Source organism: Mirounga angustirostris, unplaced genomic scaffold, assembly GCF_029215605.1.
Source record: "Mirounga angustirostris isolate CCGP_5_RB_7025 unplaced genomic scaffold, mMirAng1.0.hap1 SCAF_9, whole genome shotgun sequence".
Lineage (NCBI taxonomy): Eukaryota > Metazoa > Chordata > Mammalia > Carnivora > Phocidae > Mirounga > Mirounga angustirostris.
Window position 1 is genome coordinate 60,124,714 of NW_026991717.1, and position 221,030 is coordinate 60,345,743.

The following is a 221,030-nucleotide window of genomic DNA, read 5'->3' on the forward strand; positions in this document are numbered from 1 at the left end:
GGTCTGGGCTGAAGATACAAAGTTGGGAGTCATTAACCTACAGATGACATTTATAGCAATGAGGCTGGATGAGGTCAAAAAAGGAGCAAGGGTAAACATAGTAAGTGCTCAATAAATATTCATTATAAATATGATTATTACTTTTGATTTCTTTCCTCTCTGAACTCCTACAGCACTTTTATTGTATCTTGTATTATAGTTATTTGTATACATGTCTTATGCTCTCTACAAATTATAAGTTCCCTGAATGTGGGACCGATATCATTTTTTTTTTTAAAGATTTACTGATTTGGGGTGCCTGGGTTGCTCAGTCGGTTAGGCGTCTGCCTACGGCTCGGGTCATGATCCTGGGTCCTGGGATTGAGCCCCATGTTGGGCTCTCTGCTTGAGGGGGAGCCTGCTTCTCCCTCTCCCTCTGCCTGCCACTCCCCCTGCTTGTGCTCTCTCTCTCTCTCTCTGTGTCAAATAAATGAATGGACTCTTTAAAAAAAAAAGATTTACTTATTTAGTTTAGAGAGGGTGTGGGGTATGGGGAGGGGCAGAGGGAGAGGGAGAGAAAGAACCTCAAGCAGACTCCCTGCTGAGCGTGGAGCCTAAGGCAGAGCTCAGTCTCACAACGCTGAGATCAGGACCTGAGCCAGAATCAAGAGTCAGACTCTTTACTGCCTGAGCCACCCAGGCACCCCGTGGGAATTATATCTTTATCATCTTTATACATTGCTCTCCTTCCACTACCACCATGGAGCCAGAATGGTGTCTTGCACATAACTGATTTGAAATTAATAAATGAACTAGAGTTTGTAAAGAAATTTCTGGTCAGGGCTATATGGATTTTCTGGCTTCAGGTTCATGAGACTCCCTATATTGATGGGCTTATGCGAACAGGGCCAAAATGTGTTACTGTAGTTCTTGCTAACTAGTTAGCACATTGGTTCTGCATAGCCTAGATCAGCCTTTGGGATCCAACCCTATCTAAGACAGTACAGAGGAAAAACAAAACCATGATTATATGGTCAATTAATCTTTGACAAAGGAAGCAAGAATATGCAATGGGAAAAAGTCTCTTCAATAAATGGTGCTGGGAAAACTGAACAGCTACATGCAAAAGATTGAAATTGGACCACTTTCTGACACCATACACAAAAATAAACTCAAAGTGGATTAAGGACCTAAATGTGAGACCTGAAACCATAAAAATCCTAGAAGAGAGCTTGGGCAGTAATCTCTCTGACATGGGCCAGAGCAACATTTTTCTAGATACGTCTTCTGAAGCAAGGGAAACAAAAGCAAAAATAAACTATTGGGACTATACCCAAATAAAAAGGTTTTGCACAACAAAGGAAACCATCAACAAAACAAAAAGGCAACCTACTGAATGGTAGAAGATACTTGCAAATGACATACCCAACTAAAGGTTAATATCCAGAATATAAGGTACTTATACGGGACATGTGGGTGGCTCAGTTGTTTAAGTGTCTGCCTTCAGTTCAGGTCATGATCCCAGGGTCCTGGGATGGAGTCCCACATCAGGCTCCTTGCTCACGGGAGCCTGCTTCTCCCTCTGTCTGCTGCTCCCCTTGCTTGTGTGCACTCTCTCTCTTTCTCTCTGACAAATAAATAAAATCTTAAAAAAAAAAAGAACTTACAAACTCAACACCAAAAAAACAAATAATCCAATTTAAAAAATGGGGAGAAGTCATGAACAGACATTTCTCCAAAAAAGACATATAGATGGCCAACAGACACATGAAAAGATGCTCAACATCACTCATCAACAGGAAAATGCAAATCAAAACCACAATGAGATATCACCTTACACCTGTCAGAATGACTAAAATAAAAAACACAAGAAACAGGGGCGCCTGGGTGGCTCAGATGGTTAAGTGTCTGCCTTCGGCTCAGGTCATGATCCCAGGGTCCTGGGATCGAGTCCCACATCAGGCTCCCTGCTAGGTGGGGAGCCTGCTTCTCCCTCTGCCTCTCTCTCTCTTGCTCTCTCTCTCTGACTCTCATGAATAAATAAATAAAACATAAAAAAAACACACACACAAGAAACAAGTGTTGGTGAGGATGTGGAGAAAAAGGAACCCTCATGCCCGGTTGGTGGGAATACAAACTGGTACAGCCACTGTGGAAAACAGTATGGAGGTTTCTCAAAAAACTAAAAATAGAACTATCATATGATCCAGTAATTCCACTGCTGGGTATTTACCTAAAGAATATGAAATACTAATTTGAAAAGATATATGCACCCCTATGTTTAATGCAGCATTATTTACAATAGCCAAATCATAGAAGCAGCCTGTGTCCATCGATAGATGAATAGATAAAGAAGTATATATATACAATGGACTATTATCCGGCCATAAAAAAGAATGAAATCTTGCCGTTTGCAACAATATAGATGGAGCTAGAGAGTATAATGCTAAGCTAAATAAGTCAGTTGGAGAAAGACAAATACCATATGATTTCACTCATATGTGGAATTAAGAAATAAAAGAATAGGAAAAAAGAGACAAACCACAAAAACAGACTCATAACTCATAACTGTAGAGAACAAACAGTTATCAGAGAGGAGGTGGGAGGGGAGGGGAGATGGGGAAATAGGTAAAGGCGATACACATCTTGAGGGACACCTGGGTGACTGAGTCGTTAAGCTCAGGTCATGATCCCAGGGTCCTGGGATCGAGCCCTGCATTGGGCTCCCTACTCGGCAGGAAGCCTGCTTCTCCCTCTCCCACTCCCCCCGCTTGTGTTCCCTCTCTTGCTGTGTCTCTCTCTCTCTCTGTCAAATAAATAAATAAATAAAATCTTTAAAAAAAAAAAAGTACACATCTTGATGAGCACTGAGTAACGTACAGAATTGTTGAATCACTATATCGTACACCTGAAACGAATTTAACACTGGATGTTAACTATACCGGAATTAAAGAATAATTAAAGGGGTGCTTGGGTGGCTCCGTCGGTTAAGCATCCGACTCTTGGTTTCAGCTCAGGTCATGATCTCAGGGATGTGAGATGGAGCCCTGTGCTGGGCTCTACCCTCAGTGCGGTCTGCATGAGATTCTTTCCTCCTCCCTCTCCCGCCCCCTCTGACCCTCCTCCCCCACCCCTCAAATAAATAAAATATTTAAAAATAATAATAATTTTTAAAAAGTGCAGAGGGGAGATGGGTGAAGTAACCTAGAATGGAATGAAGGGCAATATGGCATAGTGATATGGGGAGTAGGATACAAAATCAGCACCATGTATATGATTTTATATATACACACCCTTACCTCAGAGGATGAGTAAACATTTCATGGTTCAGCCACTCATGGGTGAATAGGAATCAGTGTGGTGTCCTTGGCCACTGAAGTGTTTTATTTTCTTCTTATATTTCTCAGCTCCAGAACATTCTCCCCATTGGGACTTAAGAGTTCAGGAATAGCTATTTTTTTTCATTTTTGTTTTAATCTGCAAGATGACTTTTCTCATTTTCTACCATCCTGGCTCTCGTTCCTGGAAGTTTCCAAAGGCTCTAAGAATATTCCTTTTCTTGCTCTCATCCTATTCCTATGTTGGATGCAGGTAAACTTTTCTTGTAGTTTTGGTTAGTACCACCCCTGCTCAGCTCCAATCTTGGATAATTTGGTACTGTTGCAGGATTGCAGGTTCTTGTCTCACGGAGTCGAAGACTGAATCTCGCAGACAGAAAAGGGTGAAGTGAAGTGAAGTTTATTAAGTGAAGGTGAGAGCAGAAAGGAAAGAAAAAACTCTCCAGAGTGTGAGGGGTCCCGAGTGGGTTGCCACTGAGGGTTTTTAGGACAGGTCTTTTATTGAAAACCTGACCAGGAAGCTTGTGGCCTTGAGATTCTTGTGCTATCTTAGTTTGAGCAGGGACTATTGATTCCCTTACTGACTTACTCCTTTGAGGTCTGGTCATTTTCTGTGATTACATTGTAGCCGCCGAAGAAAAATACGCCCTAACATCCAGGGCCAGGTGGTCTGGTCTATTCCCTTCTCTGTCTTAGCACTTCTGCCTGACAGGAATATTTTCCGAGCCTAGTCAGGGGTTATCTCTCTCTCTCCCCATCTCTCCCTGCCTATACCTTAACCCTTTCCTAACTTCAGTACCACTCAATTTTCTTCTTCCTTCCTTCCTTCCTCCTTCCTTCCTTCCTTCCTTCCTTCCTTCCTTCCTTCCTTCCTTCCTTCCTTCCTTCCTTCCTTTTTCTCTTTCACATCAAGATCAGGAAAATAACATTGATTCAATACTATTATATGATCTACAGACCTTATTCAGCTATCATCCATGCTTCCATTAGAGTTCTTTATGGCAGGGACGCCTGGGTGGCTCAGTTGGTTAAGAGTTCTTTATGGCAGAAGGAAAACCAAGTTCTTGTCCAGGGTTCGGTTCTGGATTACAAATCGCATTTGATGGTTTTGAGTCTTATCTCATTAATCTGCTCAAATCTGAATCAGTTCCTCAATCTTTTTTTGTCATTCTTGATCTTGGCACATCTCTCTCTCTCTCTCTGTTTCCTATGTCTCTCTTTGAAGACTATGGGCTGGTTATTTGTATAGCATCTATCAATTTAGGCTTATCTGATATCTCCTCAGGGTCAGATTCAGGTATTGAATTTTTGGCAGGAATACAATTAAAGTGACATTATGTCCTTCTCAGTGCATCATATCAAGTGACCCATAATGGTATTTTACCCCATTACTGGTGATGTTAACTGGAATCACTTGGTTAGGTTGGTGAATGCCAAATTTTTTTCACTGCAAACATACTACTTTCTGTTTGTAATAATTCAATACATTTTAGGGAGATACTTTGAGACTATGTAAATACCCTCTTTTCCACCACATTGCTAGTTTTATTTTTAAGATTTTATTTATTTATTTGAGAGAGAGAGAGAGCATGAGAGGGGAGAGGTCAGAGGGAGAAGCAGACTCACCGCTGAGCAGGAAGCCCAGGACCCTGGGGTCATGACCTGAGCTGAAGGCAGTTGCTTAACCAACTGAGCCACCCAGGGACCCCACATTGCTAGTTTTAGCATGAATGACATTTATTTATTTTAAGTCATCTTTATTGTGAAATACAACACACATAAAAATGAATAAAATATAAACATACAAAGGTATGAATTATAAATTGTATACCTGTTATTGCCCCTGGTAATAAAAATAGGACATTTCCAAGCACCTCACTTGCCTCTTAAAGAGTTAAAACCCCGTTACCCTTTCTAAAATTAAACCCTAGTCCTGACTTTTATTGCAATCATATAGTTTCTTTGTTATTATTATTTTTTATGATCTAGGTGTACATCTTTAAATACTGAAATTTAGTGTTGTTTCATTAAAAAACTTTTTTTTTTTAAGGGGGAGAGAGAGAGAGAGCACATGTACGTGCGTGGGGTTGGTGGGGGCAGGGCAGAGGGAGAGGGAGAGAGAGAATCCCAAACAAGCTCCATGCCCATGGCAGAGCTGACTTGGGGCTCCATTCCACAACCCCAACATCACGACCTGAGCCAAAATCAAGAGTTGGATGCTTAACTGACTGAGCCACCCAGGTGCCCTCATTAAAGAGCTTTTAAAATAGGGAACTTTTAAAATAGTCGGTTAAGTCGCCTCAGGTCATGATCCCAGGGTCCTGGGATGGAGCCCCGCATCATCACATCAGCTTCTCCCTCTGCCTGCCATTCCCCCTGCTTGTGCTCTCTCTCTCTCACACAAATAAATAAAATCTTTAAAAAAAACTTCTAAATTGTAGTACAATACATATAACATAAACGTTACCATTTTAAACATTTTTTAAAAAAGATTTTACTAAAAGATTTTATTTTTTTTAATTTTTATTTTTTTTAGATTTATTTATTTATTTATTTGACAGAGACAGAGAGAGCAGGAACACAAGCAGGGGGAGTGGGAGAGGGAGAAGCAGGCTTCCCGCGGAGCAGGGAGCCCGATGTGGGGCTCGATCCCAGGACCCTGGGATCATGACCTGAGCCGAAGGCAGACACTGAACGACTGAGCCACCCAGGCGCCCCAAAAGATTTTATCTTTTTTTAAGTAATCTCTACACCCAATGTGGGGCTGCAACTCACAACCCCAAGATCAAGAATCGCATGCTCCCCCAACTGAGCCAGCCAGGCACCCCCATTTGAAATTTTTAAGCATACAGTGCAGTCGCATTAAGTACATTCACCTTGCGCAACCATCACCACCATACATCTCCAGAACTCTTTCATCTTCCCAAACTGCCACTCTGTACCCATTAAACAATAACTCTCCTTTTCCTCCCTCCCCACAACTTCCAGAAACCACTATTCTACTTTCAATTTCTACGAGTTTGCCTACTCTAGGTACATCATGTGAGTGGAATCATACAATATTTGTCTTTTTATGTCTGGCTTATTTCACTTAGCAGAATGTTTTCAAGTTCCACCCATGTTGTGGCAGGTTGGTACCACTCTAAATTCTCATCCTGTAGTACCGGATTCCAGGGAGTTATGGATTAGAAAGAAAGCTGAGAGGGAGGAGAGCCAGGAACTCTGGAATCACAGAATGAGAATTTGAAAGAGGAGGGAATCAGCAACACCATCCTACACTGTAAAGGTCAAAGCTAATGAGGTGATTTGACAAGAAATTGTCAGAATCGGTTATTGACAAACCTTTTTAGAGTAACTGCTTTGTGCTTGGAATTGTGCTAGGTACTAGGTTTATGGAGGCTGAAGTCAGATTGCCAAGGATTACAGAATTACTGGTATGGAGAGAGAGGAGTTTGGAGGGAAGGAAAACAGAAAGCCTGGGAGCTTGATGGAGAAGTAAAATGGAAAGGAGATGCTACCGGGACATGGATATTTGAATACTTTTGGAAAAAGAGGAATAAACCAGGGGAAGGATGGCAAATCTCCATCAGTATTCAGATAGGCAAGGACTCCACTCCTCCCCCCTCACCCCCAACCCCCATACCACAGCTTTCTGTTTCTGTTTCCAAGTAAGTGGCTCCTAGTGGAGTTAAACTCTTCAAATTAAATTTGACAAGGTAGAAGGCAGAAAATACTAATAGTTATATTAATATTAGTATATATATAATATACATTAGTGTATATATTATATAGAATACTAATACTTATGTTAGTATGGTATATATAATATTATTCAGCCTTAAAAGGGTAGGAAATTCTGACACATGCTTTCAAAATTACAATATGAATGAATCTTGAGGACATTATGCTAAATGAAATAAGCCAGACACAAAAGGACAACTATTGTATGATTCCATTTATATGAGGTACTTAGAGTTTTCAAATTCATAGAGCCGGAAAGTAGCATGATGGTTGCCAGGGGCTGGTGGGAAGGCGGATGGGGGAGTAGGTATTTAATGGGTACAGAGTTTTAGTTTGGGAAGATGAAAAAATTCTGGGGATGGATGGTGGTGATGGTTGCATAACAATGTGAATGTACTGGGATGCCAGGGTGGCTCAGTCCATTAAGTGTCAGGTCCTGGGATTGAGTCCCACATCGGGCTCCCTGCTTCTCCTTCTGCTCCCCCTGCTTGTGCTTGCTTGCTCTTTCTCTCTCTCTCTGACAAATGAATAAATAAAATCTTTAATAAACAAACAATGTGAATGTACTTAATTCCACTGAACCGTACTCTTAAAAATGGCTAAAACAGTAAATGTCATGTTATATATATCTTACCACAATAAAAAATAACTGAGTAGGAGTATTATGGCAAAATGTTAACAATGTGTGAATCTAGGTGAAAAGGTTTATGAGAGATCATTTTACTATTTTTTATTATAATTTTTGCAAGTTTTCTGTTGCTCTGAAATTTTTTTCAAAATAAAAAGTTTACTTAAAATGAACAGGAGGCAGTCATATAGAGATAAGATACAGACCAGTGGGCTTGCTTCCACTGCTGGGGTTGCAGGTACCAAGTCTGTCAGTCTCGTGTTAGGAAGTTAATATAGTATCATAGGCAAGTATTGAGTACCTTAAGCAATTTGCTTTCACATTTTAATTATATCATACCTCTTTGTTGACTTAACTGCTTCATAAGGATGTGGATTTGACAACTTTTCAACTTCTCCTCTGTTTTCTTCATATTATTTTAATTATTATGAATTCTTAGAACACTAGGGACTGTGTTCAAATTCTGACTCTTGCTAGCTCTAAGACATTATGCAAATTATTTCATCTCTCTACGTTTTAGTGTCCTCATCTGTAAACCTCAGAGAGTATGAAGCTTTTAGGTGGGAGAATGAATGGAAAACAGAGCACAATACCTGCCACATAGTAAAAATGTAATACATGTTATTAGTTAATTATATCATTGGTATATGCCTGGACATGACTGTATAGGTCCAAGTGCAACAGAAGGCATCCTAGGGGTCAGAATCAACTATATGTTAAATATGAGTCAAAATGTAATACTTTAGGGGCGCCTGGGTGGCTCAGTCTTTAAGCGTCTGCCTTCAGCTCAGGTCATGATCTCAGGATCCTGGGATCGAGCCCTGCAACGGGCTCCCTGCTCTGCAGGAAGCCTGCTTCTCCCTCTCCCACTCCCCCTACTTGTGTTCCCTCTCTCGCTATCTCTCTGTCAAATAAATAAATAAAATCTTTAAAAAAATGTAATACTTGAATATTGCAGCTTAAAAGGGATATATAATAGTTTTTTATTAAATTCAGTACTTGTCATATCCTCAGTAAAGTTCTCTGCCACTGGACACCCAAACTGAGTTTCCAAAAGCAAATTTAAAGGTTGGTGAATAATGTCTGTGAGGTAGGATTAAACCATCTGAGGTTCTTTTGCTTAGAGATGTAATAAGATCTCAGAAAAAGACTAAGTATATAGCACTTATACTTATTGTTTGATTGGTTGAAATAAATTAGAGGATAACTGAACCAGATGAGATGATTCCAGGCTTATGAAAATTTATCTAGGTTTTAAAATTACCGATTAAAGACAATGTGAGAGGAAATGGCTTTAAGCTCTAGAATAAAGGATTTAGGTGAGATGCTTAGAAGAAAAATCTCTGAAAATGAGGTTTATTAAACTTTAAAGTGAGTTAGCATAAAGTCTGATGGGATTTTCTTGTCTTTAGAGGTAAATTAGATTTCTGTCTGTCTGAGGTGGCGTAGGTAAAGATGCACCTGCAGGTAGGTAGCCCAGCTGATGGGCTTTTGCACCTTAGAGTCAATGAAGGTCTTTGGCTCACCTAACCACAATCAGTCACAGTCTCAGCGGGTACCCATCCTGCTTGCATTTTCTAATCTTTCTAGGTAATTTAATGATTAATTTAATTGTTACACTGGCTACCAAGGAATTCACAGATTTTGGGGTTTTTTTTTGACAGAGAGAGCACACGCATGCTTGCACGGGGGTGCAGGGAGTGGAGGGGCAGAGAGAGAATCTTAAGCAGGCTTAAGTAGTGGTGGCTTAAGCAGGCTCCAGGCCCAGTGTGGAGCCCCGAGGTGGGGCTAGATCTCACAACCCTGAGATCATGACCTGAGCCGAGATCAAAAGTTGGAGGTGAACCCACTGAGCCACCCAGGCGCCCCTCACAGTTTTTCTTCACAGTTTTATTTGGTAATGGGAATGGCTCAGGCTTGCTTATTTATTTATTTATTTATTTATTTATTTATTTATTTATTTATTTATTTATAGTCATGTTTATTGAGGTTCAGTTTACCCTTTTTTAGTGCACAGTTTTGTGAGTTTTGACAAACACATACGGTTGCTTTTCAAATAATCAAGAGGGCCTATTTATTTATGTCTTGCTTGGGGAGGGGAAATGCAATAGCAGGGCAGAAAAGAGCAAAAATATAGTGACTTTTGGGGTATTTTTATGGGAATCGAGGTCAAGATTTGCCCACAATTGGAACTGGTTGGTTGAGCCCTCACAAATGAGCAGATGAATTCACTTAGTCTACCTAGTGTTGTTAATATCAACCTGCCCTGGTCCTTTTAGAATTAAATTTATTTGGTCACTGGTCTTCTGCAGCATTAGGAGTGGAGGAAAGGAGGAGTCAATTATAAATGATTTCAAGATTAAGAAGTGGGATGTGTCTCTGTGTGTTCTATTGCATTTTTGTTCCACTAGTAAAACATTCCGGGGACCCTAATTATATCTTAGTTACAGCAACAATAGATTCTAGATTTTTCAGGACAGTTTCATTTCAAACATTCTGTCCTTTTGTTTCTGTAAGTTAAGTATACTCACATGACATGCTTTGCTTGTTGGCTTAAAAAATGTGATCACTGTAATTTATAACAGCAGGGAGAAGACTGGTTTATAGGAAGCTCTACTTCCTCTTAGCCTATATGAAGTGCTAAATTGGGCATAGACAGGATTGGAGGATCATGGTTGGGCTGTACCTAAGTCATTCTGAGCCTGGGGTACAGAGAAAGAACTACCTCCTATTGAATGCCTACTGTGTATATGCTTGGCAGTGTGTTAGGCGCTTTCCCTTTTGACAGCCTCTCTGGCTAGAATTCCGTTCCAGATCCAACCACCACTTAAATAAAACAAAACACATACTCCTCATGGTGTCTAGTTAATTAATACAAGTCACAGCTGCCACACCCTCTGTAAGACCCCGGCACCATAATTAGGTTCATAGACTCTCAAGGTTTGGAGGGATCTTTGAGGTCATCTACTTAAAGGGGTGGCAGCTGTTCTCTTCACCCTGGAGTCTGAGAATCACTGTGCTCAATTCTCTCAAGGGGAAGTGCAAAAAAATGTCTGGGGCTATCGTCTCCTTGGGTGTCAAGTTCGTGTAAAGATAGGACAATGATGGGCAAATGTGAAGCTCGAACTATGTTCCATACTGGAAAGGGCAATGGGGAAAAAAAAAAAAAAAGCTTTACTGGCCCTTCCGACAATGTAAAGGAAACAAACAAACAAACCCCAAACTGGCGGAGACTTAATGTGAGGCCCTTGAATTCATTTAGAGGCCCACATAAAGGGATCCTGATGGACACAGGTAAAACCCAAAGCATCCTCCCTTTCTTCACTTTGAACAGCTCTGAAGTACTAGGCATCCTGGATCCTCTTTGCCTTTTTATTAGAAAGCGGGGGAACCCTCTCCTTTTCTATGGAGGGTGAGAGATGGGGTCTCCAGGTGCAGGAACGATAGAAAACAGGTCTTTTCTCCTGTGTCTGAGTAGTACAAACAATTGTCCTAGAGGCAGGGGAATATATTTCACGCCCTCTCAAGGTCCCTTCGGTTCAAGGATACTGTCATTCTCTGGCTGTACTAGGGGGAGGGCCTGCAACGTCCATGCTGCCATGGAAACACGCCGCGGTGTTCCTTTTTCTTACGTGGGGCGGGGCACTCTGCCTCAGCCACCAATCATCCACAGGGTTTCTTGAGTGGCGGGCAGCCGCAGCGAATGGGCGAGCCGATGCTGCGTGACGCGACGGGAAAAGGGGGAGTTCGCGGCCGGCGGCGGCGGTGGCTACAGCGGCGACCTGGGGATAGAGCTGGAGGGAGCTGGGGAGTGTGCAGGGACCTCTAGCTCCAGCGCGAGTGATCTCCCGCCGGGATGCCTGGTACTGTTTGTAGAAAAGTGGGGGTGCAGTGAGCGCTGAAGGCTTGGGTTTCGGGTCTGAAGGGATGGCTGACCGGAGGGGGCGGGGTGGCAAGCATGGCGGCGGTGACGGGGAAAGGGTTGGAGGGCCCTGAGGAGGGGGTGGGGAAGCAGTAGCTGGGAAGGCTGGGTGGTCTTGAGGAAACGTAAAGGGTTGTGGGTGTTCTGGCGAACAGAGATTACAAAGCAGCCTTTTGGGGGGCCATAGAGGCGCCAGAAGGACGTAGGGAGAGTTGTGGGGGATGGAAAAAGAGGCGGGGAGAGAAGAGGTGAGGAAGGAGAGGAAAGGGTGTCTACGGGGAAGGTGATGGAAAAGAAGAGGGAGAGAAGGATTGGGAGGCTGATAGTAAATAACGAGGGACTCAGGCCTTGGGAGGTATGGTAGGAAAGTGCTTGCAGCGATTATAAATATAATCTAATTGGAGCCCTAGACTGGTCCCCTTTCCTAGCTCTTGCACTTCCGCCCCATTATTTAAGCTCAAAGTGCGTGAGGAAGGCTAGTAGGTTACACCGAACTGATCTTTTGTTATTTCATTCCAGGGGAGCAGATGGACCCTACTGGAAGTCAGTTGGATTCAGATTTCTCTCAGCAAGACACTCCTTGCCTGATAATTGAAGATTCTCAGCCTGAAAGCCAGGTTCTAGAAGATGATTCTGGTTCTCACTTCAGTATGCTATCCCGACACCTTCCTAATCTGCAGACACACAAAGAGAACCCTGTGTTGGTGAGTGATACCTTGTTTGGAAATGACTGAGGAAAAATTCTTTTTCATCTAATCAGGATTAATCTGCAAACATAAGTACTTAGGCGATCACTATCTTTTGGATTAAAATTGGTTGGAAAAATGAAATCAACACATTCACAAAAAGTATGCCTCATTTTGGGTTATTTCATATATAGTGGGGATATTAAGTATGTATATTTTCTAGGATGTTGTGTCCAATCCTGAACAAACAGCTGGAGAAGAACAAGGAGATAGTAATAGTGGGTTCAATGAGCATCTGAAAGAAAACAAAGCTGCAGGTGAGGTGTTTAAAGCTATTGGTCCCTTTTGCAAGAGTGCTCTTGTTGGAGCTGGGTGGATCTAAACATGTGGTTTGGTAAATGTACATAAGGAGGTTTAGCACAGTATCTGGTGCATAGTAGGCACTCAAAAAGTTGATTTTTTAATGTAGCTGATTAGATTGGTATTGTCTACCTTTCTGAACTTGTATTGAAGTTTGGTGGTAAATGCCTTTTATACTAATATCCAGTTATTTTTTTCAGAACCTATGGATTCTTCTCACTTGGACTCATGTAGTTCCATCAGTCAGGTCATTGAACAGTTACCTCAGCCAAACAGGACAAGCAGGTATACTAGTGTTGGCAGGAATTTATTTAAATTTATTAATGGATCAATTCTTTTATTTGTCCCTATTACCTTAAACCAAGGATAAAAGGATTAATCTTATTTTTGTGAATTAGAAAGTGGGATTTGAGAATTGTATTAACTAGTACATTAGTACTGATAGCTAGAATCTCTTTTTTGAAGGTAATAACATTTTTTACACCTGTAGTATTCAAATTGTGATCTATCTTGTGCAGGTAAAACAAAATAAGCATTCTTCATTCTTAGCATAGATATGACTTAATCAGTAGGATATAAATCATCAAAAAATATTTAGATATGTATTGTCAAAACTGTCTGGCATGCTTTCTACCTACCAGCTAAATTACCTTACCAGTTTTAGACCCAGAATGTTTAATTCATACCCTGAAACAGTGTTGAATTTTTACTTTGTCTTATGTGTAGTTTTACATAGTTCATTTATTGAGTTTATCCTCTGTGAGGCACTAGATTGGATGTTTGATATATAGTCCCATTTAATTTCATCCTTAAAGCAGCTATACTGTGAAGACATTATATTATTTCCATTACATAGAGGGGGAAAACTGATGGGTGAAAAAGTTAAATAACTTGCTGTAGCATACATTGCTTGTAAGTGACAGCTGAGCTTTGAACTCTCCTGACTCAAGTGCCTTCTCTTTCTTTTTTACTATTCACTGCTTCTTAGTCTTCTGCCTAAAATCTAAGATCAAAAGCGAACTTAGACAACTTCACAGGCCTTGTGGTGGCATAGTAGAAAAGGCAGCAGTCAGAGAGGAGAGTGTTAGGTTGAGGTGGTGAAAGAGTATGGGTTTTTTTGTTTGTTTGTTTGTTTTTAAAGATTTTATTTATTTGAGAGAGAGAGAGTGAGAGAGAAAGCACGCATGAGAGGGGATAGGGTCAGAGGGGGAAGCAGACTCCCTGCCAAGCAGGGAGCCCGATGCGGGACTCGATCCAGGGACTCCAGGATCATGACCTGAGCCGAAGGCAGTCGCTTAACCAACTGAGCCACTCAGGCGCCCCAAGAGTATGGTTTTATCTAAAAAAAAAAGTCCTTTTTTTTTTGCATTCTATTTAATACTCTGTTTGCACATAAATTTTTTCTCCCAAATCATCAGTTGTTACAAAAACTACAAATTGGTGGGCTTATTTTGGCCTGCAGGTGGGTTCTGTTTGGCCCACACTTGGTTGTAAAATATATTTAAGTTAATTGATAGAATTTTAGAATGGGGAAATTTTACATGAACTTGGATTTTCAGCTTCTGGCATTACTAGTCCAGAGGTAATACAGCTGTTGTATTATTGCTAATAATTGGCTGGAGCTGTTAATAGCAGCTAACCTCTGCTTAGATGGGCATGACTGCTATGGTCTGTCATAGACCCTATAATTCACTGTTGACTATTGTACATGGACACTAATATGGAGCCAAGTATTCATCATTTATTTTAGTGCTTTTGCTTTTCTTCTTAGCCACTTCACTCATTTATGTTAGCTTGTTTTGCCCTTTTTTTTTTTTTTAAAGATTTTATTTAGTTATTTGACAGAGAGAGACACAGCAAGAGAGGAACACAAGCAGGGGGAGTGGGAGAGGGAGAAGCAGGCTTCCCATGGAGCAGGGAGCCCGATGCGGGGCTCTTATCCTAGGACCCTGGGATCATGACCTGAGCCGAAGGCAGATGCCTAACGACTGAGCCAGTCAGGCGCCCCTTTGTTTTGCTTTCTATAGGCATTTAAGTTTATGGTACTTCTTTAGGAACATGTGCTTTGCTTATGTGTTTGTGTCCTGTTGGTTTGAACCAGGGTGGGGACAGGAAGTGTGCATACCTCTTACTGTAAATGAAGCAGTGCTGTTAAAGAAGTCCCATGCTGCTTTTCCCTTTTTGTATCAATGTGTTGCCCTTTCTCTAAAAAACAAATAAACAAAACACCTTGAATGCTTACATTCAATAAATGTGTGTAGGCACTGTGGCAGGTGTTTTAAAGGTGCTTTGCCATCATGGAGCTTATAATTTAATAGGGAAACGTTAAATCATTACATAAGTAGCTATGTAGTTACAATTGTGATCATTGCAAAGAAGGAAGAAAAATATAATATATAACCTAATCTGTGTGATAGGGGTAAGCGTCTCTAAGGAATGTGATCTAAACTATAAATATGAATTTGTTAGCCATAGTTGAGGGGCTGGGGAAAAGTGTGGCATGTGGGAGGAGGAGCTTTCTAGACAGAGGGAATTGAAAGTGCAAAGGCCATGAATCTAGAAAGGATTTGGAGTTGATTTCAAGAGAATGAAAGCTCTTCAGAACACATGTATGTTGATTTTTTTAATGTTGTCTTTATTCATTAATGCAAGTATTTTGAAAAAAGCTGCTTGTGAACTTTTCTACGTAAAATTTGAAAAAAATCTTCCTCTCATATCTAGTGTTCAGTTGATGTAAGCCGATGATCCTAAACATGAAGCATCCTAAAATATACTAAAGAACTATAGATTGTCTTATTTCCCTGTTAAACATCTTATTTTATTTTTTTTTAAAGATTTTATTTTTAAGTAATTTCTACACCCAGCATGGGACTCGAACTCACAACCCCAAGATTGAGTTGGATGCTCCACCAACTGAGCCAGCCAGGTGCCCCTCCCTGTTAAACATTCTAAAAAATTGAGATGATTATAGGTTCACATGCAGTTTTAAGAAATAATACTTAGAGATCCTTTGTAAACTTTGCCCAGTTTCCCAAATGGTAATGTTTTGAAAAACAATAGTACAAAATAGTATAAAATCATAACCAGGATATCAGTGATAAAATCCACTGAATGTATTCAGGTTTCCCTAGTTTCACTTGTATTCGAGTGTGTGAATTTTTATAAAGTCTAGTTACCTGTGTATCTACTACTAGGGTCAACATGCTGAATGGTTCCAGCACTACAAGGATTCCTAGTGCTATCCTTTTATAACCATTAGTGAATCCCTGGTGATCACTAATTAAGACTGTCCTTCGTTTGTGATATTTTGTCATTTCAAAATGTTATGTAAATGGGACTGTACATTATGTAACCTTTTGGAATAGGCTTTTTTTGATCCACTCCTGGGAGATCTGTCCAAATTGTTGCATTCCTTTTTATTGCTGAGTAGTGTTCCATGGTATGGATATACCACAGTCTAACCATTTACCTGTTGAAGGAAATCTGGGTTGATCTGGTTTTTGGCTATTACAAATAAAGCTGCTTTGAACATTTGCATGCTAGTTTTTGTGTGAACATAAGTCTTCATATCTGGGATAAATGGCCAGGTGGGCAGTTGCATGTTAGTTTTTTTAAGAAACTGCCAAACTGTTTTCTAGAGTGGCTGTATCATTTTATGGTTTAACTAGCAGTGTAAGGATCCAGTCTCTCTTCATTCTCACCAGTATTTGGAGTTGTCACTATTTTTTATTATGGCCATTCTGAAAAGTGTGTAGCGATAATCTCATTTTAATTTGCATTTCCCTAGTGGCAAATGTTGAACAGCTTTTCATGTGCTTATTTGCCATCTGTACATCCTTTTCAAGGAAATGTCTGTTCATATTTTCTGTCCATTTTCTAATTGGATTTTTAAAAATTGTGTTTTGAGAGTTCTTTATATATTTTAGATGTTAGTCCCTTCGTAGGATATGTGGTTTGCAAATATTTTCTCTCACTTGATAGCTTGTCTTTTCATCTTCTTCAGAGGGTTTTTCACAGAACAGGTTTTTAATTTTGATGAGACCTGTCAAATATTTTTAACAGAGTAATATAAATAATTTATTTAAAAAAGAGCTTATGGGGCATCTGGGTAGCTCAGTCGGTTAAGTGTCTGACCTTGATTTCAACTCAGGTCTCCATCTCAGGATCTCAGGGTCATGAGTTCAGGCCCCATGTTGGGCTCCATGCTGGGTGTGGAGCCTACTTAAATAAAATAAAAATAAAAAAATAAAAAGCAAAAGAGCTTATAATGAAAAGCAGGGTCCTTTTCCATCCTTGGTCCCCTTTCACAGAGACAACCGTTTAAGTGTGTTTTAACTTCTTTGAGAGGTTATCTTCCTAGCACTCAATGCTATTGTAAAGCTAACACCATTATACTGCCATTTCTTGTTTTGTCAAATTAAGACAATTGAATTCCATAATGAAAGATGAAGATTTAACTCAAAACACTCCCAATTTTTTATAATAATTATTTTAGTTCTTTTATTGGCTACTTTTGTATTTCTAAATAATGTACTTAAACCTTTGTTTTCTTTTCCATCAGTTTTAGACAGTGGGAAAAAATTTAATGTCAGTAATATTTTTTTTGTCTGTAATCTGACTTATTTCAGGCCTTTTCAGATTCATCTAATATTCTACAAATATTTATTGGGCATTTCCTTTATACCAAACACTGTTGAATTTTGGAGATGAAAAGGATCAGAAGAAATAAAAATCAGACCTTAATATAGCTTACATTCTTGTATGAGATATAACAATACATAATAAGTAATGGTATGTTAGACACTGATAAGAGCTGAAGAGAAAAATACAGCAGAGAAGGGCATAGGAAATGTCAGAGGAGCTCCAGGTTTAGATAGGGTGACGACTTAGGGAATGCTTCACTGATGTGACATTTGATTAAAAGTTCTTAAGTGAGGTCTGCTGTTATCTGGGATAAGTGCAGTCCATGCATAGAGAACAGCAAGTGCAAAGGCCCTCAGGTAGGAGTGTGTCTGGAATATTTGAGAAATGGCAAGGAGGTTAGTATGGCTGGAGTAGAGTGATGGAGAGAAGTGGGAGAAGAGGTCAAAGAAGTAAAGGGGGAACCAGAATATGTAAGGCCTTACAGGACAGTGTAAGGAATTCACCTGTTCCTCTTAATGAGATAGGAAGGCATTTAAGGGTTTTGAACAAAGAAATGACATCATCTGACTTAAGATTTTGGGGCACCTGGGTGGCTCAGTTGGTTAAGTGACTGCCTTCGGCTCAGGTCATGATCCTGGAGTCCCGGAATCGAGTCCTGCATTGGGCTTCCTGCTCAGCAGGAAATCTGCTTCTCCCTGTGACCGTCCTCCCTTTCATGCTCTCTGTCTCTCATTCTCTCTCTCTCAAATAAATAAATAAAATCTTAAAAAAAAAAAAAAAAGGATTTTAACAGGATCACTCTGGCTGCTGGATTAAGAATAGACTGAAGAGTGTATAATTTTTATTTGTTGATTATGCCTTGTTAAAGTTGGAGATAAAAACTAAAAGTAGCCATTTAACTAAAATTAAAGAGGAGAATAGACTGAAGGGGGAGCAAGGGTAGAGGCAGGAAGACCAACTAGGAGACTACTGTATTTATTTATTTTATTTTATTTTATTTATTTATTTTTAAAAGATTTTATTTATTTATTTGACAGAGAGAGACACAGCGAGAGAGGGAACACAAGCAGGGGGAGTGGGAGAGGGAGAAGCAGGCTTCCCGCCGAGCAGGGAGCCCGATGCGGGGCTCGATCCCAGGACCCTGGGATCATGACCTGAGCTGAAGGCAGACGCTTAATGACTGAGCCACCCAGGCGCCCCGTATTTATTTATTTTAAAAGATTTATTTATTTTAGAGAGAGTGAGAGTGTGCATGCACACGAGTGGGAGGGGGAGAGGGAGAGAGAACCCCAAGCAGACTCCGCACTGAACTTGGAGCCTGGAGCGGGGCTTGACCCTGTGACCCTGTGATCATGACCTGAGCCGAAACCAAGAGTCAGATGCTCAACCAGCTGTGCCACCCAGGCGCCCTCTGAAATAATTTAGGCAACATATGCCTTTGGCTAGACCAAAGTAGAAGTGGATTAGGATTGGTGAGATTCTGGGATTTTTGATTGGATATGGAGTATGAGGGAAAGGGAGGTAACAGTGATACCACATTTTTGGTTTCAGCACTGGAAGAATGGAGTTGCTGCTAGAGGAGATGAACAGGAGTACAAGAGAAGGTCAGGTTTAGATGTATTGAGGTTGAGCTGCCTTTTCATTGGACAGTTTGAGGCAATTGTTGGCAAATCTGGATGGAACTCAGGGGGAAGGTCTAACTGGAGGTTTAAATTGCAGAGTCATAAGTATGTGGATGATATTCAAAGCTGAGTCTGGATAAGATCATTAAGGAGGTGAGTAAAGGTGGAGAAGAGCTCCAAGGACTCACTGAGCCTACCAGCATTTAGAGGTCAGGGAGGGACATGAAACAAAACCACCAAAAGAGACTGAGGAAGAGCCAAAGTATGTGGTTTGTGTTGTCTTTCATTGCTTTTCTACATTTTGTCATGTTTGCTCTTGGACTTTCTTTCCCTATATTTCCCAAGGTTATGTAACTGGTCTTCCTGGTTATAGGTAATGTTCTATTTTATTTTTGTGAAAATCTTTACTTAAGTCCCTTTTCCTTGGATGATGTACCCCAGTTTTGCAAATTTATGTTTTTACCTCTTTATGCTCATTATAGTTATGCTTAGTAGTCTTTGTATGAAACATTAAATGTGTAGACAGTTTCAAGGAAGCGAAAAATGTTACCTGTAATTCTGCCACCCAGAGGCTAATTGCTGTAAACATTTTGGCATATTTTCCCTCTTTTGTGTGTGTACTTGATATGCACATAGTTGACATGTGTAAAGTAAAAGTGTTTGCTGACCTTTTTGCTTAATAACATGGAATTTTTCCTGTGACAGTTAAAACTCTTAATAAAATTTTCCCCAAGTTTTTTATTTTAAAAGTTTAAACCCACAGAAAAGATGAAAGGATATTACACATTTGTTCTCTCTGTGTATGTGTATACACACATATATAAATGTATGTATGTAAAATACACATTTTGGGGGGCTGGATTGTTTGAAATAAGTTGCAGACATCATAGTTACCCTTAAATACTTTAGCATTCATCTCCTAGGAATAATACATTATCTTATATAATCATAATACCATTATCACACGTAAGAAAATACTAATTGCAAAATACCTAGTAAAATAGTTCCTATTCACATTTTCAGTTGTATCAGATGTCAAAATATATTTTATAATAAACATTGTCTCAATATATTTATTTATCTATTTAGTTATCCAGGATCCAGTCCAGGTTTTTTACACATTGTATTTGGTTTTTTCAAACATTTTTAATAGCTGCATAATATATAATTTTATGGATTAGTAAGTTATTTATTTCCCTAGTGCTGGCCTTATAGGTATTTCTTAATCACAGTAAACATTAGAAACAAGTTTGTACAAGGATCTTTCCACATTTCAAATTATTTCTTGAAATTATTGGGTTATAAACATTTTTTAGAGCTTTTTTTTAGAAATACCTTTCCAAATTGTTCTCCGGAAAGGTTCTTTTAGTTTATAGCAAACTAGTTTAGTGTCATAAATAGTATATGATAATGCTTATCTCACCTCAGATTTGGGCAACACTGAATAGTAGTACAGTATTTACAATTTTTTTTTTTTTCTAATTTGATGGGCAACAACTGGTTTCTGTTTTTTTTACATGTTTAAAGATACTTGTATTTCTTTTTTTATGAGTTGTCTGTTCATTGATGTCTTAGGGTTCTTCATATGAATTCCTTATATTCTGTGGACACCGTTCTTCTGTTATATTTGTTGCACTATTTTTTCCTAATCGTTGTCTTTTACTTTTGTTTATAATATTTTTTGACCTGTAATGTTAACTTCCTTTATTTTTTTTAAATTTTATTTTATTATGTTATGTTAATCACCATACATTACATCGTTAGTTTTTGATATAGTGTCCCATGATTCATTGTTTGCGTATATAACTTCCTTTAAATATACGGGCCTCTTACCAGAACGTTATTCAGACAGTCTGATTCTATATATGTACTCTAAGATTTTTTTACTAAAATATTTTTGTGAAGTGTGTCTGGTTCAGTTGATGTCATTTTTGAGGCCCTTCAGTGCACATCTAATGCATATCTTATGTCACTTGTCAGTAATTCCCTTGAGGGTAAGATTTTTCTCTCCCTGCTTATATTTTTTCAGAGAAAGGTAAAATTCCAAGTATGTTTGTTCCTTTCTTCTGTTAAGTATTTGTGCTATTTAATTCTGCACAGTGTTTTTTGAGGTGCTTTTGGGTACTTCCTGTAGAAAGAAGCACTAATGGGGGCCACGTTTTTTACTTTTTTCAAATTTGCTTAGGATGTTGGTGTGTAGGGTGTCACAATAAATTTCTAAAGGTGCTTTGAGTGAAGTGTCTGAACCTATCTGGGAACACATGATTGTGTCTTTCTGCCGTTTAGTGTTTTGGGAATTTCAGTGGAATCTGCTCCTCCTGTGGGGGAAGAAAAGGAAGAAGACGTGGAAGAGAAGGAGGAGGAAAAGGAAGAAGATACTAGAGATGATACCATCACACACTCCCTTGGTGCTGAAGGTAGCTTTATGCCTTTTTCTGGATAGTAGATTGTTGTAAGTCCCTTTAACACAAGCGTGTAGATATCTAAATTTCTCTTTATCGGTGGGGCGCCTGGGTGGTTCGGTTTGCTGAATGTCTGCCTTCGGCTCAGGTCATGATCCCAGAATGCTGGGATCGAGCCCCACATTGGGCTCCCTGGTCTGTGGGGAGTCTGCTTCTCCCTTGCCCTCTGCCCCTCCCCCTGCTCCTTTTTGCTCGCTCTCTCACCCTCTCAAATAAATGAATAAAATCTTAAAAAATAAATCTCTCTTTATGGGGTTCTAGATTTCTCATCATTAAATTGAGAATAGTCATTAAGAAATTTGCAGTTGTCTAAGATACTCCACCTAATTTGATGTTCAGGAATTTGATGCTCATTGGATAGCCCCCTTTCGGCATATTGACTCTTCTTGTTACATTTGTTTTTCAAATATTTTGGGGATGTATGCTTTGTGTGTGGAAGTACGATCTGAATTGCTCTGTGTATGGGTATAGTTTATGTGTATCTTCAGAAAGTAGACCTATTCTACCTATGTGTTAGGTGCTCCTAAGGTTTTTTGTTTTTTGTGTGTGTGTGTTTTTTTTTAAGATTTTATTTATTTGAGAGAGATAAGGAGAGAGAGAGAGAAAGCATGAGAGGGGGGAGGGTCAGAGGGAGAAGGAGACTCCCCGCTGAGCAGGGAGCCTGATGCGGGACTAGATTAGATCCTGGGACTCGAGGATCATGACCCAAGCCAAAGGCAGTCGCTTAACCAACTGAGCCACCCAGGTGCCAGGTTTTATAGTATGTAATTTTTTGCTTCATTACATATTTTTCCTCTTCACTTTTAGTGCCTTTATTCTTTGTTTTGTGTTCTTTTTTAAAGGTTTATTTATTTTAAAGAGAGAGAATGTGAGTGAGCGCAGGCCGGGGGAGGGGCAGAGGGAGAGAATTTCAAGCCAACTCCCAGCTGAGCACGGAGCCTGACACTGCTGGGCTTGATCTCATGACCCTGAAATCATGACCTGAACCGAAATCAAGAGGTGGATGCTTAACCCACTGAGCCACCCAGGCACCCCCACTTTTAGTTCCTTTATTCTTAATTTTATTTTGAAAAACTTTGGGGCAGGGCCCTGGTGTGGACGACTTAAAATGACTTTTTTTTTTTGCTAAGGAACAGCACCTTACACAGTATATAATATTGTGGGATGCTACTTAATTTCTTGGGGTTTTGTTTCTAGATTCTGCCTCATCACAGTTGGGCTTTGGAGTTCTGGAACTGTCCCAGAGCCAGGATGTTGAAGAGCATACTGTGCCATATGAAGTAGATAAAGAGCCTCTATTGTCAGTAACCACCAACTCTAGTTATACTAGGCTGTCTGATGTGGATGCTAATATTGGTATGAAACATTTTTTTTGGCATTTGGAATTGTTTATAAGCATTTTCCTCCCAAGCTAGAGCTAGTTGTTTTTTTTTTTTTTTGATACATTTTATAGTTACTAAGTTAATATAATCTAAGTTAATATTGTAAGGTTGCCAAGTTGTCTGGCAAATACTTGTCAGTTGATGGCTTGCAGATGAAGGGTTTTGTAAGTGCATTACTGAGTATTTTCCTTTTTTGGAATGATGCCTGTGTATATTTTCAAATTGGATTCTCTTTTTATTAAAATCTTTACCTTTAAAAAAACATTTGGGACTGCTTCTAGTACTTTGAAAAATTAAATGTCTCCTTCCTATCTTTTAAAATTTCAAGGAATTAAACATGAAGAACAGTCCAATGAAGATATCTCCACAGCAGAACAGCCCAGCAAGGATGTCCCTGTGGCAGCACAGCCCAGTAAGGATGTGCATGTGGTAGAAGAGCAAAACCCACCGCCTGCAAGGTAAACCCTGCTCTTTCTAGAAAGTATTTTTGAGTTTCTGCTTTAGGATCATACTTGTTTTACTTGACTAGGTGGAAACATACTTAGAAATTGTTGACTCCCCTTCCCCCCCATTGTAATGTGCATATTTCTGGTCCAGTGGAAACATTATTTACGAATTCTTACTGTGTCCTTATCTCATCTTTACGTATATTACAAAGCCATTTTATTGCTGCTGTAACTAAAGAGCATGACTCTTCTTTTTAAAATTTTTTAAAAGATTTTTATTTTTAAATAATCTCTACACCCAGCATGTGGGGCTCGAACTCACAACCCCAAGATCAAGAGTCACATGCTCCACCAATTGAGCCAGCCAGGTGCCCCTATAAGCATGACTCCTTAATCTTTGCTTGTCACTCCTCTCTGATCTTTGTCTACAGAGGCAGTGCTCTGTGGGAGGACTTCTACCCTCTCTAGTGTTATGAGAAGTCACATGGATATTATATTTGAAAATCTTTTACTATATTTGAGGAGCACCCAGATTGCTTTGGGTCCTCAGGTATCCTGCATCTGAAAGTTTCTGGTATAGCTGTAAAGAGGTATTCTTTTCCCAAGTCCTCTTGGCCTTAACGTGGTAGGAATTAGGCCTATCCCTTTGCTCTGCCTGTGGTGATTGTTCTGTCCTAAACTGCATGTCCTCTGGTCAGCAGCTCAATATGGCAGAGGAAAAGTGGGATGCTTCCAGTTTGGGGGAGGTGATGAATAAATATTCAGTATTGTTTTGTAATTTCCTTCAGTAGGAAAGATGAGGAATGGGGTCCTCAACAAAGTTGAATATCAAGAGAAGTTGTCTTTCTGATGCAAAACACTCAGCCTAACTTGGGCCAACTTTTTAGGCTTTTCTTTAGGAAGTTGCTCTGTAGCTAGTTATGCTATCCCTTTAGGTGAATCTCCCAAGTCTCTGGAATGGGGCCAGCATTGAGAGTCTTACATGTAAGAGTGGTATTAGTTTGAAGGATTCTTGGTTTGGGGCTTAGGCTGAACGGATCAGATGGACAAGGCCAGCAGTAGGTGAAGTGTGTGGCAGTAGCACGGGGGATAATTCACACTCAAGCTGTCCTTTGTGGAGGGTCCTCATTAGGACTGGCAGTGTTGTGGTCTGGATCAGAATCCTTCATGCTCGCCTAGATAACAGTATATGTAACACAAATCCTTAAATCCCTCATCAGAAATCTTGGACAGCATGCTGCCCAGCAGTGAGCAAAGTTGAAAAGAAATATTGCTGTGTGAGAGACAGGCTTTGAAATGGGCTGAGGACTTTATATCATAAAAAGTAGCTCATTTCACTTCCAGCAAATACTTATGTAAACTAGAGCCACTGGAAGTTTTGAAATTATTAAAGGAAAGCACAAAACAGAAAAAGCTTCTTAATTCAAAGGTGAAAGCATGTGAACATAGCAACTTTTTCTCCTGGTGATTTGAATTTCCTAGGTCAGAGGATATGCCTTCTAGTCCCAAAGTGTCTCTTACTGCTGTGGAAACAAATGAACGAATAACTGCTCAAGAGCTTTTGCAAGGTGGCCTGAAGATTCAGAAGTCACCAGAGCCTGAGGTTTTGTCAACTCAGGAAGACTTGTTTGACCAGAGCAATAAAACAGGTACAAAGAGTAATTAGTTGCTGTAGCTCCTCTTCTCCAAAGATCTAAACTTTATTTCTGTTCGGAGGCTACTATTTAAGTTAAAGGCACTTTATGTGGATGTAGACTTGTTTGTAATATGGAAGGAAAATGTTTCTAGCTGATTAATGAGAAGGGCTTTTTGGGAATGATTGCTGTTTAACATTTTAACATAGTTTTCTCTCTGTTGTAGATGGAGGTATTGAGGAATAATAATATAGTAAATTTAATATTATGGACAGATTAGCTATTTCTGTCATCATAGATCTTCAGCTCTTAAATATCATGATAATTAAGTATAAGTTTTCATAATCACCTGGACAACAGTCTACCTACTCATCAATCAGAAATAGGAAGTTATGGCCTAGCAGGAAGAACATAAAACTTAGAGAAGACTGGAATGGTTTTTGTTTCACATTTTGTTAACCTCCACCACTCCTCCATTCTGAAACCTGACAGAGCCAGAGAGCTTCGGTAACAACCAGCAAAATATGTGTTGGTTATAAGGAGGGAAGAAGAGAAGGTTATATTCCTTTACTGTGCTGTGAATAGGTGCAAGACATTCAAAGGGTCACCAGGAAAACTTTTTTGGTCTCTCACTAAAGCTATAAGGTTGTACTTAAGAAATTCCTTTTATTTTATTTTATTTTTTAAAAAGATTTTATTTGAGAGTGCATGTGCGCACACATGAGCTGGGGGTGGGGGGTAAGGAAGAAAGGGAGGGGGAGTAGCAGACACCCCCCTTCCCTTGCTGAGCAGGGAGCCCAAGGTGGCCCTGATCCCAGGACCCTGAGATCATGACCTGAGCCTATCAGGCGCCCCAAGAAATTCCTGTATACTTGGGATTCAGCTGATACTCCCATCTGTTGCTGAGGAAAAAGGACTAACAGGAGATTCTTCATAATATAAATCAGTAATGGCTGCTCATATATCCTTTTACTAATGCATTAGTATTTTCTGTTTCCTCTGAGGAGGCTCAGGCTCTAATCTTGAAAATTGCTGCATTCATATCATCAGGTGTTTTTTTTTTTTTTTTTTTTTTAAGATTCTGTCAGAGAGAGAGAGCACAAGCAGGGGGAGCGGCAGGCAGAGGGAGAAGCAGGCTCCCCGCTGAGCAAAGATCCTGATGTGGGACTCCATCCCAGGACCCTGGGATCATGACCTGAGCCAAAGGCAGACGCTTAACTGAATGAGCCACCCAGGCATCCCTGTATCATCAGGTGTTACATGCATTGTTTTGACTTCTCCCTACTGCATCATGGCATGAGCTTTACTTGGAATAAAAGGCTCACTGTTTTATAATAGAAGCTTCACAAGAAAGAAGCGCAGCCAAGCAGAAGTACTGGGAGTCTGCCTTTTTCCTCCAAGCTTTGATCATGATAGAAAGGACTAAGGAGGGGCGCCTGGGTGGCTCAGTTGGTTAAGCACCTGCCTTCAGCTCAAGTCATGATCCTAGAGTCCCGGGATCGAGTCCCGCATCAGGCTCACTGCTCAGCAAGGGAGTCTGCTTCTCCTTCTCCCTCTGCCCCTGCTCCTGTACTCTCTTGCTCACTCTCTCAAATAAATAAAATCTTAAAAAAAAAAAAAAGACTGAGGAATCCTTTTTGTCAATTCTATATAAAAGAAACCCATAATTTAGGGTGCCTGGGTAGCTCAGTCGGTTAAGCATATGCCTTTGACTCAGGTCATGATCCTGGGGTCCTGGGATTGAGCCCTGTGTTTACTGTCTGTTGCTCTATGCTCAGCACAGAATCTGCTTGTCCCTCTCCCTCTGCCCCTCCCCTCAGCTTATGCACGTGTTCTCTCTTTCTCTCTCAAATGAATAAAATCTTTTTTTTCCTGTGATGATATTTTTATTGCAAGTCTGCTAAGAATATAGTTCTTACAGTTTCTTTGAACTTACCCCCAGTTCCAACTAATTTCCCTTATCCTTCTTACTCTTTCTAGTAAATGAATAAAATCTTAAAAAAAAAAACCAAACAAACCCATAATTCAGTAGGGAGGGCGGCATTGAATGGTCACTCAGGATTTGTGTTAGCATCCATTCCATTGACTCTACTACAATTAGAAAACAATTTCTGCCCTCTTGGAACATGGTTGGAAACATGGATATTACTCTTTTTGCTGTACTCAGTGGCTTGCTTTCTTTCTTTCCTTTTCCTTTCCCTTTCTTTTCCTTTCCTTCCTTCTTTCTTTTTTAACACAACTCAGTAATGTCGATCTGAGAAGCAAATGCAACTAGAATTTTCTCTCTCTCTCTCTTTTTGAAAAATAGCTTCTGATGGTTGCTCTACTCCTTCAAGGGAAGAAGGTGGATGTTCTCTGGTTTCCACACCTGCCACCACTCTGCACCTCCTGCAGCTATCTGGTCAGAGGTCCCTTGCTCAGGAGAGTCTTTCCACGTAAGTAAGCCTAAAATAGCTCTACCCAGGAGGGTCTTAGGCTAAGGTTGAAAGAGCTAAAATCGTCTACTAGTCCAGAATTCTTCTTAAAATCAAAAGACAAAGTCTAGGCTTTAGAATTTTTGGGTTAAGAACTTAGTGGACCTATTGAAGGGAGGTAGCTCTGCTCTCCTGTTTCAAGGTTTTATAATAGTAGCCCATAGGTTTCACTAGGAAGAAACTGCCCAGTTATGTTCTCTTATACATCCAAAATGAGTATTCTGCTTCTCCATTTGACCAGCAGTTCTTTCCATTTAGCAGCATAGGGGTAGAGAATAGGTTATACTAGAGTTGACAGTAGTTAAGAGTTCTTTATTTCTGTGTTACGGCAAAGAAGTTTGCTTTTTTTTTTAAATAAAAATGTGCATGATCTTTCTAATCAGGCAAAAAATGGTGTTAATATTTTTAATCTCAGTTCTGCAGATGAATTTATTTTTTAGCACTTTCTCTTTGTAATCATGATGTTCTTTTGTCTGATTGTTTACTTCTCTTATAATCATATGGGTTTGTTTTTTTTTAATTCTGATTTTGGAAGTGTCTGGTATGAGAAATAGTTGTTTAAGTATTATTCATGATTCTTCCACCAACCTCTGGTAGCTGTTTGAGAGATTGCTAATAAGATTTGTCTGAATGACTTAGATAGTTTTGCTATTAAAATTAAAAAACAAATGCAAAACTGTGGCTGTGGTAAAATAACCTGTGAATTCTCTCTTTATATAAAGGAATTCCTCCGATCTTGTTGCTCCTTCCCCTGATGCTTTCCGATCTACCCCTTTTATCGTTCCTAGCAGTCCCACAGAGCAAGAAGGGAGAAAAGGTGAGCTCTCTTGATCTGTTTGTTGATCTCAGAAGAGGAGGAGCACTTTTGCCTTGCAAAACGTACTGTTTCTTTCTTTGAACACCATGACACTATTCAGTAGGACTCATGTCTGACTCACCTTCGGGGATGTGGCCTAGTGTAAAGTGTTCTCCTTAATGCCCTGCTTTTCTAGCACTGATTCTTACGACAATTCTGTATTGTTGATTTAATTGTTAAAAAGATCCTTAAGGCAAAATTTTTATGCTTTTAAGGTTAAACTCAAAGTAGTATATTATAGCAGTATATTAGTGAAGAACTGGGTTTATTACTAATAGCCCAGTAGTTTGCAGCAACATGTTGACGTGTTTCTGGTGAAAGGGAACCAAAAATTGTTTCTTTTGCTCTTTAAAGGTTACTTTTGCTATCATCAAAGCAGTTTCAGCCGAGGAGTGGCTAAGAGTAGGTGGTAGAACTTTTGACTTCATTCACATTTCCTTTGAGGACCTAGTGACTTTATATTCCTTTATTCACAAGAAAGAATTCCTTTTTAACTTAATTTATCTCACTATCTAAACCTCTTTTACTCTGTCCTAGTCTCATATCCAGTCACTCAGGATATTCCTTTTTTTTAAAGGATTTATTTATTTTAGAGAGGGAGAGTGCACAGGCACAGGGGGAGGGGCAGAGAGAGAGGGAGAGAAAGAATCTGAAGCAGCCTCCCGCCCAGTGCAGAGCCTGACACGGGGCTCAATCTCATGACTCTGAGATCATGACCTGAGCCGAAATCGAAAGTCGGACGTTTATCTGACTGAGCCACCCAGGTGCCTCAGTCACTCAAGATATTTTTTAAGTTCCTACTACTTTTTTCTTTTTTCTTAAGAATTTTATTTATTTGTCAGAGAGAGAGAGCACAAGTAGGGGGAGTGGCAGGCAGAGGGAGAAGCAGGCTCCCTGCGGAGCAAGGAGCCCAATGTAGGACTCGATCCCAGGACCCCGGGATCATGACGTGAGCCAAAGGCAGACGCTTAACTGACTGAGCCACCCAGGTGTCCCCACCCCCCTTTTTTTTTTTTTTGAAGATTAAAATTCCTACTACTTTTACATGAAACCTTTTCCAATAAATTTCATGATTTTCTCTTTTTCATTCTTTTACTTACCAGTAATACTATAATAGCTAGTATTTATTGAGCACTTAGTGTATGCCAGGCACTGTTTTGTTTACTTCTCTTTGGTCCTAGGTGCTTTTCTTTGTTTTGTTTTGTTTTTTCATTTTTCATTGAACCCTCACAATACCTAAGAAGTAGGTGTTACTTTTATCTCCATTTTACAGATGAAGAAACAGAGTCACAGAATTCATAATTAGTAAATCATAGAGGTAGGATTTGAACTCAGGCAGCTGCCTCCAGAGCCTGTGGTCTTATCTGTCGTTTACCTTCCTCCTATGATACCCTGCTGTCTCTCGAGTGATGTAAATATAGAAATATGTTTAACTGTTTTTCAGGTGCAGTTTACCCGTGACAAAATTTAATCTTTCTTTTGCCACTAAGTTTGTGTCTGGCTGTCTTGAAATCAGTTGTAGGTATCCAAATGAACTAGTATAATTTTAAGTATAACATGATTAATGATGTCTTTAGTAAAAAATAAAGGTGAATCCATTCTACAAAATAATCCTAATACAAGTTAAATTTGATTTATACTTAAAATCATTTCTTCTATTCATAGTGTGAACATTGAAGATACATAAAAATGATTACATTAAATATACTTTCTCCCTGATTGTAAAATAATTCTCACTGTAGAAAGATTGGAAAGCATATAGGAAAGTAATAAGAAAATAAAAATCATGTGGATATCGCAATCCAGCTGTAATTAGTATGAGGATATATTTCCTTTCAAAGTGTTTTCTATGCATAAAGAAGTATTTTACACACTTGGGATTATGGTATGTATATGATTCAGTGTTTTTTTTTGTAATGTAACATTGTATTTTCTCCTGTCAGTTGTATTTTAAATTTAATGTATTTGCTTAATATGTGCCTGTTTGTGTGTCTATATTTGCTTGCTTCCTTTTCTTTCTTTCTAAAATTATTAATCTAAAGCCTTTTTATATGTAGTGCTTAGAACAATAGGTCTTTAATAAGTGCTTTGTCATGGTGAGAGAGATCAAAAGGTCTAATGAAAATACTTAACACAGCTGTAGTAGCGTACTAAAGACCTATAGCACCAGATTTGCAACCTAGCAGACTGGAATGTGAGGTTGAAGTCGAGCAAAGCAGCAGACGTAGGTATTGAGGTGAGGTATAGCCAGTACAATGAGTGTCTATTGCAGTGAAAAACCTAGTGGCATAGATAATTTGTGAGAGTGGTCTAGAGGGAAGCCTGTTTGGGGTCAAGTTGTAAAATAGGGGGAAGAGAGTTGTTGAATAGCTGTTGCGTAGATACCCAGCTAGCTAGATGGGTTCTGTGAAAGAGCCTGTTAGCCTACAGGTGGGTAGTATATTGTGGGAAAGAAGTGGGGAGGTGGTGGTGGTGGTGGTGGTGGTGGTGGGGTGGGTGGGTGGGTGGTGGTGGGGGTGTGTGTGCGCGCGCACGCGCGCGCGCACTCACGCACATATACTTTCCTCCTGGGCAGTTTGTTTCCTGATTGGTGGCTTGGTACTTCGTTCTTTGATAAATCACTGCTGATTGGCATTGATAGATTTTTTTCCTTCTGTATTTGTCCTGGCATTCATCTCTCTCTGCTTAGCAGTTGTTAATGCAAATATAATGAGTTCGTAAGTAGATATTGGAGTGGTGAACAAGTTCTGCTTTTCAGGCCTGTGGCAGAATATACAATGGTTAATTAGATGACATTAATCTGGATATTCCTATGCCAAATATGAAAGACTGAGTTATAGTAGGGAAAAGGGGTTCAGAGGAGCCGAGTTAATTTAATGTTCCATGTGGATGAGTGGATATCCCCAGATGAACTCCATTTTCATCTATATCTGAGGATTTTGGGAGTGTGGACCTTCATCCTCCCAGGGGAAGAAAGTATTACTAGATTTCTGTGATTCAATCTACTGTTAATGTATCTGCTTTTCTGAAAATTAAATCACAATTTTTTTAGGAATGGAAATTTCTATAGTATAATTGTTACTAGTGTTATTGGAACATGAGTGATATTGATGAGTGCTTATTTCTCCATTTGTTTTTCCTGTTTTAAACCAGATGAGCCAATGGACATGTCATTGTTATCAGAAGGAAAAGGAGAGTCTTTTGAGAAGAAACTCCAGGGTGAAGAATCAGTGGAGGTAGAAAACCCCCCTCTCCCACCTGAGTCCACTCTATCCCCACAGGCGTCAACACCAGTATCTCAGAGCACGCCAGTCTTTACTCCTGGGTCACTTCCTATCCCATCACAGCCTGAGTTTTCTCATGTGAGTATTGTAGAGTGTTTTCCTCCTAATGTTTGTTTGTTTTTCTTAAACAATCTTTGAGGTATAATTTATAAATCATAAAATTCACCCATTTTAAATGTGTAATTTAATGATACTTAGTACATTTACAGAGTTGTGCAGCTGTCGTCATGATCTAGTTTTAGAACACTTCCAGAGTTACTTATGTTTAAATTTTGTATTATATCTTTAGCTTTTTGAAAATGTTAGTGCAAATTTAAGGGAGTGTTAATCAATTCTGTAACATAACTACTATCATTTTTGTCTTTCCACATGCCTACTTTTTTTTTTAAATGAAGTTGTTTATAGTGAACATATAACTTTAATCTTCTTTTTCCAGGTAACATTGCATAATAATGATTTTTCAGTGTTACAGAGTCTTCATACTACTTCTTCCTTTTTCTTTTGTTAGGATTTATTTGAGAGAAAGAGAGTGTGTGTGCATGGGCAAAGGCACAGGGAGAGGGAGAGAATCAGACTTCACAAAGCGCGGAGCCCAGTTTGGTGCTCCATCTCACGACCCTGAGATCGTGACCTGAGCCAAAATCAAGAGTCGGATGCTTAACTGACTGAGCCACCCAGGCGCCCCATACCACTTTTTCAAAACTTGTGTAGTATTTCTCTGAGTGGATGTACCATAAGCTAATTAATCACTCCTGGACGGAGGGTATCAAGATGGTTTTTAGTTTTCAAATGAGAAGTTTTCTTCTAAAAGCAAGGGAAAACTAATATCTCTTTTGTGTAATTCTAAGTTTAAATATTAAAAAAATAGAATGCAGGTTTTATTCATAGTGAATTGAAGGTCCTTAACTAAATCTGAGTATATTATATGTTCAATATAAATGCCTCTTCTTTTTTTTTTTTTTAAGATTTTATTTATTTATTTGAGAGAGAGAGAGAGAGAGTGAGAGAGAGCATGAGAGGGGAGAGGGTCAGAGGGAGAAGCAGACTCCCCCACTAAGGGGAGCCCAATGTGGGACTCGATCCTGGGACTCCAGGATCATGACCTGAGCTGAAGGCAGTCGCTCAACCAACTGAGCCACCCAGGTGCCCAGTGCCTCTTCTTATAAGACTGTAATTGGGGGGATTATTTTAGTGTTACTGGGAGAACTTTCATGCCTTTCAATTTGCGGGTATTGTACCGAAAATTTATATTTAAAAATGAACAGTAGTGAAATATACTATAAATTTAGTGTAGAGGAAACAGTAGGAAGAAGAGTATAATTGCGGGGTGCCTGGGTGGCTTAGTTGGTTAAGTGTCTGCCTTTGGCTCAGATCATGATCCCAGGGTCCTGGGATCGAGCCCCGCATCGGGCTCCCTGCTCAATGGGGAGCCTTCTTCTCTGTTTCCTTCTGTGCTCTCTCTCTCTCTTTTACTCACTTTCTCTTTCAAATAAATAAAATCTTAAAAAAAAGATAAAGAAGTTTAATTGCTTTCTGGAATTTTTAAAACTTGTGTGTTTTATGCCAGTCATTAGAAGTGATTTGGTAGAGTGCTTAAGAACGACTCTGGAGTCAGAACTTCCTAGACTTAGTCCTGGCTCTGCGATTACTGCTGTTGTGACCAGTTGAAAGTGAGCCTCAGTTTCCTCATGAAATCAAATGGGAATATGGATACTACCTACTTCATAGGGTAGTTGTGAAGGTTACATGAGTTATTATATACCAACTGCCTAGATTAGTGCTTTGCATGTGTAAATACTCCAGAATGGTTAGTTTTGCTGGTAGTGAAAGAGTGAAGACATGGTTACCTAGAGGTGAAGTCCAGTGTTCAACCACTATACATCTTTTAGTTTTTGTTTTTCTGTGAAAGTTGTATGTGAACATATATAGTTTTAAAGAATCGTCAGAATTTAGGGATGAGCAATAAGATTTGATCAAGAGCAGTTAGAAGAATTTTCTAAAAAAGGTACCTGATATGAAGGAGACAAGTTACAGATGTTTATCAGTGACCAAACAGGACTTACATGGAAATGTATGTCTTTGCAAAGGTATCCCTACCAGGAGAAGTGAAGCCTGGCCACAAAGGGATAACTGAGTTTTTGAAGAACAAGGCACTGTTGAAGAAATTGCTTCACCTTCAGCATTTACCAACGACCTTCAGAGGCATCTTTAAAACCAGCAATGAAAATTTGAGACAAATGAGTGATGTTGAACATAGTTCAGAGGTCCTTCGAACCTAAGATGACTTAGATTTCTTTGGATTTATATTTTAAGATGCCTCAGTCAGTACAGTGTGGTCCATGTCTCCTAAAAAAAAAAAAACAAAACTCAAGTACCTTTACAATTCTCTCAAGAATACCTTAACAGTTTTTATGTTAAGGCTTTGTTTTTACTTTTTTTTTTTAAGATTTTATATATTTATTTGACAGAGAGAGACACAGTGAGAGAGGGAACATAAGCAGGGGGAGTAGGAGAGGGAGAAGCAGGCCTCCCGCCCAGCAGGGAGCCCAATGTGGGGCTCGATCCCAGGAGCCTGGGATCATGACCTGAGCCGAAGGCAGACGCTTAACGACTGAGCCACCCAGGCACCCAAGGCTTTGTTTTTACTTAATAAGCACTTATAAAAGCCAAAAAAAGAAGTCAGATGGTTAAAACAAGATCTCTCCTCACCCCTACCCAGAGACAACCACTTTCAGTTCCTTAAGCTTTTTCTTGTGTTATTTATCTCCATAACTCTGTATATCATGATTTTATTTTTATACATTATTTCTATTTTTTTTATTTTTTTTAAAGCTTTTATTTATTTGTCAGAGAGAGAGAATGTGCAAGCACAAGCAAGGGGAGCGGCAGGCAGAGGGAGAGGGAGAAGCAGGCTTCCCGCTGAGCAGGGAGCCTGATATGGGACTCCATCCCAGGATGACAAGATCCCTGGGATCACAACCTGAGCCAAAGGCAGATGCTTAACTGTCTCAGCCACCCAGATGTCCCTCATGCATTCTTTAAAAAAGTTTTTAGGGGTGCCTGGGTGGCTCAGTTGGTTAAGTGTCTGACTTGATTTTGACTCAGGTCGTGATCTCAGGGTTATGAGATCTCAGGGTTAGGAGCCCAGTGTCAGTCTCCACATCCAGCTTAAGATTCTCTCCCTCTCCCTCTGCCCCTGCCTGGCCCCCCGAAAATTTTTTTTAGCTATTTCCCCATCTTTCCAGTATACTTATATCATAATTTTGTTTAAATCATTATCGAATTTACATTATTATGAATGCTGTTATTATAAACACTATTCAGAGCAGAATCTGTGGAATATTCTTATTTTTTATGTTTGCATAATTTCTTATTTTCTCTGGAATTGATAATATAGTCTTTTTCATTTGTTTAGTTTTCTACAAATTTCTCATTTCATCAACCTTAGGCTCTCCACCAATTGCCAAAATCTCTTTTCAAGATGTTTGGGGGCCTCAAACTTCATCTCTGGAGAAACCTCTTTTTGAGACTCCTGATTTATAATTTCTTAAAAAAAATTTTTTTTTTAGATTTTATTTATTTATTTAAGAGAGAGAGAGAGAAAGGGAGCACAGAGGGAGAGAGAGAAGCAGACTCCCCGCCAAGCAGGGAGCCCGATGTGGGGCTTGATCCCAGGACCCTGAGATCATGACCTGAGCTGGAGGCAGACACTCAGGCACCCCTCCTGATTTCTAATCTTTACTGTTTTCTTCTATGCCTAGTGCATTATTCACCTCCTTTTCACCCCAATCCTAGGAGGTTGTCCTTACTGTCTTTGCGTTGGATTCTTTTTGAGCTCCATGTCTTGCTTTGGTTTACTCATTTTAGTGGAGGACATACTCTTTAGTAGCATACTCTCTATTCTCATTCTTTTTTTTAAAGATTTTATTTATTTATTTGAGAGAGAGCACACAAGCAGACTCCGCGCTGAGTGGGGAGCCTGATGCAGGGCTCAATCCCAGGACCCTGATCACGACCTGAGCTGAAGTCAGACACTTAACTGACTGAGCCACCCAGGTGCCCTTCTGCTCTCATTGTTGACTCATAGTTTGTAGAAGTATAGAATTCTAGGTTGGAAATAACTCCTTTTAATTTTTGAAGGCATTTTTCCACTGTTTTCAAATTTGCAGTGTTGCTATTGAGAAGTGTGCAGCCAGTCTGATTTTGATCTTTAATATGTAAGCTGTTTTTCTCCTTACTGAAATCTTGTAGGATTTACTCTTTGTCGCTAGTGTTCTGAAATTGCCAAACGCATGGCACAGGTTTATTTTCATTGTATTTAGGGCAGTTGTTAAACCCTCTTAATCTAGAAATTCAGGTCCCTTCAGTTCAGGGAGATTTGTTTAATTTCTTCCCCTTCATTCTTTTTTAAAAATTTCCTTTACTAAAATACCCATTTTTGGGATGTTGAAACTCCTAGAATTGTCCTGTAGTTTTCTTATTTTGTCTCCTACTTTACATTTCTCTCTTTTACATTTTTTTAAAGATTTTATTTATTTGACAGCAAAAGAGCTTTAATTTTAATTAAAAAATTTAAAAAAAAAGATTATAAATCAGGAGGGGCAGAGGGAGAAGCAGAAGCAGACTCCCCGCTGAGCAGGGAGCCTGATGCAGGGCTCAGTCCCAGGACCCATAAAGACCTGAGCTGAAGTCAAATGCTTAACTGACTGAGCCACCCAGGCGCCCCTCACCATTTTTTAAAGTGTATAATCCAATGGCTTTTAGTATATTCACAGAATTGTGTCGCCACAGTCTAATTTTAGGACGTTTTCATCTCTCCTCTTCCCTCCAAAAGACCCTATGCCCGTTAGCAGTCACTCCTATTTCCCCCATCCCCAGCCCTAGCTAACCACTAATTTATTCTATGTCTCTCTAGATTTGCCTGTTCTGGACATTTCATAAGTGGAATTATACAACATGTAGTCTTTTGTGGTTGGTTTCTTTAAAATTAGCATGTTTTCACGTTTTTTTCATGTTGTGGCATGTATCGGAACTCCATTCCCTTTTTTTTCTTCCATTTCTTTTTATTCTGATACTACTATTACATTCTATGTATATAGTACATTTTATTCATTCATCAGTTGATGGACATTTGGGTTGTTTCCCATTTTTGCTTATTGTGAATCATGCTACTGTGTACATTCATGGACAAGATTTTGTGTGGACATATGTTTTTATTTCTCTTGTGTATGCCTAGGAATGCAGTTGCTGGGTTCAATCTTTTGACCTTTCTGAGTTATTAATTTCTATTTCTGGATTTTTAATTTAGAAACTATTTTTTCTCTGATGTTCTTTCTTTTCATAAAAAAAATAGCATGTTGTCTTGTTTTATGGGTATATTATCTTACCTGTTTCAGGATATTATTAATAGTTTTTTTGAGAAATTTTCTCTTCCCTGCAATAGTCGCTATTTCTTCAAATAGATTTTAGTTAGTTTTGATGTTTGACTTTGAAATTGAAGGGTTTCCTCAAGTGTCTGATAATCCTTGATTGCTTTAAGAGTACAATACCAGAACACTGATTAGAAGTTCTGAACTAACTGGTGGTTGATACTTATTTCTGGGATTCACTGTAATGTGATCTGCTGGGCAATTTTGGTGATCCTCTAGTATCAGTATCTTGATTTGTTTCAGCATGGTCAGGTTCTCCAGAAAAATGTCTAATCTCCTGTTTCCTGTCTGCCATTGTTCTAGAAGTCTATTGATGGAAGAGGGCTGGGGGTGTTGGGAGGCATGTGCAGGTTCCATTTAGTATGTAAATTTTCACTTAATCTCTCTGTTTTCAGTATGGTACATTCTGATAACTGTGCCTCTTTCTCTTCACGGATGCTCTATTTAATTCCGGGGCAGAGGAGGGTCAGGGAGCGAGGATCTGAGAGTTGAACTGCTTCTTCTTCTTCTTCCTTTTATTTTATTTTTTTTAAGTTTATTTTATTTTATTTTTTTTTTAGTAATCTCTGTACCCATCTTGGGGCTTGAACTCACTACCCCAGAGATCAAGAATCACATACTCTTCCACCTAAGCCAGCCAGGCGCCCCTGAACTGCTTCTTAAATAGCTTTCCAATCAGTCCTCCTGTTTTTAGCTCCACCCTCACCACCACTTCCAGAGTCACCTGGTGCTGCTGCCAAGTCCTGAATCTTTTTTTGGGCATGGTGGTTCTGTGGTGTAATTTGGGTTGCTTCTTGGCTTTCTCCACTGCTGGATTAGAATTCAGCTTTCACTAGTCTGTGAAATAGATGATCACTCTTCCAAAATTTTGTTGCAGTTATATTTCTTCTGTTCTTTTTCTTAAAAATTAATGTTTTAAAAAAATTTACTGTTGCTCAGTGGGGTTTTGGAAAAGAGTTAAGGTAAATGTGTGTATTAAATCCACTCTTTTAATTTTTTGTCCTTATCAAACTTCTTACATTTTATTCTTAATGGCTAACTTTTGCACATCTGTTATTTCTTCTGTACCTTGATTCCTGGAGTCCAAGTCAACCTAATTTTGATGTTGTAAGATTTAAATATTTATAAGATAAATACTGATCAAAAGATAATTGGGATAAAGGTAATTTTGTGTATTTTTTTCTTTCTTAATATATTTGTTAATTGCATAGCCTCTTTGACCCTTCACTAGGATGTAAGACATGGAGAGAGGATTAGTAAAATACAGTTTGATACTTGACACTTTTTTCATTTTTGATATACATGTTAATTCGGGGGATGACAAATCAGATTACAGATCACTGTATGAATAGCTCTTAAGCTCTCTATATTATGAGACCAGTTTTTGACTGGTTGGGTACTGTGGATTTAGATCTGTACTGAATCTAGACTTAAAGATGGACTCTTTTTTTTTTTTTAAAGATTTTTTAAAGATCCGGGAGCAGGGAGCCCGATGTAGGGCTCGATCCCAGGACCCTGAGATCACGACCCGAGCCGAAGGCAGACACTTAACGACTGAGCCACTCAGGCGCCCCAAAGATGGACTCATATTGAGCGTAGTCCTTACAGTTCTCCATCACTCTTTTTTATCCAGAGCCTTGGGGAGTTTCTGTTCACTTAGATCACTTATTCTGACCAGGCCTCCAGGGAGACTCAGCACCGTGGATTATTATGGGCCAGACACTCAGAGACTAGATCCAGGCAGTCTTTAGGAAATACAGTGTTCACAGGCTGGTTAGCCCCTGACTGAAGTTCTACATATATTGAATAAAAATCCTGTAAAAAATAAAACCACACCAGTATTTACTCTGATAATGCTTATAAGGTATTCATGATAAGGGGGAGCAACTGCTTAATGGATATATGGTTTCCTTTTGGGGTGATGAAAATTTTTTGAACTAGATAGAGGTGGTGGTAGCTGCACTCCATTGTAAGTAAGTGTTCACTCTGAAGTGGTTAATTTTCTGTTATGTGAATTTTACTTAAAAGATATTTGCAGTTTATTAGCAGTGTCTTATATATAAGCCTTTGTAAAATGACTTTCTGCCGTAAGAAAAAATTACATATTTCTTTAGAGGATGTCTAATATATAGATAAATGAAAGTAAGATCATCAGTTATCCTGGAGCACCTGGGTGGCTCAGTTGGTGACGTGTCTGCCTTTGGCTCAGGTCATGATCTCAGGGTCCTGGGATCTAGTTCCGCGTCGGGCTCCCTGCTCAGTGGGGAGTCTGCTAATCCCTCTCCCTTTGCCTGCTGCTCCCCCTGCTTGTGCGCTCTCTCTCAAATAAATAAAATCTTTAAAAAAAAAAGATCATCAATTATCCTATGTCAGAAATAACTACTTTTAACCTTTTTATGTATATGTTTATTAATTTAAGAATACATTAAAATCATATAAATGTATAAAAAGACTATAGTAAACTACGTATTCACATTTTTTTCCTTCACTGAAATAGAAACTTTCTATTTGGTGCATAGCCTGAATGTTTTCTCTTTTAATATTCATAAAAGTAATTTTTAAAAAGATTTTATTTATTTATTTGACAGGGAGAGAGAGAGACAGAGAGGGAACACAAGCAGGGGGAGCGGGAGAGGGAGAAGCAAGCTCCCCGCTGAGCAGGGAGCCCGATGCGGGGCTTGATCCCACTGGGATCATGACCTGAGCCGAAGGCAGATGCTAATGACTGAGCCATCCAGGTGCCCCTCATCAGTAATTTTATGTAGCTAACACTCACATGATGGAATACTTTGTATCATAATTTTTAAATGAATCTCTTTCTTGGGGTGCCGGGGTGGCTCAGTCAGAAGAGCATGTGATTCTTGATCTCCGGGTTTTGAGTTTGAGCCCCACATTGGGTGTAGAGATTACTTACAAAAAAAAAAAAATCTTTAAATCAATCTCCTCTTAGACATTTAAGGTGTTTTATATTGTTTCCTATTCTAAATAATAAATTTGCACTGAATAGTATTGTAGCTTAAGTCCCAGTTCTATCAAATCATTTCCCAGAAATAGAATTATTGGGCGAAGGGGTATATGAAGTTTCAAGGCTGCTGTTTATTGTCCTAGTGCCACTTAGAAATGTTGAACCAGTTTTTACTCAGTCATACCTGAGAGTCTCAAATTTATGACTTTTTATCATCTGAGAGGGTAAACAGTGACCCCACACTTTGAAATATAAGCTGTTATGGAATATACAGAATGTTTGGCAACCTGTTTTGATTTTCTCTTTCCCTTAAAAATCATAGGCAATTAATGCCTTGCCAGCTATGTTAGAGTTATATAGCATTTATGTCAGGCAAAATAACCCACTAAATGTAAGTTCTTACATAAAAATATGTCTAAGCTTCGGCTTATTTTCTTTTTAATACTACGGTATTATTTAAAATAAAATGCCATTTTAAGTGGATAGTTTGATGAATTTTGGTAGTTGTGTACAAATGTATAACCACCACCATCAAAGTGTAGAACAGTTTCCTCATCCTAAGAATTCTTAGTTTCTTCATAATCCTTTGCAGTTGATTCCTCCCCCCGCCCCCAGTCTCCTCTTTAACTTTAGGCAACTACTCCCCTGCCTTCTGTCACTATAGTTTTTTTTTTTTTTTTTTAGAATTTCATATAGTTGGAATCATAAAGTGGATATGGTCTTTTGTGTTCTAGTTCTTTAGCTTAGTGTATTTTTGAGGTTCATTCGTATTACATGTATTAACATCTTATTCCTTTACATTGTTGAGTAGTATTCCATAATAGAGATATCCACAATTTGTTTATTCACCAGTTGACAAACACTTGAGTTGCTTCCAGCTTTGAACTATTATTATGAATAATACTGCTATAAACATTTGCATACACATCCTAGTGTGGACATAGGATTTTATTTTTCTTGGGTAAGTACTTACAAGTGTAATTTCTGCCAGCCGTGTATGAGAGTTGCAGTTGTTCCACATCTCACCAACAGGATGTAGTCTTTTTAACCTCAGCCGTCTTTGTTGGTGTGTAGTGGTGTCTGTTGACCGATGATATTGTGAACTTTGGATTAACATCTATTTTATGAATGCTAGCATATTTTGAAATAGTAGGAAGTAAAGTAAGTGTATATTCTCACACTGTGAGAACTGAAGTGGGCTGTGTAAGCATTTGTTCAAATGATTACTATGTAATTGAAGGCCCACCAAACATATGACATGATTTTAGTAGCTTGGTGATATACAGTTAAATTTAAGTGTCTTCCTACCCTTAGAAGGATAAGTTAACATTGTTTTTGTTTATATTATGCTGATTCTAGATTAGTGGTTCACAGGAAAACGCTTAAACAGAATGACTTGTGTTGTTGAAAAGACTGGTGATTTATGAGCTTTGTATTTCTGAGATATGGCCCTAGAGTTCTATAATTCTTGAACAATTGATTGAGAAATTTTAGATAAATTCAAGGATTAGATATAAAAGAAATATTATGAACAAATGATTTATTTCTTTTTGTTCCTCCTTAGGACATTTTCATTCCATCTCCAAGTTTGGAAGAACGATCAAATGATGGGAAGAAAGGTGGAGATTTGCATAGTTCCTCTTTGACTGTTGAGTGTTCTAAAACTTCAGAAATTGAATCAAAGAATACCACTGAGGATCTTGGGCTGTCTTTGACGGGGGATTCTTGTAAGTTGATGCTTTCTACAAGTGAGTATAGTCAGTCCCCAAAGATGGAGAGCTTGAGTTCTCACAGGATTGATGAAGATGGAGAAAACACCCAGATTGAGGATACTGAACCCATGTCTCCAGTTCTCAATTCTAAACTTGTTCCTGCTGAAAATGATAATATCCTGATGAATCCAGCACAAGATGGCCAAGTAGAACTAAATCAGAATGATAAAACGAAGGGGGATGACACAGAAACCAGAGACGACATTAGTATTTTAGCCTCTGGCTGCAAAGGCAGAGAAGAGACTGTAGCAGAAGATGTTTGTATTGATCTCACTTGTGATTCAGGGAGTCAGGCTGTTCCTTCTCCAGCTACTCGATCTGAGGCTCTCTCTAGTGTGTTAGATCAGGAGGAAGCTATGGAAATTAAAGAACATCATCCAGAGGAGGGGTCTTCAGGGTCTGAGGTTGAAGAAATCCCTGAGACTCCTTGTGAGAGTCAAGGAGAGGAGCCCAAAGAAGAAAATATGGAGAGTGTCCCATTGCACCTTTCTCTGACTGAAACTCAATCCCAGGGGTTGTGTCTTCCAAAAGAAATCCCAAAACAAGAATGCCAGGAAGCTATGGAAGTTGAAACCAGTGTGATTAGTATTGATTCCCCCCAAAAGATTCCAGTACTTGACCAAGAATTGGAACATAAGGATCAGGAAGCGTGGGAAGAAGCTACTTCAGAGGATTCAAGTGTTGTCATTGTAGATGTGAAGGAACCATCTCCCAGAGTTGATGTTTCTTCTGAACCTTCAGAGGGAGTGGAGAAATGCTCAGATTCCCAGTCGTGGGAGGATGATGCTCCAGAAATAGAACCATGTGCTGAGAATAGAACTGATGCCCAGGAAGGAAAGAGTGCAGAATATGAAGGAGATCTGAAATCAGTGACTGCAGAAAAGGAACCTGTAGAAGGACACTCTCCACAACCTCCCTTGACTTTAGAGAGAGCAGATGATGCTCTGAGACCTGACCTGGAGATGCAGCAGGCTGAACCTCAAGAGAAAACTGATAACTCATTAACAAAAGACTCAAAAATAGCTAACACGAAACAGCTGGGCTCCGGTGTAGAAGCCCAGGAGCTGGAGAAGGCCTCTGCCCATGCTTCACAAAGTTTCTGTGAAAGCTCTAGTGGTGAGTGTGCTTGTAAATTGTTGTGTGTTTCCAACCAAATTATAATTTGGAATGGAAGGCAGGAGGGAACTGTGCTTATGTCAGGGCGGAAAATTACCTTAGAATTATGTTTATGAATAGCCATTAATAGTTGGGAAATATAAAAATTTGCCTTGTGTTTTTCTTTTGTAGCTGTAATTAATTGTGGAATCATCTGAGGTTTATCAGCTTTATAACTCAGGAATAATCAACATGAATTTTCTGAGTATTTAGAAATTGTATCAGTCTGTTGTTTTCTACTTAGGTCCCAACCATTTTTTATATTTTTGTATTTTGACAGTTGCCTTGAAATACAAGGATTTTTTTTTTTTATTATTATTACCCTACATAGTAAAATATTCAGAACTCTGAATGAGTGTACTGTTACTGGTTTTTTCCTCTTTATGGACATTAGGTAAAGTTCTAAATTTGGTTCAACATATATACATCTTAAACGTTAAACTGGAAAAGGAATTTGTTTGTGTTCTTTACCTATTTTATCTGAGACCAGAATGAGAATATAGATTGCTTTCTGAAATATTTGTAGAATTTTCTATATGACATTAGCTGAAAAGAATCCAAACTTTCTAAATGCCTACAGTTTGTATAATTTAAAAATAAAACAAACTCCAAAAATAAAAAAATAAAAAGTTACAAACTTAAGAAAACAAGCCTCTTGGGATATGGAAATGAGAAGCAGTATTTGGGCATCATCATAGCTATTAATATGGGTGATCAGACCTTTTGGTGGCTTAAACTTGTCTAGGTGTGATTATAGTAGTACTTTTTTTTTTTTTTTTTTAAAGATTTTATTTATTTATTTGACAGACACAGCGAGAGAGGGAACACAAGCAGGGGGAGTGGGAGAGGGAGAAGCAGGCTTCCCGCTGAGCAGGGAGCCCGATGCGGGGCTCAATCCCAGGACCCTGGGATCATGACCTGAGCCGAAGGCAGATGCCCAACGACTGAGCCACCCAGGTGCCCCAGTAGTACTTTTTTTTTTTTTAAACTTTCAAAATTGCCCCTTTTCGTTAGGCATTAGGTTTTGTAAAGAGGATTTTTTTTTTTTTTTTCGGCTTTTCAGAACAAGAAAATGTTATAGCTGAAAAAGAAGTTAGGGGTTATGGTTTCAGTTTCTTCTTTCTAAAGTCATGGCTAGTTAATAATTGAGGTGGGACTAGAACCTGCATCTCCTGATTCTGAAGTCTCTGCTTTTTACTCTGTACAACTGTGTAATGTAGTAGAATCTGACAAATTATGGCAACTATCTGAATAATCTGATATTTTGTATTGTTGAATATTTTTGTAATTGTGTTACATCTAAATATTATTGTTGACCTAGGCTAAGAAAGTATTAGGACCTATAGATTGTTTTAGTATGGTTACTTAGGAGGATTTTTTTAATTATCTTAGCAACTGTATGCAAAAGAAGCTTCTAACATTGGGATATTAGTTCTATCATGTTAATAGTATTCTCCATGAATTCTTGCTTACACTATTAATTGGCAGGGACAGTTTTTATAGTAGACGTTGCCTTAGTAAAACTTACTTTAATATTTAGATTGTTGAAAATACTTGTAAGTTATTTTCTGCTTCAAGATTTTAGTTTTTTGGGCACCTGGGTGGCTCAGTTGGTTAAGCGACTGCCTTCGGCTCAGGTCATGATCCTGGAGTCCCGGGATCGAGTCCCGCATCGGGCTCCCTGCTCAGCAGGGTGTCTGCTTCTCCCTCTGACTTTCCTCCTTCTCATGCTCTCTGTCTCTCATTCTCTCTCTCTCAAATAAATAAATAAATAAAATCTTAAAAAAAAAAAAAAGATTTTAGTTTTTGAGCAAACAACTAAAAATAGTAAAGACAGTTGTTGGATTTACCTCTAGAGTAACTCATTCAGAAGAGCATTGCTAGAAAAGAGAAAAAATTATTTTGTACTTAAAATACAGTTATTTAGTTGCTAAAGGTTAAGAGAGACTAATTTAAATGAGAGTAACCTAAAAAGTTCATGGTTCTTTGGTCTGGAAAGACAGAATGAAAGGTGTGAATTGGTTGACTCCCAGGTTTGTTTAATTAGATTTCTGTATACTGAAGTTAGAAGGGTACTTTTGTTTTTTGTTAATAGCTTTATTGATTTAAAAAAAGATACATGCTTAATTGTGAAAGTTCAAACAGGAAAGAGAAGAGAGGGATTTGGGGAGAAAAGGAGACAATCACTGTTAAGTGCCTGTATTTATAGATAACTTGGAGATCTCTTCAGACATCTGTTTAAGGAGGCCTCTTTTTTTTTTTTTTTTTAAGATTTATTTATTTGAGAGAGAGAGAGAGCATGAGCAGGAGGGAGGGGCAGAGGGAGAGGGAGAAGCAGACTCCTTCCTAAGCAGGGAGCCCAACTCTGGGCTTGATCCCAGGACTCTTGAGATCATGACCTGAGCCAAAGGCTGCCACTTAACTGAGCCATCCAGGTGCCCCTTAAGGACCTCTTGAACTTTGAAAAAGGAAATTTAGAAAGATGGTACTTGGAAACCCAGCCTTCTTCAATACAGAATATACTTTTGATAGGTTGATTATGTGAAAGATTGTGACAAGTTCAGCAAGTCTATAATTAAATCCACAAGTGGTAGTCTATGATAGGTTAATAATGGTCAGGGAAGCTAGGTATGTTTTGTATTCCAGCTCTAACCTTTATTGGCTTACTTTATGGAGTATCATTCTAATTAGCCGTTAATGTCACAGGCAGACTCCTAGGGTATACTGTTTATGCATGATGTCTCCCAGTATAGAAATTCTCATATTTTTAATTAGATGGCTTTTAATGAGTTGTAAGAAGTGACCACCAGTTCTTTTGAGCACAGAAGAAGATTAAATGGGCTATAGATGTAACAAAGTTAGAAGTCAGGGAGACCTTCCTGACGTTAAGGGTTTTAAAAATTGCTTTGAACTAATGAATTCTCTAAAATCCTTAGTGATAAGAGCAAACACCCCACTCAGCTGGTTTGATGATTGATACTAAATCTCCTTTTGTTCATTGCTGTTTTTCTTCATAGGTGGATACGCTCGCATACAGTAGGATAGCCCATGATAATCTGGGATAGCAAGAAGGGACTTGATAATTTAAGCAATAGGCGTGCTAAATGTTAGAGAAATAAGTATGTGGAAAATTCCAGTATTAAAGGCTAAAATATTATTTTGCGGGATGGTGATAACTTGACTAGATTAGTAGTGTCTTTCAGATGAGTTGAACAAAAGCAGAGAAATGGGAAAGCATTTGGAGGACATTGAATAGAGGCTTTCTGAATATGAATAATTAAAGACTAAAAATAAAGGCTGCTTCTAGTTAATTGAATGCTGGCTAAAGAGTTAGGAATTTATCTTCTAGTGGAAACTTTGCCATTTTGACAAGGGGCTAACATGTTCAAAGTAATATTTTATAGGAATGTTGCTTTGGTTTTGTGCTAAAAGAATTGGGGGTTGGGGAAAGGGAGAGACTTCAGGCAGAGAATGTAATTGATAGGCTGTTGTAATAATCCAGGAATGAGTCATTGAAGGCCCAGATAAATAGTGGCAGTGTTGCCTATAAAATTAGACTCATTTTTCCATTAGGCTGTAGGAATGCAGCTGGGTCAGTGGTACAAAAATAATTTTTCATAAGTTTTATCTTGTGCTATGCAAAGGAAACCTTGTTACAGGGAAATGTTCAATAATTAATGTTTGCATGTTAAATTTGCATATTATGGTATGACATAGAAGGATGGACTTAAACATTTCATGTAGACTTTCAGAAGTCTGCATGGTCAATCATAATATGAGGGATGGTTCTTGTCAATAGAGCAGTGCAGTGCAGGTGATTGTCCCAGGAACCAAAATTCTATAAAATACATCTTTGGAATGTTTGATGCTTCGGGAGACGTTTTTTTATTCTTTAGTTTCTGTATCTATTCTAAGTTCTTCTTTATTAACCTAAAGGACTTGCTTTTTAGGGAATTGCCAGAGAATGAATCCTTTTTTTTTTTTTAAAGAATGAATCCTTATCTACCTGACCCCTTTCTCTTTTTTCTGTTACTGTGGTGGAATTCTTTGCCATAAGATGTGATTCTGAGGGGTGCCTGGGTAGCTTAGTTGGTTACGTGTCCGTCTCTTGATTTTGGCTCAGGTCATGTTCTCAGGCTCTGCTGCCCCACAGAGAGTCTGCTTAGGGATTCTTCTCGCCCTGTCTACCTCCCCTTGCTCTTGCTCTCTCTCTCAAATAAATGAATCTTTAAAAAAAAAAAAAAAGGGTGGTTCTATGATTCTTCACTCACACTCTTTGCAGTTCCTTTAGCTGAGCATAATATACTTTTCATCCTTTATTTCTTTTTTATTTTTTTTAAAAGATTTTTATTTATTTGACAGAGAAATAGAGAGCTCAAGTAGGCAGAGTGGCAGGCAGAGGGAGAGGGAGAAGCAGGCTCCCCGCTGAGCAGGGAGCCCAATGTGGGGCTCGATCCCAGGATCCTGGGATCATGACCTGAGCTGAAGGCAGCCACTTAACCCACTGAGCCACCCAGGCGCCCCTCATCCTTTATTTCTAAAGTTTTTTCATTTTCTCTTTTCATCCTTCAGGTTACTAATTCATTTTCTCTCACATGTAGATGTAAGAGATGTTTTTTGTTGTTGTTTTGTGACTTTGAAGACAAAAGTATCAAAATGCTTCATATAAAAGATAATAAAGAATAGGAGTGGAATGGAAAAAGATGAAAAGAGAAAAATATGGTATTATGAGAAATAAACTTGGTCTTCATCCAGTTCCTTGCACAGAGCTCCAAAAATCCTTGTAATTTTCTAAGTGATAGGAATATTTTTTTTTTTTAAGATTTTGTTTATTTATTAGAGAGAGACAGAGTGACAGAGATAGCGAGAGAGAGCATAAGCAGGGAAGAGAGGGAGAAGCAGACTCCGCGCTGAGCAGGGAGCTAATGTGGGGCTTGATCCCTGGACCTTGGGATCATGACCTGAGCCAAAGGCAGACAGAGGGAGAAGCAGGCTCTCCAATGAGCAGGGATCCGGATGCGAGGCTGGAGCCGGATGCAGGGCTAGATCCCAGGACTCTGGGATCAGGACCTGAGCGGAAGGCAGCCGCTTAACTGACTGAGGCACCGAGGTGCCCCTCTTTTGTTATTCATAACAAACCCTTTCAAACACCTCTGAGATTATGCTAATGAGGTGGAATCCCTACATAGCCTCAGGACAGGATTGTACACCAGGAAGACCTAGTGACAGGGGATTGAAATTTGCAGTCCTATCCACCTTCCTCCTGGAAGGAAGGGCTGGAGATTAAAGCTCAATAAAAACACTTGAACAGGGGCGCCTGGGTGGCTCAGTTGGTTAAGCGACTGCCTTCGGCTCAGATCATGATCCTGGAGTCCCGGGATCGAGTCCCGCATCAGACTCCCTGCTCGGCAGGGAGCCTGCTTCTCCCTCTGACCCTCCTCCCTCTCATGCTCTCTGTATCTCATTCTCTCTGTCTCAAATAAATAAATAAAATCTTTTTTTTTTTTTTTAATTTATTTGTGAGAGAGACTGAGAGAGAGAGAGCATGAGAGGGGAGAGGGTCGGGAGGGCCAGAGGGAGAAGCAGACTCCCTGCCGAGCAGGGAGCCTGATGCGGGACTCGATCCAGGGACTCCAGGATCATGACCTGAGCCGAAGGCAGTTGCTTAACCAATTGAGCCACCCAGGTGCCCCAAATAAAATCTTTAAAAAAAACAAAAAACAAAAAAAACTCTTGAACAGGATTTAATAAGGTTCCTCCTTGTAATGTGCCAGGAGGGTAGGTATCTCATCCCAGTTGCATGGGGACAGAAGCTCCTGCTATCAGAACCCCTGTGGACCTCACCCTCTCTACCGCTTCATCTGGCTGTTCATCTGTGTCCTTTATAATTGGTAAATGTAAGTAATAAGTGTTTCTCTGAGTACTGTGAGCAGCTTGTAAGTTAATCATACCTGAGGGAGGAGGTCGTAGGATCTTCAGGGTATAGCCAGTTGGTCAGAAACACAGGTAACAACCTGGCTTTGCGATTGTGTGACTGAGCTTTTTTTTAAAGATTTTATTTATTTATTTGACAGAGAGAGACACAGCGAGAGAGGGAACACAAGCAGGGGGAGTGGGAAAGGGAGAAGCAGGCTTCCTGCAGAGCGGGGAGCCTGATGCGGGGCTTGATCCCAGGACCCTGGGATCATGATCCGAGCCTAAGGCAGACGCTTAATGACTGAGCCAACCAGGTGCCCCAGGACTGAGCTTTTAATTTGTGGGATCTGATGCTATCTCCAGGTAGATAGTGTCAGAATTGAAAGACACCCAGTCAGTCTGCTGAGAATTGGAGAATTGCTTGGTGGTATTAGGATACACATTAGGCAAAATGTTTGCAAAATGTTTGCAAAGTGACTAGGTATGGCAGATTGTAGGTATTTTGAGCCATCAAAGGAAAGTAAGTACAAATTTTCAGATGTTAGGTTTTAATAGGAGCAGTCTGGTACAGTTCTTTCTTTTCTCCCAAACTTAGTCATTTTATTAAAAGAGGTAAACAATTAAAAAAACAGAAAGTGTGATTTTGGCAGTTTACTAATTCTGATTAGTAAAAATTTGGAACCAAGGCCTAGTTAAAAAGTGAAGTTTTATATCTTGACAAATGTTTTATGTTTATATTAATTTATTGATGACTAACCAAAATGTATATACTGGGAAGGCTCATGTATGTGAGATTTACCACTGTGCAGACGTTTAGATATGAATATTACTATCATGGCCTAGAGTGGTCAGTACATGTTACTTCTCATCTGTTCCTCAGGGCCTCTACACTTTGGGCCTCCTCAATTTGTCTGTTTTCTGGTTGTATGCTTTGTGTCTGTCAGTCCTGTTGTTGATGGCTGTAACTGGAGCACAGAGAATAGTAGGAAATTATCTGGGAGGCCTGGTGAGGGGTGTTGGGAATGAGCCCGATTTGGGGAGCACAGGAGAAGAATAATTGAAGTATTTCTTGTAGTTCTTTTTACTTTTACTTTTTTTTTTTTTTTCTGTACTTCCATTTTGGTTTCCTTTTTGTTCATCTTTTTTTTTTACCCCCTCCAGAAACTCCATTTCATTTCACTTTGCCTAAAGAAGGTGAAATTATCCCACCATTGACGGGTGCAACTCCACCTCTTATTGGTCACCTAAAATTGGAACCCAAGAGACACAGTACTCCTATTGGTGAGTGACTAAAATATAATGGTATTTAAAGCAGAATTTTTGAGATACCATTCTTTATGCAAGTGATTCTTTTAGATCTGAGGAGTTGGGCCTGCCTGAGAAGGTTGGTTTTTGTCTTAGGAAGAATAAGTTTGTGGTGTCTGATTCCATGAGTTTAACTCCCAGAAGATTTTGAGTGGTGATGAGAAGAAAGAAAGGGTGGACGGAAGGAAGAAAGAGAATATTTATGAGGATTTTATTCTATTACTTGCAAGGCAGTAGAGTCTGAGTGCTAAGCAATGATAATAGAGCTATTTTTATAAGGAAGGGTCAGGAAATAGGGTAGGGTAGAAGTACTATTTATTCAGTACCCTGGCTATCAGTCTGCTGCTTGACAGGGCAGGAAAACTTAGATCCTCCTTCCCTGAAGCAGCCAGTAGTCTTCTGCATTAACCTATTTGTTTTCTCTAGTCAGTGCTGGGAGGTAACAATCATGCCGTCTGGAGTCTCCTGCTACCTATGCCTGATGCTGGCAGATGTGGGCTGGCTGAGGGCTCATGCAGCATCCTTTGTCCAGATGCAGAAGTGGAACTGAATCCTGTTGCTCCTCTTAAGACCAGGTGTCAAAACTAGTGCGTAGTTGTTGATACTGTGACAGGATTTATCCTAGGAACCCCCTGCAGTCCTGCAGAGCTGTGGAGCCAAACAGGCAAATTGATGACCTTGAATTGCAGTTTTTCATGTTTGTATTTTAGTGTTCTTTCTTTCTTCCTCCTGCCTCCCTCTTTCAGGTATTAGCAACTATCCAGAAAGCACAATAGCAACCAGTGATGTCATGTCTGAAAGCATGGTGGAGAGCAACGATCCCATACTTGGGAATGAAAAAGGAGATCCTGGGGCTGCCCAAGAAATGGATGATAAATTATGTCTAAGAATGAAACTGGTCAGTCCTGAGACTGAGACGAGTGAAGAGTCTTTGCAGTTTAGTCTGGAAAGTAAGTTTTATTTTATGTTAATCTTGGGTAATTAGTAGCTGCGGATCATCTGAGACATATTAGTTATCTTCTAGTTACAGTGATTAATACCTGTATAATTATAAATGTGTCTCTTAAGTCTTATTCTCATAGATTTAATTCTTTGCTTTCGGCTAGTCACTGTCTCGTTACTGAAGAGCTTCATTTTATAATCTTTGGTGCTGTTTGTTTCTCTGTGTTAAACCCGTATCTCTAAAGTAATTGGTTTCCGTATTCAGAAACAGTTCAGAAGAGGGTAGACAATGTAGGATTGTGGATTCATATTGTAGGCTTATGTTGACTGTTTCTCACATTAATTAATTGCACATTGATTAGTATGGCTAAAATGCAGAGAAGGTACAAAGGAGGCTGCAAAGTAGGATCCACATTCAGAAAGGCCTTTTACATGAAGCCGAGACACTGAAGAATTTTAGGTAAGGGAGTAATATCAGATTTGGTTTTTTATTATTTATTCATTCATTCATTCATTCATTCATTCATGAAAGACAGAGCTAGAGAGAGGGAGGCAGAGGGAGAAGCAGGCTCCCCGTGGAGCACGGATCCCAATGTAGGACTTGATCCCAGGACCCTGGGAGATCACGACCCAAGCCAAAGGCAGATGCTCAACTGACTGAGCCACCCAGGTGCCCCAGGTTTGTTTTTTTTAAAAGGATCAGTTGAGTGTTTAAAAACGTGTCTGGGGCGCCTGGGTGGCTCAGTCGTTAAGCGTCTGCCTTCGGCTCAGGTCACGATCCCAGGGTACTGGGATCGAGCCCCGCATTGGGCTCCCTGCTCCATGGAACCTGCTTCTCCCCCTCCCTCTCCCACTCCCCCTGCTTGTGTTCCCTCTCTCACTGTGTCTCTGTCAAATAAATAAAATCTTAAAAAAAACAAAAACAAAAAAACCCCCAAAACATTGTGCCTTTGTGCATTCTTCCTTACCTTGCCTTGCCCATTTCCTGTTCTCCTGCCTGGAAAACTCAGTCTTTGTTTAACCAAGAAGTAGGGTCATTAGTAGTGGGGATGGAGATGAGGGGATGAATCTGAGAGGTAAATAGTAGAATAGAGAGAACTTTGGGACCAGTTAGAATATGGAGGTAAGGGGGGGGGGAGAACCCAAAATGAATCTACATCTGAATTTAGTTTTCATGATAGCACTCTAAAGTAGATATTCTTATTTCCAGACACAAAGAGAGCTTTTCCAGTTATATACCTAAGGTCATAATAATTTTTTTTTTAAGATTTTTATTTATTTGAGAGAGAGAGCATGAGCTGGGGTGGGGGGGTGGTGCAGAGGGAGAGGGACAAGCGGAGTTCCTGCTGGGCGTGGAGCCTGACACGGGGCTTGACCCCAGGACCCTGACCCCAGGACCCTGAGATCATGACCTGAGCTGAAGTCAGATTCTGAAATGACTGAGCCACCCAGGTGTCCCAATAATTTTTTAAAAAATGTTTATTTATTTTAGAGGGTGGGGAGGAGGGAGGGGGAGAGGAAGAGAGAGTCTTAAGTAGACTCTGTGCTGAGCACAGAGCCTGATATGTGGCTCCATCTCAGGACCCTGAGATCATGACCCTGAGATCATGACCTGAGCTGAAACCAAGAGTCTGACGCTTTAACCAACTGTGCCACCCAGGCGCCCTGCTAAGGTCACAATAACTGCTAAGAGGTAGTCCTAGAGTTTGAATCAGATCTATCTGACACAAAAGTTTATTTCCACTAGGTAGTCTGTAAATGCTATTTAATGGAGTTAGAATGGGAAGAAGTCTTATAAAAGATTGTAAAGGAACATTCAGCAAAGAAGACTAGGAGAGTATGAAGATGGAGATCTATGGGGAGGAGAATTAACAAGAAGGTAACATTGTGCGACACAAAAGTGTGGGTCTGATAAGGTGTATCTGAAAATGTATGTTGGATTTGGCAATTAGGATCCATTTGGTGACTCTAGCAAGAACTATTTCAGTACGGTGCTTTGGGTGGGCACTGCACTGAAGGTAATTTAAGATTGATGGGGAGAAGAGGTAGCAAATGTATTCTACTTTTGAGAAGTTTATATGAGGAAGGAAGAAAAAATATGCCAAGTTAGAGAGAAAGTCAGGATTGGAGGAGGTTTTTTTCATTTTTATGCCTAAGCATAGGGGCCTAAGGAGATTTATAGACTGGAACAAAGTCTCCAGAAGAGAGATGGGTTAAAAATGAGGGAATAAGGGAAACAGTTGATGGATCAAAACCCTGAGGGCATTGGGAGAGGAAGCTTCCAAAGACTATGGGTAGAATGGGTGGACTTGAATAAGAAGGGCCTCTCATTCTCTGGAGACCAAAGAAAAGAAATTCTAGCTAATATACTTTGAGTTCTTACGATATGCCAGGCATTTTACATGTATATCTCAGTAAATCTCACAACAAACCTGTTGAGGAAACTGAGGCATAGAAAGACTGAGCACCTTTCCTAGAGTCAAACACCTAGTAAATAGAATAGCCTGAATTCAAAGTAGTTTTAAGAACCAGGGGTGCCTGGCTGGTTCAGTTGGAAGAGCATGTGACTCTTGATGTCGGATCCTAAGTTCGAGCCCCGCTCTGGTTGTGAGTTCGAGCCCCACATAGAGATTCCTAAAAAAAATAAACTATAAAAAAAACTAATGAAAACAGGGCACCCTGGTGGTTCAGTCGGTTAAGCGTCCCAACTCTTGGTTTCAGCTTAGGTCATGGTCTCAGGGTCATGGCATTGAGCTCCATATTGGGCTATGTGCTTAGCGGGGAGTCTGCTGGAGATTCTCTCTCTCCCTCTCCTTTGCCCCTACCCACCCACACCTTGTGCACACATGCTCGCTCTCTCCCCCCGTCAAATATACAAATCTTTTTTAAAAGTTAAAATAAAAGGGGTGTCTGGGTGGCTCAGTCGTTAAGCATCTGCCTTCGGTTCAGGTCATGATCCTGGGGTCCTGGGATCGAGCCCCGCATCGGGCTCCCTGCTCGGCGGGGAAGCCTGCTTCCTCATCTTCCACTCCCCCTATTTGTGTTCCCTCTCTCACTGTGTCTCTGTCAAGTAAATAAAATCTTTAAAAAAAATTAAAATAAAAAATAAACAACAAAGTAGTTTCAAGAACCAGAAATCTGGGTCCGAATTACAGTGCTATTCTGCTTTTCAGTGCTTATTAATTTGAATCTTACTGTTCAGTAGAAATCAAAGTATTACATGTTTCCATTTTTATTATATCTGGTATCAAGTACAGCCTATCAAGAGAGTATGTGGTAGCCTTGAAACTTTATTTATATTTATTTTTTAATGATTTTTTTTTTTTGACAGAGAGAGATAGCACGAGCAGGGGGAGCGGCAGGGCAGGCAGAGGGAGAGGGAGAAGCAGGCTTCCGGCAGAGCAGGGAGCCCGATGCGGGGCTCTATCCCAGGACCCTGGAGTCATGTCCTGAGCCGAAGGCAGCCACTTAACCAACTGAGCTACCCAGGCGCCCCTATTATTTAATGACTTTATTCTTAAGTAATTTCTCCATTCAACATGGGGCTTGAACCCACAACCCTGAGATCAAGAGTCACGTGCTCTACTAACTGAGCCAGCCAGGCCTTCCGTCCCTGCCTCCCCCCTCTCCCCTGGCCTTTTTTTAAAGATTGAATCTTTAGATTTGAAATTACAACTGGGAAGACCTTAAATGGAGCTAACTTTCTGGATGATATTACTACCTTTCTTGATACTAGGAGCATTGTATCAGGCAGGCACTGTAGTCACACTTTTACTCATTTCATCCTCACAACAAATCTGTGAGGTTGGTTCTGTTTTATCTCTGTCTTATAGATGAGGAAACTGACTCAGAAGATGGAGTTTATTCCCAGGTTGGACTACTAAATGCTGGAGCCAGGGCCTGAGCCAGGTGTCTGTTTCAGAGCCAGGCTCTAATCACTAACGTTTAACTGCTGCTACCTTCTTTAAATTATGTCAGGTCATAAATGCTTTAGAAATGTTTAAAAATACTTATTTTCTCTAAGGCTGGAATAAATTGTACATGAACACATTTTAATCCTTTGGCATTAGTGACATTGCTTTAAGAATATGGGATTCTTTTCAGTATCACCCTTAATTCTTTGCTAGAGATTCTTTCTTGAAAATGTGTTTTGTTTTTTGAGTATCTGTCCCAAAGGCACTTGGGGAAGAACTTGAGTACTGTGTGTGGGTTCTCTTAAAAAACTGCACACTATTTAAAATTTGTGCATCAAAAAAATAAATAAAATTTTGTGCATCAATTTCAGACTTTTTTGCATAATTTTTTATTAAAGTTCTTTTTTGTGTTTTGTATATTCTTATGTAAACTTTATACATTTGTATGAGAAGAGAGGAATTGATTCAGGAGTTGTTTAATTTTCATTTTTACATGTTACTGTTTAGTAATTCATTATATTGTGTTTCTAGACAAACTGTCTTCTGTAGGAAGTTCGGAAGAAAATTGATTTGGTGCAAGTGAGAAAAACTTGTACCATTAAATGATAAGAAATCTTTGTGTCCACTTATTCTTACCTCTTTTTGTTACTTGTTGCAGTTATTAGTAGAGGAGGTTTTTAGGTGTGGTACTAACTGAATTCTGTTTTTCTTTCCTTTCTGTCCTTGCTTTTGTTTTTATTCAGAGCCTGCAACTGGCGAAAGAAAAAATGGATCTACTGCTGTTGCTGAGGCTGTTGCCAGGTAACCAGAGCTGGTTGCTATTTAGAGGAGTTTAATATACAAAGCCACTCTGGCAATAAGGAGAAGATGATTTATCAATAGAGGAGAAAACTTAAACTCCAGCATGAAGGATTTAGCCATGTGTTGAATCTAATGTAGACTGTCTTACTAATACTTTCAGTCTCATAAAGCTTTTACTGTACTTAGAACTAAGATATTTAAAGGTGTTTCTCTGTCTCCCTTTTGTTCATGTGGTAGTGCCCTTTTTTCTTTTTCTGTTGGTGAGACAGATTATTGCTGCTATCGTAAGGTAATAAAGGGTTTAACAAGAGATAGCCTTAGACCTTGTTCCTTCAAAGATTCCTGACTCCGCCGCAACCTCAGGCCATTTTCTCTTCTGCCTGCAAGTTAACTACTGTGTTGAACTGTTATTTTTGCTTTGTCATGAATGCTGTAATGCTTTGAGGATGAGTTTGACCCCATCCTGAGGCTCTTGTGGTAAGCTTTGCCATCTGGCGGCTGTGAGAGTAGAATTGTTTCATTGGCTTATGGCATGAGTCATCCAGCATGAACATACTAGCAGCAGCCGCTGGTGAAATATAGGTGAGGATCCTTAAATCGGGCTTGGCAAGTACAGTAAATAAGTAAAGCAGGCCAAGTGCCAGAGCACAGAGTATTAAGGATGTTGGCCGGCTGAACGTGTGTCCCATTTGAATATGTGCTCCTGTTCGACTCCAGCTGGTTATTACCATGCAAGAATGCAAACTTATTGTTGCCAGACCTTTACATTTTTAAAGAGAAGGCTGGATTTTTAAAAATAAAGTTTCTTTTGGGGTCAAATAAAACATGTCTGTGGACTAAATTTGACCCTCAGTTGCAAGTTTCTAACCAATGTGTAAATCCTTTGATCTGTACTCAGTTCTGTTTTAGAGAGATTAGTTATTCTCTGGGCTCTTGCATATTTAATCTGAAAGATAAGCAGTTTAGGGTCCTTACTCTGTTAAAGACTGTTTAATGTTATGTCTTCTTACAAGATGAAGAAAATGGAGTATATACTTGATCTCTTTGGTTTTAACATCATTGTATACCAGACATAACTTGTTATTAGTCTGTACATGTGCACATGAAGGGGAAATAATGTGCTGTTGAACCTTTTGTGCCAAATGTAGGGATGAAAAATGAGGGTAAAACTCAGAGGTGGAGGGTTGGATTGGGGGGTCAGGGAATGAGATGAAATTCATTGGTATTGTTAAGTAAATTGTGTATATGAGAATCGAGATTTTAAAAATCTTTGACTATTCACTTTACAGTTGGGTTCACCATAAGAAATCATTTCAAGTAAGCTGTGCTTGAATATTTTCGATGATCATTGCTTCTTTTGCATTCACATGAAGCAATACCACTGTTTTAAAGTTGTTGTTTTTTTTTAAGATTTTACTTATTTATTTGACAGAGAGAGAGACAGCTAGAGAGGGAACACAAGCGGGGGAGTGGGAGAGGGAGAAGCAGGCTCCTGGCTGAGCAGGAAGCCCGAAGCGGGGCTCGATCCCAGGACTCTGGGATCATGACCTGAGCCGAAAGCAGACGCTTAACAACTGAGCCACCCAGGCTCCCAATACCACTGTTTTAAAGTGTCATCTGTAACTGGGCTCTGTTCAAATTACTTGCCATTATCTTCTTTTTCTCTTAAACATTTCATTATTGAAGGTTTCAAGTATATACAAAAGTAGAAAGAATAGTTTAATGCACCACTATGTACTCATCACCCAGTGTCAGAAATTACCAACTCATCATCAGTCTTGATTCATTTATAAATACTTCCAGCACACTCTCCCCCACTGGATTATTTTGAAGCTAATTCCAGCATTATCTCATTTTATCCATAAATATCTCAATGCTATTTCTAAAGGATAAGGATTTTTATTTTGAACTTGACCACAGTGCTATGATCATACTTTTAAAATTGGCAGTGATTCCTTAATGTCATCAAATATTCATTGTTGAAAAAAATATTCAGTGTTCAGATTTTTCTGATTGCCTCATAAAAGGTTTTTTTTTCCACTTTGGTTGAATCAAGATCCAAACAAGGTCCACACATTATGTCTCTTAAGTTAAAATTTGATTTGGTTTGTCTCATCAAATCTGATTATGTCTCTTAAGTTAAAATTTCTTTTAATCTATAGGGATCTCCTTACCCCCACCCCCTCTTTTGTTCCTAGCAATTTATTTGTTGAAGAAACTGAGTTGTTTGTACTATAGAGTACTAAAGTTTGGAATTGGCTGATTGCATCTTTATGGTATTTGATATAGTCCTCTGTCCATCTTTATTTCCTGTGAATCTTCCTTGAGAGTTAATTGTGCTGATTTGAAACAAGTATGAAGGATATTTTGGCATAAGGTGGTTTGGGATGTAGAACAAGGATTTTATTTCCTTTGTGCCTAAAAAGGATTATTTCCAGAGGTACTTTTTCATTCAAAACTAACACAATATATTGCTTTAATTTATGATCTCAGTCCTCCGAAGACCGTGTCTGTGTTTAGCTGTGTTTGTGAAGCCCAACAAGATGATGAGGCTCGAAGTCAGGATCCTCCCTCTGCGCCCATCAGGTGAGCATTATTTTCATAGCCTCTTTTGAGTTGTACTGATTTGCAGAATGGTTGGTACCAAAATCTAGAATGTACGTTGCTACCATTTTGTGAACTTGAGCTTACATTTTTATCTGAGGGACTGTGACATATTCTAGATGGATTTATAAATGAGATGTTATGAGAAATTTTATTTAATATTTTATAGGTACAGATTTTTGTCTTGATTTGCTTGTTTTATCAATTTGAAATGATTCAGTCTTCATAAATTTATGAAAATATATAATTCTAAAAATATCATTCTATATTTTTAAGAGTATGCCTTTTTTCTTAGTTTTGGAAATGTTTGCTTTTAACAAGACTTAATTTTTCATTAGTTTCCCATAGGGCAAAACTGAGATGTTTACCCTAAATTAAAGTTTGTCATACTTGATGGAATTAAGATTTGCCCATGATTTCTTTACTCCATAATCTCTTAGAACAGCTCTGAAACAGAAAACAATTTTTGAGTTACAAAGTATTTTTTCTCTGTCTTGTTTGGGATGTAAAATTCTTATATTTAGTATAGGGAAATACGTAATGGAAATGGAAATAAGCTTGTATTTTCATTATTAGGTGGTGTTCAGTGATTTTGTAACTAGAGAATTTGATAATGTTTTGTTAGCGGGTGTATTCCTAATGTTATTTGCAGCATAATTTTAATGTTTTTTATTGACATAAACATTGAAAGGAAACATGTCAGTGCTTTTACTAACATTCTGATTATTAGATATGAGCTTGTTGGTGTTCTTGAGAATAAAATAGCCCAGATCACATTCTCACAAGGGGGAGCAGCAGGCAGAGGGAGAAGTAGGCTTCTTCCCCCAGGATCATGACCTGAGCCAAAGGCAGACGCTTAACGGACTGAGCCACCCAGGCATCCCTCTATTCAGAAGTTCTACCCTAAATAAACAGCTCCTGTAAAACGTGGAAGGCTTCTTTAAGGGTGGGAAACTGGTAATTGAATTCTTCAAATAGCTAATCAGGTGCTGTTCCTTCTAGCTTTTGACTTTCATTGTTGTTCAGCTATTGATATGTTAGCTGCCTGAAAGATTCAAACATTAGCATTCAGGTCATAGAAAAGATGAATTGAGTCTTTGTAGTTGCTTTGTTTTATGCAACTAGTATTGATTGAACATCTGCTGTGTACCTAGCCCTTGTGCTAAGTGATTTATATATATGGTCACTTATAACCTCATCAGAGGTGGGTTTTACTCATCTGTCTCCTGGTGGTATTATTCTTACCTTTTCTTTATTGTGTTATATATCCTTACTCATTTGAGGTTCCTGACAGGGCTCAGGCTATGACCACCAAATTTTTACCGGGCTCTCTTTGGCTAGGCCTCTGTTCTAAATCTTTCTTTAATCTCCTGGTTTGGTAAGCTGAGTTCAACAAGACAGACATCTCAGAAACTTCTCCTTTTCTCTTTCAAGATCCAGAGCAGGGCATTTCTCAAAGAGCTCTTCATGTTTCCTTTTTTCTGCCTACATTTGTCAGCTCAGCTCTTAAGGGGTGGGAGCTCCTCCCAGATCAGAGACAGCTTTCTCTTTCTCAGTGACTAGTTCTGTCCTTCTCTGGCCAAATACTTTCAGCAACATATGATATGGTTTCTAGATCCTTGATCATCCTGGCTGTTCTCTTCTAGGTGTGTCTCAGTTTATGCCTTATAAACTATGATACTCCAAACTGAAACAGATCCAGATATGGTCGTACCATGGTCAGTTCAGAATGGATTCCTTTTATCTTTATTCTGGCTACTATACATTTAAATATAGCCTAAAATGCATTAGTTTCTTGTTTTGTTTGTAGTGTTCTGACTCACTGAATATGTAATTTACCAAAAAGTTAAAAGTTTATAGGCATTTTCTACATGAATTTGCTGCTTATACAGTTAGTTTACTTAATCTGAGAGTAGATTTTTGCAGTTAATCTCTCAGTGGAGAGAACATTAATTCTTTTGTCCATAGTACATTTATTAAGCACTTACTGTATAATAAGCTCTGTGTTAGGTGTTTTGAAGTGAGATGAATAAGACATGAATGTCAGGTTTCTATGTAACCTCACTTGGAGTTAATCTGGGTCTTTTTATTCTGGTTAAGGACATCTAAGAAAGCCCTGGGCACCTCAGAGCTTTGTGGTATCTAGTTTGTAGGAGACATTAATCAAATGCTTGTGGGATAAGTGAATAAATCACTGATAGCCAAATGGGAAGACTAATGAAAAGAAGTAGGCTGTATCTTGGGAACGGTCTTTAAGGAACCAAGTCATTCTTGTTAGTTGTAAGATATACCAGTATAGCTACCAAAGCTAGAATCTCACGTATAACTCTATCCTGTATAGATTGTTTCTTTTCCTAAAATTATTGGTTGGGGTAGGAAGTAATGAAAAGTGCCTAGGAGTCATTTAAAGAATGTTAGAACCAATAAAAACCAAATGAGACATCTTGACCTAATTAAGCTTTTTTGAAGTAGATCTCTAAACTGCCTTCATTGACTATAACTTCAGTAATGGCTTTACATCTTTTTGTTTACCTTATTTCCCTGTGTCAGATTTCAGACTTCATAACTAATGATGGGAAGAAATTTTATGACTGTTTTATTCTTATGGTGGGATAGTCCTGTGTACCATTATGTTTTCAAGAGTGAAGTTACGTTGGGGCGCCTGGGTGGTGCAGTTGGTTGAGAGTCTCACTCTTGGTTTTGGCTTAGGTTGTGATCTCCGGGTGGTGAGATCCAGTCCCAAGTCAGGCTCAGCATGGAATCTGCTTGAGACTTTCTCCCTCTCCCTTTGCCCCTCCCCACCACGTGCTTGCTCTCTCTAAAGGAAACAAATAAATCTTTAAAAAAAAGTGAAATTATGTTGAAGAACTTTGTAAGGTGACATGCTTAGTCCTTATTTTCTCCCTTTTCCACATTTCTCAAATTGTCAAATTGTAGTTCCTCTTGCCAGTACACACACACTCACACTTACTTACTTGACATGGTTTCTTTCTGTGGTTGATTTTTAGGGGGAACTCGCTCAGTTTTCCAGGTACTCAAGGTGAAGAAGAAAAGGAAAAATTGGAAGGTGAACAAAGGACCAGGAAGAGTCAACAGCCTATGAAGCCCAGTTGTCCTGTCAAAGACCCTCCTTCTCCTATCTCCCAGCAGGTGGCCACACAGGGGCCATCCAGTCCTCAAGGGGAAGCAGTGGAGACAGATGTGCTAGAAGGCCAGAAAGAAGGCAGGAATACCAATCAGGAAAAACCTAGTAATGCCTTGGTTGAAAGGCCCAGCCAAAATAACATAGGAATCCAGACCATAGAGCGTTCCCTGTGGGTCCCAGAAACTGTTTCAGCAGCAACCCAGACTGTAAAGAATGTGTGTGAACAGGGGACCAGTACGGTGGACCAGAATTCTGGAAAACAAGATGCCACAGTTCAGACTGAGAGGGGGAGTGGTGAAAAACCAGTCAGTGCTCCTGGGGATGATACAGAGTCGCTCCACAGCCAGGTGAGAGAACGTATAGGGTATCTCAGGGGCCCTGTTTTTGACTTTATGGATTCCTGGAGAATTTAAGTTGTGGTACGCGTACCTAATGATAGTTCTTAAGAGTTTTGTACAGATCAGTCATTAAAAACAAAAACAATTTTTTCAGGATAGAGATAGGGTAGTGAAAATTATGGTTAGCTGTAGCCAATAGATAGTCTTTTAGGGAAAATGAAATAGTGTTGGAGTTTGTCAAGTAGGTCTTTACTGGAAAAGAAAGCCAGGCGTATAGTCTGGGCCCTATAATATTCTTCTGCCTTTAATCTTTTCTGCCACCATTTTTCATCCTCCCTTATAAGCATCAGAGCTAATTGCTTCCCTCTCAAGTCTGTTTCACCAAGGTTCCCAGGAACTTGAGAGAGTATAAAGCAGAGGAGAAGGGATAGAGAAGCATGAAGGATGGTGTACCACAGTATTAGAAACAGAACAGTAAGAAGAATAGAGAGGAAGGGGGAAGTCCTCAGGTGACTAGGACTGCAGAAAGAGGGTACAGCTATATGTAATGGGAGGAAAAGATTGGGGCTGATGGAAGTAAGGCTGGAGGAGCAACAGATTCTTGGGAATAGAGTAGGGAATTGTAGGTAGTTGTAAAAATTGAATGGATAAGAAGTGGTGGTAGAAGTGTCCATGTTAACAAAAAAGAGGAAGTTTATAAAATTTCATCAGGTGGCAGTTGAGTTCCATGGCTGGGAAAATTTAGAAGTTACTAATAGTGGTTAAATTGCCTTTTCAGTTGCTCTGGTGGACTATCTTCACTTGGAATCTGCCTAGGAAAGCTTCATTAGTGATGTGCCTCTTGTTCTAACTGTCCAAGTTGTTTGTTTTATAAAAATTAAATAATATAGTTTCTCTTTATTGAACACCTAAAGTGTATCAGCATTGTGCTCAAGACAGCCCATGAGGTTGGTATTATTCCCATTTCACAGGTAAAGAAACCGAGCTGAAGAGAGGTTAAGTAACTTGCCCAAGATTTTGCCATCAGTAGGTGGCAGAACTGGAATTTGAACTTAGCATATCTGACTTCAGAATCGGTATTCTTTTCATTATGCTATGTTGCTTTTCTATTTATTAATCATGGCCTGTGTAGTCTTGTTCTGTTTATCCGTGCTTCTCCAGGAACTCCAGAAATTATGTTGATAATATTAGCCTTTTAAGGTAACAGTCTATGAGACCTAAGACTTTATCAGTTTGTACAGATTAAAAATAGCATAGCTTTTTGAATATAGGGGTTATAGTAGATCCTATTTTGCACCTGTTTTTACCCTTAAAGTGTTTACCTTCTGCCACATAATAATTTGGTTTCTCTGCCTTTATAAAAAGAATTAAACTTGATCCTAAAGATAGCAATCTTGTTGGAGCCACGAGGTTATATCTTCCTTTCTTTCTCTGTAAAATAGGGAAATAATCTCTGCTTCTGTCTCATGATGATGATAGCAGGAGCCAGTGAGCCAGAGTGGTTAGGCCTAGGCTTTGGAGTCAGACCACTTCCGTCTGGGATATTGTGAGGATTAAATGAGATAAAGCATGTAAAGCCCTTAGCACTACGCCTGGCACATAGTGAGTGCCCAGTATATGTTGGTTATCACTGCTACCTGTTGATTATTATGATTTTAAATACTGCTGTTGTGTCATACAGAGTGAAATAACGTATTTAAGAGCTAATTGCTCCTGCTAGGAAAGGTGCTAGAAAAATCTAGGTGGTGAATAGGTACAGTTTCATTTGGGAAAGATGAGAAGTTCTGGAGGTGCATATGGTGATGTTTGCACAACAGTGTGAATGTACTTAAGGTCACAAACTGTATGCTTACAAATGGTTACAGTGGTAAATTTTCTGTATATTATACTACAATAAAAAACTATAGATTGGGTGGGCACAGTAACAGAAAATGGCATTGCTGTGCTCTCTTTTGAAGAATGTTGGAAAATGAGGAAGGCTCTGTGGAGATTTTCCAAGTGCCAGTGTTTTCGTATCCACTGCTTTCTGGGTAGGACTCAGGCCGGTGTTGGAGAAAAGCATAAGCAGCCTACCGTTGACATTCCTTAACATTTCACTTCTGTATCGGGTACGCCTGGAGCCAGGCTTTTACTGAAGGGAAGGTTTGGTTTTGTTTTCATTTTGTTATCTTCCTTTGATAAAGATAAGATCCTCAAGTTATTTATCTTTACAGAGACCTCTTTTCAGAAGACTGTTTGAAGAGAGAGTAAGCATAGTTTTCTTTTTATCTGCCCCCTTTCCTTTCTCTCCTTTCTTATTCTGTCAGACATGTTTATTTACGTGTCTCTCTTGAAGTGATCATCTGTCTGGCTGTTGTAGTGGAAGAGTGCAGGAGGTCTTGAGAAGTCTGACTACAAGGAGTGTTGATGTAGCCCTGAACTCTTGAGGACCTTTGGGACCCAGGGCCTGGCTCTCCGTGTGTGCAGGCAGGAGGTCTAGGCTGTTGTGGGTCATGTACTGGGGGGCCCTGATGATGGACGTGTGACAGACCAGTACTCTGACCACTCAGGAACCAGAGTTGTACATACACAAACATTTTAAGAAATTGGTTGATTGACGTTTCCATGCTTTTTATTTTATTTATATCTACGTAATTTAGATATCCATTTTAGTAGGTACTTTTATCCCTGAGATGGACTTGGAGTGGGAATTATTCAGAAAAATTATTGAAAGTTTTAGGTAAATTACTACCATATTGGTCAGTAAAAACCCAGGATCATCATCATTGCAGTGGTATATATAGTTCTTTGGAAAGACTTGGATACCTTGACACTGACTGCTGAAAGAAAAATCGGTCTACTGTGGGGAAGTAAAGTGGGAGAAAAAAGTGTGCATTTTCTCCTCAGAATTATAGAGCTAGTGGGGTGGGGGGGAGGGCATGGATGCTGTTAAATGTGGTATATATGTTATGAGAAAACATGTATGTAACAGTTGACATAAAAATATAGGGTTTAGGTGCGCCTGGGTGGCTCAGATGGTTAAGCATCTGCCTTCGGCTCAGGTCATGATCCCAGCGTCCTGGGATCGAGCCCCACATCGGGCTCCCTGCTCCGCGGGGGGCCTGCTTCTCCCTCTCCCTCTGCTTCTCCCCCTGCTCATGTTCTCTCTCTCTGTATCTCTGTGTGTCGAATGAATAAATAAATCTTTAAAAAATATATATATATAGGGTTTATTTAAGCTATTTAACTGATTATTCTTTATGGTACAAGTAAATACAAAATCCTAATTTACTAATGTTTTCTGTTCTTGGACACTAGCTTGGCTCTTAAGTTGTAATCTATTATTTGAAGTAGATTAAATATTTCATATTTAATTCTGAGAGAAATCTGTGTATCTTATTCTAGGCATAAATAAACTATAGGTTATTAATGCGGGAAAGACAGACTGCACTGAGATTAATAGATTATTCTGTTTTTATATGAAGTTCTAAAGAATGCCTTCCTTTTATTTAAAGAGATGTTGCAAGTGTAAGTTTGTATACTGATTGACAAGTCAGCATCAAAATCAGAAGGATTATAACCTAAAATGTATTTTTAGGGGGGTCAGAGTTTCACTTAACTATCCTAGATATAAGTGCTAGATGTTATGATTTTGATTTAGACAGAAATAGGTCATTTTAAGTGATAAACTAATACAAACTCTTCCTAGCCTCTGGCTATATAGCTGGTCCATCCCTGTTCTTATCTATAGGTGAGTAGAAAACAAAACAACTGGAAAATTCCATCACACTAGATTCATGGAACCTCTGAGCAATGCTCATCATGAAGAAGTTGATTTATGATTCTGCCATTTTGCAGAGACCCATGCTTGTGTTCTGTATTTTCTGTCACAGGGAGAGGAAGAGTTTGATATGCCTCAGCCCCCACATGGCCATGTCTTGCATCGCCACATGAGAACAATCCGTGAGGTTCGCACACTTGTCACCCGTGTCATCACAGATGTGTATTATGTGGATGGGACAGAAGTAGAAAGAAAAGTAACTGAGGTAATACATACTTTGGGTCTGTTTGGCAGATTTCTTTCAGTAGAAAAATTTCCCTGGCGCTCCACTTCCACCCCTGCTCGCTTTTCTTGTGCAACTAACTAGCCTCTTTGTTTTCCTTTATCTTGTTAGAAAGCGGTGAGAACATGGGTAAGAGGAGAGTCTTGAATTCTCTGTTTTTGCCAACCATGGGTTTACTGTTTGACCTTTGGCCATTTATTTTTAATCTTTGGAAACTCTTAATGAGGTTTAGAACTCCCTGTTTTACTCCATGTGTTTTCTCATTGTTTCTCACTGTTTTCTCACTCGTGTTTATGTTTATTCATTGTGTCCTTTCTTGGTCTCCATCCATGTGTGGTTATAGGTAGGAGATGCACCTTTATTTCGTAGTAGGATTCATTATGGACTCATTCCCAATGTTGGCAAGATATTGGCATTTATTCATTGTTATATTGGACAATGTTATATGCTGACTTTGTTTAGATCTCATACTGGCTGAAATTAAACAGATTTTCTATAATTGAAGATGTGGCACCATTCTTGGTACATATGTTAATTTCTGGGAACCATTGTATTAATTGATAAGAGGCACAGCTACTTACTTTCCTTCCTTTACTCAGGCACTTTTTAAAAAATCTGCCAGGTAGCCATATAGGAAGTTGAGCTCAGGGAGAATTAAACTCTGGTATATAGTTTATTAAATGGAACATACTATTGCTGTTGTTCATTAATGGGCCATTGTGGCCCTCGTGTCAGAAAGCATTTGACATTAGTTTGAGAAATTGTCTTGTATTCTTTATTTATTGGATACCAAAATCCCAGATGTTAATTCATCTTCAATTTTATGTTTGTGGAATTTTTTTCTAATGTTACTGCTATTTTGGAAAGATTGGGAACTTAGAGTAGCTTTAGAAAAGCAGTTTGCTTTCATGAACAGTTTTTGTAAATGTTGTAATCTAAAATGTGATACTCTAACATACTACTTGGTGTGGTGCTATCTTTTTTTTAAGATTTTATTTGAGAGAGCACAAGCAGGGGGAGTGGCAGGCAGAGGGAGAGGGAGAAGCAGGCTCCCCGCTGAACAGGGAGCCCGATGTGGGGCTTGATCCCAGGACCCCAGGCTCATGACCCGAGCTGAAGGCAGACCCTTAACTGCCTGAGCCACTCAGGCGCCCGATGTGGTGTTTTCTAAAGTATATTTCTGGAAGCAGCAGGTCTTTTAGATACTCTGAGGAAAAAAAAATGTTCCATGGTCAAAGTTTGAGAAACACCAGATGGCTGTAAAACCTCCCGTCCCCCATGAAGATTCACAGTGCATATTACATTAAAGGCTCTAAGAAGTCCTTTATTAAAGATGTCTATTTTATTGTTTAATACAGAAGTTACCAAACTTACTTGACAATTGAACATTTTTTAAGATAGTACTTATTATATCCCTATGGAACATAGTTTGGGAAATGCTGCCATTATTAAATAAATAGCAACTAACATTTTTGGAGTACTGACTATATGCCAGGCACTATTGTAAGGACTTTAAGTGATTTAACTTATTTAGTCCTCACAACTAAGCTATGAGGTAGATGCTGTTATCCCATTTTCTAGATGAAGAAACAGAGGCATAGCATGTTAAAATAACTTACTTTAAAAAAAATAAAAATAAAAAAATAACTTCCTCTAGGTTACATAGCTAATAGAGGGACTAGAACTCATCCCACGCAATCTAGATCCAGGGCCTGCATTCTTTTTTTTTTTTTTTTTAAGATTTTATTTATTTATTTGAAAGAGCGAGGGGGAGTGGGAGAGGGAGAAGCGGGCTGTGGGGCTCCATCCCAGGACGCTGGGATCATGACCTAAGCTGAAGGCAGAAGCTTAACGACTTGAGCCATGCAGGCACCCCCAGAGCCTGCATTCTTAACCACTACATTATGCTCACTTTCAAGAGTGAAAATGAAGTATGCAAGATAAAGTCTTTCTAAATGAGGGGCGCCTGGGTGGCTCAGTTGGTTAAACGACTACCTTCAGCTCAGGTCATGATCCTGGAGTCCCAGGATCGAGTCCCGCATTGGGCTCCCTGCTCGGCAGGGAGTCTGCTTCTCTCTCTGACCCACCCCCCTCTCAGGCTCTCTCTCATTCTCTCTCTCAAATAAATAAATAAAATCTTTATAAAAAAAAAAGTCTAAATGAGGTCTAGAAAGCATTTGAGTTGGACATGGAAGATTTTAGATGTAGGGAGATAAGGGGGAAAGGCATTCCACATAGAAAGCTTGGTGAGTTAAGGCACAGACAGTAAAGAGCACACAGGCATGAATGGTCTAGTTGGTAGGCAGCAAAAAAGATGCATGAAGGAGTGTGAAGGTTGAGGTCAGAGGATTCTGGGAGCTTAACTTCCCTCATATCTTGTATCGTTTGTTTATTATCTTTGAGAAGTTTTATTCGTTTATTTACCAGCAACTTCTTTTTTACTGTGTTTCCTAGTACTGTGGCAGGCCCTGGGGGCTGTGAAGATTAAAAAAAAAAAGACTCCTATTCTCTAGGAGCTTATACTTGACATGCAGCAAATCCAGAACTTCTTGGTTGCTGCTATAGAGGGTGGAAAGATGTGTTAGGAAGAGGGGACAGAACCTACCAGCTTACCTGAAGGTGGCTAAAATACTACTCAGAAGATGTAGCACTCAAAAGTGTGGCAGATGATGTTGAGGGGTGGGGGAGAAGGACATTACAGGCAGAATGAAAAGTTATGTAAATATGTAGAAAGCGTGATATGCTTAATGAATATTTAGAAGCTCCATATAACACCAACAGTAGGGTAGGGAATGGTAGAAGATGCCATCAGGGTTGATAAAGGCCCACAGCGTAAGGGCTTTTGAATACCATAGAGAAGAGTTTAGATTTTTATCTTTGGTGTGATGGAGAGCCTTGAAAGAATTTTGGAGAAAAGAGTGGTGTGCTCAGATTTGTATGTGGGAAAGGTCAGATTAGCAGCAGTTTAACCATGGATTGGAATGGGTTGAGGCATAGTTCAGATGAGAGGTAATGAGTGTCAGGTTAGGACAGTGGCAGTAGGGGCTGAGAGGAGAGACAAAGATATAAGAAATACATAGAGGTGAAATTTTGATACACTATGGTAAATTCCTGAATGTGAGGATTGAGGGAGAGGGAGGAATCTAACATGGTGCCTGGGCTTTTTGCCTGTGCAGCTAGATAGATGGTGGTACCACACACTGTGACAAAGAATGTAAATAGGACACTGGTTTGAGAGAGAAGATCATTCAGGAAATAATTACCAAGGGTCTCTTGTGGCATGCACTGTGCTCGATTTGGGGGATATACCCAGGAAAGAAGATGGTGTTACTATCTCTGTCTTAACAGGGCATCTGTAGTTTGGTAGAAGAGACACACAGGAAAACAAGTAAGCAAATACATTAAAAAGTTCTTAACAGGCCAGCTTGGCGCCTGGGTCTAAGTCATTACGAGAGCAATGGCTTTGACTGCAGCGCGGTTGCAAAGGCAGGTAGAGCTGGCCACTGTTCCTGGGGCTTAATCTCCAACAGAGATAGAGCCTGGCATCCCAGCCTCTTAGGCTGGCCAGGCCTCTACTCATGTGCCATATCCAAGTGAAGAGATTGACTTCAGTTCTGGGCTCATAACACCTGCTTAGTCAGATGACCTTGGCAGATAATGAGACTTGAATCCAGCTAGAGCAGACAAGTTGGTGATAGGAGACAGCGATTCGAGAAAGTCATGTTTGTCACTGACACTTTTTAGAGGTGGTGCAGTTTCTGGTAAAGACCCTGAGGACAGATGGCTGAGGTAGAGGAAAAGGTTGATGGTGGTAGTTAGATCAGGAACTTGGGAGTTGCTACAGAAGGGTCATATGATGGATGTAAGCCACAGAGAATAGTGCCAGAAGTAGGGATGGACCGGGAAGGGAGGCTGTGAACCAGGAATTATGCTGTTCATCCATGAGAGTGAGTGGATGGGAGGATGTTGGTGAGTAAGGGGGAGAGGAAAGTTTAACAGAATGGCAAATAGTAGCTTAGTAGGAGCGAGAGGTGGGGAGATAGAAATGGTCTGTTAATGGCAATGGGGAGCAAGGTTGCCTCTTATCTCCAAACTCTTGAATTGGGGTTTGGTTGAGAAAAACCAGCCTCTGCAGAGAGCTGTAGGGGATGTGAGATGTACCGGGCATATCCAGGATTCATTCATTGAAGGCAAGGAAATGGAGAGAGGACGACATTGTGTTTTGGATGGGTTAAATTTCAGGTGTCCTTAGTACATCCAAAGGGATGTAAAGTTTATTAGGTATTTGTATTTATGAGTTTGGAGCTGAGTCATTGTGTTGTTGGTAGGCAGGGATGAGTCTGGTAAGACTGGCTAGGGAAAGCACGGTAGAGTAAGAAAAGGGAATGAGAACAGTCCTGTGAAATACTGTTTCTAAAGGATCAGACCAAGAAAGAGGAACCCCCAAAACAAGCACATATAGAAGTATCCAAACAGGTGGAATGAAAGTAAAAGTGACTTTGTAGATTCCAAGGGAGAGATTTTCAAGAAGGGAGTGGTCAAAAATAATCATTTAATTATCTTATAGCATTATTTAAATGTGTATGCATTGCATACTGTATGCCCAGAGACGGGGGAGAGTCTGTCTTACAGGTCTCCATTTCTTCTCTGACGATCTGCACAATAATGCATGAACAGTCTAGACCAGGAAGGCAAATGTACAGCACCTGGGCTGTAATTCTCAGTCCTGTGCCCAGAGAGGACGTTACTGATTGGTCTGGGAACCTTTTCGCATAAGCTTGGGAATTAGCCTCCAAGGCCTGCTTAAAACTGAGCTCGTTACCAGTCCGTCAAAGTCAGCAAGTGAGATAAAGTCAGTTTGACATTTCTGTCTTCTATGATACTGCAACCTTGTATGTTTTATTACCTTTTTGGTTTTCATTTTTCTAAACAGTAACACCATTTTTAACCTATTTTTGCCTGTAATTTTCTATTTCCTTTATCATTTATGGAAAAGAAATATAACTAATTTCAAAAAACATGTAATTTTATCCACTGCTGATCAAATACCCAGAAGGGCTCCTAACCACTCGTTTTCCTCATCTAACCTTCCCTCTTCCTTACTTCTCTTCTCCCAGACAGAAAATTGCCTCTGTTGTCTGGATTAGAATCCTTACTGTTTTCTCAGTAAAGGTTGTGAATTTGTCGAGTAAAAAGATAATTTAACTTACTAGCTTATAATAGAGGTCTCTTTCTTTCCAATCTAGTATCACCTTTATTTATTTTTTATTGAGCTATAATATATTCCCTGTAGAATGCTCAGGTCTCAAATGTTCAGTTCAGTGGCTTTTGACAATTAATTGTATGTAACCACTACTCAGAACGAGATACAGAACATTTCCATTATTCCAGAAAGTCTCCTGATTCCTGCCTTTCTGAATTGAAATTTCCATCCACCTCTAGGATTTTTCAACCTCCACGTTAGCATGATGTCATTGTGGCTTCTTTTAGCTTTTGTATCCATTTCTTTCTTGCAGGAGACCGAAGAGCCAATTGTAGAGTGTCAGGAATGTGAAACCGAAGTTTCCCCTTCACAGACTGGGGGCTCCTCAGGGGACCTGGGGGATATCAGCTCCTTCTCCTCCAAGGCATCCAGCTTACACCACACGTCAAGTGGGACAAGCCTCTCAGCCATGCACAGCAGTGGCAGCTCAGGGAGAGGAGCCGGACCACTCAAAGGGAAAACCAGCGGGACAGAACCCGCAGATTTTGCCTTGCCCAGCTCCCGAGGAGGCCCAGGAAAACTGAGGTGCAGACAGGGTCTCCAGAGAGAGAGCTACAGCAGGGGCAGGGTTGCTGACATTTTAATATCACAGGAAAAAGGGAGTCATGGGAAATCCCCCCGTCCTCCAACTAGGATAACTCAAATCCTCTTCCTCCCCTTTTGTTCCTCTCCTATTTGGTTTTGCATGGGAGGTGGGGTGGAACTCTGTGGGAGCTAGACTTCGAAGAAAATGTAGGAAAACAGGTGAGGGGACTTTGGGAATGCTGGCCTATGCTGCTGCTGTCCCCATTTTATGTAGCCTACAAGTGTTTTGGTTGGGAGTACAAAAAGTTTAGGCCAGTGACCCCAACTTGACACATCCCTCGCTTTTTGTTACCCTCTGCAGGTGTCTAGAGCCTGAAGTAGAAGAGAAGGCAGGGCAGAAATGGGTGTGCTGTTCTTGAGGGCAGCGGTAGGAGGCTTTGTCAGGAGGGAACAGGCTTGCACAGAGGAGGATGTCCTTTACATGTTACCGTACACTCCCACTCCCTGGCTGGTAGTTTTGGTGGTGGGTGTGCAGACCAGCTTCCTGCTGCCCTGGAGGGCTAGCACATGTTGGTCTGGCATGTAGTTTAAGGGCCGTGGGGAGACTTTGTGAAGAAAGGACCCAATAGCAGGTGCTGTCAGACTAACCTGTCTTCATTCTCTAGTCCTAGAAAAGGGGTCAGTCAGACAGGGGCGCCAGTGTGTGAGGAGGATGGTGATGCAGGCCTTGGCATCAGACAGGGAGGGAAGGCTCCAGTCACGCCTCGTGGGCGCGGGCGAAGGGGCCGCCCGCCTTCTCGGACCACTGGAACCAGGTACCCGGGTAGTGTGAGATACACTTAGTCTATGACTTGTTCAGAAAAAAAAGGGAGTAGAGAGAAGAGAGGGGAGTAGAGAGTATGTGGGTGTCAGGAGGGGCATGAGGGGTCTGCACTGACCGGGGAGTGGGCAGGGATCAGAGAGGCTACCAAGAAACCAGGCTTATGCCTGTGGTGGGGTCCTCCAAGAACGGGCTGAGGAAGACCCATGGACAAAGGAGTGGGAAACTTGGTAGATAAGTACTTTTCTTAATTCTAACTGCTGCCTCCTATCTCTTATCTCTCTTTAGAGAAACAGCTGTTCCTGGCCCCTTGGGCATAGAGGACATTTCACCCAGCATGTCACCAGACGATAAATCCTTCACCCGTATTGTGCCCCGAGTGCCGGACTCCACCAGGCGAGCAGACGTGGGTGCTGGTGCTTTGCGTCGAAGTGACTCTCCAGAGATTCCTTTCCAGGCTGCTGCTGGCCCTTCTGATGGCTTAGATGCCTCCTCTCCAGGGAATAGCTTTGTAGGGCTCCGTGTTGTAGCCAAGTGGTCGTCCAATGGCTATTTTTACTCTGGGAAAATCACTCGTGATGTCGGAGCTGGGAAATATAAATTGCTCTTTGATGATGGGTACGAGTGTGATGTTTTGGGCAAGGACATTCTGCTGTGTGACCCCATTCCTCTGGATACGGAAGTGACAGCCCTCTCCGAGGATGAGTATTTCAGTGCAGGTAATAAAGGGGAGTGGAGTCTGCTGGGGCAGGCTTCTCTCCAGTCAGTTACTACCCCGAGCACTCGCTCCAGCCTAACTGCTCTGCAGGGGTCTCCAAAGCCGGAAATGCCATTCCTGCTACACTGGTTACTTTCACACTGGCTTTTTGGTTTTCCTTGGTTGCTTATTTTTGAATGAGCTCACTTTGGTATAATACTCTAAGTATACAGAATACTGTGCGAAGTGCAGAATACTGGGATAGCATAGGGAGCCCCTGTCCACCCCTCACCCAGCTTCCCAGCTTTCCCTGTTGTCAACATCTTCCATTAGCGTGGTAGAATTGTCACAACTAAGAAACTAACCTTGACTCCTTACTAACTAACTGAATTCCAGACTTTATTTGGATTTCACCAACTTGCATATGTCCTTTTTCTGTTCCAGGATCCAGTCCATTAGCCCTCATGTGTCCTTCGATCTCCTTTGATCTGTGACAGTTTCTGAATCTTTTCTTGTTTTTCGTGACCTTGACAGTTTTGAGGGGTATACTGGTTAAGTATTTTGTAGAATGTCGCTCAGTTTGGGTTTGTCTCATGTTTTGTTTGATTAGATCAGAGTTAAGGGTTTTGAAAAGACTGCTGTGGAGGTGAAGTGCCCTTCTTGTTATATCATACGGGGGAGAGAGGCCAGTGACATCCACAGGACATCACTGGTCTCGTTAAACTTTATCCCTCGGTTAAAGTGTTTGCCACGTTTGTCCACTGTAAAGTTAGTGTTTTTCCTTTTTTCTTTAAAGATTTTATTTATTTGAGAGAGAGCGAGAGAGGGAACACAGGGGGAGTGGGAGAGGGAGAAGAAGGCTTCCCGCTGAGCAGGGAGCCTGATGCGAGGCTCGATCGCAGGACCCTGGGATCATGACCTAAGCCGAAGGCAGATGCTTAACGACTGAGCCACCCAGGCGCCCCAAGTTAGTGTTTTTCCTTTTCACCACTGAGACTTACATATAGTACCTGCCTTGCTGGGAATCTAGTAGGTGAGTGTGGCAGATATATTGAGATACTTTTCTTAGGAAGAAGTTGTTAGTACTGTGTTTTTGTGCCTGTCTGGGTTGAAAAATGCTACCTTTTTTTTTTTTTTAAGTAGCCAGTTCCCTATAATGGTGATGGTAAGAGATTTATATTTGTTATGACTGTTTCATGTGCCAGTTCTTTGAATATATTGCCTCTTTTCTATGAGCTAATTTGGATATAACATCATTTCTGGAGATTGTTTGGAACACTGATTGGGATATAATGGACAACAGCGCCTCTGATGAAGTGTCTTCCGACTTTCTTGTGATGTAGACTCTGGAGTAGTTGTTGTTTGCCCCTTTATTTCACTGTTAAACTTCACCTTCTAGCTCTGGATAACACTTAGCTTTGTGTGGCATCTGTTAGTAGCACATGGATTTAGGTCTTTTATGACCTGTGGCTTATGTAGTTTGTATCAAATGTATTCATTCTTCTTTTTCTGGTGTAAAGCTTATCTTGGAGGTTCTCTTTAAGACAAAGAGACAGTCTCTATCCAGGATGAATTACCGCGTCAAGGGGTGGGGAGTCTGTGTCTCATTTATTGAGGCTGTCTACTAATGTCAGTGTTAGACTGCTTCTAGTTCTAGTAACTCTTCATCAGTGTGAAGTATATTTTTGCTTTGTGTTTCTTTGTCCTTTTGAAGGGGGTCTTTGTGATTTAGTTTCCTGATAGAGATTTAAGCCAGGAGATGAAGAAGCAAGGGGAAAGGGAGTGGTTATGTGGTATAGAGAAAGAGAGAACCAAGGCCTACTTTCCTGTCTGTATTTCTTTCCTTGGTGGCATATGCTCTGGGTTTCTTTTAGCCCTTCATTCAAGCACAGGCTAATGGGGGAAAACAAATGGACCCTTATAAAAGGTGTTCATGATAATGCCTTGTTTTTATCTTTTATATGTGTTGTGTGTGTGTGTATACACATATATATATTGCACACGTGTGTGTAAATTGTTTATTGACAGGCAGAGGGAAGGAATATGATCTTTTTCATAGGGTTGAGAATGGGTCTTACCCAAGATCACACTGCTTGGTGGTGGCAGAATGAGACGTGGGCTCAGATTTCCTGAATTCTAGCCCTGATCCCTTTTATACTCCACACTGTGTTCCTTCTAACCTAGAGGCCTTATCTTTAGGTTCTGAATCAGAGCAAGAAGTAGATAATAGGGAAAATTAGGCAGGAGAGGCAGAATTTATTTATTTTTTCCTTTCTTTGCTCTATTTCTCTATTTGTATTTAGCCACACAGATACATGCTCTCTCAGAGTGATGTTATCTTTCACCTACAACTTAACTCAAGAATTATCAATCAGCCTCCAAAGAAACCAAGAACGAAAGGTTTAGTAAATTATAATGGGATTGTTAAGAAACCACATGTCATTTCACTTCAAAAAAGAAGTGAACTACTGACAACTCATAAAGGCTGGCTTTAGGAAGTTATTTTATAACTAAAGGGTTCCTTCTGTTGAGAAACTTTCCATGTCCCAATCCCAGGGTAGTAGCTACATACATTCCTAAGTGGTGGTGGTGTCTCGGATTGATAGTTGGAATTTCTTTACTAACTTCAGCCCACTGTGGGACCTCCTAATGCCCTGACCCAACCCCGCTGTGCAGAGCCATTGTGAGTGGATGCCGAGCAACCTAAAACAACAGCAGGCTGCTCTTATGTTGTTCCCACCCAGGAGTGGTGAAAGGGCATAGGAAGGAGTCTGGAGAGCTGTACTACAGCATTGAAAAAGAAGGCCAAAGGAAGTGGTACAAGCGAATGGCTGTCATCTTGTCCTTGGAGCAAGGAAACCGACTAAGGGAGCAGTATGGCCTTGGCCCATATGAAGCAGTAACACCCCTCACCAAGGCAGCAGACATCAGCTTGGGTAAGACCTTTGCTTCCTGAGAAACTGCCTCCGGGCCCCTGCTTTGTGGTGGGAGGAGTGAATTCTAGAGCAGTAAGCATGCTTCCCTAAATCTTACTGTTCCTGTGGTGTTTGAGATGCTGATGAGCTGCTGTTTTCTGGAGCCACTGCCTAGCTCTGTTTCCTTCCTGGGACCAGATAGTAAGTTCTCAGATTCTTCTGGCCTCCCCAGTTCTGCAGGGAGCCAGACATGTTTCGGTCATGCCTGAGACCGAAATGAAATGATGGTGGCTTGGAAAGAGGTTTCTGCCCCCGTGGGAGGTGGAGGAAAAGGTGTGGTGATCTCTAACTCAGGGTCTGCCCAGCTTCTTGAAGACCAGGGCCTCGGACCATGGGAGTTGACCAACCTTTGGCTTATCCTATCCTAGATAATTTGGTGGAAGGGAAGCGGAAACGGCGCAGCAACATCAGCTCCCCGGCCACCCCCACTGCCTCCAGCAGCAGCAGCACAACCCCTACCCGCAAGACCACAGAAAGCCCTCGTGCCTCCTCGGGAGTTCTCTCAGGCAAAAGAAAACTGATCACTTCTGAAGAGGAACGGTCCCCTGCCAAGCGAGGCCGGAAGTCTGCCACTGTGAAACCTGGTAAGTGCTCCCTTTTGCCTCATTCTCCCTCAGACCACTGTGGACTGCAGGGCCAGCTGCTGGGGAGCTGCAGCCTGATAAGTGGCGATGGCCCCTCTGTCCTGGCTACAAAGATGGGGTCCCACACAAGCCCTAGGTGGTACTCCGCTGACTGCATCCACCTTTATGCATCTCCCAGCAGAGTCCAGTAGAGGTAGATAGGACACGAGGTCTTGATTAGAAACATCCATTGACTTCTGAGTAGGTTCTAAGGGGGAAAGAAGTATTGAATTTTAAGCAGATTCAAAATTGGTGCAATTGGTCTTACATCTCTTCCTTTACCTGGCACCATCTTCTACCTCAGGAGGCTCTGCTTCCCCCTCTCTTGCCCTCAGGGTCCTCTGGCTCTCCCAGATATCCTCTTGAAAGCTAGTACCTCCCTCTGCATCTCCCCTCCTCGTACTGTTCGCCAAACAACTGTTTTCCAGTCCCTCATGCTTCATATTAACAGGAATTTATCCATCTCTGTTTACAGGGTCTCTGCTATGATCCATTCACAGCCACTGGGGTTCTAGAGACACAGGCGTAAAGGCCTCAGTGTCTGCCCTGAGGGAGCCCTCTCAGTGCAGCAAACTGAAGGACTTCATTGATTGTTACATTGTCCTGGTGCCAGAACTTCTTTTGTTTGCTGTGTATTTGGGTTGTGTCCTCTTCATATCTATCTCACACTTCTGTTGTTTTCAGGTTATGTGAGGCATGGAACTAAGTGCTTCACACATATTACCTCAAATGATCCCTGTGAGGTACAGGTGCTAGAATGCATTTTCCCGGTGAAGAATCTGAGGCACAGCAAAGTGGGCTAACCTCCCCAAGGTGACCTAGTAATCCAGAATTCACACTCAGGCAGTTTGACTTTCAAGTCCAGGCTTATACATACTACAGCAGACTGTTCTCCTCCTGCTGGTTTTGTTTTAGGGAGGCATGACCTGTCTGTCATCTTAGCCTCCTAATGAGGCTATGATTCCGCTTCTCCAAATCAGGTATTTGTTTTCTTTTTGAGGACTTATTGGGGCACTCGTAGCATGGGTGTTCTGGGAGTTCTGGGTTGGCTGGTTCGCTCACCCACCCCCAAGGGTTGGAAACTCGGACAGTTGAAGCGGGCTGGTTTGATGGAGCTCCGTGAACGTGTAAGAACACTATTACCGAGTATTGCGTGCACCATTCTGGTGAGGGTCAGGGATAGGGTGGGAGTATCTGCGAGGGCCATTTCTTGGGCTTTTTGTTGTTGTCTGTTTTTAAGGGCTGTTTCAAAATATCACATATCCTGGGGAATTGCGAGCACTGGGCAGAGAAAGTGGGCTGAAGATTTCCAAATATTTTTTCATTCTTACCTAAGCTTTGTTTGTTTTAGAACCACCACTTTCTTCAAATGATCTCGGAAGTATTTGGTTTCACTGTATAAAAACAATACTAGTTGATTTTCATTTATGAAAATCATGTATGTATCATCATGACTGTAAAATTTAAATACATCACATTTCTCTACACTGTAAATTGGGTCCTGGGTTATTGAGTCCTAGGTTAATGGTCTTTGGTCAGTAGCTCAAAAGAGTTGATCAGGACACTGCCAACCCGTCCCGTTGTGCCCAGTTGGTGGTCTGTAGCCTTCTAGTAACTCTGTTCTGTCCTTTCCAGGGGCGGTGGGGGCAGGAGAGTTTGTGAGCCCCTGTGAGAGTGGAGACAACATGGGTGAACCCTCTGCCCTGGAAGAGCAGAGAGGGCCTTTGCCCCTCAACAAGACCTTGTTTTTGGGCTATGCTTTTCTTCTCACCATGGCCACAACCAGTGACAAGTTGGCCAGTCGCTCCAAACTGCCAGACGGTCCTACAGGAAGCAGTGAGGAAGAGGAGGGTAAGTCCCTAGGAAGCCCTGGGGGCTCTGACACTTGGGCATTTTCTTCCTTTCCATTCACTCTGTGAGCCTGTAAAGGAAGCAGTGCCGGTGGCATCTGGGATCTTGGTCGGGGAAAATGAACGAGCCCTGCTTCTTGATTTACAGACTGTTCCCACAAAACTCCTCTTGGTGGCTCCTCAAAACAACACTGTGAGGCAGGTGGGAGAGAGATCTTACCATCCGCTTTACAGATGAGGAAACAAGCTTGGAGAGGTTAAATAATTGCTTTTTTCTGCAATAATGGTAGACTTGGGACTAGAACCTCTGTTCATTTTATCCTACTGCAGTCATCCAGATCTGTCAAGTTTCTGAATGCCCTGCTGCTTTCCCATCTGTGTTCTAGGGCCAACTGCTAGAGCAAACCCACGTTGGGGCTGAAGTTCAGTCTCTTGAGGTCTGAGCATAAGACTGAGAATGTAGGGTGCCCAGAGCTCTAGGGTCATTACAGACAAACAGCTTCTAAGCTTTTTCAACTCTTGTATCTCTCTTCAACCTTAAACTACATCTATGTATTGCATTTCTACGTTGTCTGTTAACATAGGGTTTGAGTGAAGGCTGCAGTGGGAAGAGGTAAAAGTTGTTTCAACTGTCTAAAGAGTGTGTGCTCTAGGAGAGAAAATAGTCACATACAAATGTATGCACTATTAAGTGACTCAACAGCAGCATCCAGATGTTTCTGCGAAAGCTAAAGGTCCAGATGGGATGATGTTCTGCAGGTTAGAGTTGAATCTTGCAAGAGGGAATTGAATTAGGGAACACGGTTATCATAAAATAGCAGCTCTGCAGATCTGTGATGGTTGGCATTTCAGGTGTGTGGATGACTCTTCGCTAACTAACCAAAACTCTATCTCACCAACCGCAGCCATGTGGAGGTCTGTAGAGACGTAGGAAGGGTGGTTGGGGAGTTCCAGGTAGGGTTTATGCTGTTTGGAAGGTGCATAAACAGAGTGATTGGTAAGATCGGCTCTGGCATGCGGGAGCAGGTGTGGTATGTGTGGGGTTTCAAGGTCAAGTGTGCACCCAGCCTTTTTTGTCAGACAGAATTGAGATAGGTATCATTGGAGATAAGGTTTATGAAGAGTTTCCTAGCCAAGAGTGTAGTTTCACTTTGATCATAATGAGTCCCTTGAGGATTGTGCGAAATGTGCTGTGGCATCAAAACAGTGTTTGTGGTCTTGTTTTCTTTTGCTTTTACAGTATTGCTAGACTCTGGACCTTCCTTATTCTCCAGCACACTCCTAGCCCTTCACTAGACCAGGACTTCATAAGGCAGTTCTCTAGATGTTTTATTTGTGGGTTGGTACAGCATGGTCAAGAAAGCCAGCTTTGGTATGAGATGCAGATGGTCCAGTTCCTTAAACATCTGTGACCCTGGGTGAGATTAATAAACTCAGCTCATAAAAATTCTCTCCATTGCTGATATATCAAATGTTTTTAATCTCAACCTTGTAACCAAAAAGTGAGGGGAGGTAGGCCTTGTCTAAATGAGGAGGAAATTGGGCATTTTTTAGGGAGATTTCCAGATTTTTTAAAGATTTTATTTATTTGACAGAGAGTGCACAAGCAGGGGGAGCAGCAGACAGAGGGAGAGGCAGGGCTAAGCAGGGAGCCTGATGCAGGGCTGGGTCCCAGGACCCTGGTTTCGTGACCCGAGCCAAAGGCAGATGCTTAACCGAATGAGCCACCCAGGTGCCCTGATTTCCAGGTTTCTTGTGGAAAATGTGGTTATAGTGAACATGTCTGTTTTATGTTGCTCCTTTATCATTGGACATTGCCCAACAGTACCAAAGTCCTTGATATTTTTGGCACATTGAATGTCCCTCAATCTCAAGAAGCCTGAAGACATTTTTACTAAAACAATCTTCTAACAGAGTATTAACAGTTTTAAAGAAAAATGGGAATTTCTTAGATGTTACTTTAGATCAGGAGCTCATAAAATATTTGAATCCATTTAGTGAGACCTATTTATTAATGAATTAAGAATATGGCACCTGGTATTGTTGGGAGGCATACCATCAGGGACCTATCAGCCATGGGGATTTGACTCTACAGTTGGGTTCATTTAGTACCTTTGTCCTTGATTTAGATGATGGAATTAAAAACCTGTTCATTTTAGCCTCTGGTGGGGCAGGGCCACTCATAAGCTGCAAAAAAGAAAAATCCAAAATGAGAAAAAGTAGAGGAGTGGACTACTGCCTAGGTGGGGTAATATTTTGATTACACAGATGCAAAGAAATATAACTGGGGATTAAAATCTAAATAGGTCAGGACTAGAAACAGACCTGGATTAAGCAGACATAACATTGAAGTTTTGGGAAAAAGACCATGCGAGGCCTTGGCAGTAACTCAGCAGTAGAGTGTTGGTACTGAAAATTGTGACGAGGTATATTGAGATGGATCAACAGGATGTGGTGACAAGGCTGAGAAATAGTCCTGCTATATTCTGAGTTTTTTACAACCATTTAGAGTTTCCAGTGTGAGTCTCATTTTAAGAGGATCATGGAGGATGCTTGGTCAAGAGAAGAGCGATGAAGGTGAATGGGCTTGCCAGTCAGACCTACCCGGAGGTGTAGAGGCCTGAGTGTGGGGCACCCTGCACTTCCAGGCAGCTCCAGCAGACAGGGAGGGCACCACAGGGCTGGCCTCTCTGCCAGGGGTCTGCTCTGCCGGCGTTTACCATTGGGCATGAGGGGGATGGGGAGTGGTCCTGGCACTGAACTCTTATGAAATTGGTTGGGTTTTTTATTTGTGATAAGTTCATTAGAACTTAATTTCTCAGAAGTCCTAATTAACTAAAATCTCTAATGTCTTGCTTTTTTCTTTTCTTTTTTTAATGTGTTATTTATATATGAGAGGAGCAGATATTTGGTCAAAAGAAGCAATTTCTAATTGCCTAGGGTCATTACAGCTTCAGCCTCATCTCTCATAACTTCTACTTCACCCTCAAGACTGTAATGCAGTCATTGATGTTCAGTGTCCTGAGGTACTTCAAGATCATCAAAGGTAGATAGTTTTCAATAAAAAGGTTGAAATAGGATTTTTCTGGCTAACCTTCACTTAATCAGTTACATTTTAGAAACCCTACTTACTTTGAGCATTCTGGTTCTTCAAAGTTTTAGTGTATAGGGGGTAAAAATGCTGATTAAGGGGGAGTTTGAAGGCTTTGTTAGAAAAAGTGCTTAATCAGCTATTCTTCGTCTCCACAAGCCAGCAGAATTAGAGGAAATGGGCGTAGTTTGCAGGAGAGATTAAGGGTAGACCTAAGGGACAGCGTCCTGATGGTAAGGGTTACTCAAATTGGAATACCTCACCATGGGAACTGGTTGTGTGTCCATCCCTGTTAACAGTCCCATGACTCAGTACAGAAACCTTTGACGTTTTTAGGTCTAGGACCCACCCCATTTCTCATCTTCCCCACCCCTTCTGCTCTTGTCCCTTCTTTTGGCAGCATTTTGTAATCCTCATGACAGAGCTCTTTCTGACCCATGGGAAAACCTTTGATCTGTCTGTCTTTGGGATATAGTGCTATAGAGATAGCGGGGGGAGTGTAAAAGGAGGCAGTAAGAAGCAGGCTTAAAGTAGCGAATAAGAAACCAACTAGTAATTATGATCTTGGTTGTCTGTTTTTTTAAATAGAATTTTTAGAAATTCCTCCTTTCAACAAGCAGTATACAGAATCCCAGCTTCGAGCAGGAGCTGGCTATATTCTTGAAGACTTCAATGAAGCCCAGGTGAGGAGTTTGTGTCGCTTCCTGGAGGGGCAGGGGTGAGAAGAGTCTGACAGGGAGGGGACGGGGAGGTTGGGTACACCAGGTGAACAGTTCAGGCACTGGGAAACTGCTACAAGGTTTTGCATGAGATAGAATTTTTACTTGTGTGTAAGGAAGAGAAATTAGAACCCTTGTTTGTTAAAGGCTGTGGTTCTGTTTCTGGGACAAAAGCAGATTCAAATTTGTGTTTAATAGAAATCCCTATTACAGTGTTGCTGATTCTCAGCCTGGAAGGTTGAATACCTGCGATTGGGTTGTCCCTTGAGGGTTCAGGCCCCCAGAAAAACCTGCAGTTGAGGCAGGGAGAGTATCTAGGGAAGTCACTTGGGCCTTTCATTGAGAAAGGAAGCGTTGGGCAGAAGGATAGGCTCAACCGCATTTTGGGTAGTATTTGGAAGTGTTTAGATCTGTCCCCTGCGACTCAGGGCTGCTCTTCAGGGGCTTTCTACAGAAGTCACCAAACCCATTGGTTCTGTTCCTTTTCTTCCAGTGTAATACAGCCTACCAGTGTCTCCTAATTGCGGATCAGCACTGTCGAACCCGGAAGTATTTCCTGTGCCTTGCCAGTGGGATTCCTTGTGTGTCTCATGTTTGGGTCCATGATAGTTGCCATGCCAACCAACTCCAGAATTACCGCAATTATTTGCTGCCTGCTGGGTACAGCCTTGAGGAGCAAAGAATTCTGGATTGGTGAGTATTTGAGAGCCCATCTAGGATGGTAGGCAGGAAGACAGCAAGCTTTTGGAGGGGGAGAATCTAGGTGAGAGTATTTCTAGAAACTAGAATGGTCATAGGATAAATTAGAGAATTTGAGTGAGTTCATTTCAGCAGTTCATCTGGTTTATGTCCCTGAGGTATCCTGGTTAAGGACCTTTTTGAAAATGTGTGAGGATTTCCATGTAGGTTTAGTAGTCTTGACCTCTAAGGTTAAGGGACTAAGTTTTAAGCAAGGCATTTTATTCTCAGTCCCAGGACGGACCTGGACAGCAGAACGACTGTTATTAGAAGGCTAGGATCCCAGAGAATAGACATGATTCACAGGAGAGAAGGGGAGTGGTGCCCTAATGCAAGGCTTTGGAAAACATTCACACGTGCCCAAGTCCCTTTGCAGAGGGGCTCTTGTTGGATGTAATCTGTCATGCTGAGGTCTTTTCCAATTCCAAGGTGCTGTGTGTGTCTCTGACTCCTTCGTAGGCAACCCCGTGAAAACCCTTTCCACAATCTGAAGGTACTCTTGGTGTCAGACCAACAGCAGAACTTCCTGGAGCTCTGGTCTGAGATCCTCATGACTGGGGGGGCAGCCTCCGTGAAGCAGCACCATTCAAGTGCCCATAACAAAGGTACCTGGAAAGTGTGTGTGGTGTTATTGCTCCAAGGATGTCCTTAGACCCGTAGGTGTTAGGCCTTGCAGTCTGATTGGTTGACGTTATCCATGTTTCTAAAAGAAAGGGACCACCTTCAAGAGGTGAGCCACTAGGAGTGAGGCACTGGGCTGTTGATGCTTCTCCTGGTGTCCAGTGGTGTATTTATAAACATATCTATAAGGTTAGCATATAGTGATTATAACTTTTCATTTTTGGTTGTGATCAGTAACACTGACATAAAAGGCTTCAGTTTGGGCACAATGCGACATACTGGCTAGGAAGCACATCTTTTTTAATGGAAGGCTAAATTGAGTCTCCTCTCCTCCCTCACCTTCCCCTGCTTCCTGCAGATATTGCGTTAGGGGTATTTGACGTGGTGGTGACGGATCCCTCATGCCCAGCCTCGGTGCTGAAGTGTGCTGAAGCTTTGCAGCTGCCTGTGGTGTCACAAGAGTGGGTGATCCAGTGCCTCATTGTTGGGGAGAGAATTGGATTCAAGCAGCATCCAAAATATAAACATGATTATGTTTCTCACTAAGGATACTTGATCTTAATGATTTTATTCCCTGCTGTTGTGGAGATTGTGTTTTAACCAGGTTTTAAATGTGTCTTGTGTGTAACTGGACTCCTTGCATGGATCTTGTATATAGTTTTATTTGATGGACTTTTATGATAAAATAAATGTTGAATCTCTTTGGTTGTAATAACTGGGATTTCTTCATCCATTTCTTTGAACTTAATTGCAGAACAAATAGCAAGACAAACATAGTACCTTCTCTGCGGTTTCCAATAGGCTTGTAGGAGGACAGCTAGCCAAGGAAAATAACTAAGTGAATTTTAAAATTTTCTGTGGCATCTTTGTCAAAAGGTTATCCTGGGCTGTCTAAAATTTGATACTTCCAAAAACCCGATTTTACAGTAGGCCCAGATCAATAGATGTAGCAAAAGTTCAATGGAATGGGGCACTTCCTGGCAATTAAAAAAAATCTTTTTAGAGTTGAGCTGACCTGTGGGTACTGTACTCTGAGAACTAAAAAGGAAAAAGCCCCAATTGCTGTGAAAGGGCAGCGACTGTAAGCCTGATGGGATGACTTTCTGCAAGGATAAACACGAGAAACACAGGGACAACACTTGGAAATGTTAGCAGCTCTGGCCAGAGGTCCAATTTTATAACTATTATTGCTGTCACGGTTACTAGAAGCTATTCCTTCTCTACCCCTAGCAGCATCCCTGTTGATGTCCTCTCATTCTCTGAAGCAGGAGTTAAAAGGTTTTTCTTGCCAATCAGTAAATATTTTAGGCTTTCTGGACCATTTGATGTGTCACAAATACCTTTGCCATGATAGCATGAAAGCCACCATAGACAATAGGTAAATGAGTGTGGCTGGGTTCCAATAAAACTTTATTTACAAAAACGGGTGGCGGGCCATAGTTTGCTAACTTCTCCATAGACAGCAGTGGAAGGGGTCACCTTCACACAATTGTAGGAAACAGGACGCAGTGTGTGGTAGAGGATATTCTGTCACAGAGATAAGGACCAGAGTCACTGGCTACAGACTGAAGCTGGAATGCTGCATTCTTTTTTCGTATAGAGGGAGTTGTTCAATAAACATTTATTTTGGTTCACACCAAGATGAACATTAATAATTACAGTAATGGTTGGGCCAGATCAAGGGAACCTTAATTCCTGTGGTTCTTCCAAAAGGGGATAATTAGACTCGTAGTTTTCAATATTTGAAATCTAAGAATTTGACCTCAGCTTTTTCTTAAGGACCCCTTTTCTTTGTTGTTAAAATAGTAGTAACACTTTAAATACATTGTCCATACCTAGAATTGCCCTATTTTCCAGTCTGAAATAATTGGAAGTTACTACTTACTGCCGTCTCTCGCAGCTTGAACAGTACCTAGGCACCTTGTAGGTGCTCAGCAAATGGTTGTGTCCAATAGATGTCCTCCGTGTAGTGGGTCTTGCAGGGTCACCACGTGCCCTCCGTGGTGGGTGAGGCAAGAGCTCCCCTACGGTGGGGCAGACCGTTCCACATGGGGAAGGATTTGTACCCACGAATGTTCAGTAGTAGTAGCTTCTAGGAGGAAAAGGTAGGGCCCTCAGTAGGCTGCAGGCATTTGTTGAGTGGCTGGAGAGTGGGCTGTTCTGAATCTTCTGTCAGATTTGGGAACATGGTGAGAGACTCTTGATTTGTGAACCAGGTATTTTCACATCCCGAAACTATAAAAGAAAAAAAAGAGCCTCATCAAATATGCTTTCCCAAGATTTTCTTCAAAGAAAGAGGAATCAGGGCAGCCTGTGATCTACATAATGTCATCTTCTAAAACTCAATTTTCTTTGACTCTTGCTGAAATCACTTAGGAAATATCTGCTTGAGGACATCTGAGAGAGAGAAAGGAGAACAATAAAGTGCTTTTTAAAAATAGAAGAGCCCTCTGAGAAAAGCCAACCACCACTGAATCTACTGGATTAAAAAGCTAAGAATTAGAAGGGGCGATCACCTTTCCCTGGCGTGGCTGGGGGCCAGGGAGGCAGGGTGCCTGAGGCTGCAGAGCTGGTTAATGTCAGACCTGGGAACCAACCACAGCCACTCCGCTTCCCAGTTCTTTCTTCCAGCCCAGCTGAGAACTAAAAATCCATCTCAGCATCAGGAGTTTTAGTATTTTACTATGACAATGGCTTTTATTAGAAAATGAGCTTCATTAAAATTAATAAAGATCAAACACACCCCTTTATCTCTCTGAGCTTTAATTAGTTTCCTTGTTTATAAAATGAGGCCATTTGGATAAGACAGTGGCTAACGTCTCCCAGCTCTGGAATTATAACTTGTTAAAAAAGACAGACAAACACACACACTCTCTCTCTCTCTCTCTCTCTCTCTCTCTCTCTCTCTCTCTCTCTCTCCCTCTCCACAGACTTCCCCGAGGCTGGTTCCTACCTGCCCAGAGTTCCGCCAGCCTGGGTGTAATATTTGTTATAATCTAGTCGTAAGAGTAGTTGAGCCAAATCTGAGTTGATCTGATGGTTCCGAACACTGGAGAGAATCTTGAATAGCAGTGAAGACTGGCGGCTAAAGCCCTGCAGAGAGGAGTCGGGCTGTCATTCCTCTCAGACTCACCAACTGTCCGTGTGGAGTGAGGCGGGAGGGGGGAGCTCGTTGAAAAACTCTTGCTCAAAATTCTACAGCACCAGCTGGCCTTCCCACAGCCTCGCTTCTCTTAGCTCCTAAAAGGTCTTCTTAGTACCGAGTCCACAGATAGCATGACTTTCTGTGGAAGTACACTCCCATTCTCAGTAGGAAGTTAGCATCCGCTTTCAAATTAATATATTCTGTTTTATACTGGGGCCGGGGAGAGCCTGCGTGTTTTTGTTCGAGTCAGATAATTACAATCCCAGTGAAACAGAGTTCGCTCAAGAAAGGAAGGAGGGTGGATAGGAGAATGTGAGAAAAAAGCCAATGCATGTCTGTGGGCTGAAGAAACTATTCACGGCTGAACTATTTTTGAATGCTGAGATGGCACATAACTATCTGCTTCAAAATGAACTGATACCAACATTTTAATCTTTGTATCTTGTTATTTCTGTGTGTACATTATGTATTGGGGAAATGCTTTACTGACGCAGAGGGAAAGCTCATGATTCCCCATTGGCAAAACCACCTCTCCCCTTTGGACAGGGCTGCATACTGCCAACAGCCAGGCAGACTCACCTTCACCAGGATGCTCAGCTGGGCAGCCCCACGTTCATCCAGTGGGCCCAGGTTCTGACTGACCAGCGAGCAAAAGCTGTGACAGAGATCTAGAATTTCGTTCAGGCAGTGAAACACCTACCCAGGAAACAGGTGGTATTAGGAAAAGAAGGAAGATACATGTATGAAATTAAAGATTTGGGAAAACAGAGCTACCTTATTCCCATTCTTTGACCTCAGGAGAGACCATGTCACGTGGCAGTCCTGCCGGCCCCTCCAAACGCAACAAGTGTAAACCAAACTCTTCCCTTCCTGGCAAAGATGCTATCATTCTCTGAGGTACCCCTGCACAAAACTCCCACTGTAGCCACATCACAGCAGTCATCATTTCTTGGACCTACCAAGTGTGCTCCTGCCCTGAGCTTTGCTTCCACTGTCGTTCCCTATACCCGGGATCCTCTCCTTAATGCCAGTTCACGTTCCACCTTCTCAGTGGAGCACTCCCTTCCCCGTGTAGCCGTTAGTGATCCCCCTGCTTCTCTCTCTCTATTATCTGTACTGTTCTCTTGGCCTCTGTTCCGGCCACCTGTGTTGTTACTGATCTGTGTATGTATGTATGTATGTTCTGTTTCTCCAACTAGATTGTGAGCTCCTTAAGGGCAGAGCCATGACTTATACCTCTTTGTATCCCCAGTGCCTTGCATACAGTAAGCACTCAATAAATACTTAATGGTGACCACCTGCGCTGATCTTCTGCTTTTCCCAAGGATGTGCTCATGCCATTCGAGGATAGTCTGCCTGTCACGATGGCTTTTGGTGTTGTCAGTTCACAGAAAGAGCCCTTGGGAGCGGCATCTGTGTAACCAGCTCTCCCCTAGTGCAGCAACATAGCTCCGAATAGGAACAAAAGAGAAGGCTGTAGTGTTTGTGGTGTGGCAGAACTGAGGGAGAACGGCTGGCTGGCTTCTGAGATGAAGTGTCATCTATGTAACCTGTATAATCAGAGAAACCATGAGGGGTCATTTCAACCTTCCCGCTTTCTATTCTGGAATTGGCAAGCACTTGTGAGCTTTAAAAAACACTAGTGCCTGGGTTTCACTCCAGAGATTCTAATTTAAGTGCTCGGGATCCCAGATTTTTTAAAGCTTCCAGGTGATTCCCATGTGTAGCCAAGGTTGAGAAGAATTCCCCTGAAGGAGATGTACACACACACATACACAGAGAGGGAGACACTACTCCACTTCTCTGTGAAAACAACTCTCAACTGGTCGATCCCGATCCAAAAGATTGCTAAGAAAGTAAGTACCATATATGCTTTTCGTTAGTCTTTCTGTGGTGTCAGAAAGGTTTTTAAAATTAAATCCTTCCCTTTGAGGGTTCAGCACATATTCTTTCTTCTATAGCTGCTCACTACATCCCTAGGATACAATATTTCACAAATTCAAAGACATTTAAGTTCCCTTTTAACATTCCCTTTTAGTTTTAAGTTGTGAAAAAGGTCTGAAAATGGAGATCGAGCAATTGTTTAATGATATTTCCATATCCTGGCAACTCGGGATCTAAGGGAACAGTCAGGGGAGAAGCAGTCTGAGGAAACCAACAGCCCTACTTACAGGTTTCAACAAGATAAAGGACTGAGCCAGCAAATTGCTAAGGAAGTGGTCGTGAGCCAATCGGATGCTTTCAAAGTCGCGGGTAGAATTGATCTGATGCAGCAGCTGTGAGAACTGAGACTCCAGCACATCTACCTGATGGGCAGTGACACACAAATACTTTCAGGACCTAGCACATTCTAAGCACTCGAGGACATTAAGATGCCTGACAGTAAGAAAGAGAAATTCTCCTTCCTATTCGAGCCACTTTAAAGCTGACCAAAGGCTCCCTTATGTTGCTTAGCCTTATAGAAAGTTATCTGCCTAATGCCTAATAACCTCCAAAGTTCTGGCAGATCCCCCCGCCTCATGCCACATCCCCTCCACTGACTGACTTGGTTAAGTCCTACAGATTCCAGACATTCTAGCCAACTCTAAAAATGAGGGTCAAATCAACAAGAATTAAATACTGCATTGCTGACAAGAACCCCAAACTCCTCATTCTCCTTCCATTTTATTCCCACTTTCCTCTAAAATGCCACCAAGAAACCCCCCCCCGGTGATAAAATCTGTAAATTTTCTCAACCCCCAACATTTCATCCAATGCAGGATTGCAGCCCCTCTTCAGTAAACCCTGCCAACCTCCCAGACTTTTCTTCATACCCCTTCCTCCTATTCATCCCTCGGCCCAGACCTGGAGATAGTACTGAAGATTATCCACCAAGAATGCCATGTGATTTCTTAGGCGCCACTTGACTGCGTCGGTCTGGTTGGACTTGAGGTGCTTGCGCTGCATCTGGAGGGCCCAGCAGTGCTGCAGCTCGGCCTGCACCCGGCGCACGCTCAGTAAGTACTTGAAAACAACATTGTACCTGGGACAGAAACGTCAGGCTCTTCAAGAATACAACTTCACTCCCCACCTCACCTGCATGACACACCCTAGGACTCTGTGCCTGCCACCCGTCCCCCAAAAGGCAGGAAGGAAAGGAGAATGGCTAGAGCCATGGATGAATTTACTGTGGCTTATTTATATGGTGGAATACTACATAGCTGTCAAAATGAATGCGCTTCAGCTGCACAACCCAAGATGACTCCTAGCAATAGGATTCTGAATAAAAAAGGTAAATCTCAGATTACATATAGCCTTATATACTTTTTAAATAAGGCTTAATAATAATAAAATAATGTTTAATAAAACCACCGAGTAGAAAAAAAACATACGTTGAGCTCTAGCTGGAGCACAACAGCTGCCGTCCTCCAACCACGGCAGGGGCCAGCACAGGATTTGAGAGATTCATAAATGGTGTGGGGACGGATTCCACAGGCGACCACTAGCCAAGCATGCTTCTCCAGCCTCCCTTCCCCTAGAGCTCTGCTTCCTTGGCTTGGGGACATGAGGTCCTGACGGAGCCGAGCAACAGCACCTGGCAGGCTCTCAGGATAAAGAACAAAGCTGATCCAAGAGCCTCTTACCACGTTGGCCACGACATGTAATGTTATAAAACTAAATATTAAAAGGACAGAAAACATGGCTGTGGGAGAGTGGTGACCTTGGGCTGGGGAAGCCAAGGGAGTGAGTGAGACTGGGAAAGACCATTATTTTCGGATGTAAATTATTTCCAGTTTCTGTGCTGGGAAGTGGTTTTATGGTGTATGTGTAAGAAGGAAGGAGGGTCTTGCATGGAGCAATAATAAGAATGTGTTAGGAAGCAAGGATTTCAGTTAATCTGATTTTCTGTCCTAAAGAAGAGAACGCAATCGAAGGGTCCCTAATTCCTGCCTCATGGCAAGCTCAGGGGCTAGCTGCCTAATGCTGAGCCCTATGCTGAGAACACACATGGGAAGAACAGCTGATTCCTAGTGGAACTGGATATATTTACTTGTTTGTAGGCAGATTTGCAGAAACCAATCTGATTTGGTTTTTAAAATCACCTATTTCTAATGGAACAACATAGTAAAAATAGTACACCTTGTTTGGATTCTGACTTGAACAAACCGAAATATAAAAAGACATTTTTGGCTAACTGGGAAAATTTCAATCTGCACCAGATACCAGATAAGGACTTATTGTTAATTTTATTGGCTGTGATACTGCATTGTAATTACATTAAAAACATGCGTTTTCCGAATTGCACAGCAATGGAGTGAAAGGACATGTCTGGGCTTTGCTGTATAAGGCTCTAGCGAATACAAGAGATGGAACAAGCAGCATAATGTTGACTGTTACTGAAGCTGGATAATGTATATGTGGGGGATCATTATAGTCCATACTTTGTTTATATTTGGAAATTCTCATAATAAAAAGTTTTAAAAAATACATCTGAGATTGATTTCTTCAAGGGTGTTCAGAGTGTATCAGGTGAGGATGTAAATGTTTCCCTGTGGGACACTGGGAGCTGTGAAGGCTCAAGGACAAGGCCCGTGCAGCCTCCTCAGGTGGGCTGTGGGCTCTATACCTGCCACAGAAATCTCCCTCGACCAGCCTCGTCTTCTCCAGTTCATGCCTAGGCTCTCATACCCTAAGCTCTACCCAAAAAGGTGAGAGGACTGTGAACAGGAGCAGAGAGATGAAGAGAGGCCCTATTGTTCATTTATTTCCCTTTCCTCCATTCCTCTAGTCGGAGCACAACAGCTGCCGTCCTCCAACCACGGCAGGGGCCAGCACAGGATTTGAGAGATTCATAAATGGTGTGGGGACGGATTCCACAGGCGACTACTAGCCAAGCATGCTTCTCCAGCCTCCCTTCCCCTAGAGCTCTGCTTCCTTGGCTTGGGGACATGAGGTCCTGACGGAGCCGAGCAACAGCACCTGGCAGGCTCTCAGGATAAAGAACAAAGCTGATCCAAGAGCCTCTTACCACGTTGGTCCCGCTCCTGTATTCCACTCCAGCTTAGCCATCCCCACCGCCTCTCCCTGGGTAAGAAGGTGATCTCTCTGCAGTGGCTCAAGTCCACAGCAAACACTTGGGCTTAGAAAGTCTTCCCAGGTAGATCAACAAAAGATTACAAAAGTTTTAGGGAGGAAACTTGCTAGTCTGATGGAATTACCCACAGCCAGCTTCTCCATGTGGCGCGCCCAAGACTGCACCTTCCAGAGGCCACAGACTGGCAGGCTGTAAACTGCCGACTTTGCAACTTAAAAAACGACAACAGGGGCGCCTCTGTGACTCTCAATCTCAGGGTTGTCATTTCAAGCCCCATGTTGGGTATAGAGATTGCTTAAAAAATAAAACCGTTTTTAACAACAAACGCACACAACCACCACCACCACACTGATGATTTGAGGGTTTGACCCTCCTGTTCGTCCCAGCACCCAGCACCCCCCATGGCCTCGTGTCCACAGCTTCACCTGCTAAAGTTTTCTGTCCAGTCCACGAAGGCATCTGAGTTTGCAGCCTCTGATTTACAGACTGTGTACAACCACCAGCTGCGTGGTTATCTTGCTCCCACCAATTCTATCCCTTGATCATTTCTACCCTTGGAAGTCAAGTCATATTTACCAATGAGAAATTCAGAAATACTCACTTTTCCAGAACAGCAGGGGTGAAGAGAATGTGCAGTGGCCACTGCACTTTGTAGGAGAGACCTAGGGCTGCCCAACCAGATGCAGGGGCTTCCCGGGGAGAAGTTTCCCGAGAAGGCCCTTCTCTTCCCTGAGCAGCATCTGTTAAGAGAAAAGACACTTGGTTCATCTAGAACCAGGGCTTTGACAAGGTGAGTCACATTCATGAGGTGAGTGCTCACTCGAGCCTGCAGTGTCAGAAGCATATTGGCGACAAAATGGGACTTGCAGAAGGAGGCAAGGAATGTCTATGTGACATTCTCTTAGGAGGTCTTTCCAATTTTTTTCAGCCTTAAAGTCTGGTGGCTGGAAATAAAAAGAGACCATTCTAGCAGCAGGACAAAAACAAAAACAAAACCATGGCCTGAGCATCCCACTTAGCCTCTCTGGATTTCCCTTTCCTCCCATATAAAATAGGGCCCCAGACAAGGTGACTTCTAAGGTCCAAAATGATACGGTTTCTGTGGAGGTGGGCGGAAGCACTGACGGGAGAACAGATGATGAACCCGTAGGAGCAGAAAGATGCAAGAAAGAATGGCAAACCTTTATGCTCCTTTCCGTGATACTCAATCGTCAAGTGCAACAGAGGGAGAAGGTTGTCATCGTCCAGCAGGACCTTGTGTGCGGACTGCTGGAAGGCCACATTCACATCTGCAAGAAGGAGCACATGGGCTGACAAGAACGTTAGGCTACATGACAGACCCAGATGCTGCTGGCTTTCCACTTCTGCTCCAGCCTGCCTGATGCTAACCATAGGACGCTGTGGAGATGGGCTGCTTTGGCCTGCCTCGCATGCATTTCTCCTTCTCTTGCTGATAACAGCACCCAATTTTCCTTGGAGAATCATCCCTCCCAGTATTATCCAAGTGATTCAGTGGGGTTGACAATACCTGATGCTAGGGGTAGGCAAGTGACCCAGGCATGCTCAAATGGAATATAATACTCTACCTTGTTACACTGTTTTGTTTAGGGACATGAATATGACTCAAGCCAGGCCAATCCAGAGGCTCTATTCAGAGTAGAGCCTTTTTTTTTTTTTTTTTTTTTTTAGATAAACAGGGACTTAGTGGGATATGAGCTTGGCTGGAGGCTGTCTTGCTACCATATGGAGCAGGCCTGTCTGAGAAAGAAGGCAGAGGTGAAAGATGGAATGACACCAAGTCCTGAAGGCGTCATGTGAGTCACCAGATCAGACTTTGCCTAAAGCTTTCATCCTCTGACCTTTTCAGTTATCAGAATCAATACATTTTTCTTCCCCTTTGCATGAGTTTGAATTGGGTTTTCTCATATCTGCAATGAGAAGTCTTATGTGAGTACAGTGGCCATCTATTGTTTTATAGAGTAGGAAAAAAGGTAACCCTGTTGTTTCCCCCCATTTTCTTTTTTTGATTCTGATCCTTTCCTGACTCTCCTCATGTAGTTTGGTTTTTGCTTGTTTTAAAGATTTTATTTGAGACAGAGAGAGAGCACAAGCGGGGAGGAGGGTCAGAGGGAGAGGGAGAAGCAGACTCCACTGGGCACGGAGCTGGATGCAGGGCTCAATCCCAGGACCCTGAGATCATGACCCGAGTGAAAGGCAGACGCCCAACCGACTGAGCCACCCAGGTGCCCTCTCCTCATGTAGTTTGAATGGGAATGGTGATCATTCCCATTAGTCATGGGTGAACCCTTTACTGAAGTAGGTGTATCTTAATGTCTGACATCTTTGATGCGGGGGTATATATATGATCTGGACAGGGCTAATGAAAACCCTTTCTTGGAATCTTTTAAAATTGGCTACCAGAGAGACTGGATTTGGCTCCTCTAGTAGACACTCTGAGGTGGTTCCTGGAAACTGTTGCTGGCCATGTTTCCAAATGGGACTGGAAGGCCATGAGAGAGCATGGAAGAGGCACAGACAAGATACAGTAAGAAAGAGAATTCTAGCAATATTCAAGTCCCTAGTTTCAGTTGTTCTGAAGTCCAGCTATAGTCCTATCCCACTGGAGTTACAGATAAAATAGCAAATAAATTCCCCTTTTCTACCTAGGTTAGCTCAGGTTAGGTTTCCATCATTCACAAGTTAAAGCATTCGAATACAAGTGGCAATAAGTAGTGATATGTCCCGTGAGGAATGTAGGACTATAATCTGATAAAATACCTGATTTATACCCACTCTTCCCGGAAGGATCAAGAGGCTACTCCCGATGACCTCAGTGTGCAAGCCCACCTGAAGGGCCTTCCATCTTTGGAAACACTGCTCTGTAACTCACCAGGCTGCTCTTACGTGGAACAGACTGAATGGTTCAGCAGCTATCAAGAAACACCCTACAACATCAGTCAACTGGTAATTCTCAGGCCCACAGGGCAATTACCATGTTCAGTTACTGCAGTGGGTGGTGTTTTTAACATGTGTTGAGCTGTGTCAATGAAGGCCTGAAACAGTTCTCCACGTCCCAGAAGGTAAAAGTCTTTAATGATCTGCGGAAAGAATTTCAATTTATAATTCAGTAATCTAGCAGGGCCAGGAGCTCCTCATTGTCATCATTATACATGAAGTTTCTAATCTCATCAGTGTGAGCCCAGCCTACAAAAGGATACAGGCTTTGGGCATTTCACATGGGCATACTTTGCAACTCCTCAAGGCAGGACAACTGGTGTGTCGTTAGTGTCATTTATTCATTGGCAACACAAGTATGTTCTCCCAGAAGAAAGTAAACACCCAAACCTTTATGCTATAGTACACGTGTATATTAGGGAGAGTTTGCCCTCCTGGATGAGGACATGTGAGGCCACTCTGAAGTCTGGGTACAGGCAACCAATGCTCTCAGGAGAGCCTAGAGAATAAAGTCACTGCCCACCAGCATCATTTTAAGAATTAAAAGACAGCTAAGCTGTTACCTTCAGCTGACCCAGTAAATCTGATTCTTCCACCATCAGCTTCCAGAGATGCTGTGAAAAGAACAAAACAGGGACAAAATTTCATTCCAAAGAAAAGTTCTATCAAGAATGGTTTTGGGGGGGCGCCTGGGTGGCTCAGTTGGTTAAGCGACTGCCTTCGGCTCAGGTCATGATCCTGGAGTCCCTGGATCAAGTCCTGCATCGGGCTCCCTGCTCGGCAGGGAGTCTGCTTCTCCCTCTGACCCTCCCGACCCTCCCCCCTCTCGTGCTCTCTCTCTCTCAGTCTCTCTCTCTCAGATAAATAAAATCTTAAAAAAAAAAAAATTAAAAGAATGGTTTTGGGGGCGCCTGGGTGGCTCAGTCGTTAAACGTCTGCCTTCGGCTCAGGTCATGATCCCAGGGTCCTGGGATCGAGCCCCGCATCGGGCTCCCTGCTCTGCGGGAAGCGTGCTTCTCCCTCTCCCACTCCCCCTGCTTGTGTTCCCTCTCTCTTCATATAAATAAATAAAATCTTAAAAAAAAAAAAAAAAAAGAATGGTTTTGTACAAATCCAGCAATATATTGAAAACAGAATATATGCCATGACCAAGCTGAGTTAATCCCAAGAATGAAGGGACAGTTTAAAGAAAAAAAAAAAAGAGATGGAAATGTTCTGGAATTAGATGGTGGTGATGGTTGCACAACACTGAATATACTAAAAACCACTGAATTGTACAGTGTATTAAAATAAAAAAAATTGTATTTTTTTTTTAAGATTTTATTTATTTGACAGAGAGAGAGAGCACAAGCAGGGGGAGCAGCAGAGGGAGAGGGAGAAGCAGATTCCCCGCTGAGCTGGGAGCCCGACATGGGGCTCGATCCCAGGACACTGGGATCATGACCTGAGCTGAAGGCAGACGCTTAACCGACTGAGCCACCCAGGCGTCCCATAAATAAAATCTTTAAAAAAAAGGGGTGGGGGGGGTGCCTGGGTGGCTCAATCGGTTAAGCATCTGCCTTCGGCTCAGGTCATGATCCCAGGGTCCTGGGATCAAGCCCTGATTCAGGCTCCGTGCTCAGTGGGCAGTCTGCTTCTCCCTCTGCCTCTGCCCTTCCTGCTCATGCTCCCTCTATTTATCAAACAAATAAAATCTTAAAAAAATAAAAAAGCTTCTGCACAGCAGAAGAAATAACAAATTTAAAAGACAACCTCCAGAATGGGAGAAAATATGTGCAAACCACATATTTGATAAGGAATATCTGAAATATATAAAGAAGTCCTACAACTCAATAACAACAACAACAAAACACAAACAATCCAATTAAAAAATGGGCAGAGGAACTAAACATGTATTTTCCCGAAGAAGACATACAGATGGCCAACAGGTACATGAAAAGATGCCCAATATCATTAGCCATCAGGGAAATGCGAATCAAGACAACAATGAGCTATCATTTCACACCTATTAGAATGGTTATCATCAAGAAGAGGTAACAAGGGACACCTGGGTGGCTCAGTTGGTTAAGCCACTGCCTTCGGCTCAGGTCATGATCCTGGAGTCCCAGGATCGAGTCCTGGGATGGAGTCCCACATTGGGCTCCCTGCTCGGCGGGGAGTCTGCTTCGCCCTCTGACCCTCCTCCCTCTCATGCTGTCTCTCATTCTCTCTGTCTCAAATAAATAAATAAAATCTTTAAAAAAAAAAAAAAAAGAAGAGGTAACAAGTTGTTGGTGAGGATGTGGAACAAAGTAACCCTTGTGCTCTGTTGGTGGGAATGTAAATTGGTTCAGCCACTATGGAAAACAGTATGGAGGTTCCTGAAAAATTAAAAATTGAACTACCATATGATTCAGAATTCTACTTCTGGATATATACACAAAGGAAACGAAACAGGATTATCAAAGAGATATGTACACTCCCACGTTTACTGCATTATTCACAATAGCCAAGATATGGAAACAACTAAGTGTCCGTGATGAATGAACAGATAAGATGTGATATATAATGAAATATATTTCAGTCATGAAAAAGAAGGAAATTCTGCCACTTGTGACAACATGGATGGACCTTGAGCATAGTATACTGAGATACATCAGAGAAAGAAATACTGCATGATAGCATTTATATGTGGAGTCCAAAAAAGCCAAACTCATAAAAACAGAGAGTAAAATGGTGGTTACCAGGGGCTGCGGTAGGGGGATAAGGAGATGCTTTTTAAGGGTACAAACTTGCAACTAGTATTTAAGTCAGTCCTGGAGATCTAAGTCATGGTATAGTGAAAATGGACAACAAAGTTGTACTATAATCAAATTTGCTAAGAGACTAGATCTTAATTATTCCCACCACAAAAAAGAAATGATAGTTATGTGCTATAACAGAGGTGCTAACTATCCCTACAATGAAAATCTTATTAGAATACATAAATGTGTCAAATCAACATGCTGTATGTAATACCTTAAATTTATACAATGTTATATATCAAATACATTTTGATTAAAAAAATAAAAGCACATGTATTAACGGTGAAAAATAAAAAATGAAAACATGTAATAAAGATCCTCAATAAAACAAAGTTTAAAAAAAATTATATGTTCAGGATACTTTGAGAAGTTATTTCAGGGAATGGGTGTGCTAGCTCTTCTATGATGCATTTAGAGAAGTGTTTATAAACACTTGTAATAATGGTATTTATAAAAGTGGTACCTAATTGCTATGAAATGAGTGCTCAAGTGCAGGGATATGTTTGCCATTCAGCAATGCATTTAGAGAAATGTTTAAAATAGTGATATTAATGATGGTTATAGGAACATTTTGTGCAAGCTTAAAAAAGGAATAAACTATTTATACATGCAACATGGATTAACCTCAAAATAATCATGAGGAAAAGCAGGCTGACCCATCTCCTCCCCCAAAAGAGTACATACTGTTTGAGTCCATTTATATAAATTCTAGAAAATGCAAACTAATCTCTAGTGACAGAAAGCAGATCAGTGGTTGCTTGGGGGCACGGAGGTAAAAAGCATTGAAAATAAAGGATGGAAGAAGATATGAGGTAAATAATGACCTGGAAGAGAGGTGGGTAATGACATTAACTAAGAAAATAGATTTTAAGTAAAAAAAAAAAAAAAAAAAAAAATTTATATATATATAATATAGAAATGAATATATATCATAAGTGATAAAGAGGACATTATATATATATAAAAGGAAAAACAATAAATATATATTCATTACAAATATGCACATGCCTAACATACAGCTTGGAAATGAGATATTAGAACATGCATAGAACTCTAGACTCACAGAATATATACTCTCTGAGCACAGGCAGAACTAAAAAACAAGAAACAGGCCCTACATTAATCCATAATGGAAGCCTCAATCAACTCCAAAGGACCTATCTACAGACTGTGTTTTCCAACTATACTGCAATCAAAATTAAAAATAAATCCCTGGGGTTAAAAAGAAAATCAGAAAGAAAATAAAAAATTATTTAAGAACAGGATGATAATATATATACTCTGCTAAAAACTTGTAGGGCAAGGTCAAAGCAATATGGAAAGTTTTATATATATTTCCTAGGAAGCAAAGGTTACAAATAAAAAAGTCAAGTTTTCAACCTAGGAAACTGGCAAAGAGTAACAGAAAACTCAAAGAAACAAGAAGGAAGAAAAATAAAGGCAGGTATCAATGAGATAAAGAAAAAATAGGGTAATAAAAACACAAGCTGGTTCTTCAAAAAGATTAGTAAGATTCAACAGTAAAAGATTAAAATAAAATACAAAGTAAAACAAATAGCTACAGATTTTCTAAAAAATTAAATCTAGATGAAATGGGCCTTCCTGGAAAAGTAGAAAATATCAAAATTGGTACAAGAAATAAAGGTCTTGAACAGACTAACATAGGTTTAAACACACTGAATTGGTAAAGATTTTCCTCCCCCCCCCTCCTTTTTTAAAAGATTTATTTATTTGAGAGAGAGAGAGAGAGAGGACACATGTGGGCGGAGGGGCAGAGGGAAAGGGAATAGAAATCCTCAAGCAGACTCTCTGATGAGCGTGGAGCCCCATGTGGGGCTCTATTCCTAGACCCGGAGATCATGACCTGAAACAAAATCAAGAGTCAGATGCTTAATCCACTGAGCCACCCAGGCTCTCCCAAGATTTCCCCTTCTTAAACAACCTAGCTTAGATAATTTTTCAGGTAAATTCAATAAGACTTCCAGTAACAACTCCTATCTTAATTATTCTAGAAAAAACAAAAGTGATAGATAACTAGCTCATTTTATGAGGCTTATACAGTCTTTGTTCTGCAACCACATGGGAATAAAACCAGAATCATCTAATTTCACTAGTAAATGTAGATGCAAAAATTCCAAGTATTATACTGGCTAACCAAATCCAACAGTGTATTAAAAAATACAATCTCATGTCTTCAAGTACAGTTTATCTCAGGAAGATTCAACATCTGAAAATCTAACCGGGAATTTACCCTATGAGTGGATGAAGGAGAAAAAGAACCCAGAGCAAGAAACTGCACCATCATCGATATAGAAAAAGCAGTTGATAAAATTCAACATCTATTTATGATAAAAACACATAGCAAACTAGAAAGAAGATAACTTTTTTAACCTGATAAACTTATGTTGCCAAAAGCCTACAGCAAACATTAGAGTAATAGAGAAACTGTCAATGCATGATCTTTAAGAGCCAACAAAGCAAAATGGCCACTATCGCCTCCAGTGATTAACACGGTTTATATCAACTATCACTCCAGCTGTTTAATGTAGTATTAGAGATCCAAGTCTGTAAGAAAAAAAAAAAGAAGTCTAAAATTGGAAGTTGTAAAACTCATTATTTCCAAATGATATGATCATTACTTAGAAAAATCAACAGAATCAACAAACTATTAGAACTAAAAAAAAAAAGGGGGGGCGCCTGGGTGGCTCAGTCATTAAGCGTCTGCCTTCGGCTCAGGTCATGATCCCAGGGTCCTGAGATCGAGCCCCACATCGGGCTCCCTGCTCAGCAGGAAGTCTGCTCCTTCCTTTCTCACTCCCCCTGCTGTGTTCCCTCTCTCGCTCTCTCTCGCTGTCAAATAAATAAATAAAATCTTAAAAAAAAAAAAAATTAACCCACAAAAATTAATACTGCCATTTCTCTACATAAAAACAGTAACCAACAACAAAAAAATCAAAATAACAAATATCTAGGAATTAATTTTCAAAATTTTTTAAGTACTAAAAAATATACAGAAAAGTACACAAATAATAAGTTTACAGCTTGGAGAATTTTCACAAATTGAATACACTTGTATAACCAGCACCTTGAAAGCCCTCTTCCTGTCCTTCCCATTGACCAAGGTCAAATACTATCCTGACATAACACCAGATTAGTTCTGCATTTGAACTTTTTTTTTTTTTGGAGAGAGAGAGTCAGGTGGGGAAGGGGCTAAGGGAGAGGGAGAGAAAGAATCTTAAGCAGGCTCCATGCCCAGCTCAGAGCCCAATGTAGGGCTCAATCTCACGACACTGAGATCACGACCTGAGCTGAAATCAAGAGGTAGATGCTTAACTGACTGAGCCCTACCCAGGTGCCCCTGCATTTGAACTTTTATATTAAACTTTATATTAACTGTTTTTGAACTTTATATAAATTCATATAGTATGTATACTTAAAAAAGTAGAGAAAGAGAAAACCAAAAGGGGAGGAGTATGATATATTTCCAAGACACTCCCCCCTTTTTCCTTCTGAAAAGTAAACTCTATTTTCATTACTAGAAATTGTTATTTTAAGAGAATACCTTTAAAAAAGGCCTATTAGCTACAATTGTAAAAAACTTCAGTGAGTCTGAACTTCCATTCTTTATCTATCATTTTTACAAACTGGAAATGTAATTTCTACCAATATCCACATTTCAGAATTTCACAAGAAAAAAAAATTTGAAATCTTGTATAAATTCAATAAGATTTTTACTTTCCTCCATGAATTAACTCCAGAGTTATCACAAGAATAATAAAAGAACAGAAACAGATTTAATAAAATAAGATGAAAGGACCTCAAGACACCAGCCCCCTAGATAAGGGCTGCCTTGGCTATAGGCGGAGGGGCAGGATCTTGAAATTATGACAGGACAAAAGCATGTATTCTAGAGAGTTTAAATATTTACTTGCCCATAAAAAATCAAATGAATTTCACTTTATGATCTAATATTCTGTCTCCATTACAGCTATCTGCCTTGCCTACAATTTTTGAGACAGTGACTGGAAAAGGAAATCATATTCACAACAGATTACTATGCTTCCATTGTGAGGGTATCTGATACTAAGCTTCCTAGCAGTTCTAGATCCTGCAGTGCACTGGGTATGCTTCAAAATCACTTGCAGTGGTTTGTTTGCTGGTTGTCTAGTTGGATGGTGTAAATACAAGTACCTATTCCCTCCCTCCCGATGTAGATCTACCAGTCAGCAGCTCTGGAGGTGAGGACTTAATACGAGTGCATGGTTTTTTTTGTTTTGTTTTTAAAGATTTATTTATTTGACAGAGAGAGACGAAGCAAGAGAAGGAACACAAGCAGGGGGAGTGGGAGAGGGAGAAGCAGGCTTCCTGCTGAGCAGGGAGCCTGATGCGGGGCTCGATCCCAGGACCCTGGGATCATGACCTGAGCCGAAGGCAGATGTTTAATGACTGAGCCGCCCAGGCACCCCTACAAGTGCATGTTTTAAGATTTTCCGAAGCAATGCTATGCACAGCCAAAGTTGAAAACCACTAATACAGTAAACAAAACAACTGACTAAACTAAAAATCTCATTTCACATTATCAGACACCTGTGAGCCAAATTTTATTTTACGCCACAGCACAGATACACATCTGAAAAATCACTGGTCACAATCTAAGTTGGTGGATGAAGCACAATTCACTTAAGAACACTGAACTAGGGGGCGCCTGGGTCAGTTAAGCCTCTGACTCTTGATTTTGGCTCAGGTCATGGTCTCAAAGGTCCTGGGACTGAGCCCTGCATCAGGCTCCCTGCTCAGTGGGGAGTGTGCTTGTCTTCCTCTCCCTCTGTCCCCCTGCTCGTGCTTGCTCTAAGTAAATAAATCTCTTAAAAAAAAAAGAACACTGAACTAGGAGTTTTAAGACCTGTTCTGACGTCACCTTTGTTACTTACTGTGCAACAGCAGCCAAGTTAGCTTTCTATTTTATTCATTTGTAAAAATGGAAAAATAATACTTGTTCTGTGTTCCTCATAGGGTTATTATACCCATAAATGAAAAAGGAATAAAGCCATCTAAAATATAAGGCGCTAAATTTATAGTCAAAATCCGTTGATTCCTTGCAATTATTGCCAACTACATTGACAGATTCAAAATGATGACTGTCTGAATTTGAAAGTGAGACCTCCCTTTATTCAAGTAGCTAGCTAGCAAACTCCTGTCAGGTGTGAAGACTAAAGCAGTTCCGCCTCTATTATGAAACACTTCTTGCCCTTTGACTCTCACAATTCTCTCCAAGCTAAGTTCTAACCACATAAAGAAGCAATGGAAGTCAAGTACTCAATTTCTGAGGAACTAGTCTGTTTTCTTGCTAAGAAAGCCGACTGTGACATACAAACCTCGGCCACGGTACTGCGAATACGATCCACCACCTGCTCGAAATCCACGAGGCTGAAGAGCGGCTGCTGTTTGAGCCGATGTAGCTCTGCGGCAAAAGTGTCCTCCTGGTTCTTCAAAATGGATCCTGCAAAACAGGCAGGCACCATCGAAGGAAGAGCAGAGCAGGACAGGCAAGGATTTCTGGTCCCCGTGGTGCAGCTCCCTCCCCTGCTTCTCACATAAGCGTGTCACGGTGTGCTACAATCTCGGTGCATCAATCTTGGTAGCCACTCCCTCTTAGTACCCACCAGGCGTACACTGGGGCCACGCGATATTAAAAAGGGCTTCTGAAGACAGGGCACACTGGGCAAGGAGGTTCTCACCTTTCCTAGTCAGGTTTACATTTTGATTCTCAAACATCTGGACAGATTCTCCGACAAACAGAATTTTTTCAGCAACCCTCACTGGAATGTAGGATGGCAAAATTTCCACTCGTAAGGAAAACTGCTTTAGAGACGGTGCCAGCATGTTCTCTTCCTCTATCAGGCGCTACTCAAGGAAATAATCCGCATCAGACATGATGTATGAAGGAAGAAGCAGAAAGCAAAAACATCACTAATTCTCCAAACCCATGATTTATATTTTCTAGAGGTAGGGACTTTACTTTTTTAAAAATTTATTTATTATAGAGAGAGAGCGCGTGCAAGTGGGGGAGAAACAGAGTTCAACAGAGAGCATCTCAAGCAGACTCCATGCTGAGCGCAGAGCTGTACATGGTGCTTGATCTCACCACCCTGAGATCACAACCTCAGCCGAAATCAGGAGTTGGATGCTTAACCAACTGAGCCACCCAGACGCCCTGAAGCAGGGACTTTAAACCTGAAGTTGCACAATGCCTAAATTACCAGTGTCAGAGAGATGAACATATTTCCATTTTCAGACAGCGGGACAGCATGGTGGAAGTAACAGTGTTGTGAGGGTTTTTTTTTTAACAGCTTAACAATAACCCACAACCCTCGGACCAACTGAGGTTTTTTTTTAACATTAGGATTTTAGTCCTCACTCTGCCTTTACTACGTAAGAATTTGTGCAGATCGGGAACCCGGTTTCCTTACCTGTAGCATGGAAGAATTAGTCTTTATTTTTTCCAGGTCTACAGGTCTGTGACTTTATTATCTCATCATATATGCTGGCTCTGCCCAGCTCTTTACTAGTATATAGCCCAAGTCATTTAGCCAAGTGGTTCTCAGTATGGCTCATGGACCAGCAGCATCAGGCTCACTTGGAAGCTTGTTAGAAATGCAAATTTTCAAGCCCCTCCCCAGATCTAGGACAACCTGGGAGATGAGGCCCAGACATCCATCCGTGTCTTAACAAGCTCTCCAGCTGATTCTGACACACGTGGAAGTTTGAGAACCACTGATCTGGCCCATGAGGCCCCAGATGCTCACCACCCAATCACTCAGGCCCTCATATTTCTCCAACTTGCTTTGGATTTAACCCTTAACCTCCAGCTCCAACTAGGAACTCTGGGCTCCACAATCCTAACTTTGAGCTCTGCTGTTCACGCTTTCTGTTTTGTGCTCTAATGCAGGCGGTCCTCAGGGCAATACCCAGACCCGCTTTTCTTTTCCCTCTCCTCACTCTTCTTAAACAATCATATCTTCTTCGATCACTGAATATTGTAACAGGTGTTCTAAATCTTTTTATATCACAGGACTCTCTGCCATTATATAAAAGCTATGGACCTTCCAGAAAAATATGCAAACATACATTTCACAGAACCTCCTGAAGCGACCCATGGGCCCCAGGTTAAAAACTGCTATATGCTGATGACTTCTTAAACTTTATCTTCAAGCTGGACTGTTCTTGTGAGCTATAAGCTCAACCCACTGGACATTTCTTGCAAGTACCTCAAACTCAACATGTCCAAAATTAATTTTTTTTTTTTAGGTAGACTCCACACCCAGGGTGGAGCCCAATGCAGGGTTTGAACTTATGACCCTGAGATCAAGACCTCAGCTGATATCAAGAATCAGACGTTTAACCCCTCAACATGTCCAAAATTAGATCCATCTTCTTTCTCCCAATACCTGCCATACACATTCCATATCATTTCTACCCACCTAGCCGCTGAAGGCAGAAACTTGGGTTACATTCTTGATTCTTCCCTCTGGACTCCTATCTAATCACTAAGGCCTACCTAGTCCACGTCCTAAATCTCTCTCAAGCCACTCTATTCTTCTGCATATTTACTGTCACCACCCTTGGTTTAGGCCACCATTATTTTTCACCTAAGTGTCCCCAACATTCTCTTAACTGACCTACCTGCTGCTAGTCTTAGTTTTTTTAAAAAACAATTTACCCACACATTATCCAGAGTCATCTATCGTAAAGTCTGATTGTGTGAACCTCTTGCCTAAAATTCTTCACTGGCTCTCAGCTCTTTTGAGGTTCAAGTCCAAGTTCCTTCCCATTGTTTACAAGGGCTTTCATGATCTTACCTCAATAGTTCATTGGCTGCGACTTCCCAATCCCCTCCACTGTCCTTGCAATTTGTATTTCAGCCTTTACTTGACCATTTCAACTGAATTACTACTGGTTCCTCAAGTAAGCCATGTCTTTCATGGTTTCTGTACTTTGTACACATCCTTCCCCCTGCCTGGAACATTTCTTGATCTCTCCTCCTAAACTCTGCAATTTAGACGTACATTCCACTGAAAAGCTTCTCTAGCTACTCTAAAACCAAGTTCTGAGAACACCCATACTTACTAATGTCACTGTTGACTTTTCTACATTTTCCATTAAGTTCTTTAAGGACAGGGTCTGCTACATTTTATTCATCTACTTCAGTTAAGCACCCAGTAACTCTCCTAGAACAGTGCCTGGCATATATGTAACAGGCGTTCAAGAAAATGTTGTAGCAGGACAAATGAATGAATAAACCGATCAATGGATGAATAAAGACAATACAGGGCTCTGGGGACTCTAATCGAAACTCCAAGCTACATTTAAAAGTTACAGGATAGCTACATGGCTACCTTAAGAGACAAGACTTATTAATCTCATAAATGCATATACTGGGAAAAGGGGAAACAAAGGACTCTCACAAATATATTTTCTATTTTGTAGTCTCACATTAAGTTAGATGTTAAGAATGCAGCTAAGATAAAACCAAGTTCAAGTGTTTATATCTGCAGAACTTGTGAAAGATGCTTCAACTATGACGAGCTGGGAACTGAGGTGGAAATCACTGAAAGGTCAACTAGCTATAGACTTTCCTGACTCCTGGCAGGAGTATGCTAGGCTTTCTGCTATGCTCTTACCAAGTCCTGGAGTTCTCTCAACTGTTTTCCTGTCAGTCCCCCGATGCCCAGATCCTCCTCATCCTCTTCTGGCTGGGCACTGACATTACCGGAAGAGGGACCCTGTTTGATAAAGAACTCTTCGTGCTGGTCCAGGAGGAGTCCATGTAGCATCCAGGCTGAGAGCTGCTTATACATGACCCCATGACACACGGCCAGGATCCTGAGTGGAGAGAAAAGTAGGAGCCTTAGAAGTCCACTTAACCAACATTAAACCCCATATGGGCACAGAGGCCATGCTCTAAACTGTGACAGGATAAACAGAAGCCTGAGAATCTGATGACTCAGAAGGGAAATGACCAATTAGGCTAAAAATAATTGTGCTATTTTAATTTAAATGTTTGTGAATGAACTAAGTGATTAAATTTCCAAACTTGTAGGCTACATACTGAAGTCTAAATGCTCAGTAAACGTTCTGCTAGTTTTTTAGAAGAGGCACATTTTCTTTCCTCCTTTTGTGTAGAGTTTCAAAACTGAGGGTTCTTGTTAAAATTAAATGCACTTCTAGGAGTCTTTCTGGCTAACACAGTATTTTTTTTTTTTTTTTTAAGATTTTATTTATTTGCGAGAGAGAGAGAATGAGAGACAGAGAGCATGAGAGGGAGGAGAGTCAGAGGGAGAAGCAGACTCCCCGCCGAGCAGGGAGCCCGATGCGGGACTCGATCCTGGAAATCACGACCTGAGCCGAAGGCAGCCGCTTAACCGACTGAGCCACCCAGGTGCCCCAGGCTAACACAGTATTAAATTTGTTTTATTTTTGTTGGAATCACATAGGGAGAGTAGATTCACTCTGAGAGAGACAAGTATACCTGAAGAAGTATAATCCAACAAAATGCAGAAAGGTCGTTGGAGAATGCGGTACTCTCATGGTCTCAAAGGATCACTTCCCAGATTAACATTAATTACAAAGAGGAAAATGTGCCTTTAAAATGGAGCTATCTGATAGAAAACACCTACGCCAAGTGATCAAGCTATTATACCACCCATAATGGAACACACTTACTTTCTGTGCCTTCCAATGTGATGCAACAAGAAATAATACGGCCTATGGTATGTAGTGTTCTTGCCAAAAATGTTTAATGTAAATCTAATCATCAGGAAATAATAAAAAAAATCCAGGTCGTGTAACAGTTTACAAGACAACTGGTCAAGACTCTTTAAAATGTCAGTTGTCATCAAAGATTAAAAAGGCAAGGAAGGGCACTGTTCCAAATTAAGGGGACTCAAAGAGGTGACTGCTAAATGCCACATGAGAACTTGGACTGCATCCAGGAGTTCAAAAAAGAACAATGGAAAAGGACTTTTGGGGGACAACTGGAGAAATTCAGATTTATTTTGGATAATATACTATTGAATTAATGTTAACTTTTTTGGGTGTAATATGGTATTGAAGTTATATAAGAGAATTGAGGTTATATAAGCCTTTTTTCTTTTTTTTAAATGGCAGTTATGTTTTTTGTTTTATAAAGATTTTATTTATTTATTTGACAGAGAGAGACACAGCAAGAGAGGGAACACAAGCAGGGGGAGTGGGAGAGGGAGAAGCAGGCTTCCCGCGAAGCAGGGAGCCCGATGCAGGGCTTGATCCCAGGACCCTGGGATCATGACCTGAGCCAAAGGCAGACGCTTAACAACTGAGCCACCCAGGCGCCCCTATAAGCCTTTTTTCTAAAGAGATACAAAACTGAAGTCTTTGGTAGTTAAGCTTTTCAAATGATTCAGCAAAAAAAATGTAGTATGCGTGTGTGTATATTTATATATATTTACATGTATGTATTTCATAGTCCATATAGAGGGGAAAAAGAAAAATGTGGTCAAATGTTAAAAAATATCAAATGGGGGGCCATTTACATTTTGCACATTTGAGTATTTGGTCTACAAAGTTTGGTCCCCACAAATATATAACAAACATGCACTTATCGTATGATCTATGTAAGATTTTATATTCCATGCACAAAATTATGTATATTTATATAGAAATATACAGCAAAAGTTAAATTGTGTATCTCAAAGATTAGAAATTATTTCTATTTCTTCTCTTTGCAGGTCTGTATTTTCTACAATCAAAATGCAGTTCTTTTATTAGGAAAAAAAAAAGCCCAGTAATAGAGAATTAAGTTCCTTAAGCATGTTCTGGAAAGTTTCCTTTTGTGGATTCTAACAGTATTTATATTTATAATATATTTAATTTTAATTTTACATTTATAGACAATCAAGTGAATACACCTGTATTTAGCTTTCTTCCGCTGCTGGTAATTTTCTAATTTCCTGATATAACAGAAAACATTGCAATGAATGTTCCTGCATATGGTTATTTTCTTCTTTCAAATGACTGTTGGGATAAAATTCCTAAGAGTGGCATTATGGGATTATAGAGTATAAACATTTTTAAGGCCCTTGATATGAAATACCAGCTACTCAAAATACACATGATTAGATATAGTTACTTTATCTGGCACATGTAATGGAAATTCTCCAAGGATAATGAGATCCCCAAATTAAAAAGCATTGCTTCAAGGTTATCTAGGCGACTAGATCCTAGCTTTGATACTCAACACTTCGTAACACTCTTTTTGCAGTTCCTGAGCTATCATACATGCGGGCTTTTATGGATCTTTTCTATCCTGGTCATAACTTTTCCCAGAGGGAAATCTGAGATGAGCTGAAAATAAAACAAGGGCAAAGTCAAGTCACTTGATCACCCACCCCTTCCCCCAATTCCCAATTAAGCCAGGACTTACTTTTCTAGTGCACTGCGAACAGGAGGCAAACCTCCACAGCTGTGTTTGTATACCGTTTCCAGGATTTGACAACCATGAATCTGCGCAAAATACAGCCTTGTCAAACTTGATTCCATTTTAATAGTTCACGTAGCACAAACTCATATTCTATATTCAATTCAGAGGGCACAATCCAGCGGATGATGGGGATAAAGATCTATGTATAGTTCTGATTCTGACTCCAATTCCAATGTGTTTGGGGGGCGGTTTCCCCCACAACACCAAGCAATTCTCGAACAGCAGCTGGGTGTCCTACAAGTCAACTCAATTGACACTACCTACCCAGAATATCAACAGATTCCACAAGTTAAGGGGTCAGTCCCACAAGACTGTCCTCTGCTTCTGACACCAATCTCAAGCCCAGGACTGACTGGCTGATAAATCAGAAGTTCCCATGACCCTCTCCTTGGATTCCATTAATTTGCTAACACAGCTCACAGAACTCAGAAAACCCGTTTACTCACTAGATTACCTGTTTATTAAAAAGCATACTAAAGATATGAATCAACAATCAGATGAAGAGATGCATAGTGTGAGGTCCCAAACAAAGGAGCTTCTGTCCCCGTGGAGTGTGGGCCCAGCAGCATAGCACGAAGAAGTATTCTGGTTCATCAACCTACAAGTTCTCTGAAAGCAGTCTTTCTGGGTTTTTATGGAGGCTTCATTACATACACACAAGTGATTAAATCACTGGCTATTGGCAACTGAACTCAATCTCTAGCCCCTTTCTCCTCCCCAGAGGTCAGGGGTATGAAAGTCTCAATCCTCCAATCAAATGGTCGGTTCTCTTGGCAACCAGCCCATCCTTAGGTGCTTTCCAAAAGCCACTTCATTAACACAGACTCAGGTGTGGTTGATAGGGGTTTGTTATGACTATCAAGACACGTTTATCATTATCACTTATGAAATTCCAAGAGTTTTAGAAGCTCTGTGTCAGAAAGGGGATAAAGACCAAATAGATATTTCTTATTATAGATCACGATATCACAATAGTTGTTCTCAACAGTATGGACCCTCAACCCTCCTTACTCCTCTCCACCCCACCGATACCCCACCAGCAGCAGCAGCACCTGGGAGTGAGTAAGAAATGCAAACTGTTGGGCCCAACCCCAGCCTTACTGAATCAGCATCTCTCGGGTAGGGCCCAGCCACGTGGTTTTAACATTCCGCTCCAAGTGATTCTAATGTACGACGAAGTTTGAGAACTACTGCGCTAGAGAAACCAGAATCATTTAGAGTTGAAATTCCAAGCTAAGAGGTAAAGAAAGCTCTTTATTTCAGATTGAGGCCTAATTCAAACTATTTATAAGGCATACAGTTTTCTAAAAATCTGTTTCCTCCTTCTATGTCCTTCAGGCTCTCTCTCTTTTTAAAACTGCTTTACTGAGGTATAATTTATATACCATAAAATTCATCCATTTTAAGTACACTGTTCAACAATTTTTAGTAAATTTACAGTGTTGTGCAACTATTGCTATAATCTAGTTTTATAACATTTCCATCACTCTAAAAGGATCCCTCGTATCTGTTGGCTATCATCCCTGTTCTCCCGCCCCCACCCCATGTTCTTGAGACCTCATTTTTTAACTCTCCAGAGCCAGAGCACACTGGCTTCTCTACCACCACCCGGGCAAGGAGGAAGATTTGCCCACCTCCAACCGCTTTACTCAGTTTCTACTCTTCCTGTGGTCAATGCAAACTGAAAGTCAACTGAGATATGCAGCTAAGCATGGAACGCTTATACTAACTCTACTTACCTAGAAGGTCCCCTCCAACTCGGGGGGACAGTTTAGTAGTGTGGTTAAGAGCATAATCTTTTGAGTCAGACAGACCCGGGTTTAGATCCCAGCTCTACCATCTCCATCTGTGTGACACTAAGCACATTACCTAACCTACTTGACCCCCTAGAGGACTGAAAGGGATCAAGTATGTGAAGCACTTAGCACAGTGCCTGGTATACAGTAAGTACATAATAAAAGCTGAGTGTTATCTGATGAGGGTAATCAGCTTTCAAGAGCCAAACAGCACCTCCCCTACTGGCTTTGCTGGCTCAGAATAAACTCAGCACAGCAGAAATTTCTATACTTACACAGCACAAAAAATGAAGCAGCAATCTGGCAAAACTGGTTAACTAGTTATTATTTATCAAGGTAAACACTCCTAATAAGCTAAGGCACAAATATAACAGCTTAAAAACATAAATGAGCTAAACATATTTAATCCATTTGTCCTTTTTCATCCAGTTATGTACTAGCAGATTCTTCTAATGTGAAATCTCAAAGCATTTTTTCCTTGGTTATTACCTCTGCCCAGAAAAGGCATTCTCCTGGTTTTGGGGACCCTCATTTTTCAATGCACATGATAAAAACTTGTGATAAGAACAGGCATATTTAATAAAATAAGCATGTGTTTCAACCCATGATCTAATTCTTAGAAAACTGCCAGCATCCTAATCATAAATCTATTATTCTTTCTAAAGATGAACTTTCCACTTCTCCTCAAGATCCATATCCAACATTTTTTTTTTTTTAAGATTTTATTTATTTGAGAGAGAGCATGAGCCAGAGGGAGGGGCAAAAGGAGAGGGAGAAGCAGACTCCCCGCTGAATGGGGAACATGACATGGGGCTTGATCCCAGGACCCTGAGATCCTGACCTGAGCTGAAGGCAGACGCTTAACTGACTAAGCCACCCAGGTGCCCCCATATCCAAAAATTCTAAATCCTTAGTGTAAAATGCTCTCACCTCCAGATACCATCCATAGCATTTTGCTCTTACCCAGCAGCATTCTGGGGTACATCTATTAACATTACCCCCACCTCTGGATCAGGAGGTTCTTAAGGACAGTCTTGTAACTGATTTTTGCATTTCTGACATTTAGCATGATACCCAAGCAAATATTTTTAAAAGAATGAATAAATAAATGACAACTACTAAAAACTAGGGTCTTCAAAAAAGAATGTAAGGCAAAATTATGAATACATCCTTGGTGCTTACCACAGCAAAGGAAAAAAGGAAAGTTCTCACCTTTTGACTTTTAATTTGTTCTACCACAACCATTACAGAGGGAAAAAGGAGCTGGAACTGCAAAAATCAGAGAATGATTAGGAGGGTACAAAATCAAACACAAGGAAAAGAAAATTGATTCAGGAAATGCTTTTGTTTCTAAATAATCCCACTTAACCTAAAGATGGCAATACCACAGAACAGCCAAGATCCAGTATCCTAAGGCAATTTGATATGGGTTTGGCTGCAGAGAGAGAATGACAGATATAAGCAGTTTCTATTTCTGAGACTAGCATAATTGTTAATATTGAAGTCAACATAAGAGCATTAATACCAGACATTAGATTTTCACTAAATTTGGAGCTTTCTAAACAGTTCTGATCTTGGAAAGCATACACAATATAAAATGCTGGGCTCTGAATCCAGAAGGAAAAATGTTCTCAAAAATAATGTCTTAAGTTAGATTGTTCTTTTTTTTTAATAGATTTAATTTTAATTTTTAATTTTTTTTCGGGGGGTTGGGCAGAGGGAGAAAGAGAGAGAGAATCCTAAGCAGGCTGCATGCCCAGCACAGAGCCTGATGCAGGGCTTGATCTCACAGACCCTGAGATCATGACCTGAGTCAAAATCAAGAGTCAGATGCTTAACCAACTGAACCACCCAGGTGCCCCTCTTTTTTTTTTTTTAATTTCTCATTCTTTTTTTTAAGATTTTTTATTTTTAAGTAATCTCTCTACCCAACGTGGGGCTCAAACTCACAACCCTGGTATCAAGAGTCACATGCTCTGACTGAGCCAGCCGGGCACCCCTTAAGTTAGATTATTCTAACAATACCAACAGATTCCAAGGCATTTTATTATTTGGGCAGCATACCTGATCCAAGGAGTAATTGACATGTGATATGGAAAGATGGGGGTCAGCCAGGAACTGCAACAAAAAACACTGTAATTAGGGCTCCATATAAAATATCTTGAATCTATTTGATCTCTGAAAACTAGATGGGAATCTGAGAAGGGGCTCCATGTTAGTTTTAGACTACTGAGAATTGATAGTTCATAGAGTATTAATTCTGATTTTTCAGGTGACCAAAAAACCCAAAGCTAGGGCTCTAATAAACTCACTCAAGAACCTTTGCCATGATCTTCATGCCACTTTGACCATGACTTGGGCAATCATAGAATATACTGTACCCTTTAGCCTTGCAGAAAATAGCTCTCTCTTAACTACCTGACCACATCAAAGGGTATTTCAAATTCAAGAACATGCCCTAATCGGCTGTCCCAGAGACGTCTTTCCCGTATCTCCTCTCTCACCTCTTGTTCCAAATCAAGCAGTGCTTGGCGATAAGGTTGCAAAACCGAATCCAGCCCTGTGCAGAAGGCCCTTAGGTAGATTCCATGTAACCCACCTTGGCCCTGCTGAGATGGATGGTGATCCTGAAATCAAACAAAGAGAACTCAACCTCACAGCTCAGACTCTAAAACCTGAGGAAAACATTCTCCTTTATTAGTGTTATTGTTTTTGCTTAAATGATTCCATATCAAAGCAGTGCTTCAATGAGAGGAAAACCCAATTCGAGAGACAGATTTTGAATTCTGACCTTTTAAAATGTGGTATTTTAATTTCCCATGCAGCCTAGATGTTACAATCAGGTAGGGGGCACCTGGGTGGCTCAGTCGGTTATGCATCTGACTCTTGATTTCAGCTCCGGTCATGATCTCAGAGTCATGAGATGGAGCCCCACACTGCGCTCTGCACTGAGCATAGAGCCTCCTTAAGATTCTCTCTCTCTCTCCCTCTCCCTCTGTCCTTCTCTCTCTCTCTAAAATATACAATGAGGTAGTACCTCATATTGTCAGTGGAGATTTTTCTACAATTAACCTTACAACTTTCAGCTTAAATCCCTTTGGTGGCTTCTCATTGCCCCAGAATAATATCTCAACTCCTCTGCATGGCATACAATGACTTCTACATTCGGGCCCTTAACTATCTCTCTAAAATTATCTTTTACTGCTTCCAACTTCACATTCTCATTTCCAAACTACCCACAGTTCGCCAAATGTGCCTTGCTTCTATTTCTCACCCCCATGAATCTGGATGTGTTCCACTTATAACTGTGTACTCATCTTTATGACAAATATCTACTCTTCCTACAGGACCCAATTTAAGCGTCTCTTTTCTCAGAGCCCTTCCTAACTCTCCCTAGGAAATGAACTGCTCCCCCTTTGTTGCTTTCACAGCATCTCTATGTAGTGCTTGAACTGTACTTTTGTTTATACGCCCCCCTCTCTAGACCAAGAGCTTTGTGAAGGCAGGACACACACTTTATTCATCTTTGTATTTCAGCTTCTAGCACAGTTCTCTGAACACAGGGTAAATATTTACTGAATAAATAAAATGACCTCAATCCTCCTTCTAACATCCCTTTCTCTTGTCTGGCCTGGTAATTCATCAGAAGCATGAATCTGATAGTCAACATGAGGAGTGATAAGACTCTCACCAAGAGCTTATTTACAAATATGGCTGGTCTTTCAGGAGACCTGCAATTTTTTCTAAGAGCCTCTTCTGTATTTTACACAGGGAATTGCAGAGGAAGCTGACTAGAGGCCACGGTGACCAGCCTCTCTGGCTCTGTCTTGACTTGGGTGATCAGGCTCTGGTGGCAGTAGATACAATTGCAGAATACCACAACAAATGGGGTAGGAAGCTTGGACTCAGTGGTTACGAGGCATGGTTAGTCAGAGGATGCTGCAAAGGATACTAGCAGTTCCTGAAGATAAAGGTTCACAGCTATAATAATAAGACCAGCATGGGTGTAGGGTGAAATAGACCAGATGGGCTTACAACCAGCCAATTTTGTTTTGATCTTGTGTCATTTCAGAGAACTGAATGTCTTCATTACCACTAAATGAAAGAGAAATTAAGTATGCTTTTACTGTTCTCAAAAAAGAGGCACTATAGATATCTTTAGAATTTGGGAAAGTAGGAATTCACATATTATATAAGATAAAATCCATATAGTCACAGGAATACAGGACAGCTTTTTTTAAGTGTTACTTACAAAAATTAAAACTATATATCATCTTTATAAATATATATATGGGTTCCAACTCTGATAATTCATGTGCCCTCATTAATATGATTTTATAGCAAAATGGCATTGATTAGATTTTAAACTCACATTTAGCTTACACATTTGCAATAAAATCCTTTTGAGAGAATCAGAATCCCTGTCCCAGAGAGGAAAATATAAGGCATTATTCTCCAACTCCTCTGCCCCAGAGATGACCACCAAAGGCCTGACAACCAATTTATATAAAAGGGTACTGACTGCATTATTTCAGGAATCCTTCCTTTTCCTTTCTAGAAGTTCCTGCCTTTCTCCCCAACCAGAATCATTGTTTCAACTGGGCAACAGTCATCACTGAATCAGAGTCACACAATTCAGCAATCTTTTTACTTACCTCGGACAGAATTACAGACTGTTAAAAATAAAAGGGAACTTTAAAATTTTCTCTTTTAAAAAATATGAGTGCTTACTATGTGCCAGGCACTTTGCATGAATTACCTTGTTTAATCCTCACAACCCTATGAGATAGGTACTACGATTAACCCTGTTTTATAGGTAAATGAACTGAGCCGAAGTTACTGAACATTAGGTTACTACCAAGCAGTCTATGGCCAGTAAGTGATAGAGCAGGACACAAATCCTTGACCTCTCCACCATTAATTACAATTAATAGTGTATAATTCCAATTAATTCATATTAATGGATAATATTTATTAAGTGCTTGCTATGTGCCAAGCACCTTCTCTGATTTAACTCTTTTATTTTCAAATAAGAAAAATGAAGCCCAAAGATTTTAGTTGATTGCCTCCATGTGACTAAGGAAGTTAGAAGCAAAATGGCAAAAATATCTGAAATGATGCTTTATGCTTTTACCACTGGAATTGGAACTCTGGTCCAGCTCCAAATGATTTAACTCAGGTCTCCTAAAACTTAGGCAAAGCATATTTTCTCTTCTACCAATCTGCCTAGATCGGTCCCTGTGTATATTTTCTCCCTTGTTTGAGCTAGTTACCTGGCCCTCACTCGAATAATTCCAATGATAAGAAATTCATAACATCTTGAGACTTATTTCATATCAATTACCAATGGATTCACTTAAAACCTGCCATAACTTCTGACCTCTGGAGGTGTCCATTCCCTGGCAACAGCAGCCTACCTGTTGCTGCACATGACCCGTGTACTGTTCAATGAACTCGGTGAAGCGAATATAGTCTGTGCCCAGCCGGCAGAGTCGATTCAGGACGCTGGTTTCACTGGGATGGAGAAATGGGAAGTCCTGTGACACCTGCAGGAAGAGGAACAGGCTAAAAACACTGATGCCTACATATATTTGAGGAGCTTCAAATGCTTTATACTATGAATCACTTCCCTTCTCAAGATGCCCATTTAAGCTTGGTAATTCCAAACTGCTACAAAGGTGTTGCTCCCCATCCCTGACCTAATTAGTTGTTTATTGAAATAGGTGGTAACACATGGTAAAGAATTCAAACACTACCAAATGTTGTACATTAAAAACAAGTCAACCTCCCCACAGGTGGCTACTATTACTTGTTTCTTAGGCCATCTTCCAGGGATGGCCTGTAAGGATATGAAGTTTTTGACCTGATTTCAACAAAGTCTCTTTAGCAATACTGCTCAAACCGGGATCTGCAGACTCCAGGGGTTTCTCATGTTCTTAAGATTTACAAATTCTCTATAAAATTTTAAATTTTATTTTCATTCAATAAATATGTAAAATTAATGTAACATTACTATAATCTATAAAAGTACCTTATAACTGACATATAAATGTAGTGTCCATATTTTCATTTGTATTTGGTATTTCATTTCATTGGGTATTATTTTAATTGAAATGAAGGCCAAATAATAACCTACTATGCTATATAAAGGTTTCACAGCAGTTCAAGTAGAACACAGTAGGAGAATGTACTCATTCAACCACATTTTTTTTTTTATATTGTGGTAAAATATACATAACATAAAAGTTACCATTTTGGCCAGCTTTAAAAGTACAGTTCTGTGGCATTAAGTGCACTCACACTGTTGGGCATCCATCACCAACATCCATCTCCAGAATTTTTTTATCTTCCCAAACTGAAACCCTGTATTCATTAAACATTAACTTCCCATTCCTCCCTGCCCCCAGCCCCTGGCGACCACCCTTCTCTTTCTTGTCTCTATAATTTTGACCATTCTAAGTACTTCAAATAAGTGCAAATACAATATTTGTCTTTTGATGACTGGCTTTTTCACTTAGTATAGTGTCTCCAAGGTTACTCCATGTTGTAGCACGTATCATTTGAATTTTCTTCCTTTTTAAGACTGAAAAATATTCCATTGTACGTTTGTGCAGCATTTTGTTTATTCAATTCATTTGCCAAGGGACGCTTGAATTACTTTTACCTTTTGACTATAGCAAATAATACTGCTATGAACATGGGTATACAAATATCTGTTCATGTCTCTTCTTTAACTTTTTTTGGGTGTATACCTAGAAGTGAAATTGCGGATCATTTGGTAGTTCTATGTTTAATTTTTTTGAGGAGTCACCATATTATTTTCCACAGGGGCTGCACCATTTTCCATTCCCACCAGTAATGCACAAGGGTTCTAATGTCTCCACGACCTCACCTACACTTGTCATTTTGTTTTTTTTGATTTAATGGGTATAAAATGGTATCTCATTGTGCTTTTGATCTGCATTTCCTTAATAATCAGCCATATTGATAATCTTTTCATTTACTTATTGGCCACTGTATATCTTCTTTGGAGGATCAACCATCTTCTAATGAACACCTACTTATCCCAGGCACTGTGTTAATATCCTGAGATTAAATAGTGAACAAAATCAGATGTAGTTACTATCCCCAAGGAACTTAGCATATTACATATTTATATCATGAGTACTGTATTTTGTGGATGCCAACTTTACGTGACAGTAAATGCAGTAATAAATAGGAAAAGAAGAATTTTTCTGTTACTGAATCCACAATGTTTAGGACTTTAATTCCATTTAATGCAGATTTTAATGACACAATGCTAACCATATCTTCAAGTATAATAATTTAAGAGGTAACACGACACAGTGCTTAAGAACGTGTCTTTGGGAGGCCAGCCTAATTACTCTGTTAGTGCAGTGTCTCCCTTCAGCTGGAGCTGTAGCCCCAGGAAAGCCTTGCCTGTGCCTTTGGAAAAAAAAAAAAAGAAAGAACTCATATTTGGAGTCAGATTGCCAGGTCTGAATCCCTGAGTTGCCTCTTACTTGCATGAAATCTTAGACAAATTATAATACCTCTCTGTGCCTCAGTTTTCATACCTAGAAAGTGGAGATGGTAATTGTGGGGATTAAATGTTAACACATGTAAAGCCATGCACATTGCAAGTGCTCAATACATGAAAGCAATTTTTTATTATTAGGACAGCTCTACCCAGTTATCAAGTGATAGTCCCACTAAAATTGGAATTTTGAGCAGTGCTTTGTTGGCAGAGTTTTATAAAAGTTCAAGGTCTAGTTATTCTGAAACAGCAAACAATACCTTGAAGTTATTGATACCATTTGGTACAACCTACTTATATGAACAGGCATTCTTTACCACAGACTTACTGAAGTCAAAATCGAGATCTGTAGCAGTCATACTATTATTAAACTCAGCAATATTAACATTAATTACTAATATTAATATTATATATTAATATATAATATATTAATATTAATAATATTAATAAACTCAGTATTGTTTCAGCAAAACAATAGTATATGTCACATTAAATCACCAGTTCTCAATCAGAGGCGATTTTGCCCCATTTGGTAAATGGAGATATTTTTGATTGCCACAATTCAGAGGGTACTACTGACATCTAGTGGGTAGAGGCCATGGATGCTGCTAAACATCCTACAAGGCACAAGCAGGACACACCCCTACCCCCCAGAATTATCCATCCAGTCTACAATGTCAATAGTGCCAAGGTTGAGAAACCATATATTAATGTTATTTTGAATTTATCCATTTGGTAGTTTTGTTCACTTTGTAACAAATACTTGGTTTTATAGTTTTTTAAGAGCAATATGCTTGAGTTTATACTTAGGTTAATGTGTACATATATTCTATATTATAATAAAATGATTTTTATCAATATTAGGCATTCATAACAATTTTCCCTTTATTTGATTGTGAAAAACACTGCTCTGCAGAAAGTATGCAATATTTTCTGTTTTTAGTAGTCTTTTTTCCTTCCATAAATAGCTGAACACCTACTATATGGCAGAAACTGTGCTGGCTACAATGATGAAGAAAACCACTATAGTCTTTGCCCCTATGGGCAAACTATGATGGAGAAAGACTATTAACAGTTAGCAAAAATAAATAATATGAACTGTGCTAAGTCCTATAAGGGAGATAAACAAGCTGCTGTGATAGAGAATAATGGCATATGGTGAGGATCCTTACACAGATGGTCAGAGAAAATTTTTTCTGAGGTGACTTTAAAGCTGAGACCTTAAGAAGTCAAGCTTCCACAAATACTTCCTACGCATTTTCTTCTATATACCTGCCATTGTGCTAGTTTTATAGGGGAAAATAACGAGAGGAATCTGATTTATAGGTTTTATATAATAAGAATGTCATTTTTCTGCTCTTCCACAGCCTATACCGCCAATCCTTATAGAATAGGCATGACTTTTTTTTGTTTTCACTTAAATTCCAGTTAGTTAACATAGTGTAACACTAGTTTCACAGGTGTATAATACAATGATTCAACACTTCCATACAACACCCAGTGCTCATCACAATAAGTGCACTCCTTAACCTCCATCACCTATTTCACCCATTCCCCCACACACCTTTCCTCTGGTAACCATCAGTTTGTTCTCTATAATTAAGAATCTGTTGCTTGGTTTGGAATTGGCATGACTTTGTGATCAGACAGAGCTAGATTCAAATCTTGCCATTACCAGGACTAGTCACCATAAATTTCTCTGAGCTTCAGTTTACTCTTTTGTAAACTGGGGCTAACAATACCTAGGTTACTAAGTTATTGAGAGGATTGGATAATATTACTGAAAGCAGAAGTAGAAAAGAATGGTTCAAATACTGGAGCCAAGCGGACCTGGGGTTCAAGACGAAGCTCACTAATTACTAGCTACCAGATACAGGGAGTTAATCTGTGAAACGGAGAGGTAATTGTGAAGATTAAAAGAGATAATGCATACAGTACCTAGCCCTTCCTCCTCATACATTCCTGGTTATATGAAAATCGCCTTCCAAATTCTCCTAGTGCAGAAATTTCCTGGGAAAGGAGTAATGAGGGAAACACTCCATTTTTCAGTCAACAAAACTGGCCGACCCCATATAGCGCGTTAAGCGCTACGTATTGGGACTAGCTTTCTTTTTTTTTTTAATTTTTTATTTATTTGCGAGAGAGAGAATGAGAGACAGAGAGCATGAGAGGGAGGAGGGTCAGAGGGAGAAGCAGACTCCCCGCTGAGCAGGGAGCCCGATGCGGGACTCGATCCCGGGACTCCAGGATCATGACCTGAGCCGAAGGCAGTCGCTTAACCAACTGAGCCACCCAGGCGCCCTGGGACTAGCTTTCAAAGCTCACCTTAAAGCAGTGCAAGCGTGAAAATGGGTGAAAGCGCCTTTTTCACTTTTACATCCAGTTCCCCAGCAACTCTCGCTTAGACACCTCAACCTTAGGCCGCGGCGCGTGCTCCCTCCTCCGGGGCCCGCCTCCTGTTTGCCGGCCCGGGCCCAGCCCTCTCGAGGTGAGGTGTAGCGCGCCGACGCCCCTCAGGCACTCCCCGGGTTACCAGCCCAGGGACTCGCCCCGCGAACACCTCAGCCCCTGCAAGCCCCGCCCTTCGACCCCGCAGACTCCTCCCCCGGACACTGGCGCAGGCCCGCCCATTCAGCGCTCCCGGGTTCCCGCGCCCTGAGCTGGACCGTACCTGGAGGCCACTCCGCTTGTTCCATGTGAAAATGGACCCTGGGTACCCGCTCAGAGCCAAGAGCAGTTCGTGGATCATTCCCACAGCGGACCGCGAGTCCCTATATCCGTCGCCCCCTCCTCCAACGCCCCTCCAGGGGACCGCGGAGGCGAATGCTGCCTCCTCGACAAGCGCACAAGCCCCTGGGACAGGCGGTTCGTCCTGAATCCCAAGTGGCAAGACAAATGCTGTTGGAAGAGCTGAGGGGAGATATTACGGGATAGGCGCCCCACGTCCCGGAAGTGTGGCAGGCTCCGCGGGGCCCACTCAGTCGCTCCTGCCGAGGCTCTGCTGGAGGAGTCTCCGTAGTTGCCCTTGCGCATGCGCTCTCAGTGCCCGAGTTGCCCGGTAGGACTTCCGGTTTGAGAGCTGGAATGGGAGGCTGGAGAGCCGGGGCCGGGGCCCGACCCTAACAGGGTGAGGCTGGCCCGGGGGCAGAGATGCGAGTGGGTTGAGGGGCAGCCTCGAGAAGGAGACGCTCCCAGGGGTGGCCGGAGGGTGCTCTCAGGGCGCCTTAGCCCAGTCGGAGGCCTCTGGAGGAACCGCACGACGGCCCCGAGAGTGACCTGGCCAGAGGGACGGAAGACAAAGAGGCCGGAATCCCGCGCCCGCCGCTCCTTGAGCCGAGTCCCGCTCCCGCGAACCCCACAGCACCCGGAGCCCCTGGCCAGCAACCGAACTCGTCCTCAGGAGACCCATTACTACTGCCCCCCTCGGACTCCCTCTCTCCACCAACTCAGTGTGACTCCCCACGCCCACCGGCCCTCGCTTCAGGAACCAAAACCAATCCTCCCAATGCGCGAGGTTTCCCGTCAGTAGTTCCCGAATAGTTGCTGAGCGGTTACTAACGCTGTGAGGGAAAACAAAGATCCAGTATTCAGTACTTGATTTTTGTCCCGGGTGGGAATTGGTAGTTGTGTAGTCTGAGGGGGCGGGGAGGATGTAAAGGGCCTCCGGAACGACTGCGGAGGTACTGGGGGAGGTGGGCTGCGACCCGCTGGACAGAGGCTTTTTGTTGCCTTCAGCAGGATGGTGACTTGCCTTTAGAGCCTCTCAAGCTCCAGGTCTCCCATATGGTTCGAACTTACTATGCAACATTGGTCAGGGGAGCTAGATGGGGTCAGGTTTGGGGGGAGGTGGAAGAAGGGCAGACAATACTTTATTCTTTGCTGCTTCCCCGGGCTCCTTGGAAGTCACCCAGAAATGGTAGCTTTTGAAAGGTCTCTCCATGCTGTTTTGGCTTGCTGTCCTAAAGCTGGTGCTACCTCAGATGGCCACGTGGAGTATATGGGAAGTCAGGCCAGCTCTTGGCAAGACTTTAGACATATGAGTGTATTTCTTCTCATAGTGCCATCTCTCTCTACCCTAGGAGGAAACTCTTCTTACATTTGAGAGACTCATCTGCAGGTGACTCTCCAAGGACATGGGAAAATAGGTGTAAGCCCTCGAACCCTTAAGTGGCGGGGAGCTGCTTTCTGCTGTGAATGATGGCCAAACCCACTCTGAGAGGGAATGGCACTAACTCTGAGACGTTCCGACAGCGCTTCAGGAGATTTCACTACCAGGAGGTAGCTGGGCCCCGGGAGGCTTTCAGCCAACTCTGGGAACTTTGCTGTCGTTGGCTAAGGCCGGAGGTTCGCACCAAGGAGCAGATTGTAGAATTGTTGGTGCTAGAGCAGTTCCTGACCATCTTACCTGGGGAGATCCAGAATTGGGTACAGGAGCAATGTCCAGAAAGTGGAGAGGAGGCAGTGGCTCTGGTGGAAGATTTAGAAAGAGAGCCTGGAAGACCTGGACGTTCGGTGAGAAGGGAGGGGGAATTCAGAAGTGTGTGACTGGGAAGGGGCAAGGATAAAGGGCCAAGGTATATACAGGTTTAAAGACGGGCACAATCTCCTTTGGTGATGCTTATACTTCTGGTCCCAGAACAGGTAACTTTTTCAGATAGAGCTTATCTGGAGATGCTACCTGGGTGTACCTTTGCTACCCTGTCATAATGAGTTATTCATAGTTTTATAGTTTTTTACTTAAGAGGGAAGAAAGGGGAATTATTTTTTAGCTTGTAGGTGGGTTTACTTTCTTGAGCTTTTCTTTCTGGAGTTCCAGCTGCTCTAAGCTAATGGAATAAGAAAGACCCTTGTTCACTGTTAAACCTCCTCCCCTGCCAAACCTAGCCAAGTCCCAAAAGGATGAACTCTTTTGGGGTATTAAATAATCTCCTCTGGGAATGCCCCTCATTATAACCTTGCAGTGACAATTAATGGGGGTTGTTTCTAGGTCACAGTCTCTGTGAAGGGGCAGGAAGTGCGCTTGGAGAAGATGACACCCCTGAAATCATCACGAGAGTTATTAAGTGTTCGGCAGGAGTCAGTGGAACCCCAGCCCAGGGGTGTAACCAAGAAAGAGAGGGCAAGGAGCCCAGACCTGGGACCACAGGAGCAGATGAACCCAAAGGAGAAGCTCAGACCTTTTCAAAGGAGCGGTGAGGAGTAGATTCATATGGGAAGATAGGATGCCATTCTAAATTGGGAAGTAGGGTTGGGAATAGTGAGTGGGAAAGGGATTTCAGGAAATGAGTTGAAATTGTAGAGTATGCAGTTGTTGGAGACCTCCTGAAGGTATGTAGTTTAGCCCTCTGGTGTAGTATTCTTGTATTTATTCTTTTGACAAGTCTGCCAGAGGATGGATTCCTACTTTTTATCAGAATTGGAACTATTTTATTTCCTCTTGGTAAGGATGATACTAGGTATTTTCTAGATAAAAATTCTTTTGTATACATGAAGGCACAGCCACCTTTCAGTCATTTTCCTTCTCCAAATTAAACTGTATTGTTTCTTTAAGCTCTTCCCCAGAAGCTCCATTCTTTAGACCTACTAAGTTTTTGTTCTTCTCCTTTGGAAATGAAGTCTTCCAAATATTAATCGTGGAGAACTAAATTATATTATCCCAGGGTCTGGTAGGTAGAGGCAGAGTAGGAATTTTACTTCAGAATTTCATTACATTTTCTTTCAGTAGAGCTCAACTAATTATTTGGTGCTTATTGTTTACTTGGTAACTCCCAGGACTCTTACTGCTTTCCCCATTGTTTTTGTGCCAGTGCTTATTGTTGTACTTGATTTTGTAGAACTTGTTTTTCTTCTTTGTACTCCATTGAACTCCATATTATGCTTGTTTGGGGTTTTTTGATCATTTCTTTAACTTGTTGAGGTTGTTTTGAATTTTGATCTTATCATCCAAGAAGCTAGCCTTCTCAGCCATTTGTAATGGTCTTTGTTTAGTAATCCAGATGCAATTCCTCAACTCCAAACAGAGACTTGCAGAATTAATCAGTTTTTGAACACCTACCATGTATTCCAACACCTTGCAAGTTACTCTGCAATAAGTAAAGGTGCCTGGTCTCAAAGAGCTTAGGGTATGATTGGAAGCAAATATGTGCCGAACTAAACTGTACTGAAACCGTGCCAAACAATGACTGTTACTCAATTTGTGTGAGTACAGTAGGGGTTTGGCAGAGTGAGAGATGAGGGAGGGCAGTAGGGAAGACTTCGTAGGGAGGCTCTGGCAAATACAACTTCTCATAGAATGGGTTAAATTTGAATAGGAGGGACTTAAAGGAAAGGGACAGAGTGATGAATAATAGTATGCTGTGTTCTGGAGAGGAGTCTGATATAAATGAACAGTGCATGGTAGGCACTTGGGTTAAGGTTCAGTAGTATAGTGTTTAAGCTGAGGAAGCAAGAGCCTGGAGTTAGGTAGGACAGTTACTGCTACATTTATCTGGCTGTGAGAGGATAAGGGGTCTAGACTTGGATGGTGGCACAAGGAACAGAGCAGGACATACTATGGAAAAAACTTGTAGAACTTGGTGACAGTGTGAAGGAAATGGAGGAGTTGAAGTTTCCCCCCCTACTCTCTTACCCCTTGAAATCACTCTGAGTTTAATTCTCTAGCTCCTAGTGGAGAACTTATAGGAGATAGGAGGTGACTGTTCCCAGCAATATCAAGACCTCCTATAAGACTGTTCCTAGCAGTGCCAAGACCTATTAAATGGTGAAGAGGGCTAGGGAGCAACATGGAACAGAAGTATTTGCTCTGAATACACAAACAGAACCTTTTCCTCTCTTGTCACCCTACTCTGGAAAATACTCTTTTTTTTTGAGGTTTTATGTATTTTCCCCACTTTCTCCAACCCATTGAACTTTCTGAAAACACTTCCTTAGACACTTTGTTTATAAGCCTCTTGGATTCAAAAAAAGGCAGGTCTGAACTGAGAGGTATTTTTATGATCAATCCAAATTATGATATCCTTTGTTTGCTTCCCTGCAAGCAGGATTTCCATTTCCTAAATCCGGTGTGGTCTCCAGGTTGGAGCAAGGAGAGCCATGGATCCCTGATCTGGGCTCCAAGGAGAAGGAACTCCCAAGAGGCAGTAACACAGGAGACAGACAAATGCATGCTGATCTGTTATCACCCAAGAGAGAGAGAAGAAGCTGGGTGGACCAGGATCACTGGGGCTTTGAGGATGAGAAGGTAGCAGGTGTGCACTGGGGCTACGAAGAGACCAGAACTCTCCTTGCAATTCTCAGTCAGACTGAGTTTTATGAGGCTCTCCGAAACTGTCATCGAAACAGCCAAGTGTATGGGGCTGTGGCTGAGCGGCTCCGGGAGTATGGCTTCCTTCGGACCCTGGAACAGTGTCGGACCAAGTTCAAAGGTCTCCAGAAGAGCTATAGGAAAGTCAAGAGTGGTCACCCACCTGAGACCTGCCCCTTCTTTGAAGAGATGGAGGCCCTGATGAGTGCCCAGGTCATTGCATTGCCCAGTAATGGCTTGGAAGAGGCAGCCTCTCACTCTGGCCTGGTAGGCAGCGATGCCGAGACTGAGGAGCCAGGGCAAGGGGGCTGGCAGCATGAGGAAGCAGAAGAAGCTATGGCTGAAGAGTCTGACAGTGATGAAATGGGCCAGGAGGCCACCCCCCAAGACCCTGACAACTCAACTGCACCTGTTCTTTTTCGAAGCCCAAGTGGTAAGAAGCATTTCTTTTTGGGGTTCAGGGATTAGATTTGAGTAGTTATGAGACTGCATGTGCAGTCGGGAAGTTTAATGTTGCCTGTCAGCTTTGTTACTTAAATAGAGAACAAAGAGGCACTTCTCAGTTCTATGTGTATTTCATTCTCTTTCGTGGGAAAATTAGATAATAGTAAGGAGGGAGTCATTTTAGATACTTTAAAGAAGTACAATCAGAAAATTCTGGAGAGCTCTTTAAAAGAATACCATTCCTTCCATTTCTTTAAAATATTTTTTTCCGATTATAAAATCACTGACTGCTGAGAAAAACCTGGCACTATACTATGTTTAAGGAAAGTATTTATTGAGCACCGTATACAAACTGGTGCTTCATCTTTCATCTCAATGTCCATTTGTGTTCCTTTTCACTTAGCATAGCATAGTGAAGGACTGCCCAAAGTTGGGGAAACATATTCTAAGACTCCTCTAGATTTGCAACACACCTAATAAGTAAGAAATCTTGTTTAGCACTTTGTTGAGATACCATTTGCCCATGGAACTGTTTTTAAGTATTGTTACTGTTGATATAATTTGTATAATCATGTTGTTACGGAAAGAACACCAAAATATTGAGTCGGGGCTTTGTTTCTAATCTTGACCACTAATCACCTGGGTGACCGTGGATAGTCATCTGACCATTTCAAAGCTGTCTCCTCACCTGTAAAATGGGACATGGCAGCAGGACTACCTCTCTAAAGATGCAGTTTCACTGTGAACAGTGATCTCTTCCCTTTTTTTTTATTATGTGTGTGTTGTTACTTCCAATTCTGTTCTAGGCTTCTTGTCTTCCTATCTTCTACTTTTTCCTTTCTCAATACCTGTTTTTTCTTTCATTCTGTTTTTTTTTTTTAATATATATTTTTTAAGATTTTATTTATTTATTTGAGAGAGAGAATGAGAGACAGAGAGCATGAGAGGGAGGAGGGTCAGAGGGAGAAGCAGACTCCCCGCTGAGCAGGGAGCCCGATGCGGGACTCGATCCCGGGACTCCAGGATCATGACCTGAGCCGAAGGCAGTCGCTTAACCAACTGAGCCACCCAGGCGCCCTTTCATTCTGTTTTTTTGTCACTGGAATAAATGCAGGTAAACCACAGACATGGCACATATGCTAGCTGCTGTTATTTTCATTATCTGTCCATCTTTTTCTACTGCTTTTTCTCTGTCTTCCGATTCTTTCCCCAACTCCTTTACCTGCAGTGAGTGGAGGATGATGGAAGCAGCATCATCTCCAGCTGGCTGGCAAGTGGGAGGAAGACTCTGAATCTCCTTTCCCTCGACCTTGGGGACTTTCAAGGAGCAGAGTCTGTGATCATATTGGGAGACCTGCAGTGCTAGTACAGGCTCAGGCCAGGAGATACTGTTCTGCTTCCTTCCTCTTTCTGGCTTCCACCAGTCCTTCACTCCTAAGGATAAGGTGCATGACTGTCGGGTCCTTATCTTGTACCCTTCAGGTCTTTGCTATTACTGGGTTTGCTTTTTTGAGATTGTGGCAAATGAAGAAGGGCCATAATAGGGATTGGGCAACAGTGTGATTCTGGAAGACACTGTTCCTTGCAGGCCTGAGTCGTTCTTTAGAAAACTTAATTCTAAGGAAGCAGAGCTGGTGGAAAAAGAGTGATCAGAGAAGTTAGGGATGACTCACGACAGCGATTGATTGGGTCTTATTCCCCTGACCAGTTATCGTCTAGTTAGGATCAGAATTCCAGAGAAACTACTAGAAGAATGGGGAAATGCATCCTGTACTCTTGACTCAGTGTATGTAATGACTGTTTCAGGGATCTGGTGAAAAGCCTTCTTCTTCTTTTTTTTTTTTAATGGTTAAAGAGAACATAGGAATCAAGGTCCCTGTGAAACTGCTATGGGATATAGAGAAGCAAAACATTCTATAATGAGTTTGTATAGATTTTGGAAACATTATTTTTACTTTTTCACCTAGAAGCCCAAGCTTAGGTGGTTTTTCATCATGCACTTGATAGGACTGAGGAATTGAGGCTGTAAAGCCCTGGATTGAGTGGTGCTGAAATTTCTCTTCTGGCGGCAGGTGTACACTGGGGCTATGAAGAAACAAAGACTTACCTTGCAATTCTTAGTGAGACTCAGTTCTACGAAGCCCTCCGGAACTGTCACCGCAACAGCCAGTTGTATGGAGCAGTGGCTGAGCGGTTATGGGAATATGGATTCTTAAGGACACCAGAGCAGTGTCGGACCAAATTTAAAAGCCTACAAACCAGCTATAGGAAAGTCAAGAATGGCCAAGCGCCAGAGACCTGTCCCTTCTTTGAAGAGATGGATGCTTTGGTGAGTGCCAGGGTTGTTGCCCCGCCCAGTGACAGCCAGGAAGAAGAGACAGCCTCTTGCCCCATCCAGGAGACCAGTGAGACCGAAGCTGAGAAGCAAGCTGAGGCGGCAGAAGAGACCATAGAAGAAGATTCTGAAGATGATGAAGAGGATACTGAGGTACCCCTGGGGGTTGTCATGACCCGTGCTCCAGTCTTATTCCAGAGCCCCAGTGGTAAGATCCTTTTACTTTTTGAGGTTTAAGTAGCAAAGGGGAGGCAGTGGGATTTAGGAGAAAAATCAGCAATCTGAAGACCAGGAGACTGGTCTCTACACCCAGCTCTCATGGATTCTTCTTGTGACCATCTTCTCTCTTCTCCATGTTTCCTTTCTATTAAAGCAGCTCACAGAGGGGATATAAATTATTCACCTGACTTGCCTTCTCATACTACAGCATCAGTCTGATGGGTGCAGACTTTATAAATTTGCTGTCATCTACATCTGAGCTGTTAGGCAGTTTACCTAGCAGGGAGTATGAACATTAACATCTCCCAAGTAGTATGTTGTATACCCGTAGTGGGATGAAGTTGATTTTAAAAGTTCATTCTTGTTAAACAATTTTTCCTCTACTTCCAACTTGTATACCTGTTATATGTCTGCTTTATTCACATCTATGAAAACCTGATAACCTCTTTCTTCAGCCACAGCTGGACAAAAGTCTGAGATTTCTTAGGGAATGGGCCCTTTGAATATTAGCAGTTGTGTAAGAAAAAGAAATACTTCACTATGGCTTCCCTGCTTTTGGGAAGAATAATTCTGATTTTGGAGTCATACATGTATCTGAATCTGAACTCTGTTGTCCATTAGCCAGCTGAGTGACTCAGAGCAAGTTATTTAACCCTGTAAGTTTGCTTACATATTAAGACGTACCTCATTGAGGTTGATGTAAATGAGGTACTGTGGTGAAGCATCTAGCACAGTGCTTAGGCACATAGTAAGTATTTAATAAGTAATAGTTTTCTTTTTGAAAAGTTCTTTAGATCCGCATTCTTCAAGGGTGTTCCACGGAGCATCAGTTCCATGGAGGTATTAATATGTTCCACTAAAAAATGGCTTCTAGGTTTAGGAAATGCTAAATTACCCTCCTTGGAGGCTCACAATACATACTCACATATTTAAGGTTCTGAGATTTCATTGAATCTAACAAATCTCTATTTCCTGGGGGCATCTTATAAGACTGGGCTTCTGGATAGAAACACTGTCTTTAGGGGGCCATAAACAGGCTGACGCTCAGTATTCCTTTGTTCTCAGATTTAGTCCAGGGAATTTGGGATCCAGAATTTGTCTGAAACATCTGAAAATTCTGCAAATTCAAAGTCAATTTGCAAACTGATAATTTGCCAAGTATCTGCAAATTCACATAGCCTGGGCCTGGGGAGCCTGGCATTTGGTTCTTAGAAGAAATCGGTTAGCTTGAGCATTGGAGTAGTGCTTTGGGAACATTTAATGATTATTTTTCCATGGAAGAGACAATGTTTTAGGGAGATACTTTCTAAAATTTATCTCTCAGAAGGCCTTCTGTTCTTTGAAAGACACCAAATATTTTCCTACCCTGTTTTTATTCTCAGCATATATTGGAATTTGAGAGGAAGGGAACTCATATAGCTCTTTTTGGATATAGAAGTTTCTCAGAGTTTTCCTGGGCCTACCTTAAATCTGGTAGGTTTTCCTTCTGAGAGGTTTTCTGAAGATCATGGGTATCCAGGAAGAGTTACATGAATGTACTAATCAGCCCCTATAACAGATGAGAAGCACGTGATAGGCTACTAAGTAGAGGAGTAAAAACATTGGAATTCTAATTGATAGTAGTCATTTGGGATCTAGTGCTCCCTAATTTTTATCTTTAATCATGTAATGTGATACTTCCCTTACCCCCAGCACATAATATTGAGGAAATGGATAACCTTTAAAATTCTATTCTTATATCAGGTTTTGAGGCTGGATTTGATAATGAAGAGAATCTAAAACGAGATATTTCTGAAGAAGTACAACTACATAGAACATTACTTGCAAGGTCTGAAAGGAAAGTTTCCCGGCATCTTACTCAGGGTAAATGTGGTGAGAGTGAATGTAGATCAGGACAACAGTGGGAAAAGACCCCAGGGGAGAGAAGAGGAAAACCAACACCCCCAGAGAGGAGTTTAGGTAAAGTTCTAAATCATCAGAGTCCTTACTTGGGAGAGAGACCCTGTAAATATCTCAGATACAGCAAAAGCTTTGGTCCCAACTCCCACCTCATGCATCAGATATCTCATCAAGTGGAAAATCCATATAAATGTGCTGATTGTGGGAAAAGCTTCAGTCGGAGTGCACGCCTCATTAGACACCGGAGAATCCACACTGGAGAGAAACCTTATAAGTGTCTTGACTGTGGGAAAAGTTTCCGTGACAGTTCAAACTTCATCACCCACAGAAGAATCCACACAGGAGAAAAACCGTATCAATGTGGTGAGTGTGGAAAACGCTTCAATCAGAGCTCAAGCCTTATAATTCATCAGAGAACCCACACAGGAGAAAAGCCCTATCAATGTGAAGAGTGTGGAAAAAGCTTCAACAATAGTTCTCATTTCAGTGCACATCGGAGGATACACACAGGAGAGAGACCCCATGTGTGTCCTGACTGTGGAAAGAGTTTCAGTAAGAGTTCTGACTTACGTGCACATCATAGGACCCACACAGGAGAGAAACCCTATGGGTGTCATGACTGTGGCAAGTGCTTCAGTAAAAGCTCCGCTCTTAATAAGCACCGAGAGATCCATACACGAGAAAAACTTCTGTCACAGTCAGCACCTAAGTAAGCCCCTGAGAATTTAAAGAAAAGATAAATGCATTGAAATTCTTTGAAAAAGGCATCTAATAGTGATGGTCTCCTATTCCCTGCCCAACTAGCTTAGGAAACACTCTAAGATTTATCCCACTCTGTTCCCATGTTTTTCCTGGATCTATGAATTCCTAAGGTAGTCATCTTAAGAATGAAAGGAAGATTTCAGTCCCTCTCCTTGCCTTCACTGGAAATGACAGATACGACCTTTACCTCCCAGTGCCTATGTTGTTCCCTTAATAGAGAGGACGCAGTAGTAGATCCCATGTATTTATTTATCCTATTATTCAGCTGCATTTCAACTGGAAAAACCTATCACAGCAGCATTTCAGGGAGAAGTTGTGAGACTTTTCTGAGTGGGTCTAGCTCTTTATACAATAATGGAAATGCAAAAAAGTGGCATTTCCTGTTCACATAAGCCTGTGCTCACAATGACATTTGTCATGCACACTCTTCATTTACCTTAAAGGAGAGTTTAATATCCATCTTGGTTCTGACCTATGAATCATCTTGTCAAAAGCCTAGGTGTTCTATATGGGGAACAGTGTAAATCTTATATAAATACTGAGGTGTGAACCCTGGATTTCTTAATTTTTTCTAAGCCCTAGAAGATCTGGAATAGAATAATATATTTAGAGCATCTAGTTTGGTTTTTTTTCTTCTGTTCCGTCTCATCTGAATTTCATCTGTCCCTTCTGGTCCAGTAGTGCAAAGAGCAAGCCAGCTGGATATGTTGATATGAGAGAAGGCAGTTAAAGCTGCCAATAGGGGATTGTCTGCATTCCACACGCTCCAAACACCTAGTTTAGTGTTATACAGCACCCCATGGGCGCTCAATACTAACCTGCATTGAGCAGAAACTACTGCCACGTACCCATGGATTAGGAAACAGACCACTCTGTGCCAACTCTTTACTCTAATGGCAAGGAGGACAGATTATCTTTGGTCACTGAAGTTGCCAGTACTCACACACGTGCATGTGCACATACTCATAGATCTATTTTTAAAAGTTCTTCAAACACAAGTGTAATTCTGATCTGCATAATCAAATAGTATTGAATTAATTGCCCATCTATTCATAGTAGTGTGATGAGCCCTATACAGCACAAGGTAAACAGACTCTGTCCTTGTTCTTACAATCTAAAACAGATGACACTGACATGGACAAATAATAAATGCACATGTAGAGCTGCAGCAGTTTTAGAGAAATCTAGAAATGTAGTAACATTCTGCATAAATGTTCAGGTCTAATGCATTATAGTTTTCTATAAGAAAAATCTGGGAGGTATTTTCTTCTCTTTATTCAGAAAGGCTTCATGAAACAGCAAGCGTTCAAAGGAAGGAAAGTTACCGGGAAAATTAGGGTGGGATGAACTCTCCAAAACTAATCACAAAACTGGGTGCTGAGTGGGTGAGAAATGGGAAAATTGGAGAGCAAGGTGTTTTATGCAGATGGAGCCGAGGGCAAAAGGCAGACTGTAAGGAAAGTTAGATAAAGCTTGGAGCAGCACGAAATCTGAGGAATAGTATGATCTCGGCTATGCACAAGGCGGAGAACTGCCTTCATTGGAACATGGAGTGCCAGAGGCAGATCAGGAGGTGGTGGTCCCATCCACCTATAATAAATCAGATACTGTGCTGTACTTATTGATGAAAGAGCCAGCTTGTACTGGGGAAGAAGAATGAGCAGTTTAGGAGACTAGCTCCTATGGGAGACAAAGGTCAGAAATTAATACCTTGAGAAGATGCTTCAGTGGGCAGGTCTGAGGAAGGAGGAATGTGAACAGATGGCCAAGGCATGGGATAAGTAGCTGTTTCATACTCACATTTAATCAGTCCTGTGGCTGGAATGAGATATCAAAGAGAAGTGGGGAGATAGAATATTCTGTAATTCATAGCCTGCTGTGTTAGATGAGAGGTTGATTAGGGTTCTTGTGTTGAGGGATCCTACTACAAAGAATCTCCTAACATTTATTAGGAGAGATCGTGTCTCAATTATGTGGCCTAAGCAGACAGGAAGATAGAAGAAACACTAGTCTAAAGCAGTGCCTCAGGATCTGAGATGGTTTAGTAAGTGTGTTTTTAAATGTGTGTTTTTTAATATGAGAGACTACTGTCTTTAGTATATTTATGGAAAGTTGTGTGTAAAAAGCACTGGTTGGGGTATCAGCAGATATGAATTCTGGTTCCAGATGTCTTGTGTGTAAGTCCACCTGTTTCCATCTCCCTTTCTGTAAAGCAGAATAATGTTTACATCTTAATCTGCCTCTCAGGGATACCATGTTAATAAAAATTATGTCTATAAAGTACCCAGTGTTTCTTCACGTGGTTTTTCCCCTCCCCAAATATACATGTGCAAATTATTAAGTTGTTGCTACTAGGAAAAGATAAATTTTTACCTGCTTTTTTGGTTCCCTGTGTGGCCTCACTTGAAGTATGCCTGTTTGAATCTTTATGTTCTAGACTGAGAAACAAATTAGGATGTGGTAAAAGAGAAATTAGAATGAAAATCCTTACATGATATCTATATCTGTATCCATTAGGACAGTGCATTAGGACCTGTCATAACTGGGCATGGAGAGTAAGTCTTACTTTAAAAGACCCAAGACCAGCCTCCTCTCCCCCCACCATCCTCCAGATGAAGAGAATGTACATAATGAATAGGGCAAAGGCAAACTCTCTTACTTGGGAAAGCCCATTTCTTCTCAAACTAGCTTAACAAGCCATTTTCTGCTACCCAGTCTGCCATTGCGGAGGATGGAAGAAGCAAGAAATAGTCTTCAAACATTCTAAGAGAAACCAAGGCCACTGTAGGTGGAGCAAGAGGATCTGTGCACCCTACCATTTTAATACTCATAAGACCTCTGTGGGGACAGACTGAGTGACCTGTATAGCAAAGGAAGGATGTATTAGGAGGAGCTGGACAATCATATCCCCATCAGTTGTTTCCTAATGCTGTTACTTCTTTTTCTTCATTTTCCCCACACTATCATTTCTTTTCAAGATTTGTTTTAGAGAGAGAAAGTGCACATGTGGGAACAGGGAAGAGGGGCAGAGGGAGGAGAAGGAGAGAATCTCAAGCAGACTCCCTGCTAAGTGCGGAGCCAGATGCAGCCCTCCAAGTGGGGCTCGATCCCAGGACCCTGAGCTCATAACCTGAGCCAAAACCAAGAGTCAAACACTTAACTAAATGAATCATTCAGGTGCCCCACCTTTTTTTTTTTTTTAAATAAACTCTACCCCCAGTGTGGGGCTCAAACTCACGACCCTGAGATCAAGAGTTGCACGTTCCACTGACTGAGCCAGCCAGGTGCCCCACATTCTTCCTTTTATTGCTTGGCTATGGCCAGTGCTACAGAACTTAATAACATATATTTTCTGTGTTGCTGCCATTTCTCTTTTACTATAATCAGAATATGGAGGCTGAGTCTTATCAACTCTGTAGAGAACTATTTTTATGGTGACCAGGTAGGAAAGGGAAGCTGAGATAGGAGCAGTCAATTCTTCCATCATTCATTCAAAATCTAAAATGAAAACTTTACTCCTATATACTCAACTATCCAGTGAGATGCATATCAAAGTTTAGACATAAAATGGTATCTATTCTCTGATACCATGGTGCTTAAAGTAACATGTTATATGGATATATTTTAGTTAGGAGCTTAAATTACTCCTACATCCACCATAGTGCTCTTTCAGAAACAAAACTTTGGAACAACTGGAAGTCAGATTAAAGGCAGGAAGTAGAAGCCTAAAGTACCTTAGACCTCAAGAAGTGTCTGGTTGGTATAGCTCCATTATGATCAAAAGAACAGAAGGGTAAGGTAGGAACATTTAAAAAAAACCCACCACCTTGATTCCAGGGGGATTAATCATGAGAGGGGCAAAGCCAGATCTCAGAAGCTAGTTTTGTCTGTCACTAGGGTCTTCCAAAGTAGATTAACCCTGACTACTGGGTATTCACAAAAATCCATGGTATGCAGTATAGCCTGGAGTCAAGTTTTGGGGAATACTTAAGGGAGTTTGAGTAAAACAAGCAAAACAAAATACAGAGCGCTGCTGTCACAAGTTACAAGGCTTAAAGGTTTGGTGGCAATTTGTTTTCCCTCTTCTCATCTTTAGGCTAGTTATTCCAAAACTTTTCCTGATTAGAAACTCCTTTGATTTTCCTGAAGTTTTATGATCACTAATGGAGAGGGACTGTTAAGTCAAATCTCTGGTGGAATGGGGAGTTTAGTTAGCAGCCACTTTCAAGTCCCTTCCAGTAAGCAGCACGGAGGTAAACTCTGTAAGACCTCAGAGCCTGCCAGTCAGTTTAAAACATTTACTGAGCACCGGCCCTGAATAAGGTGCTGGTGATGGAGCCCCTGGTACCTGGCTGCAGTGCTTCAGAGGGAGGGATGGACAGTTCACTAAGTGTGATAAGGCAGGAAGATCTTGGTTGCAACGCATACTCAAAAGTAGTTCACCTCAGGGCAGCTTAAAAATGTAACACTTTGGGTTTCAGATGATTCCACTTCCTCCTCAGTTCAGACCTGGTTCTGTCAGAAGCAAAGATGTAGTCGATGGATTCATAAGACAGATCCCACACCTGAGACTGGTTCAAATTAAATGTTTCAGCTGCCAATTGGTACTCTTGAGAAAGGTGTGTTGCAAAAACACCCTTATCATCAGTCTGCCAAAAAAAAAACAAAAACCAAAGTTTTAAAATGAACAAGGAAATTATTTTTTAAAAAAACAGTAACTTACATTTAGTCTATTTTCCTGTTTACCATGCTTCTTTTAAGAGTCTAAACAGGTCTATAAACGCATCCATACATAGCTATAACTAAATAGGTCTGTTTATCCTTTTTAAAACAAAAACACCAGGGCAATGGCTCTCAACCATGGCTGCATATAAAAATCACCAAGAAGCTTTTAAAACATATCTGTGTACAGGACTCACCCCAGATCAAATAAAACAGAATCTCAAGGGATAGGTACTTGGGCATCAGTATTTTTTTATGTTCCTCTGGGCACTGCCTAGGACCTTTACCCATAGGGCCAAACCTGAGTCACCCTGGCCCTCTGAGCCTCTCATGCCCTGATCCTCTCTCACTCCTCTACCTGGGCAGCACCCCGAGGCACGAAAGGCAGTCAGCTAGTAGTGAATGTCTGACCTAATCCAACAATGGAATGAAAAAGGAGCAAAATACTTCATACAAAACACCTTACACAGATCACAGATGGATGGGCGATGCTGTACCAGAATCCAAAATGATGCTGGTCATAAGATGGAACTGTCTGACTTTTGATGTTTGAGGTCAAACAGAGTTCTAGATGAAAGGAGGAAAAAGTCTCTTACTAAAAGCAGATTAGTAGACTCATTCATCAGTGTTCACCAAGTAGATACATGAGGAATTTTTGTGCTGCAATTTTGGCAGCAACTGTACCAGGCAGAGAATTAATATCCCCTTCACAGCTATGTGCTTCCCCCTTTCTTTTATCCAAAATGGAGAGGAAAGGGGAATGTTATAAGCCAGTCACCATGGTGAAAGCAGGGAAGAATCATGAAGGAATTTTTGAAGGGTTGCTGCACTTCTTCCTGGTCTTATAGTGGAGGCTAAAACAAAATAGCAGCACTGCTTGAGGGCTACAGTATTATAAAAAAGCCAAGAGAAGAAATGGACTTAAAGAAAACCCCTAAACTCCTTTACTCAGACAACCATCTATTCCCTGTCTGCTGCAAGTAAGTCCATCTTAAGAATGACTTCTATTATTAACAAATTCCTGCCTTGACACACTATACTGAGCTCCCCAGCCAGAGCAGAAATACTTCACTGACTTGGTGGATGGTGTCAGCTCAGTATGATAAGGCAGCCTCAACACAGGGCCACTCAGTCCAAGGGATGGCAGCCTGCCCCCTCACACTGCTGGGCACACAGCTGAGCCACCACACTAAGATAACTATGCAGGTGGTTTCCATTTTCTCAACTTCTGGGGATGTTTAAAAATGTCCTTAGTAAAAAGAAAAAAAAAATCTCATGAATTGCTGAAAACTCTGTAAGTAATTAAAAAAACACACCCACACACATGTTAAAAATTGATAAAATTGTAAATTTAGCAAATTGATCATTCAGTAAAATGGTTTTCAGCCAACTGCTTTTTTCCCTCCAGAGAAGGCCTTCCCCGACCATCCAATTGAAAGCGGTTATCTCATCACTAATATATCAAACTGTTTAATTTTCTTCAAAGAACTTAACACTGACATTTTCTTGTGTAACCGTTTACTGTCTCTTACCTATGCTAGAATATAAGTTCCTTGAGAAAGAAACCTTTGCCTGTTTTGTTTACTGCTCTCTTCCCAGCAATTTGAACAGTGACCGAAAGAGAACAGGCACTTCATAAATATTTGTTGTTAAATAAAAGCAGCTCCAGGGATACACATGTAGACAAACAAGTGTGTAACAGTAACACACGTAAAAATATGTCTTGGAATCTTCCATAATTCTTAATTTTTAAATAAATGTCACACATTTTCATAACACATATTAATTTGGTTAAAGTCATTTTGAAATACTAGATGACTCTTATTCCTTCAATATAATAATTATTGAGTTCCAAGAACTGGGGAATGTGGCAGTGAACAAGACAGACAAGGGCTCTGCTTTCATGGAGCTTATATTCTAATGGGAGCTAAAACTTTGTTACTTAAATAAGGCTCAAGAGGCACATGTACCAAGCAACTTTTAATTTCTAAATGACACATATTTAGAACAGTACTTCTCCACATATGGGTTGCAACCTGGTGGCTGGGGACAAATGTATAGAGTCTTGTCTGGAGGACGTGAAGCCCTAAACCTTACCCAGTGGTATCTGGTGTTGCCTCACAAAGTCTACCAGATCCAGGGATCCTCCCTCAGAGGAGTTGAGAAATGTCCCATGCCCAATTCTGTCAGGAAGCAGATCCAGAAGTACTTGTGTTTCTTTTTTTTGGTTTGCAATCTCAAAAAAAAAAGGGTGGGGGGAGAGGGCATCAATAACCTCTTTCAGTGGTTCTTAAAGGTACCTTTTTCTGTAGCCAGCTACTTTGTCCCTCAGAGAAGATAATGCAGACATTCTGGAAAGCTGAACCACCTATACCTTCCCAGCTCTCTTCTTTGCCTTTATTTTCCCATTCATTTCCCAATATTCTTCTAGATTCGTTTCAATGATAATACTAATTATAGTTAACAAGAGTAATAATAATAAACACTTTTAGACCTGCTTTGTGCCTTTTCACATAAATTCTCCTTTAAACCTCACAAGAATCTTACAAAGTACTAAGATGAAGAAATTAAAGTTCAGAAAAAGTAACAGGATCAACTCGGGAGCAGAACTGAAACGAGAAACGGACCTTTCATTTTTTATTTTTTTCCTTCTACATTACACTTCTCTACACTTGGAATTTCTTCAGATATACCTAACTTTTGTAGTTAAAATACAAAGTATTTTTTTTTAAAGTTGTCTAAGGTCATGGAGCTCTATCTGACTTCAGGGCCCAGATTCTCTGTGCAGTGTGCTCCTGTTTTATTATTTTTTAAAGGATTTTATTTATTTATTTGAGAGAGAGGGAGAGAGAGAATGAGTGCAAGTGGGAGGGAGGGACAGAGGGAGAAGGCGAGAAAGTCAAGCAGACTCCATGCAGAACCCACGCGGGGCTCGATCTCACAACCCTGAGATCATGACCTGAGTGGAAATCAAGAGTTGGACATTTAACTGACTGAGCCACCCAGGTGCCCCATTCATGTTTTATTCTGACACAGCCAGCTACATACATACCACAACTACCATGAAAAGGTCTAGCTGTACTCTTTATCTACTAGATAGCCTACAAGACAAATGACCATAACATGCTGAAATGAGATGTTTTATGTCCAATGCATCAAACAAAAAAAGCAACAGAATAAAGAAAATTAAAAAAAAATTTTAAAGAAACAAATAGACAAAAGAAAAGAAAAAAAGAAAAAGAAAAGCAACAGAGACTAAGGTAAAGAGACGGTTCTAATGCTGTGCACAAAGACCACAGATAACTGGTCACAGTAACACATGCTGGCTGTTCCATTTAATTGACCAATAGCTTTAATCAGACATCAGTTAGGTTAGCAAGAGGATGTCCTACGAGTTAGTTAAAGATCTCTTCGATCAGAGTGTGGAAACACAGATCCTAGATTTTAAGTTCTGCCACCAGATTACTGACTCTTTGCTTATAGACATGAAAAACATCAGCACTGACAAGAAGCTCCAATTTTTTCCTTAATCTTTAAATCATGATGCTATTCAACCTTTATACATTACTGCATCTAATATTCATAAATAACCATGTGAGGTAAGTAGCCTAAGTATTATTTCCTGCACTTGAGACAATAAACTCCAGACTTCTCGAGCTGTGTACATTAATCACATGCAGCTTTTTGTATGTCAAAAAAAAGAAAACAAATAGAAGTACTGACATAGAAAGTAAATCCATCTGTAAAATGGGGGAAAGTGTAGTTGACTCCCTTGTTTGCCTCACAGGGATGTGCTTAAGAAAGTGACTATTCTCCAGCCATTATCTGTACATTATCTGTCATTGTGCTCATGTTGCCAAAGAGCTGGGGCCCAACGAGGGGTACCCGATCTTCTGATGAGCCTTATAAAATAATGATGAGCTACTTCCTTTCTCGCCAGTGCATGTGATATATTCAGGTCCCTTACCCTATGAGGACAAGTGAGATGAACTGGTGCTTTTCTCAGTGTCAGCTTCCAATGACAAGACTGATGATGAAAACTTAGGCATTTTCTCTAGTAAGATGTCAATAGCTGTTTTAACAACACATCAGTAGTGTGAGTCAACAGCCACCCTCAGGAATGACAAAAACATAAAACCAGTAACGGGACTAAAGCAAATCATACCTTTATCATTATAATTTACATTTAAAAACATTTCTACATTCCTCCTCTTCTACTTTTTTTTACCTCCAGGTTTACTTTTAGCCATTTATAAATGATTATTATTTTCACTGTAATTTATCTTCTCCACCCTAATTTTACATTATTATTTACCTCTGAAAGATGCAATGCCAACTTCAGGCCTGCTTTTTTAGCTTCTAAAAGAGGTTCCAGGAAGTCTTTTGCCTGTCCTACCTTGATAAAAGTTAAAACAAAGATGAATTAGATTTCTAGGCAAACTGAAGAATTAGGTACTTTGTGTCAATAAACAAAGGAATAAAATAATGGCAAGGAAAAAAATGGCAGATTGACTCATTTGAAAATTTCATTTATAAAGCACCTACAATGTGCTAGACACTTGAGGGAATATAAAGCTGGCAAAGACCCAATCCCTGCCCTCAAGAATGTTAAGTCACATATGAGTGAACCTGATGTCAATCAGCCATGCTAGATATAGAGGTCACCAAATTTTAGTTCTGTAAAGAAATCTAGGTATCTAGTGCTAAGGAGAAGTCACCTGATTCAGGAACCTGTATGATTACAGTAAAGAAAGCTTCTACCAAATGGATGAATGAAATAAGAACACAATAGTCCAGGTTTAAACAAAGCCTTAAGAACCAGTTTCCTGGGACTCTCCAAATCCAGTGGTTTTCAACCAGGGCCAATTCTGCACTACCATGCCCCCCCCCACCTCCTCCCACGCTGGGGACACTTGCCAGTATCTGGAAACATTTTTGGTTGTCACAACTAGGAGGGTGCTACTGGTATCCAGTGGGTAGAGATGACAGGGATGCTACTAAACATGCTGCAATACACAGGGCATCCTCCCAGGACAAAGAATTATTTGGCCCAAATGTCAACAGTGACACAAGTGAGACAGTGTGCTTGAATCTGACATTCAAGAAGCTCTAGGCCAGTCTTTCTCATTGGGGGTTCTATGAGATAATTAAGGCCTACCCATACTTAAGTATTAATTAATTATTAGACATGCATTGTATGTAATGAATTAATTTCTCTCCTCTCATTCAAATCTTATTCTTTTTTCTTTTTTAGAGGGCTTAATTCTTTCACAGAACCCTGGTTGAGAATAGCTGCTATAGACATTCTGGTCATCCAGGGCAGAATAGGTCTTTTTTTTTTTTTAAAGATTTTATTTGAGAGAACAAGCAGCGGGGAGAGGGAGAAGCAGACTCCCCGCTGAGCAGGGAGCCCCATGTTGGGCTGGGATCATGACCTGAGCTGAAGGCAGATGCTTAACTGACTGAGCCACCCAGGTGCCACTTCCTTCCCTTTTTTTTTTTTTTTTTTAAAGATTTTATTTAAGAATAGGTTTTCATCCACACAGAGTGTCTGGTAGACCTCTGGAGAATGCAGGATGCCCCAAGCTAATCCTTACCCCACAAATTGATTCTACTTTTCTTTTCTTTTTTTTTTTTAAGATTTTATTTATTTATTTGCGAGAGAGACAATGAGAGAAAGAGAGCATGAGAGGGAGGAGGGTCAGAGAGAGAAGCAGACTCCCTGCCGAGCAGGGAGCCCGATGCGGGACTCGATCCAGGGACTCCAGGATCATGACCTGAGCCGAAGGCAGTCGCTTAACCAACTGAGCCACCCAGATGCCCCAATTCTACTTTTCAGAAATAAAATGTATTTAGGAAAAACAGCTTACAGTAGGGTCTCCACTGAGGTCAAGGCCAATAACTGTATTGTCAGTAGAGAGGAAGAACTCTTCAGCAAGTTTAACGGTCTCCTTGGCTACTGAAGGGCCACCTCTTCTGTCGATTGCTATCAAATACCTTTAATATAAAAAAAACACAGTTGAAAACAAATACAGTGCAGATGAAAAAGACAACTCTGAGTATGGTCAGAGAAGTATAGCAGGCTACATGTAAAATTTACTTAGTAGAAGTACAGCCTGACTGACAGGACAGCTTACTTTGCCAGAGGGCATGAGACCATAAATTCCTAAACAGCACCAAACATCTAGTGTTCAAATTCTTAAACGTTTCATGTTTTTTTTATTCTTGCACTTGTTTTTTAGTTTGTTTGATTCAGAATTCAACTAAAGTCCACGCACTGTGTTGGTCAATGCATCCCAAGTCTCTTTTAATCCAGAGGCGCTCCCTCCATGCTCCACCTTCCCCCTTCTCCATAAACCCCCACCACTTTTCTTGAATTTATTTCTTGAACTTAAAGAAACCACGTCCTTTGTTCTATAAAATTTCCTATAATGGAGTGCATTCCTGTGTCCTTAACCTGTTTCTCCTGTCTCTTATATCTCCAATAAATTGAAAATTGGAACTAGTCTGGAGGCTTGATCAAATTCAATTTTTTAGCAAGAGTATTTCATAAGTGATGGTGTGTTCTTTCATCAGGAGGCTTAGATCCATTATTTCATTAAGTGTTAAAAAACTGGTAATATTCTAATTCTAACACATATCCAATAGCTGATACAAATTCATTCTTCATGTTAGCTGGAATTCTACAAGGCATCTAATACCCAGAGAACCCCTGTTAATATTGCATAATTTTCCTCCAGCATTTTTTAATTTATCCTATTTTTTTACATTCCTCCAGCACTTATTTATTTACAAAATTTGGATCAACTATATATAAATGCACTCTTTTTTTTAACTTAATGATTTCTCCTGTCATTAAATAATGTTAGAAAACAATATAAATCATATGAACATAACATAATGTTAACTGTCCTCTGCTAAATGTTTTAGGATGTTTTCCACTTTTTGTTATAAATAACACTATAGGTACGCCTGGGTGGCTCAGTCAGTTAAGCATATGCCTTGGGTCGGGTCATGATCCGGGGTCCTGGGATTGGCCCAGAGTTGAGCTCCCTGCTCAGCAGGGAGTCTGCTTCTCCCTCTGTCCTTCCTCTTTACTGATGCTCTCTCTCTCAATTCTCACTCTTTCTCAAATAAATAAAATCTTTAAAATAAACATAAATAAATAACACTACAATAAAGAATCTTACACAAAAATCAATTTATTTCCTTAGGATACATTTCTAGAAGTGGAGTACTGCGTCAGAAGGAAACATTTTTGTACATCTTAATACATACTGCTTTTTAAAGAGGTTTTATTTATTACATATGCTTACTAGCAGTGTGTAAGTTCACAAACTGGTTATTACCTTGTTTTGAGGGGAGCTATTGAAATGGCATTGTAATATTTTAAATTTATCTGATTGGGGTGCCTGGGTGGCTCAGTCGGTTGAGCGTCCAACTCTTGATTTCAGCTCAGGTCATGATCTCAAGGTTGTGAGACTGAGCCCCATGTCAGGCTCCACGCTCAGTGGGGAGTCTGCTTGAGATTCTCTCTCTCCCTCTGATCCTCCCCCACCCTCTGCACACTTTCTCTCTCTCAAATAAATTTTTTAAAAAAATTATCTGATTAGTGAGATTAAATAGTTCCCTATACACTTATTGGTCATTTGTAGGTCTTCATTTCTTAATTCTCTTCTTGTCTTTTGCCTGCTCCTTTTTGGGAGGGGTGTGTGTATTAGTCTAGCTAAGCTTAATTTGGAGAGATTTTATAGCCAGAAACTATACAGGTAGCTTTCTTCCTTCAAGGACTTATTGAGCCCTGATTATGTGTCGCCTCTGTTCTAAGTACTGGAAGGGTAGTGGCAAAAGACAAGGTTCCTGGCCTCATGAATTTACACTCTAGTGGGTATGTATGTACAAATAAAACAAGATAATTTTTTTTTAAGATTTTATTTATTTGATAGAGAGAGACACAGTGAGAGAGGGAACACAAGCAGGGGGAATGGGAGAGGGAGCAGGCTTCCTGCCGAGCAGGGAGCCTGATGTGGGACTCTATCCCAGGACCCCGGGACCATGACCCGAGCCAAAGGCAGATGCTAAACGACTGAGCTACCCAGGCGCCCAAACAAGATAATTTCTGATCTTGTTAAGAAGAGTGCAATAAAGGAAATAAAAAGGATTACTAGAGGATTTGGGGGGGCACTTTAGATAAGGTGGTGAAGGAAGGCCCTCTGAGGAAGTGACAGCCAAAATGAGAACTCAATAATGAAAAGCCAACCATGCAAGGATATGGTGGGAAGCGTGTTCTAGGCAAAAGCAACAGGAAGTACATAGATACTGAGGTGGGACAGTCTTGGCCTATTTGAGGAACAGAGAGCAAACCAGTGTGTAACAATGATAAGTGGCCCACATAAGGCTGTTGAAGAGAGGCAACCAGATCACATGGGACCCTGCAGGCCACAATAAGAAGTCTGGATTTTGGCTGAAGAGCAATGGGAAGCCATACTTCTCTAGAGCAACAGTACTCAGAATTTTATTGCCACATGAACAAATTCAGAACTGCATTCTCAACTTTTAAGCAATAGATTTCTTGACTCCATTTTTCTAAAATAAAAATCAGTTATTGTTTGATTTATAAAAATCTATTACACTCATGATCAAAATAATAACATATTCACATTCTAGTTTTTTTTTTTAAATGGTGACCACTAAGGTACAATGCTTCTTACCTAACATCAATGTCTATGTTTTCTTGTTTGGACTGTTTTATGCCCTCAAGTACAGATTCCACATAAGCCTTTTTAGTCATTCCTGGAAAGGACATAAAGAAAATATTTGTCAAGACATCATCAACTATTTCATCCTTTAACATTAGCATCCCTCTATGAACAATTACATTTTTACTTTATGCTGTGACAAGGGCATGATTAAAGAGGAGTTAAAACATAGCCCTATGGGTACATTTTCATAAATGCTAACTGTACTTTAATAAATTTTTAAAAATGAAGTACGAGAAAGCAGAAATGGAAAAAAAGACATACAAAATATAAGCCCATTTAAAAAGTATTCTTAGATCCAACAGACATAAAACTACTCTCACAGGGCGCCTGGCTGGCTCAGCTGGTAGAGCATGCAACTCTTGATCTCAGGGTCATGATTTCAAGCCCTGTGTTCAGTGGGGAGCCTAGTTAAAAACAAAACAAAACAAAAAAAACAACTATTCTCACAAATTGCTATAAAAATCTAAAATGCCTGTTCTAACAAAACAAGAACAGCCTTTTCTAAGGCCTATCCTTAAAAAAAAAAAAAAACAGAAACAAAAACAAACCATTTTTCTCTATTAGCAGAATGTTTTCCTGTTGGTCCAGAAAAAAAAAATCCCCTCTTGGGTTCCTGCCTCTTCAATCCTGGCCAGGCTCAGTGTTTCCTGTCCAGGGTACTAGAGCAGTTCTTCCAATTTTGGGTGTACAAGTCGTCTTCTGGGGGCTCTGAGAGCACTCTCCAGAACAACCCCCTCTAAAATACTGCTTTCATAAAATGAAAGCAGTACCCAATCATAAAATGCTTTCTTTTGGCAGAAAATCTCAAGTAACACAGAAAATTATAAAGGAAAAAATGAGTAACCTATAATCCCACCACTCAGAGATAACCACTCTTTGTTTTTCTAAGTATAAATGTTTTTTGAATAGATGAGAGGCTACTATGTATATATGTATCCTGTTCAGTTGTTTAATACAGTCCTGTATTCTGAGTGTTATCCCCAAGTCTTTATAGTATCTTCGCAAATATTTTTAATGGTTGCCTCACATTCCATTAACCCTTATTTAACCATTCCCCTCTTGTTGCATATCAGGTTAGCATCCTTCTTGGAATCTCCATTCAAAGAGCGAACTAGTTCTAGTAAGTGGCAGGTTTCTTCTCTCCTTCCCTTTCACTATCCTCACCAGCATAATCTGGAACTGATCCTACAATTTAAAAATGCGAGATAAGAATCTTCTGCTTGTCCAACACTTACTTTATGTAGTTTTAAAAAATTTATCCCCTGAATAACTGGACTGCACATGTCAGGGTGCAAGATGAACTGGCAGAGCCTTTTCAGGTCACAGACAAGGGACTAAGGGACCCAAGGACACTGCATAACATCTTTCCACACTGCCCTTATGAAAAGAAGGTTCCAGGAAATTTCTCCAGACCACATCCAGATCCACTCATCTCCATCCAGAGAGGTTTTACCACCTCACCCCTTGCTCCTAGCTTAAGACACTATCAGTCTCTGAGAAGGGACTGAAAAACCTTCATTTCTGTGATTGTCATAAAACATGATTCAGCATCTACTCAGTGGCACTGTCTCACAAGTGCCCTCAATGCAAGGAGCAAGAAGTAGCCTCTGTTTAAGACAATGTAACTATAAGGAGCAAACATTCTTTCCTCAGAGTGAGAAAAAAACAAGAACAAGCAAAATTTTTGTAGGCCTTTTAATTTCCCTTAAACAGATAATCCTTGACCTGATTTTTTAACTTAACAACTCACTCATTAATAATGTACATTATTGGGGTGCCTGGGTGGCTCAGTCATTAAGCGTCTGCCTTCGGCTCAGGTCATGATCCCAGGGTCCTGGGATTGAGCCCCGCATTGGGCTCCCTGCTCTGCGGGAGGCCTGCTTCTCCCTCTCCCACTCCCCCTGCTTGTGTTCCCTCTCTCGCTGTGTCTCTCTCTGTCAAATGAATAAATAAAATCTTAAAAAAAAATAATGTACATCATTAATGTACATCAGAAGATTTGGACTGTTGACTCTACAACAGTGTTAAAGCAAGTGCTTCATATTCTCAACTTATAAACACATGAATCATCAAAGCACAGAGGAAAAAAGTATATTTGCTGAGAAGTAATTAAACTCTACCTGTAGCATTTTCTCTTCTAGGTGTGCTCCTTAGTTCCAGGTACTTGACACCATCATCTGCAAATTCTTTAATGACATCTTTTGTGACCTGATAGTTAAGGCAATGGACACAATATTGATAATGTTAGTGTAAGGGTCCCAATGAAAATGCCCAATGCTACAGCTTTATTTCACAAATTAAATTTGATTTGCAAAAAATGTTCCAAGTCTCTCATGTGGTTAAGATGACCTGCTTTGTCATACCCCTGCTGGAGACTGTGATGAGACTGTAACACTTCCAAGAGTTCCCATTACAACCCTCATTCTCACATTAAATCCAAATCTGCACATCACACACACTTTTTGTTTCTCTTCTCTCCCTTTAGCCATTTCTCCACTTCTTACTGTTCATAACAGTAGCTGATAAAACAGAAAATGAGGCAGAACTAAAACTACTTATGAGTGTGTAGTACTAGGAAGGTACATATGGAAATAAGTGGCTAAAACAATTAGGCATTACTGATGTACCGTTCAAAGTCATGGCTTACGGTTCTTATTCAAGTTATTTATGAATAAGTTGTATTTTGCAAAAGTTTCTTCAGGCAGGGTGAAATTTTCTCCAGGAGTACTAAGAAAAATCTCTCTTTGACAAAGAAAATGGGTGATAAATACGAGTAAAATAGTATCCAATTTAGCACAGATTTCAACAACCCAAAAATGACTAAATGACCAGGGTAAATGATATCAAAAGGATGAAGGCATTATTTTCCTTCTCTGCGATCAATCCTAAAAAAATACTAAATCTAGAAGAAAAAAGGACCAGGTTGGAAATGCTGTGACAACCAGCCCTAGCTAGTCTTTGTAGTTGGTATCCTAATCTTAACCAGTTTTGACTATATGCACATGAACAGGCTAGTGCAGTGTCCTGGCAAAGGAACAAGGGCTGGCGGATTGTGTAGACAGTGCCTAACAAGGCGGCACTACTTTAGTGGACTCACTGTAATCCAAGGTCTGGGCTTCATCTGGTTGTGTGCGTGTGTGTGTGCGTGTGCCTGCCTATGCCATGCTCGCTTAACTAAAGCCACAAAGGAATTTATTAGAATCTTAGAATATAAGTATACTAAGCTCAGATTCACCAGGAGATCTGCAGAATCAGCCTCAGAGACTACACAGCTCAGGACAACACAAAAGCGTTCAAAATCATGTGACACTCTTGGACCCAGCAAGACACCACTGCTTCCTACGCCACTGAGCATGACCCTGCAGCTTCTGTACCATCACCATAGGCACTGGACCCCATGGCACTGGTGCCCCCCAAACTCCCATTCTGCTGCCCATGCTACCACCAGAGTGTGGGCCTCATCTGTGCAGGCTGAGGAACTGCATCTTGTCATCGGCTCCAGAGCAGACACATAGAAGCCAACTCCCTCCACCCCAGCTCACATGTGGCCAATGCAGAAGCCTATCTGTTATGCAGCATTGACAGGGAGGGTGAAGTTCGGGCATGAACTGGCAGTCCTCCGTGACTGAGGAGACCAGAGCTCCTATCCAAGGCACCCTCTTTCTTGGTTTCTTGAGCTGCCAGTGAAACCAAATAGAACAACAGAAGGCTGCTGGCAAGTATGGAATGAGAGCAATGGGACGATTTATCTAGGCCATGGTGAGGCCTGTGGAATCATCCCTACCCATGTCCAATAATACTTCCTTGGGGTCCACATCTGTGTCTGCCAGACTCAGCCCTTTCTGCTCCATGCAGCAACTGGTACTGAGGCAAACTCTTACTTGAGTTCCTTCTTCAGATAGAGTACATCACAATTAGTTAAGTTTCTGCTTACTCAAAGGATGGTAAGACTGCATCTCCTGAATGAGAAAGAACATGGGCTCTGGAACCAGACAAAGATAGTCAATTCTGCCACTTACTCTCTCTGTGAGTGACCTTGAACAAGTTACATGTAATCAATTTAAGGCTCAGGGGTTTTTTTGATCTGCAAAAAGGGAACAATAAAGATACCCACCTCAGAGAGTAGTCTTGAATGTAGTGTCTGGGACATGTAATAGTTAGTATTACTTCAAGCATATTCCAATCCTTTCTCTTTGAGATTACATCCAGATCATCTTGACCAGACTGTTAAATGATCCATAAACTCTTGGTCCCACATTTATGAACAAAGAATTTCTTGGCTTACTCCCACACAGGGTTCATTTATTATATGTAAATGTTACTAACTTTACTCTCAGTGTCATCCTTCTGAACCACCTAAAGTTGCTCATTCTAGTACCACTAAGTCAAATCACAAAATCTTAATTCCTTACCTCATTTTATATTTTTTAAAGATTTATTTATATGAGAGAGCACATGCAAGCAAGAGTTGGGGGAGGGGCAGAGGAAGTGACTCCCCAAGCGGACTCCCCCACTGAGCCTAAGGCAGGGCTCCATCTCATGACCCTGAAATATTGACCTGAGCCAAGCACCCAAGCAGGGGCCCTTCCTTACCTCATTTTATTTTATTTTATTTTTAAAATTTTATTTATTTGAGAGAGAGCAAGAGAGAGAGAGAAAGCACAAGCAGGCGGAGGGGCAGAAGGAGAGGGAGAAGCAGGGAGCCTGATGCAGAACTTGATCACAGGACCCTGGGATCATGACCTGAGCCAACGGCAGATGCTTAACTGACTGAGCCACCCAGGTGCCCCCTTACTTCATTTTAATAAAGCTTTTTACCAACTTTGAAAGGAATAAAATAATGAGCATGGCATTATTGTAGCCCTAGATAAGCTGTCAGAATCCAAGATTTCATCAGTTTTGCTCGGTGACAATCAACAACAGAAAGTGAGACATTCCTAGCAGCATTCAATGGTATCTGTTGAGTAGCTAATTAGACAAGCCTCCTTTAGGTTCCTATAAGTCCCTGTACGTATCTCTAACACACAGCTTACCTCATTATGTTGGATTTTTCCTATTTTTTTTCTGATGTAGTGTTCCATGATTCATTGTTTGTGTATAACACCCAGTGCTCCATTCAATACGTGCCCTCTTTAATACCCATCACCAGGCTGATCCATCCCCCCACCCCCTCCCCTCTAAAAGGGGGTGTTTCTCAGAGTCCATAGTCTCTCATGGTTCTTCTCCCCCTCCGATTTCCCCCCTTCATTTTTCCCTTTCTACTATCTTTTTTTTTTTTTAACATATAATGTATTATTTGTTTCAGAGGTACAGGTCTGTGATTCAACAGTCTTACACAATTCACAGCACTCACCATAACACATACCCTCCCTAATGTCTATCATCCAGCCACCCCATCCCTCCTATCCCCCACCACTCCAGCAACCCTCAGTTTGTTTCCTGAGATTAAGAATTCCTCATATCAGTGAGATCATATGATACATGTCTTTCTCTGATTGACTTATTTTGCTTAGCATAATACCCTCCAGTTCCATCCAAGTCATTGCAAATGGCAAGATTTCAGGGGTTTTTTTGATGGCTGCATAATATTCCATTGTGTATATATACCACATCTTCTTTATCCATTCATCTGTTGATGGACATCTTGTCTCTTTCCATAGTTTGGCTATTGTGGACATTGCAGTGCATGTACCCCTTCGGATCACTACATTTGTATCTTTGGGGTAAATACCCAGTAGTGCAATTGCTGGGTCGTACGATAGCTCTATTTTCAACTTTTTGAGGAACCTCCATATGTTGGATTTATCTGCTTATGGGTCTGTCTCTCTAACCTTACTATAAATTCCTCAGGGGGCAGAGACCATGTCCATCTATCTTATTTCCCAGTCTTTAGCAGAGTGCTAGAACATTGTGGGCACTTGGGCAACTTTTGTTGAACTAGATTTTTAAAGTTAACTCTCTTACCAAAAGGTGATTAATTTTCATGAGGATCAGTTTCAGCCAAGAAGGAAAATTCTTTCTTGACCAGTCAGAAGTTATTTTTCCAGAAACACAGGTTATACCTCTTACTCTGCATTTTTTTCTAATCGTTAAGAACATTGATAAGGATTCTGTTTTTCTCCATTTACAAAGAGTACATTTTAAAATGCCACCCTAGTCAATGATACAGAAGCCAGTCTTCCATATCAGAGTCTAGTATCACAGAGCTACAGATAAGAGAACACAGTGATGTCCTCTAGTCCTTCATTCCCAGAGGGAAGGACTAGGGATTAATCATTCAATCTCTAAGTACTTCTTGAACTTCATTCTCTATACTGTCCACCCAGGCAGTTAAAAGTATCTCAAGCAATACAGATAAAGCCTTATCAAAGAAATGCTCATCTATGGTGAAATATTTCATATAATATGTTATATATGGAAAACAGGACAAGATTTTATCCTCTATGTAACAGAATATGTTGATCTTGCTTCTCTTCTCAGATCTTTTACAATGAATGTAGTCTTTTTTTTTTTTTAATTTTATTTATTCATTTGAGACACAGAGATACAGAAAGAAAGAGAGAGCATGAGCAGAGGCAGACAGAGAGGGAGAAGCAGGCTCCCCGATGAGCCAGGAGCCCGATGTGGGGCTCGATCCCAGGACCCTGGGATCATGACCTGAGCTGAAGGCAGACACTTAAACATCTGAGCCACCCAGGCGCCCCGAATGTAGTCTTTGATATTAGCCCTTGGCAAATGTCTTACATTGGTTTTGAAAAGAGTTGCCATAAAAAAGCAGAAAATATTTTTCATTTGACTCTTGACGAAAGCAAAAATTCATGTTCAATACCAGAAGGGCATAAATTACTTAATAATTTTTAAACCACTCTAAAAATTTTTCATTTCTCACCATTAGAATATCCTCAGGGCTAGTAGTAAGTTGATGAATAATTTGAAACATCTGGAAACATCTGCAACAGGAAAAGTTTTAACATACTCTAGTCATCAAAAACTTGTCACTCGAGACAAACCCACTAAATCAAATGAATATATTTTAGGCTAATACTAATTATATATTACAAAGAACTACAGAATACGTTTTTCAAAAATTACACTGATCTGGAAGGATAAATGACTGAAAACAGAATGTTACTCTTAAGTGGGAAATACTAGTTTCCCTTTACCATACCCCCTACCCCCTGTTAATAGCAGCAAACAGGGAGAAAAATCAATAAGCCTACATTTTCACGTCTAAAGGATATTCTAATACAGTGTAACTTTACAAACAACGTAAGTCACTAAAAATACTGTCAGTGGTCTAAACAGCTGGAAAAAAATGCTATATGTCAAGTTATACTCTCTATACCAGATGGCTACCCAATTCCTTTAACTACTAAAATCTGGATTCTTATAGACTATTTACAATCTCGAAACAGTAATAGAGATAAAAAGAAGTATGTCCATAACCTCCCCAAACTCACTCTTCTAAAGTTCTTTTCTTTCCCTTGTCAATCATAGTCATCTGATGGTGGATTTTAAGACCTGGCTTCTTGGCTATCAATTTCTTCATGGTATTAGAACTAATGGATCCATTCAGGTGGGCATGAAGTTCCTAAAACAAGAGAATACCATCAGTAAAAACTTCTCAAGTATCCACCAGATTCACAGCATCCTACCAGGTACCGCACATTTGTAATCTGCACTAGGCAAACTGCCTACTAGATGTAGCTATATAACTTTTAAAGTTTATAAAATTTACAAATTCTACCTATAAAATTTACTTTTCTTTGTGGAAAAAACAAACACAGGCATCGTTATAATAAGCAACCACTCCAGAATTCTGTGGTTGAATTCTCACCACTTTAGGTAATTCTGAGTAAAAGGCTGTCTTCCGTGGCTGTTGGTGTTCCTCTGCTTCCATCACGATTTCGCAGAATAAAAAGGTCTTTCTCCAAATACTCTTATTCTTGTTATGAACAGTATAATGTGCTTCAGTCAGTAAATTCTGTGGTCTTGAATTTCCTTCAGATTGCTTTATGTCCATACATTTTGATAAGATAACCTGTATATGTAGCTCTGGGCTCAGCTTCCCCTATTTAAACAAATGTGAACATTTTCAGTGGTTGACATAAAAACAAAGAAACAGAATTCTGCCACTTTATCCCTCAAAAGACAAAAGCCCCTTCAATGCTATTTAAGCAAATTAGCAATCTAACCTAGAAATAAGAAAAGGCCTCAAACTGGTAAGAAGTGAATGAAAATCTGAAATTTAGTAAGGTGTATTCCTTACCTGTTAGACCTTTCCATAAAACTTTTTTTTTTTTTTAGATTTTATTTAGTTGAGAGAGAGCGCGCACACACACAGGGGGTAGGGGAGGGGCAGAGGGAGAGGGAGAAGCAGACTTCCTGCTGAGCATGAGCCCCATGCAGGGCTTAATGCAGGGTTCGATCCCAGGACCCTGGAATCATGACCCAAGCTGAAGGCAGATGCTTAACCAACTGAGCCACTTAGGCGCCCCTATAAAACTACCTCTGAAAGAAGAAATTTATAAAGCCTATTGTGGGTAAAAGTTGACATTTTTGAGCTGTTTAAAAAATGTAAAGGAAGGGCAGAGGTAGTGGAGTCAGATGGACCCACATCAATCGTTATACCAGTTCTGTCATTTAGTAGCTGTATGGCCTAGTTACTAAACTAATGGTTTCAGTTTCCTTATTTGTAAAAATGGGATACAAATGCACAGTAGCTCTGATGATTAATAAAGTAATTTAAATTCCCCTCTGCTATGCTCCCATATAAGTTAGTGACTACCTTTAAATTAGCACTTTGTCACACTGTTTCTCAATCACGGACTGGTTTTTTTTTTGTTGTTGTTGTTGTTTTTTAAGTACGTTCCATGCTCAGCATGGAGCTCAACATGGGGCTTAAATCAAGACCCTGAGATCAAGACCTGAGTTGAGATCAAGAGCCTGATGCTCAACCAACTGAGCCACCTAGGTGCCCCATCTCAATCACTGATTTAGTTGTCTTTCTTCCTCATCAGCCATAAACTTCAGAAGAACAAGGACTATGGCTAATTCTACCTCCCTAACACCTAGGACAGTGCCTAGCACATTGTAGGTGATAAATAAATCCTAATTTCCCTTCACCTCTGAAGGTGGCTTATAAATAAGATAAAATTCCAAATGAAATTTAGTGATTCTTCAGAATAGCCACCCTGAACCTCTGGGTTCTCACATATTAATGATGATGATGTTGATAAGAAGAGCAATTTTTTTTTAAGATTTTATTTATTTATTTGAGAGAGAGAATGAGAGCATAAGACGGGGGAGGGTCAGAGAGAGAAGCAGACTCCCTGCTGAGCAGGGAGCCCAATGCAGGACTCGATCCCGGGACTCCAGGATCATGACCTGAGCCGAAGGAAGTCGCTTAACCAACTGAGCCACCCAGGCACCCAAGAACAGCAGTTTTCATTCAGAGCAGACCAGATAAGTAGGAAGTGCTTTTACTATTATTTTAATTCTTGCAATAACTGCAAAATAAATACTTCTGCCCCATTATAAATCAATAAATTGATAGAGAGGGGGTAAGTAAGTTTTCACAATATTAAAATGGGCAAAAAAGAAAACAGTTTGGGGGCGCCTGAGTGGCTCAGTCGGTTAAGAGTGCAACTCTTGGTTTCAGCTCTGGTCATGATCTCAGGGTTGTGGCATCAAGCCCTACACAGGGCTGTGGGCTCAGCGTGGAGTCTGCTGGAGATTCAATCTCCCTTTCCCCCTGCCCCTCTCCCCTGCTTGTGCATTTGTGTGAGCTTTCTCTCTCTCAACAAATAAATAAAATCTTTAAAAAAAAACAAGTTTGTACAGGACCACAGAGCCACAGAAATCCACAGAAAGGCCAACACAGTATGAAATAAAAGTGGCATTTCAATAGAATGCTATAGTAAGTGCTTCATAAATAGTAACAAATGAAAAAGATAGGCTGTTTAACTAATATGCTTACACTCCTACCAAAATATACAGAAGACAACATTAAGATGGAAAAACACACCTTATCTCCCATAGGTAAAATCAATTTGCCATAAATTGATTTTTAAAGTATGTGTTAATCAAAATATTCCCAAAGTTATTTCTTAGAAATTGATTTTTAAAGTTCATGTGGAAGACATAAAATTATCCAGAAAAAATTGTGGATCTCAAAAGAAAAATATCCAATATTAGTGAAGGTGTGAGTAAAAGTTCTGGTGGAAACAGAACTTGGGATGGTCTTTTTGGAAAGCAATTTGGCAATATCTAACACACACACACACAACACAAAACACCATTTATTTTCTGACCAAATAATTCTACTTCTAAGAATTTATCCTAATCTTATAGGATATGCACAAATACATTTCTTTTTTTTTTTTAAAGATTTTATTTATTTATTTGCGAGAGAGAGAATGAGAGACAGAGAGCATGAGAGGGAGGAGGGTCAGAGGGAGAAGCAGACCCCCCGCTGAGCAGGGAGCCCAATGCGGGACTCGATCCCGGGACTCCAGGATCATGACCTGAGCCGAAGGCAGTCGCTTAACCGACTGAGCCACCCAGGCGCCCCAAATACATTTCTTATAACATATAATAGCAAAAAATTGGAAACAACCTAAATGTCCATCAGTAGGCTACTGGCTAAATTAATTATATCTCAATCCAACTGAATATCTATGACTATAGCGAAAGACTTCTATGATATAGTGTTACTTCCAAAAAGTAACAAAATATATTGCTTAGAAAGACGGCATTTATGAACAAAGCATATTTTATTTATTTATAATTACGGGCTGGAAGTGGCAAAGGTCAGGGGAGAGAATTCTACTTTTACTTACCTTACATATTTTTCTGCAATTTGAAGATTTTACAACAAGCATGTAATACTTGATTGCTTTCTGAAATAAGTTTAATAAATTAAATGTTAAATAATCAATAAATTTGGGCGCCTGGGTGGCTCAGTTGGTTAAGCGACTGCCTTCGGCTCAGGTCATGATCCTGGAGTCTCTGGATCGAGTCCCGCATTGGGCTCCCTGCTCGGCAGGGAGCCTGCTTCTCCCTCTGACCTTCCCCCCTCTCATGTGCTCTCTGTCTCTCTCATCCTCTCTGTCTCAGATATATAAATAAAATCTTTAAAAAAAACCCAATAAATTTATATAATTTACTTAATAATTTAATATAAATAATAAATTAATTATTTATAAAATAATTAAATAATTTTAAAAACTTGCAAAACAGGGGTGCCCAAGTGGCTCAGTCAGTTAAGTGTCTGCCTTAAGCTCTGGTCATGATCCCAGGGTCCTGGGATAGAGCCCTGCGTCAGGCTCCCTGCTCAGTGGGGAGTCTGCTTCTACCTCTCCCTCTCCCTGCCACCCCTGCTTCTGCTCCCTCTCTCTCAAATAATTAAATAAAATCTTAAAAAAAAACTGCAAAACAATTTTATTATTATGAATTGTGAGAGGAAGAACTTTTATGTTTAGACAATAGAATGACAGCCTAAAAGGACATTTTTCATAGCAGGCTGATAATAAATCTGACAAGTGGCTAGCTTTTTAAATATATTTTCAATCCCACTCTAGGGTCCTGATCTTATTTTGTGCTACATTCAAACCTCCCTCCAGACTGACCTTTAGCTAGCTGTGAGTAAATTTACTGACCCACTGGCTACAATATTAACCTCTGGAAATTTGAGATCCACCAAAAAGCACTATTTTTACACATTTAAAAAACTGTTGTTTCACTGATCCATGCCTAAGATACTACCATCAACAAAACCATGCCGTGCCAAATTCTACCTTCCTGGGCTAAGTTTGGTGTGGGTGGGAAGAAGCTATGGTGGGAGTGAGGAGCGGAAAGGCAACACATTGAGATAAGATCTTTGACATTTGTACTGTATTTCATCAAGTTAGAGCAGGGCCAGAACCAAGTCTCCTGTCTCCCAGAGAATTTTTTTCATGCCCCAAAAAGAAAAGGGAACTCAGAATAATAAAGACATGTGTTACTCTTTTTTTTATTAAGCACTTATCATGATCCAGGCACTGTGCTAAGTTTCTTAGATGGTTATTCTACTTAATCCTCACAACAACCCATGAGATATTATTATCCTCATTTTACCTAAGAATAAACAGATTAAAAAATAATAATCAGAAAACAATCCTATGGTACCCAAATCACAAATTTTGCTCCATTCTCTTTCTTCCTGAATCAGTTTTCTTAATCTGTTCTTTATCAAAAAAAGTAGTATTTCTAACAACATATCACCTAAATTTTACTTGTCATTAAATATTCACTTCTACAGCACTATATATATTTTTAAAGGTCCTACAATTCTTTTTGTTTTTCTTCTTCCTTGGCCCTCAATCAGCTCTGAGACATCTCAGAAAGCAGCACTTACTCCTCTCATTTTAGACGTGAAGATCCAAGGCCATTCCCATCAGAGGCAATTCCAAACACCTCAACACGCCACTAGACCCAATCACCTCACACTGAACTGACAACCCAGCTGCCAGTGTTACAGAGATAACAGAAGCCATCGGGCAAGAATTTTATTTCTCTCTGCCCTCACTTACACCTAAACTTACCTTTATCTGTATACTTTCTTCTCTCATTAAGTCAGAGAAAAAGGATTCATTCTTCTGTCCTCAACACTAATATGTGCCCTAGATCCCATTCCCTCCTAGCTATTTCAAGTCTTTACTCCACCAGTTAATCATCTCAATTTTCTGTTCCTTCAACCTCTCTCTCCATTGGCTAATTTCCCTCAGGGAACCAATATGCATGTACATTATTTGCTTCCACCTAAAAGCAAACAAACAAAAGCCTTTCTTGTATCCCATATTCCTCTTTACTGCCCTGTCTCTCCTTTCATTCTAAGCTAAGCTCCTTGAAGGCATAATTTAGACTGGCTGCCTCCATTTACTTTCTCCCATTCACTGAAACATGAATTCTGCCCTTACTGCTCCACAGAAATTGCTCTCCGTGAAGTCATTAAGAGCTCTTCAACACCAAATCTAAAGACACTTTTCAGTTATCAAACCTTTATCCTGACTCAAACCTCTGAGTTCCAGTATCCAAATCCAAATGGGCTAGACTCCTAAACTCCTGCTCTTAATCATTCTCCTAGACTGCTTCAAAGTAATCATACTTACAGTCATACTGATTTCCTTCTCCACCTCAGCCCCTGCAGTTAGTAACCAAATTCCAATCCATAAATGATAAATCTCCTAAATATCTCTGGAAGCAGTTTCCTACCGGTGATGACTTCCAAACACCCAACTCAGAAACTTAATGGTTATTTTAAACCCCCGACAAGACTCAGACCGTATCAGAGGGAATAATCACCTCTCTTCTGTGATTTCCCTCTTCCGTGGATATATTCAACACTACCCTAGAATCACAGACTTTTCGAAGTGGAGGGGAATGTCATTTTATAACCGAGAAACAGAGGCTGAGTGTTTTACTTATTGTCAGCTTTGCACAGAGCCCGGAATACAAGGGAACTCATAGTATGTATCTGTGGGGAAACATTTATCGGGCGAATCACAACCTCTGTGAAAGTTTCATTTTGCACCTGGCCTCAATGACTTGTTTTCAGATTTAAATGGGATCTCTTTTTAAACTATGAAAGCATTAAATAAATGAGTAAGTACTAGTAGTTAGCATCTGGGAAACGACCCCTTCTTCTCCTTGCCCACAAACCAACGTCAGTGGTTCTAACCCTACTTTGCCCCACCGGATTACTCAATGCTGACCCTGCAGTCCAAGGAGGTCTGGTTGTCAGTCCCCACACACTCACCCCTTAAAGATTTCTGTTAACAGCTGAGTCAACTATGAGGACTTAGCGAAATTCTCCCTTCAGACGGAAAGGCTTGTAGAAAAGGGACAACCGGAGCTTCCCTGACACAGTCCACGTGCCCACAATAAGCCGTAGGGGGTCAGTCTTCCGCGAAAACGCAGTCCCAGAAAATGCAAAAAAAGTCAATCACAGTCGAACTTTAGCACAAGCTACACCCTCCTCAATTCTGATTGGTGAGGTGCCCTCTTTGCGGAAGTGATGCTCACACACGCGGAAGGGGAGTCACGGAAGAGGGGTGCTTTTTCCGTACAGAAATCCCCGAGGTGGGTACTGCAGAACGAAAGAGGGCTCACCCCGGTGACGGACCGCCGCTCCTCTCCCTCACCCCGGCCATGGGCCCGCGGAGCCGCGAGCGTCGGGCGGGGGCAGTACAGAGCACCAACGACAGCAGCGCCCTCAGCAAGAGTTCCCTGGCCGCGCACGGGTACGTGCACGACCCCTTCACCGCGTTGCTCGTTCCGGGGACCGCGCGGCGCGCGCCGCTCATCCACCGCGGCTACTACGTCCGCGCACGCGCCGTGGGGCATTGCGTGCGTGCCTTTCTGGAACGGACGTGCGCGGCCCCCGGCGCTCCTCGCGCCCAGATCGTGTCGTTGGGAGCGGGTTCAGATTCGCTGTATTTTCGCTTGAAAGCTGCGGGCTGGCTGGCCGGTGCTGCAGTCTGGGAAGTAGATTTTCTGGACGTCGTCCGGCGCAAAGCGGAGAGGATTCAAGATACGCCGGAGCTGCGCGCGTTAACCGGGCCTTTCCAGAGTGGGGACCCTGCGTCAGCGATGTGCTTTGAGAGTGTGGACTACCGCCTCCTAGGCCTGGACCTGCGGCAGCTCCCGCGATTGGACCAGGCCCTGGCCGCCGCCGGCCTTAACGCGGCCGCGCCCACTCTGCTCCTGGCAGAGGCCGTGCTGACCTACCTTGAGCCGAGTGATGCCGCGGCCCTCATCGCCTGGGCAGCCCGGCGTTTTCCTGATGCCCTTTTCGTGATCTACGAGCAGATGAGGCCGCATGACGCCTTTGGCCAGGTCATGCAGCAGCATTTTCGGCAGCTCAGTTCTCCCCTGCACGGCCTAGACTGCTTTCCCGACGTGGAGGCCCAGCAGCACCGCTTCCTTCAGGCTGGCTGGACTGCCTGCTGTGCTGTGGACATGAATGAATTCTATCGCTGCTTTCTCCCCTCGGAAGAATGCCAGCGCATGGAGAATCTTGAACCTTTTGATGAGTTTGAGGAGTGGCATTTGAAGTGCGCCCACTATTTCATTCTGGCCGCTTCTAGAGGAGACACTCTCTCCCAAACTCTGGTGTTTCCACCCTCAGAGGCGTTTCCTCGAATAGATCCTGCTTCTCCATCAGGCGTCTTCCCTGCCACTGTAGTCACTAATGACAGCAAGGGCCCAAACCTTAAGAGATATGGGCATGCCTCTGTCCTTTTGAGCCCAAGCATTATTCTTAGTGCAGGAGGATTTGGAGAGCAAGAGGGACGGCATTGCCGAGTGAGTAAGTTTCACTTGCTCTCAAGATATTGTGACTTTGAATGGAAAGGCAACCAAATATACAGTTGTGGGACTGGAACCCAGTGGGATGGACGCCTTTATCACACCATGACAAGACTTTCAGATACCGAGGTTTTGGTTCTGGGAGGAAGACTGTCCCCAGTAACTCCAGCCTTGGGGATTCTCCAACTTCGTGTCTCTAAGAGTAAGGATAATAGCACTGAGGACCTAAATGTGACAATAACAAAGGCCGGCCCAGAAGATTCCACGTTGTCATGTTGGCGGCATTCAACAACAGAAGTGTCCTTTGAGAATCAGAAATACTTGTTTGTGTATGGGGGTCGAAGTGTGGCAGAACCTGTACTAAGTGACTGGCATTTCCTACATGTGGGGACAATGGCTTGGGTCAGTATCCCAGTGGAGGGGGAAGTACCTGAAGGTCGGCATTCACACAGTGCCTGCAGCTGGCAAGGGGGAGTCCTTATTGCTGGAGGTCTGGGTGCTTCTGAGGAGCCACTGAGCTCTGTACTCTTTCTAAAATCAATCTCTTGTGGATTCCTCTGGGAATCAGTAGTCATCCAGCCTCCCATTACTCCAAGGTACTCACACACAGCTCATGTGCTCAATGGGAAGCTTCTGCTTGTTGGAGGGGTCTGGATTCATTCTTCCTCAGTTCCTGGAGTTACTGTAATTGATTTGACTACAGGATTGAGCTCTGAGTACCAGATTGACACAACATATGTGCCATGGCCATTAATGTTACACAATCATACCAGCATCCTCCTTCCTGAAGAGCAGCAGCTCCTGCTCCTTGGAGGTGGTGGGAACTGCTTTTCCTTTGGCACCTACTTCAATCCCTATACAGTGACGTTAGACCTTTCTTCCTTAAGTGCTGGACAGTAGGACTGAACTTTTGATATATTGAGGACCCCCTAACGTAAACAATAAAGGTTTCCACAATAGGATTTGACTGTAGTTATAGACATTACTACTCCTTCCTTCTGCTTTTTCTTCTCATTAGCACTACTATCCAGTGCAGAAAGTGAAGGAGGTTGTTAAAACATACCAACATTCAGAGAGATGATACAAAAATAAAACATGATTATCTGAAGAGAATGGTTATACAGTCCTAGAGTAGGAATTGGGGAGCCTTTGGATCCCTGTGTGTCTAGTTTTTTGGTTTTCCTCATCTAAGTTTATCCATTTATTGAGTTACCAGATCTTTAGCCTAAGTCAATTGAAAAATTTCCCATTCTCGGGCTTTGAAAAAATTTAACACAGATCCTTGGTAAGAATACAAGGTTGATAACTCTGATTTCTCTTCAGAGTACATAAATCTTTTGCTTTTTACCAAAGATTTCCATGGAAAGATATTGAGTTTTTAGCCAATTTTTGAGGCCTTATTTCTATGAAGCTTCTTTTAAAAAAGAATATAAGGTTGACTATAGCTGAAGAAACATGGTTTGACCTCATGCTTCATGTCTGAAATCTGAAATGAACCCAGTTACCTTATCAGATATGGACATGAATAAACCCTGGGAAACAAAGGGCTTAACACCTAGGCATCTGGCAAGGCTATGGGTGGGCCGGATACTAAATAACTGGGAGGAATATGATCAGAAGGTGGAAAGGCTGCTCTGTATTTCTTGTTTCTAAATTCACCACAGACTACCTCCAACTTGCAGGAAGGATCAAAGCTGGATGTTGATGAAATGAGTGTTCTCAGCTATGTAGTAGTTAGTTCTAGAATTCTAACCTAGAAATGACTTAAAAGCCCAGGTTATACCTTCCATTATGCTACCTCTCAGATGGTGCCATCAACCATTATTATCTCATTAGCTTTGGTGGGGGGAGAGAAAAGGCGGGGGTGGGGGCGGGGATTGTCAAGAGAACGTGGATGTGTGCCAGACCTAAATTGGTAGTGCAGTGGTGCCTCTTCTCTTGAGTACTGCCTAGTGTGGTGCATTATGAGTAGTTGGGCTTGTTCTCTCCAGAGAAATTACCCACATTTTCTGTAAGTGATTACCAGATTAAGCATGCCCTCCACCTTTAACCCTATACATGCATCATACTCAGTTAAGGAATTATTCACTTCTCAAGCTCTACTCATTAGAACACTTACAAGTTTTGTCAGCAGCATTTACTCTGTGCCTTTGGAGCAGCACTCAGTATGGACTAGTGCTGGATTCCAGTTTCATAATTAGAGATGTGGACCAGATTGAGAACTGAAGTTGGACAATGATTTTTGCTTCTCCAACTCACCGGAATATTTTTGTTCTAAAATTCTGGTATGGAGCCTGGTGCAGTTATGAGAGTTAATGAAAGACTTTTACCTCATTTAGTGATTGTACTTCTTTTTAGACCAGAAAAACTAGTTAAGGAAGGAAGACAATTTCTTATTTTGAATCTCTACTCTGTCAGGGTCTCAAAAACAGTGTATCATACCACTGAGGATATGAAAACAAAGTTAAGAACAACTCTTCTAGGATATGTTCTTCAAAGGCCAGTGCTGTCACTTCTTTGTGTGCTTTCTGGATTTTACCACCAACTGTCCATTTTTTATCTTTCTGCAAATTTAACCCTCCTTAGTGATGTTAGGAAGTTGACATGGAACAATAATGTTCCAGTAGTGCCCAGGCATTGTTTGGTCTTCTCTTTCTATGCTCTCAGACCTTGAAGTCCTGGTTTATTCTCTATGCATTTGTAATCCCAAACCCAATCTTAACAACTCATGCCTACTCTGGGGCCCATCTCACATGACATCTTTTGGAAAACACTCTCATATGACAGCCCCAAATGTAGCCAACTACTCTTTTCCTGTGGGAGAGACGCCTGTGCTCTTTGGAGAATCTGGTGAATAAGAGAACTAGTCACTAAGGTGAGTTCTTAATCATAGGGGCCATCCAGGGGCGCCTGGGTGGCTCAGTTGGTTAAGCAACTGCCTTCGGCTCAGGTCATGATCCCAGGGTCCTGGGATTGAGCCCCACATCGGGCTCCCTGCTCGGCGGGAAGCCTGCTTCTCCCTCTCCCACTCCCCCTGCTTGTGTTCCCTCTCTCGCTGTCTCTGTCAAATAAATAATAAAACCTTTAAAAAAAAAAATCATAGGGACCATCCAATAATGTCTAGTGTGACATTAAAACTAAACAGCTTTTTGACTGGAGTAATGAAGGGGATATAAAATAGCGTTAGACTGGCAAGGAAGGTCATGAGTCCTCGCTGATCATGTTTGGACTTGATGTTTAAAGAGAGAAGAAAAATATGTAGAGCAGAAATTATGAAATTTATAATCCGCCTCAGAGGAGACTGAGATTTCCTTGGATGTCAATAATTACGTAAACAAAAGATTTCTGTCATTCCACAGTTTATTTTTTTTATTTTTATTTTTTAAAGATTTTATTTATTTATTCATGAGAGACAGAGAGGGAGAGAGAGAGAAGCAGGTTCCCAAGGAGCAGGGAGCCCGATGTGGGACTCGATCCCAGGACCCTGGGATCATGACCTGAGCCGAAGGCAGATGTTTAACCATCTGAGCCACCCAGGCGCCCCGTCATTCCACAGTTTAAAGACTGTTCACTTATCTTTCTTGGTCAATGACATAAAGCACTTGGTTGGGAAGGGGCAGTTCCTTGACTAGGGGAAGGAACTGGGTCTATCTAGTTCACTTCGCTATCCCCAACATAGTAGATGCTTAATAAATACTTGTTGGTTGGAGGTCCAATTTGATACTCAAATAAATTATATTTGCATATTACTATTGTACATACCATGCACAAATGGATGTCAAAATTCATTTAATTAGTGTGTGGGGGGAGTATTAAAGTTTTAAAGACCTCCTATTTAAGAGTTTTTAAAATTCAACTGTTTTAACCTGGGTAAACGTGGTAGGCTCCCTGGTGTTACTCCTAGCTTTATAGATTACACTCAAACCTTCTCCCTGATTGCAATTTCCAGCTGATCTTCATGCCCTTTTGTTCAACAATGGACCATGGTTATCCCATATCCTTTGCAAATGAAGTGAGCTAACTTTGCCAAAAGGCTAATCTGAGGATGTAGGAACATGCAATTAAATGTGCTCATGAGCAGATACACACAGGATCTTACTAGGATGTGGTGATGCTTCGCTGGGCATGACTTGGTGTGTAACAAAGTTTAATACAGGGAGAGGAAAAACCTTGCCCTAATATTTATGCAAAAAGTCATTTGCCACCTAAATGGCAGTCTAAAGCTAGAAAATAAGTTGTAAATTTAGGATATTATACTACATTATGCTTTTCTCATTCCCTAGCCTTTGTCCACATTTTTAGGCTTTTCATTAGAGCCTCTCAACATCTGATTCCTATGTAGACTTTTACTATTTCAGAAAAAGTTAGTAAAGCAGATCTTCCTTATGTATGGATATACCAGCAACTTAAGCAATACTTAAGAGGAAAAAACCAACTTTGCCATCACCTTTCTCCCAAAGAGCTCAACTGAAAAGGCAGTTTAGACCTCAATCCACTGAATTTAAATTTGGACAATTGAGTTCAGCCAACAATTTTTTGGGGGGAGGGCAGGAGAGGCAGAAGGAGAGGGAGAGAGAGAATTTTAAGCAAGCTCCACACTCAGCATGGAGCCCAACGTGGGACTTGATTTCACAACCCTGAGACCATGACCTGAGCCGAAATCAGGAATCGGATGCCTAACTGAGCCACCCAGGGGCCGCCAGACAACAATTTTTATTTCCAGGGCACAACACATGGTAAATGTTCAATTATGTAACATGAAGGATGGATATATGTTTGATTCAGGCTAAAATTAGTAATAAATAGTGAGTTGTAATGTTAAGATCAGAGATTATCCCCAGAAAATCAAAATATATTGCAAAGTCATAGTAATTACTTTGATATTGGTGCCAGAATAGACAAATAGATAGAAGGAACAAAGAATCCCTGTATAGGGATGCCTGGGTGGCTCAGTTGGTTAAGTGTCTGCCTTCAACTCAGTTCATGATTCCAGGGTCCTGGGATTGAGCCCCATATTGGGCTCTCTGCTAAGTGGGGAGCCTGCTTCTCCTCTCTCTCTGCCTGCCACTCTGCCTGCTTGTGCTCTTTCTCTCTCTCTGTCAAGTTAATAAATAAAATCTTAAAAAAAAAAAAAAAAGAATAGACTGTATAGTAAGGTCACATTCAGACCCGTGATGAATGGCTGGACTCTTAAGTATATGTATGATTTGGGACTACTTGGCTAATCATTTGTGAAAAGTGATGTCAGCTCCCGACTTCTCACAAATCACAATCATAAATTCCAGATGGAGTAAAGACCAAACTTAAACTTAAAAAACAAAGCCAAACTAAATTATATGAGCATGATAACAAGTATAAAAGAGTATGTTTATAATGTTTATAATCTCAGGTGTAGGAAAGGCCTGAAAGGACACATACATGTAAACAAAATTTTTTTAAAAATCTGATAACTTAATTCATTTAAAACTTCAGGGCAATAAGAAAATAAATTCTTCCCTCTCCTCAGGATCAAGTCATAGCAATACTTTTGTTTTCCTTTTTTCATTCAGTCCCTAGAATTAAGATGCATGTGACTCACTCCTCTGTTTCTCAGTAATAGCTTCTGAAATAGGTTAACAATGAGAAATTTGCATAATGTAAAGTGGAGCTTTCAATTGACCATAACAACTCATTCATTCATTCATCCATTCAATATTTAGTGTTCTAAGCAGGATAGATCAGTGAACCAAATAATCCCTTATGGAATTTGCAGCCTAGCAGGGGGAGACAAGAAACTAAACAACAAATATAATAAATACATTACATATTATATTAGAAGTGATAAGGACTGTGGAAAAAGAAAAAGGATAAGGAGTATCAGGAGTGCATGGGGTTAGGGGTAAAAGGTTAAAATAACCAAAAAGGGTGGAACAGGGTCACTCTCACGGAGCCATGAAATTTGAGAAGGTAATAGAGTTAGCTAAGAAGATTATTAAGGAAAAAGTATTTTAGGCAGAGGGACTAGCCAGAGCAAAACTGCTAAAGAAATTCACTGTAAGAACTTAGCTTTGATCTGGGTGAAAAAGAGAGTTGTGTAGGGTTTTGGGTGATACTATTTGACTCACTTTTTTTTTTTTAAGATAGAGCATATGAATGGGGGAGGGGCAGAAGGGAAGGGAGGTGCAGAGGGAGAGAATCTCAGGCAGACTCCCTGCCAAGCACAGAGCCCAACATGGGGCTCGATTTCAGGACCCTGAGATCATGACCTGGGCCGAAATCAAGAGTCAGGTACCCAACCGACTGAGCCACCCAGGGGCCCCTATTTGACTCACATTTTTAAAGGGTCTATTTGAACACTGTAAGAGGAATAGCTTGTAGGAGGTCAAGAGTAAGAGCGGGGAGACTTGGAAAGCTGTTGGAGTAATAAAGATAAAAGATGATGTGAATTCAACTGGAATGGTGAAAAATGGTGGGACTGGGTGTATATTCTGAAGGAAGAGCTAACAAAATTACCTAATGGACTGGGTATGGAATATGATGAAAAGGGAGGAATGAAGGATGGGCTCTAAGACTTCAGTCCTAAGGAACTGGAAAGTTGGAGTTGCCATCACCAAGAGGCAGTGCAAATTTGTGGGGGCGGTCGGCGGGGGTAAATCAGGAGTTCAGGTTGGATATGTTAACTTTGCGATGTCAGTTAGACATCCAAATGGAGAGTCACTTCCTCAAATATTTATTTTATAACCTCTCTCCTCATCCTCTACATTAATTCACTTTTCCCTTTGCCTTCTGTAAATAACCATACCAAACATAGGAATGGGACTGGCAAATAAAAATGGCTGAACTGGAAACACAAGAAGCTTGAAGAATAAGAGGGGCAAATCCTCTGTGAGATGGCCCATGCCTGGCTGCTCCTGGCTCCCAGAGCCCATCTCAGAGCCACTTTCATTTAGATCCACTGTCTTGTTTTTTTTTCTGATTTTAACTTCTTTCTCTATTAATATTTACTATGCATACTGTGTAATTCTCCATTAGTAAATTTTTCATAAAGCCAGACTCTGATATTCCCTATGTCACAAGCCTCATCCCCTGCTATACCTTCTGCTCTTACTTGAGATCCCAGTTATATGGAACTATACCTAGGTCCCCAAGTACCTCCATTCCTTTACTTACAGTTTTCTCCCTGTGGGACTCTTGATGCTGCTCTTACCTTACTCTTAACCTTGTGTATACAACTCCTACTTGACTTTCAAAGCTTATCTTTTTCTTTTTTTTTAAAGATTTATTTGTTTATTTGAGAGAGAGAGAGAGCACGAGTGGAAGGCAGGGGCAGAGGGAGAGGGAAAAAGTCTCAAACAGACTCCACACTGAGCACGGGGCCGGAAGTGGGGCTTGATCCCATGACTCTGAAATCATGACCTGAGCTGAAACCCAGAGTGGAATGTTTAACTGACTGTACCACCCAAGCGCTGCTCAAAGCTTATCTTTGAAAAGCATTCCATGATTCTAATACCCCTACCCTTTCAGGCTGGGTTGGGTTACCCTTCTGTATTGCAATTCACCTTGTAAATATCCTCCATATTGCACTTACCATATTATCTTGTAATCTGTTTTCTAGTCTGTCTTCTCACTGCAGATTTAACTCCTTGAGGACAGGGGTAGTATCTTATTCATCACTGTATTCTCAGCACCTGAAACTATAAACACTGAAACTGAACAAGGATCTCTCATTGTGGGTGTTTAACTTCTTAGAGCCAGTAATTTCTCATACCCTTTCAATATAATAAATCTTATGCCACTGGCTTCCTGGGGAAGAATAGAGAAGCATCAGTGAAGAATAATACAATGACACACAAAAAACCCCACAAACTCCTGTCATGCAAGCCTGTGCCCTTGGTCATAAACTCAGAAAGAATCACCCAGAGCCTTTAGAACACAGCTGTGATTATACACAGCTGCTTTCAGGAACCCCATTCTTAGTCCTACTACTTCCTCCATCTCCCACTCACACATCTGGTGGGTAGTAAAAAAGACAAGTAATCACAGAGATAGTGAATTTTTTATATTATTTTGTAGAAGATCAGTATATTAACCACATTTTAACTATTAAGAAGATCCACTCGGTAGTGACTTGTACCTGCAACTTACCCTCTAGCCCAATATACTTTGAATTTTTCAGTTTGGGTTAAGACTCACCTATGGCCACTTTTGGTTTGAGCTAATCACCTGGACTCATGCTAGTGTCGATTCAGCTAGAACACAGTATAGCCTGTGGCTCTCTATCCTGCTATGTGTTAGCCAACAGTTCATTTTAAAACACTTATTGTCATTTATTGTATAAGACATATATGCTCATTATAGAAATATTTTAAAAAGCAAAATCTGTTATATTTAAACATTTTCTAAGACTTGCCAACCATGCTATGGTTGCAGTTTGCCTTTTTACAAGTTCTGAATAAAAATTCCTTTCACCACCACAAAGAAAGTTAATCTCAGGGGGATAAAATCAAGTTGTTCATAGTTCTTGTGCATGTCTTATTCAGCTGGTGTCTACATGACAATTTCTCAGCTGATGAATTCCTCTTTTTTTTTATTTTAAAGATTTTTATTTATTTATTAGAGAGAGAGAGTACAAGTAGGCAGAGAGGCAGGCAGAGGGAGAGGGAGAAGCAGTCTCCCTACCGAGCAGGGAGCCCAATGCGGGACTCAATCCCAGGACCCAGGGATCATGACCTGAGCCGAAGGCAGCCGCTTAACCGACTGAGCCACCCAGGCACCCCTGAATTCCTCTTTGATAAGTGATTGTCTTCTCTTGCCTACATCTGATAAGAATAACGTCAAGTCCCTAAGGTTACTAAGATGATGAAATTAAGAGATATAATAATATTTTCCTTTTTTTAAAAAAGTAAGCTTTATGCCCAGTTACTACTCTACACCTGGACAGACGCTGAGCAGGGTGAATTCTTGAGGGCCTTGGAATCCCAGAGTCCTGAGATCAAGAGTTGCATGTTCTACCAACTGAGCCAGCCAGGTGTCCCATATTATATTATTCATACCATTTTTTTTTTACAAGAGAAGAAATATGGTCTGCAAAATCAGATCTGGGAAGACCTGAGGAAAAAAGAGCACACAAGTGAAGAACAAAATTCTGCTACTCAAGATAGAAGGGAAGTAAAATATAAACCTGAGGAGGACAGCAAACGTGTAGTCATTGGCAACATGAATTAATGTTCACTCATCCTGAAGAAGTAACTAGACAGAACTGTGACAAAAGTTCATGCTGGACAACTAACCAATGGCAGTTGTATAGTTTAAGTTTGTGGGATTGGAATCAGACAGACTTGGGTTTGAATTCTGATTTTGCTCCTTACTATCATGTGACCTTAGGTAATTGCTTAACTTTTTTAAACCTCAGTTCCCATATCTATAAAATGGGTATAATTGGTATAATAATGGTACTCACATCATAAGTTGATGAAAGAATTTTATAAGACAATGTAAATAGAGCATATTAGCATGGTGTGAGGTGTACACTAAGGACTCAATAAATGTTAGCCCAGGATATGACAAAAGTGGAGAGGGGTAGTCGTGATGACCTCCCCTGAGTAGTTTGTCACTAGTGTTTAACCAGTCAGTCCAATATTTAATGACTATTTATTTAATACTGTGCTAGGTCTTATGGGGTGACACATGGTCTCTTCTCCCCCAAGAAGCTTACAATTAAAAAAAAATTAATTCCCATGAAACAATTGGAGAACAATTAGTATGGACAATGTAATGCTCAGAAACAGAATATCTTAGAGAAATCAGATAAAGAGTTTGAGAGATCTACATAGATATTCTTGAAAAAATGGGTTTTGACTGGAGTGGGAAGGAGTAGAGAAAGAATGCCTCAAGGATAATGTGAAATAAATGCCTTGCATGGAAAGGATGGATAGAGTATGGTTGAACAGAGGCAAGAAGCAAGTCTTTTCAGGTACAGTTGAGATACACAGTTGAGACAGCATGACTTTGGAATACCTTCCAACATATTATCCCTGCTTGTTGATTCCTATTTGGTTCCCTTAGGTCATTTAGCCCTTAACACTAGGCCATGAGGCTGGAGTACAAAATAAGAAAATATGACATAAGAGAAGGACCTTCTAGATGGAAAGGGAGATGAAAAACTTTTGGTCCTGGAAGGGAGAGAAAAGAAGGAGAGAGTATGGCAAGACTTGAGGTATGAGTTATCTTCCCACTCTCCCAACTCTACCTTGGGGTCAAAACAGAGGAGAGGAGGAATCAAGGATGGTAGAATCATCTAGATGGACTTAGGCAACTCCCAATGCAGGGAGTTTCTTCTCAGTTCTCAAGGCAAGGCCTGGGAAAAATCATAAACCTCTCAGAGAAACTCCATATTCAACATGGCACCAGAGCAATATGGGGCCATAGGTAGTTTAGAAATTGCTAAGGAGTATGAAGGTCTGAAATAGCACCATCATTTCCCATAGCTGGTGTGTGGTATTTAATGAAAGCAGAAGCTCCTTTAAACCAGCACAACACAAACGTACTGAAATATCCAGCAGACTGGCAGAGGCCTGGGGTCAGGCTATGTGAAGCTGCAGGGGAAGGACCATGGATTTCAGTGGAGGAAAGGAGGGGTCCAGCATGAGCTTTGGAGAGCAAGGTGGGACCATCTGAACCTCAGAAAACCAACATAGGACACAGCAGGACCAGACACAGGATATCCAAAATCAGAGGGGAGCCAAAGTTCTGTGCCCTGCTCCTATGAGGATATGTAAGCTCCCCCTACACTCAGAAGCCATCTTGGAAAGAAATCAGGGAGAGAGAGGTCTTGAGAGTGAAGAAATAGCCTGAACAGGGAGTTTACACTTTGAAATGACTAAAATGACACAGTTACCTTAGGTTACACAGTCAGGCAATGGTGGAGCCCCAGAGTTTATGCCTTCAGTTACTACTCTACACCTGGACAGACGCTGAGCAGGGTGAATTCTTGAGGGCCTTGGAAGCTTCCCAGAGAAGTTGGATTGGAAGCCATAGGTATTGGTATTAGGAAGTGGATTCTGAGCTGGAGAGCTATGTGGTATTTAAGGAAGACAACTCTGGCAGAGCCCTACAGGACAGGGAGGAGAGGGAAATCTGGAAGCAGAGTAAAATAAGACATCAATATCTGTAACCCAGGCCAAAGTGATAAGAGCTTAAAATAGAGCAGTTACAATAAAAATAGAGAGGAAGGAACACATTCTGGACTATTTGCAATAATAATAAAAGTAGGGGCGCCTGGGTGGCTCAGTCGTTAAGCGTCTGCCTTCGGCTCAGGTCATGATCCCAGGGTCCTGGGATCGAGCCCCGCATCGGACTCCCTGCTCGGCGGGAAGCCTGCTTCTCCCTCTCCCACTCCCCCTGCTTGTGTTCCCTCTCTCGCTGTCTCTCTCTCTGTCAAATAAATAAAATCTTTAAAAAAATAATAAAACTAGTAGCAGAACAAGTACTTACTATATGCTGGCACTGTGCTGAACATTATCTCATTTAATTATCACAGCAACTCTATGAAGAATTAACTATTACTTTTCCTATTTTAAAGATGAGAAAATGGAAGTAAAGTAAGATTAACAGGCCTCATGCCACACAGCTGAATGTGGTAAAGCCAGGCATCACACCAGGATGGGTCTAATGATGGAGCCCAGATTCTTAGCCAGTCTACTTGACCATGATGTGGCAACATGACCAAGTGGCTCCTGACAACAGGAAAAGGTGGTGGAAGAATCAGAGATCCCACTGAGAACTCTAGGTTTGGAGATTAAAATGGTAACTCTATTGAAAGAAATGTGTAGTTGGGAAAGAGAGGAAGTTTAAAGGGGGGAATGAATTTTGTTTCAAATGTGTTGAGTATGTCAATATGGTATACATAGATCAATTTCCCCAGGGCTAAGATGGGATTTAATGGGACACAAGTGAGTTTTTAGGCCCAATCTATAAATTAAAGGTGTTAGTTTTAATGGGGAGGAGATAGAAAAGCCAATTTTCAAATTTAAAGACACACATTATTTTTGTTAACTTGATCCTCTGTGTTGCATTTACATGGTGATAAGTAATTTTTTAAAAGATTTTATTTATTTCTTTGACAGAGAGAGAGACAGCGAGAGAGGGAGCACAAGCAGGGGGAGTGGGAGAGGGAGAAGCAGGCTTCCTGCCAAGCAGGGAGCCTGATGCAGGACTCGATCCCAGGACCCTGAGATCATGACCCGAGCTGAAGGCAGACACTTAACTGACTGAGCCACTCAGGTGCCCCATACATGACAATAAATAATTTTTTTTAACAAGTAACATATTTCCACTCCCTGACGTCAGGGACATTCACTCAGTCAAGTGACAGGTGAATTTGAAAAATCTAGAGAACATAAGTTATCATCGTTGTTCTGCATTCTGCAGAAAACCTTGGTAACTTGAGTCCCTTGCAAGGCTCAGATATTTCCAGATGCTGGACCCCGCCTGTGGTTACTCAACAAACACCTTCACCCTTATTTATTATATCAAATAAGTTGTCAACAACCCATAGTCCTGCCTTCTTCATTACCAAAAAGTCTGAGTCAATTGCTGAGGTAATCACCATAGGTAACTACACTAGGACGGTGGCCAAACTACCCAGAAATGGAATGAAATGGACTATTGGGCAGTGAAGTACATTACCGACTGGTCAATCTCTGTAGACAGGGGCTCTTTCAGCAAAAATAAGGAAGGCAAGAAAAGAGAAGGGCCCAACTTGAGCAGACATAGGCTTTTTAAATAGTCATAATTGCTTCTGTTTATTGAGCACTGACTGTGCCCAGAAGTGAGCCAAGCGCTTTCAAGAATTATCTCCTGTAATCCTCACAACCCTGTAAAGAGGTACTATTAACATGTCCCCTTTGAAGATGAGGAAACTGAGGCTTAGGGAAGGGATATAATGTATTCATGGACACAGGCTAATCATAGGGACAGGATTCAAACTCAGGTTTGAGAATCCCATAGTAATCCAGTCTCAAGATAGCTCCAAGGCTTGGACTGAATCCCACACCACTGCACTAATCTGCCTTGTAAGAACAACCACCATGACAAAATGCCTTTGACATTTTACAGACCCAAACTGGAATAGTCAAGTTGGCATCAAGGGAAGTACCTCTGAGAATGCACTGCTGGTCGGACTGGCCATACAGTCAGCATCAGCCCTGCCCCTGGAATGCCAAAACTCCCTCCATGCATTGTCAGCCCAGCAACCTGAAACCCATTTCTGTTGACTTTGAGACCTAAACCTTACATAACCCTTCACTGTCTCTACTTCTTTTACAGGCCCATGATTTCATGCCACGATAAAGTCAAATAACCCAGTCATTGGTTTCTGTTGCAGCAGCTGAACACACGCCATCAAGGGAAATCATTGTCCTTTTGTCCAGATCAAACAACCAAGCATGACACTATGATGGAAATGTATGGCATTTCCCTGGGGCTGATGTAATAAAGTTAGCTGCCCCAGGTGCCCAGTCCCTGTATTGTAACTTGGATGGCCAAGTTTTGGGACTAGTGCTAGAGGGTGAGTTAACCTGGAAGTCATTCTCTCATCCAGAAATGTTGCTACTGTTCTATCAAGTTCCTTAGAAACCAGACTGCTTTTAGCTCCTGGTTTCATATCTATAGACTTATTTGCTATAGGTCAAAAGTTGAGAGTAGGCACTGACTTCCAGATCCTGGGATAACTACCCCCAAGGAAGAAACGATGTCTATCCTGATATTAGACCTATTACACCCTCTGGGAGGCATCTTCCTTACCCCTTCTTGAGAGAATAAGTGTCATTTTCAAGGGACTGTGAATAATTCTCTGGGCTAGGGCTGACGGAAACAGCCACTGTTTTGAATTTTGGAACTTAGATTAATGGTTACACTCAGCACTTCATCTGCCCCAGTCCTGAGGTTTTGTTCAAATCACGGGACACATTGGCTCATTCTTAAAAACTGTCCAAATGTTCTCTTTTTGAGAACATATTGATGCTATATTTACAAGGAAATGGGGCCTCCCATTTTCCTCTCTCTAATGTAAATCTTGAGTTTCTGCCTTCACAGAAACTCCATTTTATTGATTCATTTGTAGTTATTTATGGGGTCATAAATAATGGGCTGCGAAAAAAGATGGAGGCACAAGAGAAGGAGACCAAGATCTCTGTAAGCAGCAAAACTCTTACCTGACCCAAGTCAACACTTCTCAAGAGATGAAGCCATCTCTCATTCAGGGCTTCTGGTGAAAGTAGAATAGCTAAGCCACGTAGTCGTCCTTAAATTTCGGCCTGGCCCATTGCCTTGGTACAGGATTTTGTCAGCCAAAGTTAGAGAACAGCCATAGCTTGCCTTAATGATTTTTGCCCAAAGTCTGTCCCAGCCAATGACAATCCAAACTGGAATAATCATTTACATCACCACAAACTGATGCAGAATGATCTTAACCTGATTTCCTGTCAGGTTCTGAATAAACCTTCTATCATCTATCACCTAGAGATGACTCTTCCTCTGGTTTAAACTGTTTTTCAGGAAGTTGCTTGAACTCATTCCACATGTGAGTTGAACCTTCCCAGAACAGGCAGGGAATTTCCAGGCACAGGTGGAGTCCTAGGTCCTGCAACAGGGTTTTAGGTGCTATGGAATTATTGAATGCAAACCAAGGAAGGGTTCTCCTTATCTCTTTGTTCAAAAGACCAGAGGGGGCTTCAGGCCATGGCTAAAACCCAGTCACAGAAACTCAGTGTGGAATGTACACAGTCAACTAGAGAATATTCAGCAAGTAAAGAAAAGATCAGAATGACATACTCTTTGTAGAGAAATAGTACATGCCCTTTTAGTAGAAGTGGAAAAGGCAAGACCCTTCTGGGCAGGCACAGGGTGTATAGGAAGGGAACACAGTTTAGAACCTGGATTCACCACTGGATGACGTGAGGGAAATCACATAATCTCTTTGGGACACAGTTTTCTCATCTGTAAAATGAGTTTGATAGTACCTACCTCACAAGGTGTATAAAGATCAAATGAAGCAGGTGTTTTGTATGGTACTTGGCAAGTAGGACACACTCAAAACAAATGTTGGTTTCCATCTCCTATTCTGCTTCCTAAAGTTCACATTAATCCCAGATCATTCTGGGTTCTACCACCCTCAGACCTGGGCAAGTGAGAGGGCCCTGCACTTTGGAGAGCTTTCATCAAAGTTTTCTAAATCCCTCTCTGGTGATTGATGGCAGTGTTGTCCAGCTTGGACCTGGTCCCATATGGGCCCCAAACTCTGTTTTTGACTCTTTCAGGCACTCTAACTCTCCATACCTTTCCCTCTCCAACATGGGGTTAACCAAATGCCCTGAGGAGCTCTAGGACTCACATCTATGGGGTTGTCCCTGGGCACTGTGGCCAGGATCAGGTTTCTGGAAGATGGCCTGGTGAACAGATTACTCCAATTGGCCAATGTGATATTTCCTTGAGGGATCCTGCAAGACTGAGCTGCCAGAATGGTGTTGACATGCTGACTTTGGGTGATTCCAATTTTTATTTAGATAAGGACCCTGCAAAAAATATTTGCTCAGGGGCTCTGCAAACTATAAGGGTGGCGCTGCTTTTAGGAACCCAGAAATACTTGTCCCCACAGGTGGTTGGACTTATGTGGGATTTAGTAACATAGTAATTATTTATATGCTAACTTTCAAAATTATCAAATGTTTGGGCTCTAAAAAGGGCAGCAATTTAAAACGTTGCTTTTAAGTTAAAATTCTAATATCATTCTCATTTCCCTCCCCTTTCTACCAAGGTCCTGTCTCTCTCACAGTCACCAAATCCAGTCGGTTCTAATTCTGCATGTCTCTAACAGGTAGCCCCTTCTTTCTGTCCCTGTTGCCTTAGTCCAGATCTCCAAGGTGCCCCTTTCCCCCTGGACTATTGGAATGGCCTCACAGCTTCCAGATTCTTCCCACATCATTCAGTCTCCCACACTGACTGGGAAGGAGGAAAAGCCAGTATAAAAATGGGTTACCGGGCGCCTGGGTGGCTCAGTTGGTTAAGCAACTGCCTTCGGCTCAGGTCATGATCCTGGAGTCCTGGGATTGAGTCCCGCATCGAGCTCCCTGCTCAGCAGGGAGTCTGCTTCTCCCTCTCCCGCTCCCCCCTCTTGTGCTCTCTCTCTCTCAAATAAAATAAAATCTTAAAAAAAAAAAAAAGGGTTACCATCCATAGCAGCACTATTCACAATAGCCAAAAGGCAGAAACAACCTAAATGTACATCAACTGATGAACAGATAAACAAAATGTGGTATATCCATATCCAATATTATTCAGCCATAAAAAATAAGTATTGATTCATGCTTCAACATGGATGAATCTCAAAAACATATGCTAAATAAAGTAATCCAGCTAGGAAAGGGTACATATTATGTGATTCCATTTACATGAAATATCCAAAATAGGCAGCTTCATAGAGACAGAAAACAGATCAGTGGTTGGCAGGAGTTGGGGCAGGGAGGAGTGGAGAGTGATGGCTTACTAGGTATGGAGTTTCTTTTTGGGGTGATGAGAGTGTTCTGGAGCTAGATAGTGGTTATTGTTGCATAATGGAATGTACTAGATGCTCCTGAATTTTACACTGTAAAATTGTTAAAATGGTAAATTTTATATGTTAACACAATAAAAAATACGTGTTATCAAGCTGGTCACTGTTATGAGCATCCAGGGCTCAGCCCTGCTAGGACCCTTTGGAAAGCCAAAAAGAATGTACCTCAGAATTTTCCATTCTGAAGGAGAGCAGAGGGAGCATTTATCTACCAGATCCTTTCTCCATGGTCAAGGATTACCCCTCAGGGTATTAACTTTCTTTCCCTTTTAGGTTTGCATGTGTGAGCACACAGCAGGTCAGAGAAGTGCTGGGGCAGAGGGTGAGAGATTGCTGTTGGAGTTGAGACACAATGCTATTGGGTCACACCAGACTGTTGCAGAAATAGCTGGAGTTAGAGACGGGCCAAGCGGATGTGAGGTGGGGCATGGGATGTGTCCAGTACACCCTCAGTTTGAATGCATGCTCATTGAAGTAGAAAATAGATGCGGAGGAGGGAGAAACAGGAAAGAGGTCTGGTGGATTCTTGTCACTCCTGATCTTCACTTGGGCTTCAGAGTGTTGTCATCCCATCTCTCTACAGCCTCACTTCTCCCTCTCTACCACAATCACCTATTGTTCAAGCTTGCCTGCTCAATTTCTTCAGCAGGAATCTTTCTTCCATGGCAAAGGAAGATCTCTACTTTCTCTCCAGGATTCGGTCTCCTTCTGCCCTCATCATTCTCCCCAAACTAGTTTAGAATCCATGGTTCATACTTTTAGTCACTTTCTCAAGCAGTTCTAGACTCTTGCTCCTTAGCACTTTCATACCATTTGTCCGATCAAGTCCCAACCCCCCAGTGAAATCAAATCCCAGGGTTCTCCATGGTTACATCCTGGGATAAGCCCCACTGGAGAATGACAGGGCAGATCACTGTGGTAGAAATTAGCAGCTCCATACTCTAAGGTATATTCTTTAATAATAGGATCCTGATGTTTACTTGGACACATTGCTGCCAGGGATAAAAGACTGCATTTCCCAGCTGCTCTTATATATGGTCTTCTGACTGCATTTCAGTAAATGAGGAAGGATATAGGGTGGTTGCTGCAAGAAAGCTTAAGAGAGTTGATTCAGCAGGAAGAGCTACTCCTCCCCCTTCTGCCTTCTAGTGCAACTCCTGTGGCCGTCTTGAACCATGAGGGGACCTTTGGGATGGAAGCCACAAGCCAAGGTGGTGAAGCAAAAAGTAGTTTTTTTAACTATAGAGTACAAACTAAGGGTTAGCAGAGGAGAGGTATGTGGGGGGGGATGGGGGAAATAGGTGATGGGGATTAAGGAGTGCACTAGCGATGAGCACCAGGTGATGGATGGAAGTGTTAAAATACCATACTGCATACCTGAAACTAATTTTACACTGTATATTAACTGGAATTTAAATAAAAACTTTTTAAAAAGTCGTAGTTTTGATCGCTGATGAAATCATATACCAGCCCTAGACTTACCTCCATAATTCCTTTATATGAAAGAGAAATAAAAAAATTTAAAAAGAGAGAGAAATAAACTGATTTTTGAAGACATTATTATTTTGGTTGGTTTTGTTTCCTGTTATATGCAGCTGAACTTAATCCTAATTAATATAATCACCAACCTCAGAAGGGCCTGAAATACTACTTAACAACCCTGTCATCTTTTTCATGCTCGAATTCTCCTCTGTGGCTCATCAAACCATCACCACTCTCCTCAAGTATCTGACTTTCCACCTCCTACCTCATAGTCAGCAGATGACTGGGCCTCCTGCTTCACTGGCAAAACAGACTTCTAGGGGGTGCCTGGGTGGCTCAGTTGGTTAAGCAACTGCCTTTGGCTCAGGTCATGATCCTGAAGTCCCGGGATCGAGTCCCACATCGGGCTCCCCGCTCGGGGCGGGGGGGTCTGCTTCTCCCTCTGACCCTCTTCCCTGCTCATGCTCTCTATCATTCTCTCTCTCTCTCTAATAAATAAATAAAAATCTTAAAAAAAACAAAACAAAAACAGACTTCTATTTTCCGATCAGAAATCCCTCAAATTCCTGCCACAAACTTGTTTTCCTGCTTTCATTCCCTCACTACATTTCCTCCTGCTACCATAGAGACGGTTTTGCTCCTGCAGGTGAGGCGAGTCTCTCCATCTGGGGTCTGGGTCCCGTTCCTCACATCTTTTCAAAAGTTTTATTCTCTCAGTTATTCTAGAGACCATAAAATGATGTTTGTGGCCCACAGATGTATCCTGTGTTGGGCTTATGTAGGTTTTTTTCCCTTTTATTTTTATTTTACTTACAATAAAGAAATATGAAAGGTAAAATCCATCCTTTTTAGTGTATAATTCCACGAGTTTTGACCAACACATACATTTGTATGCATACTAGCATCACAATCAAGAACAGCGCCCTCACCTCCCAGAATCCCCTGTGCCTCAGGCAAATACTCAGAATGAGCCTGTACTCCAGTCTCTGCAGTTCCTGCACTCTATTTTCTACATCCCACTGCCTCATGCATTTAGGTTATCTAGCTAGACCCTTGGACATTTGAGTTTGAAATCCCTGAATTATTGCTTCTCTTTCCCAATCCCTTCCTACTCAATCTTTCCTATCAATATCTGATCATGCTCAGTTCTTCTCCATTAAGGAAAAGCTCTCCTTTGACCTCTCCAGATGCTACCCTTCCCTCACCACCAAACGTCTTAAAAGAGTTATTATTTGGGGACCCTGTGGTCAAATTCCCCTTATAGGCCCAAAGTTCTCCTGGTACTCACCATTTGAGTACGCAGTTTTTTCTATTTCTTTGGAAAAAACAAAAAAATAGAAGCAAGTTTTGCTACATCTTTCTCAAATGGCAAATTTCTGATGTTGCCCCAAATGCAACATGTAACACTGCTTCAGAATTTTGGTAAGAAACTTTTACCCAAATCATTCTGACTGGCTCTTTCATGTTAAAATTATAAATAGTGCAAGACCTACCCATTGCTGTGGGCTCAGGTGAGGGAATATGTTTAGATACAATGTTATATCTACAAATAAATCTGCTTTCACTGTGTCTTTGAAGAAAGCACCCATTATGAGAAACCCTGTGTGTCTTTTCTCCCATAAAGTAAGGGACCCAGATTGACTTAGATATTCGGAAAAGAAGAGAAAAAGAAAAAAAATACCCAACCTTGCCATCTCACCCACAGAGGGTTGAAACAAAGTAGGTAATATCTATATCTATATCTATATCTATATCTATATCTATATCTATATCTATATCTATATCTATATCTATCTAGAGAGAATATGTCAGAGGTGGGGGAGGGGCAGAGGGAGGGAAGAGAATCCCAAGCAGACTCACACTGAGCATAGAGCCCAATGCAGGGCTCAATCACACAATCCTGAGATCATGATCTGAGCCGAAATCAAGAGTCAGATGTTCAACCAACTGAGCCACCCAGTTGCCCCAAAGTCAGTAATATTTAAATGTTATATTTATATATAGAATATATTGAATATTGTTTTGAGTAGAAATAAAGGGACAGTGAAAGAATTCTCTTCAATTGGCCTCTTCCTCTTGGTGTCCTAAATTTTTCCCTTCACTGGTTATTTTTAAAAGAATGAAAATGAAGCCTGGCAAAAAGAAAGGAAGTCCATCCCAACTCTGTCCACATCACTGGATCCATTCCCTTCCCTGCCATGCAGTCCTCTATTCTCTCCAATATCTTTTCCTCTCCCACCATCTCACAATCAAAATTTTTCTCCCCCACGTCCAATTGTTTTCATGCCACAGCTGATGGACACTTTTCAGACTTCATGTTAGTTGGTGGCTTGTCAGCACTTCCTACCGATAAGCACTTTCTTTTTCTTGAGATACCCTTTCTTTGGCTTCTTGGGATAGCCACCTCCTGATTTTCCTACTACCTCTTTGGCTGCTGTTCACCCTCTGTGGCCATCCTCCTACTCTACCCACCCTTTAAATGCTGGTGTTCCTCAAAGATCCGTCCTAGGTGCTCTTCTCACTCTACAACCTTTCCCAGGTGCACATATCCATACCCTTGGCTCCGATGACTGTCTTCTTATGTCTTGAATCCACACTCATCCCCTAAGCTCCAAATTCATCTGTTCAACAGCCTAATCAGACTTTTTGTTGTATGTCTAAAGGGCATCTCAAACTCAACCACAAATCCTGAACCTGACCCCTATTCTGACCCCACAAAATTGGTCCTCATCCAGTGTTTCCTATTTGAAGAACAGCATCACTACCCATCCAGAAGCATGAAGCCAGAAACCTTAGGACTCATGACTCTCCTTCTCCTTCACTCCACATACCCAGTCAATCACCATAGCCTGTCAGTTTTACCTTCTAATGTCTCTAGTGTTCTCCACTGAGAGCATCTCTAATGCCACTACCCTGATCCAGGTCTCCATCATTTCTCTCCTGTTTCACTTCAGGGGTCTCCCCATAGGCTTTCTTCCATCCACCTCTGCCCTCCTCCCCACATTGCTCCTCCAACCTAAAGTCAGAATGATCTCTTTAAATACAAACATGACATTTTACTACCCTGCTTAAAACCCTTAATGGCTTCCCATTGCCATAACCCCAAAACAAAATCTCTGGCCTTCATCTCATCCAATGCTCCCCTTTGCTCTAGGTACTTGAGTCACACTGACCTTCTCTCAGAAATGTTAGGGGACTCACATCTGCTTCTTTGTACCTCAGGGTGTTTGTACAGCTCTTTGCCATTCAGCATTATCTTCTCATACTTAGAATTTCCGGTTATCTTATAAAACAAAGTCAAAGATCTTTCCCCATGGGGGCCTTCCTGTCCCACCTTCCACTCTTCCCCAGACTGACCAGGTCCTCTTGAAATATGGTTTCAGAACTGTCTTTACTTGCTCACTTGGAGCTAAGTAATTAGTTTTGAGATGTCTATCTCCCTTGGTAGAGTATAAACTCTATGAGTATAGGAACCATGTCTGTTATTTACTGCTGCACCTTCAGAATCTAGTTGAGGGCCACACTCATGGAAGCTCTCAATTAAAATGTTTGTTGAATGAATCCATAAAAGACTTTCTTTGTTGAGGCACCTGGGTGCCTCAGTCAGTTAGGTGGTTAGCCTTCAGCTCAGATCATGACCCCAGGGTCCTAAAATTGAGCCCCACATTGGGCTCCCTGCTCTGTGGGGAGTCCGCTTCTCCCTCTCCCTCTGCCCCCCTCTCCCCGGCTTGTGCTCTCTCTCTCTGTCTCAAATAAATAAATAAAATCTTAAAAAAAAAAAAAGACTGTCTAAACTTGTAGAGGCTCATTCTGAAAGGAGTCACTCCAGACACCACTTGGGGTTGCCGAATTCCATGTGGGAAATAGTGGCAGCCCCTAGCGACTTGCTGCTTGAATCTCCAGTGGAGCTTGGATACAGACACTCTTCACTAATAATCATATGTCTTCTCTGGGGACTAACAACCATACATCTCTTCACTAATAACCATGTCTACTCCGCTAATAGCCATAGGTCCTCCCTGGGGTTGTTTAGGGAAATCACTACTGTTTCTAAGTGAATAAACTTTGGAATTCATAGTGCTATCCATTTGAGAAGCAGCTAGGTCCCAAGTCAATGCCTGTAATTAATTTGGAATTGCTACTTCCTCAGGCCTACTACATCTTCATTAGATGTATCTCTTTCAGCCCAAATCCTAGAGATGCTCACTGTACCTTTTTTGCTCTGAAGGATGGCCGTCTCTTTGACGTATACCATGTAAACCACATTTCCTGTCATATCATTCTAAACATACCTTTCTAATTTGATGAAAATCTGTTTAATTGTATCCACAGAGCCTAGAACAGTGTCTGGCACATGACAGGCACTCAATACATTTTCGTGGATGAACGAATGAAATGCATGAAAACTATGAGCACATTTATCAAGGAAGTCATCCAGAAGAAAGGAATGTTTAAGCTAGAGTTCTAAAGAAAGAGGAATAGTTAACTATGAGAATAGAAGAAGGGAGAATATTCCAGGAAAATGCATGTAAGGTGTTGGACAGGGAGAAAACAGATGTTCCTAAGGAACCAGGAAAGCTCAGGGGAAATCCCAAACTCCTAACCATAATTTACATGACCAGTGGGGTTCAGCCTCTTCTTCTCTGACCCCTCCCTCCAGTCATTCCCCCCACCAACCTCACCACTTTTCCTTGGACAAATGCTTGGCAAATATTTGTCAAATGAATGAATGGCTGCAGCAGAGAGAGAATGAATCTGAAAGATCACTCTGGGTGTTGTGTGGTGTAGGGATCGTGTGTGTTCAAAATGTGGCCTTGGGGGGCCAGTTGGAAGGTAGAATGATCCAGGAGGGGTGATAGTGAACTGGGCTGGTGGTAGGTGGGGTTGGAATAAAAAGAAGTGGAGGAAACTAGATTATGTTCAGCCTGAAGAAGTAACAAAGTCTGGTTGTAGCATAATTGATGGGATTAACACATACAAAAAAAGAATAAAAATATTTTTGGCCATTTTGGGTTGTTGTTGGCAAAATTAGGCATTACCTCCACCCTAGGTTTTGGATGCTTAGGCAAAACTCCTCCATTACTTTTCCTCCATCATTTTCAAGCGGCAAAGGAACCTCCTGGAAAATGGGTATTAGGAGACCAACATGACTAACTTCCTTTGGATGTTTACACATTAAAACAAGTTTGATGGCCTGGGTGGTCCAGACTGAGGTCAGACAGACAGGCAGGGACTCACAACAGGAAGGGGCTGTTTGGAAGAAAACCTGAGTCCACAGCAGGGGTTCAGGAGCTACCCAGGCAGTGGGTGTGGCTGATCTTATTAACCCCTCCTGCCACACCCTCCCAGCTATATAGCTAAATGCCTCTGCAATCCTCCCCAGCTTGTGGGGTTGGTCAAGAACCTCTAGCCTGGCAGAGCCAGTCAACCCATCCTTGAAAGACTGCAGCTGAGTTCCCATTCTCTAAGCAGGCACACCAGCTGTCAAGAGAGTAGAGCTGATTTGTGCACAAAGTAAGCAACCCTGGGCACTTCTAGGGGAGGGGATCTAGGACTTCTGGGGAGGGGAGGGGATCCCAGGAGTTACTTGACTTCCAGCTAATTTCAGAGGGGAAGGATTGGTGTTGTTGTAGTTCAGATATCATAGAAAATGGGCTTTATTTTGCAAATGGCTCAGCCTGTTCAGGTGGAATCATACAAATGACACATAGCAAGCAGGGAGTCTAGAGAAGACAAAGTATACATATGATTATTTCAAGTGTGATCAGTACTGTGAAAGAGAAGCTAAGCGTTCCAAGAGAGTAAATATGGGGTCTCAGCTAGTTAGAAAAAGCTTCTGTGATGAAGTGACATTTCAGTGGAGGACTGGAGAGGAGGTAGAGAGTGTGACCAGGGAAGGGAATGGCTTGGGGAGAGGCTTTAATTTAGGAATTGAGGAATTGGGCAGGCAAGAAAAGATCAGCAAGCAAGTGAGAGGAAGAACGGTGGGCAATACCGCTGGAGATGTGGTCAGGGTAGAACATGGTGGCAGAACGTGTGAACCATGTGAAGATTTTGGACTGTGAAGCAATGCAAGCCATTGGTGAGTCTGAAGCAGGGGTATGACCTCATCAGTTCAGGTCATATATGTTTTCCATTCCCTTGAGAATAATCAAGCCAGGAGTAAAGCCAAGGCTGAGTGAGATTGGGCTGGACTAGGCTATGGCAAATTCTCCATGGTTATGAATGTCTCTTTGGGCAGCTTAGCACATCTTGACACGTTCTTGTATGAATCTCACATTCTGAAGGATCATAAATATTACCGTTATTACCAAATAAAACTGGCTAATGTTTGTGTAGCACTTTAAGGCTTTTACAGACACTATCTATTTGATTCTCAAAGCAACTCTGTGAAGTAGGCCCTGCTACCAGCCCCATTTTATATAGGAGTGGGGTGCTCAGCAAGGCTTACTTGCTTATAGTCAGATAAGTACCAAATCTCAGAAAGGCCAAAGCAGGATCCTGAACTAATTCTCTAACTCAGAAACCTGTGCCCTATTCATTTGGTCATATAACCGTCAAACAGAAGGCTCCAAAAACTAATGAAGATTTAGAATATTTACAAGGATGAGTAAGAATATGAATTTGGGGGCTGGGTGGGACTAACAGATTCAATTTTGAACATGTTGAATTTGAAGTGACTACAAGATCTTCAAGTGGAGAAGCCAGTAGACACATAGAAGGATGTGGAGCAAGGAGAGGATTATAGTGGGTCTGTTCTGTATTTATTTTAGAGTTAAGGGTCTTCAGAGCTTGCTACCTTGTTATGGGACAAATCTAGTGGATTAACCCTACCAGAGGTTAGTCTACTATCAACAGAGAGATGATTCTATGGTAGAAAAGCTTTTCTGTTCTGGAAACCAAATTTAAAACTTGACTATATTAAGCATTTGTCTTTTAGGGAGAAATCTATAAACAGAATATAATATAATCAGTCGACGAACATGATTTGTAATACCATGATGGATATTGATAACTTAATCATGGGATTCTAACTTAATTAAAAAAACTAGTTGCCGAATATAACTGCTTAGCTACATTCCAGGTGGGCATGACAATCGTGTATAATGAGCTGGTGTAGGTGGTGGTATGAAAAAATGTTAGGGGTAATCAAAAGCTCAATTTGATCAGTGATGTTTAGGTTTTAAAACTAATCACTTGCTGCTGTAAAAGTATACTTTCTAAAGAAGACCGCCACTGTTTTGAGGCTACAAAGGGCAGTCTCCTTTGTAGAGGATACTGTATGTGTTTTCTCTCCACCAATAGATTCTAAGCTCCTTTGGGTTAAAGACCACCTTTGTGTGCCTCAAACTTCTAATATGGTGCCATCCAGGCATTCAGTACTTGTAAAACGAAGGAAGGAAGGCATCAAAGTAGTAGTGAAAATTGGGACCCTCAGTCTTTTTTTTTTTTTTAAGATTTTATTTATTTATCTGAGAGTGAGAGAGAGAGCACAAGCAGGGGGTGGGGGGCGAAGAGGCAGAGGGAGAAGCAGACTCCTCTCTGAGCAAGGAGCCAGGACCCTGGGATCATGACCTGAGCTCAAGACAGATGCTTAACCCACTGAGCCATCCAGGAGCCCCGGGACACTGAGTCTTAATGAGGCTCTTAGGCTGACCAAATGAAATTTCTTTGGTTAACCTGGATAGTAATATGTGGTTATTTTTGGAGTAACCTCTTTTCTCATCTAAGTCCCCACTCAAATAAGTAAGTGAGTAAGTAAGTAAGTAAATAAATAAATAAAATTTGAGATGTGAAAGTTTATTTTTACAAGGCAAAAGCCATTATATTGTTAAAGCTGTATTTTCAAATAAGATGGCAAATTGTTTTATATGGAAATTCGTACTTTAAGCAGGTCTTGTCCTCAATATACAGTATGATTACTACTAAGGAAAAAAATCCCACCTCCACATAGACAAAATAACAGCAAGGAAATTTACCAAAATGTATACTACCCTCTACCATTTAAAAAAATCTATTTTCGTGGCGCCTAGATGGTTCAGTCTGTTATTGTCTGCCTTCACGGCTCAGATCATGATCTCAGAGTCCTGAGGTTGAGCCCCATGTTGGGCTCCCTACTCAGCACACCCTCTCTCTCTGGCCTTCTCCCCTGCTCATGCTCTCTCTCTCTCAAATAAATAAATACAATCTTTTAAAAAATCTATTTTCAAAATATCTTCAATATGAATTAGAACTTCTGTTACAAAGAGGTGTTTTTTTTTTAATTCCGTTTTCCTCAAAAGAGCATATAGTTCTAATACAAGAGATTTTTGCACCTGTAACCAAAGTATATTTTTCTGAGTCAAAATATATTTTTTTTTAATAAAATAAAGTCCCTGGGATGTTCAGTAAACACTCGGTAATGAGTAAGTTTAATGCATCTATTGAGGACCATTTCCTAAATACACTCAACACATTAAAAAAAAGGCACAGGATGTGACAGAAAGCTTTGGTTACAATAGGTGTGGGAATTTTTGATGAATCACACAGATTAACCCAGAGAATTAGGCATCTCTTACATACCTTTGACAATGACCAGTGAACGTATAAATAGCTTTATGTTTTCTCTGCAGCACTATTCTTCACCAAACCAAATTCTTCCTTCAGGTGTGTTGACCAAATACTTCTGCTTCTCTCTTTACACTGTGAATCAGGTAAAATACACATGTCCAGATTTCCAGTCATGATCTTCCTACCCCTTTGCTCACTTTCTCTGAAAAACGTTTTTTTCCTCCCTGATTAAAAACATCTTAACCTCCCACCATGAAATTTTTTTTAATTCAGAAAAGTATAAATAAGGAAATCACAATCATTCACAATCTCACTGCTTTTAAACAATCACAGTTTATATTTTCTTCCATCTTTTAAAAATGAGTCTATGTATATAAATAATATTCTTTACACCATTGAGATAAGCTGCACTGTTTTTGTACCCTGCTTTCCCCCCTCTCCTAGTTAACACTATTTATAGGCATTTCCCCTTGTCATTGGAAACTTTATCAACTTCATTTTTTAAAAAGACTTATTTATTTATTTTAGAGAGAGAGAAAGAGCATGCACAAGCGGGGGGGGGGGGGCGGGCGAGGGAAGAGGCAGAGGGAAAGGGAGGGAATCTCAAGCAGACACCCTGCTGAGCACAGACCCTGAGATCATGACCTGAGCCAAAACCAAGAGACGGATGTTCAACCACCCAGGCGCCCCTATCAACTTCACATTTAATCAGTGGCATAATAATTCACCATGTCAATATACTCTGTTTTTCAAGATGCAAAGGTCTCCAGGTCCTAACGGGCTGTTCAAACCCATTTTCATGACCACTGGTGAATGACCTTCCTGAGGGCAGCTCTGCTCCTTACTCATCCCCATCTGGACACTGACTATCTGGAAGTGCCTGATACCAGACGGAGCTGGCTTAGAGGAAATTGGGTCCCAAGCATTAAAGAGAGAGAGGTGCAAAGGGACAGATCAAACCATGCTTTGCCTTCCACATCACTTGAGTCTTCTCAGCTTAAAAAGGAGGCCACAGAAACAAATCCCTCAGCAATTTTTAAAAGGCTTAGGATAGAAGCTTTTTCCTTATGCAAAGATGCACCCGGAACAATGGGGAAATTAAGAGCAGGAGGAGTCCTAGGAGGAGAAGGAAATGGCAGCCCCACCCAGCTGGCTCAGGATGGGAGAAAAGGTGCTTGAAGGACGACTGTAAATGCTCAGAGACACAATTAGGTTCTGGAATCTTAATACTGATTAGTTGAAGGGCCCAGGCTGACAGAAGGAGGGTGATGGACCCGAGCGAGTACTGGGAATCTGATTTTTCTGAGGTGCTGAATTAAGAGATGGGAGGTGTTTGGGGAGGGTGGGGGGTGAACAGAAGAAACAGGAGAACTTAAATGGTTGGTGATAGTTCACTTTGTAATCTGGCTCCTTCCTCCCATTTCCCCACCTTCATTCAGAAGACACAAATCATTGGGGCACAAATCATACAGCCATTCATTTTCATGTGAGTGGATTCAGCTTAACCCTAAAGCTGTGAACAATCTTTTCTTTAACATCTTGTGACTGAAATGGCCTTGGGAAGTTTGAGGAAGTCCATGAGGATCTTGACCTTTACCACCAGGCGCCCTAGGTACTTGGGATGCCATTTCTGTGGCTAACCCTGCAGCTGTGGAAAGACCACCTCTTAGATCCTAGACCTTTCTCCTGGCCCAACCTCTCCTCTGACTCTCAGCTCCCCTTAGAGGGTGTTGCTCCTGCCCTCTGAACTCAGGCTCTTTTTTGGGTCCCCTCAGAAACTTTGCTGCTGGGAATGTAAAGAACACTCCAGCCTGGCAGGCACACAGGGCCTGCTAGGAGAGGACACTGAACATGGATTCTGTATTTCTTAAAATTGTGTCCAAAATTGTGTATCCCAGAAACTACTAGAGATTAGGGATGTACATGGTATTTTAACACAAGTCAGAGTTTAATAGAGAAGTCTCAAGACACCTGTTTTATGCTAGATTCTAGGGTGTTTTTGTGCCAAAGTCTAGGGTAATTTTTCCCCTTGGCTATCCCCAACCAAAGCCTAAATGTTATATTATTTTTTTTAAACTATACTTTAGTTAAGCAAGTAATACACAAAAAACATATGCTTGTTATAAAAAGTAAAAAGTTCACAATTTAGGATAAAAAAGGCCAGGTCCCCCTTCACATACTTATGTACTCCCAATCCTGCTCCTTCCTCATGGGAGAGACCTGTTAACAGTGTGGTTAACTGTTTCCAGATAATAATAGATTATATAGAATTTTTTGTTTTATACAATGGAGTTATATAATACATATTATCTGCTGACTTGCTTTTTTAAAAAACTTAATCATATATCTTGGAAATCTTTGCATGTCAGTGTATACTGGTCTATCAAAACTTTTAAATGAATTATATATAATTTTCCATTCTGGGTATATAAACAATTTATTTAATAAATTCATTAATTTATTTAATTTGTTACTATGCCTTATTCATGGGCATTTAGATTGTTTCCAGTATTTTGCTTTTATGAACAATGTTGCAGTGAACATCCCTACTGATAAAACTTTGCATATGTGTGCAAGTATTTTTTATATGAAAGATTTCTAAAAGAAGAACTGTTAGATCAAAGACAATATCCACTAAGTTTTTTTTTTTTAAGTTTTATTTATTTATTCATGAGAGTCAGAGAGAGAGAGAGAGGCAGATGCAGAGAGAGAAGCAGCCTCCCCACCGAGCGGGGAGCCCGATGCGGGGCTCGATCCCAGGACCCCGGGATCATGACCTGAGCCGAAGGCAGACGCTTAACCATCTGAGCCACCCAGGCGCTCTCCACTAAGTTTTTGATGGGCATTGTAGGAGAGGAAAAACTTCACTATTTTTCCTGCTAGCAATCAAGTTCATTGGCTGGGGACCGATAATTAGACTGATAAAAGAAACAGGAAACACACAGAAGTGTATTAACATGTACATTGCACACATATGGGAGCACTCAGTGATGAATAACTCAAAGCAATGGTTAGAATTTGGGCTTGTCTAGCATCTCAACAAGAGAACAAGACATTGTTAGAGAAGTGACAAGACAAAGGAAAAGGACTTGGAGTCTCTAGGGCAGAAAATTGTAGGAAGGTAAATATAGGGGGATACTAGTGGAAGAGAAGGGCCAGTTAATAGTTTGCTATGTAGATTCCTCTGGTGCCATCTCTGGGTTGATGAGGGTCTAGAGCTGTCTCTGGTGATCGGCTTCTGCCCTTCCTGGTAAAGAAGGGAGGAAGGACACCTTTGTAAGTGTATGTCCCGCTTTTAGGCAAATAGGGGGAGTGCCAAGAGCTTTTCTTATATCTGCTTCTCAAGCACCTTCAGCTCAAAATAATCTTTATGCCATAGGGGCATATTTTGGGATGGCATATTCTGCTCCTCTTCAATATCAAACGATTTCATCTAAAAAGTCTGTACAAATTTACACTGCCACCATCAATGTATGAAACAGTCCACTTCCATATATAGCATACTCACAGAATATGCTATTGTTATTCTTTTAAATAATTTAAATGGATCAAAGATAGGATCTCACTATTGTTTCAGTTTGCGTTTCTCTGATTAAAGCAAGACTTCTTAATATTTATGGCAACTTTTATATATTATGGATATATATCCTTTGTTACATTTGCTGCAAAGGACCTAAAGATTTAAACTGTATAACCATCCTGGGGACACTTTTCTCCTGCCAGTAGCTATTTGAATTGCTGAGTACTAGGTGTAAACAATCACATACTATAGTTAATCATGGAGATATCATTAAAGGGAAATAGTGTTTCAAAGAAATAGCTTACTAGTACATGATTAACTGACAAGTAAATGGTTCAGAGTCTGAGAAATTCCAGAGAAGAAGAGAGGGACACAGGTGGGCCCAGGAACTGGTTCTGAACTGACCCGCTGGCATTTTCGGATGAGGAGGTTGGGAAGAATCTGTGATTTTCGTTGTGTTCTTTAGACCCCCAGGGCTCTACAGAGAAGCCGGGGGGTTTGAATGACAATTTTGCCACTTACTAGGTAGTTGACACTTGGCAAGTTACTTAATATCACTGATGGTCTGTCTGCTCATCTGTAATATGGAGTTAATAATATCTTGTTGGCTAGTTGTAGGGATAGAAGGAGATAATGCATATAAAGCCTGGGCTTAAAAACACTCAATAAGTATTACCCAGATATAAAACTATTGTTACAGGTGTTAAGATATCTCCATGTTCCGAAATGCTTGGGGAGGATTTCGTGTAAAAGGTAGATGCTGAGTTTTGCTGGAAGAATGGAGACGGTGGGGATGTAGAGATTGGGGAAGGGACCATCCAGAGGTAGAGCCAGCCGGGCATGATCTATTAGGAAGACACAACATGAATGAAGCAGAGTTTATTTATGGGCTACTGGGAGATAAGAATGGATAGATATGTTGGTACCACGTTATGGAGGGCTTTGAATGCTTGACAAAGAAATTTGGACTTGAACTTTTAGATAATATGACATTTTTCTTCTTGCACACTTTAAGAGACACAGAAACGCTGCAATAGTCTCATCACTTAGGAATCTTCAAGTGCTCTCACAAAGACATACCCTTTCACATTTTTTTAAAGGGAAGAAATGAAAAAGAATGACATATTTATGAAAGCACTAAACTGACAATAATAATGAGAAGTGGGAAGAGACAAGACACTGACAGAGGAGCTAGACTAAATGCAGGGACAAAGGCTGGAGAAGGGAAGGAGCCGAGTGCACCTGATGTTTGGTGGCAGGTACCAAGTCTCACGGCTGGCTGTGCCTCAATAATTTACCCTTTGTTATCTCTGTCTGGAGCTTTCCGGTCTTTCACCGGTAGCCTAATTGCCTAGGACATTGCTGGCTGTAGATGCTTTTAACCTGCCCAGTCTTCATCCAAACTAGCTTTAGGAAGCCCTGGAAGTCAAGTGTTTACTAGCCTGTCACATACCCATGGATGCACAGGGAGGTCCCTCTTTTCTTCTTGCGAACACCTTTGTTTGGGTCCTCTTAGCCTTTTTATCTAGGTTATTACGACAGAGTCTCACTGCCTTTCCCACCCTAGACTTTTGCCCTCTGTTTGGGCTACATACCATAGCCAGATTAATCCTGACCTACAGCTTTGATGGTGCCACTTCTGTTCAAAAACCTGCCTCTAGTCAAAGTAACATTTTCCCCTAAATACAAAAGGAATACATGTTCAAAGCAAAAGCTTGGACAATACCAAAAAACTCCAAGAAAAGAAAAATTTTCCATAGTGTCACCACCTAAAGATAATCCGTACCATACCAAGTTTGAGGCTTTTTATGCTGCTTTTTAATACCTCATGAATTATTTCCCCATATTCTTTGTTCTTTTTGTTGGTTACATTGAAATGAGAGGAATAAAGTTTATGTATCCAACTCTTACTGTAGGATATTTGGGTTGGACTGAAGATCCTGTTGTTTACGTTTTTGTACACAAATTATGATTTTTCTTAGGAAAAATTCCCAGAAGAGGAATTTATGGCTCAAATGTATTTACGTTTTAAGGCTTTCTTTTCTTTTGTGATAAATACTGATAAATTGCCCTCAGAATAATGGTGTACCATTTTATCCTTCCACTGTAGATAGGTGTACCCATTACTACTGAATCAAAGAGCAGCATCTTGGGCTGGAGTCAAGCAGCCCCTCAGGTTGGCCCTGCTGCCCTCATGGGCTTCTCTCTTCCCCTACAGCCCTCTTGCCAAGTTATTCTCCTCTTACTTTATCCATGCTGCATATGTTACTTCAGCAAATATCTCAGAGCACTACCAGGGAAGGCAGGAGACTGTGAAAGTTAAGAGGGAAGGCTCTGGAGCCAGGCTGCATGGGTTTGAATCCCAGCTCTGCCCTATAATTTCCTGCATGTGGGGAACAATATTAACACCTCCACCACAGGGTGGTTGAAAGAACAAGAATGATTTCAGACACATAAAATGCTTCTGATGGTGCCTGGCATGTAGTAGGTATTCAGTGAGCATTAGCTATCATCAATAGCAATTAGGAACCATGCTCCATCCTAGGCATGGGGGATCCAGGTGTGAGAAAACGGCCAAGGTCTCTGCTTCTGCAGAACTAATTCTAGATACTATTTAGTGCCCAGCAGAGAATAAAGAGGGTGTTGTGATGGCAAGCAATAGGGTGAGAGGTGGGGCATCATATTCAGTGGCTGAAGAAAGTCCCTGTGCAGTGGTTACCTCTGAGCTAAGACCCAAGGGCCGAGATGGAGCCATCCTTGAGAGCAGGGCCACCTCAGGCTTTGGTCTCATGGGGCAGGAGCTTCAGGACTCATCTCAGAACTCATCACAAGCAGATGGCTGTTTAAATGTCCTCCCTGTCTCCCCCCAACACTTTTTAAGGCTAATAATACATAGGGGTATATTTTGATCCTTTAGCACCAGGAGTCATGTAGCTAGGGCTTACTCTCTTCTCACTCAAGTCATTAACCCTGGTGGGCCCGTGGCTGAGTCAAGAAGGCCTCATGGGTGCTGACGTGTTTTTACTAACTGCTTCTGCTTGATTTCCTGCTTTGTTGAACCTCTTCTTGATCCTCTTGCTTTTCTGTTCCTGCTCCCTTGAAGGACCTCCCTTTTGTTCTCTGAAGTCACTGTCTCCCTGACAGGAAATGCACTTTAGTGAGCCAAATGCGTGATGGCGTTAAGTGGAATAAAAAAGAAAACCTGAGTCTCCAAAGGAAAACGAGTTTTCTCCGTAAGCTGCAACCTCAGGCACAGAGAGGAAGGCATCCTCCTTCTTGCTCCTCCCCTTTCCTTCCCAAACCAAGAACCTGCCTGGGTAAAGGGAGAATTGAGTTGGCCGCCCTCAGGAGCTATGCTTCTAGCTGTGAACAGCAACCAGCAAAGGGCTGCCCCCAGTCCTGTTCCCTCCCATGGAAGTGATGTAAGCACGCCTGGGTGCTCTTCACTGCCTCCTTTGAAAACCTGAGCTTTCAGGGTGGAATGGCCACTGGGCGCTATACATGGGGTGGAGGCCTCCTTCAGGGGCCCGTGGTTCCTGGTATGAAAATGTGAGATCCCTCAGGGACAGAGAAGATGCAATCAGTTTCCACCAGTATCTAGGCCAGTTGCTTTCACACTTTTTGATTATGACCCACAGTTTACATCATGACCCGGTTACACATAAAATTACACTTGCTGGGGCGCCTGGGTGGCTCAGATGGTTAAGCGTCTGCCTTTGGCTCAGGTCATGATCCCAGGGTCCTGGGATCGAGTCCCGCATCGGGCTCCTGACTCAGCGGGGAGTCTGCTTCTTCCTCTCCCTCCGTCTCTCCCACTGCTCATGCTCTCTCTCTCTCTCTCTGTATCTCTGTGTCTCAAATGAATAAAATCTTAAAAAAAAAAAAAAGTTAAAAAAAAAATTACACTTGCTCTCCTTATGGTGATACATTGAAAATATGGGTCACATTTCTCTAAATTGATTTTCAAACTACTAATGGAGTGGACCTGATTTTTTTAAAAAAATGTTGTTAAGTAACTCAAAGGCATCTGTCTTGGGTCTTGCCCTGACTTTTCTTGTTCCAATAATATAATTATTTAAGTGCCTAAGTTACATTGAGAGGTTTAAAAACTTTGTACTATTTGATCCAGTAATTCATCTTTGAATCTACCTCAAGGAAAGAAGGTTACAAGAAGGGGGATCAAGGGATCACCAAGAACATTCTGTTTTTAGCCAAATGTTTAACAAACTTGTAGGAAAGATGCAAATATGAAAGTTGGATTTGATTTTAGACTGTGAAAGATATTTTTTAAAGATCTTTTATTTATTTGGCAGAGAGAGTGAGCAAGAAAGCATGAGCAGGGAACGGGGCAAACCCATATAGGCTGGCTCCAGAGCCTTCCCTCTTAACCTTCATAGTCTCCTACCTTCCCTGGTGGTGCTCTGAGCTATTTGCTGAAGTAACATGTGCAGCATGGATAAAGTACGAGGAGAATAACTTGGCAGGGAGAGGGAGAAGGAGGCTCCCCACTGAGCAGGGAGCCCAATGAGGGGTGGGCTTGATCCCAGAATCAGGGATCATGACCTGAGCTGAAGGCAGATGTTTAACTGACTGAGCCACCCAGGCGCCCTTGTGAAAGACATTTTTAAACACCTAATCCACTTTCCTCATGTAAAGTATTAGATGTAGTCACAGGTAGTTGAACAACTAAAAGAGTATTTCCTAATAGCTCAGCATTAACCTGGAAGAAAGCTCTAACATGATACTCCATTGGCTTCTGACTTAAGCCCTAATGCTCAGAACCATCTTATCACCAGTGACTTGGATGAAGAGCTGGAAAACAGTTTAGGCAATCCCCAGATGGCAAGGTAAAGCATTGAGTGAAAGAATTAGGATTTAAGAAGTCCAGCCAGGTAGGAAAGATGGGCTGAAACTAGCAAACTGAACTCTTTTAGCAAAAACATAAAGAATATATGTGGAAGTTCAGGGGTGCCTGGGTGGCTCAGTCAGTTAAGTGTCTGCCTTTGGCTCAGGTCATGATCCCTCCTTCTACCCCTAACCCGGCTCGTGGTCACTCTCTCTTAAATAAATAAATAAATAAATAAATAAATAAATAAATAAATAAATAAATAAATAAATAAAATCTTTAAAAAAATGTGGAAGTTCAAAATGTGAATGGCACAAAAACCAGGTGGGTGCTAACATTTGTTTTTCCTCTAGGATGCTGTTTGGCAGCATCCTCAGCCTCTATGCCCAGTTGTGACAACCAAAAATGTCTCCAGACATTGCTAAATTTCCTCTAGGGAACAGAATTTCTCCAGTGGAGAGAACCACTGAGATAAACTGATACGCTACTCGGGAAAAAGACCTAACCTAACAGATTTTTGTTCACAGTAAGTGCAATAAATACCACCAGCAAAAATAACTAAGCAAATGAAATCTGAGGCTGCATTATTCTAGCACTATGAGCGATTGGATTCCTGAGGGCTTACTCTCTACCTGCCACTATAGTAAGGTCTTTACATGTGAATCCTCACTCAATGTTCACATGAACCCTATGGGGTAGGAATACCACTGTCTCCATTTTTCAGTGGAGGATACGATGTCTAGGACATAAGTGACTCACTCAAAATCTCACAGCTGAGGTGGTGAGAGCCTGCGCTCTGGCCCATTGAGCTATGAGAGACTTTAATCTGTATATTAGGTGTACACCTACGGGAGCATCCTGGGAAGAGTGAGTGCCCTCATACACCTGGAATGTGGCTGACAGGTGAGAAATAAGCCACCCACCCAGGATCTTAAAGCCTGTAGCTGAGGTCCCAGCCTCCAGTCAGCTCACTGACTTAACTTGTACAAAATTCTAATATGCTCTTTCTTCTATCAGCACGACAGTAGAGTAAGTTTTGGAAAGACTGTCAACAAAGGTGGTTAATAGTATGCAGGTGGCCTTTCAAGGGTTAAGTTTCAGCTCTGTGGAGACATTTCTCTTCCTGGGACCCTAATTCTTAAGCCCTGTAGCTCTGGGTCCAGGGGCAGAGGTCATGAGGATCACAATCTTCCCACTCCAGGGTCAGGGTCTGCTACATTGCCCTCTGAGGCCAGACTGTGAAACTAGGAGGCAGGGCTAAGGTCTGGACGGAATCCTACCAAAGTCAGAGCCAGGGTGCTGCGGCTGGGTAATGACCTATCTCCTCCCCCACCCCCTCCAGTGGAAGCCTTGGAGCTCAGGTCTGTGGACCTGCAGAGCCCGAGGAACAACAAGGAGCATCACACACAGGAGATGGGCCTGAAGCGGCTCATTGGGCGGCGGGGCCAGCCCTTTGGGCTCCAACTACATTTCAACAGACCCTTCCACTTTGGGACAGACTACCTCACCTTTGTGGCTGAGACTGGTGAGTTCACCTGGCCCCAAGGCAAAATTCACCTGTAGGACTCCCACCTCTCCTTTCTGAGTGCTCCCTCCCCTAACTTTTCCTGGGATCCCCAGGACCCTATAAGTGATGTTAAGGAAAGATTTGGCCAACTCAGAAAACTCAGATCAGAAAATCTATCCAATTGTGATAGAAACAGCTGATTTTTCAATATGCAACAGACACTGTGCTAACTTTATACATATTATTTCATTTAATCCCCATGATCAGAGTTTCAGGTAGGTACAGTTATTATCCCATTTTTCAGATAAAAAAACTGAGGCCCACAGTTGGCTTTGCCCTTTGGCTTGCCCAAAGACACCCAGTGGCAATAAAAGCCTTAAGCCAAAAGGATTAGCAAGAAGGTGAGGGTCCTCCCAGTCTCCCTGGGATCATGTCACATAGATTTTAAACCTCACTCTGGGATCATTCTCTCCCACACAGGACCGGCGTCCATGGAGTTGCTGGGAACCCGAGCCACCTTCCCCCTCACCCAGGCTCGAAAAGGCAATGTCTGGAGCGCTTTTGACTTCACCGTTGACACCAACTCACTCTTAGTCTCCCTTTTGACACCAGCCAATGCAGTCATTGGTCCCTACACTCTGAAGATAGAGATTTCTCAGGGCCAGGGTTACAGTGTGGTTCACCCACTGGGGACTTTCATCCTGCTTTTTAACCCTTGGAATACAGGTATGACTTGCTCACAGGCTGTAATGCTAACCTGATCCACTGGGAATGCTTGGTGAGGTTCTTCTGAGAAAGCCCAGAAGATACAAGCCACCTATCTATGCCATATATTACCATGTGCTCACTAAAAACCACCTTCACCACCCCCCCCCAAAAAAATGAATGCCATGATAAAAATGAACATGGTGTCAGGTTAAGTGAAATAGATTAGAAAATGGAACACAATGGGACCCTAATTGTATTACACATATGTGGAGAGAAAGAATGGTTGGAATACACCAAATTGTAATGGTGGGTATCTCTGAGTAGTGGGACTGAATGATTTTCATCATCTTCTTTCTGTCATCTGTATTTTCCAAATCTCTACAACAAGCTTTCTACTTTTACCATCAGCAAATGATAATCATTATGTTCAAAGAACAGAACCTATCACTGGCCTCTGGAAAAGCACAGTAGACTTTTAAGGCGTCCAGTCTTGATTTCTATTGCCATCAACCTGTTCCTTCCCCTATTATCCTGCAGGACACTGTCATCACTGTCTTTTAACTTTATTACTCTGTTTTTTGCCCCCTCCACTATTTAACCACTCAGAGGATGATGTCTACCTGCCAAGTGAAATACTGCTGCAGGAGTATATCATGATGGACTATGGCTTTGTTTACAACGGTCATGACAGATTCATCACTGTCTGGCCCTGGAACTACGGGCAGGTAACTGTCACTGAAAGTGGGCCTGGGGCGGGTGTCCTTAAGTTGGTTCTTAATCAACTCTAGTAGCCCATGAAGGGCCACTAACATAAGTAAGGGTGCGTGGCGCTAGGACAATTTCCCATCCAGTAAGAGAGGCAAGGAAGGAAGGGGAGATGTCTTGCAAGGTTTTTGTTTTTGTTTCAAGATTTTTAAGTAATCCCTACACCCAACATGGGGCTCGAACTGACAACCCAGAGATCAAAAGTGGCATGCTCTACCGACTGAGCTCCAGCCAGGTGCCCCTCAAGTTTTTAATATTTTATATAAAAAACTTCAAACATAATTCAAGTAGACAGGCTACTAAAATGAACCTATCTCTCAGCTCCAACAGTGAGCAATTTATGGTGAATCGGATTCCATCTACACCAGGGGTTTGCAAACTATATTCCACTGATTGTTTTTATATAGCCCCTGAGTTAAGAATGGTTTTCATGGGCACCTGGGTGGCTCAGATGGTTAAGCGTCTGCCTTTGGCTCAGGTCATGATCCCAGGGTCCTGGGATCGAGCCCCACATTGGGCTCCTGGCTGAGCAAGGAGCCTGCTTCTCCCTCTCCCTCTGCCTCTCCCCCTGCTCATGCTTTCTCTCTCTCTCTCTCTCTGTATCTGTGTCTCAAATGAATAAATAAAATCTTTAAAAAAATGGTTTTCGTATTTTTAAATTGTTGAAAAAGAACGAAAACTTTTTTTGATGTGCAAATTATATGAAGTTTAAACTTCGGTATCCAGAAATAACATTTTATGGGAACACAGCCACCCATGTTCATTCACTTACGTATCATCCATGGCTGTGTTGATGCTACAGTGGCAGAGCTGAGTAGATGAGACAGAGATCCCACAGCCTACAAAACCTAAAGTACTTACTCTCTGGTCCTTTACAGACAAAGTTTGGTCTATACTGTCTGTACTGTCCCCGTCCCTCCCGACTCATCACTGGAATTTTTGGAAGGAAATTGTAGATACTATATCATTTAATCCAGTAATACTTCTGTTTATAGCTCTAAAAGATGATGACTCTTTCTGAAAAACTGAACCACAATACATTATCATAACTGAAAAAATGAACAGCAATTCCTTTAATAACATCAAATATCCAGTCAGTGTCCAAAGGGTGGGACTTTTGGCTCTGGGCAACTTTTCCACTCCCAACCACCAACCGAGACTGGTGTACTTTCTGCCTCCCTCCCACTTGCATCTCTGCTCCATCCACACTCACCAGGAGGGTAGTGGGGAGAGAGCAGGGGGCCTTGTCCTGGTCTCCAACTGTGACAACTTGTGTGATTTTTTGAAACTGAAACAAATACCAGTGCATTTGGCAGCCAAAAGGGTTGCAGCATGTGTCGCTTTATATGTTATAAACATATGTCATGAGCCTACACTGGCTTCTCCTGGGTTCCCAGCTTCAGCTGAACTCCTCTACCTGATTTCAAGGCTCCCCACACTCTGCCGCCTCTCCTCTCATGGCTGCCCCTGTATTTACCCATCTGATCTTTTCTACTCCCTCATGTCCTCCAGAAACAAGAATCTCTATGCCCTGTCCTTGGCACCACCAAACTCAAAGACCTCAGGTGAACATCCCCACTCTGCTCTCTTCCTGCCCACCTAGTCCTCCAAAGCCCCCTGGCACCAATGGCCTTCTCTGATCTCTTGGTCAACAGAGATCTCTCACCTCCGAACTCTGTTTGCGTTTTTCCATCAGAGCCACACAGGTTCGTTTTTCAGAAATCTGAATCTCATACATCCCCAGTTTGATTTGTAAGCTCTTTGAAGGTAGGACCTTGTCTAATATTTAACCCTACCTCTATCCCCAGCACATATGCCCTATCTCTAAAAGTCTGTGTTACGGACTTGAAGTTTCAGGATGCTAGACATTTTTACTCTTCTCTTTTCTCTCCCTTGAAATCACTTGGAAGTTTGAAGAGGACATCATAGATATCTGCTTCGAGATCTTGAACAAGAGCCTGTACATCTTAGAGAACCCGTCCAGAGGCTACTCCCAGCGGAATGACCCGGTGTACTTCTGCAGGGTGGTGAGCACCATGGTAAGGATAGCAGCCCTCCCGCCTCTGTCTGAGGACGATCTGGGCTTCCCCAGGGGCACTGAGGAAATGCACCTGTCTGGCCTTTGCAGATCAACAGCAATGATGACAGTGGTGTACTACAGGGGAACTGGGGAGAGGACTACTCCCAAGGGGTCAGCCCGCTGGAGTGGAACGGCAGCGTAGCCATCCTGCGGCAGTGGTCAGCCAGGGGCAGGCAGCCTGTGAAGTATGGGCAGTGCTGGGTCTTTGCAGCTGTTATGTGCACAGGTGAGTGAGGGGGAGATGGGGATGCAGAGCCATTCATTTAGTTTTTGCGATAACCCTTTGAGGCTGGGCTCTGATGATCTCCGTTTTCTTTTTTTTTTTTTTTTTTAAGATTTCATTTATTTATTTGAGAGAGAGAGAGAGAGAGAGCACATGAGAGGGAGGAGGGTCAGAGGGCGAAGCAGACTCCCTGCCGAGCAGGGAGCCCGATGCGGGACTCGATCCCGGGACTCCAGGATCATGACCTGAGCCGAAGGCAGTTGCCCAACCAACTGAGCCACCCAGGTGCCCTGATGATCTCCATTTTCACATAAGTTAACTGTGGCTTGTCCATAGCCCCCCAGCTAAGGAATGGTACACACATGGACTCTTACCCGGCACACTGCATAGTCTTGGGGAGTCTTGCATCTTTGCCTAGGAGTGAGGTTGACCTGTTGCAATCATTCGGCAGTCTCCTGGATGGCAGGGGGCCTATTAAAATGGTCACCTGGATAGAGAATCTTGTGATCCCAAAGTGGAGGCAAAGGCAGCTTCTTTCTACCACGGCTCAGGCTTCTCAGCTCCAGGGGAGCCTGGAGTCAGGGACAGGCTGCGGGAAGTTTGAGGTGCAAGCAGATGGTCTGGAAAAGCCTGATCTTACCTGTGGGCAGAGCTGGCAGCTCCCAAATACTTCTCAGAGAGATTCTTGAGGAGTTACAATTGGAGGTTGGCTACTTTGCTAACTGCCTGCATGGAGCATCAATGTTTTATGCATTGTCATTTATTACAATTCAGTGCCAAGGTGTTGATTGGATTATCTGTGAAGATGAGGGAAAGACAGAATACCGAGGTACCTGCCTGTGTCCCCCCGTGCAAAGCAGGAGCCCCTTTCACAGTGCTACCTGTTACACTGTGGTGCTCAATGTTTGCTGAATGAATGGATTGGCTCTCAGTTGAAGGATGAGGGAACACAGAACAGGGAAGATAGAGACAGACGCCAAAGACAAAGCTCTAGATTTTTCTGAGAGGGACAGCATAGCTTGGCAGTTAGGTATGAGTGCTGCAGACAGGGGAGATGTTTAAACCTGAGTGTTCAAATCAGAGCCTCACTTTGCTCTTCCATTTTCCCCGGAAGATGCTCAGCACAGCACCAGAATTTAGTATGGCCACATTTTCCTGTGCCGGGAAGTCCCTGGTTAGGCAGGTGTCATGGAGGAGGACTCGGGCCCTTAAATGCTGGGGTGAGAGGGGGAGGTCTAGGTCTGCATCCTTACTCCACCTTGAAGCTTCTCCCTACTCCCAGGCCCTAGAGTCCTGGGGCCACCGAGTGAGGGGACAGCTGCTTCCATCACACAGCCTCTGGCCACTTGTAGCCCTGGCCTAGCTGTCACCCCTGTAGAGGGGTTGTGAAAAGCCCAGGAGCTGTGCTGGGAGTGGAGAGGTGACTGTGAACAGGTGACTGGCTCCCTTTGGGGTCTTGAATCAATCAGAACAAAAAGATGGGTCAATCTCAATAGCCCTCTTACTTTTCAAAGCATTATTAACCTCCCAGCAGCCTCGGGAGGCACCCTCTGCTCCTCCTGAGCAAGGGAGAGTAGGATAAACCTCCGTCTAAACTTCTCATCTAGGCCAGCATTACCCTAATCCCCAAGCCAGGCAAAGACCCCATCAAAAAGGAGAATTTCAGACAGATATCCCTGATGAATATGGATTCCAAAATCCTCAACAAAATCCTAGCTAATAGGATCCAACAATACATTAAAAGGATCATCCACCACGACCAAGTGGGATTTATCCCCGGGATGCAAGGGTGTTCAACATTCGCAAAGCAACCAATGTGATAGAACATATTAATAAGAGGAGAGAGAAGAACCATATGGTCCTCTCAATTGATGCAGAAAAAGCATTTGACAAAATACAGCATCCTTTCCTGATTAAAACTCTTCAGAGTATAGGGATAGAGGGAACATTCTTCAAGTTCATAAAATCCATCTGTGAAAAATCCACAGCGAATATCATCCTCAATGGGGAAAAGCTGAGAGCCTTTCCCTTAAGATCAGGAACACGTCAAGGATGCCCACTCTCACCACTGTTGTTCAACATAGTACTAGAAGTCCTAGGAACAGCAATCAGACAACAAAAAGAAATAAAAGGTATTCACATTGGCAAAGAAGAAGTCAAACTCTCTCTTTTCACAGATGACATGATACTTTATGTGGAAAACCCAAAAGACTCCACCCCCAAATTACTAGAACTCATCCAGCAATTCAGTAATGTGGCAGGATACAAAATCAATGCACAGAAATCAGTTGCTTTCTTATACACTAACAACGCAACTGTAGAAAGAAATTAGAGAAATGATTCCATTTACAATAGCACCAAAAAACATAAGATACCTTGGAATAAACCTAACCAGAGAGGTAAAGGGTCTATGCTCTAGGAACTACAGAACACTCATGAAAGAAATTGAAGAAGACACAGAAAGATGGAAAAACATGCCACACTCTTGGATCGGAGGAATAAACATTGTTAAAATGTCTATGCTATCCAGAGCAATCTATACCTTCAAGCCCATCCCGATCAAAATTCCAATGACATTTTTCAAAGTGCTGGAACAAACAATCCTAAAATTTGTATGGAATCAGAAAAGACCCCGAATCGCCAAGGAAATGTTGAAAAAGAAAAATAAAGCTGGGGGCATCACGTTGCCCAATTTCAAGCTATATTACAAAGCTGTGATCACCAAGACAGCATGGTACTGGCACAAAAACAGACATATAGACCAATGGAACAGAATAGAGAACCCAGATATGGACCCTCAACTCTATGGTCAAATAATCTTTGACAAAGCAGGAAAAAATATGCAATGGAAAAGACAGTCTCTTCAATAAATGGTGCTGGGAAAATTGGACAGCCACATGCAGAAGAATGAAACTGGACCATTCTCTAACAACAGACACAAAGATAAACTCAAAATGGATGAAAGAACTCGATGTGAGACAGGAATCCATCAAAATCCTAGAGGAGAACATAGTCCGTAACCTCTTTGACATCGGCCACAGCAACTTCTTTCAAGATACATCTCCAAAAGCTAGTGAAACAAAAGCAAAAATGAACTTTTGGGACTTCATCAAGATAAAAAGCTTCTGCACAGCGAAGGAAACGCTCAACAAAACTAAGAGGCAACCCACAGAATGGGAGAAGATATTTGCAAATGACACTACAGATAAAGGGCTGGTATCCAAGATCTATAAAGAACTTCTCAAACTCAACACCCAAAAAACAAATAAGTCAAAAAATGGGCAGAAGACATGAAAAGACATTTCTCTGAAGAAGACATACAAATGGCTAAGAGACATGAAAAAATGTTCATCATTAGCCATCAGGGAAATTCAAATCAAAAACACACGGAGATACCACCTTACACTAGTTAGAATGGCAAAAATGGACAGGGAAAGAAACAACAAATGTTGGAGAGGTTGTGGAGAAAGGGGAACCCTCCTACACTGTTGGTGGGAATGCAAGTTGGTATAGCCACTTTGGAAAACAGTGTGGAGGTTCCTCAAAAAATTATAAATAGAGCTACGCTATGACCCAGCAATTGCACTCCTGGGTATTTACAGATGTAGTAAAAAGAAGGGCCAAACGCACCCCAATGTTCATAGCAGCAATGTCCGCAATAGCCAAACTGTGGAAAGAGCCGAGATGCCCTTCAACAGATGAATGGATAAAGAAGATGTGGTCCACATATACAATGGAATATTACTCAGTCATCAGAAAGGATGAATACCCAACTTTTACATCAACATGGATGGAACTGGAGGAGATTATGCTAAGTGAAATAAGTCAAGCAGAGAAAGTCAATTATCATATGGTTTCACTTATTTGTGGAACATAAGGAATAGCATGGAGGACATTAGGAGAAGGAAGGGAAAAATGAAGGGGGGGGACATTGGAGGGAGAGACAAACCATGAGAGACTATGGACCTGAGAAACAAACAGGGTTTTAGAGGGGAGGGGGGAGGGGGGATTGGTTAGCCCGGCGATGGGTATTAAGGAGGGCACGTACTGCATGGAGCACTGGGTGTTATACGAAAACAATGGATCGTGGATCACTACATCAAAAGCTAATGATATATTGTATGGTGACTAAATAACATAATAAAACAAACAAACAAACAAACAAATAAACTCCTCATCTAAACTCCTCACCTCGCTGGCTGAGGTGGGGACCTATGTTCCAAAAGTCACATCTGGCCCTGGGCAGGTGTGTGTGTGTGTGTGTGTGTGTGTGTGAGATGGTGGTGTAGGTGGTGTAATATCTGCTTTGTATAAGTAAGTCTTAACTACTTAAGTGAAATTTTAAGTGAAATATGACCTCAGCTTTAAAAAGCCTTTGTAGTACTATCCTGAGATGCCACAAGAGGATGCTGTTGCCTTATCAAAGATGCTTGTTGCCTCTGTACCTGCAGGTTCCCTTTGTCCCTGAGGTCTTCCACTTACCTCTGTAAGTCTGTATTGCCTTTCTATCCTTTCTCTGATTTCTTTCTTACCTCCTCCAAATCCTTGTATTTCAGTAGAATTACAGATTCAGAATTTCAGTACTGAAAATCATCTGGTCCAATTCCTAACTTTGTTACACACAAGGAGACTTAAGACACAGAGAAGTTAAGCCACTTACTGAAGGTCACTCCTGAAACTGGCCGCAGCATAAGGCCTAACTTTTCTTATTTTCTTTCGAATTACAAATGTTTTAGGTTCTCTGTGTTTTTTTTTTTAAATTCAGCATATTTTTTTTTTTAGGTTCTCTGTTTTTAATGTGGAAAGCTGCTGAATGAAAAAAGCCCTAAATGATAAATTCAGTTGCTTATTGTTGTTTTAAGTAACCTTCAAATGATTTCTTTCTCCTAGTGGGATGGAGACCATCAATGGGCAGGTAGGCAGCAGGGTTCTGGGCCTGGGTGCAGTGCTCTGAGAATAAAGGAGTTACAGGTATGGATCTGCAAGAATCTTGGCCTTCTTTCTCTCCTCCAGCTTAAAACTTAGAAAGGATGCATGGGAAACCAATGATTCTGCTTGAAATGAACTCAGTGATTGTCCATGCTTTCCTTCTCTTTAGTAATGAGATGTTTAGGTGTTCCAACTCGTGTGGTTTCCAATTTTCGTTCCGCACACAACATGGATGGGAACTTAACCATCGACACCTACTATGACCAAAATGCAGAGATTCTGTCAACTCGGAAGCGAGACAAAATATGGTAAGGGGACGCCATCTCAAACAGATCTCTGCTCCATCTCAGGACAGGCAGGGAAACTCTGACACGCTTCTCTCTGGTTTTGAGGCAATATCACCCTGCCCTTTGTGGCTGGTGCCCAGAGAGTAATTCCCCAACCTAGGAGACTGTTGCGGATAATTAGATCATCATATCACACTCATTTCAGAGATAGATGACTATGGGATAACATTCTGAAGCCCACAACCGAATGAATAGATTGTGTGGGTCTGTAAATACTGATCTCAAAATCTGTATGCCTCTTACTCTTCCTTCTTTGAGTCATTCTGTTTGTGCCATTCTCTGCTTGCCCTGTTGGGCCTGGACTTGCTGCCTCTGCCTACTTCCTCAGTCTCTCCTGCTTCTTCCTCCACCTACCTCACTTCCTCGCTGCGTGCATGCGTGTGTGTGTGTGTGTGTGTGTGTATCTCTGTGTGTCCCTTCATTTCTGTATCTCTAACCTCTTCCCCTGGCTCCTTTTTCCTCTGCTCTACTTCAGATCTGATTTCCTGTTTTTCATTTCCAGCCAGTTTCCAGGTAAGATCTTTGAGTTGTGTGAGAACTAGTGACTCTCCTAGGAACCCCTCCCTCTCTGAGCTCCTAGAGGGCGAAGCATCCTCCATTCAATCAGCAGTGGTATACCTGGGAAGGCGGTATCACTTATGTAGAATTCTGTGTATGAATGCATAACCTGAATCTAATCATGAGGAAACATCAGACAAGCTCAAAATTTGGATCACTCTGGCAAATAAATAAATACCGTATTCAAAATGTCAATGTAATACAATAAAGGCTGAGGAACCACTCCAGATCCAAGCAGACAAAGGACACTGCACAACTAGATGCAATGTGTGATCCTGGACTGGGCAGAAAAGAATGCCGTAAAGGACATTACTAGGTCAATTGACAAAAGTGAAATATAGACAGTAAATTAGATAAAAGTATTATATCAATAGTAAACATATGAGGTTGATAACTGTACACGATTATGTAGGGGAAGATCTCTTTTCTTAGAAAATACACACTGAAGTAAAAAACAAAAGGAAAAAATATATTTATAATCTTCACATCCATACTGAAAGAAAGCCAATGCTAAAGCAAATGGGGCAAAATGTTAATGATAGATGAATTGGGTAGATGGGTATTTTTTGTATTATTCTTGCAACTTTACTGTAAGCTTGAAATTACTTCTAAATAAGTAAAAAAGGGGGGTGAATATAATTAATACATAATAACTTTATGCAGTGCTAGACGGTAGCTAGATTTTTCATGGTGATCACTTCATAATTTATATATATGTTAAATCACTATGGTGTGTACACCTGAAACTAATACAATATTGTATGTCAATTACACTTTAATTTTAAAAAACTGATATAAATTACAGCATTCAGTATAGTGTCCAGTACCTGGCAAATCTTCGGAAAACATAAATCCTCATCTTCTTACTCTTCTCTGTAGGAATTTCCATGTCTGGAACGAGTGCTGGATGATCCGGAAAGATCTCCCACCGGGATACAATGGTTGGCAGGTTCTGGACCCCACTCCCCAGCAAACCAGCAGTGGTGAGTGAGGCCCTTGTGGAAGGAAGGGTCTGGGCTCTGTGGGGAGGCTGGTCAGGGGGACTGACCACATGAGCAGGAGGCCCGAAAGGAGCAGTGTTTTTCTCACTTCGTTGCCTTCAGCTGGGTAACCCAGATGAGTCACAGGACCTCTCAGTTGCTTCCTCACCTGTAAAGTGGGGAAGATGATGATAACTACCCCTTCACAGGGTGGCTGTGAGGATCAGGTGAATTTGTGGGAAGCTGAGAGTACTCGGTGGATGTGGGTCTTCTCCATCCCATCTCCCTACCTGCCCCTGTCCCCTCCCCCTGCCACCAGCCACCCCAGTCCACAGGCTGGCAGCTGGCCGCCATCCTCAACTTCTGTTCCCTCCACAGGGCTGTTCTGCTGCGGCCCTGCCTCTGTGAAGGCCATCAGGGAAGGGGAGGTCCACCTGCCCTATGACACCCCATTTGCGTATGCCAAGGTGAATGCTGATGAAGTCATTTGGCTCTTCGGGGATGGTCAGGCCCAGGAAATCCTCGTCCATAACACCAGTTCCATTGGGAAGGAAATCAGTCCCAGATGGTAGGGTCAGATCAGCGCCAGAACATTACCAGCTCCTACAGGTATCCAGAAGGTGCTTGGGGCCCCGGGGACTCAGGCGGGAGGGGGGGGGGCGGGGGGGGCGGGTATAACCTCCTTTGTGTGCCTCCCAGTGAGGATGGTTCGTTCTTGTTAAAACCATCACCGCCTGATCACTTCCTCTTCATGGAAAACTCCTGGGGGCTTTCCTGGACCCTGGCCATGGGGCCCTAGAGTTGCTGGATTGAGCAAATAAAAAAAGAGGGTGCCCATTAAATCTGAATTCCAGATAAATTCAGACAAGCAAATACTTTATTAGTATAAGTGTGGCCCAAATATAGTATGCAATATATCTAAACTAAAAATTATTCACTTTGTCTCTGAAATTCAAACTGAATGTCCTTTATTTTTCCTGGCAACTCTGTCTAGGGTCCTATCATGATCTCGTTATGTCATGGCAGTGGGGGTGGGAGCAAGGGGGGAGGTGGATGCTTATGGAGGGAAAGGATGCCTGGCCTGTGGAAGAGAGTAGACGTCCCTGCGGAGAAGGCCAGGGGGAGTCAGGCTGCCTGAGTGCCAACCAAGGCCCTGCTAGGTTCTAGCCGTGTAAGCCTGGCTGTGTTCTTACCATCCCTGTGCCTCCAGTTCCTCATCTGTAAAATGGGGTAACGTCACCTCAGAGGGCTGTTGCGAGGGCAGGTGAGTGGAATCCCAGAAAGCACTTGGAGCAGTACCTCTGGTGCACAGCAGCTGCTCTAGAGAAGTCCACAGTTTGGGGTGAATTGGGGTGCAGCCTGAATGTTGAGTAGCCCCCAGGAGCAAGAGCTGAGGATCCGTTTAGAAGACATGAACATGTATTTTACAAGTGAGGACGCTGGTGGGGGAAGAAGTCTCTGGCTTTGATGATGACGACAGCATTGATGGTGACAATACTCACGACAAAGAACAATGCTGGGTGCTTGTATTCAGCAGCTCATGTAACTCACAATTCTGGCAACTCTAGGAGGCAGGGAGATACACCTGGGTTATAGATGAAAGAACTGAGCACCCAGAGATTCAGGGACTGTGCCTGAGCCAGGATTTGAATGCAGCACCCAGCAACAGCAATCCCCATGTTCTCAGCCATGATGCTGTCCTGCCACCTGATGCAGCTATTCATTCATGTGGTTGGGGCTTTGGGAGGGGAGCTGGGAGTTTTTGGGGTGCTTGGTTTCCCAAAGGAGGCCCCTGGTCCTCTCAGTCTCTCCTCACTGAGGTCTTTCCTGGCTCTTCTTTCGGCCAGGATCCCCTGAGAAGCAATCTGTGTTCATGAAAGCTTCCTGGAAAATGCTGGACCCAAGAAGGGCCTCTTCTCCCTTCCTAGATCTGCTGGGCTCCAGGGGCTCTGAGGCCCAGCCCGCGCAGCTGCAGCTTCACCTGGCTAGGACCCCCGAGTGGGGCCAGGACCTGATGCTGAGGCTGCGTGCCCGGAGGGTGCCAGACAGAGTCCACCCCCAGGGTCCCATCAGACTGGTGGTGCACTTCAGCGCACAGGCCCTGTTGCACCAGGGTGACACCAGGGAGCCCCTCTGGAGGCAAATAGTGCACTTGAACCTGGACTTTGGGAAGGGTGAGTATGAGGTAGGCCTGGAAAGGCACCAAGAAGGATGGGAACTTTGGGGTCATAAACAAGGCTGGGGATGGTTCAGCCAGGTTACATGGCAAGCCCTGCAACCCAGTACACACACACGCCAGGCAGTGAAGCTGCTGGTGGCAGGAGGTTGCACGTCATGTGCTGTACTCTGACACCATCCCACCAGGGGAAACATAGCAGTGACCTCTGGGGGCGGTGGGTATAGGGTAAGTACGCTGGATCTCTCATACACACACACAAACAGACTTGCACACACATATAGACTCACACACATATTCTCTCCCACACATACGCATATTCTCTCTCTCCCTCTCTCTCTTTCTTTCCAGACTCAAGGTGTCTTTTGTCTGTGCTTAGAGATACAGTGGCCGCTCTTGCTATCCTACGATAATTATAGAAACAAGCTGACAGATGAGAAGCTGATCCGGGTGTCTGGCATTGCCAAGGTGGAGAATACGGGGAGGTCCATGCTGGTCCTAAAAGATATCTCTCTGGAGCCTCCCCACTTATCTATTGAGGTAAGGTGTCTGGACAGAGATGGGGCCCAGGAGCCCTCTGACTCCCCCAACCCAGGGGATTGGGCTACAGCAGTGATCAGAACAGAGTCCCTGCCTCAGACACCCAACAGATGATTAAAGCCCAGTATGATGTTATCTCATGCTCTGGGCAAAGTGCAGGGCAGAGTGGAAGGCTTCTGAGAGGAGGTGACATTTTGTGGGGGATGCATAGGAAGACACTGTCCAGAGACATGAGATGGAAATGAAGGCATTTTAAGTAAGGAAAACGCTTTGCAGAGGCAGAGAGACACGAGAGGTGTGGCTGGGAGATGGAGTAGAGGAGTCGGGTTTGAGAAAAAACACAAGCCGAATTCCAAAGGTGACTGCAGATAATAATGTAGGTGCGACAGGGAAGAGGAAAGACAAATGCGAGGTAAGCCCCAGACTTTGAGTTCCAAGATGGCGTGGCTGGCAAGGTCATTATATGAGGAAGGAACCCAGGTGGAAGAAGGGCAAATGGGGGGCAGAAACGTTCCCCATCTCCTGTTACCAGGGTTTTTCTTCCCTTGAAGCCTCCTTCCCCCCCCGCCCCCCCATTCTGAAGGACCTGTCCTCTGCTTAGTCCCAACCTGGCTTTGCACCTGCTGGATTTGGCAGAAGCATACTCACCCCCACCCAGAACGAGAATTGAGCGGCTCCACACCAGCAACCGCCTGGCCCCCTGACAGTTTTCACCGGGCCGTGCTGTCAGGTGGTCAGGCCACGGTGTGGCAGACAGTGGGCAGAATCACGGGTGCAGACACAGCTGGTGCTGAGGTGAGGATGCTGCCTGTTGCCCAGAGTCCTGGGGACCAACAGGATCTGGGGCAGGCACATCAGATGCTGAGGAGACTATTAATTGGACCACATTGGTAAGGGACCTGCGGATGATTTGTGTGACTGTGAGGGATTCCAAAGACCTTTTTACCTGTTCTACTTTGACACCCTCACTAGAATACAAGAGGTTTGTTTCTTTCATTTGAATTTTAGAGAAGTCACGGTGTGTTCTTGCTTTTCTTTGATTCTTTTTTTTAATTCTCTTTTTGAGCCAGAACATGTCCCAAGTATGATCTGGGTGGTCAGAACTCATTTTAGTTCAACATTCGTTTATCAAATATCCACCACTTGGCAGGCACTGAGCTAGGCACGAGCTCTAGAAGTGAGTAGGATAGAATCCCTGCCTCCCACTCACAGGCCAAGGCCATGCTGCCCCATGACACAGACCTCACACGGGATGCACAGAACACACCTGGAAAAACTCACACTGTTTCTACTGTCAGAGCAACATGGGGGGAAGATCCTGCCTGGGGCCTGGGACATCTGGGTCAGATCCTGGCTCTGCCATATTGTATGACCTTGGCCTTGGAATGATGTCCCTGATAGCATATAGGTGGCACAGAGGACACCACTTCCTTACCCCATGCCTGTGTCAGACATTACTAATTGATCACAACTCTCTCTGACTCTGGATTTGTCCTCGGGAATCTTTCCAACACACCATTCCTATGAGCCATGATTAACAGACTGGAGCTGGCACTTAAGTTGAAATCAAATTGCCAGCTGAACTAGATGGTGGGGAGGGAAATCAGTTTCAACGTGGTGGCAATTCCCAGCTGGTAGCGGCTTCCTGAAGCATTGTGACCTTCTAAGGCAGGTCAGGATACGTGTTAACCTTGAGTACTCTCGGCTCATATTCTTCTCTCCCTGCAGGGGTTGAGCCCTCAGGAAGCAGTCCCTGGAGGTCAACAGAGGGATGGTGACTGAACTGGAGTACAGAAATAAGGCCAGTTGCCCACAATATCTCCACCTTCTCTCCACACAGGTGTCTAAAAGGGCTGAGGTGGGCAAGGCACTGAGGGTCCACATCACCCTCACCAATATCCTAATGGTGGCTCTGAGTAACTGCACGATGGTGCTGGAGGGAAGTGGCCTCATCGATGGGCAGATATCAAAGAAGTAAGTACCATCTGTCTCATGCTGGTCTCTGGCAAGGGGCACCTTGTGGGGTCATAGGATGGTCCTTCATCTCCTGGATGGTGCCTACTTGCCCCCACTTGTGCACCCTCCTTGGGGAAGGTTGAGCTGGGTGGTATTGGGGGGTGGGAGGTGCTTACCCACCAAGAGGGAAAACCAGATCACCCACCCTGGCAGTTACCTAAGGCTCTAACAGGCTCTTTTTGACTTTCAGCATTGGGACTCTGGCACCTGGACATACCATCCAAATTCAAGTGGACCTCTACCCCAACAAAACTGGCCCCCACCAGCTCCAAGTCCTCAGCAGCAGCAATGAGATCAAGGAGATCAAGGGCTACAAAGACATCTTTGTTGCTGCCTCCAGGGCTTCTTGAGCCCCCACCCCACCCCCTTGGCCTCCCAATCCCCCAGCCCCTCCCCTCCCCCTACTCCTGATGCCCTTCCAGCCCCCTTGTAGCCTCACCTTGGTCTTTCCTACTCCTGAAGGTGTAATGTTATCTTTGTTCCTTCTCTGTCCTCTTTCCGCCTGCCTGGGGGTGAATGGAGCTCTGTTAGAACAGCTGTGCATCTTGGGAAGAGACAATAAAGACGTCTTTATTTATTACCTGTGTTCTCTCTTCTCCGCTAACAAGGTCCTTGTTATTATTGCTACTGGCTGGTCCTCTGGCCTGGCTGCCAGCTGTGTTGGCTGGGCCCTCCCTGCTCTTCCTGTCTTCTCTCTCCTGCTTTAAGGTCCCCAACCACAAAATAAGCCCAGTAGGATCCCCTCTAAATCAGCTTCTCTGGAATCAAGGATCCCAGGTGTCTCCATTTAAATGATCTTAGCGAGCCTGCAGGCAGAGGCGGGAGGGAGGTCAGTGGCCTGGGACGACAGTGATTGTGCTGCCAGGGGGACCAGCCAGAGCTACCTAGCAGGACTTCTCTGCTGCCACCTGAGAGCATGGGAATGGCTGGGCAGGGCTCACTCAAAACCATTTGTACTCAGTCTAGATAAGTTGGAAAGAAGAGAAAAGTGAAAAGGAGCAAAAGAAAAAAAATCACCAATAGCTCCCCGTCCCAGAAGAAATCTGCTAACGGTTTGCCATGTATCTTTCTCTTCACCCCCCTCCCTGCCATTCATTGTGCTTTTTTAAAATTATCATTACATGGCTATCATCAAAAGATAAGAGATAGTAAGTGTTGGTGAGGATGTGGAGAACAAGGAACCCTCGTGCACCCTTGGTGGCAATGCAAGCTGGTGCAGCCACTGTGGAAAACAGTACGGAGGTTCCTCAAAAGTTAAATATAGAACTACCCTCCGATCCAGGAATCCCATGTTTGGTTATTTATCTGAAGGAAATAAAATCACTATCTTGGGGAGATATCTTCACCCCCATGTTTATTTCAGCATTATTGACAATAGCCAAGATATGGAAACAACCCACGTGTCTGTCAATGGATGGATGGACAAACATGTCACACACACACACACACACACGAATATTTTTCAGTCGAAAAAGAAAGGAAAGGCTTCCATTTGCTGCAACATGGATGGACTTTGAGGGTGTTATGCTAAGTAAGAGATAAGTCAGACAGGGCATGACAAATACTATGTCACTTATACATGGAGTCGAAAAAAGCTGAACTCCTAGAAACAGAGAGTAGATTGATTGGTGGTTACCAGGGGCTGGGGGTGAGGGAACTGGAGAGATGTTAGTCAGAGAACTTCCAGTTGGTAGATGAATAAGTTCTGGAGATCTAATGGCATTGTGATTATAGTTAACAATAGTGTCTTACGTACTTCAAAGTTACCAAGAGACTAGATCTTAAATGTTCTTACCACAAAAAAGAAATAACTATGTGATGTGATGGACTTGTTAGTAACACAACTGTAATAATCATATTACTATACATAATTGTATCAGATCAACATGTTGTATACCTTAAACTTACACAATATTATATGCCAATCATCTCTCAGTAAAAAAATTAAAAACACAGTTATTATAAATTGGCATATTTCCATCATGGAAAACTTGGAAACTCCAGAGACGCAGAAAATGAGAGCATCCTCCTGCAGGTTTTCAGGCATGGGCCCTTCATCCTTGCCACTCCTCACCTGCTCAGGGGCTCTGCAACTTGGCACCTCTCCCCACCCTCTCCCCTCCTCCTCTTCCTCTGTTTTTTTTTTTTTTTTTTTTTTTTGCTTTCACAAGCTCCACCCTGTGTGCCCACTGCGCCCATCCCCACTGAGTGCTGTGGGCATTTCTGCGGGGCTCTGTCACTGCTTTGTCACTGCTTTGTCACTGCTGTGTTCCAGCTGGCTCCTGCCCACTGAGGGAGACCTAGAACCCGGGCTGGCCCCTGTGGAAATCTAAAACCTTGCTTCACCTGCCAAGTGCCTCGTCCTCTTTTGTTTAGTCATTGCCCCTTCTGTCAGGTTGGTCTGGGGGGTACAAAGCTCCCTGGCTGTGTCACTTGTGTCCCTGGAGGGGGGACAGTGGACAGGCCTCCTGCTGGGCCTTCAGGAGCCTTCATTCGGGGGGGATTAGCCACTTCTACCTTCCCAGTCAACCTTTCAAATAATTTCCAGTCTCCTCGTCCAAAAATTGGCTAAAAAAAACTGTACTCTGTAGTGTTTTCTTGTTTTCATGTAGGCAAGCCTGTCTGGCTTTATTTCCCCACTTCAGTTGGACAAGCTAGGCAATCTCAAAGTCCCTTACAGGGCCCAGGACTCTGGGGTTCATGCCCCCTGCTGCAGAGCACCTTTAGATTATGTCCTGACTGACCCTGCTTCACCGTCCTCACCCTCCCCTTCTCTCACAAAACCCAGTGTGCTGGCCTCCCAGGCAGTGGTGTCCACAAATAAACTCTGGAAGAAATGTCTGGGGTGTGGAGCAGGGGCCACAAAGCAGGCCGGCCCTCAGCCCCCAAGTCTTCCCCAGCAATCCCCCATGGTGTTCATGGAGACCATGGTGCTCATGTCCTTTTGGCTGGTAGTTTTGGGGTCCATGCTGTTCGGCGTCATTGTGTGATATAAAGCAAAGAGCTCCAGGGCTGAGTCCTGGGTCCCTCGAGTGCAAGACAATACCAATAACAGTAGCAGAGCCAGCCCTCAGAGGGTTGCTGTGAGGATCAAACGAGAGTGTGTTCTAAAGGGCTTTGTCATTCGGGAAGTCCATTCACACATAGAGGTCCTCCCATCAGTTTAATCACCTCTCCTGGGTGACTGTCTCCATTTCTGGTCATAGCAAAAGGGAGGAGGCAGAGGAACACAACTGGACCTGTCACTTTGGGCTTCCCTTTGCTATTGTCTGTGGGGAACCCCCTCCTTTCCCTCAGACCTGGGCACCCATGGAGCCATGGACCCTGAGTCTACAGATAAGGAAACTGGAACGTGGCTAAGGGCATACTGGGAATTCATGGTAGGGCCAGAATTAGCATCCTAGTCTCTCTGAGTCTTAGAAAGGTCTGAAGGTACCCCAACCCTATCTTGGTAGAGCCAGCCTAGGGGGATGGTAGGTGATCCCACACCTCCCTTCTTGAGTGTTCCAGGATCTGCTCTGTGCCCCTCCCTTGCAGGTCACAGCCCTACTTCCTTTCAGACAGGAAGGTGCGCATCAACTCTGCTCAACTTCCCTGGCTATCCTTGGCCTCCCTTACCATTGACCAAGGGACAAGCTGCTACGATCAGCGCTGCCTCCCTCCCCCAGCACACACACCTCTGACTAATGGTTTGTAGGAATCGAAAAGCTGAACCTGTGAATCAGCTCACTAGCTCAGCCCCAATGAAATAGGCTGTTATTGTCTGATGGCCATCCAGACCCACCCACCCTCGCTGCACTCACCTTCCTGTCTCTCCTCACAATTAAGCTCTCCTGCCTATGCCTCCTCCACCTCCCCCAGACTAACCCATTTCCACTAATGTGGCAATGGGTTCAGGCATTTATCCATTTGTTCATTCATGGGTCATCTTTTATTTCATTCACTGCCCTGGACAGTAAATATGAACTGGAAAACTGTCCATCCTTCAGATAATGCATTAAGCATGTACACAGGACTCTGGAGTCTGACTGCCTGCCTTGGAAATCTGGCTCCACTAGGTCTTAGTGATCTTGGGAAAACTATTTAATGTCTTCAAGCCTCAATTTCCCACCTGTAATAGAGAAACAATAATAGTACCTAACTCAGGGGGAACAGCATGAAGATTAAGTGGGATAAGGCACATAAAGAATGTAAGACAGTGTCTGGAACTGAAAAGATGTCACTAGTCTTACTAGTAGTTTTACTATTAGCCCCCATCATTAGTAAGCACTGGAGATATATTAATAAGACATAGGCCATGCCTTCCAGGGGGGCTGGGGGGGAAAATATGTTAAGTATTTATAATGTTGTGTATGAGTCGGCTAATATGGAATGAAAAGGGGGTGCCCTTAAATGTCTGGTGTGGTAGAGAGAGGGTGTTAGGAAGACTTCCTGGAGGGGCAGTGCTTGAGCCTGGATCTGAGAAAGTAGACAACTGGGAGAAGAACATTTCAGAAAGAGAGAGACTGACAGGTGCAGGAGAGGAGGTCTGCATCAGGGGTTTGGTCTGAGTGGACTCCAGGCAGGAAGGAAAGATCCTGAAGGGCTTTGGGGGTGATGTTTGGAAGTTTGGACTTGACCCACTGCTGGATTATTTTTTTTTTAAGATTTATTTATTTGAGAGAGAGAGAGAGAGAACATGGGATGGGGGGGGGCGCAGAGGGGCAGAGGGAGAGAGAAAATCCCAAGCAGACTCCTCACTGAGCACAGAACCCCATACAGGGCTTGATGCCATGACCCTGAAATCATGACCTGAGCCGAAATCAAGAGTCAGATGCTTAACCAACTGAGCCACCCAAGCACTCCTAGAGGGAGAGTGGGGAGAGAATCCTAAGCAGGCTCCATGCCCAGTGTGGAGCCCCACACGGAGCTCGATCCCATGACCCCGAAATCACGACCCGAGTGGAAACCAAGAGTCGAATGCTCAACCTACTGAGCCACCCATGCGTCCCAACCCATTGCTGGATTTTAAGCCAAGAGCAACCTGACTGAACTGGCACTTCAGGAAAATCATGTGGATGGCTCGTTTGGAAAAAGGATGGGTGGGAGATTGGTTAGGAGTTGTTCAGGCAAGGGGGTGTTTCAGTGAAGGCAGGGCCAAGGGGCACAGGGAAGACAGACTAATGTTAGGAGATAATCAGGAGCTGGACTGGCAGGGCTCAGCAACTGATGGGCTAAAGGAGGTCAGGAAGATGGAGAAATACAAGGTGGCACCCAGGTTGCTCCCAAAGTGACTGGGCAGGCACCATCCTCATTCATCAAGACCAGAAATGCAGGAGGAAGTGGAGAAGGTTAGGCATTCCATTCTGGATTAAAGGCCCATGGGTGTGTGAGGTAGTGAATTGTGCATGGATACACACACGGTAAGAGCAGACTGGGGACAGGGAGAGTCGAAAATACGGGAGGGAGAGCGGATGGTGGTGAGTTGAGGTTCCTGAGGAGGGAGGTTAAGGGACCCAGAAAGCAGGAGAATGCAGGGAGAAGGGTCCCACAGGAGGGAAAGGCAGTGTGGGGGTTGGGTGGGGGAGGGCGGCCTTAGAGTGTCCCGCCCACTCCCTGTGAAGAGCCTTTCCCCTCCTTCCACCTGTCCTCTCCCATCTGTGCTTTTCTCCCTGCACACTCACTCCCAGGACATGTGCTGTTCTTAATAGAATCAATGTCCCTCACTGGCATTCCCACCCTCTTACCTACTTCCAAAACTCCTCCATGAATCTTCCCAAGTTTGCTCCCTCCACTGCTTTTATTTGAGTTTCTCCTTCCCCTGGCAGGTTTCACCCAACACAATAGCTCTGCCAAAAAAGGAGTATCAAAAAAAATCATACCAAGGGTGATTCAGAGTGGGTTCTATTTGCTTTTGATGTCTAAAAAGTGACTTTTCAGGAAAAAAAGCCAAGCAGAGTTCTAGGCTTGAGAACTCTCCCAGGCTCTTGCAGTTGTGAGCTATAGTCTTGGGACCCTGGTATTCTTTCTCACAGGGGGCACAGGCTCCTCCATCCCAAGAGGCCCCATCAGCCAACCTCTCCCACCTGGCTCCCCGACTACAGCACAGCACCTGCCATGGAAGACCCCATTGCCCAAGAGCTAGCGAAAGCTCACATGGCACAAGGCCCTGAGAGTTCATTGGCCTCCACACTTCCTCTCAGCCGAGCAACACTGCCAAGAAAAACCTGAGGGCAAGTGAGAAAACCAGTTGTGATCTGCCCAGTGAGCAGGTGGCAATGCAGCAGTCAACCTGCCTTCGGTGTCTCCTGGAGTCTTGAGGATGGAAGGGGAAAAAAACACTCCAGGACCAGTTTCTGAAGCTCCACACCACCCAGCTGTTATGTGGGGAACAGCTCAGGAACCAGAGGCAGCCACCATGGAGCAAGGTAGGGGAGGCCCATGGGCTGCTGGAGCCGAGGGAGAAGGAAAACAGAGAGATCGTAGGAAGTCAAGGGGAGAAAGGATTCAGGGGAAGAAAGGAGTAAATCAAGAACTGAGGCAGAAAGAGTAGAAACCCAGGAACCTCAGAATTTGTTGGTAGCCTGAGACCCAGGAGACAAGGTGGAGGCTGGCTGGTAAACATAGCCAAACAGCTGTGTACCAGCATGCCTGCTTCCACAACCCAGTGGCGCGGGGCAGGGCCAGGGATGAGTGGGTCAGGGATCCTGTCCTCTGCCACTTGCTGACTCCTTGACATTTAGCAAGTCACTTCTCTAGTTTCCAGATCCCAGCCTGAAACATGGGGTGGGGGCAGGGGGTGGGGCGGTCGACAAGACAATCTTGAAGTTGTCTTTCAGCTCCAACATTCTCTGCATCTTCATATCTTCTCTTTTTCCCCCACTTCAGAAGGTCTGTTCCTCATTTTAGCTAATCTTCCCACCACCACTCTCCTCTCTATATCAGCTCCCTCTCTAGAAGGCCTCTATGAAGAGTAAATGGTTAGTTGAAACCATTTATAATGAACTCGAAGCTCTACAAATTTAACAGCCTCACCTTCATTTACTATTTTTTGTGTTTAAATTTTTATAATGTTTAAATAATATTTGATGCATTTTTTTAAGATTTATTTATTTGAGAGAGAGAGAGCACAGAGGGAGAATGAGGGGGAGAAGCAGCCTCCCCACTGAGCAGAGAGCCCAATGTGGGACTTGATCCCAGGACCCTGGGATCATGACCTGAGTCAAAGGCAGACACTTAACGACTGAGCCACCCAGGCACCCCTAAATTTTTATAATTTTTAACTACACAAGAAATACATGAATACATAGTTGGGGTAAAATAAAACAATAATTACAGATAAAGCTACAGTCCCCTGACTGTCACCTCCAGCCCCAGCCTCATCTCGAAAAACCACTGTGGTCATATCTAAGAGAAACCACTGCTACTAGTCTTTTGTCCATATGTGTATATATATATATAATCAATACAAGACTAGCTTGTTTTTGGTATGTCATGGTATCATCACATTGTACATATTTTTCTACAACTTGATTTTTTCCCACTCAACAGTATGTGTTGGAGCTCTACCCATGTCAATTAGTACCTATAAATCTCCCTCAAAATTTTCTACTTTGCAAAGTATTCCATAGTATGAGTGTAAGTAATTTATTTACCAGTCCAAATTTTTAAAAGATTTATTTATTTATGAGAGAGAGATAGCAGGGGTTAGGGGCAGAGGGAGAGGGGAAGCAGACTCTGAGCTGAGGTGGAGCCAGCTACAGGGCTCAATTGCATGAGCTTGAGATCAGACCTGAGCCAAAATGAAGAGCAGGATGCTCAACCGACTGAGCCACCCAGGTGCCCCTATACAGTCCTATTTTGATGGGCATTTAGGTTGTTTCCCATTTTCCAGTTAAATAAGCAATGTTCCAGGACACATCCTTATGTATGCATTTGTACTCATGTGGTAGCATCTCTCTAGGATAGATACTGAGATGAATTATTATAATTAAATTACTATAATTTCCTTTCTATTTCCCTGATCATTTCACCCTCATCTCCCCTCACATCAAGGAGGACAAATATGCCCAATAGTAAATGTACCTTCTATTTGAACATCTGGTATCTGGGGTGAAGAATAATCCCAGCATTATAGGCAGAGATTAACTTGCCCCATGATGTATCTGGAAGATGAGATTTGGTCCCAGTGCTTGCTGTCAGGCAAATGTTGCCAAGGCTGTTGAGTGTTCTGGGTCACATGCCCAAACTGAATTGGAGCCAGTTAGTGATGTCTGTCTAGTCATCTAGTCTCCAAAAGGGGAGAACTTCTTTTTCCACTAATAGGGGAAAACCAAGAGCTTTCCCAGCTGACAGTAGGCTAGATGCCCTTTCTGAACATGAGTGAAGACCAGCAATGGGCAGCAAGTGTTGGGTAATGGAAAGAGCACAGGACTTGGGCCAGTAACCATAGGTTCAAGCTTAGACGAGACATGTAATCTGCCTGAGCCTTGTTTCCTCATCTCCAAGTGTGAATGACATGGCATTTCATCCCTCCAACATTGTGGTGAGGATTCAATGAGATAGAGTGTCTAGGATGGTGCCCAGCACATAGTACACAGGCCTCCAGTGAGGTGTTGGTTGAATTTGAAATAAGTGCAGAATGATTATGTAAAAGGTAGAGAACTCTATTCAAACTAGCAAATATCTTTTTTTTAAAGATTTTATTTATTTATTTATTTATTTAGAGAGAGCAGGGGCAGCGGCAGAGGGGGAAGGAGAGGGAGAAAGAATCTCAAGCAAACTCCATGCTGAGTGTGGAGCCCAATGCAGGACTCCATCTCATGACTCTGAGATCATGACCTGAGCCAAAACTGAGTCAGACACTTAACTGACTGAGCCACCCAGGTGCCCTAACAATCTTTTATTACCTACAATGTGCTGATC

The 221,030-nt window shown here is 41.8% G+C and overlaps 5 protein-coding genes and 1 pseudogene across 23 annotated transcripts; 4 read left to right on the forward strand and 2 right to left on the reverse strand.

The window, feature by feature from the left end:
- The first annotated feature begins 11,408 nt into the window (after positions 1–11,408).
- Positions 11,409–84,425, forward strand: TP53BP1 (tumor protein p53 binding protein 1). 7 transcript variants are annotated; one of them, XM_045900219.3, is made up of 28 exons: positions 11,409–11,549; positions 12,128–12,312; positions 12,518–12,611; positions 12,855–12,939; positions 21,207–21,337; positions 22,580–22,738; positions 23,093–23,222; positions 24,693–24,859; positions 27,153–27,279; positions 28,041–28,135; positions 31,328–31,536; positions 41,417–42,740; positions 49,857–49,976; positions 50,747–50,950; positions 55,600–55,657; positions 58,151–58,243; positions 61,270–61,753; positions 65,617–65,769; positions 71,304–71,575; positions 72,241–72,390; positions 72,684–73,114; positions 75,837–76,028; positions 76,436–76,651; positions 78,326–78,541; positions 82,220–82,314; positions 82,844–83,043; positions 83,548–83,693; positions 84,068–84,425. In XM_045900219.3, the coding sequence occupies exons 1-28, from the start codon at positions 11,543–11,545 to the stop codon at positions 84,253–84,255; spliced, it is 5,931 nt and encodes a 1,976-aa protein (XP_045756175.1). In that variant the 5' UTR covers positions 11,409–11,542; the 3' UTR covers positions 84,256–84,425. The 7 variants fall into 7 exon arrangements, 6 of the variants coding, with proteins under 6 accessions (XP_045756175.1, XP_064426620.1, XP_045756177.1 ...); XM_064570551.1 differs by having other exon boundaries at positions 11,449–11,549; positions 27,181–27,279; XM_064570550.1 differs by lacking the exon at positions 72,241–72,390.
- Positions 84,426–84,562: 137 nt separating this feature from the next.
- TUBGCP4 (tubulin gamma complex component 4) lies at positions 84,563–121,510 on the reverse strand. Of its 2 annotated transcripts, XM_045900233.3 has the most exons (18): positions 121,189–121,508; positions 116,398–116,526; positions 113,485–113,607; positions 113,045–113,098; positions 112,193–112,249; positions 109,128–109,207; positions 106,348–106,549; positions 103,405–103,570; positions 103,042–103,166; positions 95,447–95,497; positions 94,921–95,026; positions 93,110–93,217; positions 92,530–92,668; positions 89,699–89,876; positions 89,026–89,160; positions 87,434–87,550; positions 86,663–86,802; positions 84,563–85,944 (listed from the first exon to the last, which is right to left on the reverse strand). In XM_045900233.3, the coding sequence occupies exons 1-18, from the start codon at positions 121,264–121,266 to the stop codon at positions 85,932–85,934; spliced, it is 2,001 nt and encodes a 666-aa protein (XP_045756189.1). In that variant the 5' UTR covers positions 121,267–121,508; the 3' UTR covers positions 84,563–85,931. The 2 variants fall into 2 exon arrangements, 1 of the variants encoding a protein (XP_045756189.1); XR_010405030.1 differs by lacking the exons at positions 84,563–85,944; positions 86,663–86,802 and adding an exon at positions 88,153–88,404 and having other exon boundaries at positions 121,189–121,510.
- Positions 121,511–121,572: 62 nt separating this feature from the next.
- Positions 121,573–131,517, forward strand: ZSCAN29 (zinc finger and SCAN domain containing 29). Of its 6 annotated transcripts, none has more exons than XM_045900232.3 (6): positions 121,573–121,644; positions 122,597–123,029; positions 123,505–123,709; positions 125,558–126,253; positions 128,337–128,807; positions 130,562–131,517. In XM_045900232.3, exons 2-6 carry the CDS (start codon positions 122,712–122,714, stop codon positions 131,428–131,430), a joined length of 2,559 nt encoding a protein of 852 aa, XP_045756188.1. In that variant the 5' UTR covers positions 121,573–121,644; positions 122,597–122,711; the 3' UTR covers positions 131,431–131,517. The 6 variants fall into 6 exon arrangements, with proteins under 6 accessions (XP_045756188.1, XP_064426624.1, XP_064426625.1 ...); XM_064570554.1 differs by having other exon boundaries at positions 125,592–126,253; XM_064570553.1 differs by having other exon boundaries at positions 121,594–122,107.
- Positions 129,605–202,581, reverse strand: ADAL (adenosine deaminase like). Of its 7 annotated transcripts, XM_045900236.3 has the most exons (13): positions 200,955–202,581; positions 186,944–187,063; positions 167,879–167,984; positions 152,801–153,034; positions 152,424–152,554; positions 151,853–151,913; positions 147,084–147,171; positions 144,913–144,994; positions 142,072–142,198; positions 140,517–140,597; positions 138,299–138,437; positions 136,668–136,768; positions 129,605–136,128 (listed from the first exon to the last, which is right to left on the reverse strand). In XM_045900236.3, exons 3-13 carry the CDS (start codon positions 167,879–167,881, stop codon positions 135,934–135,936), a joined length of 1,242 nt encoding a protein of 413 aa, XP_045756192.1. In that variant the 5' UTR covers positions 167,882–167,984; positions 186,944–187,063; positions 200,955–202,581; the 3' UTR covers positions 129,605–135,933. The 7 variants fall into 7 exon arrangements, with proteins under 7 accessions (XP_045756192.1, XP_045756191.1, XP_045756196.1 ...); XM_045900235.3 differs by lacking the exon at positions 200,955–202,581 and having other exon boundaries at positions 186,944–187,290; XM_045900240.3 differs by lacking the exons at positions 167,879–167,984; positions 200,955–202,581 and having other exon boundaries at positions 186,944–187,288.
- Positions 161,615–161,723, forward strand: LOC123862544 (U5 spliceosomal RNA; annotated as a pseudogene).
- TGM7 (transglutaminase 7) lies at positions 184,403–212,647 on the forward strand. The gene is given in 15 exon segments (XM_045901742.2): positions 184,403–184,463; positions 196,135–196,200; positions 196,640–196,822; positions 197,285–197,530; positions 198,119–198,237; positions 200,188–200,316; positions 200,406–200,583; positions 205,679–205,817; positions 207,294–207,397; positions 207,773–207,952; positions 207,955–208,014; positions 209,242–209,568; positions 209,950–210,110; positions 211,951–212,084; positions 212,317–212,647. Coding segments are annotated over 15 exon segments (2,247 nt in total). The 3' UTR covers positions 212,477–212,647.
- The last annotated feature ends 8,383 nt before the right edge of the window (positions 212,648–221,030 follow it).

Excerpts from the sequence above, each read along its gene's own strand:
- TUBGCP4 (XM_045900233.3), bottom strand. The coding sequence starts at position 121,266 with ATGATCCACGAACTGCTCTTGGCTCTGAGCGGGTACCCAGGGTCCATT. Across the intron at positions 93,218-94,920 it reads CACTGCAGTAACTGAACATG|ATGTGAATGTGGCCTTCCAG; the intron begins GTAATTGCCCTG and ends TCCTTCTTGCAG. Across the intron at positions 89,877-92,529 it reads ACCCCTGCTGTTCTGGAAAA|GTACAATGTTGTTTTCAAGT; the intron begins GTGAGTATTTCT and ends TTTCTGTCCCAG.
- ADAL (XM_045900238.3), bottom strand. The coding sequence starts at position 159,348 with ATGCCCCACGGCGCGTGCGCGGACGTAGTAGCCGCGGTGGATGAGCGG. Across the intron at positions 152,555-152,800 it reads ACTCAGAATTACCTAAAGTG|GAACTTCATGCCCACCTGAA; the intron begins GTGAGAATTCAA and ends CTCTTGTTTTAG. Across the intron at positions 136,129-136,667 it reads CCCATCCATCTGTGATCTGT|ACTGATGATAAGGGTGTTTT; the intron begins GTAAGGTGTTTT and ends TTTTTTTGGCAG.
- TP53BP1 (XM_045900219.3), top strand. Across the intron at positions 21,338-22,579 it reads ACACTCCCTTGGTGCTGAAG|ATTCTGCCTCATCACAGTTG; the intron begins GTAGCTTTATGC and ends TTTTGTTTCTAG. Across the intron at positions 72,391-72,683 it reads TCTCGGACCACTGGAACCAG|AGAAACAGCTGTTCCTGGCC; the intron begins GTACCCGGGTAG and ends ATCTCTCTTTAG.
- ZSCAN29 (XM_045900232.3), top strand. The coding sequence starts at position 122,712 with ATGATGGCCAAACCCACTCTGAGAGGGAATGGCACTAACTCTGAGACG. Across the intron at positions 126,254-128,336 it reads TCTTTTTCGAAGCCCAAGTG|GTGTACACTGGGGCTATGAA; the intron begins GTAAGAAGCATT and ends TTCTGGCGGCAG. Across the intron at positions 128,808-130,561 it reads CTTATTCCAGAGCCCCAGTG|GTTTTGAGGCTGGATTTGAT; the intron begins GTAAGATCCTTT and ends TTCTTATATCAG.